This window comes from Amphiprion ocellaris, chromosome 22, assembly GCF_022539595.1.
Source record: "Amphiprion ocellaris isolate individual 3 ecotype Okinawa chromosome 22, ASM2253959v1, whole genome shotgun sequence".
Taxonomy (NCBI): Eukaryota; Metazoa; Chordata; class Actinopteri; family Pomacentridae; genus Amphiprion; species Amphiprion ocellaris.
Genome location: NC_072787.1, coordinates 361,109 through 649,466, shown reverse-complemented (window position 1 = coordinate 649,466; position 288,358 = coordinate 361,109). Strand labels below are relative to the sequence as shown.

The 288,358-nt window shown below is 40.0% G+C and overlaps 2 protein-coding genes and 1 non-coding gene across 7 annotated transcripts; 2 read left to right on the top strand and 1 right to left on the bottom strand.

The window, feature by feature from the left end:
• Nucleotides 1-108,390: 108,390 nt before the first annotated feature.
• On the bottom strand, nucleotides 108,391-108,462 carry trnaq-uug (transfer RNA glutamine (anticodon UUG)). Its single transcript has one exon. It is a non-coding gene; the product is annotated as a tRNA-Gln (tRNA).
• A 20,902-nt stretch (nucleotides 108,463-129,364) lies between these two features.
• LOC111587990 (E3 ubiquitin-protein ligase HECW1) lies at nucleotides 129,365-237,888 on the top strand. Of its 5 annotated transcripts, XM_055007204.1 has the most exons (30): nucleotides 129,380-129,535; nucleotides 142,941-142,998; nucleotides 150,003-150,324; nucleotides 151,782-151,889; nucleotides 157,781-157,875; nucleotides 169,689-169,764; nucleotides 174,542-174,711; nucleotides 191,071-191,213; nucleotides 191,549-191,649; nucleotides 193,257-194,188; nucleotides 196,933-197,509; nucleotides 202,976-203,074; nucleotides 207,229-207,382; nucleotides 208,538-208,641; nucleotides 210,650-210,756; nucleotides 211,911-212,096; nucleotides 212,971-213,105; nucleotides 214,558-214,672; nucleotides 214,819-214,915; nucleotides 216,229-216,312; nucleotides 216,441-216,547; nucleotides 217,864-217,978; nucleotides 219,056-219,169; nucleotides 220,203-220,355; nucleotides 222,107-222,205; nucleotides 222,729-222,858; nucleotides 223,175-223,321; nucleotides 225,068-225,182; nucleotides 225,901-226,099; nucleotides 237,420-237,888. In XM_055007204.1, the coding sequence occupies exons 2-30, from the start codon at nucleotides 142,972-142,974 to the stop codon at nucleotides 237,529-237,531; spliced, it is 4,923 nt and encodes a 1,640-aa protein (XP_054863179.1). In that variant the 5' UTR covers nucleotides 129,380-129,535; nucleotides 142,941-142,971; the 3' UTR covers nucleotides 237,532-237,888. The 5 variants fall into 5 exon arrangements, with proteins under 5 accessions (XP_054863178.1, XP_054863180.1, XP_054863179.1 ...); XM_055007203.1 differs by lacking the exon at nucleotides 142,941-142,998 and having other exon boundaries at nucleotides 129,365-129,535; XM_055007207.1 differs by lacking the exon at nucleotides 202,976-203,074.
• Nucleotides 237,889-246,353: 8,465 nt separating this feature from the next.
• On the top strand, nucleotides 246,354-288,004 carry stk17a (serine/threonine kinase 17a). Its single transcript, XM_023294018.3, has 7 exons — nucleotides 246,354-246,774; nucleotides 264,955-265,167; nucleotides 280,352-280,499; nucleotides 281,585-281,711; nucleotides 281,810-281,858; nucleotides 283,845-284,024; nucleotides 284,242-288,004. The coding sequence occupies exons 1-7, from the start codon at nucleotides 246,590-246,592 to the stop codon at nucleotides 284,618-284,620; spliced, it is 1,281 nt and encodes a 426-aa protein (XP_023149786.1). The 5' UTR covers nucleotides 246,354-246,589; the 3' UTR covers nucleotides 284,621-288,004.
• The last annotated feature ends 354 nt before the right edge of the window (nucleotides 288,005-288,358 follow it).

Sequence of the window (288,358 nt, the reverse complement as noted above, 5' to 3'; positions counted from 1 at the left end):
TCATCCTAAGAGGTTTGGTTACAGGAGTATGGTCTTGACCATTGTCAAAAGATCATTGAGTGAATGAAATGTTCACTGTATTTGGCTGATAAGGCATGATTAATCAATTTAAGGAATTCAGAACACTATTTGAACTTTAAATGATTCTCTGATTTCAACTAATTTATTTGTTCTCTAATGCTTGTGGAGTGATTAATTATTGATTTTTAGATTAAACTGATGACTTGTTGTCAACATGTTACTCCACAACAAGATGTTTTGTCATCACTTTTACTGCAGCTATACAATTGTACTTTATGTGTGTGACAGAGTGAAGGCTGGTGAGCAGAGCCAGCTGGCTGAGCTGGGTTCCAATGGCTATAATTTCCAGGCTCTCCCCGGCCAGATGCTGTTTTTAGCCGTGCAAGTGGCTTGGCTCTAGAGCTTACTCTAGAGTCAGTCTACCACTTTGGTCCACATGGAAATATCTCAACGCCTTGCTGTGAAATGTTGGACTGGCATTCACTGTCTCCTGTGGATGTTCGACGTCATCGCCTTTTCCTTTTGAATAACTTGGTTTTCACTTTTCCATCAAGTAGATGTATCCTGGTACAAAAAGAGTTAAATGTCCTGCACTCTTCTGGACAGAGATCTCAGATGTTCTTCCTGGGATCTACTGAAGCCACTTTTTCCAGCCCTGAGTGCTCAAATCACTTCTGTTGCCTTCTCTTTCTACATCTTTTCTAGCTGAGACAGCTCAGCCCTCGGTATTTTTCAAGCTTCTTGGGTTCCTTCTTCTTGATGTTCCCATCACCTGGGATTGCTGCATCTATCATTGCCCCCTTCTTCTGCAGGATATCGACCACCACTATGTCTGGTTGATTAGCCACCAGCAGTTGATCAGTCTGGATTTGGAAGTGCCACAGGACCTTGGCTTGTTGTACATTATCTGTCTAAAAAAACAATAAAAAGCATACACCCACAACTAAGTGACATTCTTAGAAATACCAGACAATAGTTATCATCCATTCATCCATCCATCCATCCATCCATCCATTATCGTCCAGCTGGCCAGCAGCAGATGGGTCCCCTCATATAAGCCGAGTTCTGCTCAAGGTTTCTTCCCATTTAAAGGGTGTTTTTCTTGCTACTGTCACCTTACAGCTGCTCTGGGGTTCAGGAATATAGGTTCTGTAAAGCGTCTTGAGGCAATTTGAATTGTAACTGGCGCTATATAAATAAAATTGAATTGAACTGAATTGAAATCTATCCACGACATAATCCTCATCAGGGTCATGGGGGGCTGGAGTCTATCCCAGCTGACTGAGGGTGAAGGCAGGGGACACCTGGACAGGTAACAATCTATCACAGGACTACACATAGAGACAAACAATCACACTCACATTCACACCTACAGACAATTTAGAATCACCAGTTAACCTAAGCATGTTATTGGACTGTGGGAGGAAGCTGGAGAAAACCCATGCAGAGAGGACATGCAAACTCCACACAGAAAGACCCCAGGAAGGCGGGGACGTGAACCGGGGATCTTCTAGCTGTGAGGCGAAAGTGCTAACAAGCAAGCCACCGTAGAGCCCCAATAGTTATCAATAAACAATATTTTTTTAAGACAAGAGCGGGATGTGTGACTTGTGTTAATTAAACCTGACTTTGAATCAAACAGTACTTGTAGGAGTCTTTTCATGCGTTTGACCTCAGTATGTCAGTGAAACATTGGATAGATTTATAGCATGTCCACCTTGACTTGCTACACTCCAAAGCTGCCGGTCCTGCTTCTGCAGTTTCTGTCCCTCTCTCTCCATTTCCTGTTGTGGACTCTAGAACATCTCTTTCATTTCCTTTGAATGTTGTCTGTCTCCCACTGAATTAATGCTGTGAAAATCCTAAAGACTGTAATATACTATTTATAAGTAATTAGGTTATTACCATGTTGTGTTTACATATGTGTGTAATATCTATATATGGTTTACAATGTCCTCGACTTGCGTCGTGTCCCCACTATGTCAGAAGTGATTACAGGCCGGTCCTCAGTTTAACTTACGCCTTTTCATCGTTTCGTCAGAACTGGTTCAGTGGAACTAGTTGGCAAGTGTCAATGAATACATTGACACGCTGCGAGCAGAGCGGATGAATACTGTATGTACAGTAGTCACGTGGCGCTATAATACGGCTTTGTTTACATTTGTTGTCACATTTGATTATACTAGATTCATTAACTTCATTATGGTTCCAAAGCGCAAGTCAAACTCTTCTGATGCTTCGAAGAAAAGGAAAGCCATCTCCATCCACCCCCTCTTCTCCCATCCCTCCCCCTCTCCACCCCTCTATCTCTACCCCTCTACATCTACCCCTCTACCCCTCTACATCTACCCCTCTACCTCCACCCCTCTACCACTCTACCCCTACCCCTCTACCCCTCCACCCCTCTACCTCTACCCCTCTACCTCTACCCCTCTACATCTACCCCTCTACCTCCACCCCTCTACCCCTCTACCTCTACCCCTCTATCTCTACCCCTCTACCCCTCTACCTCTCTACCTCTACCCCTCCACCCTTCTACCCCTACCCCTCTACCTCTACCCCTCTACCCCCTACATCTACCCCTCTACCTCTCTACCTCCACCCCTCTACATCTACCCCTCTACCTCTACCTCTCCACCTCTATCTCTACCCCTCTACCTCTATCCCTCTATCTCTATCCCTCTATCTCTACCTCTACCCCTCTATCTCTACCTCTCTACCTCTTCTGTCCCTCTCAACCCGCCCGGCCAGCAGCAGATGGGTTCCCCCACATTAGAGCCGGGTTCTGCTCGAGGTTTTTTTCCCTGTTAAAAGGGTGTTTTCCTGCCACTGTCTCCTTAGGGCTGCTCTGGGGGTTCAGGCATATGGGTTCTGTAAAGCATCTTGAGACAATTTCACTGTAATTGGCACTATATAAATAAAATTGAATTGAATTGAATTGAATTGAATTGAATTGAATTGAATTGAATTGAATTGAATTGAATTGAATTGAATTGAACTGAAACTGGATGTAATAAAATGCTCGGAACAGGGTGAAACACAGACAAACATTGGCCGGTTGCTTGGACTAAGTGGTACGACTGTCTTGACGATCATCAGTGATAAAAAGCGGATACTTGAACATGTGAAAGGATCTTCACTAATGAAATCAACTGTGATTACAAAGCAGCGTATTGGTCTCATTATTAAGATGGAAAGATTATTACTGCTTTGGCTTGAAGACCAACAGCAACAGCGTATCCCGATGAGCCTTTTAAACTATATTTTCTTACCGAGTTGTGTTTCAGTTTGAGCTAATGACTGTTTGTCGTTACTGTAGTTGTAAAAGTAAACTGATCAATATCCTGATGCACTTTGTTTACATTTTCACAGGAGTTCCCACTTACGGCGAACATCGACTGACATCACACCGTAGGGTCGGAACTCTGACATAAGTCGAGGACCCCATGTATAGCTCTGAGAAACAGACAGGCACATGCTTCAGACTTGGCAGTTTCTGTTTTAGTTCAGCTCAGTGTGAAGCTCAGCGTATAATGTCAAGCCCTATGGATGACATCCAAGGGGAAAGAAAAACTTGCTTACTCTGTTGCACAAAACTACAATTAAACATTTCTTAAGAACATGAAAAGAAGCCTGATGACTTTTGGGAGCACAATCTTTTGTCAGATGAAACCAAGACAGATTTGTTTGGCTCAGATGGGGTCCAGCATGTTTGGTGTGAACCTGACCAGGACTACCCCAGTGAATGCATAGTCCTGACAGTGAAGCACAGAGGTAGGAGTGTGTTGATATGGGGCTCCATGAGTGCACAAGGTGCTACAAAAGGGAGATTACATTTATGGATGGCACCATGAATGCTTGCTGATACACCAAAACACTGGCTGAAGCTTGATGGATGCTTGACAAAGCTTCTGCAGACTTAACCCATATTCCAGCATGATTGCAATCTAAAGCACACTGCCAAAATCACACAAGAGTTTCTAAAGAGGAACCAAAAGAGAAAAATATGACCTGGCCAAGTGTGTCACCGGACTTGAATCCAATAAAACAATACTTTGAGCAAACAACCCCTCTAGCAAAGAGCAGCTGAAAAAATATCTTTGAGGAATGGCAGTATATATATTCAGAAATTGTGTTTGCGTAATAAATAATATAGCAAATAGAAATGGATTTTCTTCATTTTTTGTTTTTACCATAGGAGGGAAGACTCTGCTGTTCAATTTAGAGGTAATTTAGTTACTGCTGGGTGATATAATTTTGAATCGTTTGACATTTAAGTTAGATTGTGCATTGTATACTCTCTTCTCTTGCACACTGGCTGTCATCACTAGGAGTGTCCTGATCAAGTTTATTCATTGTTTGCCAATTATGTCAGTCTTTGATATCAGTTACTTATACATATATACTTATATTTACTGAGATCTTTGTTGAAAATGTATGTGAAACATTAAAACAACAGCTGTATCCCTCTAAATTCAACAAATTTTTCAGAAGCTTGATTCAAAAAGTAAGGTTCATAAGCTGTGTTAAAGTCTAGAAACTTTTTGAGAAGGTGTCAGAGGAGTTTTGTTACATGTCACCCATCACTGACTATCCAGAAAGAAAGAAAGAAAGCAAAGAAAAGCAAAATTAATCTTATTGTGTAGTGACAAAGCAGGAAGGATTCATGAACATCACATCAAGACAACACGGTATTTTCAGCAAACCATGTGAGTGAACAGACTTAGTGTGGTGCCACATTGTTCACATTTACACGCCAGTTTTTCACTTGTATATGCAGAGAAATGTACAGTATAGAACTGGGCTGTAGTAAAGGAGAGCAGTGTAACATCAGTAGAACACAGTAATGAAAGGATCAGATCTTGATCGGCTTTATTTTAGTAGATTCCACCTGCTGCTGCAGTCTGAGCCCTTCCTCCCTTGCAGAAAGTGTCTGAGGCCAGCAACAGGTGTAGTCCACCAGATGACTGTTTAATTTGTTCAGGTAACCACACAAACACACACTTTGTTGTTATTCACAGAGATGCCTCTGACCAAAGCGTAGGTTTAAGAGGAGCATTGGTTCACCTTGACTCTGGCAAAAGAACAAAAAAATAAATCTGAAATATTTTTGTTCGTGTTTCAGCTTTCTTTTTTCAGTTGGCAAACCAGCCATATCTTGAAACGATACAGAAATGTAAAGTCAGTGGCAGATTGGAGACACTTGAGCTGCCCTCTTAATCACAACAATAAATTGAAAATAATGATATCGTGAATGCTTTAATTAAGCTATTTGTTGCATTAAGTGGCAAATATTTTTAACATGCTGCCTTTGTCTGAATTACAGTGATTGCATTTAAAAATATGACGATATTATGGCGATAAGAAATGGATATGAATTCTGCCGCATTAGTAGAAAATATGAAATGGAGAAGTGGTTTCATCAAACTCTCTTCTCCCTCATTAGTATGCAGATTTATGCTGCTATGGCTCTTAAATCTAATTAAATAACCTCTCCATTGGAGTGTCCTGTGGTGCAGCTTCTATCGTGTTGTTGAGTTATTTCACAAGAATGTGTTCAAACAGACAGACGCCTCCATGACGACATTATGGACCACAGTGGTGCAACATAAGAAATAAAATAACAAGCTGTCAGAAGCTCCTGAGTACCATCTGATTGCTACACAGGAGGTAGAAAACTGTACCTGAATGATACAGGTTTAGAAAATGCCTTTAAATAATAGTTGTCTGAGAGATACATTTCAAATGACATATTTTAAATGTTGATTATTTCTTGACATTATCGCAACTTATTTGATCAATGAGCAGAAATGTATTTGTGCTAAAACTATTTGTAGATCAAAGAAAGCAATCAATCAATTCAGCTGTTTTATCCTCTAATAAAAGAATCAGCCCATGTTTGAATGGGAACACACATAACACAACAGTCATTAGGGCATTACAATTGCCAGGTTTGCTCCAGCAGGCTCTGGCTAGGGCTCCTCCCTCCTTCTGTGTTTCTTCCTTTTTAGGTATTCAGAGTGTTGTGGCAGCAGCGGCAGGTGAACAATCAGGGGCATCAGCTGAAGCAGGAACAGGTGTGTCAGAGCCAGTCAGTCATCCACCTCCTCTCCATAAATTCAGACGCCAGTCACCACTTGGACGCCGGATTGTGAATGCACACAGTTAGTTCTGCCGTTTGTTCACTCTCGCCAATCCTAAGTTGAACCTTCTGGTAACTTTGTTTCCGCTCGTTTAGTTGGAACCTCATCCGTTCCTGTGGCCGAACCATCTGCCCCTCCCCAGACTCACCAACCACAACTGTTTTCAAGAGGAAACCAGAATTCCCTCAACCCACCCTTCGTCTTCAGTCTGGATTTCATTCTGCCGTCGCTGCCTCTGCCTTCAACTCCAGTCCTCAGCCCGTTACCCCCTTCCCCCCTTCCCTAGTCAGCAGTCCGTCCCCAGCACGAGCCAGGTTGAGGTATTAGTGTTGTTTAGTTAACGTTACCTGAGACCCCGTCATTTTTAGTGAGCTTAGTTGCTCTTCAGCTCTGAGTCTGCATAGTTTCTTCTAGTGAGCTTAGTTGCTCTTTAGCTTTGAGTCTGCATAGTTTCTTCTAGTGAGCTAGTTGCTCTTCAGCTTTGAATCTGTGTTGTTTTTTCTAGTGAGATTGCTTGTTGGCCTAGAGGCTACATTGTTGTTTGAGAGCTTTGAGACTCTTAAAGATCCTGGTGTTGGTTCTGTTTTCCCCACAAGTATTATCAGCTCCACGAGTCATAGTGTAGAGCTAGTTCATAGGTTAAGCGGTTCATTTTTGTGTTGTATTTGAGAGAACCATTTAGTCCTCCCGCCACTAGGAACTTCCTAGCCCTGGCACATAGTGTTATTTTTCCCAGTTCCTGTTTCTGGGATCTGGCTTCTGGGAGTTGTAGTCTTTTTGGTTTTTGCTCTTTGTCAATAAAAGTATTCTTGTTGGCATCTGCGAGTCTCGATCTCTGTTCCTGCGCCTGAGCCTCAAAGAAAACCGTAACAACAATACATTTTAATGAAGTGTCTGAGATGATTACAAAGAGATTTGAGGCCTGCAGATTTCTTTGTCTGCTTTACTGATGTAGGTGGCTGGCATAGGAACTGGAGTGGAGAACCGCTGCGCCACTACAATGTTTCATTATTTCAATGATGGACATGTTGATGAGTAATGTGACTCTATTAATGAGCACCGCCTTGATTAGTGTTGTCAGAAAGGACTGATCCATGAGGCAAAGTACAGACACACGCAAATAACAGCAGTGAAATTAAAGTAGATAATAATGTTATCACTAATGCTACAGTGTAATGCCCTGAATAGAAACAAAGCAAACTGTGTAATTTCTACTTTTATTTAAAAAAAAAAAAAAAAAGAGTAACTTTTGCTCCCCTCACTTTTATAATGTCAGGTTAGTTTCTTTGCCAGAATCTCTGAACATTGTCCTCTAACTTTACCCCCCACCAAAATCCAGGTTGGAGAAGAGGAGCTAATAAAAATGCGACGCACTCATTGGATTATGAGCTCACAGCGATAAGCTTATGAACAATGGGCTTCAGCTCTCAGGCCACATAGATTCTGTGCTTCCTTGTTGGACAAATACCCGTGTGTTCCAAAACCCATAAAACCATACTATACAGTATGCTGGGAAAAAAGATTCTGTATGTCCCAATACATAGTATGTCAAACCCAGTACACCGAACATACCAAAACATCCCACTACATGCTGTCTCCTTTTGCAGTGTGCAAGCCTGCATGCTCTTCTGGCTGTTTTCACCTACAATCCTTTATACCAGGGGTGTCAAACGTGCGGCCCGCAGGCCAAAACCGACCTGCCAGAGGGTCCAATCCGGCCTGAGGGTTGACTTGGTGAAGTGTAAAATTTACAGAGAAGACATTAACTGCAGATTGTAAATTAGTAAAACTATAAATTTAAAATCATTTCTAGGCCACGACAAGCTGTTTTGATCATAAAGTAAAATACTAGATGGCTCATTGTTCTTTTGTCATTTTGTGTGTCATTTGTTTGTAATATTTTGTCTTGTTTTTGTTGGTTTTTTGTTGTGAGACGTTTGTCATTTGTTTTATGTTTTTGTCATTTTGTTTCTCATTTTTGTTGTTTTGTGTTTCCTCAGATTTTTGTCTCGTTTGTGTTTTTTTAATCTATTTTTGTCATTATGTGTTTTGCTTTATTCATTGTCTTGTGTGTTGTTTTTGTCGTTTTATGTTTCCTTTTTGTATTTTTTGTCTATTTTTTGTTTTGTTCCTTTTTGTAATTTTTTGTCTTGTTTTTGTCCATTTTTTTATAACTTTGAAACTTTTTGTCTAATTTTTTGTCTCTTTTTTCTCTCTTTTTTGTCTGTTTTGTTTTGTGTCGTTTGTCTCATTTTTGTCGTTTTGTGTCTAATTGTTGTCATATTTTGTCTTGTTTTTCTTGCTTTTTTGTCTGACTTCTATCGTTTTGATCGTAAAATAAAATCTTATATGGTTCAGTTCCAGATAGCTGTGATCTAATGTGTTGTTCTTTTGTAGACACTCTGTGATCTGGAAGTTGTGATGTGGAAATGATAAACTGAGGCATAATGTTGTTGAAATTGAATTTATTTTTCTTAATTAATTTCAAGTTGTTCGTGATGTTTTGTAAAAAGATAATTCCTTAAATGTAAACATTTTCAGAAAACACTTTTTTGCACAAAAACGAAAGAAAATATTTAGCTGTGTGGTTATTTATAGGTTATTATACACTGATTTTACTGGTCTGGCCCACTTCAGATCAAACTGGGCTGAATATGGAACCTGAACTAAGATGAGTTTGACACCCCTTCTTTACACAGAGAAAGACACATCAAGCCCTGTCAAATATAAGAAATTTCTAATTTTTTCAGTTACACATCAGTATTTCATCTCAGATTTGATATAAATAGGAGACACAAGAAAGTCTGAAGCCATAACCAATTTATTTAAGATAGGAAGTGTAAAGAAACATCTTCAACAGGGTGAAAACAAAGAAATCACACTGTCCAAAATTATTCCATCTCAATACTCAGTTACACCCCCCCCCCCCCCCTTTTTCTTCATCATAGCCTCCGAATGACTTTTCTAATTGCTCACAAGCTTCTTGCAAGTATCTACAGGAATGTTGGACCATTCCTCCTTTACAGATGTTTCAAGATCCTTGAGGTTGGAGGGTTTCCATGCTGGTACCATCCACAGGTTCTCCATGGGGTTTAAATCAGGACTTCATAACATTAATATTGTCCTGGAACCATTTCTTCACCACCTTGGCTGTAAGCTTCAGATCGTTGTCCTGCTGATAGGTCCAACGCTCCTCCAGGTTCAGGTTCTCTGCTGCCTGCTTGAGATTTTCTTCCAGAATCTTGATATGCTGCTCTTTCCTCATGATGTCTTCCACTTTAACAAGGTTGCCAGACCCTACAGCATGATGCTTCCACCTCCATGTTTCACAGTAAGGACTGTGTTCTTTGGCTTGTAGGCTTCACCCTTCTTTCACCAGATGAAACCACATTTCTGTGCCCCAAAAACTCATTTTTTGTTTCATCTGACCACAGAACAGATGACCAGAAGCTTTTGTCTTTCTCTAGGTACGTCTTTGCAAATGTCATACGAGTGTTTCCATGCTTTGGTTGAAGCAGGGGACGTCTTTCTTGGTCCATACAGACCATTTTGGTGCAGTATCCGCTGGAGTGTCTGCCTTGATAGAGTTACAACTCTTCATTCATTTCCTTCAGGACAGCCTTGGATTGTTTTCAACATCTCGCTTGATCTTTCTGGCTAGCCGAGGTGATTGATGCTTCTTACTGATATTTGCCAATGGCACCTGAAATTGTTCGGCTTTTTTCCTTCCTTTCTGGCATTTACAATGCATGCTCTCAAGTCTTCACTGAGCTCTTTGGTCTTTGCCATAGCAAGTCTTGCATTGACTTGAAAATGACTGAAATGTCACAAGCAAGTTGACTTTTATAGTCAGAGAACTGGTTAAAAAACAAACAAAAAAACAAAACTCAGAAACATTGAAAACAATAGTAAACACTTTTGTTTTAGGGCTTAAGTGTATGTCATGATGTGTTGTGAGCATAACGAGGCTTGAGCCACATGAACACACGACGGCTCATTACTTGCTGCAGACTGAGTATGAGTAAGAAGGTTAAAGTTTATGGCACAATATTATGACAAAGGAGTCCCAGTTGTATGCATACTGCATTCAACAGCACATCCTTTGTGAAGGCAGCTGTAGCACATACTTAAAGTAAGAAGAAAAGGCATACGATTTGGAAAATAGTCTTGGTTTACTGGAACATCACAGAGGAAGTCCTGCTGACACGATTCTGTGCTGAGGAGGGAACAATCTGTATGTGTTTCAGGGGAAAAACAATGAGTTAGAGTTGGCAGGATACAGTTTTGCTTCCAAAAACAATGACAGATAACAGATTTTACACGTAATCACAAAGACAAACATGCTTTCACTCTCCATGGGACAAATAGTTTGGGTGTCTATGATATATAATATACCAGTAGCTCAGGAGGAGCTGAGGACTCTTTCTGAGCAGCTTTATTTCAGTTTAATAGTAACACCTGGATCTGTATGTTAATCTGCTGGATATGTAGAAAAATAAACAGAACACAATTCTGAATGTGTTCATGCTTAAACCAAAGACCGAATAGGCTGCATTCCCCCTGACAGTACAGTGTGTAGTAGATATTTATGCATTTACATGTCAGCGTTTGACCTCCACTGACCTCCTCCAGACTTGGCAGGAGAAACCGTGATGCTTTTCTCATTTTTATTCAGTTGTTTCTTTGTTTTACTCTGATCTTGCTTGATGTGAAAATGTGAGCAAATATGTTTCCAACCTTTGACTGATCTTATCATTTCAGTTGATCGTTTAAACTGTTTCTGTTTCTACTTTGTATTTTAGTTTTGTGCTTATTTTTACTTAGACCTTCTGGGGATATTATACACCCTTATGTCCCTCAGAGATCTACAGTTGTCCTGATCTGGACCTATCCACCGTCAAAAACAGGTCTAAGAATAGCACACTTACAGAAAAAGCACATCCTTCCCGGATGGGGCAAAATGGATCCTCATGACAAGAGATGCACAGCCTTTTATTCACTGTAGTAGTACAAAGATGCATCCAAGAGTTTAAAGGAACCGTGATCTCAGCTAGAAATTTGTCTTCTAAAAACATCCTCAGAACATTACTGTGCAATGTTAAAGGGATGTTTTCAGCAGGAAGGCTTTTTGTTTGTTATAAATAAATAAACATTGTTAGAACAATTTGCTCTGTCATTATTAAAACATTTTCAGCCTCAATTTCTTTTTGTTTTGTTTCAAGAATGATACTATGATAGATAATGGTACTTTAAAACTTTATGAGCCTCTTTTTGTAGTAGAATTGTTAAAATGTTTTTTGATAACATTGTTAGAACATTATGCTGTAATCTTTCTAGAGCCAAAGCAAGCTACCAGTAATTGGATATCTTCAGCCCCCAAAAACTGCAACGCACAAGCAAGCAGACTGATCACATCTCAGTTTTGCTGTCAAAAAGGTGTATTCATAAATGTGTCCCAAGTTCAATCTGCTCAGGTAAGCCCAGCAGTTTTACACAAATCCAGCAGAGTTTGACCAAACCTAAAGCCCCAGTCAGAGATAACAGGCATCACCAAGGTGGTACAACTGTCTTTGTTAACTCATTCTATAAAAGGGGGCGTTTAACGTTCCATTTGAATGTTCTTCTCTACAACATGAACCAATGGTGCACTGCCTACTCCTGTCAACAGGCTGTTTTAATGGAATGCTGGTAGGAAGCTGTTAATCGTGTGCTACTGTATTTATTTTACTGATTATTTCTAACAGACAGCTGCACATTATAGCCAAATCTAGGTAAAAATAATGTTGTTGATTTAATATTCTCTGTAATAAATACCAATAGACTAATTTATTTTCTGATCTGCCTTCTATCAGCTGCAGCACCAGCAGTGTAAACAGACTTGGCAGCAAAACTAGTTAAACACAAAAATATATCAATGTGATTTCTGCATGAACAGCTGAACACATGTAGGTTCCTGAGGTGCATCCATAGGAGCTGGAACTGCATGGCTCCATTCAGTGTCGGGTCATTCCATCTGACCGTCTTCAGTTTGGAAGATTTCTTTTTGAAGTGCTGAATAGTGATTGAGTTGACCATGTGTAAAATCTGGGGTTGAGTTCTTAATGAGGAGTGAGGTTATGGTGATTTCTGCACAGAAAAAAAATGTAGCCTCTTGGGGTGAAAAATAAAGGTTTTATGGTTTGTGGAATATTGGAATTAGTGGTGGGATGCAATTTAAAAAATAATGTAATTATAGGCTTTGTAATTAATTAATCATAATTAATTGCATTTTTGTGAAATAGCAATATCTGACACAATAAGCAAAGTTTTCCAATTCAAATAAATGTTGGTTGTTTAGTGAATGATGAACAGACATATACATGAACTTAAACAACCAAAATGTTTCTTTTCTATTTATCTGCATTTTCCATCTGTCTGCTACTTTCACAGAGTACTGCAAACTCAAAGTGGAATTATAGTGAATATATCCAACATTTTAAAACTTTTTGTGAACTCAAGCACTTTCAAAGTCTTCTAAAGTGGTCTATTATGGGATGGCTACACCGTTTGCCGGTACCAGGACTGTCATAGCTAATGTGTCCACAGGATCTGTCAGTTTCTCGCATCCGCAAACGCCTTATTTTTTCTGTAATTAATTAATCAAAATTGACTTGTAAAAGTCCCAGCCCTAATTGGAATTAAAACATTTTTGAATTCTTTGAGCATATTTATACAATCATATAACTGGTTTATATTATTCTATCAAAACAGTGTCATAGAGTTGAAGATCATATATAAATATTAGGTCTGGGATTTTAACACATTAATTTTGATTAATTAATTTCAGAAAAAATAACACGGAAAAAAGAATAACGCATTTAATCACACCTTTCTCAGTTCCCTAATTTCTGGCACACCAGTAACACTGATGAACACTCCAGCCCAGTAGGTGGCGCTAATGAAACTAAAATCTGTTTCCCAGCCGTGAAGAAGAAGCACAGGAAGCACTGAGTGACGTCAGCACAAGAAAGTTTGGTGAACAATGATGGAAGACGAGACGCATTGAGCTTGTTGAGCAGAAAGTTTTCTTTTAAAAATCTTCCTGATGGCAGCTTGGATAAAAGTCTGGTTGTGTGCAAATTGTACAACAAAGAGTTTTCTGATCACTGCAGCACTTGAATCTGATGGCATCACCTCAATGTAAAATATGTTGCTGTTAACGCCAGAGCTAATGTTAGCTACGACAGTTCTGGTACCGGCTAACATGTAGCCATCCCATAATAGACAACTTGTCAACACATTGAAAGTGCTTGAGTTTACACAGAGTCAAAATGTTGAATATAATCGCTATAAATGCACGTTGAGTTTGCAGTAATCTGTGAATGTAGTAGACAGATGAAAAATGCAGATAAATAGAAATGAAATAAATATTTTTGTTGTTTAAGCTCAGGTATATGTCTATTCATCACTCAGTCATCAACCAACATTTATTTGAATTGGAAAACTTTGCTTGTGTCAAATATTGCTATTTGACAAAAATGTGATTAATTGCAGTTAATTAATTACAAAGCCTCTAATTAATTAAATTATTTGTTTTTAATCGTGTCCCACCACTGGTACATATCAATGAGCCTAGAAAATGTCAGGACTGTGGTGACATTATTTCTCAGGTCATGGCACTTCCAACATTGCTCCACAGATAGGCGTGAAGAAAACTATGCAGTCGTCTACATGGCTCCATGAAGCTGCAGAAACTTTACATTATTCTGAACATCTCCAGGACTTTTGTTTGAGATTGTGAAAGTTAATCATTAATCTGTTTTGGAGCTGCTCCGGATGACACACATAGCTACTGTGTTCATCTTGTGGTTAAAAGTAGCACTTTTTCTTCTCCACTGACTCTCCCTGCCTGATGCATGGAACTATTTATCCAGCTATTACTGTGTTCCAAAGATGCAGCATCCTATAGCAAAATGAGGAAACAGAAGAGGAAGCTGGTAGAGAGGAGGAGAGGTTCTGACTCAGACACACCTGATGATGAGGCTGAAGTACTACATTTAATTATAATAGCACCACAAGTGGCAAAACTAAATAAATATTTGTTGCAAACACATTTTTTGCTTCAGCCTGTGAGACTGATATTTAAGATGCGCTACACAGAAAACTGTCCATGTAGCTAAAACCACTGCGTTTCAGTTTGGATAAATCTCACATTAGAACCTTATTTCACCCTTTTCAGAATAATTTTTGGTCACATCGGTCTGAGTTGCTGCGCCGCAGTAACACGGATCTTCTGACTACAGCTGATGACTCTTCTGAGCCATTTTAAAAAGGGCCCATGTGATACTTAATAGACTCAGCCACAAACAGTACAGTGAGGAAGACTAAGGAGCTCAGCAAAGATCTGAAAAAGCAAAGCTTTGAGTTGAACAAGTCAGGAAAGTCACTTGGAGCCATTTCAAAGCAGATACAGAACCCAAAAGTATCTGTGTAAACAGCTATGTAACTACCATGATCAGGAGGAAAACACCAGCTGTCACCTGCTGCTGACAGACAACTGGTCAGGATGGTCAAGAGTCAACCAAAATGAATTAGAAGCTGTTGGAACACAGGTGTCAGTGTCCACACTCAAATGTGTTTTACATCAACATGAGCTGAGAGGCTCCCATATGCAAGAAGGTTAGCCTTTTCCACGAGAAGCAGGACCTTAAGGGTCGACTGAAGTTTGATGTGGATCACAAGGAAAAGACCTTCTGGAGGAAAGTTCTGTAGTCAGATGGAACAAAAAATGAGCTCTTCAGCCACAATAACCAGACATATGTTTGGAGGAGCGAAGGTGAGACCCTAAACCCTAAGAACACCAAACCTACCGTCAAGCATGGTGGTGGTAGTATTATGTTCTGGGGCTGTTTTGCTGCCAGTTGAACTGACGCTTTATACAAATCAAACGGAATAATGAAAAAGGAGGATTACCTCCATGTTCTGCACAGAAAAATCATCAGCAAGCAGGTTGGTTCTTGGGTGCAGTTGGAAGCTCCAACAAGATAACAGTCCCAAACATACATCCAAACTGGTAAAGAAATAGTTAAGTCAGGCTAGAATTAAGGTTTTCGGCTAGTCGACCCCAAAGCCCTGACTCAGAACTCAATGAGAATCTGTGGACTGTGATGAAGAAACAAGTCTGTGGATTTAAAAGAATGCATATTTCTGCTGGACGCGGATTATTAATTGTGAAAATATGCAGTTTTATGCATCGAATTTCCTATAACAGTATTTGCCTGACTGATCCCAGCACCTTCCAAACACAGCATTTATGCATATTTATTGATCGTTAGTTAATTGCAAATGAGAGTCATTTACATGAACAGCTGGCTGTGTGTTTCAGTTTCTGCTTTATCTTTCATCTTTCCATCTTTCTTAAGCAATACCCTCTTACATATGTGAGGATGAAAATATGTTGAAATACACACCACATACTGACAAGAGTAAAAATGACCTCTTCACTTGACATTAAACTACTGTTCAGTCCATGAAACAAGAATGTCAGATAACACACTGGTTCCTGTGTTTAACAATGCAGCACAGTATATCCATATGTGTTCATAACAAATTGAGACACATAATCTCTGTTTTTATTCTTTAACTCTCCATCACTGCTTTCAACATTTAATTGCTGAGGACTGCAGCACAGCAGCAAAACGGAACCCTAAGTAGTGTGACACTCAGTCATCTTCAGTGTCTTCGTTTGAGCTTTAATGGAGCTAATGGCTGTGGATCCATCAGAATCAACAGTGACAGCATCTGAATCAGCAGGTACAGAGATGGCCACAGCTCTCTCACTTGTCCAACGGTTTACTTTACTGAAGATTTGCAGTGATAGAAGACAACTTTGACCCATCTTATCATCAACAATTCTGTAATGGCTATATGAGGATGAAAAATACTCCAAAGACAGTAGCAACAATACTTTGGCAAATTTAGAGATGCATATGAAGTGTACTTTCTAGGTTCCTTCAACACTATGAAACCGTTAAAACACCAGCACCAGCAATAACTACATCTTTACCCTGGTGTTATTACGTTTATGCTCTCAGCAGCAGCTCACAGAAGGTCTGGTAACAATCTTAACTCAGCATAGACTGTGGCTTGTAGTGCTGAACGCTCTGGCCAGAGGAGCACTTGATCATCTTTTTTGGGAAGAATCACGATTCATGATCTGAATCACAATTTTCACTGCAGATTTAGGTGAACGCATGTTCAGAGCTAATCACATGATTAGTCAAGAATGTGGTTGCCTGGATACAAAGCCTGTAACATCCATTCAAGACCAAAGGCCCAATTCACAGATCGCTGCATTCTGTCAGCTCTAATTTTATTAAATCATTTCTAATCAAAATGATGATTTAAGCCTCTGCAGATTGATGCTATTCTTTAGGATGGTAATCTGATCTGTGCTATGTTTTGGTTGTTATACTGTTTGGGCTGCCAGGTCATTGTTGTGGTGGTCCTAGATGTCATTCAGCTTCTCTCCAGGGAGCCATCATGGGCTGCACCTGGTGGAGCAGTCAGCTCTCTCATCACAGGCTACTAATGACACAATCTGCTTGATTCATCTAAAAAGAAGATCATGAACAAAATACAGGACTGTCAGACTGGTCACCATTAGTAACTTGTCATTTACTATAAGCATAATGAAATATCATGATAAGTTGTAAATCCTAGTAAACCGAAATGCCATGCTGGCAGTAGTTCTGATGTCCATCACTCATATGTCTCACTGAACAGCTACCATGCTACCTACTACTAAAATGGTGTTTTCATCTCATGAAGTCTATTTCGAAAAATCTGTCAGTCTTAGTCTGACGATGACAATTAATCTGCATAAATGCATTTATAAATGTATGTCTGAACTGACTTTATACCTCCCAGTATTAGAGTAATTTCTGCATTACAGTACGGCTGTCAGCTGTTGCAGCAACACATAAGCTTGTGTTCAACAGGACCAACGGCTCTGTCTGATGATGCATTAAGGGAACATCTTAAGAGGCTTCTTTGGGCTTTTAATTGACCTAATTTTCAGGGCTCCACTGGGGATTCTCTAAGTCAGCAGGTACAGTGGAGGCTGCAGCTCTGTCTGGTGAACACACAGCAGCAGAAGAGGCAGCTGGAGCTCCATCAAAGAGTGCAGCAGCAGCTCAACCTTTATCACAGGAACGGTGGTAAGAGTCATCTGCCATGTGACCGATGGTGACAAGGTGGGGCTCCAGAGCTTGACTGGGAGTTTTCTGTCTCTTAGAATCCAGATGTGGAAAATGTTAAAGCAGCTCCACCAGCAGCAGTTAATCCATCCATCCATCCATTATCTATACACCGCTTAATCCTCACTAGGGTTGCGGGGGGGCTGGAGCCTATCCCAGCTGACTCGGGCGAAGGCAGGGGACACCCTAGACAGGTCACCAGTCTGTCGCAGGGCTACATACAAAGACAAACAATCACTCTCACACCTACGGGCAGTTTAGAATAATCAATTAACCTCAGCATATTTTTGGACTGTGGGAGGAAGCCGGAGTACCCGGAGAAAACCCATGCATGCACAGGGAGAACATGCAAACTCCATGCAGAAAGATCCCGGGAAAGCCGGGACGCGAACCAGGGACCTTCTTGCTGCAAGGCGAAAGTGCTAACCACTACGCCACTGTGCAGCCCGCAGCAGTTAATCTTCATGCTCAATATCCCTGACTTTGTGTGGGTAGATCTTCATCATATCTTCTGGATTATTACCTTCTTGCTACAGGGTCCATCATGCAGGTGTCCTGAAGACACATCACAGCTGCAACATGGAGGTGACATGAAGATAATAATCTGAGCCAGGCCCTGACTTCTGTCAAGGACATGAAGATGGTATGTAAATATTTCATTTAGCACACTTTATGACGGTATTCATAGGATTATGGATACTAATGCATTTAACTGGATTTGGATGCTGCATAACAATGAAAACATTTCACCACTTACATATATAAATATAGACAAATTTATACCACATTTCTAGACTGTTCTAGAAGTAGAATTTTAAATTTTTTTTTTACGAAACATTGGATAATGGAGAATAAATTTAGCCAGGAATCAATGTTCCTTAATGTCTTAAAGGGTATTTGGTAGGATAATAAAAGGGAATGATCCCACAAAAACCTTCTATGACAGTGGTTATTTAATTATAATAGGAGTGGAGATTACATACAGTGGAGCACCTTTTACAGAGTATTAGTTAATGATTAATTTAACAAAGTGTGGGTGCGCCTCCTTCACACAAACAGAATTCCATGGTGAAAACAGTCATAGAGCCCACAGGATGAAACCTGACTTTTGCAACCCTCACACTTTCCAAATAGTGTCACCAACAGGGAAGGTTTTCATATATTTGGTTAAATCTCTCTACATTCTCCTGATGGAGTGACACATAGCATGGTTAGACATTATTTTCTAGCACAAGATTAACTAAATGTATTCCGTCATCCTCTTTTTCTCTGTCACCATCATCACATACCTGCTTTACTTCTGTGTGTATTGCTGTTTAACATCCTAGCACGCCATACAGTGGTATGAACATAGTAAACACTGTGCCGTTGTTGTCAACAAAGCAAAATGGGCAAGGCACCACAGACTGTCCTATTAATAAACCCAGAGGGGATTATTAGAGACAAGTGGCAAACTTGAGGAAACCCAACATAAGTTGCCTGGTGAAGGTGTTGGACCACCAGCAAGACAGAACATCTACCTCTGCATTGATTCTCCAAGTCTGTATAACTCTACAGGAGGGATGAACACCATTTTTTAAAGAGGATTTTCCTTCAGTTGGTGTTTGCACATTGGTGGAGAGTGCTGTCTAACATGTCAGTCCAAACTCTCTCATAGGTGTTCAACTGGGTTGGGATCTGGTGATTGTAAAGACCGTAGCACATGATTCATGTCACTTTCAATAAACTATTCAGTGAGTCCTCATGGGGTATTGTCATCCAGCAAAAGACCACTCCCATCCGGATAGAAATGTTTCATCACATGATAAAAGTGATCACACAGAACAACTTTGTATTTACTTGCAGCGAACCTTCCCTCTAAGGGGACCAGGGGGCTGAAACCATGCTTGTAAAATGCCTCCTGCAGCATAACAGAATCAATAGATCCCCTCACTACAGGGATCAAGGGATCAGATTTTTCTTTGATTTGTCACCCGTCTGCAAATGTTAAACTAAGAAAATATGTTCTGTGTAGAAATAGAGACACTGAGTGTGTGTGTTCAAGTCTGGTGATTAAAAGAGCAGTAGTTATGGCTAAAAGTGTTGCTGTAGGAAGATGAGTTGGAGGTAATTAGGTGAGTTTAGACAAATGTCACTCCTTAGAAAGAAGGGCACGTCAAACAATGTGGATACAAGTTGCTGACAGTTTCTTTTTTCTCTGTTTGGTGATGACAAACTCAAACTGCTGTTAACATCCTCTGCAAGGTTTTCCAGGAAAGAACACAATTTCTCCACACTGCAGACTTTGTTCTGCTAATGCACACAACTGTTTGTTTCAGCAGCTTTCAAAGAGCTTTGCCGCTCAGTAGCCATTTGCATAACTCAACAAGTTCTTCTGGCACTGCAGTGTATGAGTAATACACAGTCAACTAGATGAAACGAGGAGAAATCCAGCCGTCTGGATGGAAAGTGGGATCACGAAATGGAAGGCCCAACAGGGAAAGAGTGAAAAAGACATTAGAGTCTGGGTTGAATGAGGACACAGATTGAAACAGTCTGTTCATTGTATGCAACACTTCTAGAGATACACTGTGTCCTAGAAAGTGAACAGCTGTACCAGCTGATGGTGTGAACACAGTTAATGGTCACTTTATTCAATTTTAAGAGTAAGAGATACTTTCTCAACCAATGAGAAGAAACAACTTTTGACATAGCTTTAGAAGTTAGTACATTTTCATTTGGACAGTTTTTGGTATCTAAACTGAAAGAAAACACTAAAACCAATCAAAGCTTTTTCACTGATAAATTTACATGCAGAAGTGTTTTCAGACACTGCAGGTTAACAAGAAAACTGGTTCAGCTCTTAAAATATATGACATGAAAGGTGGTGCTGTGGATAACACTGGCACCTTACAACTAAACGATTCAAATGTCAGTATTTGTGGAGCTTGTTGTTGCCTGTGCCTGTGTGGGCTTTCACTGGGTGTTGTGGCTTCTCATAGACATGTTTAGGTTAACTGACATAACCAACATTTTAAAAGTGTGACTGCATGGTTTTCTGTCTGTGTTTCTGTCCATTTTCCTGTGATAAATTTGCAACCCAGCCATTCACCCAAAGCGGCATAAGGAAAATGGATGAGTGGATGAAAGGGCTCGACATGATGACTTAATCCAAATCACACAGCAAATTTTCAACTGACCACCAGTAGTTTAAGTAGTTTCTAGGTTTATTTGTCCATAGGTTGAAAAGTCTGCCAGTGAAAACAAAAGGTATCAGTTTTCATTAGATAAGGTGCAAACACATTAAAGAAATCACATGAGACTGAAAAATCTCAAAGGGTGTGGTAGGAGTGTTCACCTCCAAGACCATCCTGATGAATCTGATCAGTTCTGATAACAACATCTCAAGGCATACACACTACATGAACATTAGCAACTGCATTGACCAAGGATGACACTCTTTCCTCAGGACAGGCGCAAAAAGCTCACCTGGACAAAGTATGGTCATTAATTCTGTGATCAGAGAGGACAAAAATGGATTTCTTTGTTCCACAGGTTACCTAAAAGCACCATGCTGGCATAAATTCACTGATAGTTTTGATCGACGTGTCTCTGAGCAGCAAAAAGACCTGGAGAGTGTTGTAGAAAGTTCACTCTTTGTTCTGCAAAGTTTGCTGTAGTGGGGTGTTTATTGGTATTCTGGTATACGGTGGACTTACCAACACAGAGCATGAGTCTGTGAAGGTACGCCAATCCAGAGCATTCTGAGAGTAGCCCTTTTATAGGGATGTCAGAAGGTGGATCAGAGGGTAGGGAGGGGGCCGTAGGTAAACACAAGGATGAATAGTGGTTAATTTGCGTATAGTTGATTATCAGACAGTTAGACAGAAAGAACAAAGAGCAATTCAATCAAAGGATCTGGCATACAGATGCAAATGGAAAGGTGTGACAGCAAAAGTTGGGGGAGGGGAGGGGAGGGGAGGGGAGGGGAGGGTGTCTGACAGACAGTAACAATAAACAAAGATAGCAGAATTGGGGATAACCGTGGGAAGTGACATGTGACACTAGTACCAAAGGTGTGCTATTTTCTTCATCAAGAGATAGTCTCTCCACTCAGAGAACCAAGGTTACAATGTAACCATATGTGCTTTATCATCTCAAGACTATCTCTCCACTAAGTTACATATTGTATATGTACGGGATAATTCTTTAAGACATCCTGTAAGGAAGCAATGCAGTCCAAACCACATTTATATATGACAAACGTACATTTGTAAATGTACACTTATTTACATACCAATCAGGCAGAGGCCCTGGAGAATCCAAAAACCAAGTCTGATAGGCAGAGCGGAGGCCAGTCTGCAACATGCAAGACTGACCTCGAGAACACAGAGACCAAGATGAAACGGCCAAAGCTGTGAAGAGAGTGGCCACTCAGATTAACTAGCAAGCTGTTCAGCTGACCAGGGCAGACAATGAAAGTTGATAAGTCAGACCCAGCGACCGCTCCAAAGGAGGGACTGGCTGCTATATAGTGATGGATGTGAGGTAAAAGTGGACCGAGATGACCATGTGGCTGCTACACATATGGCAGAGAGAGAGGCTCCCCACCACGGGGCCCATGTGGTAGCCAGAACACAATGTGAGTGTGCTCATACCCAGGATGCCACTGGCACACTGGGAAACACGCATGTCCTGAATGATGTCCACAATCCAAGAGAACAGCTGAGACTTCAACAAGGGACTGCCCAATTTGCTGAAGTCAAAGCAGAAAAGAGCAGGTCGGTCTGTGTGACAGACTGCAAGAGATGTGCTCAGTCAAGGCCTGGACAGGGCACATCTAAAGCTGGTGCTGGGCCTTCTGGTCTTCTCTGGAAGAGACAAGTGACTACAGCTGGTGACTACAGGTGGGATTTAGATCAAACATGTTAGCTCAAAAACTTGTAAACAATGTGCTGGTATAGGGAATCACAGCTGCAGGAGCTGGAGAGTCTACTGGCCAGGTTCTGGGCATTGTAAAGCAGGAGTGGACCGCTTTGAGGACCCATGTGCCTTAGTAGCTGCTCTATCTCTTCTAGCTCATTGGCTATTATCACGCCTCTAAAAAGCCTCTAGGTAAGGCCTCTAGCGAGCCACCAGATACCGCTGATGTACAGTGGCAGCATTCCTGTGCCTGCTGCTGCAGTTTAGCTGCAGCAGTTTAGTTGCATCAGCTTCAGTAAACAGTTACAGTCCCCCTGCTGGGGCTGGGATAGCTAAAGGTGGCATCTAGCAAGCCCACAATATGCTAAAGCTCTGTCTGCATTTTAATAATGGAGGAGAAACATGAGCGACTGCTCACAACTATGCAAATTGTTTGATTGTTGTTGTGAAAAATAAAGGCTTTTCCATTGATTTCTGAGAAAGGATATGAATAATTTTAGATATGTTTTTTTGTAAAAATGTACAAAACTAAATAAATAAAATGGAAAGGTGCAAATTGATCATTGCAAAGTGTTACTGCCGTTGCCTCTTGCTTATCTTGTATTACATGTTAGTCTTGTATTTTAGTCAGTCAGCTGGTACTGAATTAATGGGAAATTGATGTTGTTCCTTTTTCTATTTCATCATTTGATGTAGAAAGATAAAGGCAGAAGAGGCGGGCTGTGTGCCTATAATACAGTATAGGTGTTACTACATTTTGTTGTTGTAGATAACTGATATCACTTTCATGTCTCCAGAATTAATATAAAGCTTGTGGTAAAGACTGATATAGTAGAGAGTGTGATGATGTCCAACAGAGATCCACTCAATAAATGTTCAGTACATTTTTTCATAATATTTCTGTTACTAATTTTGGTGATACAAATCTAGACCTCGCATATCTGAAACCAAAACCAACAAAAAGAGTTGAATTAACCCAGTGTTTCACCCACAGTCAAAGGCTCCACAGTTTGAGATTATTTTCTCTGGTTTCTCTGTTCTGTATCCTGAATCATTGCTGCTTTTGGCAATTATCAGTAAGCACAGCACATTTATTTGATCAAGAACAATGCCTAATTGTTTGAGTCTGAGGCTATTTTCAGGGTAATTTCAATAAACTGACCATTACACTTATTATTACATTTTTACCATTATAAGGACTCACCATACAAGCTACATATATTTATATATATATACATTGTTTTAGAGCGGTCTGTCAAGATCTCCCATCATTTGACAGGAGAGGAGGAGACGATACAGAAATCTTTTGTAATATCAAATCTGAATAACTCTTTGGTACACAGAGATGTGCACCAAACTGTGTTGTCTGCAGATTTCTTTAATATGTGGTTGGCGAACATTATTTAATTTAGCAGAAGGAGAGTGAAAATGGATTTTAAAAATTAGTAAAGATATTAATTTACAAAAGTTTGATCTGTCTTCATAATGTTAACACTTTGGTTTGAACACGTGTAAAATTTCAAAGCTTGGGTTCCACTCGTTCCTGCAATATGACATTAGCATATCAGTACATAGATGTGTCAATAATCGTGCAATGATGGCATTGCATACAGATTAACATGTAAAGATGAGTTCACGATTAATTCAAGAAAGTGTAATGGCTGTGGAGCTGTATGCATGTTGTTACTGTGGTTAAAACTGATGTAAATTAATTTATTTTTAATTCTCACTGACAATTTGTCATGGAGACAATTAACTAGAATGGTAGGGAAGGTCAAGCCCTACAGTACTATTTGATAAGTGCAACATCTCACTAATAAATACTTTGAGAACAATTCACCTATTGCTGTATTTTCAGTAAAGTCACTTTTGTTCAACATTTATTAGCTCCAATTCCAACATGGACCATTTCAGTCTCCACTGGTTGACATACATGAAAAATCTTAGCACAGTGGCCTAGACACCCCACTATTAACTAACACTGTGGCAGTGGAATTGCAGAGCAATGCAGACACACTATCCATCCATCCATTTTCTATGCACTTTACACCACACTACCTTGTCATGTAGAGGGTTAAGGTTGGGGCTGGAGTCTATCCCAGCTGACATAGGATGAAATGCAGAGTTCATCCTGGACAGATAATCAGTTTATCACAGGAACAGCGGACAGACAACCAAGCACACACACACTCTCACCCACAGCCAATCAGCATATCTTTGGACTGTGGTAATAGCAGGCATAGGAAGAACTCCACACAGAAAGGCTCTGGCCAAGATTCAAAACCAGGACCTTCAATCTGTGAGGTGCACAGTTATATGCACATCTGTGTGGACTAAATGTAGCTTCAATGCAGAAGTACACTACAGGTTAAACGTTTTACAGCGCCCCAATATTTCCAGTTTTTTATTGAGATTCAAGTAGTTCAAGTCCAATTAATAGCTTGGAATGGTACAAAGGTAAGTGATAAACTGCCAGAGGTTAATAAAAAGGTCAGGTTATCCAAAACTGAAAAATAATGTACATTTCAGAATTAAACAAAAAGGCCTTTTACGGGGAACAGAAATGGGTTAACAACTTAAAGCTGTTCTGCATCAGTGAAGGTTGATCAAGCCTTGAAAGTTGATGCTACCAAATCCTACAGGTGTCCCAACTTCATGTGTTTATTTGTTCTATGCTTTCATTTCAGAGAACAATGAGACATTAGCATGCATCATTTCCAATAAAAAAAGGAAAAACAGGAGTGTTATAAAACATTTGATGTGTAGTGTATAAATCAAGCTTTACTCCACAATATTTAGGGACCTCACTGTCCTTTTATGTATTGTCTAACTATCTAACTATGGCATTGAGGTGGATACTACAAATAAAATCAAAACTCTTAGTATGACTAGAAATTGTTAGTTTGAACTGTCCCTTTGTGAAGGCAAATATTTGAACAAAAGATTCAGTCTACTTGAGCATGCATGATCTGTGATAAACAATAAATCAAAAGAGAGCACCAAGACCGATTACATATTTATTATTGATGGTTTTGCTCATTCAGAGTTAATGGTGAAATGTAGACAGAGCAGAAAGCGGAGAAAGCGAGCGCTATCAGCAAATTGACGCCAGCAACATGCAGACATCAAACAGAAGCAGCAGCCCTCCACCAGAGCTGCATGTCCTGGGGTGAGAGTTGCTCCTGCCCATGGCACCCCTTGTTAAAAACACTAGGCTGAATTTCTGCTGTGGTTGCTGTGAGTGTGTGTGTGTGTGTGTGTGTGTGTGCATGCACATACATTATCCAGATACATGCACCCCAATTATGGCTAAGTGTTGACAGGTGTTGAGCGCTGTTCGAGTCCTCCGTGTTTGAATTGGAAATTCTCTGGAGAGGAGTAATGCTTGTGCCTCGGAGATCTCATCTAATCCGACTGCTCCTATTGATCCACCTTATAAGCTGAAAAACTCGTAAAGCTCCCCGAGAACCAAGCTGTTTATATAGGAATTGATTAAATTCTGGGAAAAACAGGGCTTGTATCATAAAACAGGATTGATGGTGCTGATTCTTTTGAGATAAGAACTGCAGATTTAAGTTACGCTGAACAGATGCAGAACCTGACGACATTGGATCTTTTGCAGCACAATGAAAAGTGGAGAAATAGTATTGATGTCAGCGTGTAGGAGTCTTTTCTTTTCACTAGTGGCTGTAGCAGACACAGTTGAACAGTTGTGGAGGGGATGCAGCTCAAGCAGAGGCTGTCTGAGGTCACTCCCTTCATCAGCTGCCTCTTCTGTCTTAACAGTGGCAGCCGAGACTGATACATGAAGCCTGGAAGAATAGGGAGCAAAGGGAATTCAGCTGTCACAGAGACCCCAAATATAACCTGAAGAAAACCCCATTCTCCAATTCTCTGCCTGCCTCGCTCTCTCTAGCCATCCCTCTTTCTTTTCTCTGTCATTCAGCCTCCCATCTTCATCGCTATTGCTCATTCCAGGTTTAAAATTCACTTGCAAATACAAAGAAAACCATTCTTTCTTCGACAAGATCTACCTCTCTGGGTGACATGCAACTGAGATTGTGAAAAGCACACCGATGAAGCTGTAGAGTTAAAACACTTTCTTGGATGTCGCTCTCACACTTCGAGGCTTGTTTAATAGGAAACTTGGCTTTCCTCCATCTTCCAACTTTCTCAGGCGACAGATCTTGGGGAATAACAAAACACCAAAGAAGGGACCTGCAGGGATGCTGCTGCTGATTATTTTTGGGCCCTATCACACTTTTCATTTTTGTTCTGCAATTCATGCAATCATTCTTTCCCCTCACATTGTAGTGGCAATTTGCATGGTTGGCAGAACTGAGAAATATTTCTAAAATCAGATTTAGACTTTAATGAGGATTGCATCCGATGGCTTTGAATTTCTTTTTCTTTGCTGCTGTAACCTAGTCACCAAAAAAAGATTGCTTGCAAGCAACAAATTAGCTGTATCCATATGTTTGAGATGCATATGTTAGCAAGCAGGTGTTTAATCGGCTCCTGATGCTGAGCACTAATGTGTGTCCTATAGCTCTGCTAAACATATTCACACACTCACGTTCCGTTCCTAAATGGAGAACCACTAATTACAGTGCCATGAGCATTGAAACCAGAGTGTGAATAACAAAAAGGTTAGTTTGATACGAGCAGAACTCAAGTGGAGCAACAATATCCATACACACTACTCCATGTCACAGATGAAGAGCTAAGAACAGACCTTCATTTATAAATCTTTAGATGTGTCACCATGTGTGTGATGCAAATTTAATGTATCATGCAACCCATAATCACAGGAGGTAGAAGTTGAAGTATCACTTTGTTGTATACACTGAGTTTGTCTGCATTCAAATTATGAATCCTTTTAGATGCGTGATGTTCAACAGCTGGACAGAAATGATATGGATGATGAGGAAGAGGTATACCATGCATCACGACTTTACTGATGGTTTCTTATAGGATACACTCAAGACTTTTTAAGGCTTTGGAGACCCTGTAAAGGCAGAATATTATTAAAAAATATTTAGCAAAAAAGATCCTCACTCAAACATTGTTGTGGGAGGCCTCTGGTACATTATTTGGAATTTTTAAAATTTGAGGAATTTTTTGCATTTGTGTTTTATTTTTATATATATATATATATATATATATATGTATATATATATATATATATATATATATATATATATATATATATATATATATATATATATGTATATATATATATATATATATATATTAGTAGCGCAACTCAGTTCATGGTCATCTGAGCAGCCCTAACTGTAAACTTTATCGAAAAATAAAGTTTTAAGCCTAATCTGAAAAGTAGGGTGTCTGCCTCCTGAACCCAAACATGGAGCTGATTCCACAACAGAGGAGCTAATAACTGCAGGCTTTTATTCTGATTCTGGAAACTGTAAGAACTACAAGTAAACCTGCACTCTGAGAATGAAGTGCTCTGTTGGAATATTATGGTACAAAAAGTCTTTTAAAATAGAATAGAACTTGATATTTAGAAGCTTTGCTTCTAAGAAGAGGGATGTAAAATTCTAGGAGTCTGAATTTTAGGAGAATTATTGGGACATCCTGAAAATAAGGAATTACAATTGTCCAGCCTAGAAGTTACAGATATGGGGACTAGTTTTTCAGCACCACTCTAAGACAAAAAGTTTTTGATTTTGATAATATTACGTAGGTGAAAGAAAGCTGTCCTAGATTTGTTTTCTATGTGATTTAATGGGGAATATCCTGGTTAACAATAACCCCAAGGTTCCAGGCAACAGACATATTTTTCCTGTTCCCTGAAAAAGGCCTTTTTGTGTAAGTATTTTTCAGTTTTGGGTAACCTTACCTTTTTTAACTTTAACTTTTGGACTTCAACTAGTTGAATTTGAATTAAAAACTGGGGGGAAAAAACTAAAAATTTTGACTGGTAGTGTATGTTTTCCTAATTGTGACAAATTTTTTCACAAATATCTCATAGCACAAATGGACGAAGTAATGGCATTTTATATCCAGACATGGATGTAAACTGCAACTTCACAGGTTGAAGACATACAAACACAACACAACCATGATTCTAGTTTGTTTTGTTTGTTTCTTTTACTTTAATTTTTGCAAATGCATAAATCTCAAAACCTAGCGTACAATTTCATTTTATATTAACATAATGGAATTCTAAGGTGCATATTTATTATTTTTGTTGGGATTTATTGTGTGTTTTTAGTTGATAGAGGCACTTACCCCAACAAGCATTTTGATAATTACTAACCATGTCTTTAAATAATGGGGTAGGAGAGGAAGGGAGGTGGGATGAATACTTTTATCTTGCCAGAAGAGGTTACAAGAGACATCTCTTCCTTTATTTTAGTTCACACATTACTGTGACCTTTCTAATCGGCAGCATCAAGTCCCACATAGCAGCCATTTAATCCTTTATACTGTAAAAGCTCAGCTGTTCTGTGTATGAGCTCACCTCTGTATTCACTGGTATGTGTTTTATTGGAGGAGTGCTGAACCCTGGGTTGGGCTGAACCTCGTTTAAGCTTGATTTGCATAAAAGCATTGGATTAGTCAAGAGATGAATACACAAAAAAGGACTGTCCACCTCATGTCCATGAGTGAGTGGGAAGCCACAGGTCTCAACTGACAGCACACATTCTGCACATTTGGCATTATCCCTGGAATGAAATATGTGGGCGAGTTAGATAACTGTAGTCTAACTGTCAGTCTAAATTGCTTACACAAGTTATCTCTACTGTAAGTAGTTTCTTATTGAAGAAAGAAGGCTGCATTGCTCACCACTAAACACAATACAAAGATGTCAAAGTGGAAATTCTGGGATAATGAATAACCCAAGGTTCAAAGGCAAACCAGCTAGCAGGAGATTGTTTACCAGTAAAAAAAAAAACAACACTTTTTAAAAAAAACGCAGATTCGCTATGTCACCTCATGTGAGTAGCTTAACTGCAGGTTAAAGTAGGTCCAGTGAAACCGTGACTTTCAGTGCAGCAGTGTTCCACTATTAATGTGACTAAACAAGTTCAGGTTCAGCTGAACAACAGACAAACCAGATATCCACCCATCACAGCTACCCAGAGTCAGTTAACCTTCAAAACATGTTGGCCAGTCACTCTTGTGGATGTAGTTCCCATTTTGACGTGGGGTCTAAGAAAAGCTTACAGATGATCCCTAATGGATTCATTCTGTAGAACCTCCTTCAAGGCTGTTTTCAGGGGAGATAAAAGTACGTACTCCAGGGTAGGTACTTCAGATACAGGGAGAACAACAAGCATCTGTTTTTCTTCCTGTTGATGTCCTTGTCGAGTATCAGTCCTCCCCCCTCAGCAGTGTATAATTCACCATATGGGATAAAATAACAAACCCTCCCATTGTTCTATGTCCTACATGCTCAGAAAAATGGAGTTATGTCGAGTAATAACTATCTGTTGTTGCTTTGGCTCACAGTGTGTGTGTCTGTGTGTGGGTGTGTGTGTGGGTGTGTGTGTACTGAGAAGCTGATGATCTCCAGCTTCGAAAACTCCGTCTTCTTCTTCTTCTTTAATTTCATTGTTATTCCACTTCCTTCGTCTTTTCTACAGAAGAATCTGTTTTTCTTCATCTCCTTTCCTTCCTCTTCTTCTTCTTTTTCCATATTTGGGCAGAAACCTCTGATTGGCCGCTCAGCCGGACTCGTAGCCAATCAGAGAGCTGCCTAATTTTAGTTACTCTGCCAAGGAACGGCAGAGTTATGTGACGATCATCGTACGTTTGTCCGTCTGTCTGTCTGTCTGTTAGCAGCATTACTCAAAAACAGAATAATGGATTTGGATGAAATTTTCAGAGAAGGTCAGAAATGACACAAGGACCAAGTGATTAGATTTCAGCAGTGATAGTCTGGATTTGTTAAAGATTTCTGTATCATTGCCAGATAGCGGCATGGCGTCACTGTAACCATGACAACAAGTGAACACTACGTCAGCTGCCTGCTGACGATCATATGATTGCGATTCTACAAAAAATCCACTGCTGTGGATTTATTGGGACTTTCCATTGGAAATGATACAAGGAACAACTGATTAAATTGTGGGGGTGTTTCTCAATCCCATCAATTCCTGCCGCACGCTACATATCTAGATCACGCGATTCGGTATCTGTACATAACATACACATGCAGAACACACGCCTGTGCTCAGCGCAAGGTCATTTTGTTTGTAGACACATCGATATTAAATGGACACATTCAATGTTGCCGTGATTTCTGCTACAAATTTTTTCAAGATTTCAGCTGTTGGAAATGATATGACTGAGCAGCCTCGGCAGAGGACTGAGGCTGAGGAGTGCTTTTCTTGTTTGAACTGTGAACCGTCAGCAGACGGCAGGGTTTTATTGTCTCTGGCCATGTTGACATTGAAGCTGTCCAATCAAAGGCTGAAGGGGTACTACATACATGAAAATACGATGAAAATGTCACTAAACTTCACTAAAATGTTTGCAGTTTTTGAGTGAAACTAAAAAAAAAAAAAAATCAGGACTAAAATTTGATCAAAACAAAAATCAGTTTTTTATTAGAAGAACGTAAAGTTCTTCTATGTTTCTTTAGTCTTGAGCCTAAAGAAACATGAAAACCTAAAGTCACCAAAAGAGATGTGGTAATGAGTTTTTGTTGCTACTGAAATATTGCGGTTTGCAGAATTAAATCCTGGTTATATCGTATTGCACACAACAGACGTGCACTTACAGACACTTTCCCCCTAATTACATAATGCTGCCTGTCCTTCACAGCAGTCAGATGCACTCAGGAATGAATGGATCATTTGTTTTAACCTTGAGGAGGTGTACAAAGTCTAACCTGCAGGTCTTTGTAAAATCAAATGGTGGAAATGTAAATACCCAAACAGCCTCACAAAAGCAGAGAGAAAAAGAAAAACGAGCAGAAAACCGGAGAGATGGAATTCATTTTCTCATTCCAACTCAAGGTTGGTTTAAATATGAAAAAGACAGAAAAATAAATCCACTACCTTGGACTCATCAGGTCTAATTTTTTTTCCAAAAAGGTTTAATTTCATGACTTGAGGAGTTCAAAGCTTCAATGCTACAGCATAAGATCCCAGACTTAATTAGCTGGAGAACCTTTAGAGAATCAGTGTTTGGTTGTCTGACATGTTGGAATGTGTTTGTCTCCGAACAGATTGCAGCCTCCCATTTTATTTAGATTCCAAAAAGATTTGCTGGTGACGGAAATCACAGTAGTTTCTACATATGGTTTGTAACATAAATGAACAGAAAATAAGCATTATAAGACAATCAGTGACATTAATCATCCTCTGCGCTCTTGGCCTATGTAATTATTAATGTATAGTTTATGCAAAACTGTACAAAAAAATTTTAGGTTTTGAAGTACACCACTGGGCGATTTATTTAAATGTTAAATGATTTGAGAATGTACCACTTGTCAATGACAATAGAGCATTTCCTCTTATAAATGATCTAAAACACTTTCTAAAAAGTTAGCTTTGCTGGAGGAGTTGTCCTGTTCTACTTCTGCGACTCATAAGGTTTTCTACTGGATTCAAGTTAGGCAGCATACTTGTCCAGGTCATAGTTTTCACTTTTTTCTTCTTTAGAAATGGTTTTGTGACTTTGGCAGTGTGCTTTGGAGCGTTATCTTGCTGTAATATTCCTCTTCTTTCAACCTGCTGCAGTTTGGGAGTCATCTTGTAAGTCAGTATCTGAATCTATTCACAGGCTTTATGACGCCATCTGTCTCTACATCACCTTCTGCTGTCATGCACTGACATATATGTGTTTGAAGTAAGAGTATCATAGTGTTTGTTATGAGAGAAAACTCTGACTGGAGTGAGAGTGGCTGTGCAGGCCTCTCAGACTTTATAGTCATTTTATTTGTTGTTTGTTTTTAATGCTCATTGTAAACTGATTGTTTTATATAAAGGGGAAGATTACATCACTTTATTCTTCTCTCTGCTCCCTTTCATTCAGAAGTTTGGAAACTTTTGTTTTTGTACTGTATTGAATTGTGTTTTTGTTTAGTTTTTTCTTTTCTCAGTGAGTGAAATGTGATATATGTCATCACACCTCCACCTCTGTCCTTCACTGTCAGGACTATGCATTCACTTAAGGAGTCCTGACCAGGTACATACCAAATATTTTGGACCATCTGAGCCAAACAATTTTATCTCATCTGACCAGAGAATGTGCTTTCAAAGGTCTTCTGACTTCTATTCATGCTATTTAGCAAAGGCTACCAGGGATGTCAGGTTCCACATTCAACCCAATCCGATGTTCAGTGAGCCGAACCAGTAAAATCACAGCATAATAACCTATAAATAACCGCAACTCCAAATGTTTCCTTTGTTTTAGTGCAAAAATGTACATTCTGAAAACATTTAAGGAATTATCTTTTTATTCATAATGTTTTGTATTTTTACAAAACATTATGAACAACTTGAAATTTCTTAAGAAAAATAAATTTCTACAATATTATGCCTCAGTTTATCATTTACACATTACAACATACAAATCACTGTGTGTCTACAAAAAGGTACAAAACTTTTAATCACAGCTATCTGGAACCGAATGATATAGTATTTTACTTTATTATCAAAACAACAAAAGTCAGACAAAAAAAAGACAAAAAACAACAAAAACAAGACAAAATATTACAAACATGAGACACAAAATGGCAAAAGCGAGAAACAAAATGCTAAAAACAAATTAGACAAATGACATGAAATAAAACAGAGGAGAAAAAAATTTAACAAAAAAGTTGCAAAGCAACAAAAAAATGGTCAAAAACAAGACAAAAAATGACACAAATGAGACAAGAAAAAAAGACAAAAAAGAAACATGACAAAAATAGCACAAAAAGCAACAAATAGAGCAAAACACAAAATGACAAAAATAAAACAAATAAACAAGGGAGACAAAAAGGAAACACAAAACAACCAAAACAGACAAACAACAAATCAGACAACAAAAGACAAAAAACAGGACAACATATTACAAAAATGAGGCACAGAATGGCAAAGAACAATGAACAATCTAAGATTTTACTTTATGATCCAAACAACTTGTCATGGTCTACAAATTATTTTAAATTTACAATTTTACAGATTTACAATCTGCAGGTAATGTCTTCTCTGGAATTTTTACACTTAAAGTCGTCCCGCGGGCCGGATTGGACCCTCTGGAGGGCCGCTTTGGGCCCACGGGCTGCATGTTGGACAACCCAGATGTACACCCTCCATATCGGTTAAAGTTAGAGCAACTCTCCTTTCCAGCATTAGAACAGTTCCAAGTATGGATGTTATACATTTAAAACACACTGCATCCATACAATAAACAAAGTACCGTCAGCCCTCAATCCTTAGGCTGAGCTTTGACTTTTAGCATTGCAGTCATATAGCACTGCTTGACTGATGGGCATTTAAAAAAAGGATCAACATCGATGTCGCAGATGCAGAGATATAGTTTAACTCCACACATTCTTCTTCTTTGTCAAAACCTGGGGCTACTATTACCTACAATGCAACTCAACACTGAACAGTTCAATCAGAGATTGTGTCATGGCAGTAGCTACAGATGCAGATACATGCTCTTTTTTCTTTTTTGTTTTTGCTCTTCCCCTGCCCTGTCTGCACTCGCCTTTCTCCACCTACGTAAATGTTAGGTGTGAGTTGCCATCCTCGGGATGACAGATGTGTAAGTGCTAACCTTCTCTACTTTCACACCCATCCACTCCCATCGGCCGGCCCCTTGGGTGACACGGCGAGGCACGACGGCTGCAGAGTGCTGGCTGCCACAACCACTCAAGCATCAGCCATTAAACACAGAGATGAAGCCGTCTGCGTGCTGCTGAGCCGGGGAGCAGGTGGTCACTCGTCCAGGTGAGATGTGGCTTAAAGAAACGCCGGTTTTTGACAGGTATTGGAAACTCGTGCAATGTAGAAAAAATGGAACTGAGCTCAGGCAAATTATCTCAAACAAACAAATCCACAAAATCCTACAGCGCTACTTTCCTGACAGATTGACTGCCACCTTGTTTATTTTGTTCACTGTTTTTTGAAAAGAAATGTGTTTGAGGCTTTGTTATGTCTTTGACCTTTAATTGACAACGCTACAACGCTGCCTGGATGGAGGCTGAAATTTAAAAATCCTCTTGAGTTTGGAGATATTGATTGACAATGCAGTTGAAAGAATGTTGTTATGAATAATGCTTGTTAATGAACAGACTTCGCTGTAACACTGGGAATCACACATTCATTTTCTCATCTTCTGCCAAAAACAAATGGATGTGCTTTGACTGCATAGTATCTGTGGAAGGCAGAACGAAAGCAGGAATGTCTGTCACAGAATGAGGCTTCTTCACTCACATCAGCACAAACACATAGAAGAGGGAGCCTCTATAAGCTCCTGACTGTGCCATTGAAATTTAAAATTCATTGAATCAACAGTATGTTCATTTATATTAAAGCTCTGTTTGCTACTCCATTACCAGTTTATATAGAACTGTGATGTTCACAGTTCATGAAAGCATGCACATGTACTGTAGGGATGTAATAAATGTCACACAGACAACATGTGGCATGAAGAAAAACATGACATCAATGACTGATAAACATCACAGACAGACGCTGGGGAAAAAAAGACGTTTGTTTATTATAACATAAATGTGAAATTACAAATGCTCAACACCATAACATGCCTGTATTCACATAGGCACAGTAACTCTGGGCACCAGGAGCCAATCAGATACTTTCTACATGCACAAATAAAGCTGTAAAGTGGGATACATGCCATAAACCATGTGCAATATAATGTGAAATGTCCTTCTGTTTAGCCAAGGTAAAAAAATCTAAAAAAAAAAAAAAAAGTCTAAAGTCTCAGTCTTAAAGTCACATTAGTCCCTGGCCCTGAGAAGTATTTGAAGCAGGTGTTTGAAGCGATTCTTCATCTTAAATCTGCATGAAACTCTCCTGGTTCAATCATCAGCACAGAATATTACCAAATGGCTCAGAGAATATCTGGCTCTGATAAAATGACTAGATATGAAGTAAAGTAGTCAGCTACTACTTCTGAGGTGCATTTCAGCAGCTGGATGCTGTGAACAAACCTGTAAACACAGTTGTTTACCTTGAAAAAGGTGTAAGTCACTAATTATTTCATTACTGGGTGAATTGTTCATGAATCCACACCAGCTACAGTGCAGCTTTTGTCCCAACCTGGGATGACAAAGTATTATATAGAACTCAGGCCTCTTCTCACCTCTGGCTTCTTCCAGTTTCAAGTAAAACTCCCAGATTTGTTAAGCTCAGCTGAATCCTTTACTGAATTTTTCATCCACATTCTCTGTTCAGGTAGTCTGTCTAACTCTACAGGCCTCAGCAAAGACAGAAAAATACTGATGAAAAACACAAATGCATGAAAAAATGTTGAGTTTTACAAACATGGAGGCCTGGCTTGAATAGCCAAAATCAAGAAAAACAACTGCAAAATGCTCCTGTGGTACTCTCCAAGAAGGGACCAATTAGATGTCCTTTGTTTTCAAATCAGCCAGCTGGTGTTGTATCGTATTCTGTGACCTGCCACATTCTGTGATCTGGAGCACTGCAACAAGGGATTTCCCTTCAAGTAGCATTAAGTGCTCAGTGCATGAAAACATTAGTAATTTATCTGACTGATCAAGTAGAATGAAGATTATTGTCACTGTGTTGTTTGTTGCCACAGTGAGGAGAAAACACAGTTTCTCCTTGCAGTTGGATGGAGTTAATGAATGTCACAGAGCATAGATTAAATATGTGGAGACACTTTAGAACAGAATTTTTAGGATTTGAAACAGGACTGAGATTTATAAAAGGCTTATGAAGCCCATCCCTACCAGGAAAGTCAAGTAATACTGACAATACAATTTTAAAATATATTTTAAATAGGAAGACACAATTAATAAAACTAGCACCTTCTTTCACTCTGCAAGGCTGAGACATAAGAATTAATGATTTACTTCTACAAAGTTTGATCTCATAGGGCACCAGAGTGATGATTGTGCAGCTGAGCTCCGCTTTTGGAGTTTTCATTTCCAGCAAAGTTAACACTAGTCTCCGAACAAAAGAAACCTCAAGCATGAGCAGAGACCAATGTGCAGTGGCTAAAAAGTCACAAAAAAAAATTCAACAAGATATGATTGGTGCCTTTGAAGTCCTCAAAAAGACGATTTGTTGGAGTACAATGAAACACCAAACTGGAAGTCTCACCAAGCTATGCCTGATATGTTTATCTTTTCACAGACTGAATCATGTTTAATGTGATTCTGTTTTCAACCACAGCTAGAAATAATTAAAGGAGAAGTCTGGTGATGCACTACATGTTTCTTATTGCCCTTAATAATTAAATGAAGCTATTTTAATCGTATCTTTGCAATCAAAAGCCTGTATCGTATAATTTTACAAGAAGAAGTATCCCTAATTTCAACATGTCACCAAAAAAACTGTTATATTGAAGCAATCCCATGAAAATCACCCTATTAGGTGGACAGCCCAACACTGAATGGTTTCCTGTCCTCTCGAACTGTGTGATCTCAGGCTGAAGAAGATGGATGGGTTAGAATATGGACGGATGGAAATTTCTAATGTGTTGAAACATGAAAACAACATATATATAGCCTAATATGTAGCTTAATTTACCAAATTATTATTTATTTTGTTTTCATTATATAGTCATAGGGAAAGTCCTAATAGCTGAATGGTTCCACACCCTTACAGAAAAATCACATGAATTCCACATTTCACCAATTTATAGTGTGAAAACATGTTAAAATGACACATGAAATGTGGGGAACACGGGTGAAACATGCTTTTCACATGAGAAATATGTAGATTCAGGGCACTTTTATGGTGCATATGTGTGAAACTGATGTTTACTCCCAACTTCAGTGTCAGTCCACTGAGTAAACCAAATGCAGTCTTTTTGTACACGGTCACACCACAGCACCTCTGCAGCAGATAGGGTTCATATAGATAGGGTTTGGCAGTTCTGGAGCTTAAACCCTGAACATCTGATCAGTAAACCAGAGAATCAAACACTGATCCAACGTGTAGAGGGAAAGACAGCAGTCCAGCACACACAACACACTGCACCTGCAGCAGGCTGCAGGCCAGAGGGAGATTATTTATGGGAAAGAAGGGAGAACTCCGCCCATGGATTTCACTTTGGTGAATACCAAATTCATCCCACTTTAAGGTTCTCTCACATATGAGGAAACTTGTGGAAAACTATTTCCTACGTGCTCCACATGTTGTAACCTGTGGTGACAGATTTCCACATATTTTCTATATGGCACCATGTTGTTCACATGTGCTGCCACATGTTGTGACATGTGCTCACATTTCCACATGTGACATTCATGTGATTTTTCTGAGGTTGTACCTGCAGCCTCTCTGGCTTGATTTCACCGGTCCAACAAAGGCAAGGACCTCTTTAAGAAGTTAAACTATGGAGTCATGTAAACAGTTAAAGGAGAATAGTGATATTATCATGCACATGTTTTCTTTGCTTGTTTGGTTTTGGACTGTTTTGAGTTTTGAGGTGTTTTCATGATAAAACCGTTTTATGGGAACATTTTAGATAGCCATATATTTGTAATTATGACGTGACCGTTTTTCCCTCTCTACATGCCCTCTGGGATTCTGCTCTTTGTATCTACTGAAATGGGTGAAATGCTGCCAGCTGTACAGTTAAAGAGAGTTCAGATGAATGAAGTCATTCTGAGCCAGGTGTTTCATTTAGAATGGGAGTCAAAGCGAATGATGGCTCTCTAAATGAGCTATTTTACAACTTTTTGTCTACAGCGGCATGAGTTCCAATCAGGAACTGAATTGCTCCCAGTGGAGGCAACTGTAGCGATGGAAGGGCACTGAATAGAGAGAGATGTGCACTGGAGCCTTTTCTTAGCATGTGGAAGTGAAATGAAGAAATGTGATGAGAACACCTTCACACAGATATGACTGAATCCTAATCACTGTTGCATACAGTAGATATAATTAAAGGATAATCGGGGAGATTTTACCCCATTTCCGTAGCTTTTTTTTTTTTACATGCATTTTCATTTTTCAGCTTTTTATGATGTTAATAGGTATTCAGCATTTTCATTCATCTTAGGTATTTTTCCAAGTTGATATTTTTTAGCAAACAGTTTCCAAATATTATGAGTAAGATGAGAAATTGTGAGCCATAACTGGAAACCCAACCATTGACTATGGGTAGTGGAAATGCTATGCTTTGGTTCTGCCTGCATTAGTAACCCTTGAGAAACACTGGCGCATTCACCATCCAATCAGATGGCGGCATAAAACATCAGGGAGGCTGCCATCCTGCCACTCCTCACTCAGCTTGCTGGGAGATACCTCTGCACACATCAAGACATCGGATAGCAGCAAGTCTTCAGCCTGCAGTGCTGCAGTAAACCTGTCACAAAGGTCGACACCTGTGAGTCAATGCTTTAATGTATTCTACTTGGTTCCACACAGTAACAAGGAAAAACAGCAGCACCACACTCACCAAACAGCAGGTTTAGAGATGATCAGTTGGTGCTCTGTTACAGGTTTGTCTTTTCAAACGCCTCCAAGCCGATGGCTCATTTTTCCCATGAAAGGCTTGCAGGGGTGTGGCTCATTGGCTGTATTTATAGCTGTCTTACTGTAAGGAGATCCACTTTCCTGTGTGACGGTCATCCATGACGCCGCTAAGGTCCAGAATAATCTTCCCAGTTGGGTTTGGAAAACCTAATCTGGTCCACACAGACTGCAACCCCATCCAACCACCAGAACTCGAACTTCTACAGGCAAAAGCTGGTGGAAAACCTGACACCAGAAGAGTACAAGCATTTTAGAATCACCTGTTCAGGTATCACCTGTGCAGAAAAAATACCCCACCCAGTCTCATCTGGCCCTTAAAAAGTGAGAGACTGTGAGGATCGACTAGTCTAGTTTGCCCTGCTGATGAAGAGTTCGACTCCTAACTCTAATAACTCTAAACTTTCATGAGCTGTAGAATTTAGAAAATATATTTTCATTAATGAACCTGAAAAAGACCATTGCATCATTTTCCAGCAGTGCTTTGCATCAGATGTCATTACAGTGTCTGTGTAGCTGTTTCATGTACTTTTAAATGAAACAAAACGTCAAACTGGCTGCTCCACCTGTTGTTTGTTCCTCACATAGCTGGTAGAATACATTATGATATGTAGTCCTTTATAGAGCACTGTAATCTGAATCAGATAATCTGGTCAAGCTTCATAAAAAGTTTGTATCTGTATCTGGTTTGTATATGAATAGATATACAGAGAGACATTTTGCTGCTGAGTTTCCGTTGAAGTCAGTTTGGGATTTCTTTGTACATTTTTTACTGAAAAGCTTATTCTAAGACGTTTGTCTACAGTATCACTTCTCAGATTTTCATCTTGGACTGAAATCAATGTATTGGAAATGTATTGTTTTTTTACTTTTTAAACTTTGTTTACTTTGATGAACTTTGCCACTGCAGCTGGTGCTTTTGATTGAGAACCATGACTGTGAAGTCCAAAATGGAGAAAGCTCATTTTAGTTGTGTCACACTAAACAATATTTAACCCACCTCACTCAGGAATAATGACCACTGAGCTTTCCTCCACATATCCATCCATTTGACATAAACGAAACCGCAAAACCAGGGACTTCCAGTGCACAACCTGCAGGCAGTCACTGTGTCTCCAGGCTGGAAATATATTTCTGTGCTCGCAGTGTACTCAGTGGCTTCACCTCTCAGCTGTAAGCTTGCCTCTTGGTATAACCTTAAAATGACAGCCTCTGTGCTCTTTTGGTGGTAAGACTGTCAGCACATGATTGGACTTCACCCACATTCAGTAGTCGAATACAACATTCTGACTGAAGCCGAGCAGTGAGCCGTGCAGTTACTGTTACCACTGTCATGTGACAATTCTGTGTGTATGTGTGAAGGTTTTACACTTAATTAGTCGTATTAATTAATCAAGAATAGAAGCTATTACCCTGCTGCAGCCTTCTTGAGCTGAGAGGCTTTCTACAACTACACACAGACTTACTCTATACACGCACGCAGGTGTGCACGCTCACACACAATAGAATAGAATGGAATTATAGTGCACCAGCCTCTATTAGTCTGCACAGATAACAGTAATGAAAAAAATGTTTACTGGTTCTTATTAACATCAATAATCATAACAATAATAGTTCACACACAGCTTTGATGTAGGTTTGAATGTGCATGTGGGCTTGCAGCTCTTCATATGGCTGCTTATTGTTGCCCTGACAACAATGGGCACCATAATTATTTCTTTCTTTCTGGCATGACTGGCCACTCCAGCTAATTCCTAACTCCATGTAAACACACTGGCAATTAATCCACTGTCACCACTTCTGACTGTTCTTCACAGTGGTGACCACAAGGTCCCTAAAACCAGCCAGGAGTTGATATTTTGAAGTTGTGTGCACACTGCTGAAAACCAAAGACACAAAAAATGATAATTTATGAAATTGTTAACCTCCAGGCCAGAAAATTACAATAACCTGTTCACCTGTAATTTAAAGTGAGGTCTTCTTCCTTTTTTTCCCTCTTTAATAAGTGACAATATTACAAATATAAAAGGGATGGTACTCTGCCAAAGAACATGGTGGAGTTATGTGACGATTGCCGTACGTTCGTCCGTCTGTCTGCCTGCCTGTTAGCAACAGTACGCAAAAACGGACTAACGGATTTGGACGAAATTTTTAGTTCAGGTCAGAAATGACAACAAGTGAATGGTACGTCATCTGCCGATTGTCACACAATAATTATGTTCTGTAATTATGTACACAGTACAAGCAGCTTGGGCCTTTGATGACTAGAAGGTCATTTTTAAACACCATGTGACCAAACAACTGTAATTGCATTTGTACTATTCCTGTGCAGTTCTTGTCTTTCAATGTACTCTTCAACTTTTGTGAGACAAAGGAGAGTCAAAAATGCTTTTGCTAATTTGATGTGTGAAACATCATCAACATACAGGCCTATTTTTGGAGCCAGGCCTCAATCCTAGTCACACACTGCCACTAAAAAATGGCGGGATGGTGATGGATTTTTCTTTAAAGCATGACACTACAATGTGGCATTGACTGTGATGCTCAATTTATAAGAAGAAATGTTTTTTTATGACCAATATATAAATCTCTGGAAACCAAAACTGTACATATGTTTTTAAATATATTTAAGGATTTAATTAATTAATTAATTAATTAATTAATTAATTAATTAATTAATTAATTAATTAATTAATTAATTAATTAATTAATTAATTAATTAATTAATTAATTAATTAATTATTAATAAAACAATTTTACAGTCGGTAGAAAAAATCTATAAACAGTCTCTCAAGGTGTTGGATAAAAAGCATAACTCCTATCATCACTGTCATATTCTCTCTAAGTATAAATTCTTTAGTTGGGAGAATATTATAAAATTCTATGACATAGTATTTGTCTATAAAATAATTAATAATCTAGCGCCGCCTCCTCTGCGGCAATTTATCCATCTAAAAACAGGTAGAGCAACACGTTCTCAAAGCAGAGGAGACTGTAACATCCCCTATAGAGACTCCAGTATTGGTAAGTTGAGCCTCTCTGTGAGGGCAGCTGAAACATGGAACACTGTTCCATCAAACATTAGGAACTTATTAACTCTCAAATCCTTCAGTACAGCTCTCAAACTCTGGCTCCTGGACAATCAAACCTGCAGCCATAGCGAAGACATGTAGTGTATTAATCTAATGTTACTAATACCTATGTTTTTTTTTCGTTTTTTTTTCTTTTTTCCTATCATTAGTATTACTTTTTATTAAGGTCTGTGTATTGTTTGATTATGTCTTATCTTTGCTATCTGCATGTAAGTTTTTTCTTTTCAATCTACTGTCTACACTGTCTTTGCTTTTTAACCTTTTAACTTTTCTGTTGTGTGGCCTTGTCCTGTGTCATTTTAACATCTACCTGCCCTGGGACTACAGATGAAAATTAGCCCTCGAGGCTAAATCTGGCATATTTACATGTGGACATTTCTTGACTCATGTTGATTAATATGCACTGTCCCATCTTAAATAAATAAATAAATAAATAAATAAATAAACTCCGTCAGGACCCATTGGTGCTACATAGCAGAGCAGAGAGTATTTATGTGCTGTAACCACGGCCATTCGAGTATGAAAGGGCTTTAAATTTGGAGCGTGATTCGTGATATGCCTCCAAAGAGAACAAAGCCTCAAACAAAGCAAAGTGGACTAGACCTCACTGAACAGGTGCATGTGATTGACATGGCTGGCACCAATATCAACTCAGCGGACCTATCTGCGTTGATCAGAACTATTTTAAGAGAAGAAATAAGCTCAGCGATTGAGAAACTTCAGCCGCAACTTGATGCTGTGAAGAAAGATATTTCTACGTGTCACGATAAGGTTGCTGCTTTAGAGGAATGTGTGAATGCCATGGAAGGTCGGATCACTGCGCTGGAGGAATCAGACGCTAGTTTGCGTAAAGAGAACAAGGAACTTCGCGAAAGAGCCGACCGTATGGAGAATCACAGTTGGAAACATAACATCCGAATCCTCGGCTTGACACCAGGTGCTGAGAAGGGAAATCCGACTGGCTATGTGTCTGCTTTGCTGAATGAACTATTCAGGGATAAACTCTAGCTGCTGCCTGAGGTGGACAATGCGCACCGCGTCGGACCTGTGGCCAAATCTGGGCAGCGCGCAATGATCATAAGGATGCACAGGCTGGCTACTAAAGAAGAGATTGTACGTATTGTGAAGAGAGAAAAAGTATTGAACATCCGTGGAATGAAGTTACGCATCTTTGCTGATTTGACTGCAGAGGAGGCGAAGGCCAGAGCGAGTTTCCGTGAGGTGAGAAATAAACTGTGGAAGGCAGGGGTGAAACACGGGATCATTCACCCGGCTACACTGTTTTTCACCTATAAAGAAGAAACGAAGAAGTTCACTGAGCATCTTGCAGCGGAGGCATTCTAAATGAGTGTGATTGAACCGGACATACAAAACCAAGGAGATGAACATTGATGATTAAGGTATGAATTTTTGCACTTGGCTGTAGCCTGTTAATAAAAGACTGCTTTCTGAGTTTCAAATACAGTCTTAAGTGCTTGTGGGAATCTTGGTTCAGACTGTTAGATGTGATGGACAACTTAGAAGAACATGACTGGCATGGATTGTGAATTTGAGACCACAGATTAATAAAAATTAGGGTTGGGATGGCCTTACATAACATGGGTTGTCACAGACAAATGTTGGCAAAATGGATGTGTAGGTGTGGAAATGTGTGTGAGTTATTGTCCTTGTATGTCTGTCTTTTTTATGTTTTATTTTGTTTATTTTGTCAAATCGATAGCTCTTTAACTGATATTTTGTTGCGTATGAGGTACTACTTGAGTTTAATATGTTATGGTATAGCTAAAACATTATTGAGTAAAGGATTAAAAATAGCTCATTTGAATATTTTTAGTTTACGAAATAAAATTCAAGACATTACAGTATAATTAAGTATAATTTGCATATTTTGGCATTATCTGAAACACATTTGGATGCAACAATGGACAACTCCCGTTTGGATATAGATGGATACCTTTTATATAGATATGATCGAAATATAGACAGGGGTGGAGTGGCATTTTATGTTCAGGATCAAATACCTATTAGAGTTCGACATAACCTTGGTTGCCCTGGAGTTGAAGCACTTTGGTTGGAACTACACTTATTATACATTAAGCCAATAATTATTGTCTGTTGTTACAGGCCACCCAGTGCCCCAATAGTCTGTTTAGATCGAATCTGTTATATGTTGGATAAAGTCTGTGACCTAAATAAAGAGATCTACTTTTTAGGTGATTTAAACATTGATTGGGGCTTGAATAATTGCTCATTAAAGAATAAGCTACGTTTCATAACTGACACTTGTAATCTGTCACAAGTGGTTACAAAACCAACCAGAGTAAGTTATAGATCTGACGGAACAAAATCAGCTAAATGTATAGATTTGCTTTTTACAAATGCAAGGGATTTGTGCTCAAATGCAATTTCAATTTGTGTGGGTGCTAGTGATCATAATTTAATTGCTATTAATAGAAAAACAAAAGTCCCAAAATCCAGTCAGAAAATAGTCATCAAACGGATCTTTAAATACTTTGATGAAGAGAGTTATTGTGCTGATGTCAGAAGGGTTGATTGGTCACAAGTAATGTTGGAAGAAGACCCTGACACAGCCTTGGAGGTTTTTACAAACCTAATAATGCCAATTATAGATAAGCATGCACCACTAAAACGAATGACAGTGAGAAATATTGCTTGTCCATGGGTAGATGCTCAACTGGAAGAATATTTTAAACAGAGAGATGGACTAAAAACTGAGGTTATTTTATCAGGTGATATTATAATATGGGAGAGGTACAAGCAATTGAGGAATTACATCACAAAATTAAATAGAGCAAAACAGAGGGCTTATTATGAAAACAAGTTTAGGGAAGTAAAATCAGACAGTAAAAAAACATGGAATACATTAAATGAAGTTACTGGAAGAAAATCTAAATATGTGCCATCATTTTTAGAATTAGAGCATTCCTTTTTGACTAGACCTGCAGATATCGCAAAATATTTAAGTGAGTATTTTAAAAACAAAGTAGATAATTTAAAGAAGAACATGATTTCAAACCCAAAGAGTAATTTAGGGTATAGTACGATTAAAAATAATATTCTGAAAAATAAATCATGCTCATTTAGTTTTGATAGAGTGAGTGTAACTGTAGTAAATAATGCGTTAAAATTAATGAAAGTAAAACCTGCAGGTATGGATGAACTTGATGTAAGGTTACTGAAATTAGAGTCGGATGTTATTTCAATTCCGGTGTGTCACATCATAAATACAAGTTTACTAAAATGTAGGTGTCCAGTTAAATGGAAAGTTGCCAAAATTGTGCCTCTCCCTAAAAATAGTAAAGAATCCTTTTCTGGGAAAAACAGGAGACCAGTTAGTATCTTGCCCATTTTGAGTAAAATAATGGAGAAAATAGTATATGACCAAATCAACTTATACTTTTGTAAAAATGGACTGAATTCTTCGTCGCAGCATGCTTAGAAGAATGGACACTCCACAACAACAGCCTTGGCTCAGATGACTAGTGATCTGATGAATTATATTGAGGACAAAAAATTAGTTGGAACTCTATTATTAGATATGAGTGCAGCGTTTGATTTACTGGATCATGACTTACTGTTGTAAAAATTAAGAGCTTACGGGTTCCAAAACTCTGCTATTCAATGGGTTAAAAGTTACCTTAGCAATGGAGAGTTTACTGTTTTTTTCAATGGCAGCTATTCTCAGTCAAAGAGCCTTTCTTGTGGAGTGCCACAAGGGAGCTGTCTTGGTCCGCTGCTGTTTTCCATTTTTACAAACGAGTTACCTCTCATCTTGGAAAATGCCACCATTGTTTTATACGCAGATGATTTAACTATTTATGTGTCCGATCATAATTTGGTGAATGTTGGTTTGGGCCAAGCCTCAATTCACAGGCTACAGATGGTCCAAAACGCTGCTGCCCGTTTACTGACTGGAACCAAACGGTACCAACACATCACTCCAGTCTTGTCATCGTTGCACTGGCTCCCAGTTCCCCAGAGAATTGATTTTAAAATTGCTCTCATGGTTTTCAAATGTCTAAATGGCCTGGCGCCTTCTTATTTGTGTGACCTACTGTCCATTCGTAAACCTGCGAGAACTCTGAGGTCCTCATCCTAGCTACTCTTGGATGTTCCCAGGACCAAATTTAAGAAAAGCAGAGGTCAGCGAGCCTTTTCTTTTGTCGGTCCCACTCTGTGGAATAGTTTACCTCCACATGTCAGAGCTGCTGAGTCACTTGAGCACTTTAAATCTCTTGTTAAGACGCACCATTTCTCCCTGGCTTTTTAATCATCAGATGTGCTGAATATGTTATTTTATTTGCATAGTATAATTTATGTTTTTATTCTATTTTTATGACTTTGCTAATTTTAAAGTTATGTGTCATCTTTTAGTGTATTTGATTGTTGTGAAGCACTTTGGGCTTTTTAGTTGTAAATGTGCTATATAAATAAAGTTGACATTGACATTGACATTGAACTTGAATACCAGACTGAATGATGAGTTAAAAGTAATAGAGGATTGGATCAATGAAAATAGGTTGGTAATTAATGCCAAAAAAACTAAATGTTTGTTAATAGGATCACCCCATCGGTTAAAAGATTCTCCTGTGCTGAATGTGTCTATTGGAGGCTCAGTCATTGAACAAGTTGCTGAAGCTAAGCTTGAAGGTGTTAAGGTGGATAATATGCTCTCGTGGAATAATCAGATCACATATATGTTGAATAAATGTGGTAAAAGTTTGGCTATGGTTCGCCATTGCAGTAAATGCATACCATGTAGTGTGAGGAAAACATTAGTTGAATCAATAGTTTTGTGCCATTTAGATTATTGTTCTATTATTTGGTCAGCCATAACAGAATCAAACTTTAATAAATTACAGGTGGCACAAAATAAAGCTGCTCGGCTTGTTCTGAGTTGTTCTTTCAGAACAAGCATTGAGGAGATGCATCATCGATTGGCATGGCTGCATGTAAAAAGAAGAGTACATGATTCCCTTATAAAATTTATTAGAAAAATTATGATCACAAAAGCACCAGAAATACTTTATAATAAACTCACTTTTTTCAGGGATGTTCACTGGTATTCAACACGTCAAGCAGATGAGGGGCGTTTTTTGCTACCTGCCTGTAGAACCAATCAGTCACAGAGGACGGTGCGCTACAGGGCAATGGTGGCATGGAACTCACTACCACAGTTCTGGTGGAACTTACAGTTGTATGTGACCACCTTTTGCAAAAGGTTGAGATTATTTCTACTGACTCAAGAATAACCAGAAAATGGGTATTCAGATTATGTAATTAAATGCTAAATTAGCTATTTTTGTTTGTTATTGTTTGAATAACCATGTCTATAAGACCTGAATTTTTAGGTGTTAAGTAGAGCTACCTGAGATTTCTTTGTTTTGTCATTTTAATGTGTGAATTATTTAATTTTTGTTTGTTGTTTTGTTATTGTTTTGTTATTGTCTTTGTCAAAGTATGTAATGTCTGGTTGTATGTGAATCCTGTTTTTGTCTGCCTGTCAAGGCGCAACTGTGTTTGTGTGGAGAAGTTTAGACCCCAGGAAGAATAGCTTCTGTCTGTATGGTAGCTAATGGGGATCTAAGTAAATAAACAAATAAATAAACATTTCAATGCACTGATTTCCAAGTAGTGTAATTTTCAACGCACAGTGTAGTTCAATATTTCTCTAAAAATCTGTGAACAGCAGAAATAAATGCCATGAGACTGCAGCAAATTGTTCTCTGCTGGTGTTGTCACCATGGCTCCTTTTCAGCTGTCTATTACTGAACCCAACCAAGTAGTTTTTGTCCTTAAATTGTAGTCACAAAATAGAAGACATCTAAATAAAACAAATTTTGGTTTCACTTCAACATCGTCATGACTCAGCTCCTAACGCCTACACATGATCAGCACTAACTATTGCCATGGGTGGCACCAACACCAAAGGACACCTTGTGAATACATCTGAGATGCAAACATTTTTGACAAAATGGCAGGGTTTAGTGACACTCTGGTAAAGGGAAGGACCAAGAAATAGGCGGATTTAACTGGTTAGGATTAAAGTAAGGTTGGGAGGATCATGTTAAACATTGACAGATAGGATTAGATGGGGTAAAGGGGTTAGTGGGTTAGGGCTAAGGCTAGTGGTTGGGGCAGATTTACGAGTTAGGGGGCTATTAATTGACACATTAACAGGGAAACATCAATGGAACGTACATTGAATATAATGCTAACCATTTGGAAAACAATAAGAGGACAGAAAATAAATGTAGCTAACAAAAGAAGTCATCAAATGTTGTGAATGTTGTAATGTCAGCTGTGGTAAAGAGCTTCTTTTGCTCTATGATTTTTTTCATTTTGGCAGACTGGCACCACTAAAAGTATGCAGAATTGGTGATGAGCAGTTCATGTTTGGATATACCATCAATGAATTACTTTAACAAGATTATTTTTAAGTAAATACTGAATCATCTTTTCTGCATTTTACAGCTTTTATGTATTGTAAACATCAGAAGAAAATATATCCTTGGAACATGAAGGTTACAATGATATCTGCATGTGTTTCCTGTCTATGTGTTGACTTATGACTTATCAACAAGTACAGTTGTTGACTCACACAGTAGCTCTGCCACACCTTCACCTCCAACACCATCCCCAGGTGAGGCATTTGGCTTTGTCCTGCTGAATGTTGATGTCTAGTATAGATCATATCCAATGATTTCAATCGGAATGATGAGTCAAATCACAGACGAGCACAGTAAATATTTAACTCCTCATCTCATTTTTAAACAAGACAGGAACATGTAAGCAGAGCCGTTGCACCAGCACTCAACCCCTGTACCAGCTTTTAGAACCAGCTGTGATCAAAGATGCTTTATCCACACTTACACTAAAATCTGAAATGAGATCCGCTTTCATATCAGAGCCAGCACCTCTCCTTCACACTTCAAACATGCTGACAACTCCTACTTCAAGGACACAAATGAACCTGTCTAGTCATCGAATTCTTTTCATACAAACACAACTTTTAATCTTTGTGTGTTGAGTTTCTGCTTTCTGTTGTCGTAATGCTTGATCTTGCTCTGTGACATGGTATTTTGATATCTTTATATCCAGTCCTAACACTGAACTCTCGAGTAGAGCACTAATAAATCATTCAAGACTGTTCTGAGTTTGATGTCTGTTGTTTTGATTGCCAAACTAACTGCAAGATACAAACTCACTCAACATTGTATGATAAAGCTTAGAATAACAGAACACTTCCACATTTTAGAAAATAAGCTGACATGTCAATTGACAGCATTTTAAAAGGCAGCTCATCCTCACCTCCTCTGGTTGTATCTCAGGTGGGAAGGACGAAGATGGAGAAAAGAAGGCAAAAAACGGAATTAAAGATGTACAAACTGAGAAATGACAATAGGGGCCTCAGTGTCAATAGGAGCACATTTTATCACTTCTAACTTCTTTCTCCATGAGTGATCATTCCTCCGCTAAGGAACGCAGTGGAGTTATGTGACAATCGGCATACATTTGTCAGTCTGTCTGTCTTTCTGTCAGCAACATTACTCAAAAATGGACTAACAGATTTGCATAAAATTTTCAGGGAAGGTCAGACATGACAAAACAACCAATTGATTAGATTTTATCAGTGATGTGGCTTATAGTCTGGATCCATGGATTTGTTAAAGATTTCTGTATCATTGCCAGATAGGGGCACGGTGTCGCTGTAACCATGACAACAAGTGAACACTACATCAGCTGCCTGCTGACGATCACATGATTGTGATCCTACTACAAATCCACCTCTGAGGACTTATCAGGACTTTTCCGTCAGAAATGATCCAAGGAACAACTGATTAAATTGTGGGGTTTCTGAGTCTCATCAATTCCCGTCACCTGCTGCATATTTAGGTCACGTGATTCAGTATTCATACATAATGTACACATGCAGAACACACACCTGTGCTCTGTGCAAGGTCATTTTCTTTGTGGGTATATCTTTATTACCCACAACATTCTATATTGCTGTGAGTTCTGATCATCAATAACTAAAAAACAAATGCTGCATTTCTAAAAAAAAAAAAAAAAAAAACAGTGCTGCATTTCTGACAATGCCATATGGGGGAATGAACAGCCTTGGAGGAGTACTGCACTCTCTGACTGCTTTTCTAGTTTTATTTGTAAATACAGAGAAATTCTTCACATGTGTATTGCTTTTAACTTTTGTATATAGTGAACTAATTAGACAACGTCACCATTATAAAAGCTATACTTTAGCTCCAGAGCTATGGTTTGGAAATGACTGTGAAATGACTGCTGGTCAACATGTAGTCTCAGTGGGCTGTACTTGAGTTTCTATTTCATCCATTGTCTAACAGAAGCAGAGTACATTTATGAGAACAGCTTTATTAGGATATTGGGTATTAAACTACAGTCCATGTGAGCACAGAGAGCAGGAGAGAAACAGACGTAAACACCAACTGAGTTTAGGTTGCACTGACACACAGAAGATGGCCTGAAAACACAGTAACCCACACAGCCCTTGGTGGTTTTAAATCTATGTCAAAATTGCAACCATTTGTCCCAAGCATTACCATTTCCACAGAGTCCTGAAATGTGGGCATAGCTAGTGATAGCTTTAGCCAGCAACTTGCTAACAGTAACAATAGCTGTTAGCGTTAGGCTGTTGTGAACTCTGGTTGCCACTCACTCCCAACAAGCATTTTTTAGAAGTGTGTGTTAGACAAAGACAGGCTCAAACTGTGAGTCTAATTACTCTTTAAAGAAAAGAGAAGCAGCACAGATCCCTGAAGTTATGCAGCTCAAACAGCAACAATACAAACCCAGTCTCTGTGTGTATAAAACTCACTTACATGTCACACTCTGGTAGCGTAGGCCCTATTAGGCTGGCAGATGCTATTCCCGTGGTTTCTATTGACATATTGCTTGGCTCTGGCTCCTGCTGTTCTTCACCAGACACACTGAGCACAACTGGGTGAGCCACGATGTTGGAGCCTTCTGTTGTCTCTGGTTTGATCTGCCAACCGTCTATGACATTGTTTATGCTTTCCCCCTAGTCTTTCAACACTTTAGGTCAGCCAGTGCTATTTTTATGCAACCCTGGGTTTAGTGAGATGTGTGCGCTTTTCTGTCATTACACAGTTTCTCAGTTCTCGACAGTAGAGACAGACTAATGTCATTTAGTACGTATAAACGTGCTGATTGCAGTCAGTGTTGAGAATGATGACTCATACAATTTAACAAGCTCGTAGAATGACTTCCTCTCTAACTGTGTGTGTGTACTTACTTTTTTACACTCTGCTAACACACCAAATAAGATCCATTCTGTGCCTGACTGGCTTCATGGCTTTGTTTACTTGTAATTGGACCAACCAATCATTATCTTAGTTGACTGATTTGGGCTTTGGGCATCACTTCATGGTGTATTTTCTTTCATCTTGAGCAGCTTTTCTCACTAACAGTTCACTGAGTGGCCACCATCTTGATGTTGATCAATTCAAAGAAGTCATAGAAACATTAGAGTGTAAAGTAATACATGTCAGAATGTCAAGTGCTACAAATCAACTTAAATGATTAACTACCACAATAGTATGCTTGTTTTGTTGCACAGCTTAGCATAAAATGTGAATAAATGACTTCTTTTTCTTTCATTCAGTTATTCATCATAACATTTTGCAGAACTTTTAGTAAGGGACACTTCTCATTGATAGTCCATTTTGATAACCTCTACTCTATACATACTACATTTAAATCAAATGAGCAATTCACTTGCTTTGCAGTCATTCCATCTCTTGTACAGATGTACACTTTACATGTGTAACTGATTTCCAAAGTGTTATTTAATTTGAAAGGCAAAGAATCTATTAAAATACTGTGGTCTGGAAATCTTGTGTTAGGAAAAACAAAAACAAAGAGAAAACAAAGGAGAATAGTATACTAGAAAGCTACCTCACCACGGGATCCAGTTAGTAGATCTTCTGGAGCTTTCATCTGTTGGAATACATTCCCCTCACCAGTCAAGCTCCTTGCCAACGCCACCTACACCTGTCACCGCCTCCCCGTACTCCCCCCTCTGTCGTCTGTTGTCAGCCAAGTTTACTGCTCGATCTCCGAAGCCAATCTTTGTATGGTTAGATCACTATGTTCCGTATATCCAGTTCAGCCAAACTTCTAGTCGCCACATATTCTTGGCTCTTGTGTGTCTTGTTTAGCTCTCCTACCTAGGTAGTAACTAGTGTGGGTTAGTTTTGTATTTTGTATCTGTTTCCAGATTAGACTCTGGTGTTAGTTTCCCCCTAAAAGGCCCTGTTTTAGGTTCAGTTCTGCTGTGACTTCCTGTTGCAGTCCAGCTACATTGAGTTTTAGTTTTCTGTGTTCTGTATCTTGCCTTTATTGTAAAATAGTTTATTTTTTGTCTATGCTCTGTTGCCATTTCTCATTGCTCTGCACATGAGTCTGCTTTTCAGTGGCCAGTGTATAACAGCTTAGCCTTTTAGCAACATTCAATATTGCCATTCATTGCCAACTTACAAGTAAATTTACCAACATAACTAACCGCTAAAACATGTTTTAAATGTTATAAGAAAATTAAGTTAGCAGGTTAACCATCCAGAAGAAGAAACACAAACTCAGAATATAGTAGTTAGTGGAGTATGTTTCACCGATATCTGTGTGTTTATTGTCTGACTCTCTTACTTTGTCTTTTTCCATCTTTTCTTTTTTTGTTGCTTTTGCACTTTTGATAGCTGTTGCCACTGCTGTAAAAAAAAAAAAAAAAAAAAAGCTTTTCCTTCAGGGTTGTCTGTCATTCTGTCAGGCTTTTCATCATCTGCAGGGACATGCAACTTCATTTGTAAAACATCAAATAGGAACGATGCCCTCTTTTAAATGAAGTCTCCTATCACAGGCTAAATTTTCTAGAGAACAAAACAGAGCCAAGATGAAGGTGCAGAAGTTTAATTTCCATTCAGACCTTGTGAATTACAATATGCTGCCTACCCCAGTTTTAAAGATGAGTATGCAGTGTTTAGTTAGCATCACTGAGAAATGATCCTATACTTTGAGCATATTGTGTTGAAGTGGTCTGAGAAGAAACTAGACTTCTGTACATCCTCTTGGTTCTGTTTTCAGGGTTTAAAAAATTTAGTACCATAAATGACAGGAGATTTCAGCCAATTACAGGTCTTTTCATTCAGATCAGGTGAGATACTATTAATTATAAGAGTAGGATGTGATGACACAATGGGTTCAATGCTTTTGCTCAGGAAGGCAGGTTTATGACCCTGCAAATAAATCCATCATGTCTATCAGTGTCTGTTTGGCGTGTGTGCTCATCTGGTGGGAGGAAACAGCGATGGGTTTATTTTCCTTTTGCAGATTTTCTTCACAGTCACATAAATGAGAACATGGGTATGGACATGGAGGAAGTCTCTAAATTGCTAAGAAACATGACTAACATTTATCTCTATTTACAGATACCCTGCTTTGACTTTTTGCTCATTGTGTTTGTGGACACACAGATCTTCATGTGTTCTTGCTTTCAGCTTTCCCTTCACATTTAGGTGGTAAAATTTTCTGGCCAATGGCAAAATCTGACTAATGATGTTATTCCCACCAGACTGTCTTCCTTCATCTAATCTACTGGTGGGCACAAGGTTATTATACATACTAGAAATGATGAAAATACCATGAGAGGAAAAAGAAAACAAAAACATAATTTTGTGTTAAGTTTCTCCTCCAGGATACAGAAGGTCAGAGCTGAATGGAGGATGTGGAGGTGGAGGATGGCAGGACCAACAATCTTTACACTTCCAGTGATTAATAAGAATAAGGGCCCTATGCGGTTTGTTCTTGATCCGACACTCACCACTTTATTAGTGGCTTGTTCAGATGATGTACTAGGTGATACAGTGGTACTGACCTGTAATGATTAGACATGCTGTAGTGTCATGCATGGACGTGTTGCATTTTTATTCATTATCAACTTACTGTATAATTGATCAATACCACAGAAGCGGGCTACGAGATGACCTTAACCTAAATTGATTTTCATGTGTATGTTAATTAAACTCTGCGTGTTCTCTTATTATTAAATGTAAGGGATATATCAAAGGCTTGAAAGTGGATCATTTTCAAGAAAGTGAACACTGACATAAAATATAAATCATTGGCAGCTGCAGCACAAGAATATATAAATATAACCTTCAAAGGCTGTACAAGTCCAGCTGTAATTCCCTGAGCTCTTTGGCAAACTGAGATCTGGGATCACTGCAGTCCACAGGGATCTGTCCTGTGTGCAGTGTACAGTCTGTCAAAACAGTTGCTCACTCAATCAAATGCATCCCAGGTCATCTCAGAGTCTTTGGTTTTCTCTCACAGTCCCTTAGCCCCATCTATTGGCTGCCATCCTTCCAGGGTGGATGACAGGTGAGAAGTCTGATCAGCAGCAGAGGTAGAACCAGAGGAGAACACTCTATGACAGATCAAGCACCCTGAAATCTCTTTTGACTGGCAAAATACTCTCATTCTCAAAGGAAAGCAAGTATGCTTCTAATTCTAGATGTAGAAATATCACCACATTCTAACAAGGCGTTCTGGTGGTGAGTCCCTCTTCATTACAAACTAGACCTTGCTATGCATCCAAACGTTGAACAAACTCACAAGACAAAAACTGAATTAGGAGCATTTAAAATTTTCTTTTCAATAAGCCAGGCTGAATGTTGGTGGCATTTGTATAAACAGTGCCCAAGACATCAACAATACTGGCACATACAACTGCCTGTCTGAAAAAAGAAAAGAAAAAAAAAAGTCACCACCTGGATTTAACGAAGCAAATAGGTCAGAGCCTTCCATTGGATAATTACTGCAGAGATGAATACGTTTCAGCTGCAACAACTTATTTAACCCTCGCTGATGCAGTGAGCAGCTTCTCATTTCTTAAACAACCATGTTGGAAGACAGATCCTGTGGTCATGGAAAGGAGGTTAATCTGTCTCAGAAGGGTCAAATTATTGGCCTGAATCAAGCAAAGAAAACAACTAAGATTTATGAAACTACTAAAATCAGGTTAAGAAAGATCCAACGCATTATTAAAACTTAAAGGATAGTGGTGAACCATCATCTCCCAGGAAGAAATGTGGTTGAAAAAAAATTCTGAATGATCATGATCAGAGATCACTTAAATGTTTGGTGAAATCAAATCTTAAAAAAACAAAAAGTACAACTTAAAGCAATGTTTAATAGTGAAAATATGAGCATTTCCATGCACACAATGTGAAGGGAACTCCAGGGACTGGGAACCACTGATCAGTGAGGTTAATCAGGGAAGAAAAGGCTTCAATTTGCTATGGAGCATAAAGATTGGACTTTGGAGCAATGGAAGAAGGTCATGTGGTCTGATGAGTCCAGATTTACCCTGTTCCAGAGTGATGGGGGCATCAGGGTAAGAAGAGAGGTGGATGAAGTGATGAACTCATCATGGCTAGTGTCTACCAGCCTGTGGGGGTTAGAGTTATGATCTGGGGTTGGTCAGGTTCAGCAACGTTATGTTCCCAAAGAATGAGGTCAGCTGATACCTGAAAATACTGAAGGACCAGGTCTTTCCATCAGTGGAGTTTTTCTTCATGTTCCAAGATGACGATGCCAGGATTCATGGGGCTCACATTGAGAATGAGTGGATCAGGGAGCATAAGATGGATTGTCCTCCACAGAGTCCAGAACTCAGCCCCACTGAGAATCTTTGGGATGTTCTGGAGAAGACTTTGCTTAGCGGTCCAACTCTCCTATCATCAATATAAGATCTTAATAGAAAAATATATGCATCTAATATATGCATCTCTGGACAGAAATAAATGCTCTGACATTGCAGAAGCTTATTGAAACGATGCCACAGCGAAAGTGTGTCGTTCTCAGAGCTAAAGGCAGTCCAATGAAATATTACAGTGTACAGCTTTTTTTTGGACGGCAGTGTATATGGCATGGGCTGCACAGTGGCGTAGTGGTTAGCACTTTCGCCTTGCAGCAAGAAGGTCCCTGGTTCGCGTCCCGGCTTTCCCGGGATCTTTCTGCATGGAGTTTGCATGTTCTCCCTGTGCATGCGTGGGTTTTCTCCGGGTACTCCGGCTTCCTCCCACAGTCCAAAAATATGCTGAGGTTAATTGATCATTCTAAATTGCCCGTAGGTGTGAATGTGAGAGTGCTTGTTTGTCTATATATGTAGCCCTGTGACAGACTGGCGACCTGTCTAGGGTGTCCCCTGCCTTCACCTGAGTCAGCTGGGATAGACTCCAGCCCCCCCCCCCGCGACCCTAGTGAGGATTAAGCGGTGTATAGATAATGGATGGATGGATGTATATGGCACATCAAAAAACTTTTCTGTGCGAGCAGAAAATGGTTTGAAAGTCTTCACTATAATGACTTTATTAAAGAATTCATGACAGTTCATCCTTTAGTAATTCATTCAGGACATTCAAGTGATGTAACAGATTCATCATTTTGAAGACGACAAATCTCAGCTTGTGTCATATAGCAGTTGAGCAGACACTGAGATTCCACAGTTCTGTTGGATGATCCTGTGTGTTTTTGACAGGGCTGGAACCACTGGTAACCTGCTGCATCGCCAGACTGCCCTCATTGTAACGAATGAGAGGGCTAAAGTTGGTCTTTATGCAGCTTTAGGGTGGCACTTCCATTTCTGCGCTGAGCACTAAAGTCAGGGAGCTACAGGTCATTCTGTGTAGTAAACACCACAGATTATATCAGAGAATTTAATATGATTGGATGCAGCCTTGCAGCTCTGCACCATAGATTCTGATATGTAGAGGTGAGCAGCATACCTGCAAGCACCAACATCCAACTACTCTCAGGTCTGAGGTTTACACTTAAAACAGGCCAAATCAAAGATGTCCTGGCAGCGTGTCGGCTCACATTTGTGTCTGTCATGGTGCAGATGTAATTCTATCCTACCACACCAGAGGTCCAGGTTTGATTCCTGGACAATGAGCAGTTTTATCTGTCATACAGTTAAACAGTAGAAACACCACAAAATACTTGAAAAAGTACTCAACAAGCTTTGCTAGAACTTTGTAAATGGTTACAATTATACTGTTGTGCATTACTTAAAAGCATTCTTTTTTCTTTTTTTTTTGTCAGAAAAGAGATTTAAACATCACCCCTTCAGAGAGAGGAAAAGTGACCTTGTTTAAATTATAACTAGACTTTGTGTGTGCAGGATTCATGCTGACACTTCAGAAGTTAAGGTCTTCTTGGCCTCCTAGTTTCTGTAAAAATAAAAAAAAAAATTTAAAAAAGCTTTACATCAGTTTAGTATTGGAACATTTTAGGATAAGAAGGATGATGCCAACTGGTCAAAGGTTTTTGGAGTAAAATTATTACTTCTACCTCTAGGCCAAGGAATTTCAGGAGAATATTTCATCAGCTCCGTTAACTGCATGTTTAGGAGAACCCCAGAGACTCTGGAAGGAATGACTTGAACCCTTGAAACCACTGACAGTACTCAGATCTTTTATTTAAGTGTTCCAGTACACCACAAATGTACTGCAAGAACAAGTACATTTTGCATTCTACATTATACTTAGGTAAGAAGAAAAATACACGTGTGATCAGCAACAAATTTACTTAATCATACTTAAGTAACACAAGTAGAAGTGCTTATGCAGCAGAAAAAATGACCCCTTTGGTGGAAATCAGAAATCAGAAGGGTCACTGCATTTATAAGGTGCTTATTTGTAAAATCTTTATCTGAAAAATAATGAAATAATACACTCTACCTTTCAACAGTTTGGGGTCACTTAGAAATGTCATGGAGTGCAAAACAAGTTGAAGAAATGAACACGTACACTACAGTTCAAAAGGTTGGAGTCACTTAGAGGAACATTTCCAGCAACCATCACTCCTGTGTTCTAATGCTACATTGTGTCAGCTAATGGTGGTGAAAGGCTCATTGATGATTAGAAAACCCTTGTGCAGTTATGTTAGCACATGGATAAAAGTGGGAGTTTTCATGGAAAACATGGAATTATCTGAGTGATCCCAAATTTTTTGAACAGTAATGTATGGGTCAATATATAATTGTGGGACTTTTGAAGTCCATGGGATTATATCTTGCATACATTTTTATTTATTATTTATAATTTAAAAATCATATTTTTATGTTCATTATGATCATGTCTTCACAAATTCCATAATTATTTATTATGGAAACAATCATTTATAATAAAAAATGACTGCATATCACTAAAATGTCAACTAAATAACCGTCTGAATTTAATAACAACCACCTTCTAATTAGCTAAACAATAATAAAATGAGCTGATTCAGAAATAGTTTTGATTGTGTTCTTTTTATTAAGTTGAGATAATCATGACAGATATTTCTGTTTTGGTAATATATCAAGTTTATATGGAAAACAACAAATTGTATCTGTGTCTGAGAAATCACTTTCCACTAAGTTTCTCATTCCAAAAACACTTCTCCAGGAAGTGTGTTAATCCAGATCACATGACCTGCTCCACATGATGTCATTTCCTCCTGAAGAAAAGACTGGCCAGACTCCAAGGCTTTCTGACTTATTTAATATAAAGTAGTCAACAGGTTTACTACAATATCTTTATAAATAACTTTCAATTTCACTTTTACTCAATTGTATCTATAATATTTAGAAGAATCTCTAAAAATGCCATGCGGTGTTTGGTTATAGGCGGCCATGTTGATTTTAGGCCTGAAAACAGCAAAAATGTAAACTATGTTACAAAAAGTCCCACAATTATATATTGACCCGTATAGCTATATAATAAATGCTATGGAGTAAAATCATGTGATCCTTTGCTCATTTCCCTCTGAAGTCTACTGGAGTAGAAGTATTAAAGTAACCCAAAATGGAAAACCTCATCCATGTACAGTACTTAAGTATATGTACTGACTCGGGATGACCCCATCAAGTTTCCACTCTGAGCTATATAATGTTATTATCTGCTGATACTGCGTCCATTATCATTTCCCAGATGATACACATTATTAATAAAGTGTAGGACACTTTATACATTTTCTGCTCTGAGTGGGACTGTTTTTAGTACCAGGTTAACACTGAGCACAATCCATGGGTTAGATTCTGAGATGCTTGATAATTACTGTCTCAGAACTATTACCTGTGTTTGTTCATGTTCAAATAAAACACTTCCTCTTACTTGTTTTTTTTTCATCCATGGTAGAATATGCAGATGTGAGTGTCCCATAACTGGACTCTAAGGCTGTAGCTGTTCATTCTACTGATTAGACTGATAAAAATTTAGCACTGCATCAGTTGAACACACTGTAAAGATTTTATTTGACACTTGCAAGGTCAATTTATAAACATGTATATCAGCAGTAACAGCCGCCAGTACACCTTTTCAATTACAACTCGCCATTTAACAGTCTGCAACAAGACTGTCGTAAAGTGTCAAACATAATTGTTAAGCATGAATTAGAAAGTTGTCCCACTGTTGTAAAACTGCACATGTCCTCCTTCCACAGAATGCAAAAGCAGCAACACAGCAGTCCTCAGATGATGCATTCACCTGAAACTGAAAAGCCATTTTAAATAAGACTACATTTTTATTGGATAATGTTTTTTTTTTTTTTTTTTTTGCTGATTTTAGGCCTAAAAACTAAACTAAAACACTCTCAGGCTGATAGTCTTTGTGTGGTTTGCTCTAATCTGTACCAATCTTTTGGATTCTCCTGAACAAAGTGAGTGGAGGATATTGTGGACATGGGGTAGGTTAAGTAAATATGCTTTTCCTCTTTGAGCCTATGGCAAGACCTCAGGCTAAAATGCAGCAGCAAACCAGCTTCCATCACTTCCTCTCTGCTTCCCACAGGTTGTCACAATTGTTTTATATTTCATACTTTCTAAAGCAAACTTTTTTTTTACTTTATACCTTGAGAAAACAACCTTAGTATTATAATTTATGTTGTGAGTTGTTGAGGTGTTGTGCAAAATAAAGGCCAAGAAAAAAGTCTTGAAATTCGTTTTTTGGAGAAAGAAGTTGTAAACGACTAAAGAAAGATTTCAGCCTCTCTAACAGGGCACACAGGGAGAGCAGTTAGCCAGCTGAATCAATATTAAAGCTTTACGCCTCAGGAGCAGAGGAAGGAGAGGAGTGCACAGAGAGCTGCAGAAAGAAGGATGAAGAGCAGGAGGAGGAGGAGGAGGAGGAGGAGGTGCTGGTGATTCATCAGGAGCAGATCTCTTTCCCAGGTTGGATGACTTTTAAGGACTTCCCTCTGTTCTGTTGCTTGGGAAAGCACAGCAGCTGTCTGCACCATAACCTCCTATCAGGAGCTCTGTGTGTGTGTGTGTGTGTGTGTGTGTGTGTGTGTGTGTGTGTGTGTGTGTGTGTGTGTGTGTGTGTGTGTGTGTGTGTGTGTGTGTGTGTGTGTGTGTGTGTGTGCGTGTGTGCGTGAGTGCGTGTGTGCGTGTGTGCGTGTGTGCGTGTGCGTGTGCGTGTGCGTGTGTCGTCTCCACTCTGATGAAATCTGCTCACTTCAGCATTTGTTACCGAAGCAGAAAAGTTCTTTAGAGCACCTGAAAATGGTTATTTAAAGTATGGTTACCTTTAACTTTCCCACATTGTTTTATAATTAGCTTGTGCCAATGAAACGTAGCTGTTAAGTTTCTTTCAGTAAAAATACATTAGCTCTACCTTAACAATTCACTTCCCAGCACTTGCTTTCTGTCTATAATTTATTGGATGTTGTTTCTCATCAGCAGTTTCTTGGATAATGAGCTGGTGCTCTGATTGGCTAAAATCCTGAAGATCACTGTCAAGCCTTTCCTAACTCAGCTCTAGTGCTGGGATGTTGAAGTGCTACGTCCTGTTGACACACAACCTCTAAAATGAATGCTGTTTCAAGTATCACGTGCTGCAGCACACTCCATGGATCAAAATATCCATTACCGTCCCAAAATATGAAACTGATGGCTACATTAGGCCAAAAGCACACAGAAATGCCAATGTTGTTTCAACTTACTGTCATAATCGTGATTGTAAACAAATATTGACCATGTGGGTTGTATTATGATAGTAGCAGATATGAATGACTGGAGTTGATATTTAAAGGACCAGTGTGTAGGATTTGGTGCTTTTTTTTGGTGATTTTGTTCCAATTTAGAAGCAGACAGCAGATTGGCATGTGGTTCTATTCACTGTACAATAAGTAAATATATAGTAGCATCTGGTTACAGATTGGGTTGTAGCACCTCGTTAGTGATTATTACTGAGGTGTTTCGAGCACAGTGAGCGGACATAGCGCAGGATTTCTGGAGAAATTGAGGTTTCGTACTGTCTTTGGGTTCCATCAGTGGAAAGCGTATATACATCAAAACATCTCCAAAGTCCAGCAGTGACGACTTCAAGTGCAGTTCTTTAAATGATGAATTGTAAAAGTTTGGATGACCTCTGTGTACAGTTTCACACATGGAGAGTCAATAGAAAATTTTGAGCTGCACACGGACGTCTGCAGAGGAGTGGACCACCATGAATTTATGTGGATGACAGAATTTTAGGTAAGAAAACCACAATCATTTTTAGGTGTGACTGATTGTACCTCAATGAAAACATCCATCCATTATCTATACACCGCTTAATCCTCATCAGGGTCATGGGGGGCTGGAGTCTATCCCAGCTGACTGAGGGTGAAGGTAGGAGACACCTGGACAGGTAACAGTCTATCACAGGACTACATACAGAGACAAACAATCACACTCACATTCACACCTACAGACAATTTAGAATCACCAATTAACCTCAGCATGTTTTTACACTGCGACGGAAACCTGCACAGGGAGAACATGCAAACTCCATGCAGAAAGATCCCGGAAAGGTGGGGTGCGAACCGGAATTCCTGACGAGTGTCTCATTTCATTTCCATGACAACAGATGGAAAAGCCGGGCTATAAGCCTCTCTCCAAACTATCTCTCCCTTTCTCCTGTTCCTTTTTACTCTTTTCTCTCCATTTACGTCTCTTCAGTGGAAATTCCTCCAGAATATCATGTCTCATCCCGGCAGTTTTGGAGAGCTCAGTGAGGCTGTTGTTTACTCCTGCTGGGAGTAAACAACAGTTTACGGTTGGCTCCATTGCGCCACAGGTAGAACTCCACTGAGCAACGGTCTTCTCCACTCCATTTCCTTTTCTCACTCCTCCAAGATAATCAAAAAAAAGTACAATAAAAGAACACTTAACTCGCCAATGACTGTAAAAAAAAAAAAATGTTTGGCATCAAGACAAAAAGACACTAACCTGAAAAACACAGGACTAAAAAGCTGCTGTAACAGGCTGCTGCATCACCGGCACATCCTTGTTATCCATCCATCCATTATCTATACACCGCTTAATCCTCACTAGGGTCATGGGGGGGCTGGAGTCTATCCCAGCTGACTCAGGTGAAGGCAGGGGACACCCTAGACAGGTCACCAGTCTGTCACAGGGCTACATACAGAGACAAACAATCACTCTCACATTCACACCTACGGGCAATTTAGAATGATCAATTAACCTCAGCATATTTTTGGACTGTGAGAGGAAGCCGGAGTACCCGGAGAAAACCCACGCATGCACAGGGAGAACATGCAAACTCCATGCAGAAAGATCCCGGGAAAGCCGGGACACGAACCAGGGATCTTCTCACTGCAAGGCGAAAGTGCTAACCACTACGCCACTGTGCAGCCCCATCCTTGTTATCTTTCAAACTAAAAAAAATGTGTTGATTAGCTCTTAATTAAGATTAATTTTAATTTAACACACACTCTCTCACCAATGGCAGCAGAGCTGACATACAAGCTTGCCTGCCATTGGGAGCATCTTGGGGTAAAGTGTGTTTCCCAACAACACTCTAGCATGTGGAGGAATCAGGAATCAAACCACCAACCCACAGAAGGCATCACAAGGTCAGAGATCCTTGTAACCTCGTGTGGAACCTCATATCATTTGAGCAGAGATGTCAGGAGGTTCCAAGGGCAAGGCTAAAAAACAGCAATTCTACAACTTTTTTGTTTCTTTTTCCCTCTTTTTTAAGAAACCAGAAAGCTAAAAAATACCACTGTTTTCTAGCAAAGATCCTAACAGCTTTAGACAGTAGCTCCACTTTTTTTATAGCCATGTCTGCCATTCATAAAAATGGTGTGAACAACCTCAAGTTTATGAACTGGTTAATACAAGAAGAGCAGAGTTGACCTGCTTACCTCTTTCTACCTCAGATTTTCACATTTTCTCTCTTTTCCTTGCTTCCTTCAGCAAGCAAAGCCAAATGGAACGCACCCCCAGCAGCTGTTAACGTGCCCTCATGGACTTGCCATGGGCACCCCTCCTCGGGGATCTCTGCTGCCTTCTTAAGTGCTCTTCCATTAGTCTGAAAACTCCAGTGAATTTTTGTGAGATCAAGCCTTCAAGGGCAGAGGGAGAATGCTTTGTGATTTCCTCTGCACAATGCACCATGGGAAATCAAGTGATAACTGGGCACAAGTAAACAAACAATGTTTCAAGGTTTCAGACTTAAGCACTTCATCTGATATACTCTTCATTTTTCTCGGTCAGTTTCATCATAGTTACTTTAGGACACTCCTACGCGTGTGTTTTCCAATTCAGATGCAGTATGCAGCGATAGAAGAACAAATGTAAAACATACATCCTGTACACCCTCCTCTTTAACATCACACTACTTTCTGCATGTCACTGAATGCTATGATTACAATAGACATTTTTCCTGGTAAATATTGTGATGTGTCCTAAGAGGGAAAAGCACCAATGGATTTAAAAAGAAATGATGACTGTATTATACTTAGTAGAAGCACTTCTTAGTAATAAGATGCTGACTCACTGGCATGGCATACCGGTACACTTTAATGGAGTAGTGCCATTGTTAATGTCCTTAGCCACCTGTGTGTTTCCTACTATGACGAGTCAGTATGTCTGCCAGGAAAAAGATGTATCCCAAATGTAAGTGCTCTATCATTTCACGTTGAACTGAAGTTGTTTTGCAGCAGTAACAGCAGTGTTCTTCTTAATATCACTACAGCTCAGCTTTGCTCAAGTGACAATACCTCAGTACAACTCCCTATGTTATTTGACAAAATATTCCCTCAAAGGCCCACTGAAATATCTTCTTTATAGATTTGAACCATTAAGCTGATATACCTGTTATCCTCAATGTGTATTTACATAACAGGGATCCTTTAGGACCCTGGGGAGTAAGGGAGGAGCTAGGGACACCTGGAGCAAGCTCTCTTTCTCCCTCCCATTTCCATTGGATGACAGAACAAGGAAGTGTCTCTCCCACTACCTCTTCTCCACCAAACACTAGTGTTGCAGCACATGTGGAGACCATGCGTTTGTTCACTACATGATGTATTATTACTCCGCCAGCGAACACAGCGGAGTTATGTGACGATCGGCGTTGGTTTGTCTGTCCGTTTGTTTGTCTGTTCGCAACATTACTCAAAAATGGACAAACAAATTTGGATGAAATTTTCAGGAAAGGTCAGAAATGATACAAGGATCACCTCATTAGATTTTGACAGTGATGCAGCTTATAGTCTGGATCCACGGATTTGTTCAAGATTTCTGTATCATTGCGAGATAGCGGCATGACCTCACTGTAACCATGACAACAAGCGAACACTACATCAGCTGCCTGTTGATGATCGTATGACTGCGATCCTACTAAAAAGGCTGCTGTGGACCACAAATTATTTAAAGATTTCATCTGTTGGAAATGGTGCAACAACTGAGCAGCCTTGGCAGAGTCCTGCGCTCTCTGAGTGTTTTCCTTGTTTGAAATATCTGAATCCTGTATGTGCGGACATGTAGAAAATGCTGCACAAATAGTAAATGTCTTCATACCCAGAAAGACCAGAACACAAAGGTTGAGGGGACAGTTGCCAGAAATTGTGGCCAGTAACCTCTTCTTGTACATTTTGCTGTTTACATCAAGTTATCTTGTTAATGTCTTATCCAGCGAAGTCACTGAATGTAATGGTGTGCTTTTAATAAATAGTACAGTAGTCACTTAAGTTGTGAGATAGAGCATCTGTGAATTAGATTGCAAGGGCATATCCCCCAACACCATGCTGTTAGACCGCTGTTCGCAGGTAATCATTTCAAGTCTTGTCATTTAAGTGATGCTCTGACTCATCTAGCTATAATAGTTCGTATAAGTCGGTTAGGTCTTTACACCCATCCATTTATTCTACATCCAACTTATTCACTCAGAAAAACAACACTGCACAGACATCAAAGTCGTCTTTAGGTTTTCATGGAAAGACTGGTCTCTGTGTGCATGTGCAATAGCATGGCAATAATTAAGTCTAGCAAGTTGTCACATCTCTACAAACACTGGAGCACATTTTGAAGAGGGCATTTTTTGTTTGTTTCAAAAAACAAATGAGTTTAAAATGTTAATTTTACTGGATAACAATGTAATACATTCATAATACATGTGTAATATATTTACAGAACTTAAATCATTCACCTGTAAGTCGGGTGTAAAGCATGTTTTATGGGATACTTATCCTCTTAAAGTTTCATAAGAAAAAGTTTTTGGGCATAAGTTCTTGGCCAAATATATCAACTTGGCTGTGACTGATGATAGTGAGATAGTTTGGACTAAATCTGTTGCCTTTTTTTCCCATTTTTTTTCAGATCTACATACATTTGATATTTTCTTAAGATGGACTGATCAGCAGCTCATCATAGAATAGTCTTCTGAAGTTCTTTCATTCAGATGGTACTTCAGCCCTATTCAACAGTGAATTGTAAACACAGTGCATGTAGAATTCAGCACAAACTGAGCACATATCATTAGGGGAGCTCATTTGTAAGGACCATTAGCTCCATACCGAAAATGTTCTACCATGTAATACATAAGCATGTCTTCTCCACACATGCAGATACCATCCATCACTAGATAATTATACCATCCATATCAGTATTTATGCCTAGTGAATACGCAATGTAGTGACTGCATAGCTGATAAGAATCTGAACAGTTAGCTTGCTACATGAATAAATAAAAGGCAACACCTAGCCTTTTGGACACCTACTTGATCTAACTGAAAGCAGAGAGCATATGGGCCATCAATGAGTAATACATTACACCAATTATATCTAACTTCTTCACCTATAATAACAATTCTACCCAAATGCAACACATCCATTCAGAAAAAGGTTTAATGCAACAACTGAAGACGTTGGAGGTAAATGAGAGTGCAGCTTGGAATCATTGCAGGGATTGGGAAAGGCATGCATTTGGTATCAAAGGATGAGATCGAAGTCCAAAGCAATATGAGAGTGATGACCAGAAACAGGTAAGGTGTGAAGCAGTGCAGCAAGCGGACAGTGGGACTTTCCAGAAACACACTGTACAGCCTTGAACACACAGTCAGGTCCCAGCATCCATGCAGGGTCACCAGAAATGGGGCTTTAGAAGAAAGAATGTCTGCTCAATACCAACGTTGTGAGAGAACTATAAAGTGTCTCTCCACTGTCGGATCCAAAAACAAACTGGACTTAGGAAGAAGAGATGTCCATGTCGGAGGTCCATTTCCTGTGTTGAATTGGATCCACTGATCTTTAATAACCAGTGACAACAACACAAAGGGAGCACAGGAAGGTCTCAGTGCCTTCTCAGTGGTGTACTGGCAAGAAAAAGCATCAAGCTTTACATTCTGATAGCCAGTGTGGTAGGTTTTGGTGAAATTGAAGCAACCAAAGACTATAACCCAGTGAACCTTGCAAATGTTTATCCGTTTTACTGTCTGAATGTAATCAAGGTGAAGGAATGTTTAGCTCCTTCCAATTAAGGGCTAGATTGCTGGAAGCTCCTTGTCCACATCATAGCCCAGCAGAGGTGAGCTGGTGAGAGGGGAAAGCCCATAGATCAAATCTGGACTGGAGTTTTTACAGAGGATGACCTCTACCACAAGGTCAGAATCACTGACCTCCACAATCAATGGACACAATGAATCAGGCAACCCAATTTACTAAATGACTTTCACAGAAACTAGGTTATAGTTTCGAAGAATTTATACCAAAACTTGCTGGCCGAGTGCTACTCTTAGTTATTCCCGAGAATCCCGTTTCACCTCGTTATTCCCTTAGTCTTGTTGCATCAATGCCATGTTTTTCTAAATAAGTTTGTAAGAGCTTACTTTAGCTCAGTATAAAGACTGCAAGGAGGTGGAAACAGGAAACCTGTCTCTGCCCACAAGAGCTTCATTACCAAACTGTATCTTTTGCTTAATCTGTTGTTACATGCTGTAACGGTTTCTGTCCAGGTGCAGTGTCTTCCTTAATCAACCAGCAGATACTCCTGACAGCTTCTTTTGTTCTGCAGTTTGCTAAGCTCCATGAGTCACTACTTTACTCTCAAACAAATAAAAAAAGGGGAAGAAGATGTACCCCACAATAATGAACAGAATTGTTAGCAACAAATTAGTAACTTTTGGTTTTTGTCATATTTAGGGATTAAGACTTTTTGAGGAAGTACTTTCCTTACTTTCTGACAAATTTGTGCATTTAATTCAAAATTTGTGTAAACTGTGAGGATGTTTTCTCTGATGTTGGTCACTCATCGTGTGAATGTGTATATATACTGTAGATTGATGCCCTTAAAAGCCTACCAACTCTGTGATCTCTAATGTTCACACACTCTGTCTTTACATCTACAAGTACACCTCTTGGATCTCACATTAAGCTCATTCTCACTTATCTGTCCACATGCAAAACTACACGTGCAGAAATGGCACAAAAGCAATAACCCTGCAGATCCCATTTCTTCTACTCATTTTGTCTCATGACCCATTTAATGCAATATGTCCTTATCAGTTGAACAATGAATGTTAAGGACACATGTTTTATGCAGTAAATGTAAAATGATAATTAGAATTTCAAGCAACTTTCCAAAAAAAGGTCATCTTCAAACTATATCACTGTAAGCAGTGTTTCACAGAATTCTGGTGCAAAAGACATTTTTCAGATTCATGTCAAGCACAAACACCAATCCCAGTGTGACAGATGAGACCACACGCGCACACACACATATTTAGTCATTGCCACATGTATTATATGCAACCTTGTGTGCTTCCAGTGTTAATGCAGCAGAATGCATTGTGGGTACATGCCCTCCACCATGTCATTTCCACACCAAGCAAATTATTCTAATACGGGGGCGTGAAATTATCCCTTTAGGGAGAAACTGCATGTACTCAATCAACCTTGCTAAGACAGCAGAGAGACTGACTGACCCTGTGTGTGTGTGTGTGTGTGCGTGCGTGCGTGCGTGCATGCGTGTGTGTGTGTGTATTTCCATACATCGCTGTGGTTTTCAGTTCTAGCCTCCTCATCCATCCACACCAACCATCAAACAAAATACACATCAAGCTGAGATGCTTCTCTCCTCTAACGGGGAGGTTTACAAAGTGTTTGGCTTTCTGGAAAGCTTCTGTTGTTAAAGGGCTAATCCAGTGATTTGGTCTTTGATTCCCTACAGGTGACGAAATAAAAGAAGACATCATGACACTACTATATGATGACTAGTTTCCAGGCTGAGTAGTATTAGTTAACCCAGAACTTGCCATGTGTAAAGTCAGCAAAGTGTTCTCATAGCAACAAGCCTGTATATTATCATCAGAAGGGGTCTGAACTTGTGCCAGTTTGTTACTGGTCACTTGATGAGACACAACTGTTCCTAGGACTGTAGAACATGTCAGTATAAAGGAGATATTCTTTGGAGATACTGGGAGTCTGATGAATTCCATACAACTGTTGTGACTCAGTCTGCCTGCTGAGGGCCAGTGATGATCAGGCAGCTTTGTCAAACATACAGTCAAAAAGTCAATTCTGGATCTTCAACTTGTTGATTGTTGGAGTCTTCAACAATTTTTCAAGAGAGTCTTCAAACAGTCTTCAGAGTCTGATGTGAATAATGTTTATTCAATACAGAGGCTGTAAGAACAAACATGAGCAAAATCTCCAGATTTGAATTGACTACAGAAAGACTTGCATTGTCTTATATACCTTGTCCTAAACACTCCTCCTTCGTCCTGGAAGCCACAACCCATCATCTTAAGACCCAATCAGGATGTATGTGATGTAATCGTATCAAAAGTTAAACCACCTCCTCTATTTTATTTCTGCTAGGTTGGCATTGTTTCTGCTTAGCTCAGTGTGCCCTAGGTTTCAAGTCATGAGTGCAGACAAAGAGAGGACATAAACTTCCTGTCTTATGCCTTTTATGGGGTCTATGGGCTTCCGTTGCCGGGTTGCTACTTTCCACAGGATTATTTAGTGGACTTATAACTTCAGCTGACACATTAGGTCTTCCAATCTTATCATTGTTTGCTTTTAAATTTGATTCACACATCCTATTTGTCTAGTTTTATCATTTGTTCAGTCTTAAAATGCCACAACAGAAATGTGTATACTGTATGAAGAGGCAATAATTAATACAAACAATGCATAACAGCAGGAAACAGGTTATTGTGCTGAACAACTTTAAGGATAAACTTTATTGATCCCACAGTGGGGAAAGTTCACTGTTACAGCAGCTCCAAAGAAAAAGTATAAAGGCAGTGAAGGAATAGATAAGAAAAAAGAAACACAGTGCAAAAACTGCAGAAAGAAAAAAAAACATTACATACAGATGATTTTTTTTCTTTTTTTTCTTATAAATATCATGTAGAAGATTATATACAAGAGGATAAGGTATCAGTTATTGCACTGATGAGGTATCAGTTATTGCACTGATGAGGTATCAGTTATTGCACTGATGAGGTATCAGTTATTGCACTGATGAGGTATCAGTTATTGCACTGATGAGGTATCAGTTATTGCACATAAGTAGGAGGATGCGTGTCTAAAATGGGGGAAGAGAAAAGTGCAGCAGTAAACAGTACACAGTGGAGTTTATAGTGTAATTGTACAATCAGAGCTGCTGCAACTGGCTGCCGCTCAATCAGCGCCATCTTGCTTTGCTTTATAATGACCTTAAAGATGTTACTGTATCATCTGCAATCCTATAACATATGTCAGAAACACATAGGAACACAGCTGATATTGACCCATATTAAGTGCAAAAAGTCAGATTATTTCAGGCCCTCCTGCTTTGATTTTGACCATTCTTTGTTTATTTTCTTTGACTTTATGGAAGTGCCACATGAGTATCTGTTTAATGTCTGATAGTGATTCCAGCTCTGATATGCTGCTCCATATCAGATGTGTTTGTTCCTGGCAGAATTGTGAACTTGACATCCTCTAAAAAGGCAAAAGCATGTGCTGCTAATGCTCTGTGGCAGGACAACCTTTCCCTGCCGTCTTCCACTAATGTGAGAGATGAGCAATCTGTTCTTAATGAACATACTGCGCAAACTGTGGCTCAACTGATGCTGCTTTTCAGAGTCTGATGTCCATTGCGTTGGAATGATGCTGCCAATAGTTATTAGCAAGCAAAAGACTTGATTTCTGTGGCATCAAAATTTCCCCCAAGAATCAATTTGGGTTAGAAGCCGGCCCCATACAACTGCTGATCAAGTGTGTTTTAATGAAACAGTCAAACTGTATTAAATCCATCATATCAGAGAGAGACGACACTGACGTCTTCATCTGGGCTTTAATGAGAGCTCTAAACCAGACCTGTGTAGAGACACAAGCAAGTAGTTACAGAGGAATATCTGATCCCAGCATGCAACAACACATGCCATGCTCTGAAGATAAAGGACATGCAACACAGGCTCATACACACAGAAGCAGAGGTATGTGCCTGTTACTGGCTGGACATCTAATGTCAAGGTGCCTCTGAATGAAGCTTCCATCTGCTTCAGCTTACAGCCAGTACTGTTGCAGACATCAGCAGCCAGAAGGCTGCATCCTTTTTCTTTGAAAGCTGTTTGACTGGGTCGATTCCCCCCTTTCAATCTGGTCAGTATTAGCCTCCTGCCTTTGACCTGTGAGAGCATGACACAGTAATGTGCAGTCGATCACAGGATGATGATTGTGCAAATAGAGGCAGCTCTTAATTGTTTTGGAGTAACACCACCATTCAAAAGTTTAGGGTCACCCAGATAATTTCATGTTTTACATGAAATCTCCCACTTTTATCCATGTGCTAACATACCTGCACAACAGTTTTCTAATCATCAATTAGCGTTTCAACACCATTAGCTAACACAATGTAGCATTAGAACACAGGAGTGATGGTTGCTGGAAATGTTCCTCTGTACCCAAAATGAACACAGAGAGATGCAAAACAACCACAGAGATGCAAAACAACCACAAAGAGACACTAAACAACCACAAAGAGACACAAGGTGGCCACAAAGAAACACAAGGTGACTACAGAGAGACACAAGGTAACCACAAAGAGACACAAGATGGCCACAAAGAGACCCAAAACAACTACAAAAAGACCCAAAACAACCACAGAGATGCAAAACAACCACGAAGAGACACTAAATGACCACAAAGAGACCCTAAACAGCTACAAAAAGACCCAAAACAACCAAAGAGACACAAAACGACTACAAAGACACACACAGTGGCCACCAACAGACACAAAGTAACCACAAAGAGACACATGGTGACCACAAAGATACCCAAAACAACCACAGAGATGCAAAACAACCATGAAGGGACACAAAACCCATAAACAGATGCAAGATGACCACAAAGAGACACAAAACAACCATGAAGAGACCCAAAATGACACCAAAGATGCAAATGGGAGATATTCCATTAAAAATCAGCCATTTCCAGCTAGAATAGGCATTTATTGCATTAACAATGTCTACACTGGATTGATCATTCATTTAATAGTATCTTCATTGGAAAAAAAACTGCTTTCCTTTCAAAAATAAGGACATGTCTAAGTGACTCCAACCTTTTGAACTGTAGTGTACGTGTTCATTTCTTCAACTTGTTTTGCACTCCATGACAACAACAGACACATTTTACTCAACTTCACAACACTGGAAATATTAAATGTGTCTTGGGCTTCAAGTTCTCTGGACTTCAACCTGACACATTTTCACGACCATTGCAGATTAGTTTGGACAGACACAAACTCCCATGTCACCAACAAACAAAGCCATTTGCACAACTGCCAAGTGCAACAACAGAGCAACAAAGATTCTGCCTGAAACAGACAAAGAATTTACCACAAAAGAATTTTTAAATGGCTTCTTCATTCAGCATTGGAGTTGATGTTTTTTATTGTTCTGCCTTGTTTCTATTATGCGTCATTTAACATTGAGTGTCTGTCACCATTACATCCCATCCATCCCACTTCCTGCCTTGAGGCTGCAGGATTGGCAGTGTCAGCCTGTCAGTCGGCCCACCACTTTGGTCCAGACTGTGTCAACCAATATTGGATAGGATGTGATGAAACTTGGCACAGATATCTACTGTATGTTCCCAAGAATAAAGCCCACTTCCTCCAATGCCATCACTAGGTTTTAGTTTGTGGTTCTGAAATGTCTCAACAGCTGTTGGGTGAAATGTATTGAAATTTGGTACAAACATTCAATCGCAACTCTTCATTAATTGTCTTCGCCTTAGTTGTCCCTTAAAAAAAATTTCTTTTCTCTGAATCTTTAGTTCATTATCAAATACCAGCAAAAATACTGACATGCCATATGACTAACATTAGCATGGCATCACACTAAACTTGATCATTCACACCTGCTTCCAATTACTCTCCCCTAGTTTTGCTATCAGTCAGTCCATTGAACTTCCCTGATTTTCTGTGCTGAATGTTGTTTTTTTTTCAGTTATTATTTACCCACTACTTAACCAGGAAAAGTCTCATTGAAGTTAAGGGTGTATGTTAAGGGAAGGGAGGGAGGGAAGGAGTAGACCCAGGTTGAGGTGTTCAGGAGGGCAGGTGGAAATCTGAGGTGGCAGGATGGGCTAGGGTTTTCGGAGGGAGATGAAGGCTGGTTGATGCGGGAGGTTCTGGGGGTAACTCGAGCGGGCAAGAGTCTGGACTAGAAGAAAGCAAGTCAAAGTTGAAGTCGACCATGGAAATTGCGCTAGCTTAAAGAAAGTCAGATTTTGCCTCAGCGGCGACTGTGACTGATGAGTCCAATGCAGGAGTGGCAGTCTCGACCGCATTGGCTGCAGGTGTGGCAGGTTGAGGTGGCTCTGGGAGTGCGTGCCTTCTGCTTAGCTCTCTTTTCGTTGGCTGTGGTCTGGATCTTTTCTTCTCGGGACTTCAGCTGTTTGCGGAGGATGCTGTGCCATCTGCTGCGCTCAGCTGCTGCATCTTCCCAGCTCTCTGTGTTGATGTCCAGGGCTTTCATGTCGCACTTGCAGATGTCTTTAAAGCGCAGTTGAGGGCGGCCAACAGTTCTCTTGCCAGAGGCGAGTTCACCTTACAGGATGTCCTTGGGTATTCTACCATCTTCCATCCAGCGCACGTGGCCGAGTCATCGCAGCCTGCATTGTCTGAGCAGCGTGAACATGGTGGGGAGACCACCGCGTTCCAGGACCTGGGCATTGGGCACCTTGTCTTTCCAATAGATGCTGAGGATGCGACGCAGGCAGGGCATGTGGAAACTGTTCAGTTTGTGCTCCTGCTTGGAGTATGTTGTCCATGTTTCGCTACCATAGAGAAGAGTGCTGATGATGCAGGCATTGTACACTGCCATCTTGGTTGGAATTGTCAGCTTTGGGTTCTCCCACATGTGGGTGGTGAGGCGTAGGTGCACCCCTTCTGTTGTAGTTCCAAAAGCATGCTTTAGGAGCAGGGAAAAGAAGATGCTGAAACGGGCGGGAGCAAGAACGCAGCCTTGCTTGACTCTGCTCTTGATGTCAAAGGGGTCTGATATGCTTCCCTCGTACTGGATGGTTGCCTTCATGTTGTCGTGAAAGGATCTGATGAGGCTGAGGAGCTTTGGGGGACATCCGATCTTTGGGAGGATGTTAAACAACCCTTCCCTGCTGACCAGCTCGAAGACCTTGTTCAGGTCAATGAAGGCTATGTAGAGGGGCTTGTGTTGTTCTCTCCATTTCTCCTGTAGTTGTCGGAGGGAGAATATCATGTCTACTGTGGAGTGTTCAGCACAAAAGCCGCACTGAGACTCAGGGTGGACGCGCTCAGCAAGTTTCTGGAGGTGCACAAGCATGACGTGGGCGTAGAGTTTCCCTACGATGCTTTGGAGGGAGATGCCCCTGTAGCTGTTACGGTCGCTCCTATTGCCCTACAACTTTACAATTCTTTTTTAGATTATTAGTTGTCGTTAACAGTTGTCTTCACAAACTATATTGTCATGACAGCAGGTATGGGTTGAATCATGCAGGTTCAACTATGCATATCAGACAATTTGTTTCATTGTGAATGCATTGCTTATATCTTTTTTTGAGACATTTTATACCCAAATTGTATTATTATTATTATTATTATTATTATTGTATGTGTCCTCACCACTCAACTGTGGGGTCACCCTGTATGTCCCTTCTTTAATCTTAATGTCAGTTCTCATTTTTGACCTGCATCTTCATTATATTTTTGTCAACTAATGTCTAGCATGTCAAAAGTTGAATAACCCTTGACTAATGTAAAATTAAAGACTGACCAAATTAAAGCTCGCCAGAATTTGACCCTGTCAATTCTGACCCATCAAAAAAATGCCAGAAAATTAAATTTTTTTGGAACTGAGATGTTTATTATTATTTACAGTTGGTATTTCATTCATTAATTAAGTTAATTAAGTCAGCAAAATAGTGTGTTTGTATTTTCATTGGTATAATGTTGATTACATTACAAAAATATTACATGACAATTCAGGAAAACCTGGAGATTTATAACGATACAGACATTTTAACACCAGTTAATTGAAATATAAACAATGAATTTCTTGGTAAATGTGCATTCTTTCAATGCAGAAATTTAGACATTATTTGTACTTCTTGAAAATTAGAATTGAAAATCCTTTTAAAAAAGTGTGTATGATTTCATGAGAGTAGCCATTTTGAAAAGGGGCAAAATACAACTTCAGCTGCCTTTAGTGGAATGATGATCCACAAGGGGTAGAATACATGCATCAGGTTTTTAAGGAAACTGTTTATCATGTTGATTATATAGAGGTCTCAGAAACTCATGGATCAACTATGACACAAATAGTTATATAGGGGGCTGCACAGTGGCGTAGTGGTGGTGGTCGCCTTGCAGCTAGAAGATCCCCAGTTCGCGTCCCGGCCTTCCTGGGATCTTGGTAGTGGGTTTTCTCCAGGTTCTCCGGCTTCCTCCCACAGTCCAAAAACATGCTGAGGTTAATTGGTGATTCTAAATTGTCCATAGGTGTGAATGTGAGTGTGACTGTTTGTCTCTATGTGTAGCCCTGTGATAGACTGTTACCTGTCCAGGTGTCTCCTGCCTTCACCCTCAATCAGCTGGGATAGACTCCAGCCCCCCATGACCCTAATCAGGATTAAGTGGTGTATAGATAATGACAACTGAATAAACATAAAATAAACATGACTGTGATCTCAGGATTAAGAGAAAGATGAAACCTAATATCAGCTGACACAGAGAACACTAACTCCATGTTTCATGTTTGTAGTATGAGAGACACTTGCTCTGCCCTGTGATCTCTGCAGCTGATGGTGACTGAAAGCACACATACAGCATCACATTTGATTGGCTAACAGTTGGATTATAACAGTGAATGTCATGAGTTGTCATAAGTTGTTATGGGTGTGTAATAAGGTAGTGTTGGACCGTAGGTGTCTTACTTAGTAATAATAATATCGATCATCTTCATTTGTTGGCACCTATGAAAACTAACAAAACATGACTGTTTCACTGTTCTACTGTTGGTCAGTCAGAGCCATAACTTCACCTCAGGGCCAGCACAGGTCTCATCTCCTTTTTGCCTGTTCAGTCGAGAATTCAGTGAATCTTTTTTTTTTTAATAGCACTTTTCTCTTCTGCATGAAGCTCTGACTTGTAGATTAATTTCTATTTCTAATAATACTCTCTATTGTTCCAAGGAAATGGAAAGTGCGGGTGGTAGCAGTGGAAGTGACTAGCACACAGTAGCAGGAGTAGCAGGAGGATGACTCTGCAGTATGACTTAATGGATTACCATATGTGGCCCACCATGGAAAAGTCATTTGCTGCTTTTACTTGCACACAACGGCCTGATTGAAGTGAATAACAGCAGATTAACAGAGTTTGACCGAGTCATTTACATGGTTGGGAGGAACCTAATTTCCTCTGAATTTACCTCAGAGTTTAGAGGATTTTGTATGACATTCTGTGAGAATATATGCCGGCCTACGGGGAACGTCTGTAACAGATGTATAGTAATGCTGTTAAATTAGGATTTGAAGTAATGTGGCCGCCATAGGATCAGACGTTATACATCAATGTCAGATTTTACAAATGCAGATATTAAATCTCGACTACATTTTATAAGACAGTCTGTAATTCACAGGGTAATTTAACTGTATGAATAATAAGCTACTAATAAAATACAGACTTTTATCATCTGACACTTACAGTTAGGTCAAGGGAGCAAAGTAGGGAATTACTGGACATTTCAGAGAAAAGAAAGTATTTTTGCAAAGACTGGGTAAAGATAGTACGTGGTAACAAACCAAATACTGTTCAAAATACACCAGATATGTCTTATTATATATATTACACATTGATACCATCAAAATATAGGGTTAGGATGTTTTTTACAAGCCTAACTGACTGCCGTATTCTGCATGTGAACATACTGCATGACTCTACCAAATTATAGTTAGTAAACTACATCTTTAGTGTGTAAAATGCATCTTGTAGTTTCACTTCTAAAGGACTGTAGTGTAGTTTTTGATTTTTAATTTCTAACTTGTAACCTTCAATCTTATTCTTTCATTTTTAAACTGCCTTGCTCCTTTGTTTGATATGCGTGCTAATCTAATTATTAATTTACCTTATAATTTATACTATTTATTTTAATTGACTGCTCTGCTTTGTCTCCTTATGTCTTGCTTGATTGTCTCTATCTTTGCTTTACTAAATGATTTGGATAAAGGACAAGTCAGGAAATGAACCTGGAGAGACATTCAGCGCTGCAGCAGCTGTTCAGGACAACAGATCTTTGTGTACAGCTATGGAAGACTTGTCAATGATAACAATAACATGTAATCACAGAACATAACTGTAGTAAAATCCCCAGTATTTACAAAATACAGCATAATTTATTCCTCCTTTTCCCTTAAATGGCCAACTGTTTTATTTTTCATATTTTTGTCCACTGTAGCTGCATGTAATTAGTAGAAGGTAGTATTTTATTGAAACCTGAAAAAATCCATCCATCCATCATCTATACACCACTTAAAACCAATGTCATGTCATGTCTGTAATATCTTAGAGAAGTACAACTTACTGAGCTTTGAGAGTTTTCTAAATTTTTAATTTGCTCATTTGATGAGGACCACACTAGGACCAGGGCCTCCTCTAGAGAACACACATCACAGACACACAGAAAAACAGCCTTTGGACAAAATGCTCTTTCTGTGGAGGCCAGTAACATCTGGAACAGTCTTCCACTCTCCTCAAGGGAGTGTCCTACGTTAGCAAACTTCAAAATTCACCTTAAACAGTGGCTCAGGTCGAGACTTTTCTGTCTTTGGTGGAGAGGTGTTTTTCATTCTAAATGTTATAGATAACAAAAATATGTACTTTGAAATAATATAAAGCTCCAAAACTCCAAAAAGATATCTCTCTCCAATTTTAGGTCAGTCAGTGAGATTTTATTGTGATCTGCATATTTCTGGTATTCTGGATGTATAAGGGGAGTGGGTGGAGGGTTGTTTTATTGAAAAGGCTATTTAGGTAGTCAACAAACAGACATAAAGTACCTGACACATAAACTTGGGGAGCAATTTTAATTATAAGAATTTTCTGGAGGTTTAAATTGCTGGAGTCAAATTGACCCCAAGGATAAAAGATGTTATTAAATTTGAAGGTAATGGGGGGGCTAAGAATAGCGACTTTTAAACTTAGAAGAAAAACTGACTGGAAAATAGTCCAAGAGAAGAGAAGTGGGGGGTTGTAATGGATCAAATGAAAGAAATGGTGCAGTTAATATTAAAAATCTTAAAACGAGATGCATACTGAGGACCACATGGGAGATCTACACAAGTCGGGGTGAAATGTCACAGCACACGATATGAAGCTATTGCACCTTAACTTAACCAAACACAGTTTAGATAGTCACTCCATTGCTTCTGCCTAAATAGATGTTGGGAGGAGTCATCAATCAAACAGATGGAGCACATTATTCTCCTGTTGTTTTTATTTTTAATTTTATGCCACTAACACTATGAGTCATACCAGGCAGCTTCACTGTGAGGCATGTTAGCTTCAGTGTGATTGAGGAGAGAATAAATATTTGGAACTCCCCACCAATCAGAAACTGAGGAAGCCTCTTGTGTGGTGAAATGTTTTAAACATTTACAAAATAGACACTCAGTTGCCTTCTACTGAAGCACTTAGGATTAGCTTGTTGCATTGCTGTGAAGGGGCCAAAAAGTGCTGGCTAAGTGGCCACTTGATGGCTCATTTGATCACCAAGTCTCTAATCCATAAATCCATCTGGTCATTAATGCATCTTTACATCCATCTGGTCATTTACTGAGCCAGCTGGTCCTTCTAGTGCTACTTTCAGATAGGACAGGTTCACTCCATGCATGTGACCCATTCATCAGAGATAGCCGTCACCTCCTACCCACTGTCAACACGCTACAGAACCTTCACAGATAAACTACAGAATTCCACTGAATTACACCATATAATGTCCAGATAAAATGTAAGATTCCTTTTCTGTCTCTTCCCAGCAAGTCAGTTAATCAGTGGTATCATTGGATTAATTTGTATTCCTATGAGTCATAGAGAGAATTTTTACAATCCAAGCAGTACTTTGTTCAAATGTTTCTTTTACTCTTGACTGCTACTTTCAGATGTCACGAAACCATTAAATGACGTTATCGACGCCGAGGATTCCCTGCTTTTCACTCGATGTCTACTTATGTTTTCAGTCTGTGTTTGGTTAAGTTTAAGTACAGTTAGGATTTATTTTTTCAGTCTAAACCACAGCTTCTCTCCAACAGTTTTAGCCAATAAGATTGTTGCACATTTTGTAAAAAGAATCTGTATATTGTGAACTTCATCCATTCCCAGGAAGACGACTACAGATGAACACTTTGTCTACTGTGCTCCTCTGAACAGTAATGGTCCTTTTATTCAAGCTTCATTTTACATTGCAGAATAAACAACTTTAATTGAGAGAAGTTGCTTGTCTTCTATCTCAAAAAACGAATGTGCTTAACAGTATCAAAACTACCTGGGTAGGGTTAGGAGAGGGCCAGGGTTTGGGTTAAGGTCACCCCGTTGCTACAGTAACCACATATTACAAAGGTCCACTTTGTAGGGTTAGGGTGACAAATTAACAAGTGCTTATTTACGTTTCTAGAAGAGGTTGCTTTCTATATTGGAGTACTTCCTGTTTGTCGATGATCAGAGTGGATGATAATATACCTTCTGGCCTTGTAAAAGGTGAAGGAGGTCTCTACTGACTCATGTACAGTGGGGATCGAAAGTTTGGGCACCCCAGGTAAAAACTTGTATTAATGTGCAGAAAGAAGCCAAGGAAAGATAGAAAAATCTCCAAAAGGGATCAAATTACAGATGAGACATTCTTATAACATGTCAAAAAAAAAAGTTAGATTTTATTTCCTTCATTTACACTTTCAAAATAACAGAAAACACAATAATGGCATCTGCAAAAGTTTGGGCACCCTGCAGAGTTTATACCTTGTACTGCCCCCTTTGGCAAGTATCACAGCTTGTAAACGCTTTTTGTAGCCAGCTAAGAGTCTTTCAATTCTTGTTTGAGGTATCTTCGCCCATTCTTCCTTACAAAAGTCTTCCAGTTCTTTGAGATTTCTGGGCTGTCTGTCACGCACTGCTCTTTTAAGGTCTATCCGTGGATTTTCGATGATGTTGAGGTCAGGAGATTGTGAAGGCCATGGCAAAACTTCAGTTTACGCCTCTTGATGTAATCCACCGTGGATTTTGAGGTGTGTTTAGGATCATTATCCATTTGTAGAAGCCATCCTCTCTTTAACTTCAGCTTTGTCACAGATGGCATCAAGTTAGCGTCCAAAATTTGCTGAAATTTTATTGAATCTATTTTTCCTTCTACTCGTGAAATGTTCCCTGTGCCACTGGCTGCAATACAACCCCAAAGCATGATTGATCCACCCCCATGTTTAACAGTTGGACAGAGGTTCTATTCATTAATTTCTGTGCCCTTTCTTCTCCAAACGTACCTTTATTCATTCTGGCCAAAAAGTTCTATTTTAACCTCATCGGTCCACAGAACTTGTTTCCAAAATGCATCAGGCTTGTCTATATGTTCATTTGCAAACTTCAAACGCTGATTTTTGTGGTGAGGACGCAGAAGAGGTTTTCTTCTGATGACTCTTCCATGAAGACCATATTCGTACAAGTATCTCTTTATAGTGGAATAGTGTACCACAACTCCAGTGTCTGCCAGATCTTTCTGGAGGGATCATGCAGTCAAACGTGGGTTTTGACTTGCTTTTCTCACAATCCTGCGAACTGTTCTGATATTTTTCTTGGTCTTCCAGATCTTGCTTTAACTTCCACTGTTCCTGATGACTGTCATTTCTTAATTACATTCCGAACAGAGGATATTGGCATCTGAAAATACTTTGCTATCTTCTTATAGACTTCTCCTGCTTTGTGAGCGTCAACTATTTTCAGTTTCAGTGTTCTAGACAACTGCTTAGAAGAACCCATGGTGCTGATTGTTGAGGCAAGGTCAGATGAGTCTGGGCATTTAAAACCTTTGAGATTGACATCACCTGGTCTTTCCAGACGATGATTGTGAACAATCCATGACACTGTCAGGTCTCAGCTTTCCAAAGGGGGTGGTGCATGCTATAAACTCTGCAGGGTGCCCAAACTTTTGCAGACACCATCATTGTGTTTTCTGTTATTTTGAAAGTGTAAATGATGGATATAAAATCTAACTTTTTTTGACATGTTATAAGAATGTCTCATCTGTAATTTGATGCCTTTTGGAGATGTTTCCATCTTTCCTTGGCTTCTTTATGCACATTAATACAAATTTATACCTGGGGTGCCCAAACTTTCGATCCCCACTGTATGGGAATGATGCGCGATGATGACAGCGATTTATTGAGCTGATACAATCCAAAACAGGTGGTCATGGGTAAAAGAGCAAGAAGTTTAAATGAAGTTATCAGCAACATGGGCAGCTATATCATCTGTAATGGTGTCAACTGAATGAAGGAAACAATTTACATCATGAACCTTGGGCAGAGCATTTGAGCAACATTCTGCCCTTCTTTGCTCTCATTGGACACAGTGGATGTCTTCATTTGACTGAAGGAAGCAGGTGACAAGATGAGCGAGCTTTAAAGTTGTTGCTAACACTCAGTCCAGACAGACACACTTCATTACAGCACTTTAAAGCTGATCTGTGAGTGAGAATTCAGAAGCAGATTGTTCATTAAACCAACCAAAGCGTATGGAAAGCTTCTGAGAGGAGGCAGCCGATAGAAGAACCCAATCAAACAGAATGCATTTGTGATCAGAGACAATTTCCTCCATATTAACGGCTGAGTGACAAGCTGGTGGTAAACATAAGATCAAGGCCATACTCAAAGACGGCAATGATTCAGGGGTCATTAATATGAATGTTAAGAATTCATCACACATAGCAACTCATGTTCGACAACGAGATATGGAATTAAGTATGAGCTCAGAAAACTGTCGATAGACGTGTCAGTGGGGAGGGGTGCAAAACAAATCCAGCAATTTGACTTCAGAATTTAAATACCACTGAGTACAGATCCATCTTCAGCTTTCTGTTGATTTTTCACATAAAATCCCACCAAGATTGTGAGGCTTTTAATGTGGAAAATTTATAGGAAGTCATGAATGACATTTACAGCAGCTTAACACTGACTGAAGAACAAAGAGAAAAGTTAAATTACTGGAATCAGCTGGTAAATAAAGGAATTTCTGTTAAACAACAGAAGATGAAAGCAGTGGAGCGGTGAGTCAGACATGATTTAGGTGTGCTGGTGGAATAAAGGCTGTGTTAATGGATATTGTGCAGAATTATCTCAGCCAAAAGGTAAAGATCTGAAGACCGATGTTTTAAAGTTTTCAATACAAGTGTATTCCTACCAGTGACATGTATCATGTATATATGTTATAATCCATTCAAGACATTCAGAAATATTGTCCTTATCCTGAGTCAAGGTCTGAAAATATTGGAACCTTCATTTCCACAGCATTATTCCTGAGACCCTGTGCTTCTCTGTGTATTTCCAACTCAACACCCACTGTTTGTAACAAAGAGGTTCTACGATTTTGTGGTCAGCAAAACCATCTTTTGAAATATGACAATGCTCACCCAGAGCCAAAGCAGACAGCAGGAAAGTGTTTTTGTCAGGTTGAATAGGACTCTTGATGGCAGATGAAATTTGTGGCGAAGAATTTTGACTTTCATTGACAGTAACATAACCCAGCAAAGAAGCTCTCTATAAGACACTGATAAGGCTAACAACTAACAGATCAAAGTTAGACCCACTACTACTGTACCGAGGTACTGGAAGCTACTGCAAAAGAGTCATTGCCTGACCAACCTAATAAGGATTGAGTACAGATTTATTTGGGGAATAGATAGCTATTTGTTGCCTCCTGGTTGGCCCAGCTGCCAAGCCACTTGGAAAAATGCAATGAAACCCTGAGGATCATGGTCATCATGCAGGCTCCAAACACAATGCACTTAGTTTCTTTTAACCATGAAGATGCTCGTCAAACCCAAACTTTAGTTGGTCAAATTCAACAACAAAAACCACTGGATAGATGACAGTTGTCTATTTGTCTTTCTTCTGCACAATTGTGAGGTACCTGTTACATCGGCCCAACTCTGGACACCATAATGCTCCGAGACACTTTTACACACCCTCTTGTTGGCCATTATGGAGAGATCATAGAGGTTCAAAGTGGTACAAGTGATAAATGGTCTCAGCACATCCACATTTGGACATTGTTCTTCTTAATGAGCAGGGCTGTGCAGAGACCTTTGGATGGGCAGGTGCTCAAAGTTAAAAAGGGCCACATGGAGCACAAATCTGAAACACCATACAGAAACATAACTTACAATATAACTAGCTGAATTGGAGCAACCCATATTCATTGTGAATGTAACATGGAAACAGTGGTACAATGGTTAAGTCTCTGGACTGCTGATCAGAAGGTCAGTGGTTCAAACCCTAATATGGCCACCTTTGTTTTTAAATTTCACACCTTTTCAAGACATAAACTGTATAGCCACGGATTTGCTCCATGGCGCTGATTCATAATCTGCCCTTTATTATTTGTGGTGCTAATAATAAAGTAAACAAAAAAACTAAATGATACAGAAATCATGTATTTAAATGTATTTGTACTTTTATTCAGTTTGACTATCCACTTTGCGCAAGACAGCAAGGTTCTCAAAGTTTTATATTTTATATTTATGCATATTATATTTAATTTGTCTATATATACAAATGTTATAAACAAGTACTGATATATCTTTAAATGAGAGGTTGAGAGAAAAACAATTCAAATTCTTCTAATTATTATTGTTATTGTATTTATACTGCAATAGTCCAAAATTATGTGAAAATGCATGTACGTAGTTTCAGTGAAATAACATAACCTCTGTCTCATTGCCTCTAGAAACAGGAAACACACTGCAACTCACTGACAGTAAAATAATACATCTCTCTGATGCACTTTGCCCATGACAACAGAAACATACAGAAACAAAAAGAAGCCTGGCAGACTTTATCCTCTCAGCAGCTGTGTGGTTAACTAGCGGCTAGAACTGATGACAGGTGTGTGTGCAGAGTCAGACACACACACACAGGATGCTCACTTCATCAGTCATCTTGCAAAAATACACCGTACATAAACGAATCCCGCTGCAGAACCTCCTCTCCATCAGGACCATCAGTTGTTGATGTCCTCCCTCGGGTCTCCGGTTTCTAGACTAGCGGCGCTAGCGCAGAGCTACAGGGAACATCTGGACCCCTCAGAGCAGTGGGGGACGTCTACGTAGATCACGTGACCGACCGACGGTAGATCTGAATTATTTTTAGTTTTATTTTATTTTATTTTTTATTATTTTGGGCCTCAAATACTTCTACACACACACACACACACTTAGACATAAAAAAACAAAATTAAACAAAATTAAATAAAATTTTAAAAAAACAACTTTGACAACAGGGCACTTTGGGCATCAAGGAGCAAAGGGGCAGGTGCTTCGGCCCCCTCTGCTCGTGCCTGTTAATGGGTGATACACAGGAGCTGCTTTGTACCTTTTTAATAACCTGGGAAGTTCTTGCAGAGGGAGGTGAAGACCATCTGTTACAGGGTTAGGAGGAACGAAAGGTTTGAACAGAAACTTCAAGTTTCTGCATCAACTAAAGGGTGTTTGCAGAGCACCCATGTCTTTGGGTTAGATTCTTCTTTTACTGAGTCATTCCTCAACACCACAGAGAAGTGCCATGTTAAAGGAAACAAAACACAGCAGCAGCTTCAAGAACCATATGAGAATGTTGTTGATGTTCCTGAACTCTAAAACTATACGGGGTAATGCTAAGAAGGGTCAATATATCACTGAGGGACTTTTGAAGTCCATGGGATATATCTTGCATACATTTTTATTAAAAGTAATTAAAAAAAAAAGCTAATGTTTTTTATGTTCACTATGATCATGCCTTTATAAATTCCATAATTATTTATTATGGAAACAATCACTTATTAATAAAAAATGACTGGATATCACTAAAACGTCAACTAAATAACTGTCTGAATTTAATAACAACCACCTTCTAATGAGATAAACAATAATAAAATGAACTGATTCAGAAATAGTTTTGATTGTGTTCTTTTTATTAAGTTGAGATAATCATGACAGATATTTCTGTTTGGCAATATATCAAATTTTATGTGGAAAATCTAAAATTGTATCTGCGTCCCAGAAATCACTTTCCACTAAGTTCTCCATTCCAAAAACACCTCTCCAGGAAGTGTGTTAATTCCAGATCACATGACCTGCTCATTTTGTTTCTCTGTGGTCACTTTGCTTCTTTTTAAGTCATTTTCAGTCCGTTTTGTGTTCATTTTTGTGCATTTTTGTGGTCATTTTGTGTATTTATGTGGTCATTTTGTTTCTTTTTTCTTTTTGTGTTATTTTCAGACTGTTTTGTGGACATTTTAGGTCTTTTTTATCATTTGATGCATTTTTGTGGTCATTTTGCGCTATTTTGTGGCAGTTTTCAGCCTGTTTGTGGTAATTTTAGCTGTTTTCTGGTCATTTTATGTGTCTCATCATTTTGTATCTTTATATGATAATTACGTGTCTCATTGAGTCATTTTGTTTTTTCTTGTGGTCAATTTGTGTCTTTTTGAGTCTTTTTTTTGGTCATTTTGTGTTTCTTTGTTAGTTTGTGTCTCTCTGTGGTAATTTTTGGTCATAATCAGTCTGTTTGTGGTCGTTTTGTCTCTTTTTATGATAATTTTGTGTCTCATTGAGTCATTTTGTGCTTTTCTGTGGTCATTTGGGTAATTTTATAACAAAATTGTATCTGTGTATCTGTGTATCTGTGTATCTGTGCTTAATTGAATCACTTCCAACTACGTTCCCCATTACAAAAACACTTCTCCAGGAAGTGTGTTAATTCCACATCACATGACCTGCTCCACATGATGTCATTTCCTCCTGAAGAAAAGACTGGCCAGACTCCAAGGCTTTCTGAGTTATTTAATATAAAGTAGTCAACAGGTTTACTACAATATCTTTAGAAATAACTTACAATTTCAATTTTACTCAATTGTATCTATAATATTTAGAAGAATCTTTCTGTAAAAATGCCATGCGGTGTTTGGTTTGGAGGCCCTGTTGATTTTAGGCCTGAAAACAGCAAAAATATCAACTATGATACCTGTCAACTATGTTACAAAAAGTCCTGCAGTTATATATTGACCCATTGTCATTACCTTTCTAAAAAGTTACTAAGCAAACCCTCAAAAAACAACTGACAGGCCATTGCTTCTACTGGACTTTTTATAGGCAGTATGTTTCATTTCACTTGTATTACTAAACAACTGAAGGAGTGTCACAGTTTTTGCTCCTTTGGTTTTAGAAACGCCGCGGCTAATTGTGTCATTTTGGGTCTCCGTATTAATTACAAAAAATAAACAAAATCTGTGCAGTTCTGTTGTTGTCCATTTGCCTTTCAGTGTGATTGGAAACTCCAGTCATCTCCACAAACACACAACGTGACCAGGCAACACCAACTTTTCCATCTTCCCTCCTGTCGGCTCATGGTGGAATCCTCTTGCATTAGTTCCAGTGGGGGCCTGTACCTCATCAAGTCTGCTGGACACACCAGCACCAAATCAGTTTTAGGGTGGATAAGTCCTATCCTCTAGGGGCTCCAAATCCACTGAGTCATATCTCTTGTTTAGATTGCGAGGCTGGCTCAGACGCTGCAGGGACAACCTGGAGATAGGGTGGATACAGTAGGTCTGTCAGAGCTGTGCACTGGAATAGCAACCTTAGTGTCATCTGGGGTTAGTTCGGAAAACTAATTTAGAGTTACAGCAGTGAACAGATTCGTTTTTTGAGGTGCTGTTTTCTCCTACTCGCCTTGAACACTTACTAAGGATCAGATGCTTAATTCTAAGTAACAGTGAAATTATTTGAAAAGACATTTTAGACAGAGATGAATGGTTATGTGATGACATTTGAGTACTTAGACAGAAAAACTAACCTCAAATCATGGCTACTTGACAGTCATTCACATGTGACCTTTATCTACAGCTAAATGAAATTTACCAACTTTACTGAAATAAAATACTGCATTAAAAACTCTGAAACTCTCCCTCAAATTAAATTCACAGGCATTCACTCCTCTCCTTGTCAGTTAAGCAGCTGAGCCCAGGAATCCTCTGAAGAGACTCGTTCCCAGGCAAAGGAAGAAAACTGGGGAGAAGATCAAAGTGTGTGTTGCTGGCAAATACAATGGCATTTTATATATAATATTTTTAAGTGAAAATTTTGATCAAACATTAATGACCTCTGTAGGGAAATCAGGCTGCCATTTTTAAATTTATTGGTGCAAAGATACCTAATCTAAACTTCAGTGTGAGTTCTACATCTGGCCAGGATTAAACAAAGTAATTCCAGCAGCATCAGAAAATTATCCACCTCCTTTTTTGTTTCTCCATTATTAGATCCACGCTGCCACCAAAAGTGGGACACTTTTTTCATAGGCTGGAGCCGTACTCCACGTACAGTAGGTTAGATTTATTTTGCACATTTTCAGTATGTCAGTACGCTTTGTATTATTCTTGTACAGTCCATGAGAAATTACATTTCACTGCACAAAGATGTTTAACAAGTGGTACTTGTCACAGTCTCGCCCTGGTTCCCCGTCTTTCTTCTCCTCTCTCTCCCCCTCCTTTTCTCCTCACTTCTCACCTCCTCATCTTCTCTCCTCTCTGCCCTCCTGACATCTCTCTCTTGCTTTCTCTCTCCTGTCTCCTGCTCTCACTCTTGGCCCCGCCCCCTTCTGTGCTGCGCCTCTGACTGCATCAGTCATCAGGGCTCATGGGCTCCAGCTGCAGAGAGAGCACAGCTGGATCAAGATCTGCCATCAGCCAGGGATAAAGCCGGGCTCGCCCTTCACCTCCCTGCCAGATTCTAGCGTCTGCTACAGGGACAGGTTGCTCTGCTCTTTTGGTACACTTCTTTGTACGTTCTCTGAGTGAGTCGTGTTTGAGCCTTGTCTACTCGGCTTGCAGTTTCTGTTGGCTGTGCTGCCTGACAGCCTCTGTCCTGCCGACCCAGCCGTCAGTAGGAACTCGGTCGCCTCCTCCGTCCCTGGGAGAGACTCCCCCCCGCGACGCTGTTTCACCTGGCCGACCTGTCGGGTGATTTGGACGCTGCCCGACTGGCAGTACCGGCGTGTGTCTCATAGACCGCCGGAACCGGTGCCTGCCCACCCCGACTTTGATTTAGGTGTTTGTAAGTCAGCCGTTTTGTTCCCTTTATTGCTGATCACCCTTAGTTCTACTTTGGCCCGATTCATTGGTTTTATTACTCGGATTATTAGTTTGTAGTTTAATCTTGGCTTGTGTGAATTGAGTTTGGTTGGGTTTCACTTTATGTTGATACATTTGCTTTATTAAAGAACTTTTATTGGTTAAGTTAACCTGACTGTCTGGTCTGTGTGCCTACCCTCTGGGTTCTCATCTGCCCGGCCCCCGTGACAGTACTCAACATTCAAGCATGTGATCATTTTCAGCATTCTGTTAAGAAGATACAGTTTAAAGGTTTTTCAGTAAAGAATGAAATGAAAATACCTCTCACTTTTATTAACGGCGATATCAGCATGGGAGAGTACTAGGTTTTTTATAGATCAGGACATTCTAGTGGAAGCAGCAGTGAAGAGTTAGATCCAAGTTGTAGAAAAAACAAATATGTAACAATATGTAACTTAAGTGACACAAAAGGGACTTGGATCTTCAAAATAATTAACAGCAGACTGGTATTTATTTTATTCATTTTGTGCTACTGAATGAAAAGAACAGAAAAATTCCATTATTTGCCCTTGGGAGTATCTCACCTTTTAGATTAGAATTAGTTCTGTTTGATAGCAGGTAAAACCAAATCTGAACACATGAACACATTAGTGTTAATACTGGGGTCTGTTTCTGTGTAAATGTTAGTAAAGGAGGTTTTGAAGACATTTCACTTTCACAGTTTTGTTGTAGTTCTTTTCGACAAATTGGAGATACCGTAGCTGCCAGAAAATCTTAATACCTCCAGCTTGAAATTACAGCTACAGAGCAAAGATGAATGGTTTTACAAAAACAAATCATGATCCCAACCAGCTCCAAAGTTCCTCCTCTTACACTCTTACAACACTTATTTTTACTCAAAATGGTTTTTAGCGACAGTTTAAAATTATTACAAAGAAACTATGTATTCAAGTAACAAGTAATTTAACCTAAAGGTTCCACAGCATACAGTTGTAGAACTAGAAAAGCAGTCAGAGAGTGCAATGCTCCTCCAAGGCCGCTCATTCCCCCATATGGCATTGCCAGAAATGCAGCATTTATTTATTAGTAATTGATTATCAGAAATTTTGACCTTGCGCTGAGCACAGATATGTGTCATGCATGTATGTTATGTACGGATACCGAATCGCATCAAATATGGCAACTGATGGGATTCAGAAACACCCCCACTGTTTAATCAGTTGTTCCTTGGATCATTTCCAACGGATAAGTCCTGATTAGTCAATTTGTAGTAGGATCACAATCATGTGTTCACTTGTTATCATAGTTACAGTGACACCTTGCAATGATACAGAAATCTTTAATAAATCTCCACATTTGTCATGAACTTGCTCAAAAAATCCTCTTTTCCTGTTCACAATCTGTCCAAAATGAGCTAAACATCTAGAGTAGTTTAGAAGGGTTCCAAAAATGACGAAAAACAATAAAAAATACATCCAAAATGACACAAATGTGACCTCATAAAATAAGTATGTTTACTAAATGTTGTCATTAGTTAAAAATGACCTGAAATATGTGCAAAATGACTAGAAATTACTCAAATTTGTCCAGAACTTGCTAAAAAAAATCCTCTTTACTGTTCAAAACCTGTCCAGAATGAGTTAATTGTGTAAGATGGCTGAGAAGGGTCCAAATTTAAATCAAAGTCAAATCAAAGTTCATATAGTTCTACATGCTGCCAGTTTCTACATGCAGTAGAGCAACATCACCTGAGTTCTGCTTGTATAAATCTAGTAAAGTTAATGAAGCCGCTTCCATGTCAGGCTGGCTGTTGCCAGGCCGAGTTAGTGCCCTCCCCTCTCCTTCCTCCTGCCTGTTAAGACAGCCCAGCAGTACAGAGGAGGCAACAGGTGTTCCCCATCAGCCACAATCAGCCAGCTCAGTGGGTGCAACTAATCAGCCTTCTCCAGTCACTATTTAACCAGACACGACCCAGCTCTCAGTGTGGGAGCGTAAAAAGAAGACAGAAGAGAAGAAAGCCATATTCCTTCTGGACCTACCCGTTCCTGCCATGTGTGCCGTCAGCACTGGACCCTCGGAGCAAAGGAGACACTCGCCTGAACCAACTCCCCCCTTCTGGTATCTTTCCCCACTCACCGGTTGCTGCTCCAAACGCTGGCTGCCACTGTGGTGAGCCAGTTTGGAGCATTCCCAGCGTACGTCGTGAGTTTGTTGTCCCGTCGTAGTTATGGCTCGTTAAAGAAACACTGTGTTGTGAGAAGACTTTAGTTGTAGTTACCTCTCGCTATCATTGGAAGGATAGCCTCGTGTTTTAGTTAGTATTCTTGAGATGGACTTTTCTCGCCTGGGTGTTACCTACCGCGAGTTAAGGATTAGTTTGGGCCTGTACAGTTCCACCCGGCCCCAAGGTGCCGCTGTAAGGTTCAGAGCCTAGTGCGCTCTACCTTTTGTTCATTGAATATCTAGATTTCTGTTGTCGTCCCTGAGGACATTGTTAATAAACCAGAGTTACATTCTATTCCGACTGTTCATTTTCTGCGCCTGAGCTCTCACTGAACCTCCGTGACATTCCAGCTGTGTGTCATGGTCTTGGGAGTTGGTTGCTCATTGCGTTTTGTTTTTGCGATTCATTCCTGTGTCTTTTCCTGTTCTTTGAATATGTTACGTGTGTTTTCACTTCAATTGCTCTCGTTTGTACATTTACTTTTTAAAACTTTTTTGTGTTTCTTTATCTCTTACTTCAGTTGATGCCATGCTTCCGTTACCTTCATGAATTTTTGGTTAATCTCTGCCAGTTCTCCATTTTTTGACTTATTGGGACAGTGGTTTGTTTTGTATCAGCTTGTCTTTTGTTTCTACCATTGGTGTCTATTCCTAACTTACATAGAAAACAAATGCCTTGCTGTACATTTGTATAATCCTTCATTCAGTGGTATGGAGTGACTTTATCTGTTTATATTTAGCAGTTTGCTCCTGATCTGTTTCTCACACATTCCTTAGGAGTTATTCCCTCAGTATTCTTTACCTTTGCAATGCATAAGTAGGTCACATTTTCATTTGCCAGAGACGCCAGATGGTCGGTCTTTTTTATCCAGGTGAGTCCGCACACAGTTCTGACTATCTATGGCCCCATAATTCTACCTTTTGTACTCCAAACATTACCTCATCCTTGGGAATGTTCAACTACAATCTGGCCTAATTCATACTAATTCACAGAGAACAGCTGCTGTCATTAAAGCCCATGTGAATATTACAGGTCAGTGGATAGGTGAGCTACAGATTAATGGGTAGTTCTGTCTTCTGAGTGGACTCATCCAATGTTTCAATTCACACATTTCAGAACGGTAACTACCCCATAATTTATAGTTTACACTGTGCACATCACGGCATATTTATTAGACACACCAAAGAGAAAATTGCTGAAAATATTAAGTAATTTGATAATGCTGTCAGACTGCAGTTAGCACCTTTGTTCACACAGATTTGTTTTGCAATATATAATGTTTTTTAAAGTATTCTTTCACCACGATCACACATTTATAGATGTTTAACAGCTGCATAGCAGAGCAGTGTCATCTATCACATATGGAGCTGCTTTACTGGAGCAGTTTGGTATTAAATGCTTAAAGACACCTTAGAAAAGTAAAGCAATTTTATCCATCCATCCATCATCTATACACCGTTTAATGTCATCACCACATAATCCTCATTAGAGTCATGGGGGGCTGGCATCTATCCCAGCTGACTGAGGGTGAAGACAGGGACACCTGGACAGGTAACAGTCTATCACAGGTTCACCTGGACAGGTAACAGTCTATCACAGGTTCACCTGGACAGGTAACAGTCTATCACAGGGCTACATATAGAGACAAACAATCACACTCACATTCATACCTACGGAAAATTTAGAATCACCAATTAACCTCAGCTGTTTTTTTGGACTGAGGGAGGAAGCTGGAGAACCTGGAGAAAACCCACACATGCACAGTGAGAACATGGAGACTCCATGCAGAAAGATCCCAGACCCAGGACAGGATGCAAGGCAACAGTGCTAACCAGCAGTGTACAGCCCTAAACCTGTTTATCTTCCCTTAAACACTGTCAATGCATGCTAAGAATGTTTGTCATTGACATCTATTGCTTTCTTAAACATCAGAATGTTTGAAATGTCACCACTGAAATCACTTTAAAGCTTCAGTATACAACAAAATGAAGAGATTTACTCGGCGATGACAGGCCTAGTCAGCATTGTGTGAACTCATGTAGCTTGAATGTAACATAATGTTCATTCAAGTAAAAATCACACACTCCAGCCTTAAGACCACAACTGCTCTTTTCTTTGTCATGAGATTTAAGCTCTTTTGTTGAAATTGATGTTTATTTCTAAACTTTTGTCCATTAGCTTGAAGTAGTGAATGACTTTAGGTGTCTGAATACGTTAGGCATCTTGCTTTATATATTATTGTTAAAAAGCATTGATTGGATTTTGATATACATTTTGTAGTAACCACACAAGTCATGGGAAAGTACCAATTTGTCACATGTAGTTCTCTTTAACGTTCCTTAAAATACATGGAGGATCAAACTTCTAAGTAAATTATAGCAAAATTAGCAAATGTTAGCATACAAGCACTCTAACCATAGAAATGTTGGCATTAGCTTGAAGCTACACTGTGTCTGAATACATCTGCATTTTTCAGGAATATATTGGTTTTTGTATTTAATTCACGAAGCTTAAGTAGCAGTTTGCATGTTATTTGTTTGCATGTTTTCAATGTGTCTCTCTCCTCCTGGCGCATCCATTCCAGGGAGGATCAGGCAAGGGTTAGAGGTTAATCTTGTATTCCACTGCATTTACAGGCACAAATTCAATGAAAACCACAAAATAAATTTGCGAGATGCCATTTTCCAAACATTGTTTTTTTTCTGACAATAAAAAGTAAGTACAGCTGTCAAATGAATATATCCATCCTTCCATGAAGATAGCTGGAGAACCTGGAGAAAAACCCTGACATGTACAGGGAGAACATGCAAACTCCATGCAGAAAGATCCCAGGAAGACCGGAACACAAACCGGCGAACTCCTAGCTGCAAGGCGACAGTGCTAACCATTAAACCACTATGCAGCCCCAAATAAATACAGCGGAGAAGAAATTAAAGTCCATTTAATGAAAACATGCTTCCTTGTAGATTCATTATGCAGTTACGTGGAATTTTGTTTTAGTTGTTCATTTAAAAAAACAGTCAGTTCATAAAGCTAAGATGAACATGTCTTTACACTTACCTGTTTTTATCAATATTAACTCATTTGTGCCTTTTCTGGCACACACATCTTGCCTGCACTATTTGTAGTTTCACTTTATATACAATATATTTCAGATATTAGAATGGGATGCTTAGGACTTCTCTCTGATGAGTGGTGGACCCAGCACTGACATCAGATGAGAAAACTAACCTGGAGTCTATTTTTACCTGTCGTTTTTATTGCCATGTTGTGAGGACCGTAATCACTAAAATAAAAAGTGAACTCTAAAACTGTCAAAGACAAGAGCTGGCTGCCCACAGGGAAGCAGGAGTGCAGCAGTGTGCCAAGGACTGCAGGCTGAGCCAACCGCTGGTCCAGCCAGTAACACTCTGATTCTCCTGTCAAGGGGACACTCTGTTCACTCTGTGGGCTCAGCCACTCCATCCTACCACATGCTGGGCAGGTTGGGTTTCAAGGTGTTCTTTTATTTTAATCAAATCTGAGGTTTTAGCATGAACCTGGACCTGTATGTAACCCAGAGGTACAAGTAGAATGAAGCTGAAGGTCATGGGAAGAAGCGTGGCAATACAGTGTACACACACACGGACGAACACAGCTGGAGGCAAACAAAAAGTCAAGGAGACTCTAGGTGCATCATGAAGGATGAGAACATTGTTTTATCTTCTGTGATACACCAATGAAAAGGCTTTACCTTTAGATGAGTCTTTTCTGTTTAACCAATCAGAGTTGTTGATTGTTGTTCTCCTTGCTGTAAAATGTAAGATAACAACCAAGAGCCTTTGAAAAATTGCAATGATATGATTAGTTCCGGGCTGCACAGTGGTGTAGTGGTTAGCACTTTCGCCTTGCAGCGAGAAGATCCCTGGTTCGCGTCCCGGCTTTCCCGGGATCTTTCTGCATGGAGTTTGCATGTTCTCCCTGTACATGCGTGGGTTTTCTCCTGGTACTCCGGCTTCCTCCCACAGTCCAAAAATATGCTGAGGTTAATTGATTATTCTAAATTGCCCGTAGGTGTGAATGTGTGAGTGCTTGTTTGTCTATATATGTAGCCCTGTGACAGACTGGTGACCTGTCTAGGGTGTCCCCTGCCTTCGCCCGAGTCAGCTGGAATAGACTCCAGCCCCCCCCCACGACCCTAGTGAGGATTAAGCGGTGTATAGATAATGGATGGATGGATGGATGATTAGTTCCTGAGACAAACATGTAGAGCAGCACACATCCATACCAGGCTGAGGTCCTACTCCACTGCTCAGAATAATTCTCTTTGTCTCAGTGGAAAAAGCAAACAGGCGAGCAGATCTTCTCTCTGTTCTTCTGGAGGAGAAGCCAGTTCATTAAAACATCTCCAGCATCACATCTGTTTATGTGTGTTTTTGCTGTGATCAGACCATCCATCCATTATCTATACACCATTTAATCCTCATCAGGGTCAAGGGGGCTGGAGTCTATCCCAGCTGACTGAGGGTGAAGACAGGAGACACCTGGACAGGTAACAGTCTATCACAGGGCTACACATAGGGACAAACAATCACACTCACATTCACACCTACAGACAATTTAGAATCACCAATTAACCTCAGCATGTTTTTGGACTGTGGGAGGAAGCTGGAGAACCTGGAGAAAACCCACACATGGACAGGAGAACATGGAGACTCCATGATATTGGATGTGTCCTGCAGGGACATTTTTAATTCTGATTTGAAACTATAATTCTATAAGTCTGTGTTACATCAAACCTGTGTAGTATCTGATCTGAGACATGTATTAGTTGATAAGTTAGTAGAATGGAATCTGTTTTGTCTGTTCTATTAGCTGACCAGCAATTTGTGGGAAAACACATGTTTCCTCTTTCCTTATGTAAACAGGTAGTCTCTGACATGAGATATATGTTTTTCTGTTTTGGTTTTGGGAATGTTTACATTGAAGAGGCTTTTGTGCCTGGGGACTGTGCAAAGTCATGGATGGGCCCTATGGAATTGAGGGGTCTGGCCGGAGGGGGGTATCCTGTATCCTGTTTTTACCAAGTTTTCTAACAAAGACCATAGGTTGTAACTCCATCCTTTACCAGAAGGTATAAAAACTGACCGCTGGTCTTTATTCTCTGAGGATCATTGGGCGACATCTTTCCAGGCAACTTCTGTCTGTATCAAGAGTCCAATGAAAAAAATTGTTTTTTAGCTAAAAGGGCTTGAAGGTAAAGAGGATAAACAACATTAGAAAAGCCAATCAATAAGATTTACTCGTTTGTTTGTCTTAACCAAGACCATTGTGAAACCTTAGCCTTAACCATTGCTGTCAAACTATCTGTCCTGCAGATCTCTCAGAGGGAGGTCATTCCTAGAGCACACAAAGGACACAAAGAGCTGTGGTGAGTTTTATCATTCTGTCCAGTAGGGAATTTATCACAAAAAATAAAATCAGACGTAAAAACTGTAGCAAAAGGACAGTGTCGATTTAACACCAGACAAATCCCCATCACTGTGTGAGCCTCCATGTTGTCTGCTGTGGATGGATGTAAGACATGAAGGTCCACAGCCTGAAGGGACGGCCACTGTCCACCGCAATAAGTGACGTCCAGCTGGGACAAGATGCCTCCCCATCAACAGCCTGAGGCCAGGCGGCAGCAGGACGCCCAAATTACACCTTCAAATCAGCCACTCGGCCAGAGTGTCAGAAATATTGTTGCTACCATCATCAAAACCCACCGGTGTGGTGAGGCTGCCTTCGTTTTTTCTTTTTTTGTAGTTGGTACACGCTTCTTACATGAAACATTACTTTCATGTGCATACGGTCAGCACAGTGAAACCAGCTCATAAAATCAGTGACAGGTGACTTCTTTATGTGTTGCAATTCAAAAACTTACAGAAAATGCACATGGGCAGTGATTTAATAGAATGAATATGAGCTTAAACATCAACAGTGATGTTTTTTTCATCATTGTACATCATAAACTGTCACGTTAGATTAAAAGTTCTCACTCAGAAGTCAGGAACTTTCAGGTCACACAAAACAGAGTGGTTTATTGGAAGGGAAGTGTGTCATCAGAGGAGCTCAATCCAGGAGGGAATCCAGGAGGGTAGGTGAGTTGAGGCTGTGGCTTGTTGTGTGAAGGTACTATGTGGGGTATGAAGCACTAAATGGATCTTGACTGACTGTCCAGATGCTGAGGGAGCTAAACTTGGAGGTCTGGAGCAGTAGATATTGCCAGCTGTGTGACGGAGGCACCTGATTAAATGATCACTTGGAGACCTGAGGCAGAGGAGGCAGCAGTGAAAGTATCCAGCAAGCAAGGGAGAATGGAGAAGAACCTAATAGGTGCAGAGCTGACCCAGACTATGCTATCACATGAACTGGTGGAGAACAGAGAGTAAAACTGGGCTTTACGCTGCAGTCATATGATTGGATGATGAGACTTAGGTGTGTTTGATGATTGTCAGCAGGGAAAAAGTAGGTCGCCAGTCACTCAAACAGACACTCAGACACACACTCAGACACACGCCAAGATTAACAGGAGGACAAACAGGAAGTTCTGGGTACTGACTAGAGAGATCTGAGATACGTGGACAATAAACAGAACTGAGGACATCTTTGTGCAATAACACTTACTGTAAACGTCAAATGATTCCAGTAATTAAATTACCTGTAAGCTGAACAGTCAAATATTTGCTCTCATTTAAATGTAAAAAGTCATTGTTTAGATCCACAATAATTAAAATACAGACCTAACAGTGGGAATTTACAACTAAAAGTTAGTGTGCCTTTCTTTGGGATTCAAGTCTTTTGTTTTTCTGGGAGTCTTCTTGACAGCCAGTATTTTTTTGGTTTATCCACAGGCATTCTTGATGCATTTGTAAGCTTCCCCCCAACACATTTTGCACTAATGCAGCTCCACATCATCACACTCCCATCTCTGTGATTCCCTGTCAGGACTGTGCATCCACTGTGGCTGTCCTGGTCAGTTTCACTCCAACACATGGGCTTAGCTGACCAGACATGTGCTCCCAATACCAGGCTTGTTTTCATGTTCTTCAGTGAAATATCATCTTGCAGATTTGTGCCAATGAGAAGGCAAGTTTTTTTTCCTGATTATCATCTATTGACATTCTACATTGTCATTTACACTGTCTGAGGTGTCAGAGAAACGCTGGTTTCCACTATTAGCACCTGTGCTAAGTCTGAATCTGCTGCCCGTCTGTTTTGCTACATTGTGCAAGTAGTGCACTGTTTGTGGCGTCATTTTACCTGTTACGCCCTCCACCTCTGACGCCAGATAGCGGCAGGCTCTCCTCTCCCCCTTCCTTCCTCTCTCTCCAGGCTGGCGTGAGCATAGTGTGTGACGGTGCGAGGTAGGTGCTGTCCATCAGCAATCTCAGCCTGATTTCCACCAGGTGGGGAGGATCTGCTACAACTACTCTGCTCTCACGTAAAAGCAAGACACAGTCATCACTCGTTGCTGAGCCGTGAAACAGTCAAATCAGGCTCTGATCGTTGTTTCTATCCGGCTCCTACAAATACTCCTGTTCCTTGATTATTTGTGTCTTAATTCTGGATCCCAGCCTGTCTGTGAACCTGTCCCTGGAATCCTCCATCTGCCCTGTCTCCTGTCCAGACCACCCTAGAAATCCACACCACACTCCCTCCAGCCACAGTACCTGCCTCGTCTCCACCATCACGCTGCTGCACTCCACCTCTGCTCACCTCTCCTCCCTTCCCTGCCACCAGAATTCCCTCCTCAGTTAAATTTCCCGCTCCATCGCCTAGTGTAGTGTTTGTATTTGCTGAATAGAGTACTTCTAGTTCTCCTGTCTCGTCGTTCAGGCGTAGTAGTGTTCTTAGGCTAGCGTAAGTATTAGATTCTTGCTGCTGTAATTGGCATGCCATTTGTTACAGAGTAGTGTGTTTCCATCTGTAATTAAACCTCCTGTTGAGCTTTCCTGCCCAGGTCGTACTAGGTTCAGGTTAGCCCCATCTGTTTATCTAGTTTCTTGTTGGTTAATAGTTTTGTGCCGCTGCTCTTAGTGACACTTCAGTTCCCTGTAGCTACGCTTCCATGAGTTTAGCTTTTTGAGCTTGTTCCTGCATTTGCTTGTGTTGTAATAAAGCCTTTAAACTGAAGTGTGGCTGTTGCGTTCTTGTTGCCCTGAGTGTGAGTCTCTCTACCGGCACTCTAACAACACCTCTGATGAGGGGGACTACAGCCCATTCTATACCTTCTGATTACTGCTGCAGCTGTGTTTCCATTGATTTTAAGTTGATCTCTAATCTTACTGTATACTTTTCCATCTTTGTAAGATCCACATGGAACCATGAGTCAGACATGCAGACAAACACAGTCCACAGGTCCAAAACAGAGAAAGATCTCCTGTTTACAGGTCATTTCTACTGACTAGAGAGCTTAGATTTTTTTTTGGGGGGGGGGGTTGTTTTGTTTTTATTGGTGCTTATAAAGTGATTCAGAATAGACGCTGTGTATTGATTATAGTGTTTCCTTTAAAGCATAAGAGAGAATAGAAAGTACTTGTTGGAGCCATTTTTTTGTCAGTAGGGCCATGTAATGTAGCATCCAGCTTACTGATGCCCCTCCTGATTGTTCTGGACTGAACTCTACAGAACTGCATTCAGTTCAACCCTGTGAGAATAATGATTACTTCTTTTGAAATACCTTTAGTGCCAAATAGGTTGTGGATGTGTACCTGGGTGGTGCAGTTTTGCCCCAAACATCTTTGTTTACTGCTCTCACTGAACAGTGGTCGAGCAACATTACACCTCTGATGAAAAACACTTCATTGTAATGGACGGAGACAGCATGCTCATAAAACAGTGTATGCTGGCCAAGTCTGTGATGACAATTTCAGTCCACAGATCTGTGCTTGACAAAATGAAGCCATTGAAAAAGCAGCGTGTCTCTTAAATGGAGGGGGAATCTTCCTGCAGCGGGAGGCAGCAGCAGCTTAAACAAAGAGCTCGGTGCACAAAAGAGAGTGCGACATTAATCACCAGCACCGAGATAAAACCATGATATCAGTAATCACCTGCTGGCTGCTCCACTGTGAGTGAGCTTTATTTCATTGTGCTCACTTATTCAATTATAGTAGCACATCCTATGTATTTTGCTCTGCAATTTGGTAATAAAACTTAATCAGTTGAAATCACAAAGGGAAATATGCGGCCAGTACTCAGTCACAGTCGTAAATAAAAGCATTTCGCTGTCATGTTGCAAAAAGGTGAATTAAGGACCTCTCCACTCAATTGACTCTACACCTGTTGTTGTAATTCAACTGAAAAAGTCAGAGGTTTTTTTGTTTCCTTTGTGAGAAATTTCTGACCATGAAAAAACATTAGCTAAATCTAATTACCTTAAGGCTCACCCATAAAGCTGAAAATTGAACCAAACTATAACTATTCCTAAGTTTACATATTGCAGAATTTTTACTTGAGCTGAAATGATCTCTGAAGAGAGTCATAAAACATCCTTACATTTAGTGACACTATACGGATACACTACCGTTCAAAATGTTTTCCATGAAAACTCCCACTTTTCTCCATGTGCTAACATAACTGCACAAGGGTTTTCTAATCATCAATGAGCCTTTCAGCACCATTAGCTAACACAATGTAGCATTAGAACACAGGAGTGATGGTTGCTGGAAATGTTCCTCTGTACCTCTATGGAGATATTCCATTAAAAATCAGCCGTTTCCAGCTACAACAGTCGTTTACCACATTAACAATGACTAGACTGCATTTATCATTCATTTAATGTTATCTTCATTGGAAAAAAATGCTTTTCTTTCAAAAATACGGACATTTCTAAGTGACCCCAAACTTTTGAACAGTGGTGTATTTAATTATCTAACAACCAAAATGTTGATAAAGGATAAATTTGACAGTAAAATCTGATTATCCTAATCTTAAGACAGTAGAATAGATGGGAAAAAAAATATCTGAATGACTGAAATAAATCAAATAGAGCCTGGCTCAAAACCTGTATGCAAGAAGCAAGTTGTTAGGAGACACCATCAGCATGGGCAATATCTTTCTTTCTTTCTCGAGTTGCTGCAGTATTGTGTCAAAAATTGTTGACACTTTTTAACAAGTTGTATGAATGTATAAATATACCCAGTCAAATAGCTGATCTATAGCATGTGGACATACGGCTGCCATGTTTTTCCAGCAGTGGTAACAACTGTTGGTCATCAAAGAAACTCAATTTTAGGTTTTTTCTTAGTTTTTCCCCCACAGTGAGAAAATTTAGTTTGGTTGGTTGGTTGGTTGGTTTTTATTTCATTCATTGACAAAAGGAAAACGCAATTTAATACAATACATAAACACAATTTTCCAACTTCTGAATGAAAGGGAGCAGAAAGAAGAAGAAACGGATGTAATCTGCCCCTTTATATCAACACTCAGTTTATAATGAGCATTAACAACAAACAACCCTTATTTCATGTCTTTGTAGTTTAATAATGTGCTAATTTTAATTGCGTTTTCAAATCTTGTGTGTGGATTAGATTCTTTTGATTCCTTGTTTATATTGTTCCATAAATTGGACCCTTTTACAGAAATGTCTAAATCTTGGTGTTATGAAGATCTCTGTTCCATTTAAGTTCTACTTACTTTTGCAAACCTTTTCTAGACATTCATAAAGTTTCTTATTGAGCTTTTTATATAATGTAGAGAAAACTACAATCTACTATGTTGTGAAATTTCAACAGTTTTAACTGAAGGAATAACAAGTTTGCTGGATCTCTCTTCTTGATAGATTATTCTTATGACTCTTTTCTGAAAAATGAAAACTGACTAGATGTTTGTCTTAAAGGTGTTTCCCCAAACGTCAACACAGTAGGTCAGATATGGAACAATCAGAGAATTACAGGACAATATATAATCCTTTACTTTGTACAATACAGCAATTGCTTTGGATATTTTCACTTTTCTATAATTTATATGTGATTCCCAGTTCAAATTCTCTTCAACGATGAAACCCAGAAACTTAGCTTCCCTCACACTATTAATTTTAATACCATCTATAATAGAGTTACAAAGGTAGTCCAGATCATTTAGATCACTCACCGTGATCTTCTGACACAACTTAACTTCTGCAAACAGTCTGGTTTATTTAGACATCAGAATCAGTTGATGAATGCCAAGGTTTTCCACAGATTCAAAGTGTAAAGTGATGGATGAATGGTTTGGGGTCTCTTTCAAATATCTTGAACTAACCTGTAATTAACATCCTGCCAGATCATCTGCATACACTTTTCTTGCTCCATTGGATGCAGCTGCAACATATCAGCCTGATAGAAATAACATCTCAAACTTTAAATCAGCTGAAATTTAACTGTATTTCTAGTGTAGGTCACTGCTTTAGTTTTACTTTATTGTTTGTGTTTAGTTGTATTCTATTTGATAGTTTCATCCACTCTTCCATGCCTCGGTCTTAACCCCTGATCAAAGAAACCAAAAGGTCCAATGTTTGTGGACGTGGAAATGTCATTTTAATGGTAAAATACATCATGACTGTGTCAACCCTTATCAAACTTTTAATATATGTTCATGTAAAACTGAACTGCTAGAACTGTATTTCCCCCCAGTGAGGTAACAATATAACACAGTAGGAAACATTTCCACTTTCAAGAGCCCCAAAATTTGTGGGAGAGATTGGAAAGGTGGTGGCATAAGTCTGACACAAGACTTTCATGGGTGGGACGTTGTTTGGGACCATTATTTTTCTTGGTATCAGGAAAAACCATGTTCATAACGTGAAATGGCACAGCTTACTATCAGAACTGATTTTTTGTATTTGGAAAATTAGTGTGTTATTTCAATGCTGTAAAATGACACATGTAAAGCTTAAAAGGTGCAGATATGAAACGCAAAATGTGCCTGTGGTGGTGTGGTATTTATATCCAGTCTCTTGGTGTCACATTATAAGGCACCTAAACTTCTTGGTTAGGTTCAAAGTAATAGTATGCTGAGTGTAAAACAGGAAGGTACCACAGAACATTATCATTATTTCTGCAGGGTCAAACTTATTAAATGAAAAACCTTTATGAATACCATATACAGACCAATTAAATACATTTCATGGCTATGCAAGTGACAGTATCAAAGATATCAGTGAGCAATAGTAGGGATTAGTAATAATGTCTTCAACATCCACATATGAATACTAAGATCTGAGGTCTAGAACAAGTGTAAGTGGAGGAGAAGAACCAAAGACAGAAATATTTTAGTACAAGGGGTTACTTTTTATGGCATCTTTTGAACACAGATTTTTCAAACCACACGCCCTGTTTATTCTTCTTGAACAACCCACCATCCAGAGTATTAGAGGGTGATATGAACCAGCTTCGTGAGAATGGATCCTGGCATTCTGATCAAAGCTTCAGATCGATACACCACGCTCCAAGTTCCACCAGAAAGCTTAAAAATCCCAAGTTCAGCAGCCAAACTCCTCAGTGGGATGCTCACATCATCTGGTTTGTGTACTTGTGAGTGAATACAGCAACACAAAGCTATAAACACGTTTTTCATGGCCACTGTGGCTAAATTCTTGGATTCTGTGGATTTAAAGGGACACAGCAGACCAGATGACAGCAAAGATACTGGCTAACGTTTGTAGTGTCCACAGGTAAAGTTGGGGCTTTTTCCAAAGACAAAGCGTGCAACTGGTTCAGGCATAGCTGTACTATGAGCAGCAATACTTTGATCAACATCTTTAGGTGCTTTTGTATTTGTTATGTTTAAGTTGGACATTTAATGACATACAAGCATTACTTACAAATTACAAGAGTTTATGCTAGATGTCATAAAAAGACAATCATTGCACTGCCAGAATCTGACACAGTAAAGTCTTTAACCTTGAACAACTCTGTCCCCACTAAATTACATTTATTCACAACTAAACTGCATTAGTTTACTGTCGCTCCTTTTCAGTCAACCACTCATATTTTGGATGAACTCATCACCATGCTTTCCACATGCAGTAAAAGAGTCATATTTTAACCCAAACTAGAATTTTTTTGGTTGAATAAACTTAACCAAGCTTCAAACATGTTGTTACTGCTGTGAAAGAGGAAACCAAAATGTGATATTTTACTAAACCTAACCATGTTGTTTACTTTAAAATGTAAATTAGAATGCAGTTTTATTGTACAGGAACATACATTTTGGGAGACAAGGATGCCTTTAAACTTATACAACCCCTGCTTTATGTCATGCTGAAATCATGTCTAAAACCTTGTCGAGAAATACTTGGAAACTGGCCAATAAAAAAAATCATAGACGAGTGTGTAAGACCACGTTTGGTGAAAATTTAGTGGTTTTCCCTTGTTATTAAGTCCATGTGGTGTGTTTATTTGTTTTGCCAGAACACACACCACGAGCGAAGTAAGCTGTCAGCACCATAGCTGAGCATTTCCACCTTAAAACAGTAGTGTATTGATGCTGGCCTTTGGGTTTGACTTTCCATACTGTTACTCTTCCAGCAGTAGGTGGGGAGAGATGAGAGGAGCGAGAGGTGGGGGCTTAATAGATCTGCACATTCTAGAAGAAGCAACCAAACAGAGCTACACTACCAGTCAAAAGTTTGGACACATCTTCTCTTTCAATGTGTTTTTCTTTATTTTTACTACTTTCTATATTGTAGATACATACTGAAGACATCAGAAGATATATGGAATTATGTAGCCAACAAACAATTGTGAATTAACTCTAAATATGTTTTATATTTTAGATTCCTCAATAGCCACCCTTTGCTTTGATTACTGTTTTGCACACTCTTGGCATTCTCTGGATGAGCTTCATGAGGTAGAACCTGAAATGGTTTTCATTTCACAGGTGTGACTTGTCAAGGTTAATCTGTGGAATTTCTTGCCTTCTTAATGGGGTTGAGACCATCCACAGTCCACAGTTGACAGCCCTATTTGACAACTGTTAGAATCCATATTATGGCAAGAACCAATCAGCTAACTAAAGAGAAACAACAGTCCATCAATACTTTAAGAATTGAAGGTCAGTCAGTCTGGAAAGCTGCAAAAACTTTAAATGTATCCCCAAGTGCAGCCACAAAAACCATCCAGCTCTATGACCAAACTGTCTCCATGAGGACCTCCCCAGGAAAAGAAGACCAGGAGTCTCCTCTGCTGCTGAGGATAAGTTCATCTGAGTCTCCAGCCTCAGAAATGGAAAGTTAACAGCAGCTCAGATTAGAGCTCAGATTAGAGCCCAGATAAATGCCACACAGAGTTCTAGTAGCAGACACATCTCTACATCAGCTGTCCAGAGGAGACTGAACCAATCAGGCCTTTATGGTCAAATAGCTGCTAAGAAACTACTACTAAGGAAAAGTAACAAGCAGAAGAGATTAGTTTGGGCCAAGAAACACCAGGAATGGACATTAGATCAGTGGAAATCTGAGCTTTGGTCCAAATCTGAGATCTGTAGTTCCACCCGACATGTCTTTGTGACACTGTTGGGGATTTATTCCAAACTGAAGGAACCCTGAACCAGCATGGCTACCACAGTATCCAGCAGCAACATGACATCCCATCCGGTTTGTGTTTAGTTGGACCATCATTTATTTTTCAACAGGACAATGACCCCAAACACACCTCCAGACTGTGGAGGGACTATCTGACCAAGAAGGAGATGATGCAGTGCTGCTTAGGTCAGATGACCTGGCCTCCACAGTCACCTGACCTAAACCCAGTCCACATGGCTTGGTATTCAGTTCAATTCAATTCAATTTTATTTATATAGCGCCAATTACAGTCAAACTGTTGCAAGACGCTTTACAGAACCCATATTCCTGACCCCCAGAGCAGCCCCAAGGTGACAGTGGCAAGAAAAACTCCCTTTTAACAGGGAAAAATACCTCGAGCAGAACCCGGCTCTTTATGTGGGAGGTCCCCCAGCAGCCTAGACCTATAGCAGCATAACTAGGGGCAGAACTAAGGGACAGAGGGGAAGTCAGTTGTGCAGATGAAGACACCAGCATTAAATACACTACTGTTCAAAAGCTTAGGGTCATTTAGAAATGTCCTTTTTTTTAAAAGAAAAACATTTTTTCAATGAACATAAAATTAAATGAATGATGAATCCAGTGTAGACATAGTTAATGTGGTAAATGATTATTGTAGCTGGAAACGGCTGATTTTTAATGGAATATCTCCATAGGGGTACAGAGGAACATTTCCAGCAACCATCACTCCTGTGTTCTAATGCTACATTGTGTTAGCTGATGGTGTTGAAAGGCTCATTGATGATTAGAAAACCCTTGTGCAGTTATGTTAGTACATGAATAAAAGTGGGAGTTTTCATGGAAAATATGAAATTATCTGGGTGACCCCAAACTTCTGAATGGTAGTGTACGTTTCAATGAAACTATGATCATGGCTTGGAGGAGCTAAAAAAAAAGGTCCTAAAGAGTTCTATCTGGAGAAGTCTCAGACCTGTTTACAGAACACGGTTACATCCGTTCTAAGGCAAGATTTGGGAGTCTCAGCGCTGGCTCTCACACATCAAGCCATCAATACACAGGGAGCCCAGGGGACACCTTCAGGCTGCTGGGATGGTAATGCTGCTCAAAGTTAGGCTGAAACTTAAAGCCAGCTTGAAACCTGTGACACACACCATGCAACTGTACCAATCCTGCAGCATGTGGATGTTTGATAAAGACAGTGGCCTATAGGGAGAACTGCTGAGGCTAAGCTGAGCCAAATGGCAGAGGATCAAGTGTCCCTCAGTTTGTGCCCCACAGACATCACATGTACATAAGGAAAGAGTCCTAAACCACCAGATTTGCATAAAGTAAAAGGTAGAGATACAGTGGAAGTGTTAAGAATGAGGAAGCATTCTGTTGAGGTGCACTTCAGGAAATAAAACCATAAAATAACATCAAATGTACTGGCAGCTAATTCCACAGACATTGTCCCATAATTAATAAATCAGAATAAAAGATTACATTTATTATATATGGTAAATTTCATAACAAAAAAACACACATTTGCCTTTCTGTGATGATGTATCTAGAGTGAAAATACAGCATTTTCTGATATTTACTGTGATGTAAATCTAGAGTAAAACAACTGCAAATGTTGAATACATCCAGAGAACACCAGAAGATGTGCACACAGTTCATTAGTCTTGTAGCGTAATGTTAATTTATTCTTCATCTACAGGATTTTTTTCAGACAACTTTATCATTATTACTACAGCGATGAAAGGTGAACTTTTTTAGTTTGTTAATGATGTACCTATACATCATTATCTTTACCTTCCCTTACCATTATAAATGAGCAGAAACAAAGACAGACAACAGTTCCAGCAGCTGATAGTGATGCCAATCAGAAATGTTGATAAATGAAAATACACCTATGAATCACAAACTATGGACATTAATACAACCATTAAACAAATGTCTCTCAGAGTGTTTGGTTCCTCATCATTGTCATTAAGCATTCATGGGATCAGAAGCTATTTTTCATCAAATTCAGAGAATACATTTATTAATATTCGAGTACATTTGAGTGAAAACATTCATATGCATATGCTTGACCAACAATGATCTCAATAATGGATAAACCATTATAAACATCCATCCATCATCCATCATCCCCATTAGGGTCATTGGGGGCTGGAGTCTATCCCAGCTGACTGAGGGTGAAGACAGGGGACACCTGGACAGGTAACAGTCTATCACAGGGCTACATATAGAGACAAACAATCACACTCACATTCACACCTACAGATAATTTAGAATCACCAGTTAACCTCAACATGTTTTTGGACTGTGGGAGGAAGCTGGAGAACCTGGAGAAAAGCCACACATGTACAGGGAGAACATGGAAACTCCATGCAGAAAGATCCCAGGTCCAATCCGGGATGTGAACCAGGATCTTCTAGCTGCAAGGCGACAGTACTAAACACCGGGCCACTGTACAGCCCCAATATAAACACTCAAAGTTTATTTGAAAATTATGTTTCAGGAAAAGGGGAGTCTAATCAAAGTGCACATGCTAAAATAATTGATCTATTCATGGTTTAAACCTCAGCGTTTCCGAATTTCCCTCCAGATCTTCCCTGATGCTGAGCACACCCTGCCTTTTATTTCAACCAGCCTTGTGTTTTGTGTTAATAACAGTCTTTCACAGTCTGCAGATCCACTAACCAGCCACAGTGAACTCACATCGAATGACAACCCCTACTCAGTTTGTATTTTAACTAAAGGATGTTCAAACAACTTCATTTTTTCAACCATAATCTGTCTGTTCTGAAGTGAAGTTCCTTTCTGGCTGCTAGACTTCCTCACCAACAGACCACAGTCAGTGAGAGTAGGAAACACCATCTCCAGCTCCATCTCTGTCTCCATCGGATCCCCACAGGGATGTGTTCTGAGCCCACTACTGTTCACGCTGCTGACACATGACTGCTGCTCTGCATCCACCTCGAACCACATCATTAAGTATGTGGATGACACAACAGTAGTGGGTCTCATTTGGGACAATAACGATCTGTCCTACAGAGAGGAGGTGAAGCTGCAGGTGGACTGGTGCAGCGTGAACAATCTGCTCCTGAACGTGGAGAAGACCAAGCAGATGATCATCGACTTCAGGAGGAAGCAGCCCAGCCATTCACCTCTCATCACTGACAATAAAGCTGTGGAGGTGGTCAGCAGCACCAGATTTCTGGGGGTGGACATCACGGACAGTCTGGACTGGTCATTACACACATCATCTCTGGTCAAACAGGCTCAGCAACATCTGCACTTCCTGCAACAGATGAAGAGAGCACAGCTCTAACCCTTACTTACCGTTATTGAAAGGATGAGGTCCCACCGAGACTTGAACTCGGATCGCTGGATTCAAAGTCCAGAGTGCTAACCATTACACCATGGGACCAGATGGTAACTACTACGAGTTTTTAGTTTAAGATACCCTCCTGTCTAACTTAGAAGTAATGCAATCATTGTAAGGTGATTCAATCATTTGGCATTCAAGTGACATTGAGGGGTGTACTAATTTCTGTTGTTTCTGTTTGTTTTTTTGTTTCACAGTTTTTAATAAAATCAATTGTTGCACAAGAAACGTCTTTCTACCCACCAGATGACCGTCACTCATCCGTTCCTGTCAGGAATCGTCCTCAGACCTCCAGGGATCTTAAAAATGAGTGAACACTGTGGAGAAATGTGACTTGTTCAGCAAGGACAGTTGGAAAGCGACTTGTTGAAGCTGGACTGAAGTCACACAGGGCAGGAAGAAGCCCTTCATCAAGGAAAGGCAGAGGAAAACTGGTTACTCTTTGCTGGGATCACAAGGATTGGACTGTTGATGATTGGACTGAAGGTTCTCTTCAGGGATGAATCCAGTTTTCAGTTGATGTCCATCCAGCCAACTTACTGGTTAAGAGGAAGCCTGGAGAAGCTACAAACCAGACTGTCTGCCCCTACAGTAAAACATGGGGGTGGATCAGTGACCATCTGGGGTAGTTTCAGTTTGGGTGGAACAGGACAGATGAACCAGGTCATGTTTGGGGCTACTCTAGAAAACGGTCTTCTTCCATCTGCTGGAAAACTCTTTCCTGCTTCTAATGACTGGATTTTCCAACAAGACAAGGTCAGTTAAATCCTGGATGGAGAACCAGAACATTGGAACCATGCCTTGGCTGCTCAATCACAAGATCTAAATCCAACTGAACACCTGTGGAAAATCATCAAACACAAAATGGAGAACCACAAACCCAAAAACAAAGCAGATTAGTTAGAATGAGTGCAACAGGAATGTGCTGCTGTTACAGCAGAACTATGTCAGAAGCTGGTGGAGAGCAGCCAAGATGCATGGATGCAGTCATCAGAAACAATGGTTATGAATCAGTACTAGTTCTACTAGAAAAGAAAAGAAAACATGGAATCCTAAAAGCTGTTTTTGGCAGAACAATGCCATAGCTACTGATGGAAGAACTGAAGGGATTTTGGTTATTATCTAGAAAACCATGGAAAATGTCTGATATCAGCTCTTAAATTAAACTATTATGAGCTATTTTTATTGTCATCATTATCTTTGTCCAAACAAATGTACCTTTAGTGGTACCAGGCATTAAATAAACAAGAAATTGAAGAAAACAAGGGTGATCTAATCATTTTTCCATGACTTTAGCGGTGGTGAGAATAAAGAGTAGATTAGAACAGTAGGCTTAAATATTCTCCTCTCCACTTTTATTTTTTTCATTTTATTATTTTAAAGCTTTAGTTGTTTTACAAGTTCAGATTAATATTGCAAATTATAGTCTTAAAATAAATAATGATCCCCAGAGTGTAACTGTTAAGCTACCCAAAGTATAATTCAAATGAATTAGCCCTGGCTTTAACAGTAGTTTTACCATTTAAGTGATGTACTCATGAATGCACCAGTAATTACAGTCTACTAAATGTAGGCTTCTAAAAAGGGATCTGAATAAAGGGAGCTTTTAAATTTGTAAACTTTTCAGGGCAGGACTTTTACAGCAACAATGTATTTTCATGCTGCAATACTTTCTTTTCCAAGTGTGGCATCTGAGCACCTGCCAGAAGTCCGCCTAATAGATTAGTTCACTGCATCTATTTCCAGGGAAACTTGCAGGCTGTGAAGGATATTTGGTCAATTCTTTTTTTTTAATATCTCTGGGTTCTATGCCAGGTTCCCTGAGCAGCAGTTGAACACAGAATGCCTTAAAATGGTCTGGTACACATCCAGAAGAGAGACAGCTATTAATAATAGAGAGCACATTGGAGCGTATGGCCCCTATTATCTCTCTGGACAGTCTAGTGGGGATAATGTCAAGGGGACTGGATGAGGGGCTCATATGCAACTCAGTATTCATAAGAGCATGTAGTGATATTAGCCTAAAGCAACTCAACACATTTAGACAGAAATCAGGTGCAGCAGAGGTCCACAGCTGAGACGGGACGCATGATGTTACCTTAGCCCTCATATGGTCCATCTTTATGACAGTGAAAATAACAAGTTCTGTCAAAGTTAGTCAGGTGAAGAAACATCTGTAACCTTCAGAACCCCATGTTCTATTTTTTGCATGCTGAACTCAGGTACAGATGAGCTTTTTTTTATGTCAAATATGTTTTTTTTAATTCAATTTATTTAATAAATAGCAAGTAATTTAAAAAAACACTCAGATTCATTCACACTTTAATCAAGTATCATTTACAAAAGAATCCAACTCAGCTAAACAATCTATGCATACACAACTATACATATACCTACATATTAATACAGGCATACAAACAATACAATAAAAAGTACAATAAAGACAACATAATGGGTAGTAAAACTAAATATTATGGTGCCTAAAGCTATTTGGACAGTTAAACTACATTTTCATGAGGTAGATATTTCATAAAATGCTACATAAATTGGTATTTGATCAATAGAAAAACACATATAATGCAGCATGAAATAAATATTTTCTAATGCAATAAATGCATGTAGTGTCAGAACCACTGTTAGGATCCATTTTCTTTAAACTCTCTCTTTTGTTATTACACGACCACGTTGTGTTTTTTAGGCGGGTATAAAACTGTGCTACAGAAATGTCTCCAAAACGGAGACATTGGTTTTTTTTTTTAAATGTATTTTCTGCGGGCTGCACAGTGGTGTAGTGGTTAGCACTTTCGCCTTGCAGCTAGAAGATCCCTGGTTCCCGTCCCGGCTTTCCCGGGATCTTTCTGCATGGAGTTTGCATGTTCTCCCTGTGCATGCGTGGGTTTTCTCCGGGTACTCCGGCTTCCTCCCACAGTCCAAAAATATGCTGAGGTTAATTGATCATTCTAAATTGCCCGTAGGTGTGAATGTGAGAGTGATTGTTTGTCTCTGTATGTGGCCCTGTGACAGACTGGTGACCTGTCTAGGGTGTCCCCTGCCTTCACCTGAGTCAGCTGGGATAGACTCCAGCCCCCCCGCGACCCTAGTGCTTCATTTTCCCACACATTAATTCACTGGGGTCACCAACCTGCAGGTTGCTCTTTGAGGCTAAGTGGCTTCATATGTCCACTCCGGATGACCTTGGAAGTGGCTCATTAAAGCAAAAAAAACAAGGTGAAGTCAGTTCAAAGGAAAGTTCATGTGTTGCTTATTTGCTCAGGGAAGGCCACCCTTTTCTCTGGATCACCAAAAGACTCCTTAAGTCCTAAAACCCTTGCAGCACATATGCCATGGAGAGAAAAAAGTTAGCTCATCTATGCTGCACTTCCAAAAACAGGAAGGTTTTTTTGCTGACACATGGAGGACTCTGTTTGGATTCCAGGCCCAGATATTGTCAGTCCGTTCTGCAAGCTAATGGAGAGGAAACTACTTATCCACTTTATTATCATTTAGAAACTGACAAACTGATTTCTGTGTAATATTCTCCTTTGCAAATGGTTTGGCTGTCCTTATTTCAACTAAATGCCATTTACTCTGACGGTTTGTTAGCTAAAGCAATGGAATACATGGCAAGGTTCAACTGTTCAAAGACCACTGTAACCTAAAGTCTCCATCGGTAAAATATTGCATATTTAAGTGATTGTGTAGAAAGTTGACAGTTTTCCAGGAATTCATATAGCAGTATATAAATATTTAAAAGACTGTTAGTAACTCACTGTAATGTAGCTGTAGGTAAATATCACATTAGCAGCTTCTCTCTCCAATATTTCCTAATCTGGCCCTTAAAACTGGCATCTGAATAAACAAAAAGTCAGAACAGAAATGTCACTGTGTGTCATGAAGGGATATGAATGTGGAGTTTTCCTCGACAGAAGCCTGGTTTGACCTAATACAGTGGTATCAAATAGGCCAACGACTTTGTAAAATGTAAAAATTCCAGAGAAGACATTAACTGCAGATTGTAAATTAGTAAAACTGAACAAAATTTAAAATAATTTCTAGACCATGACAAGCTGTTTTGATCATAAAGTAAAATACTAGATTGTTCTTTTGTCATTTTGTGTCTCATTTTTGTAAAATTTTGTCTTGTTTTTGTTGGTTTTTGTCTTTTTTTCTTCTGACTTTTGTAGTTTGTCTCATGTTTTTGTCATTTTGTTTCTCGTTTTTGTCGTTTGTGTTTCCTTTTTGTCTTGCTTGTGTTTTTGTCTTATTTTTCTCATTTTGTGTTTTGCTTTATTTGTTGTTTTGTGTATCGTTTTGTTATGATCCTGCTCCAGCCTCTGCCCTTCTTCCTCCTTTTCTCTTTTTCCTTCTTTCTCCCAAAGTTTCTCATCTGTTTGTTTTGACCTGTCTCTCTCTCTGGCTCCCTCTGTCTGTCTGTCTGTCATCTCTCCCTCCTGTCTCTCCCTGCTTCACCTGCCTGCACTCTGTTTGCTGATTACTGCAATGAGTGTCACCTGCAGTAATTAGTTCACACCATTCACCTGTTCTCCACCTCACCTCCACCCATTTAAGCTCTGTCCTTTCATTCACTCCCCGCCGGATCATAGATTTACATCCTTGCTTTGATTCTGTTTTTCCCCTGGATTCTGTTTCCCCCCACCAAGCCTGCCACCTCCGGACTGCTTTAGCCCCATGGACTCTGCTGCTCTCCCCCCTCCTGGATTTCCCCTTCTTGGACTCTATTTGCTCCAACCTGTTCATGGATTTTCTCCAGCCTGTTTTCCCCCTCGGTTCTCAGTTTCCCCATGTCGTGAGTATCCCTACCCAGCTTAGTTTTATAATTCAGTTCAGTTTTGTAAACTTCCATTTTTTTGTATTCATAGAGTTAAAGTTTTAGAAGTTGGTTTTGTTCTGTTCCTCCAGTTCAGTTCCCCATTAATGTACTGGTTCAGTTGTTTAAATAAATCTCTTTCTGTTATTCTCCTGTCGGCCAGTTCTGTGTGTCTGCGCTTGGGTTCTCCTGCTTCCCCCGTCGTAGCACGTTTTTGCTATTTTGTGTCTTATTTTTGTAATATTTTGTCTTGCTTTTGTTGTTTTTTTGTCTTTTTTTTTGTCTGACTTTTGTCATTTTGATCATAAAGCAAAATTCTATATAGTTCAGTTCCAGATAGCTGTGACTAAATGTTGTGTGCTTTTGTAGACACTCTGTGATCTGGAAGTTGTAATGAGGAAATGATAAACTGAGGCTGAATGTTGATGAAATTGAACTTATTTTTCTTAAGAAATTTCAGGTTGTTCATGATGTTTTGTAAAAAGATAATTGCTTTAATTTGAACATTACCAGAATGTACTCTTTGCACAACAACAAAGGAAAAAATTGGAGTTGTGGTTATTTATAGATTATTATGGTGTGATTTTACTGGTCTGCTCCACTGGGCATCAAACTGGGCTGAAAGTGGCCCTGAACTAAAATGAGTTTGAGATGCCTGACCTAATATAACCTGTCAGGTGGGTTAGTACTCGTAGCCCCTAGATGTGGCTGTGTTTTAGGAGCACATGTAGGGTAACTGTTGTGTTATTCCTTCCTTCCTGCTGGGAGACACAAGAGCAGCATATGTGTATTGGAGCTCTGTGCCACTTTCCCTCTCAGCTCTCCTCCCTCCTGTGACTGCAGAATGTGGGTGAAGCAGAACAAATAGGGCCCGTTTCTATGTGTGTGGATCTTGTGTTGACTTTGGGTTACTCTGCACGTGTGGCATTTTGCTGCAATTATTGTTCAAGTGGCAGTTGTAGCAGTAAGTAGGAATTATGATCCGTCTATGTACGGGAGGTGAGGTGACTGCAGGCCTCTCTCTCTCGACTGTCTCCATCATTAAATCATCTGTAACCAGCGTCAGTGTTTACCCATCTACAAAGTAACACACCTCCACATATTCATTTACAGATAAATTATCAGCTCCTCCCTAATTGAAGTTATGAGCTGCGGGCACTGCACTGATACAACTAATTGGATGCTATGACTGTATTTTCAGCCCTCAGTACTGCAGGAAACTCATGTCTATCTTCAGTTCTGGTAGAATCCCAACAAGTATAACTCTCTGTAAATATGAAATTATTTAAAATTGGCAGTGAAAGAGTAAAACCCAGCACAAGAGAGAACTAAATTTTAGATAATTTAACTCAGGATCGTTTTATAGTGTCTAAGACAACAGGTTCATTCAAAGTTGCATGTTTAAGCTGGATAACTATCTTTCTGCTTCCAAATATCATAGCGTGTGACTGCAATACAAAGTGACAGCTATATCTGAATGCACCACCAGGAATTATTCACAGATCATGCTGTGATTTTAACGCCACTAAAACTCTCAAATGTGTGTTTCATTATGATGCATTAGTTATGTTGTGCAAGTTTTAAGTCTCTGTGAGTTTATTTTGATAGCGTACAAAATTGAACTGAAACCATGAGATCCCTGTAAGGCACTTAAAAATGATAGCTCCACATGCAGAAATGTTTGTAAGCCATTTAGGCTGTGAGCACAGAGGATGGGCAAATCACGGGTACGGTCCTCAGCACAGTTTATAAGAAGTTTAAGGAGTAAGATGGGAAACTTTGTACACTAGAATGTAGTAGCAATGATATATTATTTAATAAAATCCAGTCACTATGTTACCATGTACAAACAGTATCTATACATTAAAAAAAAACGTAAATAGCATTTATACATGGTAACATAATGACTGGTCAGAGAACCGTTGAGACTCGTTGCAAATACTGCAGTGTAAGATGAACAGCATCATGTAAATCATTGCCCTTTATTCAAACCAGATAACATATGCTCTAAACTGAAGTCAGTATGAGCCCATGCTATTGATTTTCTCAGTGTTTTTTAGCATAATTTGCTCTTTGATACCTTCTGCCATGCTTAAGATATTCCATTTTAGTGATTTGACATTTAATAAATTTGTATTCTAGTGAAAAGTGAGGCTGTTAGCATCATGTCTTCCTCCTTCTGGCAGTGCAGAAAGGCCGCTGAAGTCACACACAGGGGTCAGTGTACACCGAGGTCTAAGTTAAAGTTGGTTCAGTGTTGACCAGGACAAACATCAGGGCAGTGCACTGCTCACAACACAGCAGCACTCTCCCCTGAAAAAAAGCTCTCGCCTGGACAGATATTAATACTTGACCCTTGGCTCCTTTGAAAAGGGAATACAATGTTTGCAACTCATCAGTCAATACGAAAGTAGTCACATTTATGCTACGAGGAAACAGAAGTAGCAGTGGAAGGCTGCAGTGAGTCAGTCAGTGAGGTTAGTCGCTGTAGGGTCAGCTTCATGTCTTATCAGTCCATCTGCATCAGTCTGCCTTCCAAGCTGCTGATATATCAGCATCATGACATAACCCCTCTGCAACTAACTCTGCAAATAGGGTTTACATGTGTACAGTACAGTATCTGAAAATCTTGCTATGTAAAAAGGCAAAGAGCACGATGATCTTAATTAAATCAGTAGAGTATGTTTCAAACAGAAGTTTTCATAACTTAAGTTTTTTTATATCACATTTCCGTGCCTACATTACTGACCGGATGCTGCTCTGTCTGCTAGTCGTGAATGATCTAATACTTCTGAACAACTTGGTTTGAATGTAGCAATAACAGACTGATCCATTTGACCTCCATCAACACATCTGAACACTTTTTGGTTGCCCTGGGTCACAAACAACAATTTCACTCTGCAAGAAGCTCCCTTGTCATAGCATATACCAGTCCAACATCAGCTTTTCCTAGGAAACCTCTTACTAGTACCAGACTTTGTGATCAGGAATCATGCAGGGTCAGGTACTAGTGTCTTCAGAACTTTTTATGATGCGCTATTCTTTTAAGGACTGTTTGTTCCTGTGGTTCCTCTCTCCCACTCACTGCCTTTGACAGTACAACAGTGTCATTTATGTTTGCCATAAAAGTATCATTTTGACACATTGTGCGGTGTAATGTATTGATATAGCTACTGATGATGGCAACAGTTAGTGCTATAGAGCTAATAGTTACATTAGCACTGTGATGAAGTAGCAGTATGGATGTTTATCTCTCTCTACAACAGTAGTATTGATGGTAGGAGTGGCGGTGTAGTAATAATTGCAGTTATATCAACAGTGGCAGCAGCGGTAGATGGGGTAGCAATACTAGTAGCAGTAACTTGAGTCATCAGTGCTATCAGCAGTGGGTTTAGTAGAAGCAGCAGTTCCAGTAACAGTGTCAGAGGCATCAAGACTAGTAATAGACAGAAGCATTAGTAGTATAAGTAGTAATATCAGCTGCTATACTAGTGAGCAGCTGCATGACGAAGACATACAATACCGTGGTAGAACTGATAGTAGTATTAGCAGAAGTGATAATATTAGTGACAAAGTGTTTAAACCGTAAGTTCTACAAAGTGTTTCATCAGAATCAGCTTTAATGGCACAACATGCAAGGAATTTGGTTTCGGCTGTTGGTGTCACCCTAGGAATATGGAAAGAGAATAATAGAGAAAAAAAAAGAAACTACAGAAAGAACAGGGAAAAAATAGTAGTAATAAAAACAAACATAGCACAGTGTATGCAGATATTTACACACTAGAAAGGAATATATAAACACAGTTGTGTTAAATGATAATTACTACATGATGATACAGTGCAAAAAGCAGAGAATGCTGTTCATAGTGCAAAAAGTACCATACATGTCCATTGGAATACTGTCTATTGTACAGGAGGATTGGCTCAGCTGTTTATCAGGGTGACGGCAGTGAGGAAGAAGCTGTTTTTGTGTCTGGTGGTTTTAGTGTACAGGACTCTGTAGCATCTGCCAGAGGGGAGGGGGAAAAGAGTTTATATCCAGGGTGAGCGGGGTCTCAGATGATGTTCCCTGTCTTACTGGTTCTAGTACCAGTATCAGTACTCCTGGTACTTTATCATATGTGTCTCATTCACCCATCCAGCCAGTGGCGACAGAGCTGCAATTAAAGGTGCTCACCTACCACTGGGAACAGTTTAGGGTTCAGTGTCTTACAGCATGGAGGACCCTGGGATCAAGTGGACAAGCCAGTCTCCCAATAGACCGTATATAAAAAAAACTACCGTAACCACCATGACATCAACCACTGACATGCAGGCTTATGTTTGGAAGCCTGGAGCTTAGAATGTAATTGCCAGCATTTTTCTCTTGTACAGCAGGCATAATGAGTGAAGCCTGGCTCTGACTGAGAACTCCAGGACAGTACAGATGGTGATGTGGAAGCAACCTGCCAATCACACAGTCGGTCTAAAGCATACCCCAGTTTGGGTTCGTGAGGCAGACACCCTCTGTCTTTTTAAGACTACACTTAAACTTTCCTCTTTGATAAAGCTTACAGTCAGGGCTGCTCAGGATCCCCCAGACTGTCCCATTAGTTATGTTGCTATAGGTTTAGACCTTCCCATGATGCACTGGGAACCTCTCTTCACCAACTTTGTGTCTTCCCTCTGCAGTAGTTTGTATTTTGTTCCCTCTGCAGGTATTTCTGGACCTGGAACTACTCGTCTCTGATCTGCAGCTCCAGCAGTAGTGGTAGTAGAAGTATTACAGAAAGCATAACTAAAGTAACTGTGATATCAGTGGTATTGATTGTAGTAGCATTTGTACTAAAAGTGGTAAAAGCAGCAGTGTACAGCAGTAGAGGTAGTAGTAACTGTAGCTACAGCAGTAGTGATTGCAGTAGAAGCAGCAGTTGTAGTAATGGCAGTAAAAATAAGAAGTGGTGGTAGTAGTGTGGCATTACCAGAATAAAAGACAGCAGAACTATCAGAACAGCAGCAGCACCAACTGTAGTCGTAGCAGCAGTAGTAAGAGTAATAATGGTAGTAGCATTTGAAGTAACAGTGTGTGAGGCAGCAGCAGTATTAGTCAGCTATTCAAAGTGTCAGTATAAAAATATTGGTTTGAGCTTTGAAGGGCTGCTATCAGCGAAGAGCCTGTTTGATTGTGTCACCTTCACAGCGATGCCGGATTTGAGAAAGAACAAGACAAATACAGCAAAGAGAGCGGAGGGAGGAGAGAGAGGAAAGGCTGGTGGCACTGGAAGATGTTTAGTTTGCTGCTGCAGATGCTGTGCTTTGCTGCCGCTGGCCAGTACAGACGCAGCAAACCAATACTGCAACTAGTTATACATGTACAAATACACACACTCTCCCCCTTCTTATGTAAATACAAGACTGTGCACTGGTGTGAGAGCGGGAGATGGATGGAACCATGTGACGTTACAGAGCATACAGTGAGCCTTTTCAATACTTCAAAAACAGTGTGGGAAATAAAACGGCACGAGGCAGCTGTGCAGAAGGACCACACTGCCCTCTAGTGCCTGCAGAAGGTAAAACACTGGGAATAATGCAGATGATTTCATCCCTCCCACTCCAACAAGATAACAAGTGGTTTCACTCTATGACACTTTGTTTTGTTGTCTGGCTTCTGTCTCTCTCTCTGTCTCTCTTCCACCAGTCTTATCTTCTGTGGATTTCCAGTCTATTGTTTGACAGAGCTTTATGCTTTGAAATTTTGAGGATGGCCTGGCTGTGCCTACAGTAATCTAGGAAACTGTTAACGTCTGCTAGCTTATTTAATGTAGCTCACACTGTGACTTTACTTCAGGTAAATGTGACTATACAGGTAACTAAATAAATGGGAAATGAAGCACCGACATCAGAGCTTCTATGCGTTGTTATGTGTCGTGTTATGAAAACCGTCTGATGTGACTCACACCAAGCCCTGTGGTGAGCAGCTGTCCTCTGTATGGAATCATATACAATATATAGATCTGTTCCACCCTGTTGCATTGAAGCCGCATTTGTCATGTTTTAATGTTAACAATGGATCAACTAACTGTGTGGAGAGTAAAAGTGTTGGCCAGTGACAAACTGATTGGATGATTAGGATGCTCCACAGCTGTCTTCCTTTGAAGGTTTTCTGTGCATGTCCAACTGGGAGGAGACCCTGGGTTAGACTGGGAACTTGCTTGGTGGATTATATATATGTCATCTGGTCCGGGAATGCCTCGGGCTCCCCCAGATGGAAGTGGAGAATGTAGTTGGAAGAGGGATGTCAGTAATGTCCTGTTTAGCCACAACCTGTCTCTGGATAGGCAGAAGAAAATGGAAGAAAGCAAGATTAGGAACAGGAATGTCATCTTCACACATAGCCAGCCAACAGATTTGTAAAATGTAAAATTTATATCCAGAACCCTGAAGTCATCGTATTGTTTTGGTAAAACCTTTAAGTCAACTGCTCCTTGCAACTGCTAGCATGAAAATGATGTGTGAGGGAGACATGCTCCTTACTGTTCACTGAGGACTAATGGATAAATAAATACCCCATAACTCCCTGCTTACAACAAATGGGCTGGCATAAACATAATGTCATCAAGAGTCAAGTTAGATGAGGTGTCATTTTGTTGTGATAATCAGGCAGACTGTATAACCTCCATCAAAAATGTCATGCAAGCAGGTGAAGCATTTAGCAGCTGAGGGTACATTATTGAGGTGAACATGACAAACCCTCCAAGTGAACATCTGTGTCTGCTGAATGTATGAACAAGCAAATCTTTGCTAACATGTTAGTAGCTAGATCAGTGTTTTTCCGTTTGCTCGCTGCCCCCAAGTGTACAAAAAATCTAATAATGTAGTTTTAATAAATGTTGCAAAAACACAAAATATACAAAAATGTATTAATACATTAAAACTGTATCACAATTACACTGAAATAATGTAAATATATGCATTATTACCTACCATCTCTTCAACATACCTAAACATGCAATTCCTAAAGCCAATAGTGCATGAAGATAGTAAAAGTATTTCATGTGTATGCCACAATAGCAGTTAAACTATGCTTTTCCTTGAAAATTCACAGCTCTAAACTTTTTAATACCTCTAAAAATGAAACATAAGTTTTAGACTTTAAAGCCCACATATTTTGTCAGGTTTTGGTCCAGCACTATTCCCAAGTGTCCCGCGATGCTTCCACAAAACCTCTGGAGAACTGACTCCAAAAAGAAAAGAGACTGCGTTTTAATTACTCTCTGCAGTGCTGAGCATCACCAGCCCAAAGCAGAATATACAGATGATAGTGTCAATTTAAAGGTAAACAGGCTGGGATCTGGCAGCTTTAACTGCAGTCAAATTAACGCCCCTGCTAGAGTAAAACCCTAAATACTTCCACAATCCTCACATTCAGGGGCCATCCTCGCCTCACTGCTGGTACATCATGATTTTCTTGAGATAAATATCAAAAAAAGCAAAGAATGGGGCTTACATTATCATATACCACACATATAAAATGTATAAATATAAGTGCTTTTTATTTGTTGTACTTGGTCGTCTTCATTGCACACAGCAGAGACTTGGCCCATTCATTTATGTCCTCTGTACTGGACCTTTGTTTTTGATGTATATATTTTGACTCATTTGAGCTACCCTACTAAATCCTGACATGATTAAAAGAGGACATCCTGGCCTTTCCAGTGATACTTGAAGTGACTGGGTGGGATAAAGGGAACTTTGTTTTCATGCTGAGACAAAATGCAGACTGCCGCCAAATGCACCTGCCAGGAAAAGAGAAAAGTTAAGTCTAACCCTAACCCTTTTACCAATGGTAATCATATACTTTCTTATTAATGAATATGTTGGGAATTATAAATTGGGATCAGAGTTCAGTTAAACTTTATTTCAGGAGAAATAATCTGCCCTTTATGAATGTCAACTGTAATGGATATGATTTAATGGGGTTAGCTAATAGCTAACTAGCTGGCTAATTCTTTGTTTACATTCAAATTTCTGCCCCAAAACACATTGCTTTATGGGGTAATAAACATGTCAAATGCAAAGTAATTAATGTAATAAATAAATTGTTTATAACTATTTTTCATTCTACTTCTTATTTTTTATACTATTATTTAATTTAGTTTCTTAAAGTTTCATTAGGAAATGGATTGACATTCTTGCTTTCTTTTCAGTCTATTCTCGAAGTGTTGTTTTGTTTCTTTTTATGGCAAAATTGTTCTGTTGTCTCTAAAATAAAAATATTTTTTATAAAATTCTAAATTGTGAGTTGTTTTAGCTCCAAAAAGGCAGGAAATCACACAAAAAAAGTTGATTGAAAGATACTTTTTTCCCTCGGTTCTCAGGAGGTTACAAGGTCACAACACAATTATTTCTCTCTACTTGTTCTGGTTTAAGCAATACTTGCTTCTAATGTAGCCCAGTGTTACAGTAAGTATATGGAGTTGGTATGTGGGGCAGCCTGAGGGAAAGTGGGTACACCAAATAGTTATCCCACTTCATCACAAAGTAACTCCTGGAATGCATTTGGTCTCTCAAATTAATAATGGATGCAAAATATATTCAATTTCCTTCAACACTCCACTCCTGTGTAGTAAGTTTTTAACATGAATGAGATAGTTTGAGTCTTTCTGGGTCCATTCTATGGATTTCTCATTATTTCTAGTAGAGATTGGGGTACAGAGGCATAGTTAAAAAACAAATATTTCCATTAGGAGTTGATAGTGTTAAGCAACACAAACCCGGATGCTCTTCTGTGTTATTTCAACTTTTTCATGAACAGTGCTACCTGCCATTAGATTTGCAGGTCAAACTGAATAAAGTGCTGGATGTAGGAAACTGAGACTCGCTTCCCAGCTCTTTCCTTGAGTTATTCCTCCAGCCTGCTCGCTGACATGGTACTTGGATATGCTTGGATGTGTTGGGAGCTGAAGCAGCTCCCAGAGAATGTCGACAAGTCCTCCAGTTTGAACGATCTCTGAATATGTTACTGTCCCCACTGGAAAATAAAGCACACATATTAGGAATAAGGAATTAGAACACAGACATGATTCACCTCTGCTTTCGGAGGTCTAGGCCAAACAAATAATGGAAGACATATAATAAAGGATAAAGGCACTTGTTTCCATGTTTACAATAATTAACAGACAGTTAATGTTATAGATCGACTGTGGTAAAAGAAACATTGGCTGTGCACAGAATCAATTTTATAGTTCGCTACATTTTTCATCTGCCATTTAAATTCAGCGTCCACATTCACAGTGTGTGAATTTATTCCTGAGATGGAGCCCTCAGTATTCTATACAGTGGAATGAAAAGAGTTGCAGAGCACTTACTGCTCAACAGCTGGTAATTATGCAAAATGACGATGGATAATAAACATCTAAAATCTCAATTTGCATCTACAATAGATTATTCAGATTTTTGGTGTCCATCATATGTGTAAAGTCAAGGAGTGAACAAGATTTAAGACATATTTATTTCTCTATTCTGTGTCACTTCATGTCCTTGCTCCGCATCTGTCAGCTTGTGGCTTGGAAATCTATCTTTGTACACCATCTTGAAGGACATCTGAATTCCTAACAATGCATCTGGAGAAGAGAGGTGGCTTGTGCTGGTTGGAATGTACCAATTATGGCAGCAGCAGGACTCTACAAAGGGTTCCTTTTGTGTTCATGGAGTCCATGTGTGTTTGTTAAAGAATAAAAATAAAAACATACAACATCCATACATTATCATGACATTATGCCACATTGTGAATTGAATTATAATACAGAAACTAAGTTTTCATCAAACAAAGACCATACAATACAGCAGCAGACTGATCAGACAATGAACAGATGATGCAGCTGTGCTATGCATCGTTTATAATTGACATCACTTTAAAATGTGGCAGCGATGTCTAGTTTTGTTAAATGCCTGTTGCCTTGACTTCTGTCTGCTTATGTCTCTTTCTGTCTCCTCCTCTCAGGGGGGAGTAAGATGTGAGGAGAGGAGTTTGAAACAAGACATGAAAAATGGCCTCCTATATAAATGGTGTTTATTCTGTCAACAGACTGACTCTGACCTCTTCACTTCTCATATCTTACATCTAAATGTCTCCTCACTTTGTCCTTTGCGCCTGTCATTAGGATAATGTAAGGTTTCTCTGTGTGGAAGGGGGGCATAGACTCATGTTGTCAGCTCATAAATGATCTACAGTTAGTTTCATGGCACAATGAAATATATGGAGGCAGTATATAAGATGGAAACAACCTCAATCCTAAGAACAATTTGTATCGGATGCTGTCCAAACTGGGCTGCACAGTGGTCAGTGGTTAGCACTGTCGCCTTGCAACTAGAAGATCCCCCATTCATGTCCCAGCCTGAGATCTTTCTGCATGGAGTTTGCATGTTCTCCTGTGCATGTGTAGGTTTTCTCCAGCTTCCTCCCATAGTCTAAAAACATGCTGAGGTTAATTGGTGATTCTAAATTGTCTGTAGGTGTGAATGTGAGTGTGATTGTTTGTCTCTATATGTAGCCCTGTGATAGACTGTTACCTGTCCAGGTGTCTCCTGCCTTCACCCTCAGTCAGCTGGGATAGACTCCAGCCCTCCATGACTCTAATGAGGACTAAGCGGTGCATAGATAATGGATGGATGCTGTCCAAAATGGTCAAAGGTGGACCCGCAGTGTCTGTTTTTGGTCCTGAAATGGGATTTTAGCTGGTTTTATTACAACACTGAATAGTTTCAGCTGTACACTGAGAAGCTGCATTTAGTTTTTCTGCTCCACATAACTGGAACAAACTCCCAGAAAACTTGAGGTCTGCTCCAACTCTCAGGGCTTAAAACTTCTCTATTGGCTGCCGCCTTTCATTAAATTTAATTTGTGAGAATATATTCATATCTTGCTGCACTGCAGTGTTTGTTCTCCTGTTCAATCTGTCTTTTTCTATTTTGGCTTATTTTTATCTTATATTTTATTTTACTCTTTTAAAAACACATTCATGTATGTCTCTTTATTTTGCCTCAAGTTTCTTTCATGTCTTGTCTTATTGCCTTTTATGTCTTATGTAAAGCACTTTGTATTTCCTTGCTGTTGAAAGATACCAGACAAATAGGCTTGTGTTGCCTTGAAGGGAGGGTTTGAGGGGTAATGGCTTGCTTGTCTTTTCAGACCATTTCTTAAAGGTTTCTTTCTTGGCATTGATTGAACTCCAAAAATGTATCTTTGTGTATCAAAATAACATGTTAAGATTTTTCTTTCCATTAAAATAATCCCTTCATGCCATGCAGTGGTTTAGATGTAATTCTACACTTTCACTTCTATTAGAACGTTATGTTCAAACTGGAAACTGATTTCAAAAAAGAATAATGCAGAGAATAAATAATAACAAATAAATAAATAACACAGAAACTGACTGCAAGTTCACAGGATTGATTCTCTAGGTTTCCTACATAAAACACATCAGCTGACTGCCTCCATTATCAATGTAACAAGATTGATTTTCACCAGTCTGACCACCTCATCCACTCATTGCCTTCTCATTTCCAAATCAAATGCCAAGAGAATCCATATCTACATCTGTGTATTGCAGGACTTTGCTGCTCACAGAGAGAATGTTAGTCTGGAATCAGCAGCAGGTGTGATTGTATGATCACAGGACATCACAAAAAAGTAATCCCCTCTCGTCTCCTCCTTCTCGTGTCTCAGGCTGGTGTTGCTGCTCGTACTTCAGTGAATCAGCTTTAATAGAGAGGAGCTGACAGAGGGAGCAGGAAAATGAAACCAAGAGTTGGAAGGAGGAGGAGGAAGTGACATGTAAGCCTGTGGAAGAGAAGGATGGGAGAAGACAGTGAGTGAGTGAATGTAAAACGGAATGAAAGGGAATAGCGTATAATGTGAGGGGGTGGGATGACAGGGGGACGGGAGCTATCAGGGGACTACAAGCATAGCCGACCCAGGAAGATGTAAATGCTGGTTACTCATTTACATTCATCGGGGCATTTTTTTCTCTCCCACTCTCTCCTCCCCTCGATCTCCCTTTCCCTCCCACACAAAAGCACAGGCAGAATGTAAACCGAATCCCTGCCCAGTCATCTCACATGTGGATGTTTCGCCAGCTTTACCGAAACGCTCCAGTTAAATTTAGAGTAGAGGAACAGCTTTATGAACCATTTCCCTCAGAATCAATGAAACTGCAGCTAGTCGGTGATGTAATGCAGACGCATCACCAGATTCTGTCCACCAGATGCCACCAGAGGAACAGGCCACTCTGATCTAATACATCTCACTACTAGAAAGCACTCAAGCCTTCCAGCTTTCAAATATAAAGTGATTCACCCCACTTTTAGAAAAGTTTATCTGAATATTTTTACATGCTTGAACATGTAAACTTAGGTGACATAATAGTATGAAGAAAGGGGAAAAGAAACGTTAAAGTAAAGCTTGAATTAAGTTTTGTCTTGTTTCCTGCCATCGCAATGAACATCCAGTCAGCCTCTCAGGGCTCTTTGTGTGGGTTCAACAGGGAACTGCTGGTCTAAAGAAGCCAGTATGTGCTGGGATGATGCTGAACTGTCCAGGATACTGGCTGTTTCATTACACAGAAGCACACAGATAGGGAAAAACAGATCAGATACTCAGCTTCTTAACATTTATTTATTTTATAAAAGCCACATTCCAGGCAACAATCAAGAGGCATTTCATATCTCAAGTGACATTAACCATGCCCACACTCTTACTGAGAGTTTTATTCTTAGGGCTATACTAATATGAGACCCAAATACCACTTACTGCATTTTGCTTTAATTGCGCAGTAGAGACCTTTCTTTGCCCATGCCTCATGGGATTAAACTAAAACTTTACATCAAACACTAAAAACACACCAATTCAGTTTATCCATCACCTCCATTACCTCAGTCACATCACATCCAAATATGACAAAGTAAAAATTTCCACTGAAAAAGACAATGACAAACAAAATGATGAAATAATTCACACACTGAAGAAATCTGAAGGAAAGAGATGCCTTTCTTCTACCAAGACATGCCACCTTGATAGAAGAAAGGCATCTCTTATTCAGGCTGAAGACTCTGAGATGTGTTGGAGAAAAGAGGTTATCACAAAGAAAAGTTACAAAAATACATTTGTTTGCACTGAGGACATCCAAGTTAGCAATCCTGAAGAGGCCTCACTGAGACCTGCTGCTGCTGCTAAACATCAAAAGTTTGGGAAACACTTCATTATGCAGCACTTTTTGGGTTCATTTTACTCACTGAAAGTCAAGGATAGATAGAAAAAAATGGTGTGGCTTTGCGTGAAAGAAAAAAACTAACTGAGTAAATTAAAATGCGTTAAAATGTAGGATCCAGTAATGATTAAAAAAATGCATAACCAAGAAGGAAAGTGTTACACATTGGACAAGAAAAGCACTCAGAGAGCAGTACTCCTCCAAGGCTGCTCAGTCGTAGTATGATTTCTGACGGATAAGTCTTGATAAGTCTGCAGCGGTAGATTTGTAGTAGGATCGCAATCGTGATCGTCAGCAGGCAGCTGATGTAGTGTTCACTTGTTGTCATGGTTACAGTGATGCTGTGCTGCTACTTTGCAATGATAAAGAAATCTTTAACTAATCCGTGGATCCAGACTATAAAGGCCTCTACACACTGTGCGATTTTCCCAGACCAAAGATAACAATGGTGAGAGAATCATGGTGATATTGTTGGTCTTGTCTCTAAATTGGTGGTCCTATGAGACAGGTTCAAGGACGGCGGTTGCCATGGTGACCAAAGACGAGCTGCCATAAAATTCTGACAGTGTCATAAATTTGGGGTGATCGTCTCACAGCGTGATGCTGCTGGACCGACGACAACTAACTAACCAATAGAAATGCAGGATGAAATGAGGTACTGATCAGCGCCACACTGCAGCTAAACGCATCAAAACAAGTATGTGGGATTTAAATAAAGACAGCCTGGTATGCTAGTAGATGCTAACAAGTACTTACTTCAAGCTCCCTTTGCAAACTTGGCATCCCAAATTGGTCTCTTTCCGAGCAACAACTGCATCCATATTCTCCTCCTTTTCCTTTTTTTTTTTTTATTTCTCTCCAAACACATAAATGTCAGCAGGGCAAGGGCTCCGTTCATGTTTGGCTAGTTTCCCTGTGATTGTAGGAGTTCCATTTATGCTTCGGTTGTTTATTTTCATGGATGGATGATGCACGCTGATGACGTTTTATTCTTGCTCGTTCACATCGACTCACATACATTGTAGGCTGAGATTCAGCTGCGTTTTCATCATGCAATCTGCACAGAGCAAGCTTCATGTCGTGCCCAAAGATTATTAGATTCATGTGGTACAGTGAAGCAAGCTGTGAACTTAGAAGATTGTTAAAATCACACAGTGTGTAGAGGCCTTAAGGCTGGGTTATGCTTTCCACACAAACATGACGCGCGACAATGAGACACTTGGAAATCTGATTGAGAGAACACGTGACCTTATACTCCATACGGCGTCTGCTCCAAAACTGCAGGGGGCAGTGTATCACAAACACACGTCTATCTAGTCTACTCTAGTACTAAACTACAGTAGAAGAAGTTTGCCATTGTTTACACCTTACAACACGGCATCATACTGAATAGTTGCATTTAAGCATTTAGTTCTAACCCCTTGATGCCTATTGATGTAAACTGGCATCATACCACTTTCATTCAGACTGTAGCAGAGACAGCGTATCCATTCCCCTAATACCAGTTTGTGCATATTTAATATGTACCTCGGAACCTTTTGCAAGCACTAGTTTCTCGTAGGACCGGTTGGAGTGGGATCTAATTATTATATATCTGTTATTATCATGATATATCTGTTCTATGAGTAAGAGACAAATTAACAATCTTCACTTTTTTTAGCATCAGCTTTCCAGCTGAAAAAAAACACACAAGTTTTTTTTTTTAATTGTAAATAAATTCAGGCGTCAAGGGGTTAATATCAGGCCATGAATTGTTCATAACCTGGTTATCACGGTAATCTCTGTGTGATGAATCATATAAATGCCTGTATTTCTGAACTTCTGCTGCTAGGAGCTCCTGTTCTTCCACCATATTTTCCCACCGACTGTGTGTTTTCCACGTGTCTCCGTCTGCCTTGTTAGAAAAATTTGGAGGTGCACAACACTGAAATTTTCCGCTTGAGAAGGGCTGTATGAGGGGGTGTGGCTGCCAAAATGACGTAATTCGTCTGCACGGACCTCAGGGACGCCTCAAGCATAAAACAAGCTTTAAGCCGCATCACTGCCAAAATCTAATCACTTGGTCCTTGTGTCATTTCTGACCTTCCCTGAAAATTTCATTCAAATCCCTTGCTCTGTTTTTGAGTAATGTTGCGAACAGACAGACAGACAGACAGACACACCAATCCCCCTTGGCGGGGTAATAAACTGGGTTACATGAACAGCTTCTTGCACTGTTATTGATCTCTCCTGTATTTCTAACTTGCAGTGAGTGACCAAAAGCAGCCAAATTATTCAGCCAACAGCTGTGTCAGCCTGATGAGACCTGTCTGGTTGCTCCACTGACAGCGATATTTACCAAACTGGAGTGTTCCGGTGATGGCGCGGGAGCTGAACGTGTCTCCTCCCACCGAGGAGCCGCTGCTGAGGGACGCAGGGCCGCCGGAGCCTCCTCCCACAGAGGAAAACGATGCGCGAGAGCGAGAGGGAGTGATGGGAGCGCGTGCCAGCGCGTGCGTGTGCGTCGGCCACATTGCAGTGCGTTGGTTGGTAGGTGGAGGAGGAGGAGGCAGCGCACGCGATGCAGAGAAAACGTTTTCTGATTGGCTGTGAGGCATTGGTACCCACTTCCATCGAGTTAGACGTGTTTATCGTGAGCACATCCGAGAATGGCATCTTCAAAATAAAAGCATGCCTTTTACTCTATTTGCCCAAATTGAAAGAAAAGCAGCTTTCAGATAAAACTCGTGTTCACACGTAGTTATTACGAGTTAGGTAAATAATATTCCATGAAATATAAGGAAATAGTGTAACAGATTCAGGTTTTATAGTGGCTTATTTTGGCAGCGGCCGGAACATGCGTGCTGTATTGTCGCCAGCTTTATTTTGGTCCAGAGAAAGAGGAAAGGATGTGATTTGGTCCTGTACGCCGTTTCTGTGTGTTCCTGCTGCCCTTTAGCGTCGAAATGGAGCTCGGTGGACATTAGATGAGAGTGTACCTCTTCGAATTCTCGCCCTAAACCCTTGGAGAATGATCCACCGGCAGGTTATTTTATCCCAGGTACGTGGTCTCCATTGTTGCTGTTGATGTAGCCCATCATATCCAGCGGCCCAGCGCACACTAACCCGCAGATGTGTCATCCTCGCTCCGCTCCATCCTGTCGACTGATTTATTGCGAATACAACTTAACAGAACATTTGGTTGCCAGTGTTTTGGTGTTATTTTGCCACATGGAGTACATATCTAGCAGGACTTCCGCGACATTGCCTTAGTCTGAGAACACGTTGAGTCATCTTTCCAGCAAACCCTCCACATTTGCCAGTAAGCAGCGCAACAGTAAATGAATTAATTTCCTGAGTGGTGTTTGGCGTCATGTCGGGGCCCCACAACGTCGCCCTACTTTCTCTTATTTTGAGATGTACTACGAGTGTAAGGAGGCTTCCCCTTTGTGTGGGGATTCCCATCCTCAAAATCCTCTTAAATGCTGGAGCAGCCCACGACCCCGTTTGTTCCTGTGTTTTCATGTCATTAGACCAGTTAGGTATAATAATAATAATAATATAAAGGAGAGAAAAACATGTATTTTCCAGAGAGCATTTTATAGATACTATGGATTATATAACAACCCACAACAAAAATGCAAAAAACTGACAAATTATTCCATGTAAATCTTTCATTTTATGCTATCATTTCTTCTTACTGGCTCGGCTAATAAAAGCTTCAGGAGCCACAAGGATAGTAAACTAATTTTTGGTGGTTTTCTGTTATTCTCCTTTCCTGGATGCCAGTAATTTCCCTCAAGCTATTTTTAACACCCTCATAAATTTTCACATTTCTCTAGCTGTGGTTTGATGCCAGTTAAGGAGGATATTGTCCCGTATGTGTGTCCTACACAGCGTTTGCATTGGGTAGTGCTGTTCTTGATAGCTGCTTTAATTGCATGGAACTCTGCAGGAGTGGATTACAGAGCTCCCAGGGGTGAACTGAGGTAATTCATATGAGTAATAAAGGGCTAGTTAGTAACAGATCATCAGTAGTTATCTATTTCTGTTCAACTTACTCCTGTAAGCAAGTGGACGTCTGTTTCCCTTCAAGGGGTTGACTTTTGACTAGAGGTTGACCGATATATCGGCCGGCCGATATTTTGGGCCGATATATGGACTTTTTTCAATATCGGCCATCGGCCGATATTTACAAATAAAAAGCCGATTTGTGATCAGGCACCCGTACTGGCAGCTGCCGCGACCGCTTTTCCCTCAGAAGGACCCCCGGCACTCAGAGAGCGGAGCATGAGCGGTTACATATATATATAATAGTTATATACTTTTTGAGTTAAACTTATTGAAAAAAAGTTTTATTTAGTCACTGAAGACACTTGAGAAATTACCGTTGATGCCAATTTCATATTAAACTTTTGTGTTTTATTTTGTGGTTTATCTAAAGATTTGTAATGTTTAACTGCTCTACGTTATTTAATTAGCATTTGTTACAGTTTTTATTTTGTGATCATGTTTATCTTTTTTACTTGAACAAGCAATTGCACTTTCAGGTTACTTTTTAACTGTATTTTTTGTAAACTTTAAGTATTTTTTTTATGTTATTGTAGTTTTTCACTTTTTGTGTTCAATAAATGTTAGAGTTCTACTAGTGTATTTAATTTGTAATATATATATGTATATACTTTTAGTGTTTAAATTGTCTTTTGTAATCGATGTGCTTTAAAAAAAAAAAAGGATATCGGCCTTAAAAATCGGCTTCTACAATCGGCTTTAGATATCGGCATCGGCCTTTGAAAATCCCATATCGGTCGACCTCTACTTTTGACATAAAGTTTGTCATGTTTAGGTCTATTTTGTTAGAGCATAAGTCTATTCTGTGGTGGTACAGTATTTCTGTATGCATTGTAATCGTGAAAGAAGTGTCAATTTGACATTGAAAAAGGGTCTTTTCTTGGAGTGACTCAGCCTGTTTTATAGAGATGCAGCTCCGTGACGTTGATCAGAAAGGCCAACAGCCTTTTTATGCATTAATCATGGAATCTGAAACATGATAAAACTGACTTTTGTAGTGCTTCTTAGTGAAAAATTGTACTTACATGTCTCATTTACCAAAGCTCAAGTTCTACTGTAGGGCTTCCACTTTTGAATGAAGATTAGATTTTTAGAGACCAGGGCTGTGGCAAGTAATTATTTTAGAGACCAGGGCTGTGGCAAGTAATTATTTTTATTGGTGTTTAATGTGCACATTGTTGTCTCAATTAATTAGATGGCTACCTAAAACGGTAATGCTGCTGGGACGATCTGTGAACCAGCAGCAGGGTGTTGGGTGTCCTAAAACAAGTCTGATTCAGTGTAGGTCGGGCTCTTAACTTCCAGGACTTGGGACATGCTACTAATATTTCTATGGTTGGCGAGGCAGGAGTCCTTGAAAGGTCTGGTAGAGTCTCGGCCTTGTTGGGTCAGAGCTGGTTTTAACAGGACTAACAGTATATTGGGCAGCGTAGATCACCTGTGTTGGCAGGATGCTGTGATGCTGGCTGAATAATTTGGGCGTTGAGTGGTGGATGGTCTTCTTTACTGTTAGATATGTCTTCTTCTAAAGCCACGTAGCATAAGTAAATGCTAGTGTGGCTCCAATGAGAGAGCGCCATTGTCTACGGTCAGCAGCAGCTCTAGTTCCTGTGATCTGTTTGATGTCATCCAGCCAACTGTCTACAGGTCTACCTCTCCTTCTCTTTCCGTTTACCATCCCTTGAATTATTGTTTTCTCCAGGCAGTGATGTCTGGTAACATGACCATAGCAGCTGAGTTTCCTTGCGATGATGTCAGCCTGCAGTGTTTTTTCGACTCCTAGCTCCTTGAGTACAGATGCATTTGTTCTCTAGTCTGTCCATTATATGCTCAGGATCCTGTGGTAGCACCACATTTAAAAAGAATCAAATCTCATTTTATCTGCTGACTTCATAGCCCAGGATTCAGAGCCATGTGATGCCACTGCAAACACTGTTGATCTCATCTGACCTTGAGGGATGAAGGAAGTTTACTTTTCCATAGCTTGGTCATGTTTTGCACTATGCTTTGGGCCATTGCTAGTCTTCTTTAGATCTCTTGGGTGCAGTTTCCTTTTGCGTTGATGGCCAAACCCAGGAACTCAAAGCTGCCACCTCTTCAATTCCATCACCGTCCAGAAAAAAAATTCTATCTGCATCACTGTGGCTATCATCAACAACCATGAATTTGGTCACTGTCTCCTTCGGGCTGCTCTGGGGGTTCAGGCATATGGGTTCTGTAAAGCGTCTTGGGACAGTTTGACCTGTAGTTGGTGCTATATAAATAAAATTGAATTGAAAATAGAATAATCAGTTTCTTGCTACTATTACAGACCAGGGTGGTGTTGTCAGCATATCTTAAATTTGTTATCCATTGACCACCTACTTTAACACCTCCATGGAATTCTTCAAGGACTGACTTTAAATTTTTTACCATTTCATATTACCTTGATATTTCTGTTAGCACCAAGAGTGCTTTAACTTTAAGTTAAGGGATACAGAAGATTTATTTATTTATTGCTGTTTGTCGGTGGTGTCTGACTAGTAAGCTTAATAGTGTCTAGGAACAGGCAATGTATATAGTTTTAAAAAAAAATTATATTTAGACAACAATTTTTAATAAATACCAGGAGAAGTTTATTTAGAATTGAATCATATCTTAATTTAACCACTTGATCACAGCAGGCTCAACAATTAATCAAAACAGTACCAAAATTGCATTATGATGCAGCAAAGATGCCCAGGATGCAAATACCATTCTCCAGACATATGGGAACCTGCTTGTTTGGTACAGACACCAGGAAAAATAACATGTTTTTTTTTTCTGTAAAAAATTATCATTGTCACTAGATATGTGACTGATGTCACATTACATCCCATTATCACATCACAGCATTGTTCATGGAAGGAAAAGTAAGTAAAACCCAGATGTGCAGGGGAAGGTGACTAGGTTACAGCTGCCATACTGTGCTGAATAAGGTTCTAAGTGTCTGGCCTGGATTGGGTGTTGCTGGACGGGGAACCTGCACCTTCCTCCACAAACGCCCCGACGTTAAGTCCTCCAGTCAGCCGGCAGTGTATTTCTGAGGTGGGGGCAGAAGAGTCATGGGTGATTTTAGACCACAAAACCTGCCTGGAAATGGAGAGCCGGTGCTTTGTATGGATTTCTGTTGGCCACACAGCACACACAGATCAGGCAGGAAATATTCACTGAATTTAACCAAGAGTGTGTTGGAGTGTCACATTCAAACCGAGAAAAAAAATATAACAATATTGCTGATAATTGTGGGTTTCAGCCCTACAGTGCACATAGTGTGCTGTATATTTGAAAGTGGTATTATGGAGCATGATCTCAGCTATTTAGTACCAAAACTGAACAGAGAGCAGAGTCTCTGAAGCTCGGTGTGTTCCTGGAAAGACATTATAGTGTCATATTGTAGAAAAGAAGCTCAGATAAATACTAGGACAAACTGTTGGCTGTATTCTTTATAAAGTGCTCTTCATAGAATTTGTATTGATGTACAGTGTGTGGCCCTGTGCTGAGAGACACTTTCAGATGAGGAATCTCTACTTTGTATATGTTAGCAAAGTGATAAACCGTTAGCTTGTGTTTAGTTTTTTACCCAGTGTTATTTTTATTAACTTGTTATTGCTACTTTGGCTCTGATGCAGATGTCTCTCCGCAGTCACTCTGTGTGTCCCACCTACAGCTCTATCCTATTGGCTGTTCCACGTCACCAGGAACAGCCAATCACTGACAGTCGTTGTGTAGAGTGAGGGACTAATGTGAGATCTCTGGTGAATCAGCGGTGTTGTGTTTGGAAGGTGAGGTAGCAGACGCTGCTGAAGTTTGAACAAACACAGCTGTCTTCCACATGCATTCCTAGAAAATAAATGTGTACATGTTAGCAAGTGGTGCAGCTGTAACTTATTTTGCTGCTATTGCTAGGCTACAGCTATTGCTAAAAGGTTTCCTGTGCCCTTTAGCCTGTAGTTCAGAGGTGTCAAACATGCGGCCCGAGGTCCAAAACCGTCCCACCATAGAGTCTTAGTCTAGACCGTCACAAGTTGTTTTGATCGGAAAGTAAAATACTAGATTGTTCATTGTTCTTTTATCATTAAGTGTCTTGTTTTTGTCATATTTGTCTTGTTTCTTGTCTGATTTTTGTCATTTCTGTCATGTTTTTGTCATTTTGTTTCTCGTTGTTGTCGTTTTGTGTTTCCTTATTGTCTCGCTTGTGTTTTTTGTCTTATTTTTCTCATTTTGTTTTGCGTTATTTGTTGTTTTGTGTATTGTTTTTGCCGTTTTGTGGTTTTTTGTCACGCTTGTTGTCTATTTTTTATCATTTTGTTTCTCGCTTCTGTCATTTTTTGTCTCTTTTTTTGTTTTGTTTTGTGTTGTTCGTCTAATTTTTTCATCATTTTGTTTCTTGCTTTTGTCATTTTGTGTCTCATTTTTGTAATATTTTGTTTTGTTTTTGTTGTTCTTTGCCCCTTTTTGTCTGACTTTTGTCATTTTGATCATAAAGCAAAATTCTATATAGTTCAGTTCCAGATAGCTGTGACTAAATGTTGTGTTCCTTTGTAGATACTCTGTGATCTGGAAGTTGTAATGTGTAAATGATAAACTGAGGCTGAATGTTGAAATTGCACTTAGTTTTCTTATAAAATTTAAATTTGTTCATAATGTTTTGTAAAAAGACAGTTCATTAAATGTGAACATTTTCAGAAGGTACTTTTTTGCACTAAAACAAAGGAGGTTATTTACAGGTTATTATGCTGTGATTTTACTGGTGCGGTCCACTGGAGATCAAACTGGGCTGAATGTGGAACCTGAACTAAGATGGAGCTGATGCTATCTGGAGTATTGTAACATCTTGCTAAAGAGATTTTAACTTTATCACCCTGTTCTAACTGACAGACATGTCTCGCTAGCAGAGACGACATAAAACTGATTAGGAATCATAACTATCACCATGGTGGATACGACTATGCAGACGACTAGTGGCTAAGATAGGAGGCAGACTCGGATGAGTCTCAAACAGTGCCTGGAAAACAGTAGTTAATAATGCTTTAAGATGTGTACCTTATGAAGAAATAGAGTAGAACAGCAGACGGAACTGTAGGAGACCAACTATTATTGATCTCAATCAATCAATTCCACAGGAGAGCATCCTAGTGACACACTGACTCAAATGTCATCACTCCTATTTCTGTTGTTCATATTTAGTTACTGGGATCTTTATTAATGAAGAAACACAGTTGTAAATGACAGATTTCTTGCTATCACACGCTGTAAATATATAGTATTTCATGTATATAGATATACATTCAGTAAAAGTACAGCATAATAATGAACAAATCTAGTTTGAATGCGAACATATGCTTTCCATACATAACTTTTAATGCATATTGATTCTAAATACTGGTTATTGGCATTAAATAATTAAAAAAAAGAAAATGGTATCAGCATTCAAACTGAAATAAACATTTCAGTTGATCTCTAGTTCAGTTTGTCATAATTAGTATTTGTGAAAGCTGGAACATTAATTCAAGAACAGCTGTATGGAGATTAGATTTATGTGATTTGCTGGATCCTGGTTGTCATAGTAAGGAATTGCAGATATCCGGCTAGCTTCAGCATGTCTCTGCTTATAGAATTTCTTTGCTGCTTTGAGTCTAAAACTGTATGTGTGTGTATATATAAAAGTACTGTATAAACTGGGCTAATTTCTAAGGATGTGTTTAATATATATCCTCAAACATTAGAGGGTCTTTTCTTTTCATATACTGAAAATATTGTAGGTCCATATTGTGTGGTCACAAATAGTGTAAGATCCCAATAATCTTAAGGGATGACTGGATTTATTGTAATTCCTTTAGTGAATGAAATGAGCACTAGTCCTTAAATTAGAAAATTAACACAATAGAATACACAGAGCCAGCAGTGTGCTCCCTCCAGGGATCCTTACACTTTTACACAGTTTTAGCTGTGCTAAGTTAGATAAACGGCCTCAAGTGATGTCAGTGGAGTTAGCATCAGTTGGACCTGAACCCCACGACATCTGGAGTTAGAAAGAAGTGAGATCAGCGGACCTATGCTGCAGGTTGGAGGCTATGTTAGCTGCAAATAATAAAACATACAAATCTCTGGCAGTGGAATTACATCGCACATACATGTGAACCCCTTAGGAGACCAACTAGTGTCATCTGATGGAGGAACCTGGATCTATAAATGGCAGTGAAATGTATCTGATATTAACACTTCATTAAAAAAAATTAACAAAAAGCGATGTTTAACTGTGTCTTCACATCAACAAAAAGCAGCAAAAAAAAGCACCTCCCTCGTCTGTGTGTCACATCAAGGTGGACTAGAGCAGGATCTAAGATGAGCAAACTCATCTTAGATCAGGGTCCACATTCAGCCCAATTTGATGTCAAGTGAGCCGAACGACATGAAACAAAACAAAAAAGAGACAAAAAAGTAATACAGTGACAAAAAATAGACAAAAACCAGACAGAAAATTACACAAATGACAAAAAATAACAAAAAGGGAAAAAAAGATAAAAAAAATAGCCAAACAATACAAGCGAGACAAGAAAAACCATAAAACAACAAAAACAACACAAAACAACGAATAAAGCAAAACACAAAATGACAAAAAACACAAGCGAGACAAAAAGGAAACACAAAACAACAAAAACATGAGACAAATGACAGGTCAGACAAAAAAATGACAAAAATGAGACACAAAATGACAAAAGAACATTCAATAATACAGTATTTTACCTTATGAGCCAAACAACTTGTCATAGTCTAGAAATTATTTTAAATTTATAATTTTAAAATTTACAATGTGCAGTTAGTGTCTTCTCTGTAATTTTTCCACTCTACAAAGTCGTCCCGTGGGCCGGATTGGACCCTCTGGAGGGCCGGTTTTGGCCCGCGGGCCGCATGTTGGACACCCCTGGACTAGAGGAACACAGATGGTGGTGATGTTTGCAATTTTGACTGTCTGGCTTGCATTATTACAGGGCAATATGGGACCATAAACTTACTGTAGCAGATGCAATTAGTGTCTGAAAATCTTTGCTTCATTGTTGTGCTAATTTGACAGATTATAATATCTCTTTGTGTATTATGATAAATGTTATTAGATGAAATAAGTGAACTACTTAGATCCTTACTTCACGTGAAAAACGTTTTGGGTCAGTCAGCTGTGGCTGTTTTCTATGAGATCATTTCATACTGAATTATTATGCAGTGACAGTTTTTTGCAGCCATAAGGCTTTCCTGCATTTACTTCACACCCGGCTGTGGTGGCTGCTGCTTGGTTGTAAACAATGATGCCACCTAGCTTTACACTCCCACCTCCTCTGCTGTGACTGGTCTGCTTGTGAAGAGTGATTCTGGGAGCTCATTTCTTTTCAGAAATGCATATCCTCTATGTGCGGAGGTTTCATGTTGTGCTGGAGGCTGTATGTCTAGCTAACAAGCCCCTCATTTACTGTCTTTGAAAAAAGCTGACCCATAAAGAAGCAGTTCAGTTGAAAAGCAACGTTATTTCTCTCTGTGAAGGCTGACATTTTAAAAAGCATCATTTTATCGACGACACACAAAGGTGCCTAATAAATGGGACACAGTAGCAGTGCAGTGGAGTGCAAGGATGGAGTTGTAGCATTGGAGCTAAAGCAAGCCCACTTTGTTTTTTCTTTTGTGCTCTCGTAAAGCATCACCTGATGTGGGCAAAATGCACCCTGCTGTATGCAGTATGCAAATTTAAGAAAAAAAAAAGAAAGAAAAATATCTGCAGTATTCTAAAAATCAAACAAACAATGTTGTAGTGATTTGTAACAAATCTTCAGTATGGATTGGACCAGTCTATACTGCTTACTGCTGGAGCATTTACCAACTTTTACCATACAGGAATTCTGGTGTGGCTTCAGTTGTATCGTGTTTTAATAAAGGCTTAGGTATAATTTAGCTTTTTTTGGTTCATTTATATTATGGCTAACATTAGCATTGTGAGTTTCGCTGCTCTGTGAGTGAAATGAAACAAGAGACATGCAATGATTTTAATGTATTTTATTAAATGATGTGATTTTTAAATAGGGAAAAAGTTCACAATATGTCCAAACCAACATTTAAATAAAAAAAAACAAATGTGATGAAAAGGCACCGTGTTTGATTGAAGCAATGAAACCACTGAGCTTCTAAGCTTCAGGGTTTGTTTGTGTATTACTATCAAATGATTGTGTATGATATATAATTGTTGTTACGACATAATTAGGTTGTAGGTGAACAGCTTTATTCACAAGTGTGTCATCTGACTTAGAGATAAACATACTGTAGTGAAAAATGACATATCTTGACTTTCTTTTTGAAATATTTTTTTCAAATTTTCCAATTTAACAAAACATACATAAAATACAGAATTACCCCCCCCCCCCCCACACACACACACACACACACACACACACACACACATACAGACTAAAAGAGTACCAGACTCAAAGCGAATAGGTATTAGTCAAAATAATGGAAAAAATGGAATAGAAATAAAGAAATCGAACATAAAATAAGAGGCGGTGTAAATAATGCTGGCTTCTGCTGGCGACTCGCGGTGTGTCAGTTTGGTATCCTTTTATAATAAGCCTGATAAAGGTGTTGGTAGAGTGTCAGTGTAGGTCAAGTAGGGCTGCCAGATCTCCAGAAAGGTGTTGTATTCGTTTCTCAGAGTGTACGTGATCTTTTCGAGTGGGATGCAGCTGTTCTTTTCCATTAACCATCTAGCTAAGGGGAGATGGGAGTCAGACTTCCATGTCACTGCTATGCACTTCCTGGCAGTGCACAAAGCTGTTTCAAAAAACCTCTTCTGTCAGTTCTTAAAATGTGCCTTAATGGTTGTGAAGTTCCCAAATAGGCAAATTTGTGGATCAGTAGGAAGGCAAATCCTGCAGATTTTGTCATAATGTCACTAAAGTCGTGCCAAAAAGTACAAAGCTTTGTACACGACCAGGTGCAATGCAGAAAGGAGCCCTCCTCTGCACCACATCTAAAACATGTCTGATAGCTCAGGTTTATATTTATGCAATCTATGTGGCGTGATCTAGAGTTGATGAAGAAAGTTAGAATGGATCAATCTGTATCTTGCATTAATAGCGGCTGACAAACTTTTATGACACAACTCTGACCAGCACAACTTCTTATATTCAAGTCGGACTCCAATCTCTCCCTAGATTCATGCAACCCTAATTTTGAAGCTCCCTCCATCAACAGAACATACACTTTATAAATGAACCGAGGCACATTTCCCTCAATATCTTTACGTTCTAAAGAAATAACTTGAAGCTGACTTCCTCTGTCTTCTCCTCTTATAAAAAAAATGAAAATAAAAAATGGTTGTAGGTTCATATAAGAAAAAACACTTTAGTGACAAAAGCTTTAGTTGTTTACAGAATTTAAGCCCTCGGGTGTCTCTTCACAGTGGGTTGCAGGAATGTCTAAGTGGAGCATCGGAGAGAGAGACCAGGATACTATGTAAAGGGAAATGGACAGATGCATGTTGCCAGTGTTCTAAAAATAACTTGAAGTTAGTTTTGCTCACTGGTTTGACCTGCTTATCGGCACGGTCGGTCATGATGTCTGTCTTGGAGCCTCGTACATTCGAAAAGTTCACATTAAAGGTATTATCTTTTTTACAAAAGGGCCGGTTTTGGCCCACGGACCGCATGTTGGACACCCCTGATATAATGTTTCATCAGACGTGGAAAAGAGCAGCGGCAAAGATCAGATCAAAGCCATTTCCTCCTCCTTACTGCAGGTAAACATTAAACCTGACCTCCCAGTAGTCGGGGAGATCATCACTGAGTCACAGTGCTGCATCAGTTCATGTCAGTAGAGGCTTCCAGTCTCACCCATACTGCCTGCTTTACACGTGCACTGAACTAATAATCATGTCATCTTCAGTGCGATTATACCAGTTAATTACAGAAGTGTCGGAACAAGTAGGAAGGACAAGTGGGTATATTTCCCTGGAGATTATGATGCATGTGTGTTAGTGTAGCCAGCTATGGCACCATACTGATGGATGCTACTATGGAGCTAATGAGGACTGGAGGGATTTGAACGTGACCGTGAAACATGAGTTGATGTAGTATTTGTATGTGCCTGTACTCTTTCCTCTTTGCGTATATCTGTCACATTGTGCACCATTTTTGTCAGTACATTTGTACTCCCACCTCCTATATTATTTAATTGTGAGTTGCTATTTTAGAGGAATGCAGAAGGGACAGTAAGAAAATATGGCTGACAGGATGATGCAGTGTTCAATGTTTCTAGCATTCAGTTTGGAATTCAGTTTTTCATTCTCGTAGATGTCAGAATACGCTGCACATGATTTTATTGTTTCAGGTTTGGAAACAGAACTTGGTCAGATTCAAGCTGTTTTATTTAATGTCATGAACAAAAACAAGTTAAGCTCCAAATGTAGGCTTTACTGTCTAATGCAGGGATGTCAAATATGCGGCCTGCGGGACGACTTTGTAAAGTGTACAAATTCCAGAGAAGACATTAACTGTAGATGGTAAATTAGTAAAACTATAAATTTAAAATAATCTCTAGACCACGACAACTTGTTTTGATCATAAAGTAAAATACTAGATTGCTTATTGTTCTGTTGTTATTTTGTGTCTCATTTTTGTAATATTTTGTCTGTTTTTGTTTTTTGACTGATTTTTGTCATTTGTATCACGTTTTTTCGTTTTGTTTCTTGTTTATGTTGTTTTCTGTTTTCTTTTTGTCTCGTTTGTGTTTTTTGTCATTTTGTATTTTGCTTTATTTGTTTTGTGTATCATTTGTGTGATTTTGTGTTTTTTTGTCTTGCTTGTGTTGATCGACCACTTTTTTGTTATTTTGTTTCTCGCTTTTGTCATTTTTGGTCTCGTTTGTGTCATTTGTGTCATTTTTTTGTCTCGTTTTTGGCATTTATCCATTTTTTTTATCGCTTTGTAACTCTTTGTCAAATTTTTCGTCTCTTTTGTTTCGTGTCATTTGTCTCATTTATTGTCATTTTGCATCTCATTTTTGTAATATTTTGTCTTGTTTTGACCATAAAGTAAAATCCTCTATGGTTCAGTTCCAGATAGCTGTGACTAAATATTGTGTTCCTTTGTAGACACTCTAAGATCTGGAAGTTGTAATGTGGAAATGATAAACTGAGGTAAAATATTGCTGAAATTTCACTCTTTTTCTGATGAAATTCCTGGTTGTTCATAATGTTTTGCAAAAAAAGATAATTCCTTAAATGTGAACTTTACTGCACTAAAACAAAGGAAAAAAATTGGAGTTGTGGTTATCTATAGGTTATTATGTTGTGATTTAACTGGTCTGGCCCACTTCAGATCAAATTGGGCTGAATGTGGAACCTGAACTAAAATGAGCTTGACACCCCTGGTCTAATAGATCAAAGCCACAGTTCTCTTCCTGTTGCTGCCTCACAGTACGAAAACTACAGTAAAACTCCTATAGTTTACCTTCCATAATGCTTTTAATATGAAGCAGTAGGAAGTATCCTGCTTTCCAGCAGCACTGATAGCACAGCAAGTGAGGCTTGACCTTAGAACGGTGAAGTTGCAGCCTGGTAGATGAAAGTAAGTGCAGGAATAAAGGTGCTATGAAGTGCTGCTGGGAGCATGGTTGAGAACAGTTGGCAGTTTGCCCACTTTGTGGCTGGGAAAACACTGGAGGAAACAGAATTTAGATTACTAGCTGTGTATCACCTGTTCATGTTGCAGAATCTGCTCACAAGAAGGACATAAGGAAGGTGCTTACTGTGTTCATTCTTCAATGTGGAGCTGTTCTTTTTCAGCTTTTAAATTGTTTTCACAGTCACCTGATACATGGTTTGCTCAGGGTTAAAGTCTTCCTATAAACAGCCAGTGTAGCATTGATGACTCAAACGGTGAACGCAGCCTGGACACAAGATTCAGTGAACTAGATTTCCTGCTAATGTTTTCTTACTTTGCAGGCTTTTCTCTCCGCTCCAACAACACAGACCACGTGATCATTCATAGATGCTCATGAAAACTGATGAGATGTGTCTGTCTGTGCTGCTGTGTCTGTTACCTGCTATGTATCAATGTCCCCCATGTTTCTGTGAGGAGGTCACCATGTCTTTGTCTCTGTCTTTTCTCTTGTTTGCCTATCTGTGCTTCTCCTCCTTCTCACTTATTCATATATTTATCTGACAAGGATGAAGTATGAAAGGAGGGAGATGATGATGATGTTGATGTTTTTTCCTCTAGTGTGAGAATGAACAAATGCCATACTTGACTTTCACCTGCAACATTCACTGCCTTTACTTTTTGTTTCTGTGGTTTTGTAACACACCGCCCTTCTCCTCCCACTTCCTTCAGGTTTTGGTCTGCTTTGGGTTGACTGGTCATTATGCTGATGCAGCTCTGTAGTTTCAAGGTCAGTGCCCCCTCCCTCCCACCCACCATTGCAAGCACCCCTCACCTTCTCCATTTGCCTGCTTACCTCCACCCAGCTCCCAGTTTCTATGGGATATTGAAGGCTGATGCTAATGCAAACAAACTGGTGCCTCTCAAAAATGAGAATATTGTGAAAAAAGTTAAATGTTTTCCGTCAGCTATTTGAGACAGTAAAAATGGAGTACATTCTAGACTTAATACACAAAGAGACATATTTCAAGCCTTTTTTGTTTTAATTTTGCTGATTCAATTCAATTCAATTCAATTCAATTTTATTTATATAGCGCCAATTACAGTCAAATTGTCTCGAGACGCTTTACAGAACCCATATGCCTGACCCCCAGAGCAAGCCAAAAGGCGACAGTGGCAAGGAAAACACCCTTTTAACAGGGAAAAAAACCTCGAGCAGAACCCGGCTCTAATGTGGGGGGACCCATCTGCCTGCTGGCCGGGCGGGTTGAGAGGGACAGAAGAGGTAGAGAGGTAGAGATAGAGGGATACAGATAGAGGGGTAGAGATAGAGAGGTGGGGGGTGGGACACAAGGACCATAAAACACAGCCACACATCTGAAGCATCCAGCATCCAGCTCTGGGACCAGGGACACTCGGAGAAAGGACACAGAAAGAAACAGAGTGAATGTAATGCAATAATGGTATATATAGTAAATACATAGGTAGTTAGAGAAGGGCTCAGTGCATCCAGAGAGGTTCCCCAGCAGCCTAGGCCTATAGCAGCATAACTAGGGGCAAACTAAAGGGACGTCAAGAGGGGAAGTCAGTTGTGCAAATGAAAACACCAGCTCACCCCGTCAGGGTCACCCAGTCAGCCCTAACTATAAGCTTTGTCGAAAAGGAAGGTTTTAAGCCTAGTCTTAAAAATAGAGAGGGTGTCCGCCTCCCGAACCCAAACTGGGAGCTGGTTCCACAGGAGAGGTGCCTGATAACTGAAGGCTCTGCCTCCCATTCTACTTTTAGAGATTCTAGGAACAACAAGTAAGCCTGCAGTCTGAGAGCGAAGAGTTCTGCTAGGGTAATATATTGATTGTGGATTATGAGTGGTTGACTTAAAGTTGGTAGGAAAAGGTGCACAACCAACAGGGCAGGGATGGTCGCGGCCTTGAGAGGATTGTCAAGAAACGGCATTTCAAGAACTTAAGAGAGCTTCACCAGGACTGAGGCTGGTGTTAGTGAGCCACCAAGTATAGACGTCCTCTAGAAAGGAGCTACAGTCCTATTATCAAGTCACTCCTAAACCAGGGACAGTGTCAGAAGCTTCTTACTTGGGCCAAGGGGACAAAGAACTGCACTGTTGCTCAGTGGTTCACAGTCCTCTTTTCAAATGAAATGAAATTTTGCATTTTATTGGGAAATCAAGATCCTAGTGCCTGGAGGAAAAAGTGAAGACACAAAGTCCCATTTGTTTGAAGTCCAGTGTGAAGTTTCTGCAGTCTGTGATTATTTGTGGTGCCATATCATTGGATGTCGTTGGTCCAGCGTGTTTTATCAAGTTCAAAGTCAACACAGTCGTCTACCAGGAGACCTTAGAGCTCCCATGCTTCTATCTGCTGACCAGCTTCATGGAGATGCTGATTTCCTTTTCCAACAGGACTCAACATTTGCCCACAGTTCCAAAACCACCAAATGGTTTGCTGACCATAACATTACAGAGCTTGAACCCATAGAACCGTATGTTGGGTACTGTCAATGGGAAGAGAGGAAACACTCGACCCAGAAATACAGATGATCTGAAGGCCACAATCAAAGCAAGCTGTGCTTCAATAACACCTGAGCATTGCTGATCTGATCCATGCCATGGTGCACTGATGCAGTAATTCATGGTAAAGGAGCCCCAGCCAAGTGTTCAGTGTGTTAATGAATATAGTTTTCAGAAGTTGGATATTTCTGAATCATAAAGCCTGTTTAAAATTGATCAAAGGGAATATTCTAATATTTTGAGACATTTGCTTTAAGATTTTCATGAACTATAAGCCATAATAATTTTTTAAAAAGAGGCTTGAAGTATTTTACTTTACTACTTACTACTTTACTATGTGTTATGAGTCCAGAATATATTCAGATATCACTGTCTTAAGTACTACTAAACTTTTTTCACAATGTTCTAATATTTTGAGATGCTCTGGTATATGTACAATATATTTTGCTCTGACGTTCAGTACCTGTAAATGTGATGATGCTCATGCCAAAATATAACCTGAATGCATATCTCCTTTTTTTTAACATACAGAAGACAATAATCACCAAATCATTAATTTAAGAAAGAATAGATTACTCTATTGGCACAATAATCCTGACTTTTTACTAATGTCCATATGACATGTTGGCACAAATCAACACACTAAAAAGTAGCTCTGTGCATGCGGATAGTCGTGCTTCGTCACCAAGTGCAGGCACAAAATACTTCACCATTTAGACTGATCCGTTAAGGCTGGCTGAGCCGTGCCCTGAAGCTGCTTTCTAACTGGAGCATTCTCTGATCTGATCTGAGCTCCCAGGATGGTAAACTCTCTCCCTCAGATTTGGACTTGCTGCTAATGAAGCTGCATCCTGCAGTGATCAAATCATTCATGCTGAACTGATACTGAACCAATATAGGTCATGCCACACCTTTAAACTGTGTTTACTGATTCAGAAAGGTTGAAAGGTTCATATTCACAGCTTCTTATTTTCATTAACTGGACCCTAGTTGAACTAATTTGCAAATAGAAACCACTTTATTTGTGTCTCAGATATTTATCATGCACTATCCTTTCAGAACAGTTTTTAATTTCCATTGGAGGTACTTGGACACAATAGCGTTTTGAACATCTATGCCATCTGTGACCAGTATTACAGCCATGAGAGTTGATTCCACACTTGATTGGATTGGATTATATTTAATTATGTTTCTTATAGTTTGTCCAGCCAGAGGTGGAAAATTAAAGTAAGGGAAATATCTTGTTTACACAGTTGTGTGCAATTTTTTGGCATGTTTTAATAACAATAATAATACATTTTATGTGTAAGCACCTTTTTCGACACCCAAGGTCGCTTTAAAAGAGAAACAAATACAGCAGAACAGATTAAAACAATACATACAAGAAAGATACAATTACACTTAGATTAGAGTCTATTATTGGATTGAAAAGAAAATAATAAAAACCTGCAGCCCATTAGTAGCAGCAGCTAATGCTCTCTTACCTCTTGTTTTATCAGAATAACAATATAAAAGAATTTACAATAAATGTGGCATGTGCATTTTGAAACACTGCACAGCTAGAAGATAGAGGAGTCCCATGAAATGTTAACTAATTGTGACATGATGTGTCTCATGTTGGAAACTGTAAGGTCTAAACCAACTTGTCTGGGATCACACTTCTCAGCCCCCCTGTGAAGGTGGGATGCTGGGATATTGGGCCCATTGTCAAGGGCCCCGTGGTCAACGTTCACCCCAAATGAGAGCATGGTCAGAATTCCCAGCACTAAACCAAACTCAATCCTGATGAATGCTGGAATCTACCAGGGCTGCCCTTTGTCAGTGATTGTGCTTATAACTTTCATGGACAGAATTTCTAGACACAGCTGAGGGATGAAAGATGCCTGACTAGATGGGCTCAGGATTGCATCTTTGCTATTTACAGACGGTGTGGTCTTGACCACCAGCTTGTGGGACAGACGATTGCAAAATTAGCACCTCCATGTGTAAGGCCAGGGTTCTTAGCTGGAAAAAGATGGATTACACTCTTGGGGTTGGTGATGAGTTGTTGCCTCAACTGGATGAGTTCTAATACTTCAGGGTCTTGTTTACAGATGGGGAAACAGTGGAGTGGGAGATTGACAGAGTGATCGATGCAGCGTGCAGTGATGCGCATGCTGTACTGGTCTATTATGGTAAAGAGAGAGCTGGGCCAAAAGGCAAAGCTGTTGATTTACTGGTCAGTCTGCTCACAGCTTGTCGTCCCTGGCCTGTTACCACAAGCTGTGAACAGTGACTGAAAGGACAAAATCATGAATACAGATGTACGTCACTTTGGATAAAAGCATCTGCTAAATGAAATTGAAGAATTACAGGTGGCAAAAATTTGCTTCCATTGATGGGACCCTATGATAGGGTGAGGAACCTGGTCATTCGTGTGGTTCTCTAGGAAGAACTGCTGCTCCATTGCGTTAACAGGAGCTAACTGAAGTGATCTGGGCATCTGTCTAGGCTGTCTCCTGGAAACCTCCTATATGGGGTGTTTTGGGCATCTCCAACAGAAGAATACACCACTAAAAGACCCGGCATATGCTGAAGAAATTATGTGCCCACCCAAAACAGGGAGAGGAAATTGCAACCAAAGCAGAACTGCCCCCATGACCTGGATCTGGACAAATGGCCAAATTTAGATAGATGGACACTATCTGCTTCTTACTACCAATTAAATAATGCCACAGTCTACCTGAGAATGGTTGCTGACCATTTCCATCCCTGTATGACCACAGTGTGCCCATCTTCTTATGGCTTCTTTCATTAGGATAATGCACCACATCATACGTCATGTCATCTCAGACATGTTTTTGAGTATAATAGTGAGTTTGCTGTACTCAAAGTCCATCAGAGCATCTTAAGGATGTGGTGGAATGGGATGTGCTGCCTACAAGTCTGAAGCAACTGCATGACGCAATCATGTCAATATGACAATGTCATCAATGCTGACTTCTGTCTGAATTATAGCAACTAGGACATATGCACCAGTCTACAATAATAATGAAGCAGAGATACTACTACCAAAATAAATGAAGACATGCTTTTTTACTTGCTTGTAGATTTTATGAGGTGCTAACCTACAATTGTACAATTTCATTTAGCAGACGCTTTTATCCAAAGCGACATAACATCTGAGAGTAGATACAACACAAGCTTATGAAGACCCCAGGAAGAATAGCTGCTGCCTTGCAAAAGCTAATAGGGGATCTTAATAAAACAAACAAACAAACAAACAAGCAAGGATGTAGTCAGGGGAAAACAACCTGGATAAGAGCCATAAAACAAGTTCAAGAGTGTCCTAACACAGTTAAGATAGTTAGCCAAAACTCTCCAGCTGACTATTTATTATTTACAGCTGATTCGTTTTGAATCAGCTGTGTTGTGAAAGGACCTCACACATGTTAATGATGGCAACATTTGTCATATACAGAACAAAAGTTTACATACACAAGATCATGCATGTCATGGCAGTCTTGAGTTTCCAGTGATTCCAGTAGCTCTTCACTTTTTATGATGGAATCATTTAAACACGTGTCTTTGTCACATACAAAGTAGAATTGTCTATTTTGATTCTTTTATAGATTTATTAAAGTTCTTCTGGAAACTGGACAAAATCAGCTGGGTCATAAGTATACATATGACAACTTGAAATATCAGTTTTGGTGATGTAGACATTTGTGTTAATCGAGTTTTCTTAGTGGTATGAACAGTTGTCATCGTGTTAACATGATGTGATCTATGAAAGCAGATTCGGAGATACTTTTTGTGCTGGATCAAATAACTGATTGATCACATTTTGTCATTAACATCTTTTGCTGTTATTAGTCTTTTTTCATATATTTTACCCACAGAGCATCAACTGTCAGCAGCCAGTGTCATTGTGAATGACGGAAACGATACTGCGTTCTAATATTAGGTGTTCCCATCAAAAACCAAGCACTCAATGAAAATTGAATGTAGGAGACAAGGATCAGGAGAACTGAATTGTCAGGAATTCTTCAGGAGAACTTCTGTTTATAAGGAAACGTCCACTACGCAGTCTGGGTGTCTCATAATAAACTAAGACTGTATCAGAAAATTAGCAAGTGTGAAATAACATTTTGTAGTGGTTCTGAAAAATGCATGTCAGAAATGATGTGTTAATTCAGCAACAGAACTACATAAGGACTAGTTCGCTTGGTGTCTCATTTCAGGCCCTTTGTAGCATCACTAAAACATCCTGGATTGACTGAGAGCTTATCTGATAAGAGTTCTTATTTAGATGTAAAGTAGCATAATGGCTATTCTATATCATATAGAAACTAGATAGGAACTTTTTTGATATTTTCAGATAGGGTCTTTGCCAGATGAAACTGATCCATTATTGTTCTAAGCTGCAGCAACACAAGACTAGAAATAACAGTATAGTTACAGTCTAGAATGTTGTGAATGAACTTCTATTGTGTATTTGTACAGCTACTCCATAACTGGTAAGTGGAGTATAGGTGTTAAATGAGCACTGGGAGAACAGAGGGATTAGTGCATCTTCTCCACTGGCACAGGATGACTGACAGGCCAGCTTCACACTGAATTAGCAGCTTGCTTTTCAGCTGCAGATTGCAGTTAAAAAGCAAGCTGCTAAATCATTTACATTCACACACTGGTACTGTATTGGCCAACATAAGCTGCAGGGCTTCTAGCTGGAAACATAAGGCCAGTTCATCGTGTCCACATCGCCGATATGGACTGGTGGATGGACATGCAGCTGAATTCATACTACAATAGGTATGCATCTGTTTGCTGTGCACATGGTCTCAATAGCTTTTAAATCAATGACAGAAAATCACATGGGACTAATGTGGATGTTTGTGAAAGACTGCAACTTCGCAATTTTTTACAGGATATAGCAGCTAGTAATGAGTGGTCTGTAACACCATGTTAGAGTGATTATTTCTCAGCACAGTGGTCAGACCTAGCACAGGATTTCTAGAGAATTTAGACCATCCCTCTCTGTTTGGGCACTGCTGATAGAAAACATGTACAAAGCAAAATTCTTTGAAAGTCTGGCAGCAATAACTTTAATTACAGCTCTGCAACAAAACAAGCTCCTTCCTTGATCACGATGCCTATTTGCAGTATCTGATACAGACCATGTAGTGCTCCTCTCACCTCCACTGTTGGCCTGTCACAGTTTAGCACTGATTAGTTACCTTTTATCTTTCTATTCGACTTAAAGCATGTTTTGTCTGTATTTAATGTAGAATTTGTACCAGAATCGTATCCTGGGCCTGGCGGCCATGGCCTCCCCAACCCGCAACAGCCAGACCCGCCAGCGCTGCAAGGATGCGGTTCGTCACAGCTACGGCCCTGAGACCTATGCTGTCAATGCTCTGGACCAGGAGGCCTTCATGTTGGGGCTGCCACGCTCCACCAGTGACACAGATCTCGTCTCACCAGATGCTCGCTCCACCCTCACCATCAGCTCCTCCCACTACACCATAGGACAGTCTGAAGACCTGGTGATCACATGGGACATCAAGGAGGAGGTGGATGCTGGAGACTGGATTGGAATGTATCTTGTTGGTATGTGAGATGCTACATGATGACGCTGAACTATAGCGTTTTAGTTGAAGTGTACTGATACTAGCTCCTAAAGTTATAACATATATGCTACATAAAACAAATATTAATTACATCTTTAAATAGTATTAAACAGTTGTGATAAGACTTATTGTAATATAATAAACAATAATAGAACAGCTGTATGTAATGTGAGAAAAATGTAATAAAAACTGATAATGTAGTGCAGGGGTGTCAAACTCATCTCAGTTCAGGTTCCACATTCAGCACAATTTGATCTCCAGTGACCAGTATAATCAGAGCATAATAACGTCCACAACTCCAAAAATTTCCTTTGTTTTAGTTAAAAAAGAACATTCGGAAATTGTTCACATTTAAGGAATTATCTTTTTTACAAAAAATTATAAACAACCTGAAATTTTCTTTAGAAAAATAAGAGATATTTCATAACATTAAGCCTCAGTTTATCATTTATACATTACAACCTACAGATCACAGAGTGTCTACAAAAACACAAAGCATTTAGTCACAGGCCTCTAGCACTGAACAATATAGTATTTTACTAAGACAAAATATTTCAAGAAGAAGACACAAAAGGACAGAAGCAATAAACAGAATGACAAAAAATGAGACAAATGACACAAAGCAAAAAAGAGACAAAAAATGAGACAAAAAAGCTACAAAGCGACACAAAAAAATGGACACACGGCAAAAATGAGACAAAAAATTACGTAAATGACACGAACGAGACCAAAAGTGACAAAAGTTTGGCCCACGGGCCGCAGGTTTGACACCCCTGGTGTAGTGACAGAGTGTTGTGATAGTTGTCAGATCATGACTTGATGACACGGCAGCAAAAATATCTGAGGTAGAGATGTCAAAAGTTGAGCAAATAAAACAAAAACTATCTGCATCACTATGCCATCAGACACCATTAGATGCCAGACAATTTTAGAGTTGGGGATGGGCTAATCGAAGTAATTTAACCATTTATTATGTATTATCCATTTTTTAGTTTTTGTATGATGTATAAAATGTCTACATCATCAAAAGCAGATTACTACAACATGTACAGAAAGGAACAAGCTTTAACTTCCGTTCTTGTGACCATCTTGTGACATTTGTACCAAAGTACAGCCTCATAGAACTGCTAGTGTGGCTGTAGACTGTTACTCTTGTTTTCATTCTGTTGTCTTTAGTAGTTTCCTCATCCACACTTCTACAGATGTTTCTGTGTTCAGTGTTGGATGGTATTTGTTGATGTTGTGTTGTGTTACAGCTCGTTCACTATGATGATCTGAGCTTTAGGTATCTGAAAGCACTAGAAGCAATAAAAACCACTTCATCGACTTTCTTTCATGAAAAATCAGATGCAGTGTAATCGGAAATGCAAAATACAGAAAGAACTGTAGGAGATATAAAGCGCAGGGTGGGTTCATGAGTTTTACGTCTCTTTCCAGATGAGGCTCTGTCTGAGAACTTTCTGGACTACAAGAACCGAGGAATCAACGGATCTCACAAGGGACAGATAGTTTGGAAAATTGATTCCAGCTCTAACTTCAGTGACTGTAAGTAACCGAAAACACAGTTTGTCCTTTGTTGTTGAGCAGAATACAGTTTTCATCCAAGGAAATAACTTTGTTATTAACATCAGCTGAAGTTAATAAGTTACATTGTTTTGGTAAATTAATTGTCCCAAGTTTTTTGTTCATTTTTGTTTTGAATTCTGCACACAAGCAGTCATTTACAGCAGTGTGTAAAGATGAACCAGCTGTGCTTTATTTCTATAAGTCACACTGAAATATGGACACATTTAATGCCTCTGCTTAAAGGTTGTAAATGGTGATCTCAGAGACAGGATAATTAACAAGGCCTGGCAACCAACTCACTGAACAGTGCTGCATCATCAGCGCTACATGGACCAGTAAAGGAAATGTAGTTCTGCTGACTGACCCCAGGTCATGCTGCACTTTACTCAGCTGGTTTGTTTAATGATTATGTCTGGGGGCAAAATGAGTTCACCAATGAATAAGTGTTTTGTAAGTTATGAATAATGGCAGACAAATGGGTGATTGAGCTATAGTCAGGTTTCCAGATAAGCTGTCAAATGACTTTGAAGCGAACATTTGAAATCTAGGAAAAAATAGAAAATGTGATTTAGGTTTGTTTCCATCAGCTGCTCTGAAGTGAATAAATTGGGCCGTGTAGTGTCGTCAGAAGATGGAGATATAGGCTTCGTTACGTGTGAGGAGAAAAAGCTGGAAACAAAATCACACTGCCAAACAACTATCAAGGAGATAAACCAAGGTGTAATTATTCTTCATATCTTCTGGTAGTGAACGTGTTTCATTGTCTGGAGGAGACAGAAACAGAAATAGCTGCTCAGTCGTAGGAATTAAACGTTGGCTACAACATGGCAGTGATGCAGTGGTTAGCACTGCTGCCTGACTCAAGAAGGTCCTGGGTTTGTGTCTCAGTTCTTTCAGTGTGGAGCCTGTATGGTTTTCATCTGGTGCACCTCAGCCTCATCCCACAGTCCAAGGATATGCTGAGATTAATTGGGTCAATCTATAATTGTGGGACTTTTTGTATCATAGTTGACATTTTTGCTGTTTTCAGGCCTAAAATCAACATGGCCGCCTATAACCAAACACCACATGGCATTTTAGAGAAAGATTCTTCTAAATATTATTTATACAATTGAGTAAAACTGAAATTAAAAGTTATTTATAAAGATATTGTAGTAAACCTGTTGACTACTTTATATTAAATAACTCAGAATACCTTGGAGTCTGGCCAGTCTTTTCTTCAGGAGGAAATGACATCATGTGGAGCAGGTCATGTGATCTGGAATTAACACACTTCCTGGAGAGGTGTTTTTGTAATGGGGAACTTAGCCGAAAGTGATTTCTCAGACACAGATAAAATTTGTTATTTTCCATATAAATTTGATATATTGCCAACAAAGAAATATCTGTCATGATTATCTCAACTTAATAAAAGAACACAATCCAAACTATTTCTGAATCAGTTCATTTTATTATTGTTTAGCTCATTAGAAGGTGGTTGTTATTAAATTCAGACAGTTATTTAGTTGACATTTTAGTGATATCCAGTCATTTTTTATTAATAAGTGACTGTTTCCATAACAAATAATTCTGGAATTTGTAAAGACATGATCATAATGAACATAAAAAAAAACATTTTATTTATTATTTTTTTTTTTTAATAAAAATGTTTGCAAGATATGTCCCATGGACTTCAGAAGTCCCTCAATTATATATTGATGCAATTGCTGATTCTAAAGTGATTGTTAGTGGTTGTGTGTCTCTGTGTTTGCCGACCTGTCCAGTGTGTACTGTGTCAGCGACTCTGCACAGGATAAAGCGGTGTACTGTCTGTACATAGATATTGGTTTTCAGCTTCCCTTATGCATTACCACTTTTTCAACAAAGTAAAAACCAACTCACTGACTGCAAAAACTTTGGGAAACAGTGAAATATTTTTTAAATTTTGTCATGAACTTTTTCCCATTTGTGGCACAGATAATACTATGGAGACTTCTGATGTTGTCAGACAAATTGTTGTATGAACTAGTTCTGATGGAACATAATGTCACCCTAAAGTTACTCTGTGTCCTCTAGATGGTTGAATTAGCTCATTTTTGCTAACGTGTCAGGCATGGCCTTTTGAAGTGGCGATAGTATGCCATTGTTGTTTTTACAGTATGCTGCATTTCTCTGAATTGGAGAGAAAAAATCTGTGGATGCTGGTTTCCTTATTATCCTGTGGGTACATTCGACTCATAAACAAACTAAAGAGGTCTTTGTTCAGGTGTTTAGTCCAGACCACAGCTGTCACAAACTGAAGCACACATTCAAACACACCTGAGTTTGTTGGAACTACGTGAAGGAATTAGGTGTAAAATGCTAGCTTTTTATTTTATTATAGATTTATCAGTTTTAGTATCAAGTAGTCTTTTCTGTGATGTTTTTATATTCTGTCCTGAAGTAACAGGGTTGCTTACATCATCAGGAGGAGGCAGGGAGCGCATTTACAGTGAGACAGTCACAAATGGTCCATAGTCACTGCATTTAGGGACGTGGGGAATGTGTATGCAAACATGAAACAGAATAAACTTCAAGCTGTGCAGGTGTTTCCACTCTGTAATGCCAAGCACTATATCACAGGTGGAAATGGCTTTCTCAGAAGGTTTAACTGCATCTGGCTGATGGTGTTTTATTAAACTGAATGAATTATTCATCTTCCCCCAAACATTTATTCTTGTAAGCATGGAGACACCTCCATATGTTTGAACAGTATTTAAACCTTATATTAACCCTCAGAACCTTCCTGTCACATTTATCCTCAGTGAGGGATTGTTTTAAACTGCAATGTAGAGTCAGTGGATATTTTTGAGCTTAGATTCTGATTATTTTCCTGACAGAATGTCATGGATGATGTAGGTCAAGGACTCGGAAAGTCAGACAATTCTTTACATCGGGGGTGTAAAACTCATTTTAGTTCAGGTTCCACATTCATCCCAGTTTGATCTCAAGTGGGCCAAACCAATAAAATCACAGCATAATAGCCTATAAATAACCGCAACTCTAAATTTTAATCACAGGTATCTGGAATTGAATGATATAGTATTTTACTTTATGATCAAAACAACAAAAGTCAGACAAAAAAAGACAAAAAAAAACTATGAAAACAAGACGAACTATGACAAAACAAGACATAGAACAACAAAAGTGAGTAACTAAATGACAAAAATAAGACAAATGACACAAAACAAAACAAAAAGAAACAAAAAATTACACACAGAAAGTTACAAAGTGACAAAAAAATACACAAAACGACAAAAACAATGCTCAAAACAACGAATAAAGCAACACACAAAATGACAAAAGCGAGACACAAAACGACAAAAGAAAAAATTACAAAAAATGAGACAATCAGCATAAAATAAAACAAAAAACAGGCTAAAAAATCGACAAAGAAGTTATAAAGTGAAAAAAATGGGCAAATGACACAAACAAGACAAAAAATGACAAGAGCGAGAAACAAAACGACAAAGAAGTAGACAATCAACACAAGCGAGGCAAAAAAATCCACAAGACGACAAAAATTATGCACAAAATAATGAACACATACACAAGCGAGACAAAAAGGAAACACAAAGTGACAAAAACGTGAGACAAACAACAAAAACCACAAAAACACAACAAAAACAAGACAAAATATTACAATAATGAGACACCAAATGACAAAACAACAATGAACAATCTAGTATTTTACTTTATGATCAAAACAACTTGTCAGGGTCTAGAAATTATTTTACATTTATAGTTTTTCTAATTTAAAATTTGCAGGTAGTATCTTCTCTGTCATTTTTACACTTTACGAAATCGTCCTGCGAGCCGGAACAGACCCTCTGAAGGGCCGGTTTTGGCCCACGGGCCGCATGTTTGACACACTCGCTTTACGTTGTGTGTGTTTTTATTGTTTTAGCTCAGATAAATAGTACCATTTTGACAATTTTTGTGAAGATAACATTCCTTTCAAACCTACTGGTGGGTTTTGGGAACACAGATTGTACAGGAAGTGTACGCCACTAAAACATTCCTTTTTGTAAAAAGTTCTTCCATCTCTGTGGTTGACACTTCAACCATAATCACATTTGTGAAGCTGAAGGAATGAACGTAGTTGAAAAATTTTTTGCAGTCTGTAGTAATGTCATGATGAAGAGGAGGCTGAGCCGACGGGCAAAACTATTGATTTATCTGTCAATCTTTGTTCCATCTCTCATCTATGGTCAAGAGCTCTGGGTGTCGTGACTGAAAGAATGAGATCCGGAAAGCAAGCAGCCAGATTTGAGTTTATTCGTAGGGTGGCTTGGCTCAGCCTTAGAGGTAGAGTGAGACCTCAGACATTAGGATGCCACCTACATGATTTTGTTTTGGAGGTTTTCTGGACATGTCCAACTTTGCAGGGACCCTTGTTTAGACCCACAACTTGCTAAAGGGATTACATATCTCACCCTGCCTGGGAACCCTTTGGGATCCCCCAGGAGTAGTTGAAAAGGAATGCTGGGAAGAAGGATGTCTGGAAGGAGCAGGTTCACCTGCTGCCTCTGAGACCTGACACCAGATAGGCAGAGGAAAATGGATGAACAGATGGATCAATCGTTGTAGCTAATAATGCCATCCAGTCATTGAAGTCTTTGCTCCCCATCTCACCATGTTACTATCTCAGAAGACAATAAAGCATTAACAAGATATAGCATTATATAATATCATTTCTGCCTCATGTGTGGCTGTAAGCTGAGTTTAAGTGCATTCTCCATAAGGATGGCTGTCATATACATTAACTTTGAGGCATAAATTGTTGGTTCTGATGAAATTGTCAGTGTAGGACAGCTGCAATGTGCCTGTTATAAAAAAATGTCACATTTTAAGGGCATTGTTTTCTATATCTGGTCTCCTGCACATTCACATAAGATCATTATCAAAAATTATCCATTTTTTGTCAAAACCCATTTGTCATCAGTTGCTCAAAACATCCAAAACACCTCATCTCTCAGAATCTCTCTGCTTGAGCACCATCTTTTGCACCAGTTTAGCATCCCACACCCTAATATTAGCCTAAAAGTAGTTATATGTACTTTTTGCAATAGATATTTTGTGTTTTTTCCACTAGAATTTCCCTAAACCTTTCCAGTGTTTTCTGTGCTCCTTAGTCTGTGCCTAAACTGAGAACTGGATTCATAATGTAAATGTAGAAAGAATGTAGATAGAACTAGTGTGTTTGTGTTGTCGTCTTTCTTTTATGGAAGCCAGATAGCTGAAGTAGTCAACACAGATTCAGCCAGTATGTGCTGCTGTGTTTCCCCTCTCCTTGTCAAAGCGTCTGAGTGTGTCTGGCCAAACACGCTGAAAAACATGAAGCTTTACTATGACCTTAATCTGCTCACGTCCCCCAAGCCTTTTGCTTTTTTGCCCTGGTTTCCCAATAGAGTGATTAGTGTCACCTATCAGCTGTCACTGATTATTTCTCCAATTAGGTATTTAAGTAGACTAGAACAAAAAATCATTACTTATCCCTTAACCAGTAATTTTATGGTAAAAATGTTGTTTTAACTGATGTAATTATAAACGTTTTATGTTTCATGTAATATCATACAGTCACATAAATAAATTACTTTGTATGATTTCAAATTTTCAAAAAGTCCTTTGAATTATTGAAAAGCGAAGAGGGACACATCAGAACATGAGAGTCGGGTCAGTGTTTGAAAATTCATCATCACCAATCCTGTACAATCATCACCCACAATGATGTCATTTTTGTTGTGTAACATGTTGAAATCCTAATAAAAAGAGTCAGTGTTGGTGAATAGAAACCAGCTGTTGCCTAATTTTCCCTCCATGAACTTTTATATCCTGTGTCTCCTCCACAGCTGAGACCCAGGTCTGCTTCAGGTACTACCACGGCGTCACCGGAGCGCTGAGGGCGACCACACCCAGCGTAACCATCAAGAAGGGCACAGTACCTGTGAGTCTCGCTGCACCTCATGCCTTTATTTTGACTTATGAAGCTTTCTGGGTTTTCACTGGCTGCTCGGTATCTAGTATCTGACTTCTTTACTACAGCCTGCTTTGTTTAGTCATACCAACTTGCTAGGCCACAAGATACAACTGCACCTATAATAACAGGACAGCATCAGTACTGTGTACAGTTCAATCAGAACTGACCATTGTTTCCTAATGTCTGTACAGTCTTAGCAGCACGGAGGATCCTGCTGAGAGTGGATCCTCCAATACTTTAGATACAACATCAGATGTACAGAAATACATACAGGATGGCAAGACTGCTAAAGCTTCAGTGATGGAAGGAGAAGGTTGGGATGGTGGGGCTGTTGACAACAGAGGATCAGCAGTGATAAAACAGGTATAAGAGGTAGTGTAAAACACTTGTTGGTTGGATTGTGCTGGTCAGCTGGTACCTGAGTAAATGATGTGCGAATAAGATAATGATATTGTGAAAGCTGATCAGCTGAAGTGAGGATGGTTTTAGTGCTCTGACAGTGAAATCCAGAGAATTAGCTGTGATGTCGATGCCGATCTGTGATGATACATCCCCTCTGGTAATAATTGTGTAATCAAAATGTCCAGTGAGCTTTCAAAAATCACAGGTTACAAATGTTAGTACAGTGGAATCTTTGTTTTTGTGGTTACATGTGAATCACGGTGAGCCTCCTGCAGTCCAGAAGGAGGTGGTAATGCACCTGGAATAAGCTCTATGCTTAAACACTTTGCTTGAGGTTCAGTTTAGTTTTAGTATGTTTGATGTGTCATCTTTGTGTTTGGAGTAGAGACTGTTGCACTGATAATTAGATTTTATTCTACTTCATCACTTGTAATCATCACTGTCAAACTGAAGTCACATTTAAAGCTCAAGGTGTGAGGGATGAATATATGAACAAGTAGCATGTAAAGTAAGACACTATGTTGTTTTTTCAGTGCTGAGAGGTGAGAAATATCACACAGGTATAAGTGTGTTCTCAGCTGTCAAGACAGATGAAGGGTCATTTTTCAGATAGACCTCTTAAGGCTTTATCTTCATGCTGCACAATGTGTCTGTGTCCCTGTATATACAGGGGTGTAAAAGAGCAGAATATACATGGTAGTTTTATAATGGAACTGCATATAAGTTGCTAACATTATAAAAACATTTAAAAAATCTGGATAATCTAGAGCACCCACTCTTTAGTGTGTACTGAGGGAAAAAATAGCTGCAATGTCATATAACACTAGAAATATGTTTCCTGAAATTACTCTTAATAAGTCAATTCATTTGACTTTTAAAAAGTCAATTCAGTATGTCTCAACCAGATTACAACCAGTTAGTCTGTAGAACAAATTCACCTGATTTGTGGAGAATTAGCAACACTAACAGCTTAATCAAAACTGACCTTTTAGTATTTTGTTTTTTGCTAGATGACTTGAATAATTATATTTGGAAAGAATGGATCATTTGAGAATGATTCGGTTGATTTTGCACGGGAGTCCATCCATTATCTATATCACTTAATCCTCATTAGAGTCATGGGGGCTGGAGTCTATCCCAGCTGACTGAGGGTGAAGGCAGGGGACACCTGGACAGGTAACAGTCTATCACAGGGCTACACATAGAGACAAACAATCACACTCACATTCACACCTACAGACAATTTAGAATCACCAACTAACCTCAGCATGTTTTTGGGAGGAAGGAAGCCAGAGAAAACACAAGGAGAACATGGAAACTCCATGCAGAAAGATCCCAGGAAGGCTGGGACGTGAACCAGGGATCTTCTAGCTGCGAGGCGACAGTGCTAACCACTGAATATATGCGCAGCCCTGCATGGGAATGTATCTTATTTTTTTCTTCTTGTATCAAGCGGCAGTAAATAGCAGCATGATGTGTTTGAGTTCATTTTCATTCACACTGCACTTTCTGCAATGTGAATATAGTGCATGTACATACACTGTATGACAGGGTGAAATGATACATTGTGCAGCCCCAGCCCAATGTCCGTCGTGAATAAATTTAGATAAATTGTCTTTAAAATCATAGATAAATACTCTAGAACTTGCCTGAGAACCACAGTTAGGAAGTTTTTTTTTCTGCATTACAGTACTGCTGTCAGTCTGATAGAATAGCTCAGTGGTAAACTGCAAAAATAAAGCTCCTCAGACTATGTTTCTTCCATCAGTAATAGGACTCTAGAAATGCACTTTGTCTAGCATCTAACCTTTGCTGTAAGAGAGGTGTCATTCAAACCTGGTGACTTCTACATGGGTTTTCCAGCTGTGGATCTTGAAGGACTGAGTCTATCATCATCTTTGAGACTCATTATCTATAACTCTGTTAACTCTGATGCTGCCAGATTGTGCCTGGTCATTGGATAAGCAGAGTTCAGTGCAAATCAAATAGTGATCCCATGAAAAATCATTTGTCTTTGCAGTAAGAAAAACTGCATATCAGTTTATGTCACATGTCATTGTCCTTCTAAAGTCTGCATCGGTTGTCCCCTGTTATTAAGAGGGTGTCCAGCTGGGTGATTGGATTTCCATGTTTGCCTTCCTATTCTGCTGCTGTGGGCCACTGGAAATGCTGATGGACCCAGAACTTGATCTGTACTTGCTTCCTGAGGACAAAGGAATAAAAATAACCACCATGGGAAGGAAGACAGGGAGGGAGGGGGTGAGCAGGAGAGCAGAAATCAGTGCGATCCAGGTAACTCATTCAGGTTTTGAAGGGAAGGAGTAGAAAGCACTGGGTCAAACTGCTGGAGGTTTACACAGCTAAGGAAGCAGAAGGAGGAGGAAAGGTAAAAAAGAGAGGAGATGGACAGTCTGGACAGATGTGGAAGGAGATTCGCCTGCATTGACTGGAGTTTATGGTAGCCGTCAGAAAGTGTCAGATGCTGCAGACGGAGGAGATCCAGTGTCTACCTGTGCATGTGTGTGATGGATGGCATGTGTCTCCAGCTGGGACTGCTGTCTCCCAGTCACCCTGAGAGGAGGAGTGGGAGGAGGACAAGGCTCGGCTGGATAGCCTGGGTAACTCCACATATTCACTCATGTCATGTCTTTTCTTTCGGTCATCTGTTTAGTTGTCTTGCTGTGGCTTAAGAGACGTGCTCCAGATTTCAGGGGTTAAAAAAAAAAAAGTTGAGTCGGTTGATTAGAAAGTGAGAAAAAAGTGCATTATACCATTTGAAGTTGTTAATTTATTGTAAAACATGTTGCTATGCTGGTGTGTGGTGTTTACTCTGTCGTATTTAATTTGCTGTAACCTATAACTGGCTCTAAACAGTGAATTAATTTGATATATTACCAAATTGGTGTACCAGATTCCCCTATGTCTTCCCATGTCTTCAGCTTTCTGGGATCCCTCCCATCTATTTGTTTACTCTTGCTTCCTGTTTTTATGCTAAGCTAGGCTACACACAGATTGACTCCAGCGCCACAAAGATCTAACACCTGTATCTATCTTCGAATTTGACTCAAGTATAGGAAGTAATTAATTTTATTTCTCAAATGTTGAACTGTACCTTTAAAATTAATTTATTCTTTAAGTGTAAAACCGAAAATGTGAAGGTTTAGCAAATTGCCACAGAGTGAAAATCATAAATCTAAAGCTCGTGGTTTTCGGCTGCGTTTGTTTAGCCAAGAAGCTGTGTGACTTTCCGTTACAGTTACATATATTCACAGATGAAAGCACAGCCTGATGTGCACTTGGGGGCTACGTGCATGTGCCACTGCCACTGACCCCTCACAGATTCATGTCCCAGCACCAGAAACAAACTTCAGAATCTTCAGGCTGCTAGTCTGTTTCAGCCAAACCCCTACAACCTGCCCTGTATGGTAACGTAGGCCAGTAACCACTGGATGTGACAACCAATGCTAATGGTAGACAGGCCAGATCTGGACACTTTGATTTAGCATTTTGTATATGGATCCTAGTTCTGATTGTTACAGAGCAATGATGGTTTCTTTGACGATGTGTCTACGGAGTGAATGTGCATGCGTGTTGTGTAATCCTAATACACAAATCCTTGATTGTCACGTGCTTGGTTGGTTGGTGGGGTATTTGGTTATGCATTGTCCAAAAGCAAGCTGGCACTGTTTACTTCCATAAACAGAAATAAACATGTTTGCAGCCTGGTACAAAAACTGTTTTGGTCTCAATAGCTAATTTCTGCATTTATTAAAACTCTATGGAGAGTGAAATGTTACATAACTCACCCTTTTAAATTGGAATAAGGATGGGGTCAGTTTGAGTGTCCACAGCCCAGAGACTTTCTTTTTGCACATTTTTGGATCAACCAGGAGTTAGGAGGATTCAGGTGTTGCAAAACAATCACACTTAACCTCAAAACTTCAGGAAATCTGTGGGAGATAGTAATAAAACAGATGAAGATTAAGAAAATAAGAGAAGAACAGCAGACAGAACTCCAAGAGACAAAATGTTATTGATCTCAATTGATCTCCCAGTAAACAGAGGAGAGCCTCGTAGTGCCATTTGATGCTCAAATGTCATCACTCCTATTTCTATTGAACATATTCAGTTCTATTAATCATTAGTAATGAACTAACCTAGTTATTAATAGACAAACCTGTTATGAAAGACAGGTTCTCTACTGTCACATGATGTCAATAAAGAACTCTCAATGTATATCGGCTGCAGATATCAGTTATGAGCCTTTCTCAACTACCAGTAATCGATATCAACACTGGTTCGTCTCCATTACCAATAATTGATACTGGCATCAGCCCTAAAAAAATGAAACTAACAAACTAAACTAAACAAATAAATATATGTTAGTTAATCTATATCAAAAACGCACTTGTAATTATCACTTTTCACCATAGATATAGAAACAAATAGAGGTCTTTGAGATTATCACTATGAAGCTGGATCAAGATATAATTGAGGGACTTTTGAAGTCCATAGAATATAACTTGCATACATGTAAAAAACTAGTGTTTTTATGTTCATTATGATCATGTCTTTACAAATTACATAATTATTTATTATAGAAACAATCACTTATTAATAAAAAATGACTGGATATCACTAAAATGTCAACTAAATAACCGTCTGAATTTAATAACAACCACCTTCTAATTAGCTAAACAATAATAAAATGAACTGATTCAGAAATAGTTTTGATTGTGTTCTTTTTATTAAGTTCAGATAACCATGACAGATATTTCTTTTTTTGGAAATATATCTAATTTTATATGGAAAATAACAAATCGTATCTGTGTCTGAGAAATCACTTTCCACTAAGTTCCCCATTCCAAAAACACCTCTCAAGGAAGTGTGTTAATCCAGATCACATGACCTGCTTCACATGATGTCATTTCCTCCTGAAGAAAAGACTGGCCAGACTCCAAGGCTTTCTGACTTATTTAATATAAAGTAGTCAACAGGTTTACTACAATATCTTTATAAATAACTTTCAATTTCAGTTTTACTCAGTTGTATAGATAATATTTAGAAGACTCTTTCTCTAAAAATACCGTGTGGTGTTTGGTTATAGGCGGCTATGTTGATTTTAGGCCTGAAAACAGCAAAAATGTCAACTATGATGCAAAAAGTCCCTCAATTATATATTGACCCAACTACAGTCAGGAGTCCATTAGCTTACCTTTGCATAAAGAGAAGAAACACTGGAAAAAACTAGCCTAGCTCACTTGAGAGTTCAAAGATGGAAAAAAATGTAACTAAACAAATCACAATAGCAGACTGTGGTCACATAAAATCACACTTTTGCTTGGCAGGATTGGACTGAGTTGCTTAGAATAAAGAAGGACTTAGGGGTCAAAAACACAGAACATAGAAAGAGATGCATTTGCTTTGTTCTATAGTACAGTTTAGCTTAATGAGAAACATTCATTTTACTGCATCACAATGTATAAAAGCCATTGTCAAACAACTTCCTGGTTACCTCGACTGAGGAGCATAAAGCACCAGTCCCATAAACACTCCTGAGTGACTGACATCAGATGATGGCATTTCCTAAACCTCCCCCACCGACCGACTCTCAACACTGACAGAACCTCCTCTACACTTGCCTGTCTCTCTGTGTAACCACACCAACTGAGTTTGATCACTCAGCCTCTCTGTCTTAAAAGGCAATGAGGTGTATTAAAATAGCTTCTGCACCCTCACACAGAGGCTGAAGCCTTCTCATATTGGACCTGTAATCAGATGTGGATCCACTTTGTACATGTAAGCTGTCTCTTTCAGGCTTGTCATGGTTGGGGGGGAGGGTTTATTGTGTAAAATCGCTCTCCTCTTACATCATTTAAGACTCTTGCAACACTTCAAGCATGCTTATAAATTGTACATACTGTTCCTTTTATATTTTTTAAAGTGCCTGAGTGTTTGGTCTTTTCTTTCTGCAACAGGGTGGTAGGTTACATAAAGCGTGCTGCAGATGAATGAAGTTGTCATTTGATTTATCGTGAGATTAGAATCATTGAGAAGACCTGCGCTGGCACTTCTCTCTGTGACTGTGCTCAGCAAGGAAGATTAGCAAGTCATTAAAATGAACTGGTCCAAACATCTGCCAGTCCCTTTATCCCTTTATCTTGTTGCTTTCACTGCCAGTTTACTTTTTGTTGTTGGTGTTTCCTGCCACCTGCCTAAGCATTCAGAACTCATACAAAATATTGTGATGGTTTACTGCAGTATTTTTTAGGACTTCTGACAATCTGACAAAAATGTCTTCTAACTGCATCGCTGAGTTTCTTTACAATAATATAGACTTTTACATGCATGTCATATAAAGGCAAAATCTATGGAATCACAGGAGTATCATAATAAAAGATAAATCTGTTAAAAAAAAAAGGAAATAAATGTGCAAAGATAAAGAGGAATAAATAAAAATCTGTTATAAAATTAGGAAATAAATGTGTAAATATAAAGAGGAATAAATAAATGCATAAATTAAAAATAAATCTGTTAAAAAGTAAGGAAATAAAGTTGTAAATATAAAGAGGAATAAATAAAAAATAAGGAAATAAATGTGTAAAGATGAAGAGGAATAAATAAAAAAAATTAATGTGTTATAAAATAAGGAAATAAATGTGTAAATATAAAGAGGAATAAATAAAAAATAAATTTTAAAAAGTAAGGAAATAAAATTGTAAATATAAAGAGGAATAAGTAAAAATAAGGAAATAAATGTGTAAAGATAAAGAGGAATAAATAAAAAATACATTTTAAAAAGTAAGGAAATAAAATTGTAAATATAAAGAGGAATAAGTAAAAATAAGGAAATAAATGTGTAAAGATAAAGAGGAATAAATAAAAAGATAATCCGTTATACAATAAGGAAATAAATGTGCAGATATAAAGAGGAATAAATAAAAAAATCAGTTAAAAAGTAACAAAATAAAATTGTAAATATAAAGAGCAATAAATTAAAAAAATTAAAAATATAGAAATACAAAAGTAAATTTTGTTTTTACTTTCCCCTTTTCCCTTTGTTTTTTCCTTTTGTTTTTCCATTTTGTCATTGCTTTTACTTGATGGACTGAGCTGTCAATCAAATAGCTTTGGGCAGGGCTTTCTGTCTAGGGTGAGATCATATTAAAAGATGCTCTAATTAACAAGATGAGATGTTAAGATGAGGCCATTCTACAAGTCCATAAGAATATTATGCAGTTTTTACATAGAAACTGAAGAACCAGTCACTGTTCACTGCCTCTAGATGAGCCATTCAGAATAAGCTGCTGCCGTATAATGCTAGAGGGTTATTTCATTTCTAGAGCTGCTTCTGATAATTCTAAAATACTTCAGCCTGGAGTAAAGCACAACAAATTTCCTTTTGTCCTTCTGTCTGTCTTCATGCATTCCCAGCCTCTAAGGAACTGAGCACCCATTGGATTACTTGTATTTTCAATGGCAATGTCCCCACAGCAATAGAAAAATCCTTAGTGTTAGCACATAGCATGACGAATGTGGCTAATGTTACCATTACCTATGAGTAGTACCACACATCAGAGCTCTGTGGAAACTGTACACTGAGGAACATTCAAACATGCTGGAAATGTTAATTTGAAACCAATAAACAAGGTCTGGATGGGTTCCTGTCTTTTCATAGCATCCAGTGTGCTTTAGTGCAACCTAAACTCAGCCCATTAAGGGACAGGTGAACTGCAAGTACGTAACCTACAGATTTTATGGCATTGTCAGAGAGACTTACCGTACATGAGGATTTAAAACATCAGTGAGTTAATGAGTATTTACAGATATTTCCAAATCAAATGATCAGTCAGGGAGAAAATTAGAAGTGATAGAAAGTCCTGGTCTCACACACTCCTTCTAGTCAGTGTTTGTCCATCCATCCTGTCAATCACAGATGCAGAGATTCTGACAGTAGCAGCTCATGTAAAGCTACAGACACTAAAACAGTCCATTTAGAACAGAGTTAGAACTAGGGGTCAGTCATGGTCAAACCAGCCATCTGTGTAGGGTTTTGAGTTAAAAAATAGTAAAACACATTCTGGGAACATGTGAGATCTTCATACATTTTCCAAAAAAGGACCAGAATATGGGATCTTTAATGTCTTGTTGACTTTTTGGAGACAAAATGTTTGCCATGTTCACCGTCGTTTAGTGTGTTAGCATGCACATTGCTGAGGCTGATCGGAATGTCTAGCTGCTGGTGGTGCTAGACGAAATGTCAATGGTAACCTGTCTGTAGTTTCATTTTTTATAGCACTGTGACTTCATTTATCAGCAGTAGAAGTAATAGCATTCTCATTAATTCTTTATGCTACTTTCCACAGACACTTGGTACTGATGACTGCTGTCCTTGTGCATGATTATATGGCTATTTTTATGCTAATGGTTGACTACCTGGAATGTGCAACCATTTGAAGAACAATAATAAGGTGTGGACATGGAACAAATTGACAGGCTGCATATGTAGAGTTTAGAGTAGCAGATCTATGGGTTTTGCAGATGTATTGGTGTTTGGATCTACACTTTGATGCATTCATGTCCTTCTCAGGATGAATTGGAGCCATGTTGATGATTGTTTGACTGTTCATCTGGTACCATCATAGACCAGAACTGACCAAATATGTACCTCAGTTGTAGTTGTTTACTGGCCAATTTTGGCAAAATGCAGGAAAATAAAGGGTGCGAGTGTATAGCACATAATTGTTGTGAACCATTATGTCATTTGTGTAGAAGACTGGACTGATTAAAACAGTGTATGTCTTCCATCTTCACTGATGTTAGCATTTAGTTCAGAGCACCACTGTGTACAGGGTCAGACTGCTGAAGCGTAATCCATTTTCCCATCAAATACCAAAAGCAAAATAAGAAAATGGGACGATTGTCATTTGTCTGTTTATAAACTTTTCATTTCCCAATGTCCATTATTTGTGAAAATCAAGTGATACAACGAGGGGAAACTACCTTGTTATTTGTTTGAGATAATTTTCAGTTTATAAATTTCCTTTATGAACTGAAATGTGTGAGAACTTTATGGTCAGGAGAATAAGACACTTTCCAGATTAATTGGTTGCCTGGAGCATCAGATTAAGCAAATAGCTTGTTTTTGTATAGCGAAATAATGCTAGCTAAAGAGCATTAATTAATATTGTGGAAGCAGTTACACCTGTGGCATAAATGAACCTTCTCATCCATAGCTGCTATATTTTACACATACAGCTGCACTGTTTTGACTGAGCCTGAGATTACACCAAACCAAAAAGCAGCTGTTTTCCTCTTTTTGTCATTTAATTTTCAAAGAGACGTGAAAAAATAGGCCCATTGTCTTGTTTGTTTGTTTCATTTTTGGTGTTTGATAGAGCAGATGATAAATTAGTTGTTTTAGTCCCATTTTAAAGGGTGGTGACATCAACAAATCCAGACAAAGAATGCAGAAGTTTTCAAACTCAAAACTTGTGTCTTTAGTAATTCAGCAAGTACCCTGTAAGATATCCTTGATTTCACTTGTCCTGCTCACATTTGACTAGGTTTAGCATCTCATATAATTAAAATATAGAGGAAAATTTTCAATAGCTTTCATCAGACATTGCTCAAAGTGAAAAATATCTAGACATTCTAGACTCTATATATAAACTGAAATATTTCAAGCCTTTACTTGTTTTAACTCTGATGATAACAACATACAGTTCATAAGCCCCTTTAAAATCAGTCTCAAAATAATATAATATTCAGAGGAACAACAAATATCAATTTAAAAAAGGGTTTTTAATGCAGAAATATCCAGTCTCTTAAAAATATCTTGGTGTATGCTCTGTCAATACTTGGTCAGGGCTCCCTTTGCTTGAATCACTGCAGCAATGCAGCGTGGCATGGAGGCCATCAGCCTGTGGTACTGCTGAGGTGTAGAGGATGCTCATAGCGGCCTCCAGCTCCTTTTTACTGTTGGATTCTCCTCTTCACATTATGCCACAGGTTTTCTCAGGGGTTCAGATCTGGTGAGTTGGCTGGCCAATCTAGCACTGTAATGCCATGGTCCGTGTGGGAAGACGCCAGGTCCTGCTGGAAGACAAACTCTGAATCTCTGCAAAGCTCTTCAGCAGACAGAAGTATTTCGTGCTCCAAAATCTGCTGTTAGCTGGCTGTGTTGATTTTGGTGGACAAAGTGGACCAACACCAGCAACCACGATTTTCCCCCAAAAATGTAAAATTTACTTTCATCTGAAAGAAGGACTTTGGACCACTTTGCAGCGGTCCAGTTGTTTCTCTGTTTAGCCCAGGTAAGATGCTTCTTACATTGTCGGGTGTTCAGGAATGGTTTGAAAATAGGAATACTACACTTGTATCCCATTTCCTGGAAACATCTGTGCTTAGTGGCTTTAGATGTTCTGGTTCCAGCCTCAGTCCATTGCTAGTAAATCTCTTTCACTTTCCTGAATCTGCTTTTCCTGATCATCCTCTCTAGTTTGCACTCATCCATTTTGCTTGTGCACCTTTTCCGACCACACTTTTTCTTTCCAGTTACGCTTCCATTAATACGCTTTGATACAGGACTCTGTGAACAGCCAGCCCTTTCAGCAATGTACCTTTGAGTGTCAGTGATTATCTTCTGGACAGATGTTAAGTCAGCAGTCTCCTCATAATTATGTTTGAGTGTACTCCACCAGACTGACAAATTAAAGGCTCTTTTCAGGTGTTTTGAGTTAATTAGCTGATTAGAACTCTTCTCAGGACTGTGTGAGAGAATCTGGGGGTCCTTGATTGACATCTCTGTGGCCCTCTGATATTTTGAGATTAAGTTTTGGGGGATCTCATGAGTTGTAAGCTGTTACCATCAAAGTTAAAACAAGGGAAGGCTTGAACTGTTTCAGATTATTATATAATTAATATAATTATATGAGACGTGTTTATATATAAGGGACATCAAACAATTATTTCCACTGCTGGGTGAAGCTGACAAACAGAGCAATATTTATACTTTCCTGTGTTTCCTCCTCCTTTCTCCCTTCCCCCACGCTTCTCCTCTTCCTGGCTGAAGAATCAATGTCAGGATAATGAAGACAGAGTATTGATCCCGGGACGCCGTCAGCCCGACTTAAAATGGAGCTTTAAAAACACTGTCGTGAAATGAGACTAGATGTTTTGGCTGTTCCTAAACATGCATTTATTATTGATTCTGAGTGTTTCTGTGACGTTAATATTTACTTGTGTCCTGTTTTCTGGCTGTAGTGGCCCTCTTCTTTAAAGTTTCATATTACAGGAAAGAAAAGAAGATGCTGCTATAGAAAAGCTGCAAGGATTGAATGTGTTTTCATGTTGATCTTATCTGTCTGTATCTGCAGGTATTAAAGCCAGTGGTTAGTCCAGAAGTCAACCATGGTTTGGGCAACAGGAGACTCGTTAACTTTTCCCTCTCAGGTAAGTTAACAACAACTGTATTTTTCTTTTCCGCTCAGCTCTGTATCTATCAATGTGTTCACCCACATTGTCCTCATGTGCACTGCCCTCAGCCTGCAGCCCTCTCTAGCAGTGTCTGGTGCTGATGTGTTGGCTCAAATCAATGCCATTTTTCCTGGGAGCAGATGTACAGTAGACATCCACAGGATAAATATTTACTACTACACTGTTGCCACAGTGAAATTGAAAAATAGCATAACTCCACTGTACTGTCATTTCTTACCACTGTCCCTATTGTTCAGTCCAGGTACCGTGCCAGTTACTGTTCATACTCAGATATTACGGCCCTGTTTGGCATTACCGTAGTACCCTTTCATTTACCAACATAAAAAACCTAAATGCTGCTTCAAAGCACTCTGTGTTAAGAGAAAAAAAAATGTAGCACAGAAGCACTGAATCCGCCTTTACTTTTTACACACTTTATTGTGTTGCAGATTTTATTGTAAATGCATAGAGTTCAGTCTGCATTTATAATTTGCAAATGTATTGAAAATTGAAAAAGTAAAATTGTTGATTTACAAAAGTAATCCAACTTTATCCTTTGACTTTGCAAACTTTGGTCAGGTGGATGTCGCTTGCTTTATTTATCTCTGATATGTCTTTAACTTGATTGGAGTCCACCTGGACTGGACATACTTTAGAAGAGCACACATCTTTGTAAATGAGGCCCTGTGAAGTCATGGAGTCCAATATAAATATAAAATAATATAAATTGTGGTCGACTCATAGATCAGGGTGGGAGTATCTAACCAGTTATAAAGCTTTGAGTGTTCCCAGCAACACAGTGGCCTCAATAATTGTGAATGGACTCTGGATTTACAGTAAATGAAGAGATGTCATTTTAAGAATCAGGCAATTTAACTTTTTTCTTTTTTTGGAAAAACCATCAGACAAATATGAAGAGCAGAGTATTTTTATACATCTTGTCTTGTGGGAAACTATAAATACTGACTCTAAAAATAAGAGTCTGATGATACTGGAATAGAAAACAAGTTTCTAAGAGAGGAAACATGTCAACTGCCACCACTAAAAGCCCTGACTTAATGCAAAAATACAATAGGATTAAACATCTGAATTACGTCAAGCTTGGCGATCGTCCATTCAACCTTTCTTTGAATTCAACGATATGAGTCACAACATGAACTTGTTTCTCTTTGAGCAGTTTGTAGTGGGGTCAATCTATAATTGAGGGACTTTTGAAGTCCATGGTATATATCTTGCATACATTTTTATTAAAAGTAAAAAAAAAACTAATGTTTTTTTATGTTCATTATGATCATGTCTTTACAAATTCCATAATTATTTATTAAAACATTCACTCATTAATAGAAAATGACTGGATATATCACTGAAATGTCAACTAAATAACCGTCCCAGTTTAATAACAACCCATGGCTTAAAGTATTCCGGCACCGTGCCGGAATTCCGGCATGCGGCGCCGGCGTTTGGCTCAAAAAAAAAGAAAGAATATAGAACTACATTAGTTCGTCTACCAATGGAATGAGGGGAACGTAACTTTTGCTTTCAGCCAAACTAAAACCAGTAGCCAATGAGAAGTAGAGTGGGGGCGGGGCTCAGAAAGACCTCCAGCTGCAGGTGAGTCCATTGTTGTCATAGTTACAGTGACGCCGTGGTGCGATCTCACAGTGATACAGAAATCTTTAACTAATCCGTGGATCCAGACTCAAAAGGCCACATCACTGCCAAATATTATGAGGTGGTCCTTTTGTGATGTCTGAGCTTCCATGAAAATTTCATCCAAATCCGCTAGCCCACTTTTTTTGAGACAAATAGACGGAAGGACAAACGTACGCTGATCGTCACATAACTCTGCTGCGTTCCTTGGCGGAGTGAAAATAAATGGCGCTTCCTGAGGTTGGAAGAGTTAAAACAGAGACGGAAAGCCCTTTGGTTGCTGCTGCTGCAAAAAATGAAGGAGCTGGGTGCTTGCTTCTGTACCATGTGTTAAAAAAAAAAAAAAAATCATGTAGGCAATTAGCGGCAAGAACATGCTGCCAGTCAGGAGTTAGACCCACAGACCTGCTGTCCTCTGAACCTCAGCTGGTTTACCGGGACCATCATCCACCGCTGAGGTACTGACATCAGAATGACCGGGTTTGTGATTTAAAAACGCGTGTGCACGTTCATTGCAGAACACCACTTATCGTTCACCAGATCTCAGCCACTTGTTAGTCTGTGAAAAAGTTGGCTGAAGATAAAAATGCTTTGTCAAAACTGTCCGTGTCAGACCAGCATGGCTGTTACATAAATACGCGACACAGCACCAGCATTTCAGAAAAGTCTTTCTGAAAAGCTCAAAATGTGTTTTCATTGAATACTGACGAAGCTGCTAGCCAGAGCAGGGACACAATTCTGTGCTTGTTCGTTTTTTTGATGATTATGCGGCCAGAGTAACTACCCAGCATCTGGCAAACACAAAAGTGAACATTGCCTCAGCAGTGTTTCTCAAATAGTGGGGCGCGGTCCCCAGGGGGGCGCGAGCGAGTGGGAGGAAAAGGTCCGTCTATGCGGAACTAATTAGCTGAACTATTGTTTAACGTCAGCATGTTTTTCGCGGCGCACAAACCGCGCTGGCCGTTCACAGAGTTCGGCCTCGGACGTACGGACTCCCGAGAACGGGGGAACGCGTCGTTAACGTGCAGTTGGAACACCAGCGTTCTTGATCAAGTCACCAACTGGGCCCATCTACTCCGGGTGTCAAACATGCGGCCCGCGGGCCAAAACCGGCCGCCAGATGATCTATTTCGGCCCCCCAGGGATGACTTTACAGAGTGTAAAAAAAAACTACAGAATACATTAACTGTAAATTGTAAATTTGTAAAACTGTCAGTTTTAAATAATTTCCAGACCATGACAAGTTGTTTTGATCATAAGTAAAATACTAGATTGTTCCGTTCCGGATAGCTGTGACTAAATGTTGTGTTCCTTTGTAAATAAACTGATCTGACCATTGTATTGTGTAAATGATAAATTGAGGCATAATACCATTGAAATTGAACTTGTTTTTCTTAAGAAATTTCAGGGCGATCATGATGTTTTGTAAAAAGATAATTCATTAAATGTGATTATTTTCAGAATGTACTTTTTTGAACTAATAGGGGGCTTGACAGAAAAAAACTGAGAACCACTGCCTCAACACTATGGAACAAGTTAAAGATGTCAGAAAGAAAGAAGAAATAGATAATGGGGAAAAAAGATTCAGCTTACCAGTTCTTGTAGCACCATAAATGCTTTTTAATTGAACTGTAGTTTTCTGTAATAAACTGTACTTGTTTATTTTCAATTTTCTTATTTATTTCTGATTAGTTCAGTTACTAGTTACCAGTTCTTAGAGCACTTTAATTTTTTTTTTTTTTGCTGTTATTTGAACTGAACTATAGTTTGTGTTATTTTATGTAGTTAGTTGGGGTTTTTTTATGCACTGTAATTGTTTACATAGTTGTATTTCAGAATAAATAGTGCAAATGGTACACATATTGTTAAAAGGTGAATTAATGTCCTTTTCCATGTCTTTTACTGATTGGTTGTTAAACAATATATTTGCACCATGTTGTAGTGAGATGAAGAACCTACCACCACCTACTGACCTTTATTGTATTACTATAATATGTAGTCTGAGTTTGTAAAGGCAGACGTATGAATTTCTTATTAGTTAGCTAGATTATGCCCCGACCCCCACCCAAAAGCAACAAAGTTCAGGCTCAGGATTATTTTTCACTTTAGGCCCTGACAACCACCTTCTAATTAGCTAAACAATAATGAAATGAGCTTATTCGTGGAAAATAACAAATTCTATCTGTGTCTGAGAAATCATTTTCAAGTTCCTCATTACAAAAACACTTCTCAAGGAAGTGTGTTAATTCCAGATCACATGACCTGCTCATTTTGTTTCTGTTTTGCTCCTTTTTAGTCCGTTTTGTGGTCATTTTAGGTATTTTTGTGGTCATTTTGTACATGTTTGTGGCCGTTTCCAGACTCTTTGTGGTCATTCTAGGTGTTTTTGTGGTCATTTTGCAATTTTTCATCATTTGTGTTTCTCATTTTGTATCTTTATATGATAATTATCTGTCTCATTGAGTCATTATGTGTTTTTCTGTGGTCATATTGTGCATTTTTGTGGTCACATTGTGTCTTTTTATGGTTGTTTTGTGTGTCTTTGTGCTCATTTTGTTTCTTCTTGGGTCATTTTCAGACTGTTTTGTGGGCATTTTAGGTCTTTTTGTGGTCACTTTTTGCATTTTTGTGGTCATTTTGCGCATCTTTGTGGCTGTTTTCGTAATTTTAGGTGTTTTGTGGACATTTTGCGTGTCTCTGTGGTCATTTTGCAACTTTTTGTAGTTCTTTTGTATGTTTTTCATCATTTTGTATCTTTATATGATAATTATGTGTCTCATTGAGTCATTTTGTGTTTTTCTGTGGTCATTTTGTGTCCTTTGAGCCCCTTTTTGGTCATTTTGTGTTTCTTTGTCAATTTGTGTCTCTGTGGTCATTTTTGGTCATTATCAGTCTGTTTGTGGTCGTTTTGTCTCTTTTTATGATAATTTTGCGTCTCATTAAGTCATTTTGTGTTTTTCTGTGGTCGTGTGTGTACTTTTATAACACAAAATAACAAATTGTGACAGGTTCACTTTTGGTGTGAACATGTGTTAGTGTCATCATAAGAGAGACAAACACCTCTGTTCCTTTGACATTTCACATAACCCTCTTCTTCTTTCAGACCTCCAGGCAGTTGGATTGAAGAAGGGGATGTTCTTCAATCCTGACCCGTACCTGAAGCTCTCCATCCAGCCTGGAAAGCACAGCATCTTCCCCTCGCTGCCGCACCACGGCCAGGAGAAACGCTCTGGAGTGGCCTGCAACACAGTCAACCCTCAGTGGAGCACAGAGGTAGATAAACACACTGATTTCCACTCCATAGTTAGACATTTAAGTTATTTAAACTACATTAGTATCCATGTTGTTCCCTGTGTGGTCTCTGTCCTTGTCCATACCTGGCAAATACAATTCTCTGTGAGGCTTTAAATCGTCTAGAGCAGGGGTCATTAACTGGCGGACCGCCGTCTTATATGGACCGGACTTGTAATCAGTAAATTGTAACAGGATTTTAAATTTGATGGGTTGCTTCTTTACTGGAGCAGCTTTTCCAGTGTTTACAGCATTGGCTATCAGCTCAGGAAACAAACACACCAATTACATATGAGTTCAGCCATTCCATATGACGCTACTCAGCCAATGAATTGGTCTCCGCATTGCAGGCGCTAAACATCACAACTCTGAGTTCAGAAAACAGTTGAGACGAGGGACAGAGGACAGGAGGACAGACAAAAAAGAAAAATAAATAAATTGACACAGAGAGAAAAGTAGCCCTGAACATGCTGACCATGTTTGGCTCAACATACAGCTGTGAAGCAGCTTTCTCAACTATGAAAATAATCTAAATAGGGTTCCAGGCTCACCAGATGTGTTTGAGAACGACCCTGACACCATTCAGACCACAATTCAGAATACTGGCAGGACAAACTGCAGCTCAGTTCTCCCATTAAGCAGCAGGGATATAAGGGAGTGATAGAAAACAGGAAACAAATGTCAAAGTCTTCAATTGTTTACATTTTTTGAGATGTAGGTATTGTTAAATATGCATATAAATTGGTTCAGGTTGTTCAGTCATTATTTTTTCAAGTTCTGCACTTCATTTTAACATGCACAGTTATATAAAAAAATTTTCATTAATAAATGTTAAAATGTTTTTGAACTGTACTGAATTTATTTGATTTGACAGTCAGTTATTGATTACATGCAGGCACTAATAAAACTATTAGGTTACATCAACATATATCACACTAATTCAAGGTAGACATTATGATGTTCCGGACCTTTGTTTTAATACATTTTCTCTGACTGGAGCTCTTTAAATTTTGGTTGAATACCCCTACTCTAGAGCTTCAAACCACCTGATGCCATAGAGCAAGTAGAGAAGAGTTCCACTTTGAACAGAGTTCCAAGAATTTTACCATTCTGCTGTTCCTGAGTCTGTAGACAATCATCATCTCTCTCTGACTTTGGAGTCTGGGAACAGTTGAAGTGTTGTCTGTATGCATGTATCCTTTACAGGATACATGCAGGGTTTGTGCTTTGATAGTTTTGCAGATCCACAGTATGTTAGATTTGCTCACATTATAGTCATTTGATGAATTATTATTATTGTAGTTTCAGCCCTCTCCTCTGTGAAATTTAAGTCCCGTTTTCAGCGTACATTTCCTCTAAGAATAAGCCAATTCAGAACCTCGCCGCGCGCAAGGTGTGCTGGTCCGGGTGAAAGGTCGGGATACCCCAGATCATAAACATGGCCGAGTGCTACGCAGATATTGATTACTTTGAGCGTTGTAAAGTCGATGCTTTAAAGGAATTTTGTAAGAAACGAGGATACAGTGTTATCGGGAAGCGAAAGAAAGAACTCGTCACTCTGTCATTATATTTACCCTTCTATGTGCATAAATAAAATGACAATAAAGCATCACTAGGGATTTTGTCTAGGATTTCTTCTTTTATTGAACTGAATTGAATAACGGCCCTGAAATTCATAAGCCTCTAATATAAACCCGGTCCAGCAGACTGCACAACACAGAAAATGATTGATTGGGTGTTTCTTTGGTTTCAGCGACAAACTAAGAGGATCAATGTAATCCATGAAAATCACGTTTGCTTTGTGGAAAACAAGATCAGCCAATTGATTTTCTTATTTAGGACTTTTTCCTTAGAATATAGGTTTCTGGAATGTTCCTCGCTAATCAGTCCTGTTTTGTCCAGAGCAGATTTTTGGCATTAGCAGCAAAACAAAACCAGTAAAATCCATCCATTCTACCACCAGAGTTTGCCTCTCCACACACCTGTCATATAATATACTGTATTTCCTGCTGCAGAAGGTAAACAATGAGTGTCGTCTGCAGTGAAGACACCTACTCAGAAAATCTTCTGGTAAAACAGTTAACAGCAACAGTAGACTGCAGTGAGCATCAGTGGAACTTCATGGTGAGAATAGGTTTCATCAAAGGTTCTTCTAATGACATGGTCAGCCTTCCTGCATACAGACAACACTTCAACTGTTCCCAGACTCCAGCGATCCAGTTCATCTTCAGCCAACATTTCAACTGTGTTGACCGTTCAAAGTTCAGCCGACGTTTGCAGACATTTTTCACGCACATTCTGGTTCCGTTTTCATGGCGTAGACTTCAACTGACAATTCCACGGATTTCGTCTCTTACTTTTATGTTTTCATTGCCTCCTTAGAAACTTATTATCTGAGTACATACCCAACTAAAAGAACATTTTCAAATGCTTTCCGGGACTGTATTTTAATTTGACAGTAAAGTACTCCACATTCAACGGATAATTCAACACTTTGAATGATTGAGGCTCATACAGGCAAGTTTATTTGTGCAGCACGTTTAATTTTGAGCAAGTTTTATAAGAGATAAATAGTTTAAAAGAAATCACAATGGCATAATTAAAGCTGCAAGCAGCGTTGAATGGGTCCTCGCATCCTTGCTGGTCAGCGAATCCAAGCATGTCCTTCGTATTTCGGCCTATGTATCTGGTGAAGGCCAGACTCTGATCACACATGTAAACTTTCAGGTAAAATTGGAGCGTGTACAGGCCAGTTACACAGCATGTCCTGTGTCATGGTGAAATGTCGAAAGTCCGTCATTTTGAGCTCTGTCAGAGTTACCTCTTTTGAGTTTATAGCTTTTGAAAATGTGCAAAACATGGTCCTAAATCATCCAAAACATGACACATAATTCAAAATGGCCCACCTCCTGTTGTGTTTTGGGGATGGTTGTAATAGACTTTTTTGTGCATCTTGCGTGTTACATGTGTGTACCAAATTTCATAGCTGTAGGTGACATGTGTAGTAAATGTTTGAAACTTTTGCTATGGAGCCAATTTGGCACACACCTATGCAGTTCCCCTAAAATATCAATTTTTTTTGCCTGTCCTGATGTGTGTGCAGAGTTTCACGTGTTTTCAAGTATTTTTAGTTTTTATTTTTAGTAAATTTGAGTTTCAAACAACGGGAAAAAATCGTGGAACAATAATACGCCCATGGGTTTCAAGAGGGTCTCCAAACCATTTGGTGCTCGGACCCTAAAAACCATAAAATGATAATCAAAAACATAGAAAAAGCCTTACATTTTTAATGATAAAGGTATTAAATGGAATAAAAGTAATAACTTATACTGTAGTATTTACAGATGAATTTAACATTTTCACTTTTGACTTAAATGACTATTAGTTCTAATGGGTCAGTCTTCTAGGCATTAGTATTATTAGAATGGATTTCTTCTGGAGATCTTGATTTAATATCCTGCCCTCCTCTGTCAGTACCACGTTATTTCAATCATCTTGATTCATCTCCACCGTTCCTTTATGATCTTTCTGCTTAAGACGGATGGTTCATATTTTCTTGCTTGGTGTCATTAGGGGAGCATTTAAGGTGAGTAATGTCACTAATGTCAGCTCCTGTTATGTAATCTAATAAAGTGTTCCTCCAGACTTTCCAGTACATCCTAATCAGTGTCACAGAGAGCTGCTGTCCTTTATGTCTGTGAGTGAGCTTTAGTAGAAGACATGAAAAAAGACTGGGTATCTTCATATAGTAATATTTTCAACTACTGTAGATAAATATCAAAAAAGTTTAAACACTGTATTTACTTCCCAATGTCCAATATATATGGTACCTTCACCAGAAACCTCATAGTTGCAAAAAAAGGATTTTGTGACAGATTATGTTCTGAAAAAAATATCCTGAAGTGCAATGAATTCTATAAGCTAAAGATACAACATTAAGATGATTTTGAAAAAGTTGATTAGTTGAATAATTAATTGGTTGATCTACAGAGGATTGAACAGCAACAAATTTAGATAAACAGCAATGATACTGATGTTACAGTGGAACTCTGCCCTTACAGTCTGACGCTGGAGGAGTGGCTTCTGATGGTAATGTTAAAGAAAACAATGAGCAGTTAAACAGTGAAGACAGCAGTTTCTTCTGAAGATGCATCTCTTTTCACTAATGATAATCCTCTACACAAAGCTTGGATAATCCCAGGTGCTGACTGACATACAATATGATGTCTGCTATCTGTGAAAGTTTGTGGTCTGTGGTCAAAGCATAAATGTGTACCTACCAGTGGTCACAAAAACATGTATAACACAGGTCCTACTGTCAGTAGATGATGTTATGACTCATGTGCAATAGAAGATAAAAACTATTTGAATTTATTCATTTCATTCATTTTGTTTTCTGATAACATGGAGAAAATGTCCAAAACTATGAAGACATTTTCTAGAGTCAAGTGCATTTGTCCTTATCTTCCATCCATTTCTAGGGTGTTAGCAAGTCAGCTATATAACTAAGCTCAAGGCCTGTTAGAGCTCACAGATACACCAATGTTACAGTCTAGATCAGGAGTGTCAAACTCATTTTAGTTCTGGTTCCACATCCAACCCAATCTGATCTCCAGTGGGCTGCACCAGTAAAATCACAGCATAATAACCTAGAAATTACCACAACTACAAATTTTTCCTTTGTTTTAGTGCAAAAAAGTACTGAAAATGTTCACATTTAAGGATTTATCTTTTTACAAAACATTGTGAACAACCTGAAATTTAAGAAAAATAAATTAAATTTCAACATTATTTTGCCTCAGTTTATCATTTTCACATTACAACTTTCAGATCACAGAGTGTCTACAAAGGAACACAACATTTAGTCAGATATCTGGAACTGAATAATATAGTGTTTTTATTATCAAAACGACAAAAGTCAGACAAAAAAAACAAGACACAATATTACAAAAATGAGACACAAAAGGACAAAAGCGAGACACAAGTTGACAAAAAAATGAGATAAATGACAAAAATTTGACAAAAAATGACAAAAGCGAAACACAAAGAAATACACTAACACCACAAGCGAGACTAAAAGGAAACACAAAATGACAAAAAGTAGAAACAAAACAACAAAAACATTAGACAAACGACAAAAGTCAGACAAAAAAGAGAAAAACAAAAACAAGACAAAATATTACAAAACCAAGACACAAAATGACAAAAGAACAGTGAGCAATCTAGTCTTTTACTTTATGATCAAAACTTATCATGATCTAGAAATTATTTTAAATTCGCAATTTACAGTTAATGTCTTCTCTGTAATTTTTACCCCTTATAAAGTCCTCCTGCAGGCCAGTTTTGGTCCGCGGGCTGCATGATTGACACCTCTGGTCTAGATTAACAACAGACCAACAAGAGGGTGTGGACGGAAATGTTTGATAATGGCAGCAAATAGGAAATGACAGTAAAAATGCCCAAACAACTTTTCTCTAAATCTACTTGCCATCTGTGTTCACACTTCATAATCAGGATCTGTGTTCTGTTTATATTTTTATTGCAGAGAATATTCCATTCATGAAACTCCACAAGCAGTTTAAGCTAGTGCTATTTTGCTAATGTATATCTGTGTATGTTGTGCATAAAAATGAAAAGTGATTTGAGGTCTATATATAAGAAAGCATACAAATACAAAATGTAAACTGAACAAGCATTAAATCCTCAAGCAAGCTGTTGAGAAAATGCAGGAACACTGGCTGACGTACTGATGATTTTTTGCTACCATGTCACATCTGTCCAGCCATTAGCATTCATTTCTTTTTGGCTCTTGAGCACCATATTCCTCCAGCTAAGTCTTTGGCTGTGTATGTTGCTGTTTGTTGCTGACATTTTGCTGAGTACAGCTGCCTGCTTGGAAACCAGATCTATGAGGACGGACTGACTGAACTGTAAAATAAAATCAGCAAGATCAAGACTGACCTCAGAAGCTCACTAGAGCTCCAAAGCTGGGTTACAGTTCTCTGAAGTTCCATTCTTAAGGGCAGGCCTCTCTACATAACAACTCTTTTGATGGTTAATTTTTAAAAGTTCTCATTCAGCTTCTCCAAAATACGAACATGCATAATAGATGAATACTTTTTGCAGAATAGAACTTGAGAGCATGCATCATTTTTTCTTTTTGTTTTGTAGTTAAAAAGATGCTGATCAATTTTCTGTCCAATTAGTGTGTTTTTGATGTTACTGGACTGTGTACCTCCTCACTTCTCCTCCTCAGTCAGTTTGAGAAGTTACAGGAGAAACATATTTGTCTGAACCTTACAAACTGTTGCAGATGGCTTCAAAATGCCACCTTTACTTTGGTGGTTGCACCAGGTTGTGTTGGGGTCTGCTCCCGTTGAGCCAGGAATCACTATTACGTTTGTTTTAGAGCATTGAAGGTACAAATTTATTAGGACATTTTTTACTTGATCTGAAATGTTAAGAGCTGATGGAAGACTGGAAGAACATTGTGCATAATCTGGAGCAGTTTTCTGTCTCAGGATGCTCCACAGCATAGTCACTGCTTTATATGATGTCCCTTGTGACACGACATACACTATTTAATGCAGTGTCCTTCTTGGCAGCATCCACTCAGCTCTGAGGCACTTTCCTTTTTCAAACTGCTTCCATGATGGTGAAGCTCGGCAGTGTGGCAGTGATACACCGTATAACTCTAATGGGTCTCCACAGCAAGCTAGTGCCATCAGCGTACTATATATACTGCAGCCCAGTGCTATGCAGACTTGAGAGACAATTCAGAATCATTACATAAAAAACATATATAGCAAGAAAAGCACTCAGAGAGCACAGTACTCCTCCAAGACTGCTCATTCCCCCATGCAGCATATTTTAATTATTATCATTATTATTATTGATGATCAGAAATCACAGCAAGTTAAAATGTGTCCATTTAATATAGATGTACCCACAAACTAAATGACATTGCGCTGAGCACAGACATGTGTTGTGCATGTGTATGTTATGTACGGATACCAAATTGCGTGACCTAAATATCTGTAAATTACTCTTATATAGGTCTGTTGATCAGTTCATCAGTTTGTGCAAGGCTTTGTTTTGCTAGTGCTAAAATAGCCGTTCCCTCCATGCTTTTATTTTTTAATGTTACGGGCTTTTATTTTTGACACCATTCCAGCGGCACAGGAAGTGTTTGTCGAAGAAGCGATTTCTTGACATGAGGAAGACGCTGCCAAAAAGTCCTGAAATTCATGTAAGGATAAAAGGAAAATGATTACACTCAGAAAGACCCCCACAATTTAAGCAACTGTTCCTCGGATCATTTCTGATGGATAAGTCCTGATAAGTCCTCAGAGGTGGATTTGTAGTAGGATCACAATCATGTGATTGTCAGCAGGCGGCTGACGTAGTGTTCACTTGTTATCATTGTTACAGTGATGCTGTGCCACTATTTTGCAATGATACAGAAATCTTTAACAAATCCGTGGATCCAGACTAGAAGTATGAATCTAATTACTTGGTCCTTGTGTCATTTCTGACCTTCGGTGAAAATTTCATCCAAATCCGTCAGTCCGTTTTTGAGTAATGTTGTGAACAGACAGACAGACGAACAAACGTACGCTGATTGTCACATAACTCCATCATGTTCCTTGGCGGAGTAATAATGGATCTGTGGAAAAGCACCTTTGATGGAATTGAATATTTTTTGCAGAACAATGCAAAGTTGTTGTTTTTTTTATCATCATCATATGAGCTTTTCTTGCCACACCAAACTCACTCTTTTTACCTTATTAAACATAATAAGTAAATATAGCTTGAATGTAATAGAATTAAATCCGATTTACAGCTCCATGAAAATGAACCTCATAACCGTGTAAGAATCAGTACCTTTTCATGTGGAGAGACATGCAAACTGATCCTGTCTCCTGCACCACATAATAGCTCTAACTAGTGTATGGATTACGTGTTGTTCTGAACTGAAGTCCAGATATTTGCCATTTTTCATGTGAGAGAGACAGTATCTTTTGTCACAACTGATCCTGGCTTGGTAAGTAGCAGTAAAGCAGTGAAAATGTCACTGAGCCCCAATGGAGAGCTGAACTTACTGTATATGCAACTTATGTTAATACAGAAGGTAGCTGCTGTCGCTGTGATCCTGAGAGATATCAAGTATGTCAAGTGAGAGATATATCAGTGTATATCTGTCAATTGATGTACACTAATCAGACATAATATTCTGACCACTGACAGGTGAAGTGAATAACACTGATTATCTCTTCATCATGGTTCCTGTTAGTGGGTTGAAGATATTAGGCAGCAAGGGAACATTTTGTCCTCATAGTTGATGTTAGAAGCAGGAAAAATGGGCAGCATAAGGATTTGAATGAGTTTGACAAGGACCAAATAGTGATGGATAGACAACTGGATCAGAGCATCTCCAGAACTGCAGCTCTTGTGGGATGTTCCTGGTCTACAGTGGTCAGGATCTATCAAAAGTGGTCCAAGGAAGGAACAGTGGTGAACCAGAGACAGGGTCATGGGAAGTCAAGGCTCATTGATGCATGTGGGGAGGAAGGCTGGTCCATGTGGTCAGATCCAACAGATGAGCTACTGTTGCTCAGATTACTGAAGAAGTTAATGCTGGTTCTGATAGAAAGGTGTCAGAACACAGTGCATCAGTTTGTTGTGTATGGAGCTGCATGGATGCAGACCAGTCAGGGTGTCCATGCTGACCCCTGTGCACCGCTGAAAGCACCAATAATGAGCATCAGAACTGGACCATGGAGCAATGGAAGAAGGTGACCCAGTCTGATGATGGATCATGTATTCTGTTACATCACATGGATGGCCAGGTGCGTTGCTTACCTGGGGAACACATGACACCAGGATGCACTATGGGAAGAAGGCAAGCCAGCAGAGGCAGTGTGATGCTTTGGGTAATGTTCTGCTGGGAAACCTTGGGTCCTCCATCCATGTGGATGTTACTTTGACACGTATCTCCTACCTAAGCATTGCTGCAGACTATGTTCACCCTTTCATGGAAACGATATTCCCCGATCTGTGGAAGCCCCATCTCGCAACCTCCAGGACTTCAAGGATCTGCTACTAACATCTTGGTACCAGATACCACAGCACACCTTCAGGGGTCTAGTGGAGTCCTTGCCTTGATGGGTCAGGACTGTTTTGGCAGAAAAAAGGGACCAACACACTATTAGACATGTGATCATAATGTTACGCCTGATCAGTGTATAATACAGCATATTTATTTGAATGAAATGGCATTTGCTTTAATCTAAATTAAAGAGTAAATATAGAGGTAAAAATGTAAGGACAGTGATTTTTTATTTTTTTATTCTGTATTTGTCAGAAGTGAGGAACAGAAAACATGGACTTCTGCTGGTGTCATTAACCTTCCATCCTTTTGGTTTACTCTCAGTTGTCATGCTAAAAAAACCTGTGCTCTGCCCACTGAGTAAAATAAAGTGCAGGCATTCAGGTATTATAGCAACATGAAGAACAAGAAGTGTTTTACTCATACTACTTACTTGCTTCCAGTTTTGCTTCCAGACTTTTTATTTATTATTAGCCAACAGCAACAACAACCTTCAAACAGCAAACACAGTGGAAGTTTTGCTGAGGATTGAGAAGCAGCCGTGCTATTTTCTTCTTCTTCTTTGAACTATCCAGTTTAATGACAGTACCAATCACCCTGTGTGCAAATATTCCACTATAAGAATTCCCCTGTCACTATTTTTGGGAGACACTTTTGCCACATTATTGTGTTAACTCCACCACTATGACTGTAATTGGGTTAAAGAAATACAGACAAACCAGAGTGTTTTTCTCCACTAGTGCCGAATGATCATGAGCTGCAGTTACGCAATGCTAATGGATTATTATGCAACACAATAGACAGCAGAATTTTTGTGCTTTTTCATTCCTCAGTTTCCTCAGTTAGGTAAAGAACAAGTCTTTTGACGAGTGTTACTCATCATAGAAACGCAACAAAATTAACCTGGAGCAAGTTATGGTTTTTGCAGTGACATTGAAGTCCAACATTCCACTATTTCACTCCACTTCTCCACTTCAAATGCTGCATTAGCTTTGATTTTTAGCATAAAGCCTGTTAAAGATGTGTCCTGCGTTCCAAATCACAGTCCTTTTCTTTTTCCTTTCAATACATACTGCTTCCTTTGCAAACTTTGTTCTGTCACGTATACTATTAATACAACGGGGGTATAGTATTTTGTCATCATACCTTTAACTTTGACCCACATATTTCCACTGCAGTCTGCAGTATGAAATCCTCTGTATGCCCTCAGCAGCTCAAGCTTGTGACTTGTGTGCAGAGGATTGTGGGTACAAAAGTCCAGAAATGAGACTAGATGTAGTAGACAACCTGATATCTGTGACATACGGTGTTTGATCTACAATGTATTTGGACATATTAAATGATTCTCAGCATGGCGTACATATGGTGGTATCAGAACATGCAGGCTTTTACCAGGTAGGGAGTGTCTAAAGAGTAGACACTGTCAGGTTGCATTATGTGAAACGTAAGATCCAGTATTTCTTGAAGTTAAACCAGTACTAAGGTCTATAAGTCCAGAATATCTTGCCCTCTGCTGCTTTGACTTTGACCATTCTCCAAACTTTATTGAAGTACATTATTATTTAGGCTTTGATTGGCTATTTCTGCCCTGAATATCCATCCATCATCTATACACCGCTTAATCCTCATCAGTGTCGTGGGGGGCTGGAGTCTATCCCAGCTGACTGAGGGTGAAGGTTTGCGGTCTATCACTGAAATTATGTCAGAGCTTACTCCATAAGTGTTGTCTTTAACTGAATCAACTGAATTAAATATAAAACCCGTGAAAGAAGAAGACAGAACTCAACAATAGTATAATGCCGTAAATCATAAGTAGTTATTCTACAAAAAGGGAAATAAAAACTTGGAATCAGAGCCCACAGGTGGTACCAAACATCCATTATACACCTCTTAATCCTCATCTGGGTTATGGGGGGCTGGAGTCTATCCCAGCTGACTGAGGGTGAAGGCAGGGGACACCTGGACAGGTAACAGTCTATCACAGGGCTACACATAGAGACAAACAATCACACTCACATTCACACAATTTAGAATCACCAATTAACCTCAGCATGTTTTTGGACTGTGGGAGGAAGCTGGAGAACCTGGAGAAAACCCACACATGGACAGGGAGAACATGGAGACTCCATGCAGAAAGATCCCAGGTCCGGACCTGAAACCAAACCGGGGATCTTCTAGCTGTGAGGTGACAGTACTAACCACTGACCACTGTGCAGCCCTGCCCTGAAAACATGTTTAATTAATCACATGATCAGTGAGCTGTTTTTAAGTCCCCTCTTTCTCCTTCTACTTCCACTCTACTTGTCCCCTTCCTCCTATCCGTCCTGTCCTCCAGTCCTCCTCAGCTTCGTTTCACTTTTCTTCATACAGATTTACATGACACACTTGTGCTGCAGCAACACACGCTTCCTCCTCCTCCACCCTCACCCTTCTCTCCCTTTCCTCCTCCTGTTCAGTCTCACCATCTTTACTGAGTTTATCCTACACTTTGCACTCACAAACACACACTTCTGCTCCGTCTGCTCCCTCCTGGCTCATCTTGTAAATTATTCACTCGTACTCCTTTTCATCCTCCTCCTTTATCGCCCTGCACACAGATTTCCCCAGCTCAGACTTTCCTCCCCTCCTCTTCTCATTTTTCTACCTTATAAGCAACACAATGTCATTTCACTTTATCCCCTGCAACCGCATACACCTTTCTATGCTCCCCTTTCCTCATTTCATTTCTCTTTCCTGCTCAGCTCTCCTCCCTTTCATCTGCTTTCCTGTGTCATCCAGCTCTGCGAAAATTAAATATCACAGGATGTACGTGAACCCATATTCACAATAAAGCACATCAGGAAACCAAACATGGCCAGTATGATCCAAACAGCACAGGACAGCAGCTGAAAGGTTAAAGGGTAATAAATCTAGGGTAAAACAAGTGGAAGCCTGAAATACCCTCACGAGTACCTGTGGAAAATCAGAGACATGGCTGAAATATTAACGAGGAAAACCAGAAAAGAAAGCCTGCTGCTGGGAGAGAAGGAAGACAAGGGATTGCGAAAATGCTAAAATGATTTATGAAAAATTAGAAACAAAGTCAGTTCCAACGCTATCCCTGCCATTTTCAACCTGAATAATGTAAAATTGAAAATATGTAGATAATAACTTACTAGAAAGCAGCAGCAAGTGAAAACTACTTTTTCTGAATAATTCATGTTGCTTCTGAAACAGTTCTGCTCCCCATGGCTAATGCTACAGTCATTAGAAAAAGCTCATCTCTGCCACTGCACTGCAACCATTTCAGGAATTCAACTTCTCTTCACCAAATTCAGAGAGCTTCTGGGCTCTATTAAACACAATTGTTTCTTAATCCAAAGAAAAGCAATGCTTTTATTCTTAAGTTTGCAAGTAAGGGTAAAAATGAGGCATACTTTTGTGTTCAAAATGTTACTTTTAGTGACACTAAATAAAAGGAGCAGCAAAAAAATAACATCAGTGTCAGTCCTATTCAAAGGTCTCTCACTGGAATTCAGGTGTGTTTAAAGGACACTTCAGTAAAACAGTAAAACAGTAAACATGCTCTACAGTGTAATTTCACATAGTTTAGTTATTGGTACCTTAACATCAAAGTTGCAATGTGCATCTAAGACAGGGTCTTAAGAATGACTATTTGTTTAGCAAAAGCTAAGACTAATTGGTTTGTATGACGTCACTAAAGTGAAAAAAGTTGGAGTAATGACTAGAAGGTGTTACTGTCTACTCTACATACAGTGTGTAATAAAAAAAAAGCCCTCCCTGAAGGACTGAAGTCGCCAGTAGCAACCATAGACTGTATGTAACAGGTGATGGTCGTGACCGTCCCCCATTGGTTTGTCAATCTGTCAGCTGACTGTCAATCACAAAGTAGTCCTTCTCTGAAACATTACATCCTTTATTACTTTACGATCGGCGTACGTTTCTGTCTGTCCGTCTGTTAGCAACATTACTCAAAAACAGACTAACGGATTTGGATGAAATTTTCAGAGAAGGTCAGAAATGACAGAAGAACCAAGTGATTAGATTCTGGCAGTGATGCAGCTTATAGTCTGGATCCACGGATTTGTTAAAGATTTCTGTATCATTGTGTGCTGCTGTTTATTATTCTTCAACTACAGAATAATATTTTTGATAGGAAGAAGGCTACATTAATTTTGCAGTTTGTGTAGCACATATTTGACAAGAAGAAAACAATTAATTCCAGAAATAAGGTGCCATACGGTGGAAAATATCAAATCCCGAAAGGCATCTGAAGACAAAACGAAAGCAGCTGCACAGACCCCTATGGGTTTCAACCTCTTCAGCAGTCATTTTACCTCGCAAACACAGCCTGCATGTTCTCCATGTACTGTTAACATGTTGAGATTTGATATTTAGTGCTCACAGCTTGGTAATTTAGTCTCACAAAACTAAAACATCTACTCAGCATCATATAAAACTGTTTTTTTGACATGTTGGCCTTTGAGTTTAGTTCTCAGTCGAGTATGAAGGTGTACTTGCAGCGTTTTCCGTCACAGAATTTGTCGAGTGGATTTTCTACCAGCTGAATTTGCTACCCAGCATGAGCTGTGTTTGCTGAACACTGGAAGGGTCAACTGCCACAACTGACTGTTGATTTTTTAGCTGGTGGTGTGCCTGATGGTGGACATATCTCAGCAATTGTTGGATAGATTGACATAACATTTCATTTAGAATCACCTGAGGATCAATCCTAATAATCATGTTTCCCAGAAATTATGCTTTCATACTAGAGCTCAACTGATAAGGAATTTTTGAGAGGCCTGATATGCAATTTAGGTAGTAAAAAATCTTATATTCATATTTGAAATATCACTAGCGGCATGGTGTCACTGTAACCATGACAACAAGTGAACACTATGTCAGCTGTCTGCTGATGATCACATGATTGTGATCCTACTACAAATCCACCGCTGAGAACTTATCGGGACTTATTCGTCAGAAATGGTGCAACGACTGAGCAGCCTTGGCGGAGTACTGCCCTCTCGTAGTACTTTTCTTGTTGTTTATTGTGCTGTAAATAGGACCATAAATTCCAAAATTCACACCACGTTTTGTTCAAAAAGTCTTGAAACTATCGGGATCATAAACTTACCATGAAAATGTTCACTAAGGTTGTCTCAATGCTTCAAATTTACATAGATAAGCCTAAAAATGATGAGCGATGATAATGTGGTAGGCAGTCCTAATGTCCAATCACCAATGTGAAGGCATGAACACACAAGTTGCTTTTTGCCTTCAGAGTTCGCATTTGGAGCATATAACGAGACACGATTCGTTAAGAAAAATATTCACAATTCATAGCATGTTTTAGAAGGATAGTACTATTGTGGATATCTTCGGATTAAAGGGGCTAATAGGTTTGTGCCAGTATTCATTTAAGCATTAAGAGTTTGAATGCCATAAATTCTTCTGAGTTTTTATTTTGGTAAGAGTGGAAAAAGCTTTGAAGGATTTGGACAGTTGGAGTTCCAGGCGCTGGAGAAACATTTGGGAGGCTTGGATAGCGATCAGACCCCCGCTGAGAGAGACAGAGGAGAGCAGAAGTGGAGATGGAGATGATTTACTTCATTCAAAATAAGACCACATATACAGCATCTCCAAATGACTTGGTGAAAGGAAAAATGAATAAATTCAGCATAACACTGCAAATTAAGAGACCAGTTGCCAAGTTAGTGGAGCAGAGAGACATTCAGGTTTCAGTCATTTTATAGAAACACTATTCTGTGGGTTCATTGAATAATTAAGTCTTTCAAACTTCGATCGAAAACATCTGGACTGTCCAGTCAAAGATGTTACCTGACTGTCATGTTTGAGCTTCCCTGTGCATTGGGCTTCGACTAATTATCAAGTTGGGAAATTTTCAGATTTGATATTCTGCATGTTTCCAATTATCATGATTTATTTTATTTATTGATCTTTTCTGATGACTAAAATATGAATGTTAAAGAGTTCTCTTTTAGTTAATATCAGTAAGTCATAAACTGAGGCATTTTAATTATTTTGTGAGGTGTTTTTCTGAATTGTGACACTGAGGTTTTAATTTTTACCACAGATGTACTGTACAATGGTTTCAAGTATCAATTTTTGATCTCCTTGATCACTTTTAATCAGTGTGGATATTGAATAAAAGTATTGGTTGACCTTTACTGTGCAGAATGATGCATGTGCAGTTTGTTTTTACATTCATCTGCTGAAAAGCTGAGGTTTTACTGTTGAAGCCCTCACTGTTCCAGCAGTTCATGACATACAGGGAACTAGTTTTAGTTCAGTATGTAGCTTCTTCACTGCAGGTATGATTTTTTATTTTGCCCATGATGACTGTATGGCTCAACGGCTGGCAGTATAGCTTTGAAATGAACTTTTATCATTTATCTATTTTCATTAAGTGGCATGTGGAACTGAGCCTCTTTAGTCATCTCCATTGACTAAACAATCCTTTTAGCAGAGAAAACATTTACTGTACTGAACTGTTGGCTAAGAAAATTATTTGAAATTTGCATCCCTGTTACCAGCATTTGTTTAAAGCATCACTGTGCCTAAGTTCAGTCTCAAGGTTTGTTCAGACAGACTTTAGGTAAGCTACCAGTGGTTGTGTTCAGCTCTGCCTCTTCACTCCCAGGAGGCTCCATTTGTATCTTATTATATCTTATTATTTTCCTTCCTCTCCGTTTCACAGATTGTTTTTGAAGCAGATTCATACAGCTGAAATGTTTTCAACTCACGTGATCCTTGCATCCATTTGTGCCACCTCAAGCCAAGTCTTAGTGGTGACTTTCCATTGACTTTGTGTGCAATTGCACAGCCAGTAAAATTAACTTCATGTTGTGTGTGCACACGCATTAACAGGACTGTTCAATATTTAACCAGGAACAAAGTCTTTCCAAGGCTTTGATGTGCTTTAATCAGAAAAATATTTCTCATTCTTAAGATGCCAGCTGTGGATGTTGTGACTGGATACTTCCCAGGTGCACCTAGTAGAAACTTGTGTTTGTGAATATAAATGTTCTCTGTGTTGAACATTAGGCTTCCTACAAAACACATGCTCTTCTTAATACTGCTACTCTGAAATAGTTTTTAAGAGGAAAAGTAATGAGGACTTCAGTAGCGTTCTACTGCATACCCAGATATCCCTCCAGTCCCATGACACTAAGCAGTCTAATCCTCTCCTCTGTGTCTGTCTCTGTCTCCAGAGGTTTAACTTTGTGTCTCTGCCCACTGACGTCCTGGAGATCGAGGTGAAGGACAAGTTTGCCAAGAGTCGGCCGATCATCAAGCGTTTTCTGGGGAAGCTGTCTGTCCCTGTCCAGAGGCTGCTGGAAAAGCATGCTATCGGGTAAAACACACACAACATACGCTTTCATGTCCAGCAGAACCGTCATCAGCCTGAGTGTACTGTGTTCCATGACTCAGATCTGTAGAGCTGTGGAAGTTTTGCCCACACAGACAGGCAATGAGATAAGCCATGTGGATAGTTAAGCCACTTTAAATCTCATGCCACCATCTGATTTTAGCTGTGAGTTCACTATTTTATGCTTCTTGTATGCGTGTATTTCCTTTACTGCAGGCTCTTTCTGATCAAAAACTGACTATGATAGCTTTTGCATTTTCATTTCTGACATTTCCTTTTCATTTCACATGCTCTTCTCTGTCTCTGTCTTTTGTCCACAGGGATCGGGTCGTGAGTTATTCGCTGGGCCGCAGGTTGCCCACAGATCATGTCTGCGGCCAGCTGCAGTTCCGCTTTGAGCTGACCTCCTCTATTCACCCAGGTACATTTGGCCATTTAGAAGCATGGACAGACATTTTATCACCCTGCTATCTCCCCTCTCTGCTCACAGCTACACGGTTGACCTTTGAAGCCGTCCACAGCTACAGGTTTCTTGCTAATGCTGTATTTCATCAGCTCAGTTTGGCATTAGGGAAATAAGTACATGTTCGATATGCATCATGCGCAATATAAATAGAAGAACGTTTTTTCATTTTTGGATATCTTCAACTTCAGTTACTTCCTTTACATTTTTTGTTTGCTTGTTTGTTTTTGCTCATTTTTTTCTGTATTTGGGTCTTACAGGGTTAAATTGATTTTCTACTGAATGTGTGTTTTGTGCTCACAATAGTTATGCCAGAATTAATACATTGTGTGGACACATTAACAGACCGTAGCATTAAACATAAAATACATTGCATTTTTAGTAGGTTTAGAAGAATACAGATGTGTCTCTGTCTAAAATGAATACAAAGCATCTAAGTAGCTCATTTGAATCGTCCAATAGTCTTTTAAAAACAGTCTAAACAATCTCCTATTACTAAAAAATTAAAGAATTATTAATAAAATTGAATTTAAGGGGTTTTTTTTTGAAGGGAACTGCATCTATTTATAAATGTGTCTCCAGGAAAAAAGTAGCACAAAGATCTCTAGAAAGTACTATTTGAAGTCTGGAAAATGTAATCAAGTGATTCAGTCATAGTCTGAAGACTACAAGTTACCAAAGAATAAAGTTAGTTTGTGTGGAGTTGGAAAGAAGTGAGAAAACAGACCTCTGTTGATGATCTCTGCTGCAGGTTTCAGGGGCCTGTACTATGAAGCAGAATTTAGAGCTATCAAGGTAATCAAGGTAACTTCGGGTTTATCTCCTACTGAGATACATCGCTATGGTAACACATGCTGCTCACCTAACCTGCTCCGTCAGCTCATATACCAACCTACTGATCAATCCGTTTTCTATGGAAATTGTGTCCACATTTCTAGAACGTCCTTGGCAGCTCTGTAGCAGATTGTGAGATGTAAAGGTTGTCTTCCACATGATGAGAACAGGTTACATCCAAGCAACACATTTAATGTATAATTACAGTCAGATCTACTTGTACCTTAATGATGGGAAAGTGGTACTGACAGCCTGTTCTCTTGTACAGTAATTCATACCAACAACTCATGTTGCCTTAAGGCTCTAGCAAATTATTATTTACAAGATTATAGTTGAGCAGAAGTTGATAACCAGCCTCATGTGACTGGTTAGCATGACTGTGGTTTTTTAGTGAAGCCAGATAATGAAACATATCCTGGATATGTTGAACTCTCTTCATGGTACAGCTTACATTAGCTGCTACTTGCAAAACACACCCTAATCTGGAGGTGAACTGTTGGTTGCTGAGTTTTATGGTAGGCGATGTATGTAGACTGTTGTCAGTCCTGCAATGCTGCACAAGTGAAATGCTAAAACTTAAAAGTGCTATTTTAAAAACGCAGCTCATGAACATCCACTTCCAAAGCTGTAAATGCCACACTGTGGAAACTATGACCCAGTTTGAAGGCAACAGCTGTCAAAAGGGTTTGCTGAAAAGTGATTAAAACATTTGCTTTTTGTTTCCTTCATAGATGATGAGGAGGTCTCCTTCGTCGTAGAGCCAGCCTGTCCAGAGGGTCAGGCTGATGCCGACCTCCCTGCTGCTGCTGCTGCTGCTGATGCTGATGATGATGATGACACACTGAGCGTGGGCCCTGACATGCCTGATCTCCCCTTGGATGCTCCTCCTGACCCTGTAACCTCAGCGCCACCGGCCTCCACACCTGAGGAATTCCAACCTGCTGAGAGGGATGAGGGCGAGGCAGCGGAACAGGGAGAGCAAGGAGCTGTGGAGGAGGAGAGCACTGTGAGGGAGGAAACCCCGGCTGCTGTGCCCCAGATGGAGCAGGAGGAGGGGGCCACAGCTGAACAGCAGGAGGAAACAGAGGAGGAGCAGAGAGAGGAGTCTGCACCACAAGCTGAGGAGGAGGTGACAGCGGACGGAAAAGAGGTTGGGAATGAAACGCAGCCTGAGCCGGACTCAGCGGAGACACGTGATGGAGCCGCTGGTGTGGAGGCTCCCACAGAGGAAAACACTTCATCTCAGGAGGCCCCTGTAGACCCAGCTGAAGGGGCCCTGCCGGAGGTGACAGCGGAGGGAGAAAGAAGCTGTGACCCCCACTCCTGCCAGTCTCTCTTCTCAAACTACAACTCCCATGCTCCCCCACGCCGTAAAAACCGCCCCTGTTCCCTCCCGGTGTCTGAACTGGAGACGGTGATTGCGTCAGCGTGCGGCGAGCCGGAAACACCGAGATCCCACTACATCCGGATTCACCACCTCCTCCACAGCCTCCCGTCAGCCCAAAACAGAGCACCCAGCCAGGAGGAGGAGCAGACCGGCGAGGGAGACAACACGAGCACTAATCTAGACACCAACACCACATCACCAACTCTTAAAACCTCCAAAGACGAGGAGGGACAGGAGGATGAGGAAGAGGAGGATACGACCCAATCTCCTAGTCAGGTCGGGCCAGTGATGGGTTGGTCAATAAAAAGCCTAACCTATGAGTTAAATCTTGTTTTTAGACCAGAACCTACCACACAAACAGGTCAGATTTAATAGAAACAAATTACTAACAGAAAATGTACAGAGAGTGAAACATGTTTATTTTTTCTTTGTTTGTTTGTTTGTTTAGTTGTAGCAATGTTGTTTTCCTAAGAGAAATCTTTTTTGGTACAGCATTGCATTAATTAACACCACATGCTGATGAATAGTTTGATAGTTTGATAGTATATGGAATTTAAATACCATATACAGTACCATTAATGTACACACTGACAGTGACTTGTATATACAAAATGTTTTAGTTGTTAAAAAAAAAATTTTTTTCTTTTCCCTGAGATTGTCTCATATCACTCCTTTAAACTGACCACAGGCTAAACACTCTGATAGACAGTTTACTAACCTAACGTACCTTAAACGCCTCACAGTGCAGGCTGCTCTGAGGGCTGTTTGGTGGCTGCTGCACACTCAGACAGGTGTGTGACCAAAACTACATGGACTGTTTTCCATGAACAGAGTCTTGTAAAGCACAGAGGTGTGCTCTTTAACTCGACCCTTAGAGGCCATCAGCAAACACTCCTGGAACTCTGTCTCATTAAATAGTAGAGGAGGTGGAGATTCCAGATATTACAACAAGTCAACAGTACATTGTCTGACATGAAAGTCTCTTGTCTTCTTCCTTGTCTGTTAATATATACATAATCGGTTAAATTATTATTAATAGCAACGAATGGTTACCATCCGTAGTGTTAACTCACAAAACACGTTTCTAGCAGCCTTCCTCCAGCTGAAAGCTGTGATTTCATTGTTGACGCTGTGAGGGTCAATCAGCTGGTCAGCATGTGGAGCTCACACTGAAGAGAGTTTATTTAGACAAGATGGTTTTGTCCCCAACACTCATCAAAAGGAGAAAGTTAGTGTTACTTTGTACTATTCTGACCTGAAATGATACCGCTGGCTTTGGTTTATTGTAATGAAGAATTACTAGCATTTGTGTCGCTGTATGTGGTAACTGCCTTTTACAGTTCTGTCCAACAGGACACTCTCCAGTGTTTTTTGAAAATTAATGACAAAAGTCGTATTTTATGCCTTTGTTTTGTTTTCCCTGTTGTAGCAATTTGGTGCACAGCTGCACAGTGACCCCAAAGCAGAGGTGGACTTTCTGCACCATTACATGTCTAGAAGTTGTGTCGTTTTACTCTATGAGATCCCCACAGACGGTGTCATTTTCTTTGCTTATTCGTTCTCTTTGGATTATATAAATAGTGCGTTTAGTCGGAGTGCTTGACAGGTACAGCTGTGACAAGGACTGTCCAAACAGCAAAAAGGCCTCACTGAAGGTAGAAGTCACCACTGCATAATCCATATTTGATTCAGAGCCACCTGCACTTGTTGGTTGTGCGGCATATTGGGATTCTTGATTTGGATCTCTTGACATGCTCAGCAGATGCTGCATTAAGTCAGTGTTTAATTTGGGCAGATAAATGATGATTTATTTGGCCTCGTGGTGAAGTCCATGCAGCACTTCAGCACTAACCAGCTCCTTGGAAAAGGGCACTTTGGAGAATGAACTTGTGGCTCCTTTCTGTTTATCCGTGCTCCACAGCAGACTAAACCATAATCCTCTTTCATTTTTCTGTCTTTTTTAGTGTGTACTTTGTGCTGTCAAAATGTGCAGAGGCATCAAGCTCATGTGTTGACTCCGATGACACCCTGGCATCATTTTTGTCTGATTAGAATGAGTAAACAGTCACATTTAAGGAATAAACAGAGCTTACTGTCCAGTACACCTGGGTTTTAGATATCAGGGGAGGATCAGATATTAATAAAAGTAATATCAAAGCTGTGTAAGGCAGAATTCAGAGTTTGGTCAAACACTAAATGTATTTACTGAATGCTAGAGCCATTGACATGAGTTGAAGAGTACTTTCCCATTTTAGAAGCTTTTGTATACTGACTTGTTTTCTTGCTGAGCGTTAAATGAGTAGATTAATATTCAGAGTGGATAAACAGCCTTCTACAGTCTGAGAAGCTAAAAGTATGTATGAGTTCAGATTGTTTGGTCTGGCTTTTATGTAGAATCTCATCATTTGTAATTTCTGTTAGAATTTCATGATGTTAAGTCTTTTTTTACTAACTCCTTTTTAAATAACATTTTCCCTGTTTTGTGTAGTGATTTCTTTGTATTATTTTTGTTGTTTTATCTGTCATGTTTACAAACCATTTAGCGTTATGCTAAGTACATGGGTTTTATTTTTTTTCTTTGAAATATATCATTGCATTTCATTTGTATTTATATTTTAATAGTCAGCTTGGTTTAACAGGAGCCTTGTTTATGGTGTTCCTATCCAGATTTACTATTCTGAGCTGGAGTGGTTGTAGCATCTCTCTGTTTTAAATCATTAGCTCCTGGTAACCTTACATATTTAACGACACTTTATATAGTGTAGTTTAATCCTCAAACAGTCAGACTAGTTGAGCGTCGTTTCTTTTCACTCTGTGTGCTGGTTGCAATGGTTGTTTTTTGGCCTGTTTTTTGATTGAATTGATGTGACAAAGAAATTAAACCAAATAAAATCTTAATTTCTGGATGTACATTTTAGGAAACTAATGACAATACCCTAAGGCTGTCCCTGTTTTACCGCAGCGTGCCACCATTTCCCCTGAAATGCAGTAATAGATGTTCCGTGTGTGTGTTCCTACAGGTTCCAGAGTGTCCAGGGCCCTGCTGCCGGCGTTCTCTGCCCCGCAGCCTCTCCATTGAACGTCTGTCAGAGCTGAACCAGCTCCTGGAAGGTGAGGGAGGTGGAGGACATGCAGCCATCAGGAGGAGCTCTCCGTCCTGCCTGGGGAGTGAGGAGGGAGACTCCAGTCATGGAGGAGGCAGGAGAGTTGGCGGGAGCACTCACAGACCTCCAGGTGAAAACGAGTGTGAGTTTTGCGACACCTCCTGCTACAGCACCTCCTGCTACAGCACTTCCTGTTACAGCACGTCGTGCTACAGCAACTCAGGCTACGAGGGGAGGAATCGCTTCTGCAGCCACACCCGCCTCTCCTCGGTCGACAGCAACCGGCTGTCTGGGAGCACCGTGTTCTCCTCCCAGGATGAAGATGAAGATGAGGAGAGCGCCTTTGAGTCTGTACCTGATGCCGGCCACAGCCCCGAGGGCCAGGAGAGCGGCGGGGCAGGAGGAGAGAGGAGGACGGGCAGATGGAAGGAGGCCCGGAGAGGAGAGCAGGGGGAGCCAGCTGTGGCCGGGCCCAGTGACAGGAACAGCATCGGTGAGTTTAAACCAGGGTGTCGCTTTCATTATATGTTTAAAGTCACTGCTCTGGTTTCAAATGAAAGGTGAGTAATTTAGCATAATATTCTAGAAGAGCACAGGCAGTGGAGGCTGAGAGGGCAGGTAGGCTGAGCTCTGTTTGTCTGTAGGATGTTTTTCCTGGCCCATAGAGCAAAACCAGGCTTTGTTTTGCATAAGCTGCTTCGTTTGTGTAATTGTAAAGTGCAGACATGCTGGCAAGAGTCTGGCCAGTTAGAACTGCTGCTATTATTCTGTGAATGTGATTCCATTCATTTTTTAGTTTTCACGCTATTTAAATGTCTTTAATTATTTTATAAGGTGCCAGGTAGCTAATGTTAAGGCTCAAACTACACAACAATGACGTGTTCAGTCCAAATGTAGCCAGAGACCTTAATTCTGGTTTGTTTGTTGTTTCTGTACTTTAAACTGTCAAATAAAAAAGTGGCAAAAAAAGAAACCAAAAAACAACACAATTTACACATTGAATGTGTAAATCATTATTCAACAATAATTGATATTGGCCATTGGATATTGTCTGATATGCGCTGATATAAAGTCTTTCTTTTACAGAACACAATGCAGAAAAATATGTTTGAGGTCATTTAGAAACTGTGACAGTTCATATTTTGTCCAGCAGAGCAGCCCCAACTCCACTGTTTACAATAATCTCAGTACATGTAGCAGTTTGCGTATCATTGGTGAGCAGACGGTGAGTTAAATGGTGTCTTAACAGTCATCTACTGTCTACTTTGTGACATAAATTACTAGAAAATGAATTAAAAATCATCATTTTCACTCTTTAGTACATATATTAAGTGATATTGGTTGATATGTCGATATCAGAATGTTTTTCACCGTAAAATTGGTATCAGCCCCAAAAATCCAGTACTGTGTTTGGGATGTTAATTTTTCCATCGTTACACAGCAGGTCGGAACAGCACAGCCATGTGAGCAAAGAGGGTTTACCACAAGTTCTCAAATAGTTGCCTTCATGTTTACTTAGTACGTTCGGTAATGTCATGAGAATAAAAAGGGGTCATGCCTCACTTATAGTCAGGTGTCTTACCTGTCAGGTGTTTCACATCAATAGTTATCTAGCGCCAGATAAATTAGTGTGAAACATCAGCAAGAGGATCTGAGTTTAATTAAAGGCAACTGACAAAACAGCAACGTGGCAACAGGAGGAAGTCAGGAAAGAAATAAAACTCTTCAGAGCAGATGGGTGGAGAGGATGACATGTTCTGTTGTTGTGACATAGATAATGAAAGACATTCAAGCCTTTTTTATATTTACGCCATTATAACTGTCATTACTGCATAGAGAACATCTTTGAGTTCTCTTTCCATCTAGCCAGGGTTATGCTGTGTCCATAAAGGTGTAGGGCTTCATACAGGAGCAAAAAAACAAGCAGAAAACTGCTTAGAGGGTTAGTTAAAATGCTTAAAGTATGAGTAGAAAGTACTGACTATACATTTTAAGTACGTTTGGTCTGAGCTGCTGTGTACGGCTGCAGTCTGACTGGCTCTGCTTCACTGGATACGTCTTTATGTTTTCTACTGGATTTGTACAGTTTACATGATGACTGTTATGGACTGTGAGAAAAGTAGGTCACACACACACCTACACACACACACACACACACACACACACACACACACACACACAAACAAAGCACCAAAGATTTATTTCATTTTGCATTGTATTACTATGTTGTCCTTTTAGTAAAAACCTGTTCAGATGCGATTGAGTCCCTCATACATGGCGGCTCTGATTCTTTTTGATTGATGACATATTTTAGACCTGGACAAGTGCTTTATTATTTGTGCCAGTTTGAGCGGCTTGTTTTGGAGCGTGATGAAGCCATGGAGTGTGGGTGCTGTGCTGTGCTGAGTCCTTTTCAGATCTTGAATGCAAATGATTTGGATGTGGGTGTTGGGAGGATAAGACTTGGATCCTCCTTGTCCTCTAGCATGATGTAACCTTGGTAGAACACCAACATGCAGCAGAGTAAACAAGAAAGTGAATGAGTAATGTTGTGCAAAGAGTGGAGTTGTAGGTATTCCATGACATCTACAGACTGTGTGTCACTGTGAAGTGTTATTTTTGGATGAAGCTGCTAGAGTTTGTGTTGGCCTTCTGTGTTTACTGGGCAGCAGCTTTGCTGGAAAACAGGAGGGAATTAAGGCTAAATGATGAAGTCAATCTATGCTGTTCTGGTGTCCGAGGCCCGAGTTTATAAAATGAAGCTGATTTTCTTCCTGATCCTCTCATTTATTCACTTCATTTCAATTCTCAATCATGGCCATCAGCTCAGTCATATTGTACCCTTTATGTCAAAAAAGATGACACAATTTCACATACAAAAAGCAGTGAAAGTAAAAATGGAGCATTTATATAGTATTGTATTGTTTTTTTCTTCTTCCTCAGCAACACATAATTTCATCAGTGTGTCATTTGTATGTAATAAAAACAGATGTAGAAACTGAACTTCAGTTACATTTCACAATAAGTATGTAGCTCTCTAGTCATATGGAGAGTTACATTCTAGGCCTGTGCTCTTGTTTTTTCCTCTTTACAAACTGCTTTGGCTTGACTACCTGGTGGGTGTATCTAGCTACCTGCTGATAAATCTCACAAGGCTCTTAACCTACATCTTCTACTGTTTCTTATGCTGGATTATTAGGAGCACATGAGAAATATTGGATGGCTGCTGACCCCATAGACCAGCTTTATAGTAGATTCAATTCAAGATTCAAGGCCTTTATTACACAGTTATAGATAGTGTAATGCGCAGTGAAATGTATCATGCACCTGTTCCAGACTGAAACAATAAGAACAAAGAATAAAGACACACAAGGAATATACACACATACATACATACATACACAAGGTGAAAGTGAACATATTGAACAGAAGCTGCAGGTTGATTGTCTATTGAGTTACTGTTACAGGTTCAGCAGGAGGACAGCCTGTGGGAAGACGCTCCTCCTCATCCTCTCTGTGTTTGCCTTCAGGCAGCAGTAACGCCGCCCTGGTGGCAGCAGAGAGAACAGTCTGGCTGGGGTGGGTGGGCTCACTAGCAATCTTCCTGGCCTTTAACCTGCAGCGTTTGTTGTAAATGTCCTGCAGGTAGGGGAGGCTGGTTCTGATGGTTCTCAGCCCAGCGGACCACCCTCCTCAGGGCCCAGAAGTCCTGCTGGGTGCTGCTGCCCATCCAGGTGGTGATACTTCCAGACAAAACACTCTCAGTGGTGCAGGTGTAGAAGTTCCTGAGCACCTTGAGAGGAGCTTAAAGTCCCTCAGGCGTCTGAGGTGATGGAGACGCTGTCCAGCTTTCTTCACCAGGGTGCTGATGTGACAGGACCACATCAGGTCCTGGTCATGTTAACACCCAGGTACTTGAAGCTCTCCACTCTCTGATCCTGAGTGGGTGCTATGCCCTCTGCTGCTTCTTGCTGTAGTCCACAATCAGCTTCTTGGGCATCAAGACCCATGACCTGAACCCATGAGAACATATAGGGCAAAAGTGATTGGTTCAGCTTTGCCTTTCCGTTGTATTTTACCAACAGTAGAGATTTAAATTTAAAAATGTTTTCACTTGAGACTCTTTCTTTCACCGAATCTGTTTGATCACAGAGCCATTATCCAGATCTGTCCAGAAGATAGAAAACAATCTCACTGTAGACCTAGTATTTCTAGTTGCTGCTGTTCTGTTTATTTGTGATCAGTTCTCAGGTTTGGTAAAAGACTTGGATATATATGGAAGATGCTGGTGATGTTGTTCTTCTGCTGCTCTCTTATGTGAGGCAGAATAAACATTTTTGCTGCAGATATGTTGGAGCTGTTGTGAATCATTACTTCATTGTTAAAGATATTTCCATCATATTGGTGCATGCATTGTGACCTTTTCTTCCACATTCCTACCTGCTGGGAATCTGTGGATGTTGCTGCCTTTTGCAATCATGGATCTGCTTCTATTAAAGACATTTAACCTGTTACAGCACTGTTTCTGGCTTGGTGATGATGTTTTTTCCCGGTGGGGGGAATGCTTCCTCAGTAATGTAATGGCACTGTGTGGATTACATTTCACTGAGGCTGATCTTAGCACATCTCCATGTCAAAGCATGTTGTGTGTATTTCCACTTTGCATTAACACGCATTTTCCTTCATCCGGACGACACACTAAGTCACAAATACCATTTTAATGGCTGATAGAAGAGCTGTCAGCATCTAATTCAGAGGAGAGATGAGTGATGTATCATGTGTAACGTCAGTTGGTTCTTCAGGAAGGTATCATCAAACCTATCACAAGACAGAAGATTGATATGGATCATTTGCAAAACTGCAAAATTCAGGATTACGTTCAGTACCAGTAGATCTAATATGTCCCCTCTACACATAGACAGCTGCACTAATCTGAGTTTTGCTTTAATAATAATAATAATAATAATAATAATAATAATAATAATAATAATAATAATAATAAATTTTATTTATAAAGCGCTTTTCCAAAAACTCAAAGACGCTGTACATAAAATACAATAAGATAAAACAAAACTGTTAATTAAAATCAATAGATAGTAAAACAAGTTCAAGATAAAATACAGAATCACTTAAGGAAAGCAGATCTAAAAAGGTGAGTCTTTAAAAGGGATTTAAATGTGGTGAGGTTGGTGCAGTCACGGAGGGCATGGGGGAGTGAGTTCCAGAGTGTGGGGGCGGCAATGGCGAAGGCTCTGTCCCCCCAATGTCGCCGGCTGGTCCTGTGCGGGATGGAAAGGAGGCTTGTGTGGGAGGAACGGAGATTCCTGGGGGGGGTGTAGGGGAGGAGCAAATCGGTAAGGTAAGAGGGGGCAAGATTATGGATGGACTTGAAGGTGAGGAGAAGCAGTTTGTACTGGATGCGGTGTGAAATGGGGAGCCAGTGGAGGTTCTGCAGGACGGGGGTGATATGGTCGTGAGAACAGGTTCGGGTGAGGAGTCGGGCAGCAGAGTTTTGAATGAGTTGAAGTTTATTGAGAACTTTGGAGGTGGAGCCGAAGAGAATGCTATTGCAGTAGTCAAGGCGGGAAGTGACAAAGGCATGAATGAGGGTTTCAGCGGCTGAGAAGGAGAGGAAGGGGCGGAGACGGGCGATGTTGCGGAGATGGAAATAGGCAGTTTTGGTGATCTGATTAATGTGGGGTTCAAAAGTGAGGTTGCTGTCAAATATCACACCGAGGTTGCGGATGTGAGCAGAAGGAGATAGGGTGGTGTTATCAATGATAATGGGGTAATGTTAACTGTGCTTCAGTTAACTTTGTCCACTTAGAGTGACAAACCAGCTGTGAGTTCCAGCTGTGTTTCCAGCTGTGTTCTCCGAGTCTGATAGCTGGTATAGGCTATCCCTATAGGCTAACCCTTATGGTCATTTATCCCATACTGTCTCTCTGATGTCCTGTAGGCTCAGACTTCTCCCCACCTGTTGGCCATGTTCCAGTCCTGCGACCCAGCCATGACCTTAACCATTTTCCTGCTGCCACTGACCAAGCCTTACCTCCAAGTAAGAACCACCAGCTCCCATTCTTACTCTGGAGTCTCATCCTCACGCCCTGGTGTGCTGTGACTGTGGCTGTCTGCGCATGCTGCCCTGTATGCTTTTCAAACACATTCCATCTCTTCTGTGTTTGTTTTCATGATCTCATCCTCCTTTAGCTTTAAATGTACAGCTCCATCATATACCATTTCAGCACTGTGATGTGTGCATTTGCAATATTCACATCACAGGAAGTGCGATGTGAAGTCAGGCAAATTAGTTGAAACACATCACGCTACAAGTTTTTTGCTGCTTGATACAAAAAGAAAACTGTGCAAAGGACCTCTACCTAACGCTATGAGGGTTGTATCATTCTCCCATCTCACACTGGGAAATAAAACAATTGTATTTCCCACAATGTGTGAGTCACAAGTGGTTGTGCTGATGGACATGTCACTGACCCCTCAGAAATGACCAGCGTTTGACCAGATGTAAAACTGAATATAAAAAAACAAAACTGATGTTGTATTTGCAAGGTTAAACAAAAATCATACACAAACAGAAAAAAGTGCACATGGTCACAAAAGCTGAGACTAGAGAATGGATGCTATTTGTGTGTAAAAATTTCTCACAAAATTAAAGAAGAAAAATGACGAATAATTCCGTGTCAAACAGTGAATAATTATTTGCCAGTCTTGCTTCATTAGTCTAATTAGTTCAGATTGAGTAGAAATATCCACTTGTGGACTGTCCTACCTGTATATGATTTGTCAGAACTTAACTCCAAACCAGTTGTGAGTCACAGAGAGATTTAAGAGATTTAAAGTGTGCTCAAAGCAACTTTCCTCCTGAAACACAGCCCCTGTGAAGCTCTACCATTCCAGTCAAATAACGATAAATGATCTTTTTTCTTTTTTCTGTACTCAGAAGTGACACATCCTCGTCTTGGCAGCACAAATCAAGACTACACAAGTTCAGTCCTTCTTGTACAGCACAATTTGTTGAACATCGTCCCACAGATAAGCTGTGTAGAGCACTGGGTTTAAACCTCTGATGCCATGTATTTAATCCATTTATGGCACATACACTCAACGGACCACATTTATATTCAGTGACACTCTGCTTCACTTTGTATTCCAGCTGATCCTGATACAGGTGAGTGTCTTTATTAGATCAGGTTAAACCTAAACCCTGACCACCGACACCTTGATGGAATGTAGCAGGACTGCAAAACTACATCTGATACTGACTTCTTAAACAGAGAGAGCAGTCGTGACAAACAACACAGAGGCATTTTCTGTCCTGACGGGCTGGTCTTCATATTCCTCCTCCTCCCACAGCAGTTAGTCAGAGCTGGGAACAGCTGCAGCGTTGCTTTTCTAACACATCATTTAAGATAAATCCTGATAATGGCTCTTCAGATTTCAAATCCTCTTTCTGAACTTTGTAGATGCTGTTTCTGAATTAAAATCTCCCCATGCTGCTTGGTAAGAATGAGTCTATCCCAGCTTCAGCTAGCTACTGTTAGTTTAGTCATTCATGGCCAGTGTAGCTGGAGTTCTGCTAAGAAGGAAGGAAGATAATGTGTTTTTAGATTTGGGTAACAGGATGATATTTTTTTCATGTTTGCTTAGTCAATCGCTAATTCCAACTTTATTAAACAATTTGGCAGCTATTTTATTATTATGCTATCAATATATTAGAGTTTACACTGGAGTATAGCATCTGAACCCTCTGAACTTAAAACCTACCTACAGGTTTGAAAAAGTCTCCATTTATCAACCAGAAACTGTAATAATAGAAAGAAGGACTGGATTTTCAACTTGCCATCTAAAATTCTCAGTATAATTAACCAAATATAAGCTCAAAATATCGCTTTTTTGTACATGTTTTGTTTCAAAATGCACCAGATTCTGTAAAAAACAAGCATCCATTAGGCTAAACTGGGGCAAACTACAAGCTGTGTTTACACAGAACAGATAATTCACAAGTTACAGTTAACACTTAAGTCAACAAAATGCATGCAGCATGGCTAAAAAACGATGTACAGAGGAGCAGGTTGTAAGCAAGGTGTTGGAAGATACATTCAGAACGGTGAAATAACTTTCTACACTTGATCTGCAAAGTAGCATGAAGTGTTTGCTTTGTAAAAACGTGATATTACGATCCAACCTCTAGGGGTTGGCTGGATGCAGCAAAATAACCAGAATATTATTGGTTCAGGTGAACGGATTTATTGCTTAGCAGCAAATGAAACATAAAAGTGATAAGAACACAAAACTGGTGAGTGTTGCTAAATCAAAGAACAGAATATAACAAAACGACAGCTAACAGAGTTTCTAAACTATCTAAACACAAAGTAAGTAAACTCCCTAGCCAAACGTAAGTACATCAGCAACACCAACCACAAATAACAGAAACTAATACAAAGACTGCAAAAATACAAACTAAACAAAACTGGTGCCTCACACTCACTGATTACACAGTATACGAAGACTCTAAATACCGAGCGGCTTCTTCACTAAGTTGGTGGACTGCTACCTGGAGCCTCAGTCTCCACTGAGACTGTAGGCTCCACACCAAAGTAGCAGCCGCCAGCAGAAACCCAAAGTGTCTGTAGAACCCACCACGAGTGTCTACAGACCGAAGCACATCACAGAAATACAAACAACATAGCACTCGGAGAGGCACCAGGGCGGACTGGTCACAGATACCAGCTGCCCAGGCTAAGGCCTTGTCCACATGTGTCCCGGGTTTTTGTAAAACTGAATATCCTGCCCCCTCCGTCTAGAAAAAAACTTACGTACACACCACCTCGTTTTTAGAAAAAAACTTCATCCACACCTAACCGCATAAGTGCGTTTTTAAGTACATTCATAAGCATGCCGGACCTTTAGGTGGCAGTAGTTCCCCAAATCCTAGCAAGGTGGTGGAGAATAACCGTCCTTAACGTCGTCCTTCGCCTGTGTTGTTGAATGTGGAGCAGTATCTGGGCTTGTAAAAACAAGCAAGTAAAAAGTGCCTGTACAAGAAACAGCGCTCAAAACCTTGTGAGAGCATCCATACTGTTACCGAATGTAAACACAGGTCGCATATGTGACACAAGAACATATTTTGTCGCAGGCGGTGACGTTTCGAAACGCAAAACCCCGGTTACTGATGTCCACATGCAGACGCATAAAACGGAGAATTCGCAAATCTTCACTTTGGTCGGAGTTTTTAAAAAGAATCATTTTTGATGACGTAAATCTGCGTTTTCATGTGGATGATAGGCCGAATCGTAGAAAAATATCTTCTTTTTGTGAGATACCTGGCTACGTGTGGACAAGGGCTCAGAGCATGGTTGCAGGTATATACTCTGCAGGTGTGGTGATGGCTGTTTCTGGTTGGTTAGAGGTGGAGGGGAGCTGGAGGGTGGCCCAATCAGGAAGGTCGGGAGGCGGGGAGAACAGGGCCGCAGATGGAATGACTGGCAGCTGGGGTTCCAGAGAGACTCTGAAACCAGCCACAGCTGAACCCACACAACAATTATTTTTCCCTTCAAAGACGCTGTGTTGTTCTGTAGCTGATAAAATGATATTGTATCCCAGTTTACACTTTTCATCAGTGGACTCTTCTTTCTATGCTATAGTTGCCGTTTTCTCCCTCTGTGTATAACATTTAATCATTTGCTCCACAGCCTTGAATCCTTTCACCAATCAGCTTATCAGAGAGGAGCTGAAAGTTCTGATGATCTCTTCAACCCTGCCTGAAGGGGTTTGTTATCCACTCAGTTTTGGTTGTGTTACGCACAACAAGTAGTAGGAATACACCCTCCCTCTCACTTTTTCTCACTTTCTAAAGTAGAAACCCAACAGCTTAAAGTCAGTCAAAGATCTGGATGCTGAAATTCTATGACTATAAATCTTAGTCATGTAAATGTATGTTTGTTAAACTACTGAGATGAGTCATAATTTTATTGAAACACTAAATGCTATATGTACCACCTGGTTTTTGAATTGTTTGGTTGACTGCCTTTATTGTGATAATACTGCAACATGTTAATCTTTATTTTTTTATGTAGGGTTAATGGCATTCAGATTACATCCTTCTGACTGCTGAACACAGTCTTCATAGTGGTACAGAGCTGAACTGTAGCCAGAAACTTTGTCTAATCCTTTGCCACCTTTCTGTTGCCACAGACTGGGAAGCTCGCATCGACAGCCATGGGAGAGTTTTCTATGTGGACCACGTCAACCGGACCACCACCTGGCAGAGACCGAGCCACGGCGGCAAGTGTAACCATGGCATCCCCCGCTCAGGGTCCACCCAGCAGATGGAGCAGCTCAACCGCAGGTCAGACTGGGAATACAGGAACAGGTCCAACTGTAGGCTCGCTTTGCCAGCCTGTTCTGTCGGACATGTTGGTCTGGCTGCACCACACTAGCATTCTGCTTTGGGGTAAAAAAAAAATAAACACTGTGGCTTGTTTGTATTTCTTTAAACAGATGTTTTAGGAAGAGCTTAGCAAAGGATGCAGCTTTGGTGTTCCTCCAGAATAGTGACAGTGGAATAGTTGTGGTTGAACTTTTGCATGCTGGGTGCTGAGTAATGTCATTAACATGTATAATCAACTGCAAAAAATGACTGCTCCGATAGCAGAAGCAAGGACAAAATGAGAGATGGCTGATACCCGCAAACTACATACTCTAACTGTAGAGTCAAAAACTGCAAAAAAAGTTTCTTATATATATATCTTATTTTATCTTTGTTTGTTTTTACATAACAAAATTCACCTAAAGTTTCAAAAGGAAAATCAGTCAGCTAGTTTGAATTCGTATACAACTAAGTAGTTCATTGTTCTTTAACAAGGCATCACGTATGAAAGACCTAGAGACTGTCTGTAAAATGTCTGCAGTGGAGTAAGAAATAGAAGTATAAAGTTGCATAGAAATGGAACCACATAATGTGCTTCAGCAGATGGAGTAGCCGACATGGTGTAGAATCATACAGTAGATGTTCAGATTTCCATTTTCTGACAGTTTTAAAGACTTGTTCAGTTGCCCTGAAACTTCAGTCTCTACAAATTGAAATCTGAATATAAATGGTAAATTGATTTTGAAGCTTTTAGATTGATGATCCTGAGCAAAATACCTCCAGCATATCATTTACTACACACAATGATATTTTGGTTGTGGTTTTGTTAACCAACCACTTCCGTTAAAGTGTAAAATGGGGAAAGCCGGCAGTAGTCTGAGTAGTCAGTAGTGTTAGGGCGGTATTAGAAGCTCCTTCATTCCTAGAGTGGAGTTAGGGGGACATCTGGTGTCTGGAGAGGGAACTGGAACAATGACGCTGCAGTGGAGACGACAATAAGCTCATGAACAATATCCACGACAATCTACAAAACTGTGAAAGGTTTTCTGAGCACAAAAGAATAGAATTGAGCAGGTATTGAAATCAATGTTTGATCCTTCACACTCTGCTGACACCTTGTCATTCATCGTACAGGTACCAGAACATCCAGAGGACCATGGCCACTGAGGAGGAGGGAGGGAGTCAGAGGTTAGAGCGGAGCAGCAGTACAGAGGCTGATCCTGAGTCTGCTCAGACAGGTACAGCTCAAATATATGCACATGTAATATATACACTCACCGGCCACTTTATTAGGTACACCTATTCAATTGTTTGTTAAAACAAATAGCTAATCAGCCAATCATATGGCTGCAACTCAATGCATTTATTCATGTAGACGTGGTCAAGACAACTTGCTGAAATTCAAATTGAGCATCAAAATGGGGAAAAAAGAGGATTTAAGTGACTCTGAATGCAGCAGGTTGTTGGTGCCAGATAGGCTGGTCTGAGTATTTCACAAACTGCTGATCTACTGGGATTTTCAGTCACAACCATCTCTAGGGAGGTCATCTCTAAGAGGTCAGAGGAGAATGGACAGACTGGTTGGAGGTGATAGAAAGACAACAGTAACTTAAATAACCTCTGGTTACAACCAAGGAATGCAGAATACCATCTCTGAATGTACAACATGTCCAAGCTTGAAGAAGATGGACTACAGCAAGACCACACCTGGTATTACTCCTGTCAGCCAAGAACAGGAAACTGAGGCTACAATTCACACAGGCTCACCAAAACTGGACAATAGAAAATTGGAAAAATGTTGCCTGGTCTGATGAGTCTCCATTTTAGCTGTGACATTCAGATGGTCAGAATTTTGCGAAAACAACATGAAACCATGGATCCATCCTGCCTTGTATCAATGGTTCAGGCTGCTAGTGGTGTGTAATTACGTGAGGGATATTTTCTTGGCACACTTTGGATCCCTTAGTACCAATTGATCATCATTTAAACCCCACAGCCTACCTGAGTATTGTTGCTAACCATCTCCATCCCTTTATGATCACAGTGTATCCATCTTCTGATGCTACTTCCAGCAGGATAATACTCCATGTCACAAAGCTCAAATCATCTCAATCTGGTTTCTAGAACATGACAATGAGTTCACTATACTCCAACGGCCTCCACAGTTACCAGATCTCAATCCAACAGAGCACCTTTGGGATGTGGTGGAACAGGAGATTTGCATCATGGATGTGCAGCCAGCAAATCTGTGTGATGCTATCATGTCAATATGGACCAAAATCTCTGAGGAATGTTTCCAACACCTTGTTGAAAGTATGCCACCAAGAATTAACGCAGTTCTGAAGGGAAAAGTGGTCCAACCTTCAGCTTCACCCCGACTGGCTGAGTTTTAATAGCATTCGTCTGAATAACAGGGTATTCTATTACATGCTCCATAGGTCTGTGTTTTATCTTCATATTGTTCAAATATTTCTCAAAACTTAACAGAATTATTCATTCATAGTGGGAATTACAAGTGATAGAATGTACACGAAAGGTTTCCACAAAGTGTTGAGGGGTAAAGGAAGTGTGTAGATGGTTTAAATTAATTACATAACTAATACCACACTGAAAAGACTCACCAGACAAAGTCCTGCTGAAAAGGAAAATGTTGAAGTGTGTGAGTATTTTCAAGAACATGTACTTAATGCTTCAGAAGTATTCAGGGCAGAAAAATGTCCCTATGATAGTTAAACTATTGCATATTATAACATTAGGTCAGTAGTACTTATTTATTATTAAACAGGATTTTGTTGCATTTTAAAAGAAAAATGGTTATTAAAATAGTCTGTGAGCTCACTGACATCGTCTCATCTGTATTTGTTTTCATTGCTGGGTAGTTAAATCAAAAACAAAGTTTCATACTGTGTAAGTTCTTTATATGTTGTTTGTAAAAGTCTTAATTTTTAAAGTTACTCAAGCTGTCAGATAAATGTAGTTGGAAAAAAAACTACAGTATATCCCATTGAATTGTAGTGGAGTCAAAGTTTAAAGTATATTGACAAGACAGTTCTCCAATAAAGTACAGGCACATTTGTATTTTAATACTTGAATAAATGAGTTACATAGTTGATTCAGCTCTCATGAGGTTATTGTTGTTTGCATAATGACAGAACAATGTCTAACCAGCATGTAGAGTGTCCGTCGCTGATAACTGATTATCTGTAGATCTGGAATACACCTAATTCACCTGTCATCTGTCTGCAGGCCCCACCTCCCCTGTCAATCACCAGAAGATCAGCCATCTCCTCCAATCACCTGCTGTCAAGTTCATCACACACCCAGAGTTTTTCACTGTGTTGCACAGCAACTATGTAAGTAGTGCGCGCACACACACACACACACACACACACACACACACACACACACACACACACACACACACACACACACACACACACACACACACACACACACACACACACACACAGCATCAGTTAACTCACAGTATACCAGCTACTGTCTAACTACACACACAGTCATGTTTTTGGGACCAGTGAACATTAGCTAACTTTGAAGCTGGTTCCAGTGGTACATTCATGCACCACCACATAATACAGATAAATTTTCACTGCACCTTTTGGTAACAAATAGTACAATTTAAGTGTTTTGTCAGTTTCCGTGCACATTAGTGAATCCTTAGCACATGATTTAAATGATTGTAAACAGAAATAAAGGTGCAGATACATGTTTTGTTCTTTTTCATCAGGATAATTGGGACTAAAAGTTGGTAAAAAGGTAGCTCTTCTTTTATTCTAACTTTATTTTCCTGTCTGACTCCTGGACGTTTTGGTTTGCTGCTGAATGCAGAGTGTAGGGGGGCTCTTCAGCTGCTCACACCCCTGTCATGGTACAATCATGATTTTCATGGAGGAATTGTGCTTTTTGACCATTTCATTTCAGAATGGTAATACTGTGAGAGCAAAGGCTGTGTTCATGATTTCTTTGCAATAAGTGTGCTTTCTAATGCTGTTCCATGATATCTGGGTGTTTCCCACAGGTTGATAATTTACCTGTGGTGGTGGGGGGTGTGGGTGTGACTGATGTGCATGCAGACACTTGGAATTTAGTGGAGAAGAGTGTAACCCAGGATAATGTACAGATGTGCCTCACATGCAGAATACTGGTAGATTCTATGTGCCTCTGTAGTAGATGACTGGGCACAAATGTAAGCCTGACCCACTGACTTACATTTATGTACTCAAGACTTACTGTAACCATAACCATGACTACTGCATCTCTTCCCCTAACCAGACCTTTAAACATGATTCACAGGACTTACTTTATGTCCACATATAGAAGAAAAATCCCTGTAAAACGATATAAGTCCTCACAGCAAGAGTAATATCTACAAAAATAAACACACAAATCAATAGTCTGTTTCATATCAGAGCAGTGTTTTCCACTCAGTCCGTGCCTTGCTGTACTTCTACATAAGTAAACCTGTAACTGATGCTTCTAACCTCAGGCGGCCTACCGGATGTTCACTAGCAGCAGCTGTGTGAAGCACATGATCTTGAAGGTGCGTCGTGATGCCAGAAACTTTGAGCGCTACCAGCATAACAGGGACCTGGTGGTCTTCCTCAACAAGTTTGCAGACACTCAGCTGGAGCTGCCGAGGGGCTGGGAGATCAAGACTGACCCCCAGGGCAAGGTAAGCCCCTTCACACACATACAGCAACTCTGTAACAGGTCTGGATACCTGACAGTCAGCACTGCGTCATGTTTGGAAGTGCTAGCAAAGCGAAATGAGGCAAGGACAGAACATTGAGCCGATAGTCTTGTTCAGCTCTTAGAAAGTGCTGGTTTAAGCTGTCCGACCACCAGAATAGGTCAGTCACACCACACAGTCCATGTTACCACGCTGAAGTTACATACTGTTTAGATATTTCTGTCCTTTATACCATATGGAACGACATGGACTTACTGAGAGGTTTACAGTGTTTTCCAATTAATTAAAACACCTTCCACAGAAGAAAATCAATCACAGTGAATGAGCTTGGTGTGTGAAATTTAAACTGACAAATGGAACTTCAATGCAGTGTCTTTGGATTTGTTGTCATGTATGCAAAAAAAGTGCAATCTTAAAGCACAAAATCTGTAAATATCTAGCAAAAAAGCTTTGACATGGACTGCTGAAGAAATGCTTTTTAGAACAGTACATGTCTACTATTTTATCAACGTGTTTTCCAATGAAAAGCTGAAGGAAGCGATAACAGCTTCATGGAGCTATGGCAGTCTTTGATAAACCACTCGCCCTGTGATCCAAGGCGAGGGCACATCGTAATAACTCTGTGTAATACTCACAAGTGGGAGATTAGCCTGTACGAAAGAGTAATTGAGGAAATGAGTATGAAATTGTATATTCTGTATTATCTATTGCACTGATGCCTCATCTATTATTTGTCTTTTTTAGCCCTCTAAATCATCAACTTAAACCTGAATGTTGTAAATCAAACAAGGCAGTTGATTTAGAATCTGTATTTTACAACATATACTGTATAATTTTTATGTTTTCTGTCTCCTAGTCTTTCTTTGTGGATCACAACAGTCGAGCCACGACCTTCATCGACCCTCGGATACCTCTGCAGAACGGCCGGCTGCCGGGACACCTCGCCCACAGACAGCACCTGCAGAGACTACGCAGCTACAGCGCTGGGGAGGTACTTTACCTCCTCAAACACACCTCTGAACTGAACTAATAGTGTGAGCTAGTGTCTAGAAGTAGCAGCTTAAACCTGATCAACACTTCTCTGCAAAAAGCAGTGGAGTTTCTACATCAAATAAGCTAGAAAGCTTAAAAATAGTACAAGAACTTGCAGGATTTTCAACATTCAATACAGTAGATAATATGTAGACTACCAGTCAAAGGTTTGGACACACCTCCTCATTCAATGCTTGTATTTATTTGTATTATTTTCTACATTGTAGATTAATACTGAAGCTTAACACTTTTTTCTTTACACCACAATTCCATATGTATTATTTTATAGTTTTGATGTCTTCAATATTAATCTACAATGTAGAATATAATTAAATAAAAACCATTGGATGAGAAAGTGTGTCCAAACTTTTGACTGATAGTGTACATCAAACACAATAAAGTTTGTTAGACCTCTTAGGACATGAACTTAGTCATTCTCGTGCTAAGAGTAAAATAACATTAAAAGCCCAGTAATGTTTGTACAGGAGTCCTTGACTTACGTCAGAGTTCCATTCCTACAGTGTGACGTAAGTTGATTTTACCATAAGTTTGAACTCCGATGAAAATGTAAACCAAGCCATTACGTTCATCACGATATTGATCAGTTTATAGTATTTGTACAGCTACAGTAATGAAAACAGTCATTAGCTCACACTGAAACACAACTCGGTAGGAAAATACCGGCGAAAATAGAAACTGTAAATCTGATTGCACTTGGGAGCTATAATGAAGTTAGCGAATGTAGCATAATCCAATAGCGGTCTTATAGCGCCGTGTGACGACGTGTTCGTCCGCTCCGCTCAGCAACTAGTTCCACATAACCAGTTCTGACATAACGACGAAACGCTGCACATTATACCAAGGACCGGTCCTAATCAGTTCCGATGTAACGATGAATTGACGTAAGTCGAGGACGTCGTAAACAGAGGACCTCCTGTCTGCTCAAAATCAGCTGCGCATCAGTTAACCTTAGCAGCAAGACTGTGATCAAGTAGAAATAACTAGTTGGACCAAATGTTCTAGTATCTGTCTGCAGCATCTCGATGGCTAATTTTTTAACTCATTGCATCTCATTTGCTTAAGTGATAGAAAAACTAGATATAAAATTGATGCTTTATGGTTTTACAGAAGTTACATCTATTTCTTAATCAATTACAACATTATTTTTTTGTACAGTTATGAGGATGAGTGATTAAGTGTATTTCTGAAAATCTGTAGGTGTTTTTCCCAAAGCAGACCCCCAAGTGAACTTAAGTGGAGCAGAAACACTCACCTGCTTCCCATTAGCAGATGATAAACAGCAAAATGAGCTTGTGACTAGAAGGTATATTAAGACGCGAGTAAATCCAGACTGAACAGCGGCTGTCTGTCTGTCTGTCAGTGAACCATGTGTCCTCTTGTTTGTTTGTAGGCCTCTGATGTGTCCAGGAGTCGTGGGGCTTCCCTGATGGCCAGACCTGGAAACAGCCTGGTAGCTGCCATCCGGAGCCAGCATCACGGAGACTCACAGCCACTGACTGCTCCATGTAGGTCCTGTCATAACACCTTATGTTCTGAAGCCACTACTGACCACATTCAGCACCTTGTTTGATGGCTGCTAATTGATTCCAGTGATTTTGTGTTGCTGGATGTGTTCATTTCTGATCAGCTCTCTCCGTCTCTCTCTCACCAGCTTATAATGACAAGATAGTGGCGTTTCTTCGACAGCCAAACATATTTGACATGTTACAGGAGCGACAGCCTAGCCTGACCAGAAACCATGCCCTGAGGTAGGCTTCCTCCTCCAAGGGCTGATCCATAAATACTGACACACAAACATATCCACCTGATGCTAATGCCATGCAGTCTGTTCTATTTTCACTATTTAATTTTGCCTTTGTGGTTGGTGGGGCCTCGTCGCTACTCTACAATGGAAGACAGATCTAAGAGTGGTACCTGTATATTGGTTTTGCTCTTCCTCTTCATTATTCATCTGCGTTTTAGCATGAGACTCTTAACTTCAACTGAAATCCAGATGGCTGTGCATGGTGTCATACTGTGGCTGCAGAAAGTATTCAGACTCCTTCTCTTCATGAACACATTCTTGTTGTAGATTTTATTCTAAATGGATAAAATATTTTTGTCCCTCAATCTACCCTCAAGAAGCCATAATGACATAGTGACTACATGCTTTTAGGATTGTTTCATATCAATTCTAAGCCTTTATTGTCATTGTATGACAGTGCTGCTCCAACTGGCGCATTACAAAGACAGTCTAAACAATACGACAGAAGAAAAAATATATCAACATAAATATTACTATAGATAAAATATAAGAAATTTAGTGGATGTGTCATGGAAAATATTTACAGTAATCACAGAGGGTAACAAGTTATTGCACAAATTAAGTTTTTCATTGCATGAATTAAGGTGTCTGCATAGTTTTTACTCAGTGTGTGATTGTGTAAGCAGTGCTGATGGCTCTAGGGGGAAAAAAATGCAATTTTATTAAAAGTCAAAAACTAATTTGAAGACCACTGTGGTGAAATTGTGGTAGTGCACAGACCAGGGTGAGGACCTGAAATAGTTTCTAAAGTTTTGAGGCTTCCAGGGAGCACAGTTGTCTCATTCACTATGAGATAGATAAAGTTGGAACCAGCAGAAACCTTCTTAGTGTTGGTCATCCAGCCAAACTGAGTAACTAAGCTAGAGTGGGCTTGATCAGGAAGGCGATGACGAATCCAATAGTCACTCTAACAGAACTTCAGAAATCTTGTGCAGAGATGAAGAACCTAAGTAAAGAACTGATGTGAAGCTGCATCATCAGTGCTACATGGAGCACTAGATAGATTTAACATTAGCTTATCTTTAATGCTAAGATCATACATCTCCTATCAAAGTCCCATGGTTTCAACGTTCAAGAGATTCAAAATGTGTACCTAAACATGATGTGTCTGAGGGAAGTAAAGTGCAGCTCAGTAAAAGGTACCTTAAGTGCAAATGGCAGCTTCTTGAAAACAGAAATTCAACTTTCTGGCAGAGTAGACCACAGTATTAAACTCAAATGTTGTTGTATGAATATGAATTCCTCTGGACCGTTCAGGGAGAAGATCCACTACATCCGGACAGAAGGCACTCAGGGGGTGGAGAAGCTGTCATGTGATGCAGACCTGGTCATCCTGTTAAGGTGAAGAAGAACCGCAATGGCTTCACCACTTCAACATCTGCTCCCTTTAATTAAGACTCCTAACTTAGCTTTGGACTTATACGTTTTACAAAATAATACCTTCTATACTTTGTCTCCTGTGTTTGCAGTTTATTTGAAGAGGAAATCATGTCGTATGTTCCACCTCACCCCATTCACCCTGGCTTCAGCTTCTCTCCTCGCTGTTCACCCGCCTCCTCACCACAGAACTCTCCTGGTAGGAATCTTTGTTACTGCCCTAACACAGAACTTTGTCCAGATGATCGTGTTTATTTCTGTTTTACTTTTGACGTTTGATTAAAAGAGAACTTGTTAACATTTATCCTGGGACAGCTACATGAGAGCCAATGTAACATATTATTAAATGTATTTATTTTATTTGGAATCGGTCAAAATAGAAACTCGTCGATCCCCAGATCCAATCATCAACAGGAAGTTACGTACAGTTAGAGCAGCTGTAGACTTCAAGTTTTCCAAATAGGAGAGACGTTGTGCAGGTTTACAGTTGCATGCTCTGCAAAAAGATGTAAATTTGAATGTGGTGGGAAAAATCATGTCACAATGAAAAAAGATTTTAGCAGCAAAAAGATAAATAAAATTTAAGTTCATCATGATGTGCTAAATGGTAATCATTGCTGTTTGACAGAGCCTGCTGTGCAAGAGTGCACTAATGTTATCTTAATGAGCTCCAGGAGACCTCAAGCAGGCCATGAGTGTGTGTGTATGTGCATGCATTAGGATGTGCATGTTATTGATAGGAGATTCTATAAAGGGAAATGAGGTCACAGCAGGAAAGCCTGGCTTGTAATTGTGCTTCATTCATTAGTTGTGCTGCCATTGTCTTTGTGGAAACCTGACCTGGAAAATGGTAGAAAATGTAGTGAACTCCACTGAGCTGCTCCACGACAGTCAGCCACACTGTAAGAAAGATCCATCCGAGCAGGGGTTGAGAGATGTGGAATGAGGAGACTCAGAGTAGTGACGTCATAAATGCATGGTCAGATCTTCAACCACCAGGCCACTTGGTCTAGCCGACACTTAAAACAGACTCTTTGACCCAGAGTTTTAAGTTTTCATCTGCGTTACCTACAGTAATAATAATTGTTTAGCAAGTCTGTACAAGAAAATGAAGCAGGGCAGCTCTTTCTAAGGATGCTCGGCTGTGAAACGAAGACAGGACTAGATGATGTCCGTGAGACATCAATACATGCTTCTGCTTAGTGAGATAACAGGACATGAACCGAAGCTTAATGTTCAGAAGTTGAACATAAACCAATCAGTTTCCTGCATTTGTAGATTCTTGATGAGATGAAATAATCTCAAATACATGAAATACTGTCATTGTTAAGCACAATGGTTGATACTCAACAACATTCGATGATGAACTTTCCTTCAAGTCACAGGTGACTGACAGTGACCATCATGCTGTTACCATTTTTTAGAAAAATAGCCAAAATTAGAATGATTTCTCTTTTTCAAACTTTGTGAACTGAAGTATTTGAACTTCTCCTGTAAAACCTGTGTGTGTTGCAGGCTTGCAGAGGGCCAGGGCTCCAGCTCCGTACCGCAGAGACTTCGAAGCCAAGCTACGAAACTTCTACAGGAAGTTAGAAGCTAAAGGCTATGGCCAGGGACCAGGCAAGATCAAGTAAGACTGGGGGCACATCACACAAATGGAACAACTCTGGGTAACATCAACACTAAACTAAATGGTTGACAGCACCAGGACAGAATTACATTGTATGCAACAATGAGATTGTAGTTTGTGCATTAGATCTTTGTTTTTATGTTCTGATCAATTTCCAGCATTTGGGTTCTGTGCACCACCACAATGAATGTGAGATGAACCAATCCAGATGTGCTTTAAGTGCAGACTTTCGGCTTTAATTTGAGAGTATTTACATCCAAATCAGGTGACCGATGGAGGAATTACAACACATTTGATTTGAACCCTCCACCTTTTCAAAGGACCAAAATTAATTGGACAGTTGGCTGCTCAGCTGTTTCATGGCCCAGTGTGTGTTATTCCCTCATTATTTCATTTACAAGAAGCAGATAAAAGGTCTAGAGTTCATTTCAAGTGTGGCATTTGGAATCTGGTGAGGTCAACTCTCAATATGAAGTCCTAAGAACATCACTATCAGTGAAGTAAGAAGAATCAGAACAAACCCATCAGAGAGTTAACAAAAACGTTAGCTGTAGACAAATCATGTGTTTGGTTCATTCTTAAAAACAAAGACTGCACTGGTAAGCTCAGCAACACCAAAATACCCAGAAGACCATAGAAAACAAGTGTGGTAGAAGACAGAAGAATCCTTTCCCTGGTCAAGAAAGATCTCATTGGATGTAAAAACCCTCAAATTAAAGCTGAAAGTCTGCACTGACAGCACATCTTGATTGTTTTATTTGTGGAGAAACAAAATGCTGAAAGTTGTGTCAATGTTGCAAATATTTATGGACCTGACTATGATTATATCTGTTGAATATTTTCCTTTTTTTTCAGTATTTTTGACATTTGTCTGAAGAAGTATTGGTTCACGGTGCTCTGTTTGTGGAGATATTGACAGTTAAATTTTCCATAAATTTTCCACTAAAAAATAGCATATGTATTTTAAAAATTCATTTGTGTTCGTTTTGTTGCCCAGAGGGGTGCAGGGAGTGCTGCCAGTGTGAAGCGTGAGCTGAAATATTCTCATTGATCGGTTCTGATTTCTGGTTGTTGTAGGTTGCTGATCAGAAGAGAGCATCTACTGGAGGGAACCTTTAACCAAGTGATGGCATATTCACGCAAAGAGCTGCAGAGGAACAAACTCTATGTCACCTTCCTGGGGGAGGAGGGGTAAGACGAACACACTCATACAGCTAAATAACCAGAATTACAAAAGCACAAACTATACAATTCTTAAATGACAGGAAATAAAAACAACCAGGAGAGATACTATCATTTGTCTGGTTCTATCAGCTCACAGTTGTTTCCATTTGTTTTGTAATGTATAAATGAGATCCTGGCAGCATCAGTGTCCTCAGGATCAGCTAGCATTCTCTCCATCACTGCATCTTCCTGTCTGTCAGGATCAGATGCAGAAGGTCAAACTGAGCTAACAGCCACGTTAATGCTGTTCCAAAGCACTCATGATCAGATTCATTTAGAGTTCAGTTTAGCCTTTAGCACCTGAGTTAGCTTTGCCAAGAAAATGTCCACATTAGTGCCCCCCACCTGTCACTTTTTATGTATAATGGTGCTTGAAGGTTTGTGAACATTCAAAATGTTCTATATTTCTTCCTAAATGTATCATATTAATTGACCTAAATATATTTAGGCATGGCTGCACAGTGGCGTAGTGGTTAGCACTTTCGCCTTGCAGCGAGAAGATCCCTGGTTCGCGTCCCGGCGTTCCCGGGATCTTTCTGCATGGAGTTTGCATGTTCTCCCTGTGCATGCGTGGGTTTTCTCCGGGTACTCCGGCTTCCTCCCACAGTCCAAAAATATGCTGAGGTTAATTGATTATTCTAAATTGCCCGTAGGTGTGAATGTGAGAGTGCTTGTTTGTCTATATATGTAGCCCTGTGACAGACTGGCGACCTGTCTAGGGTGTCCCCTGCCTTCGCCCGAGTCAGCTGGGATAGGCTCCAGCCCCCCCCGCGACCCTAATGAGGATTAAGCGGTGTATAGATAATGGATGGATGGATATTTAGGCATATCATCAGATTTTCATATTTTGTCCTACTTGTTAAAGACGGATAAACAAAGTAGATTTTTTATTTTTTTTTATGGGGCCAAAATAGGACAATATCGTTCATTAAAATATTCCAATTTCCAATGAACTAAATATGTGAACTTGTTCCCTATCTCTGTCTTCTTGTCCCCTCAGATTAGATTACAGTGGTCCATCCAGAGAGTTCTTCTTCCTCTTGTCTCAGGAGCTGTTTAATCCGTACTACGGTCTGTTCGAGTATTCAGCCAACGACACTTACACCGTTCAGATCAGCCCCATGTCAGCGTTTGTTGAGAACCATCTGGAATGGTAAGCTGTGTAGTACACACATAACAAACCTACAGCTGGGACTCCTACTTTTTACTGAACAATTTATTTGTCAGTTCTAATAAACTGACATCCTACAACTCAGTCTCTGCTGTACACTACTCAGTGTTATCATATCAAGTACTGGTATATGCCATCATGTATGTATGTATGTAATGAGTCTGAAGTCATTTAGTGCAGACAGAATATACTCAACAGATTTTACAGTAAGTGACTGTCATGGATCATGTATCCCATGATCTCAGCATCATGAGATACTGATGTCCACGCAGCAGTATCCCTTGATGCTTGAAGCAGATCATAGAACAGACCACAGCATTACTCAAAAACGGACTAACAGATTTGGATGAAATTTTCAGGGAAGCTCAGAAATGACACAAGGACCAAGTGATTAGATTTTGGCAGTGATGCAGTTATAGTCTGGATCCACAGATTTGTTAAAGATTTCTGTATCATTGCCAGATAGCGTCGCTGTAACCATGACAACCAGTGAACACTACGTCAGCTTCCTGGTGATGATCACATGATTGTGATCCTACTACAAATCCAGCACTGAGGACTTATCAGGACTTATCAGTAGGAAATGATCCAAGGAACAACTGATTAAATTGTGGGGGTGTTTCTGAGTCCCATCAATTCCCGCCACCCGCTACATATTTAGGTCACGTGATTCGATATCCGTACATAACGTACACATGCAGAACACACGCCTGTGCTCAGTGCAAGGTCATTTTGTTTGTGGGTACATCTATATTAAATGGACACATTCTATGTTCCTGTGATTTCTGATCATCAATAACTAATAAACAAATGCTACATTTCTAAAAAAAAAAATGCTGCATTTCTGATAATGCCATGTGGGGGAATGAACAGCCTTGGAGGAGGACTGTGTTCTCTGAGTGCTTTTCTAGTTTATTGATTGTTACACTTTTGTGTTTTTGTCGTCTTATATTGTGATCATTATCCTTGTAAATGACAGCTTGTCGTCACTTGCACTTTCTCTTGAAACAAAGGTTTAGGAAAACAATGATCTAAAGGCATTGGTGTTTTACACACTAACTGCTGTGAATCTAGGGATGTCTTCAGAGAGCAAGCTGACAGCAAGGTCTTAGAATATTGTATTATATTAAAGAGAGAAACCCAACAAACCCAATCAAGTCCTCTGCACAGCATTTGGTGGCATTATGAAGGTGCTGTTTATTTTATTGTCTTATTGTATATTTTACGGGCTGCACAGTGGCGTGGTGGTTAGCACTTCTCGCCTTGCAGCTAGAAGATCCCAGGTTCATGTCCCGGCCTTCCTGGGGTCTTTCAGCATGGAGTTTGCATGTTCTCCCTGTGTATTCATGGGTTTCCTCCGGGTACTCCGGTTTCCTCCCACAGTCCAAAAACATGCTAAGGTTAATTGATTATTCTAAATTTGCCCGCAGGTGTGAGTGTGAGAGTGATTGTTTGTCCTGTTTTAAGTTACTGTATTGTTTTGAAATTATTTTCTTGTTTTTTACTGTGAATCACTTTGGTCACCCTTTGGGCTGTCGTAAAGGGCTCTATAAATAAACTTTGATTGATTGAAAAAAGCTCCTTTTTGAGAACCTCCAGCAGAACCATGTGTCTTGACCGGTTGTGGTCACAAAGTGTATCACAGCAAAGATCGGTTTCCTTGTTTTCCTCGTTCATGTGTCAATACCAAGGTTTTACTTTAGTGATTCTAATGCAAATATACGTGTCTCCAGGTTCCGTTTCAGTGGTCGTATTCTGGGCCTGGCCCTGATTCATCAGTACCTGCTGGATGCTTTCTTTACCAGGCCCTTCTACAAGGCCCTGCTCAGGCTGTAAGTGCACACCAGCAACACCTTAAATGTCATTTACTCCTTCAGCTTCATGTCAGAGGTTAATCAGTATTTAAGTGAATTCATGTACAATATAGAAATATAGGAATATTTATTATATCTTTACAAGAAGTGAAGATTTCTTGCTTGCTGTGAAAGGTGAAATTAAGATAGAATGAACAAACTTTTTAAAAGTATTTCTAGATTACATTTTCTCATTTGTGTTTTTAGTATGTAAAGTTTTAACTTGCTGCACTAATGCCAAACAGATTTTAAATCTGTCCCAGATTGACAGTCTTAAAGATGTGTGTATAATTTCACTCAGATTTTATCATTTTTTTAATATTAATTTCTGTTGTCAAAGCTGTAGCTCTCTGGCCCGTTTCTTTCTTACTTTCTGAATTCCAGAAATATGTTTCCATCCTTTAGTTTTTTTCAAGAAAGCCTATATGAAGCTGCAGCAGTGATTGGTAGACTGACTGTGTAGCTGTGTGGGCAGTGTGTGTGAGCTGTGTGTGTCTCTCAGGCCAACAGATCTGTCTGATCTGGAGTATCTGGATGAGGAGTTCCACCAGTCTCTGCAGTGGATGAAAGACAACGACATCACCGACATCCTGGACCTCACCTTCACTGTCAACGAGGAGGTTTTTGGCCAGGTCAGCATGTGCAGCAAACAGAAGCTTCCTGTTCTTCAGATGTACCGTCATGTATCTTCACATGTTTAAGATGAAGTTTCCATTCCATCTGTTTTCTCCTGCCTTAGAGTCAGTAATGACTCAAGTAAGAATAATCATACTTGTAAGGTCTAAAGACAGTCTGAGGTCACAAAACTTCTGTATTTGAAGTACATTAAGTAAACCAGTAGCCCGACACACAAACCCCCCTGTGTGTGTAGATCTCTTTTTATTCTGATACACATGGTGTTTATTCACATATATTCCCTTAATGTCTTACACTGTAAACTGCTGCTAGGTGACAGAGCGGGAGCTGAAGTCGGGTGGCTCCAACCTCCAGGTGACCGAGAAGAACAAGAAGGATTATATAGAGCGAATGGCTAAGTGGAGGGTGGAGAGAGGAGTGGTGCAGCAGACGGAGGCGCTGGTCAGAGGCTTCTACGAGGTAAATAGGACTGATTCACTTCTCAGATGGTTTGGAATGAAACGTAAACACCAGTTAGGGTTCCAGTGTATGAGTACAGCAGTACGATAACAGGCGTACTGAAGCCAGCTGCAGGGTGGTGCAAAACGGTAGACCAACCCAACAGAATAAGTCCTACGTTATAATCCACAGTGAAACACTTGTTCACACTTTTTGGCTAGTTTACTTTGCTTAGACTGCATTGCCAACAGTATTAAGACACCATATCACATTCTTTAGACAGTGCTGTGAAAAACTATTTGCCCCCATACAGATATCTTCTATTTTTGCATGTTTGTCACACTTAGACAAAGATAAGCCAAGACAACACAGTAAATGCAGTTTTTAAATGATGATTTCATTCACTGAAGGAAAAATGCTGTTCAGCCCACCTTACCCTGTGTGAAAAATTAATGCCGCCTCAGCTACCAGTCTATCAGTCGACCAAATTAATTTGCCAGTTGAGTTCAATTTCACCAGCCACGCCCACATAGGTTCACTGCCAGGCTTGTTGAATCTAAACATCACTAAATAGAACCTGGCTTCACTGTGAAGTAGCTAAAGGTTCTTGAAAAGCAGCACATGATGCCACATTCTAAGGAGATTGAAGAACAGAACTTTACAAAGCAAAGTCATTGACATTTATCAGTCTGGAGCATTATAAAACCATTGCTGAGGCTCTGGGAGTCCAGAGAACCACAGTGAGAGACATTATTCACAAATGGAAAAACATGGAACAGTGGTGAACCTTCCCAGGAGTGGACCAACGACCAAAATTACCCCAAGAGTGCATCAACATCTCATTCAGGAGGTCACAAAGAGCTCAGTAACCTCAGTTAAGGCTCGTCTACATGTTTCCACGACAAGGAAGACTCTGGGAGAAAATGGATCCATGGGAGAGTTAACAGGATCAAACCACTACTGACCAAAAAGAACATAAAGGTTCATCTGGCATTTGCAAAAAAAAAATACCTTGATGAGCCTCAAGACTTTTGGGAAAACATCCTGTGGACTGATGAGTGAAAGGTGGAACTTTTTGGAAGACATGGGCCCGTTACATCTGGTGTGAAGCTAATACTGCATTACCCAAGAAGAACATGATACCAGCAGTGAAACATGGTGGTGGTGTGATGGTTTGAGGACCTGGACGACTTGTCACAACTGATGGAGACATGAATTCTGCTCTATCAGAAAATCCTCCTGGAGAATGTCCACCATCAGTTCATGAACAATAGCTCAAGAACAAATGGGTCAATATCAGCAAGACAATGACCTCAAGCACACAACCAAGTCCACCTCTGAGGGGCTCAATAAGAACAAAGTGAAGGTTTTGGAGTGGCTGAGTCAAAGTCAGGACTTGAATCTAATTGAGATGCCGTGACAAGACCTTAAAAGCACAGTTCATGCTCGAAAACCATCTAATTTGACTGAATGTTCTATTCTGCAGAGAACAGTGGACCAAAATTCCTTCATGGAGATGCTGCTGCAGAGGGTGGACCAATCAGTTATTAAATTCAGGGGGGCAATTACTTAGTTACATAGGTTTTTAATAAATGTTCAATAAATCATCATCTTAACACTACATTTGTGTTTTGTGGGTTATCTCTGTCTAATTATTATTAGTTTGATGATGTGGAACATTTAAATGTGAGAAATATGCAAAAATAGACAACAAATGCATTTTCCTTGCACTGTAAATGAACTGGTTGGTATTTGTCTCCATCCCAGGTGGTGGACTCGCGGCTGGTGTCAGTATTTGATGCACGGGAGCTGGAGCTGGTGATCGCCGGGACAGTAGAGATAGACCTGGGTGACTGGAGGAGCAACACCGAGTACAGAGGAGGTGTGTTCCACTGTCCTTAAACTCTTTTCATACTGATTTTACACCGACACATGTGTATGCTGTCAGTCTTTTGGCTAACTAAGCTCACTAACTGACTTTAGCTTTAGCTTTTCATGTTGTGTACTGACAAGAGTGATAAGAGTGACAAGAACCTGAGAATCTCACTGTCACTATAAAGGAATTACAGCCTATTTCTCAAAATTCCAATGATTTTCATCAAGTGAAGAGTCCACTCAACATATCGAGGGCTTCTTGTCAGCTCTCAAATAAAGGCATAAAATATCTCACAAATAGACAAAAATATCAGGACCCTGACCCTGAAACAGCAGTGTTTTAAATTCCAATCAAGTCCTTACATAATCCTGACCTTGTCTGTTTCTGTAGCCATTGGAACTAATCAATAATTAGGGTGGTGCTTTTCAGGATGTTTTTATTTTTTTCAATCAATCAGTCAGACTTCATTTGTTTAACAGTTGTAATACTGATAGTAAATACGGAGACATCTTTGAAAGTTTGACAGAAAGATAAGTCTTTAGTTTATAAATGTCACATTATTTACCTTATAGCTGAAATATTAAGCCTTTATACAGGATTTTATTGCACATTGCGTATTATGTTATGCCATTCAGTGTGCATCGTTAACAGAACTGTCCAGGCAAAGTCTGTACCCTGAGTAGATGTGATGTCACATATTGCCTCCCTGACTACAACACATTAGGTTACCATGACGGCCACATAGTGATGCGATGGTTCTGGGCTGCTGTGGAGCGCTTCAACAACGAGCAGCGCCTCCGCCTGCTGCAGTTTGTCACAGGGACGTCCAGCGTTCCCTACGAAGGCTTCGCCGCCCTGCGGGGATCCAACGGCCTGCGACGCTTCTGCATCGAGAAGTGGGGCAAAGTCACATCACTACCCAGGTATCTAATCCTCTTCATCCCTCATGTTCCTTAGTTTGCTTCAGAGGAAGTCAGCTCCACCTGTCGGATACAGTACAACATTGTACTCCGTAGAGCACCAAATGTGGATTATTCCATTGCTGAGAATAGTCACCAACAAGTAACCTTTTCTTTGATGTGAGCCACATTTGGTTTGAATTTAGATCATTTATGCTTTAATTTGTATGAAGGTTCAGTCCCCACCCCTACATATGGTGAAATATCTTTAGACAAAACACTGAACCCCTGATGGCAGAGGAGCACTGGTGTCATTTCGGTCATCTTTTTAAATATTAAAGATAACTTTTCAAAATCCACTGGCAGGTTTTAATGTTTTGAGGGTAAAACTGCACGGATCAGTTCAACTTTCAATTAAAACAAGGCAACACCCATTGAAATTAACATAACCAGAAGCTGACAAAGTAGTTTTGCATTGAAAGCAGTACTTTCAGCTACAGTCGCTGCAGGTCATGTGCTGTTCATGGCACAGTGGAGCAATAATCTCACCTGAAAAGCAGAGTCATCATTAAGGTTGTTTCTTTGACATCCAAAGTGACAAAGTGACTGTTGAAAGTGCAAAGCTGTCAGCCTCCTCCAGAGTGCTCTGGCATTTTGACTGAGTGTATAATATATGTGATTTGCTGGAACATGAAGCTCTATATTCTGTACAGTGCAAATGCTTTGACATTGTTCATTACCAGCTCAGCAGAAGAGCTATTTCGGTATTTTCCCTCTTCTGCAGTGCAGGTACATATGAAATTGTACAAGGTGTGTTCCTCTGACCTTAGAGTAGGACATTAATTTGGTAAACAGCAGCTAAAATGAGAGCATGCTCAGCAGAAACAGAGAGCAGGGCTCAGTTTTCACCGCAGAGCTGGGAAAAGTGCCAGAGTTTGAGTGTGTAGAGTGGACGCTTCAGCCTGAGTATTCCTACTGTACTGTAGATCTACTAATAGCACAAGGTTTGGAAGTATTGTGTGTGACTGTGTATGTTCGTGTTGACGTAGTTGAGGTGCTGTAAAGTGAAACTATGGAACTCCTGGAAGAAGAAATAGCATTATTTCTGTTACGTTTTCTCTTGAGGCTCAGGCGCAGGAACAGAGATTGAGACAGAGCTGAAGCCAACAATAATACTTTTATTGACAAGCGGGGAACCAAAAACTACAACTCCCAGTCACTGGTCCCCGGAAACAGGAACTTGACAACCACACTCGAAACCAGGGCGAGGGTGTCCCCTAGTGGCGGGCGGACTTGACGAATGTTTCAAAAAGCCAAAACTTAAAGCGAAAGAGCTACTCAGCTCTCTAGAAAACACTATGCAAACTTAAAGCGAAAGAGCTACTCAGCTCACTAGAAAACACTATGCGGACTGAAAAGCGAAAGAGCAACTAAGCTCACTAGAAAACACTATGTAGACTGAAAAGCGAAAGAGCAACTCAGCTCACTAAAAAAAACTCTGCAGCAAAAGAGCAACTAAGCTCACTTAGAGACACTATGCAGACTTAAGGCGAAAGAGCAACTCAGCTCACTAGAAAACACTATGCGAACTTAAAGCGAAAGAGCTACTCAGCTCACTAGAAAACACTATACGGACTGAAAAACGAAAGAGCCACTAAGCTCACTAGAAAACACTATGTAGACTGAAAAGCGAAAGAGCAACTCAACTCACTAAAGACCTCCACCTGGCTCGTGCTGGGGACGGACTGCTGACTAAGGGAAAGGGTAAGGCAGGGGGGCTGAACGGAAGGTAGAGGCAGCGATGGCGAGTGGGTGGCGAGGTCTCCGGTGTCTGCCAGGAACTGTAGACGTGGGGAAGCCCAAAAAGACGGCTCAGTCGCAGGAGCAGGTGAGGTTCCACTGAAAGGGAGAAAACTCAAATTACAAAGATATCCAACTCTCAGGTTTGGCTAGAGTGAAACAAGCAGCAGAACTGACAATGAGCATTCACAATCCGGCGTCCAAGTGGTGACTGGCGTCTGAATATATAGAGGTGAGGAGGAAGGCTGACTGGCTCCGCCACACCTGTTCCTACTTCCGCTGATGACCCTGATTGTTCACCTGCCGTCGCTGCCACAACACTCTGGATACCTAAAAAGGAGAAAGCACAAAAGGAGGGAGGAGCCCTAGCCAGAGCCTGCTGGAGCAGCCCTGACAGTACCCCCCCCTCTACGGGCACCTCCAGGTGCCCGAACTGGGTGGTTCGGGTGACGTCGGAAAAAGTCTGTGACGAGAGTGGGGTCCAAGATCAAGCTACGAGGAATCCAGCTGCGCTCCTCAGGTCCATAACCCTCCCAGTCGACAAGAACTGCAGCCCCCGTCCTCGACGGCGGACATCCAGGAGTCGTCGAACAGTATACGCAGGCGCAGCATCAATGACCCTGGGAGGTGGAGGGGGACGGACAGGGGGGGCCAGAGTACTCTCCACAACTGGCTTAATCTGAGAAACATGGAAGGTCGGATGTATCTTCATAGCAGGTGGTAAACGTAAACGTACCGCACTGGGGTTGATGACACGTTCCACCGTAAAAGGTCCAACAAAGCGTGGAGCCAGCTTCTTGGACTCCACTCTAAGTGGTAGGTCCTTTGCCCTTAACCAAACTCGTTGACCAGGCTGGTAAGTAGGTGCAGGTCTTCGATGACGATTAGCCTGTGAGGTCATTCTCTGTGAGGCCTGTAGAAGGGCCCTCCGTGCCTTCCTCCAGGTGCCTTGGCAGCGCCTAATCATCGCCTGGACAGAGGGGATGTTGATCTCTTGTTCTTGGGAGAAAAACAGAGGTGGTTGGTATCCCAAGGAACATTGAAAAGGAGACAAGCCAGAGGAAGCGTTAGTCAGAGCATTATGGGCATACTCCACCCAAGGGAGTCTATCACTCCAGGTAGATGGGTTGTCAGAAACCATGCAACGTAAAAAAACCTCTAATGATTGGTTAGTTCTTTCCGTCTGTCCGTTAGACTGCGGGTGAAAACCTGACGAGAGACTAACCGTGGCCCCCAGTGCAGAGCAAAAAACCCTTCCACACAGCTGACGTGAACTGAGGGCCCCGGTCAGAGACAATGTCCGCAGGGATTCCATGCAAGCGAAAACACATGAGTGACCAAGGCGTCGGCAGTCTCCTTGGCGGAAGGAAGCTTGGACAAGGTACAAAATGGGCAGCTTTGGAGAAACGATCAACAATAGTGAGTATGACTGTGTTACCTCGAGAGGGTGGCAAACCGGTTACAAAATCCACCGCTATGTGTGACCACGGGCGTCTGGGGACAGGGAGAGGCTGGAGAAGTCCATAGCTGGGCTGAGTGGAATTCTTATAGCGGGCACAAGTGGTACAAGCTCCGATGAACTCCCTGGTGTCAGCCTCCATGGTGGGCCACCAAAATTTCCCTCTGAGAATCTCCAAGGTCCGACTTATTCCAGGGTGGCAGGAGAACTTGGATGCATGCCCCCATAGTAATACCTGGGAACGCACAGAATCTGGAACAAATAGACGGTTAGTAGGGCCGTTACCTGGGTCTGGCTGATGTTGAAGTGCCTCCCGGACCTTAGCCTCTATCTGCCAAGTCAGGGCGGCCACCAAGCAGGAGTTCGGAAGGATGGCTTCGGGAGTCTTGGGTTCATCAGAGCAGGTAAACTGTCGAGATAAAGCATCAGGCTTAACATTACGGGAAACCTGGTCGATATGATAGGGTAAAATTAAATCGGCCGAAAAACAGGGTCCACCGGGCCTGGCGTGAGTTCAGGCGTTTTGCAGATTTAAACATATTCCAAGTTTTTATGGTCAGTCCACACCACAAAAAGGTTGTTCAGTACCCTCTAGCCAGTGTCGCCATTCCTCTAATGCCAGCTTCACAGCGAGCAGTTCCCTGTTTCCAACATCATAATTTCGCTCGGCGGGGGTTAGACGACAGAGAGAAAAAAGCACATGGGTGTAATTTCTGGTCGTGGGGGGGAGCGCTGGGAGAGGACGGCGCCCAACTCCGGAGTCCGAGGCATCCACCTCCACTACGAACTGTAACGAAGGGTCCGGCTGGATGAGGATGGGTAGCGGAGGTGAACCGATTCTTTAGTTCCTGGAAGGACTGCCCGGCATCCTCCGTCCAGGTGAATGGCCGAGCAGTTGAGGTGAGAGCTGTGAGGGGTGCAGCGACCCCTACTAAAATCTCTAATAAAACGTCGATAAAAGTTCGCAAAGCCCAGGGAAGCGCTGGAGCTGTTTTCGGTTCTCAGGAACTGGCCAGTCCTGAACCGCCGAAAGTTTCCCAGGGTCCATTTTAATCTCTCCTGGGGGAAATAACAAAACCTAAGAATGAAATAGTGGAGGCATGGAACTCACATTTCTCCGCTTTCACAAAGAGACGATTCTTTAGCAGCCTCTCCAAAACCTGCCGTACATGACCAACGTGTTCCTCCAAGGAACGAGAGTAAATGAGGATATCGTCTAGTACACAAAAACAAAACGATTTAGCATGTCTCTAAGTACATCATTTATAAGGTTCTGGAAAACAGCGGGAGCGTTGGTAAGGCCGAAAGGCATCACTAAATATTCAAAATGTCCTAACGGGGTATTGAAAGCAGTCTTCCCACTCATCCCCCTTGCGAATTCGGATAAGATGATAGGCATTTCTAAGGTCCAATTTAGTAAAGATAGTCGCACCTTGGAGGGGGGTGAAAGCGGAGTTTAGCAACGGTAAGGGGGTAAGAGTTCTTTACTGTGATTGCATTTAGTCCTCGGAAGTCAATGCAGGGACAGTAGAGACTTGTCCTTCTTGTCGACAAAAAAAAATCCAGCTCCTACTGGGGAGGAAGAGGGACGAATTATTTCCTGCATTAAGGGACTCACGAATATAGGTCTCCATGGCTGTTTTTTCTGGTTTTTGAAAGGTTGTATAGTCGGCTGGTAGGCAGAGTAGCATCCTTTAATAGTTCAATAGCACAGTCGTAGGGTCTGTGGGGCGGTAAAGACAGTGCAAGATCTTTGCTAAAAACTGGGGCGAGATCATGATACTGTGTAGGTACAGCTTCTAAATTCACAGGTTTAGAGATCTTTAGAATGTTCTGAGGCCAAGGGGCGGCAAGGCCGACAGCAAACAGCTCTGGTGACAGGTTGGACTCCAAGAGGTTACTTTCCCTGATTGCCAGTCGAGTTGGGGGATTATGCCGTTTTCAGCCATGGAAGTCCCTAACACAAGAGGGGCTCAGCAATGGTCTAGGACACAGAAACGCTAGTTTCTCTCTATGATTTCCTGCTAGGCAGAGATCTACAGGTACAGTTTCCTAGAAACTTTAGCTAACCTGAGGCCATTTAAAGAGCGAGCAATTAAGGGCTGATCTAAGGGAACAGTAGGAATCTTTAGCTGCCTTACCAACTCAAAGTCCAAAAAACATTCCTCGGCTCCAGAATCCACCAGGGCTGAGACGGGCAGAGAAGCAGAGCCCCAACTGAGCAAGGACTCCAGCTGAATGCGTTGGCGGAGGAGACGGTGGTGGTAGTTCGGCTCACCAGGATCACCCCCGTTCACTGGTGACCGTGGTCTTTTGGCGGTTTTGGTTAGCTTGGGACAGGAGGCATATAAAATGTCCAGATTTTCCCCACAGTATAAACACACAGCGGGCTTCTCGGCGATGTCTTTTCTCCTCCGGATGTTTAATTCGGCCTCCGTTCCTAGCTCGCAATGGGTTCTGGGATCCGGAGGGCGGTTTGGGGTTAGGAGGGGGAAGGTGGGTAGGGAGAGGGGGCCGAACCTGGGACGTGCGTCTCGGTGACTGGGAGAGCTGGAACTGGGGCGGACCCCGCTTTCTCCCGTCGTCGTTCTCGGAGACGGTTATCCAGTTTAATAGCGCTTGCGATCCACTGTTCCAAAGTCGAAGCCTCCTCTCTCTCTCAAAGCGAGGTTCGTCCTTTTTTAAACTCTCAATTAGTCCAGTTGGTAGGAAAGACCCAACGTTTAGGGGCGACATCATTCCATCCTGCTTCCGCCGCCAACGTGCGGAATTCCCTGGCATATTCAGCCACGCTCCGGGATCCTTGTTTTATGTTCATTAGGCGGGTTGAGGCATCTCTCCCCAGGATGGGATGGTCAAAATTTCTCCTCATTTCTTGAACAAAGGCAGCGTAGGAATGACAAAGGGGCCCCTGTTGCTGCCAAACAGCCGTGCCCCAGTCACGAGCTTCTCCTGCTAAGAGGCTAAACTAAAAAGGCTATCCGGGCCTTATCCGTCGTATAGGAGTGAGGCTGAAGGTCGAAAACCAGAGAAACCTGAGTCAAAAATGCTTGACAGGAGTTAAAATCTCCGCTATAACGCTCAGGGAACGGAACATTAGGTTCCTTAACGTTACTGACTGAGGCTGCGGGGGCGACTACAGGAGCGGGTGCGACTGGACGAGCATCTAGTCGGTTAAACTCGTTCGGGTAAGCGAGGAGATCTGCTTATACATAGCGGAATTGCTAGTTGAGAGAGACTGTAACAAGTTGCTATGTTGATCGATCGCAGAGCCCTGACTAAACATAACCTCCTGAATAGTCTTCCCCGAGGCTCCGTCAACCTCGATCTCTTCTCCTGCTGAGCTCATTCTGGCCGGATTGTTCTGTTACGTTTTCTCTTGAGGCTCAGGCGCAGGAACAGAGATTGAGACAGAGCTGAAGCCAACAATAATACTTTTATTGACAAGCGGGGAACCAAAAACTACAACTCCCAGTCGCTGGTCCCCGGAAACAGGAACTTGACAACCACACTCGAAACCAGGGCGAGGGTGTCCCCTAGTGGCGGGCGGACTTGACGAATGTTTCAAAAAGCCAAAACTTAAAGCGAAAGAGCTACTCAGCTCTCTAGAAAACACTATGCAAACTTAAAGCGAAAGAGCTACTCAGCTCACTAGAAAACACTATGCGGACTGAAAAGCGAAAGAGCAACTAAGCTCACTAGAAAACACTATGTAGACTGAAAAGCGAAAGAGCAACTCAGCTCACTAAAAAAACTCTGCAGCAAAAGAGCAACTAAGCTCACTTAGAGACACTATGCAGACTTAAGGCGAAAGAGCAACTCAGCTCACTAGAAAACACTATGCGAACTTAAAGCGAAAGAGCTACTCAGCTCACTAGAAAACACTATACGGACTGAAAAACGAAAGAGCCACTAAGCTCACTAGAAAACACTATGTAGACTGAAAAGCGAAAGAGCAACTCAACTCACTAAAGACCTCCACCTGGCTCGTGCTGGGGACGGACTGCTGACTAAGGGAAAGGGTAAGGCAGGGGGGCTGAACGGAAGGTAGAGGCAGCGATGGCGAGTGGGTGGCAAGGTCTCCGGTGTCTGCCAGGAACTGTAGACGTGGGGAAGCCCAAAAAGACGGCTCAGTCGCAGGAGCAGGTGAGGTTCCACTGAAAGGGAGAAAACTCAAATTACAAAGATATCCAACTCTCAGGTTTGGCTAGAGTGAAACAAGCAGCAGAACTGACAATGAGCATTCACAATCCGGCGTCCAAGTGGTGACTGGCGTCTGAATATATAGAGGTGAGGAGGAAGGCTGACTGGCTCCGCCACACCTGTTCCTACTTCCGCTGATGACCCTGATTGTTCACCTGCCGTCGCTGCCACAACACTCTGGATACCTAAAAAGGAGAAAGCACAAAAGGAGGGAGGAGCCCTAGCCAGAGCCTGCTGGAGCAGCCCTGACAATTTCCTCTTAAAAGAAACTGAATTTCTCTGCAGTTAAACCTGCTACAGCACTGGTTCAGTTCAGTCCATTCACAGGTTGTACAGCTAAAACTGTACTTGTTCTGGTGTCACCAGGAGCTCATGGTGCTGATGTTTGCAAACTGTAGGTAGATATTGATGTGTGTTGAACATTGCAGTGAGTTTCCTGACTGTATAAGTCTTCCATACCTACAGTCATGGAAAAAAAATATTAGATCACCCTTGTTTTCTTTGATTTCTTGTTCATTTTAATGCCTGGTACAACTAAAGGTACACTTGTTTGGACAAATATAATGATAACAACAAAAATAGCTCATAATAGTTTAATTTCAGAGCTGATATCAGACATTTTCCATGGTTTTCTTGATAATAACGGCATTGTTCTACCAAAAACAGCTTTTAGGATTCCATGTTTCCTTTTCTGTCTGCTTTAGTCCCATGATCCACACAGGAGTTAGTACTGATTCATAACCATTGTTTCTGATGACTGCATCCATGCATCTTGGATGTTCTCCACCAGCGTCTGACATTGTTCTGCTGTCACAGCAGCACATTCCTGTTGCACTCATTCTAACTAATCTGCTTTGTTTTGGGCTTGTGGTTCTCCATTTTGGGTTTGATGATTTTCCACAGGCTTTCAGTTGGATTTAGATCTGGTGATTGAGCAGCCAAGGCATGGTTCCAATGTTCTGGTTCTCCATCCAGGCTTTAACTGACCTTGTCTTGTTGGAAAATCCAGTCATTAGAAGCAGGAAAGAGTTTTCCAGCAGATGGAAGAAGACCGTTTTCTAGAGTAGCCCCAAACATGACCTGGTTCATCTGCCCTGTTCCACCCAAACTGAAACTACCCCAGATGGTCACTGATCCACCCCCATGTTTTACTGTAGGGGCAGACAGTCTGGTTTGTAGCTTCTCCAGGCTTCCTCCTAACCAGTAAGTTGGCTGGAGTGGACATCAACTGAAAACTGGATTCATCCCTGAAGAGAACCTTCAGTCCAATCATCAACAGTCCAATCCTAACCAGTAACCTAACCTAACTAGTAACCAGCTTTCCTCTGCCTTTCCTTGATGAAGGGCTTCTTCCTGCCCTGTGGGACTTCAGACCAGCTTCAACAAGTCGCTTTCCAACTGTCCTTGCTGAACAAGTCCCATTTCTCCACAGTGTCCACAATTTTTTAAGATCCCTGGAGGTCTGAGGACGATTCCTGACAGGAACAGATGAGTGACGGTCATCTGGTGGGTAGAAAGACGTTTCCTGACCAGCTAGCAGTTTGGTAGAACCATGTTGGGCTTGTTTTTTCATGGTGTAATGAACAGCTGTCTTGGAGATCTTCAGTTTTTTTTCACTACCTGTCTCTCACTCATGCCAATTTCCAGCAGTGCCAAGATGGCTGCCCTTGTCGCTTCAGAACTCTTTAGTTTTAGGCATTATGTGAGAGCTGACAACTTCTGAGTTGTGCTACGGCTTGAATGTCAGCAGGAAACCACTCTAGACCTTTACATGTGCTGCTGATGACATGAAATGTCCTCTTATATACCTGGAAATACAATGAAGCTGAAGCAGGTCAGATAGGACATAAAGTATTATGGACTCAGCTGCATTTTTCGTCGTGTTCATTGTATTCTTCAGGTAAAATACCTTTAGTGGTACCAGGCATTGAAATGAACAAGAAATTGAAGAAAACAATGGTGGTCTAATCATTTTTCCATGACTGTATGTCTCAAGCAAGCATAAGTTATGGCAACTGGACTAACCTCGTGTGAGTCGAAAACATTTCACCTCTCATCCAAGAGGCTTCTTCAGTTCTGAAAGCCTGGTGGGGAGTACCAGATATTTATCCACCAGGAGGGTGGTGGCAAAAACAAGTGGACAAAGACCCGAAACCAACAGACTCGTTAGGTGTTAATGTGAGTCGTTAGCCTTTGATGGGCGGTCGTTACCCTCCCAGCCCTCTAGGAGGGTGGTTGGGGGTCACCTGACTGCAAGTGGGACAGATGGCTGCACCTCCTTGGGAGGGCTCTAAGAACGGCGTTGTAAGTGGGAGACAAGTGGTGTCTGAGGCCCCCTCCTCTGTTCAAAGATGGCCGTTCTAGTTTGACATGAATGGCTTCTTTTACCCCTCTCTCAAACCATCTGTCCTCTCTGGCTAGAATGCGCACCTTGTGGTCATCAAAGGAGTGCCCCTTCTCCTTGAGGTGGAGGTGGACTGCTGAGTCCTGGCCTGTGGTCGTGGCCCTCCTGTGTTGTGCCATGCGCTTGTGTAATGGCTGCTTAGTCTCTCCAATGTACAGGTCAGAGCATTCCTCATTGCACTGCACTGCGTACACCACATTGCTCTGTTTCTCCCTTGGAATTTTGTCCTTGGGATGGACCAGCTTTTGCCTCAGAGTGTTGCTGGGCTTGAAGTGTACTGGGATCTGGTGGGTGTTAAAGATCCTCCTGAGTTTCTCTGAAATTCCTGCCACATAGGGGATGACAATGTTGTTTCTCTTTTTGTGGTCCTCGTCTTTCTTATCCTCCCTGCGCTTTTTTGCTGTTTTGATAAAAGCCCAGTTTGGATAGCCACAAGTTTGAAGAGCAGAGTGAATATGTTTGTGTTCCCTTCTTTTTCCATCCGCTTCTGATGGGATGTTCTGTGCTCTGTGCTTTAAGGTACGGATCACCCCCAACTTGTGTTCTAGTGGGTGGTGTGAATCAAACAGGAGGTACTGGTCTGTGTGAGTGGGTTTTCTGTAGACCTCAATGTTGAGTTCCCCATTGGTTTCAATGCGTACCACGCAATCTAGAAACGCCAGACAGTTGTCTTGGACATCCTCTCTTGTGAACTTGATGTTTTTATCCACCGAGTTGAGGTGTTCTGTGAAAGGTTCGACCCTCACCCTTCCTGATGGTGACCCATGTGTCATCCACATATCTGAACCAGTGCCTCGGGGAGTGGCCACTGAATGTTCTCAGTGCCACAATCTCCATTTCTTCCATGTACAGGTTAGCTACAATGGGGGATACAGGGGATCCCATGGCACAGCCGTGTTTTTGCCTGTAGAAACCATTGTTGTACTGGAAATAAGTGGTGCTGAGGCAAAGGTTAAGGAGGTCACACACCTGTTCGGGGGAGAGGTTGGTCCTCTCAGACAGAGAGTTGTCAAGCAACAGTTTTCTCTTTACTGTCTGTATTGCATCTCCAGTGGGAATGCAAGTAAAAAGCGAAGTCACGTCATATGAAACCATAGTTTCCTCAGGGTCTAAGCTGATTTTTCTGACCTTGTTTGTAAAGTCCATCGAGTTCCTTATGTGGTGGGGGGTGTCCCCCACCAATGGGGAAAGGATGGTGGCAAGATACTTAGCAATGTTGAAGAAGCCTCTTGGATGAGAGGTGAAACGTTTTCGACTCACACGAGGTTAGTCCAGTTGCCATAACTTATGCTTGCTTGAGACTTATCATGACCTGGATGACTGAGAACATCCACAGATTTATCCATGACTGTATGTTTTACTATTTACCATTATTGTGTGTCTTCCTAATTGTTTTTCACAGTGCAAAAGTGCATAAAATAACTGACTTTGCATACTCTGTAATGCACCTACCTGTCTTTTCTTTCTCTCTCTCTCAGGGCTCATACCTGTTTTAACCGCCTTGATCTGCCTCCCTACCCTTCATACACTATGCTGTATGAGAAACTGCTGATCGCTGTGGAGGAAACGAGCACGTTTGGCCTGGAGTGAAACAGACTAAACAGACAAACACTGCATCCCTCTCTGTCTAACACTGGCTGGACCACAATGTAAAGGAAAGCAGCCTCTGTGGGCTTCATATGTCGTAAAGATTCCTGAATTGTACTGGACATTGTTTTGGTCATGTGGATGTATGTACGTCACTGTTCTGGTTTTGTGTGTCTCTCTCTTAGCCAGGAGGATCTTTCTGACTGCACCCAGCACCTAGGACACCGCAGCAGGACTACACTTATTTTTTTATTAATGAGGTATTATTGGGGAATGTGTAACCCTACACTGGCTTTCTAAAACAATATTTATGTATACCCAAAGAATGGGTACGTACAATGAAATCAAGATCATTTGTGACATGTATCAAAATGCATCATCTGTCCAGTAATGAAAGTTCTAACTTTAACAGAAAAACCACCCCAAAACAGCGACAAGTATAGAACAATGTACAGAAGTAAGGAAAGTAAAATCAACATAATAGAACTGAAAGCAAGAATTTTACATTAAATCTAAGACATTATGATGACAGCTAAGTACTTAAAAACACATTGAAATTTATCTTTATTACACAGAAGAGATTTAATGTACTAAGTGGTAAATCTTAGTATTCTAATTGTTGTAAAAATGCAGAAACTAATACAATAAAATGAGACAAAACTAAAAGAAATGTAAAGAAAGTTCTACTAGCAGTGCTCATACCAGCATCAGAGCTGCAGGTTCGACTCCCCAAATGAGAATGAGTAGCTAAGACAAATTACAGAATCGCTGCTTGAAAACAATTCTGACAAATTTTCACTTGCTAATTGCTAGTCTTTTTGTGAATTCAAGTTTGGTTCACATATCCTCAGGTGGTTTGCTGCTCTTCAGATGAATATAGAAATGTGGCTTTAAAGAAGTTTAATGCAGATTTTAAAAACACTCTTCAGTTGGATGCAAAGTTTAGTAGCCCTCGTGCCAAAGGAACAATCATGTCAGATTTTTATTCCTGAGAGTCTCCAAGGATCCATATGTATTTATGTGTTCTGTGGTGGATCCTGTCTGAGGAACGGAGACATATACCCACTGCAGCACTTTAGCAATGCAAGCAAAGAACTTCAGGCAATGATATGCAGAACTCTAAGAAACAGAAGACAGACTAGAGCACGTATCATTTGGGTTTAAGTTGAAATTATAGCTGTAAAGAAGATAAGAAGAGAGCCAAGGCTATCAGGATCGCTATTTATTGACATCACAGAAACAGCTATATGTGGTGACAAAAACGTCTGCAGATAATTCAGTGAATCTAGGAAGAATCTACAATGATTTACCAGAAAAATAGGGGCCATCTGAAAACATTCTTATACTCTCAGTAGGTAACTATTGAAATTGAGTTTCTGTTTCAGAGTAATTTAGGACTGAGAATTTGCTTTAAAAAATAGGAGTGATCTGGTACACTGGAACTAAGTAAAGATCACTAGTGGGATATGTTCTAAACATTTGTCTTTTGCTCCAAATGAATGGAATGAATCAACAGCAAATCAAGGTAGACGTTGTAGGACCTAAAGGGCAGGTACAGACTCTACACCTACTATACTTTATTCCAGCACTGAGACTGAAGAAGCACTGGAATCGTCGAGGAAGGCGAACATACGGACCTGCAGCTTCCCATACTGCCTCCCTGCAGTTCAGTCCAAACGGAGGACAGCAGCTAGAATGGCCCTCTGAATGGACAGCAGTATTCCAGACAGCTCCCTCAACTTTTTCTGATGATGTCATGTCTCCTACAAACAAAAGTAGCCATCAATTCCAACACAAGGGCTTCTTGGATTTATTCTGGGGAGACTGAGGCTGATTAGCAAAGCAAAAAGGCACTTTGTGATTCCTTGATGACAAAAAATGCATATGTGGACACTCTCCAGCTGGCCAGAGGGGACTCTGTATGACTCCTGTTGGCCAGAGTGGTGCTATCAGCTTCTCTGGACCTGCTGTTTGAATGAGAACTCTCTTATTCACGTCTTCCACTGATGAACTTCTTCTCTCTGACTGTACCATCGCCTTGGTGTTGCTCTGTAAATGGAGCGTGTGAACCTTTACTGACTGGTGCAAAGCAGCATGTAGGTCTCCAAAGGTCCAGGATCGCTGGTCCAGCTTCTTGAACCAATCTGGCCCCTCTGGTATAAACTTGTGACATGGACAGAGGCCCTTGGACAAACCAGTGTAATATATGCAATAGTCAAGACCTTTAATCTGTTCCACAGTCAACCATGTTCTTTCAGACAGTGACCGACTGCAGTGTACCTTCAGCATCCACAGCCCCTGTCTACATTTCTTGCCCAGTAATGAAACTGTGCCTCAGTTATTTACTGCCCCATATGTGACCTGTGGGGTTAGTGCTCGAACCTGACATGAGAAAAATTCACAGTTCAGATATTTGCCTCGGTTATTTTTGAAAACAGTGTCTCCTCGTGTTTGCATGGGTTTTATGTCACTGTCCAAACACAAGTGAGGTTCATGGGAGACCCCATTCACACTTCATGTGTCTTTATGGGCAGATAAAAGTCTGATCTCAAGAAAAAAACAAGTATAAATGCAACCAAGAAACGTTAAAGCTGGCCTGAAACATGACACATTTTAGTAAAATGTTGAAAAGAGTGTAAAGCTGAATACATTATCTTTTCTCCTCCCATCATTGCAATCGTTAACTGAGCTGTAAGGTTAAAAACTCCAGTAACTTTACATATCAGAGTGCTTCCTGTTCTGCCTGGTACTCAATGCTGCTGAAAATGACAGCAGTCTGGCGGTGTGAAGTCATCTCTGCTGCAGGCTAGAGGTTCCATTAGCCACTACCGACACAGCAGACCACATCTCCCACTGAACCACCAGCTGTCCAGTTGCATTGTGGGTAATGCAGGCACCAGGTTTTAGCAAGAAGAAGCACATGCGGACTGAAAAAAATGACATCTCTGGTTCTGCTTGTTTAAAGTTCGTCCACGTGCGTCATCTCTGTTTGTGTTAGCTGGTTGAGGTTTTTTGCCCAGTTGGAAATGTTAGGTAGTTAATATCTGCCCCATTTGGAGTGAAGAGAGGTTAGTGGCATAAGTATAATCTGATGGTTCTCACTAATTTTAAGCAGTATTAAAAAAAGTACTAATCGAAGGGGGAAAAAACGTCATTCATAAAAGATGGCAAATTATGCTAGTTTCTAATTCTGTGTCTGCAGGAGTTGACTCACTCATTTGAAATGAGCTTGTTACTATGAACCATGGTGTGTATAGAAAAGATGGACGAAGCCACATGATGTCACTTATTGGTTTATGGACGGTTGCCAACTTGGTCTATCCCCAAACCCTTTAGAAACCGGATATAGTGAGTGAGCGGTGGATCTGACTGGACTATATACTGTATTGAAGGAGATTTAAAACTGATGCTTGGGTCCATAGCAGATCAAGGGAGAAGTAGGGTCATTTTCTCATAGACTTTTATACAATCAGACTTCTATTTTCAATCAGAAGAGTTGGCTTCACCTTTTAGAACAGAGACTACCCCTGTGTTTCAAATCACATATGTTTTCTTTTTACTTTCAGTATGTACTGGAGCTGCTCTTACAAGGTCCATACTGTTGCATGCAATTTTCATACAACTGAGGGTACTACCTCCCCACAACATCAGACACGTTGCACTCTGTAGCAGTGTGTAATGGGTTGTTGTGTGTTTGTGTTCTCTTAGCAGCTCAAGCATGGCTCTACTCATGTCAGAGGTGGCATATATTCCACTGTGGGTCACAATGGCCAAGAAAACCATCCTGGGTTGTGTACTGCAAAATGTGATCGGATGTAGTCGGACATCCTCATGTTTTTGATACACTAGCCTACCATATAGTATGGTAGTGTGGCTATTGGAATGTGTCCTACGTCCATCTTTTGTAAACAGTCTGTTGGATGGATTAATGAAGCGCTGGTTTAGCCCAGGGGTCCGTTTCACGAAGCAGATTTAGTGAAAACTCTGAGTTTGTTAACCCTGAAATGAGGGAAACTCAGAGTTTTCCATTTCACAAAGGGAGGTAACTCAAACCAGAGACAGAGGAGTAACTCTAGCCTGTTTCACAAAGAGGGGTAACTTAAACTCTCGGTCAGTTACCATAGTAACAGACTCTATGAATCTAACCTGTTCAGGACCAGGTTTTTCTCAGTAAACCTCGAGTTTCTCTCAGTCTCCGCCCTCTTTCAGCCACACACGCTATTTCATTTCCTCATTCATTCAGTCAGCTGGCGAGTTTTGGCGAAGTCTAGTTCTGCCGTGTGTCAAAATGACGTCCTTTTATTAACGATCCAGTAGATGAAGGAGCAGCATTACTGCACAGAGAATTAAATATTCGTCAGGAGATTGTTATCAGACCACGCATAGATGTTCTCGCATTTCTGGACAATTATCTTTTTGAGCGGTATCGTTTCACGTCACAGTCCATAATCTACATCCAACCTCATCCGTCCTTACATTTACAACATTACCAACCACAGTCATGCTCTCACATCCCAGCAGATATTGTGTGTTGTGCTGCGGTTCTTTAGAAATGGAAGTTTTTTTTATATAATGTAGGAGATGCAGAGCACTTCAGTAAAGCAGCTGTATGCAGGACGGTCAGAAAAGTGTGTCTGGCCCTGAAACGACTTTTACCATCTTTGTGGTTTTCCCTGGACATAAACCTGTCAGAGCCATCAAGGTTCTCTCTGTGTGTGTGTGTATATATATATATATATATATATATATATATATATATATATATGTATATGTATATGTATATGTATATGTATATATATATATATATATATATATATATATATATATATATATATATATATATATATATATATATATATATATATGTATATATATATATGTATATATATATATATATATATATATATATATATATATATATATATATATATATATATATATATATTGCTGAGTAGAAGTCTGTCAGTTTAAATAGGCTTAATTGTTTAACAGAACATGATATGGATGCAGACATTTAGGCTGTGTGGAATAAAACCACTGCACAGTCAAACAGCCACCTAATATTTAGGCTACTTTACAATGTAAAACATGATCAAAATAAGGTAGCTCCATGAGATTATGCCGACTTCTTACCTGTTTTAAAAATGTTTTTATATTTCATCTTAAGCTCCTAAATGAAATAACTTAATAGGCTACTATTCAAACAGTTTTCCTGTAATATTATTGTGATTTAAACTTACGCATTGACCAAGGCAGCAATGTTCTCCCACACCGTCTCCCTCTCTTTTGCAGCTGCAGGTGTTGCACTTCTTTCTAAAAACGTGTTCAAACTCGCTATATAAGCGCATTAAGATTTCCAATTCAAACGGTGTAGTCCTCCGCTTCCCCGTTGCCATGGTGACTCGTCGAATCGGCGCTCCATTGATACTGGCTTTTCAGAGTTGTGGTGCACGCGCTTAACTCTGGGTGAAACTACTCCGAGTTGATTAAACCAACTCAAATCAGCCGTTGTGAAACCGAAAACTCAGAGTTTTCTATCTTAGAGTAGATCAACTCAGAGTTCAGGGTTAAACTCAGAGTTTGTTGAACCTGCTTCGTGAAACGGACCCCGGTTCTGGCTGTGACTGGTTGAGTATTGCCACCCTCTGGTCTGGAATAGAGCTGGTCCACATCAGCATCTAGTGAGGAAAAAAGGAGACTGCTGCATAGAATGGGTGTGGATATGTAAAAGTAAAGGAGTACTAAATCACATCTGGCATTTATCCAGATCTGCAGATCAGTACCCCTTGGACTCTATTATGGTTTTTCAGCATATTTTACTTTGTGTCCAGTGCCAAGGAAGAGGAGAAAGAAGGCCATTTATGTAAAATAATGGCGTGATGGATATTTAGTGAATGAGATTGAGGCACAGGAGATCAGATTTTGTATCTTCTCATAGATTTGTAGTTCTTCCTTTTTATTAAGCCTAACCCCAGTCTTTAGTTACTTGCCTAACTCTAACCACACCTAAAACGTAGTTTATTCACCACAATGACAATCTTTCTCTAAACTGAGCCACACTGCAGTTGCCATGTACAGATGGAAGTGTTTAAAGTGAGAATTTTTAAAGTTGTTGCTGCTGGGTGTGGCAAAGTTAGTTTTTGAATGGTTTTAGGTGGGTTCATAAAATCATCCAACTCTGACACTTTTTCCTGAGAGGGATTGGCAGACCTACAGTATCTGACCTGTAGACATGTCCCAGTGGTCCACTCAGGGCCTGCTGAGATAGGATCCATCCCGTGATCCCGAACAGCTCTGAGTGTTTGGCACACATTCACAGATTTGTGAGAGTTTTCCACACTGGACTTTTCACTGTCATGAACTATCAGCAGCCAGACAGATTTGATGCTTATTTGTTCTCTACACGAACTTCACTTTTTCTCATTTTCACTTGAAAGACTACTGAGATAGACATTTGAAACGACGTGTGATGTCACCTAAATGGTGCTTTATTTGCCTGCTAGCAACAGAAGCTTGAAATATTGGGTGATGGGGCACTAAAAAAAAGTAACAGAAATCCAGGAATGTCATGTTTAATTCTTGTTTGATATGAAGATTGGCCAGAGCAAATGAAAGAATGGCTTTGATGAGAGTAAAATAGTTGTCTGGCCGTCGGATCATTACTACTGCAGTCATTGTTGGCAGTGGTGAGGCCTTATCCACGCACCTCTGCATCCATGAGGACAAGGCTGTGATCCTGTTGCATTCCCGGTCTTTTTTTTCTTTTTCTTTTTTTCTACAATCTTTTGTACTGTTATTTATACTGTATTGTATTTATAAGTAAGGGGAGGTCCAGACACTTTCCTTGAATGTTTAATTTGCAGTTTTTTGATGATAATGAGCATCAGTCAAAGAGTTTGCCTTCACTTTTGGAGCCTTTGTGTTTTGATATGTATGTCTTTTCTATTATCTATTAAGCTGATTGGTTGTCTGTCGATCAATCTGTTTTCATTCGCCTCACAGTGTTCCTCTTGGCACCATCATTACATCAATGAGTTTCTGTTGATGTCATTTTTTTTGTCTTACTTTGTCAGAAATCGCAGAACAGCATGTATCCTGTAAGTAATCTATGCTTTGGGCAGTTTATGACAATGCATAAAAAAGTTTTTTTGTATTCACTTTGTTGAAAATGTGAAGACACTGTACTGAAATCTTGTTTTTATTGAGTTCATATGTTTAATACATACATTGTAGATCTAGAACACTGATATTTATTGTTGGGAAAGACTGATTAAGAACACTTCAGCAACACTTATATGTAAGTGCATTGATAGAAGCTATTATATACATATTTAAATAAGCTATTGGAGAAGCAAAGAATCATGGGATGTCTACGGAAAGGTAAGGTGGTGGCAAACTGTAGACTGTTTGGTTTTCTTGTATTTTTTTCTTTTTTAAATAAAGGGAATTTATCAAAGGGAATATGTGAATGACTCGATGACGCAAAGCATGCATATTCTTTCTGTTTTGTTTCTGGTTTTGTGTGTCTGTAAAGTACACATACTGTATGTACATAATGCTGAGAGGTACAGTTCTAATTCAAGTGAGAACGGGTTGCTAAATACTCAGGCTGTGCTATCGCTCCATCATACCATACAACTGTTTATGAATCTCAATAAAATGATCACTTTGTTACTGTGCTGCCATTGTGTGGAGTTATCCTACATCAGGGGTGTCAAAGTCAGTCTAGCTCAAGCGCCACATTCAGCCCAATTTGATCTGAAGTGGGCCAGACCAGTAAAATGATCAAAACGACAAAAGTCAGACAAAAAAAGACAAAAAACAAAACAAATATTACAAAAACGAGACACAAAATGACAAAATATGAGACAAACGGTGTGAAACAAAAAAGGTGACAAAAGGTTTGACAGAAAAATGGACAAATGGCAAAAGCAAGACAAACAATTACATAAATGACACATAATGACATCTTTTACTTTATGTCCAGTGCAAAATGACAAAAATGAGACAAGTGACACAAAACAAAAAGAGACAAAAAATTAGACAAAAAAGTTACAATGTGACAAAAAAATTTACACAGGAGATAAAAATTACAAAAAAGGACAAAATGACAAAAAATAGACAAAAAAAACACAAGCGAGACAAGAAGGAAACACAAAAGAAAAATCAGAAACAAAACGACAAAAACACAACGAATAAAGTAAAACAAAATGACAAAAATATGACAAAAAACAAGTGAGAAAAAGGAAGCACAAAACAACAAAAAAGAGAAACAAAAGGACAAAAACATGAGACATGACAAAAATCAGACAAAAAAACAACAAAAAGCAACAAAAACAAGACATAATGTTACAAAAATGAGACAAACGACATGGAATAAAGCAACAAAGAGACAAAAAATTTGACAAAAACGTTACAAAGCGACAAAAAATAGACAATTTTGCTCTCTCCCCACTATCATCACAAATGTCATTTAAAAACAGACTCCTGAATGAAAACGTCCCCAATGATTCTGATTATTCATGGCTTTAATTATAGTATATTTTCCCATCATGAAAATTACCTTCCCTTCCAAGTCCATACATTGCATCTACACATGAGGCGACAAAATAGTAAAATATGTTCCTGAGGTTTGAGAATCTGTTTTGTTTAGCTTTTTTTGAATGGAATATTTATTTTAAAAACTGAAATAATTTCAGGAACGTGCCACCGAATGATGCTCCGTCCTTTCCCACATCAATGTCCCTCCCGCTGCATCCCATTGGCCAGCCCTCCTGTCAATCAACACCCGCTGCCATGGTAACAGAAAGCACAGTGAAGCGTCAGTGAAGCTCCAGACGGACGGAGAGCGAAGCGAAGAAGTTCATCAAAATGAGCAGTTCAGCGGTCGTATCGGGGCTCTGAACTCTTAGGCTGCCGGGCGGTGATAGTTTTCTGTCACACGAATGTTTCTTTTTTTTAATTGAATGTCTTCGCTCAGCCAGCTGCCTCGTTAAGTATAAGTGTGCAGACAGTTTGTGAAAGTTACTTTTAGCTAGCTAACCTCTAATTAGACGACGCCATGATCCCCGAATGCCCACGCGCCGGGGACTCCAGGAGCCGGACCCGCCTCCACTACGGTCCGGCGGCCGAACCGAGCCAGGACCGGGGCGGCAGCGGCGGCTTGTTGTCGGAAATCAGAACCACCATCAACAACGAGCCTTTCGTGGACCACTACACCATCATCCCCGGCAAAGAGCTCGGACGGTAAGACTGAGCAGATATCTGCGGATGTGTCAGAATTTTTCCGTTAAGTGTTTCGTTTTTGTTTATTTGTTTTTTGCCGTAGAACTACCAGTGAGGGCAAATGTTTCCACAGTGTCGACAGGGGAACTAGTTGTTGTTCACCTGGCAGGGTAGTGAGGAGGTCCGTGTCTAAACCTGACTGATTCAAACACAGATGTGTGGGATTTTTTAGTAAAGTTACTCTAAAATAGTTCTGACCAGGCAGAGCTGCTTTATCTTCACTGTTTATCCATTAGATGCATTGAAACATAAAATATACACATGTATTGACTTATATCTGGATTTAAAAGTGACCCTGTTATTGATCAGATATGACCTTTAATAATGCTATCCAGCTGAATATGGGCATTTCTCCACAACATTTTCATCAGCAGGTAAATAAAACACACTGGTCTGTCTGTCTTTAGCACTCTGGAAGTCCATAGTTTCATTCCAGAGACCTGGCAGATGGGAATAGCTAATGTTTCACAGGATTTCTTGGAGGTTATTCATTAGAGGAAATGCCCTCCGTCCTGTAGACTCAGCGGATCTGGGATATAGGTTCTAACAAAGTCACAAGGCCAGTCCCCTTTTGATTAGAATATTTTGTTGACATGACGAGTCAACCATAGAATGACTGAAGGTGTTGGTGAGAGTCAGTTCTTTGATGACATTATTGTGTCTGTGTGTGTTGGCCCAGGTACAGCCTTAGAGATAACCACTGAGTTTAGACAGGAGAGTTATGTATGTTTGAGTCTTAGACTGCCACAACAAAGGCTGTGTGTGTGTGTGTGTGTGTGTGTGTGTGTGTGTGTGTGTGTGTGTGTGTGTGTGTGTGTGTGTGTGTGGTTTGCGCCGCATGACTGACATTGTGACTGAGATTAGCTTTCACAGAACAACATGAAAGGTTACATTAATCTGCAGCACCACTCTGATCTCCAGCATTGTGGCGGACAGATCAGCTGACACAAGTTCATGTTTTAAGTTCATGTGGACCAAGGCGCTGCTCAGGACTGATCATGTAGAGTCTACCATAGAGTCTACAGTATATGAAGCCGACATGTAATGTCAGTCAGGTTTTGTGCTGTCTCAAATTCCACTTAGATACTCCGTGTGCTTATAATTTTTTTGTTCAATTGTGTGTAATCTTGACCACTCCAGCTGTACTCAATGCTAACGTACCAACTGCACGTTCGACAGGAAAACCAGTGGTGCTTGTAACAACTTGCTTGTTTGGAAAACAGACTGTACAAAGAGATTTTCAGTCATTCTCACCATCATAATTCATCACAAATTGAGCTATAATTGAAGTAGTTGTTGCCCAATCTGTAATCAGATGCTCCAAGAAAAAAATAATCAACACAAATGTCTGCAATGCTCCTTGATAAAACTCTGAGCTGTTTACTCTCAAGTAACAGACATGAGCCTGAAGACAAGTGCATCATATTCATAACTGACTTAAATGAAGCATCCTGTAGAAGTACACAAAGTGACACTGTCTGGCACTCTTCTGTCAGCACAGCCATCCTTCAGTAAACTTTGTAGGCAGACCTAAATGTAGGTGAAGGCGAAGCATGCAAAAGTGTGAGGAAGCCTACTGAAACGTGAACATTTTTCTGTCTCAGAGGACTAGTAAGGTGGCCTTTTAGCAAAACATTTTAGGGTAATATCCTGCAGCTCAGCATAGAAACACTGACCACAAAGAGGGACGTTTCTAATAGAAAGGCTGAAGCTTTGGAGGATATGCCGGTTCTCAGACTGCTGAAGCCTCAGATTGGTTTAAGATAAACTGAAAGACATTTTTACACAAAACAAAGAGTGTGGATTTTTAGCCACCATCATTTATACTGCATTTGGAAGGGAGATTTGAACACACACAGCAAGGTACACTGCCAGTCATAAATTTCAGAACACAGCAGTTTTTCCAGTTTTTTATTGGAAATTATGCATGTTAATGTGTCATTGTATTCTGAAATTGAAGCATAGATAGAACAAATAAACAAATTCAGGTTCAGGGTTCCTCTCACTCTGTACAAGTCACTGAACCTGGATCCAGCAAAACAGCCCCAGACCATCATGCTTCCTCCTCCATGTTTGACAGTTGATGTTCCACACTGAGGAACCGTCCTTTCTCCTACTGGACGGAGTACAAAAATCCTGCTGACGAACCAAAGATTTCAAATTTTGATTCATCAGTCTATAATACCTTCTTCCAGTCTTCAACAATCCATTGGTGGTGACTCATGGTCCAGGCAAACCTCTTTATCTTATTCTGATGTATTAGCGATGGCTTTCTTGCTGCAACTCCACCTGTCAAACCTGCAACTCCAGTTCTTCTCAGACTTCTTCCTATGACCACTATGAAGCTGTGATTGAAGCTGTTGTCCTGTGAGCTCCTATCACCAAGCTGTTGACTCTCACAAACTTGTCTTCTGGTTCTGTTGTGTCTTTGGGTCTTCCAGATCTCTTCCTGTCAGAGTTTCCTCCAGTTTCTGAGAATTTTGATGGAGAAGAAAACTGTACTAACTGAGACACCCTGACTTTCTTCACAGTTTCTCTGTAAGAAAGACCTACATGTTTAAGTGTTATGATGGTCTGTCTCTCTTCTATTGTTAATTACCTTTTCCTCATCATTTTTACAGCAACACACTACTTTCTGCAGTACAGTACAGTTCAAATAATGCTCTGGAGGGTTCCATGGTGTGTTTCAACACTACTTTTATACAGACAGAGGGGGTTGGAAGTAATCTAGAAAAGTTGGGACTCCTGTAGGATTTGGTAGCATCAACTTTCAAGACTGGATCAACCTCCATTGCTGCAGAAAAGCTTTAAATTGTTAACCCATTTCTGTTCCCTGATTAAGGCCTTTTGTATAATTCTGTACATGTTTATAAAATGTACATTATTTTTCAATTTTGGGTAACCTTAGAGTTTTTTTAACCTGTGGCAGATCACCACTTACCTTTGTACCATTCCAAGCTATTCATTGAACTTAAACGACTTGAATTTCAAAAAAAAAAAAAAAATGGAAAAATTGGGATGTTCTACAACTTTTTACCAGTAGTGTAGATTTGAAAAATTGTGAACTTGTCATCTAAGACTGACTCTCACAGTTAAGCTCAGCTTTATTTAAATCAGTCAGGTTAGTTCATATATTTGATATTTCAGGTTCTTAAACCGTATAATTAAACTTGTTATGTAAATTCACAATGTCAGTCTCCTCTATTGGAAAGCCATTTGGCACCATGCCTGTTGTTTCTTACAGGCTATAGAAATAATGGTGACTTTCCACCAGCTGTCATTCACAGCTGGCTGCTGTTGAATAACTGGTCTGAGACTGATATTAGTCAATCAAGTAGATCATTTATGTCATTACTGTCATGCAGAGAGTGATCATTTTAATCAGGCTACAAAGAAGCATTTCTTCTAACCACTAAAGTTGGAGTGAAGTTGTGAAGTGGGACAGCTGTTTTGGGTGCCCCAGGTTTTGGAAATAAGCTTCCCCTTTTCTGGCTAATAATAATAATTTTGATGAGTAGTTGATATTTTCACTCTTGCACTGTCAAATGCTTTGAGGGGTTTCAAACCCATCTGTCATCATATGGTTTTAAAGCATTTTAACCTGGCAGTTATCAGAATGTTAAACAGGATATTTAGTGTCTAGGGTTTGGGTTATTTGGTCCTCTAAATTGCCTGTAGGGGTGAATGTGAGCATAGATGTCTGTCCATCTCTATCTGCCTTGTGATTGATGGCTTAACTGGCTGTCTAGTTTGCCCCCCTGAGCAGCCACTTCATTAATTTTGCTGGCAGTCGACGGATAAATTAACTGCTTCAGCACTAAAATCGGTTGAATGTTGTTCCAGTCGTTCTGGCTTTGAGCTTGAAAACTCTGAACCTTTGTTCGTGTTTTCCTCAGAACATTTCAACAGTTTGATGACCTCAGGGAATACTTGATTCCAATTGGGCAGTAGGTATGACTTGTGTTCATGTTAAGTCATCAGTGCTCACCTTCTTCTAATACAGTGAAATAATCTCCAGTCTACCTCTGAGCTCTCAGAGCTCCTCAGACCACATTTTTTTCTCTTCAGCCAAACGTCACTGAAGCTGTTGATTTCAGCACTTTTCAGCAGGCGCATTGTTCTGGTGGTTAATCTGCGTAATAACACATGAAGGAGTCGCCGTTCTTTGGCCGTACAACTTGTGTTTATTCCGTGACTGACTCTTGGCCAGTTCTGTGGTTGATCCTTCTAAACACAGGGATGGAATTCCATTCATGAGGCCTTTCCAGATTAAAGGCTTTGCCGTAACCTGGCTTTTGTGTGCCCGTGCACTGCTCCGTGGTGTTTTGTTTTGATTGTGTGTTTTTACCTGGACAAGAACCCTATTGGGCCTACAAACTAATTTTTGGGTGTACTAGTGTGATTAACTTTTCATTTTGGTGCTGACATTGTTCACTGAGCCCTTTGGAAGTGAATATTGTGTTTTTAGTGTCTGAATTTGAGCTGTACAACAGGATCTAATACTGAAGCATGATCAGCATGCAGAACATTCTGCCATTAGTACGGCGTTCTAGCAATGTGTCTTTATAAACTGTGAAGTGTAATGTGCACGTTTGAGCGCTTTCCAGACTTAGATATGGATTGATGCTGCCCAACTCGGGATTCTCTGCCCAGTTGCCCTCCTGACATTCCTACTCTGTGGGGAGAATCCCTGCATGTATGGACTTAAGCACAGACTTTCCTCACTATTAGGTGATCCATTTAGTTTCTGACTAGGGAATGTTCAAGCTCTACATTGCCTTCAGTCACAAAATGTCAGTTCCACTGATCTGTAAAGACCAACTCAGCTCACCCTACATAAAGAGCACATCCCTCACCATATACTTAACCCTTTGATGCACAACATGGATAGGAAAGATACCCATATTCCATTGAATATGAGTATCTTTTGACCCATGTTGTGCATCAAAGGGTTAAAGAGCAGGCTATGTGTCAGCATCGTTCTGGGTTATTGATCTGTGAAACACATTCTCTTCTTTACACTAACCTGTTACATTTTTGAGGCTAAGCATTAAAACCTTCTGACTTTATACAAGCAAAAGTCTCCTCTGCACTGTCCATTCACCTGTTGGGCAACGGGCTGAAGTAATTTTGATAATCCTAGCTGAACAGATGTCCAACCCAGCTGAGTCTGTGCTGAGTTGAAGTTAGTTAAGATAAAATATTCAACAGCTGGACCAAAAGAGAGTTAGTCATTTGAGATCTTTCTGAATCCCCTCTCACCCATGAGCATCCACAACTGTTTTTCTGAAGGCTGATTCTCATTCTGTGAATTTGAAGATGCGCTGAACTTTCTTCTGTTTCTCTGTTTATTAAAATTCTAAAAATGACTATAAAATGTGTCAGTATATCATCTTTTATAATAGACACTGTTTAAAGAGGTGTTTACTTCTTCAGCTATGTTTAAAAAGTTAACATTTTCCATTGAATGTCTTTCTTGTTTCAAATAGCTATATTTATGTGAAGTGTGAAGAAATCTTCCTGTTTTTCCCTTTTTCACATGGGATCTTTTTGTTTTTAAATTTATGCATTTTATCCATACTTTATAGAAAAAAAACAACTCTCAATAGCATTTTCTTATTTCCATTAATAGTGTTACAATGTCGAACATTTATGTCATTTCCCAAGATTTCTTGGTGGTATGGTAAAGCTGTTTACTCTGAGATTTGAGAGTTGGCTTGTGGAAATAAAATATATATATATATATATATTGATAAGTTAGTGTCTGTGCTATTGAAACTCTTTTTTTCCAGTTGGAAAACTGGACATTTTGAGAAGGCTAAGATTGAACTGGTGTGTTTAAAAGGCTGCACTTAGACCCCTGCTAGCAGGCTACTCTTCACATGGAGGGTTGAGGTAGGCTGAGGATGGGGGAGTTTAAGGTAATACTCTCCAATACGACTCTGCTGTGGAAGTCCCAGATGGCCCAGAGCCAAGCTCCTTTAGTGTCTACGACAGTGGTGAGGCAGTCATTGAATTCCATATGGATCAGACCCAAAGCTTTTTCCGTGTTGGGTCTTAGTGACAGACGTGGACCCTCGCTTATTAGTCCATATGGTCCTGGGAAGAGCTTTAGTGACTGCACATAAAACTAGAGTATCAAAGTAAGAGCCCATCATTATTACCATGGTTAGGTTGTTGATGCCAATTTCTGATAGCTGACAGTTTCATGAGTTTTTATTTTTTTACTTTTTCTCACAGAGCGGCTAGTACATTTATGTTTTTGAACCAGAATCTCATTTTGAAATAAACTTGAAAATGTCATTTCAAGGATAATATAAACTGATCATATATGGATGAGTTTATTGATATTAAAGTTAACACAAAAAATAGAGATATTCTATTTAATCTGGTAGGTTGATGTGATAACTTAATAACTTCTGTTTATTTATTTTTTGTACTGTGCCTTTCTTTCATGACCAAGGTTGCTTTGTTTCATTATCATCTGTGTGTATGTTGTATCTTCCTATAGTCTATTCAGATAATAATGATTCTGAATGGAAAATATGTATCACTTATCTCGGTATTAGTTCATGTAGTATTTAGCTGTATAGTCTGTCTTATTGCAAGGTGGAAGCTGCAGCGGGCCCTTGATGGCTGACTGTAAAAGACACCAAGGATTGGGAATTCACTGTCGGTTTTGGTCAGATTCCTTTTTTTGGACCTGCATCTCAATTTAGGCCATCCTGCTCCGACGTTTGTGGCTTTGAGATTAGTGACATAGTTGATGACAATAAATTGACAAAAGTAGACACACTGTCACCCAACCCTAGTGTGCACGTGGCAGATCTGTTGATACTGTGAGTGTTTGGCTCCAAGCCAGAGAAAATCTTTATTTCATTAAATGCAACCAGGTCTGCCTGACAACTGGTCACAGAGCCCAGCTATGAGGCTGTAAACTGCCTCCACATTTCACATGACCAGAACCAAAGATCACTGACACAATTTTAGAAAGCTGCTGCACTTTAGCCATGGATAGGAAATATTTTGTTGTGGATGGAAATACATTTAATTTGCATGGGAGAGGCAGAGTAGTAAAGTGTTTACTGTTGTAACTCACTGGGCATCATTTTCATAACTGGGAAACAACAGGATACGGTCTGTAATTGACATGGATAGACCATGCTCCAAAAAGTGAAGGCTTTACATGCAGACATGAAAAACATTGATGTCATTCACTGTGCCTTGCACTTCCAGAGAATACTGGTATGTATAACTCCCATCATGAAGAAACGATAATGAATGGGCTCAAAAATTATAGGAAGGAAGACATTGCTGAACAGCTGGATGTAAGTTCATGGGTACGCTGCAAACAAGAACAACTAGCAGCTGATTTTCCAAAATACAGTAAACATATATAAACAAAAGAAAAAGCATCTAAGAAAATACCAGTCCCTATTTGTACCTGGCGTTCCAGAAGCACGTTGGATGAGCTCTTTTGGGAGTCTTCCTGTCTGGATGTATTTAATTTTTTTCTGTTCTTACATTGGTTCCCCAGTAAGCCTGTATGTTGATGGTAATGTTATTGCTGCTATCAGTTAGACTGAGCTGATAAAAATAAAGAATAATAATAAATATTAACTAGAAAATTCATTTAAAATGAAAGTATTTCCCGATGGATGAGGTTTAAATTACAGGAGGCTGTGCTTGATATCACTGACCAGCTGGTAACATTAAATTTAGCCCACCTTCCTTACAGACATAAATCCAGTCTGAATGGGACTTTAGGTTCACCAGTGAAGATGTGGATAAGGAAAGGCTTCCTATTGTCAACCACTGTATTATATATTAGTTCCACTACTAATTAATTAACTGTGACAGAAATTATGCTTGCTGTGGCTTGATAAACTGCTTCTAACACATCAGTCTGTCCCCAGCATTTAAGAAACCAGATGTTCTCCAGGAGCCTTCAGCAGGGCAGTTCCAGTGTTTAAATGCAGGGATTGTTAGTTCACAGATAGCTAAGCATGATTAAATAACTCATACCGGCTCTGCAGTGTAAATATTTACAGCAATAGGTAAGCTTAGAACTAGTGTGTGTGATTCAACCCATTTTAGTTTAGTTCAATTTAATTTAATTCAGTTCAGTTTGGTTATATTTTTATATTGTGCCGATTCACAACACGTCATCTCATAGCACTTCAGACAGGAAGGTGAAGACCTGACACATTTTAAACAGACAGACTCAGCAAATCCAAAGTTTCCCTCCAAGCATATCAGACATGCATACGTCTTCACTCGGTAAACACACACACTAAACTAGGTCATGTTTGTCCTTTTGAACAGCTAGTGCAACCTGCTGCAGCTCTCCATTAGATGTTTCATGTTCAAACCTAATCACTGTATTGTTTTACACAGAGCACTGTCAGGCTCTCTGCTGCAGCTTGGCTTTAGGCTGCCACCTCCCACAGCCATCCACTACGTCCATTAGACTGCTTCTTAACATTAATTGTCGCTGTGTTATTAGCCCTGCCTTGGTCTGTGTGTGCACACATACGCATGCATGCACACACATGTACAAAAGCCATCTCTTTCAGGGTGTAGTCTGTGAATGAGGCTGCTGGCTTTGGAAATGTGCTGACGCTGCTTTAGAAAAGCTGTGGTGGCCCAGTATGGTTTTTAAAGAGCCGGCACAGACTCCCAAACCAAAGAGCATCTCTGTGCTGTTTTCAGGCATGGCCACACCCAAACTGAAACACATCACTTCCAGGGGTCCTCAAACCATGACAACTCAAAAGGATGCTAAAGTAAATCAAGTGATGAATAAAAGTCATTTAATCTTCTAATAAATAAGCTATCACCACTCTTCAGTTACATGAAGTGTGCCTCAAACAAAAAAGTCCAATAAATAACTTGTAAAAGTGAACTTGCGTAGCTTAGCACTAGACAGTGAATCTGAAGTACATTTTCTTCCAGCTATTTAGGCACTTTTCTTGGCAAATTCTTTAGTAGGAAAATGTTCTATGGAAAAATCATTTTCACAAGTACTATGTTGGATTACGTTCACAGCTGCAGTGGATAGTTCATCAGTATATGACTACTACAGCCCTCTGTATGCATGGATCAGCCTGCAGCATCCTCTCCCTTTCTGTCTGCCGCTCACTCTCCTTCCTCTTGACTTTTCCCAGTCAGTTTTCTATGAAAGCTCTCTACTTTTATAATCATTAATGGAACAGGGAGAGACTGAGAACCTAATCTGTTCCCTGGCAGTGACTCAGACACATCTTCATGTCGTTGCCACTGGAACAAATTACCAACTTTTGCCACAATTTCTCTGCCTTGGTCAGATATTGACTTAAAGTCTCGGCATGTCATTGGACTGACATCTTAGCGATTCGGGTTCTGAAAATACAGAGACTATTCAGAAATGCTAATGCATTTTATTTTTTCTCTTTTTCAACTACTTTGAGCTCAATTGCTTTAAAAAAAAAAAAAGTGAAGTAATTTATGGGTACAGGAAAAGCCCTGCACCCTGTCTCGCTTCCTGCTGGAAGATTTATTAATTCCTCAGATTTCAGTCTGACCTTCATCTGGTTCACATTTAGTTCGGAAATGAGCAGTGACTAAACCAATTCAGCAACTGTCAAATTCAGTTGGCAAAAATTTTGAGGATAGATTAAACATTAAAGTCGACGTCAAAACAAAAATTAGGAGCATTTGTAGCTGTCAGTTTATCTGTGAATTATGAGTGATACTAAACAAAATATCGTTGGGATTTTGATTTGACATAAACAAAATAAGCAATTTGAAGATGTCACCTTAGGCTTAAAGAAACTGAGATGGATTTTTGCAATTTTCTATAAATTTTCTTTTATTGTGGTTTTATTACCTGACTAATGAAAAATATACATTTGATCCAGAACCTCTTCATCCTCTCCCTTTCATCTCCACTGCTTGTTCAGCTTACTGTCACGTTTCTTAAATACACGACTACATTCTTTCCTCGTGTAATACAGTGTATTTTTGGTTTGTCTCTATGAATATTCACTGAACAGTCTGCGGATGTCACGTTCATAAAATGTATGATGGACAAAGGATAAAGACACTTATTTTACAGTCACTGTACAGTTATCTTGTAAGTGGCTGTCAGCAGGCCCAGTATTCCCCGCTATCCAGTCCTCCACAATGTCCATACATGAGCAGTTTGAATAAATGAAGTGTTGACAAAATGAAAAGGAAATTCCACAACCGCTCAGTCTGGTGAATAGAAAGACCTCTTTGAGTGTCAGATCTGAGGAAAGCTCAAAGCAGTCGTTGTGACAGGAAAGCGTTTTATAGCAGCTTTAACAACCTCTTATGAAAGGGGTTTCTAATGAGAAGAGATCTGAAGCTGCACTAAGCATCAACATACTGTATGCTACAGTGTTTTAAGAGTTTCTTTTAAATATCTCAGCCACCATCTTCAGATAACAGGCATGAAGTACTTTCTCTGTCAGCCTACATGTTATCAGTTTCAACTGATACTGAACATAAACCTCTAAATGGGAACTTGAGGCAAAGTAAATAAACAATGCATTTGTTATCACTAATGCAGCAATATTTACTCCAAAAACCAAGTAAAATTGAACACTTTCCTGTGTTTAGCAGTAGTTTTTATGTGCATGTATGCTGTGAAGTTCTAAAATGTTCTCTATCAAAAACATTTAAAAAGGCATTTTCTTTTCTTGGTATCATTCTCCAAAAAAAATCTAAGTTACTAGAGTAAAAACCTGTCATCTTTACATCGCCATGTGACAGTGTAGCAGCATTTGACTTTTTAGTAAATTTCTGTTTGGTCAGAGGTCTTTAGGCAGCCCACTTTCTCAGTGGTTGTGGTCTCCAGCCAGCTGAGTGAGTTGGTGATGTTTCCTTCAACATGAATTTATTTCCTCAGGAAACTCTCAGGAAATCCTGCAGGTTTCAGTAGACTAACCAAACACTTGATCAACAAACTGAAAACACTTTATTGTCTTACAGCTTTCCATAATGCAATGCTCTCTGTTGAGGATCGCAATTACACTTGTGTCCATTTAGAAAAAATATCTGAACACACAATTGAATAGTCACCAAATACAAGACAACAATCTCTCATATTCAGGCCAGTACTGTATATTTTCTCTCCATGGCAGTTGAGAACATTACACAACTTCTTATGATGATTGGGAAACCCCTGTTTGCTTAAATTGAACTTTGGATTTACTCCAAAGGCTGTATGTTTACTTCGTAACTTTCAGCTGCTCAACTGTCAAGTTAGCATGTTAACCCTTTGATGCACAAAAATGACCCATATTCAATGGAAAATGGGTATGTCTTGACCTATGTTGTGCATCAAAGGGTTAATAAAGTGAGGGAATAATTGCAGTATAGGCTAGGGTTATGCGGTGTGGGGTATTGGTGCTCCATGCCTATTTTTCAATAAGCTCAAAGCTCAGATATTTTATGTATATAAAAGGTGACAGATAATTACTAGATTATCATAGTAGGTAGTAATGTGGTTAGACTAAAGGTGAAATTATTTAGAAATGAAGGATTGGCTGTTTATATAAATGTTAAAGGGGAAGAAGCTAGTTGCGTCGGTAATTTGGTCTCAAGTCTTCGCTGTGGTCTTCGATCTTTTCAGCAGGAAATGTGTGTTGGTGTAACTCCCAGCAGCAGCATCATCAGCCCCATGACTCTCACATGAGGATGAAGCAGCTAAGTCCAGTGCTTCAGGCCTGTAGCAGCTTGTGATGACAAACTGTACTCTGATACAAGTCCTTGATGGTTTCCACACACTCTTTTGCATTGTGTTTTAATCTCACAGCTTCTGTTCTCGCTCTAAGCTGTGTTTTTATACAGAATGATGTGTTATTCTCGTCTTAGATGACTAATGTGTTCTGTGGGCCAGTTAAATCTAACTACTGTTCCTGTTTTAACTGCCCCCGTAGCACCGAATAATTATAATAGTCTTCTTTGTGAAAGTCACAAGAAGCATCAAGTGTTTTTTGGGGTACTTTAAAATCAGTTCTCTCTGAGCTGCACTGTGTTCTCTCCGTTGTAGAAAACAAACAGAATAGATTAGTGAATTCATATCGCAGTGATTGAAACACATGCAGATTTTCTTTAATAGGTGCAGTCATAATAATAGCTGGCATGTAGTGTCGCTTCTACAAAGCTATTAGATCTCATTTTTGAAGTGTGCAATGGAAAAGCCAATTCAATTCCAGAAAATACAGTGCAGTCATTCCAGCTCATCTTGACATTTCTACATTTGAATTTGTGGCACAGATAGAGAATTTGCTTCCAGTCATCTCTGCACACGTTTCTCTGGCAACCTAGATATTGCTTTGAGGCATGATATGCAGTGGAGAACCAGTATTCAGCACAGTCTGACCCACTGGATGTAGGATCTGGGTATAAGCTTATGAGTCACTCCTGTCACACAGATGTCTCCTCCCCCACAGCTGTCTGTATGTTACACACTACCTCCTAGCAGTCTACACATTCAACATTTTAAATTGTGTCCAAGATTCGGTTTCTGCAATAAGGCAGCCCTGCTTGTTTTTCTATGTGAATTAGCCTCTGCATGCGAATTTTCCACCAAAATGTTACTATTTTTAAGCGTTTTTCCCATGTAGCAGAATGATAATGAGGTGTAACCAGACCATTCTTCAACACTGACAACACTGTGGAAATAGGTCTGGCTATATGGCAGTAATTCAGCATATGCAGTTCTGAAATGATGTGTTTAGCTAAGGTATTGGGTGTACGACGGTTAAGTTTATATGATGTTTCTCATTGTTCTAAAAACACTATTTTGCGGGCATTTTCATTTAGCTTAGTTTCCAGAGCCGAGGAGCTCCTTAAGTTGATGCTTTCATTTAAGAGAGTCTAGTAATCACATGTTGCAAAGAAAAAATAAAGAACAAAGCTAGAAAAAGTCACACGTCTGAGAGAGTAACTGTTCTTGCATGTTTAAACAGCTTAAAGTGTTTAGCATGTTAGATGTTGCAGGGGAATTACAAGTTAAAGCACTGTCCATCAGTGTTTGCTGGAAGCAGTTAAAATCAGTGATAGACGTAATCACTGACCAAAGACAGCATTTCAGTTTCGAGGTTAAGCCATGGAAGCGTTTGGATTTGAACAGTGCGTATGTATGTGTTATTTGCATGTACAGTAGACTAGCTGGACAAAGGAGCTGAAAGCAAGTAAACTTTGAGCCAAAGAAAACAGAAGCAGGTGATGTCTGAGCCATAAAAGCAATTTGAATGCCAGCTGACACTTTTTTCAAAGCACTCTTTTTAAAAAGCATAGTTTTGGGGTTCACTAGCATTTTTATCAAATCTTAAACTACTTAATAAACTGAAATCCTTTTAAACACCCTTGTATTATGTGTTTGTTTAGATTTTGTTATTTGTAAGAAACTTCCTTATAGTTTATTTTAGGCATATGTGCAGTGTGACCTTGGCATTGAATTCATTGCTTGGTCATAATACTTGTCTTCCTCCATTATCACCTCGACAACCAGGAATATTATCTCACTGTACTGTATAAATTACCAAGGTCAGACCAATGTGTCAGCCCTGTAACAGACACTTGTTTTTTCTGCCCTGATAATTCTTGTTCTTCCAGTTTGTCAAGTTATTCACATCATAACTACAGACAACTTAAATCACCCTACAGAAGCTCTAGTATTGTAGTGAATGTATACTAATTGGTTCCATATAATCATGGCACAAGTCCCTCTAAAAATAAAATAAATAAATACACATTTAATCAATTAAAAATGAAGGAGAACTGTTACGTATGTATGAATGAATGAAACAGCATTGCTACACCTATGTTTTAACAGGAAGGTTGGAATTGTGAATTCTTAATCCATCATTGAATTTAATTATTTATCCTCCTTTTCAATCCTCCTAGTAAATCTATCCAAATTTATTTTCAACCTTTGAAAGGTTAGTGACATTTTTAATGACTGGAACTCAAAAGATCTTGTTAAAATCTACAGGCTGAGAAGACAGAAACAGTTTTCAGTGGCGATTAAAGTTTCCAGCTTGCAGCTACAGCCTAAAAATTAAGTAATATAAAGTCAAACAGATGGTGCCACTGATGCTCAGTGTACATAATAAATATAAACAAACAGCAAACAGCAGATGATATCAAATGTTGATTAAATCTGTAAAGTTGCAGCAGCTTCCTGACTTTGGCAGAGCTTACTTTCCAATAGCTACTTGCTCCAAATGATGAATGTTCTGATTTAGAACTAAAAGTTGGTCCGCTTAATCTATTCAAGTCATGTCAACAAAGTTTAGTCTAGGAGATTCTTTCTGCTGGCACTGATGAGACATGAAGACGCTACAAGAGGAGACATATCTGCTATCAGATAACCTGCTAGTTGTTATTATAACTGGGCCTCTCTTGGCATAGTCATGATTCACAGTTTTAAAAACTCATTGTTTATCTCATACTGGCCTCTTATGAAACCTTTCACCTTAGCCTGTCTGAAACAGCACGTCCCCTGCCAATAAGCCCAATTTGTTTTGATTTACCAGCCTCCAGCAACAAAACCAAACAATATTAGTCAGATTTCTCTTGTTTTTTTTATTCTTTACTCGTAATGTGAACTTCTCGGGTATATCTGCACATGCATGACACTTGATCAGATCTGATTTATGCATTGGACAATGGCAACAACACACTGAACAGCAACTTTAGCAGCAAAAGCTGTGGAATGGATGTCTGTGGACATCTGCAAATGATCTGATGCCAGTGTGATGGGCAAGCACAGATAGTGTTGTAAACAAGGCATTCAAAGCCGGCTTAAAGCCTGAGCTTTTCACATGCATTTAAGTTTTATAACTTTCATATATAAGGACCAGAAAGTCACAAAAATCATCATGTGTCCCCTTTTGTGCATGTAAAATCATGAATCTGTGTTATATTGTTGGCTTTCGGGACAGTATTTTGCCCTGATTCTATGTTGTGACAGCATGCAGTTGGCAGCAGAAGCAGCCAACATCCAATCAAATCAAAGTGGAACAGTGGCTTTGTGTCCAACAGATTCCTGACTGGCTGCCTACTGTGTTGCTCCACATTTAACTTCTGCATGGGTAAACAACCTAACATTAGTTGAGACTTAGCGCTATTCCTCTTTGATGACTCACAGACCAAGAAAAGAGATCCATAATTAACAGATCATGTTTCTGCTTCCTCTTCTTCCACCTGTTCAGAGCCCATGTAAAAAGCAGGATAAATCTTGATTACAGTCACAATTCTAACTGTTTATATGTTGCAACAGCAAAAGTTTTTCTCTGTAATAAACTGTCTTTCTGCTGGTTCTTTGTGTCAAGGCAGAATAAATCCAAGCTTCATTAAAGAAACAGAAAGAGCAGTGGATCAGTAAGGCTTAGCCAGAGTTCTGCTGCTGATTATTGAAGCATTGACTGCCAGCATTAGCCAGAGGGATGGCATGATGTAGGCTTGTCATCTCCATCACCAACTGCATTTCAAAGGATCTCTGCAGGGCACATGTGCACAGACCGTCTTCACATGAGATCACGTTCCAGTCTGCTGAAAAACTAGGCCACGGCAAAGGGTTGAGATTGAAGAGAACAGAAAACGGTGCCAACAACTCCTACAGCTTGATTCACAAAATATGTTAAACTCAGGTTGTCTGTCAATAAGTGGTGGGCAGATCGATCCAAATATTAATAATATAGATATCATATGTCGATGTTGAACGATACCAATGTAATGAGATCGATACTTTCAGTTTCTCTCCTGTTTGCCTGAACTGCATGGTTTCATCAAAGAGCTGACCTGGCTGTCAGAGCTCCTCCTATCACAGAGCAGAGCAGCACTTAGCTCCTCTTCCCTCTTGTGATTGGTTGTTGTACCGTCACGTGACTCAGCGGTGCCAGATAAACAAGCAAGCAGGTTCAGCAGCTACATCATATATCATAGTGGTGGAAAGTATAACTTTAATTTCATCTCTGTCTGTTCCTGCCTGATGTGTAAAATGAGCTGTTTAGCTGCTGTACGTTCCTCAACCAACTCTGAGGAAAGAGGAGGCAGAGAAGGAGTCTGACTGAGACACAGCTGATGATCAGACTGCAGGCAGGAAGATACTGAACTGGTGGGCCAATTATAAAGACTAGTGCTGTAGCAGGGCTACAAAATTACATTATTAATCACAATCATGATTTTAGCTTCTAACTACTATAAGAACACGACTGACTGTGGTCTTTTAAATTTAAAAATGTGCTCCGCTCTAAGAACACGTAGCCCACTCAGGTATTTTTACTCATAGAAAACAACACGGATGAATGAAATCTTGAACACATCTGAAATGAGGACACTTTATCTCACTCTTTTCAAAGGAATTTTTGTTCACACACCTGTCTGAGCACGGCACCCACAATCTTAGGAAGATCAGTAAATATAGTGTCTGTCAATAAGCAAATGTTCAGCTAGTGAGGTGTTTTGCCTGTAACCAGGTGGGACCAGGTAGGTGCAACCAACTGACAATGTCTGTTTCACCAGTGGGACTACGGAAAAAGTTAGTCTGGAGTATATTTGGTATCGGAGCGATACCAAATCTTGCAGTATCACACTCCACTACTGTCAGTCTCCCTCCCATGGACATCGTATCTTAAGAACATCTTCAATGAATTTCTTGAAATTTGACACAAATATTTACTTGGACAAGTGATAAACTAATCAGAATTCGGTAGTCGATGGTCACTGTGGCTTCACAAAGCACAATTAATGACCATAACTCAAGAATTCATACTCTGATTGGCAAAATGTCATGCCGTCTAAAAGGATATAATGTTGAAGTGATGATATTTTACATCCAAGAAGTCAAAGGCCAGCTTTACTGTGACATCTTGATGTTCTGCAAAAATACCTTTTACCTGTTTATAAGTTCGTACTTATCTTGTGTAATTGTTGCTAGAACACAACCTGATTGCTCATTGCAGTCTACATAGTATGGTTAGGTGATACATAACTGAAAAGTTTATCAGGATAAAATGGTTAAGTTCAGTTAACATCAGTTTTATTAATCATTTTTTAAAAACCTGTTTTTAACACAAGGCAAGGGTAAAAAGGTATAGTTTGACTTTGAACCCAAGTCATGTATTTATTAAGATACAACACAGCTGAAATTTTTGAAAAGATAAATGTACACAAATAAAAATCATACGATTATAGGAATGATCTCAGCTTGATACATATTCAGTAAAAAAAGCAAGTAAAACCTAATGTAGGCAATCAAGTATCTCTGGACAGAGACCCTCATTGGCCTTGATATCGTTTTATTGCCTAGGCCTATTAAAGACCAACTTTATTTTTTGCCTAACTTCATTTTTTACCACAACAGTACATATATTACTAGCTGTCTTTAGTAACCCTCTTATAATCTTGGTGGAAAGACCTTTTCTTAGCTGCCCTGAAGTGGGAGGCGCCTCTGAAATTTTTTGCAATCTCACAGGTGTCTGTTTTCTGTCTGAAAGAAACAAAAAAAAGTTTGAGACGAGAAATTTTTTTCCAGAGCGATGTACATCTGAGAGGAGATACAACACAGGCAAGGATCTAGTCAGGAGAAAACAACCTGGATAAGATCCATAAAAGTTGGAGGGTTAGACTGTGCTCTTTGCTGTGTTCTTCTTTTTTCCTCAAACATGTTAATTCTTCTCATCCAGGGCCAGAGGCTGGTTTTAAACCCCTGGCAAATATTTCATCATTTAGCCAATGAAATAACGTTCTGATTTTCCAACACCAGTTCGCTTCGGAAACTAAGTCATGGATTAAAATATGGACAGCTGAGGTCATGCAGTTGTGATTGTACTGTTTTTCTTTTGCAATGACGGATTATTGGCAACATCATGTTCAGAATCCAGAAATCAGGGGACAAGTCTGTGGTATCTTCATTAGAAGTAATAGCATGGTCTTTTATCAAGTTTGATTGGATTAAATGTTAACGTCTTGATGAATCCTGTCATATCTGTCTATAGAAAGGGTTGGGGGTTAGGGTCAACCCATTGCAATGTTACCTGAATATACAGGTATATTCAGGTAAGAATGTATACAAAACTTGGCTGTTGTGTATACAGTTCTGATGGTGTCCTTGTCTTTCAGGGGGAAGTTTGCTGTGGTCAGAAAATGTGTGGAGAAATGCACGGGTAACGAGTATGCTGCAAAGTTCATGAGGAAGAGACGAAAAGGGCAGGACTGCCGGATGGAGATCATCCATGAGATTGCAGTGCTTGAGCTGGCCACAGCCAGTCACCGAGTGGTCAACCTCCATCAGGTCTATGAGATGGCTTCTGAGATGGTGCTGGTTCTGGAGTTGTGAGTATCTAGTTTAAACACAACAACCAAACACTCACAGAGGCCTGAAATACGAGGTGTTAAATATTTAGAAACTTCTTCTAATGTTCTCGAAATAAGGTTATTATGTGGCTCTCTCAGGGCTTTCCTATCCATCCATGAGTGGGTTCACATGAGAGACAGTTTTTATTGAGACTGATAAAGTTATAAGAACCATTTGAACAAAAATACTTATGATGACTAAGTCATGATGTAACAGATATACTCATAGGAAAACTGACTTCAGTGAGATGAAATACATATCGCTATAATCACTCATGGAATAAAATTGACCTGTTAGAAGTAAGACTCATTTACCTTCTGAACCCCAAGCAGTTTCTGGGAATATTTTGCTCCTGTTACATTTTAACTCACTGTGGGCTGATGTTTACGGCATAGAAAGTCCTGCACTGAAAAGGAAAAGACAAAATTGAATGTCTTTGATTATTTAGTTATACAAAAGTTTAAAAAAAAAAAAACTGGAATCAGCATTTCCAACATTTTTCCAAGTGCATAACAAATTTTACCAATACTCCAAATATGATGGTTCTACATAGATTTTATGACTAACATTTTTTATTAGTTTCCATACATTTATCTCTCATCTGCTCTATGTAAATATGTAAACCCACAGGGTTTGTGCAGGGCATTAAAAAGCATTAATAGTCATTAAATTGATTTTGTGAAAATTAAGGCCTTTAAATGGCATTAAAAATCATTAAATTTGATTCTCAGCAGCATTAAAAATTCTTTGTGCAGTTTTCAAGAAAAATATTTGATTATAATAATATATAATTATTGACAACGATTCGTCAGATATGTGCATCTGTGTAAACATGCCGAAGCATTGCGATAATTGTTCCGGCCGGTCGGGTACCGGCAGGCTGGACCAGGTAGAAGACAGCTGGGAAATGCAAATTCCAGCAAAAATTACTAGAAAACGTGGAATTCAGAGAATGACTGCAGCCCGTGGGTGGTCAGGGGTGGTTTCTGGATTCAGTAATAGTGAAATGTACGGAAAGTTTTCATAGAAAAATCATCTTTTACAACAAAACAAACCTTTGTAATTTGTTGAGTTCATGATCATGGCATTAAAATTAAAATTTTTACAATATAGCATTAAAATGGCATTAAAAAGCATTAAATCCAACTGGCTGATTTCTGTAGAAATCCTGACACAGCCTGCAGTTCAGCCCACTTTAGGTAAATAGTCCATGAACAAAGTGTAGTTTTTTGTTTTTTACAGGATCTTGTGCAAATGATTGAGGTTTTTTAAAGAAGACACATAGAATAAAGTGTTTGAATTTCGATTTTTCTTTCTTTTTTTTTTTTTAAGACACCATGCCTTTACCTGTCAGTAGTGTTGGGGTTCAGAAGATTTTTAAAAGGGCTAACTGAAAATAGTGTGTTGGCCTGGAATCCAATGTTTTGTCAGAACAAATTCCAATGTACAGTCATGAACAAAGCTTAACATACACTTGTAAAGACCATGTATATAATGGCAGTCCTGAGTTTCCAGTTTTATATAATGGGATGATTGAAAGACATGCATCAATCATGCATTTTGGTTATTTCATTGATTTTTTTACAGGTCTTTTAGAAATATGACATAATCCTCATTGTCAAAAATATACATACAGCAATTCTAACATCCCTTGACAGAACTGGTGCTGTTAAATTGGTTGGCTTTCTGACAGAATCTAGATTCTTCAGCATAGTCCACTGATTCTCAATGGTGTTTAAGTCAAAACTTTGGGGAGTCCTGTCTACCACATTAATTCTAGCCTGATTCACCTGTTTCTTTGCCGCTTTTGATATGCGTTTGAAATCATTGTCTTGTTGGAACATCCAACTGCATCCAAGACCCAGTCTTCTGGCTGATGGATTAAGGTTTTCCTGAAGAGTGTAGAGATACTTCTTCTTCTTCACTATTCTATTTACTTTGTGTACAGCACCAGTTTCACTGGCAGTTATACAGCCCCAGAGCATAATACTACCACCACCATGCTTGACGGTGCGTTTGGTGTTCTTGGGGTCAAAGGCTTCACCTTCTGTCCATCTGACCACAGAACTTTTCTCCAGAAGGCCTTTGCTTCGTCAAACCTCAGTCGAGCCTTAAGTTGCTGCTTCTAGAGGAAGCCCATTGTGATGTTAAACACACTTGACTGTGGACACTAAGGGTGCTTTCACACCAACGTCTTTTAGTCCGCTTAAAGCGGACTGGAGTCCGCAACACCTGCAAGTACGGTTCGTTTGGGCTGATGTGAAAGCATACCAGATTTTTTTGGTTCGGACTAACGAACCGCACCGAGACCACTTTCGGGAGGTGGTCTCAGTCCACTTCTATGTGAACTCCAGTTCGGTTCGCTCCTGGTGAGAACACAAACCTGTCTCCATTCGGACCGGCTTGATGGCGCAGCAGACTTTTTGGTCTACAGGAGCTTCCGTAGCAACCTGCACAGGGAATTTTGGGAGGCGCAAAAAAACTCGCGCTAGCTAAACCACATTCTCCACACGAGTTTGATCGAGAGCCTGCGTTTACGATGAACAGGGGACAAACTTGTTCTAAAGAGGAGGTACAGTGCCTCATAGAAACACGAGTTGGTTCAGCTTTTGGAGCATCGCCCGCTTTCTCCGATAACGTCTTGCAATGCGTCTTCTCCGTGCCAAAAACGACTGTATAATGTTCTCGTACCGAATGCGAGCTTCATGCTGAAACAACAGCAGTATTTGTGCTTGCTGCATAAAGCAATAACACGAATATATGGCAACAAGAACGAACAGGAGAGCATAGTTCATTGTTTACGAATAAACCGCGGTCCATGAAATAAACACAGCCTGTTGTTTTCTTCCGGGATTTTTCCCTCTTCACATGCTGCGCCAATCAGCGTACACCTACATCATCGTAAACGCCTTGTTTTGTAAACAGCGCCGCCAAACGACTGGGGGGAGATATAACATTAATTGGAGTAGGTTCAACTGCGAAAACACTGGTGTGAATGCGAACCGAACCAGTTGAAAATAGCAACATTGTAACAACTTTTGGGTCCAAACGAACCACTCTAGCGGACTAACAGGCGTGAAAGCACCCTAACACCTGTGATTTCAACTTGTATTTTCTTTCTGGCCATGGCAGTGACACAACTGTGCCATGCAATGTTTGCACAACTGATTTTGAGGTCTGAAGCATCTTTGAAATGGCTCCAAGTGACTTTACTGACTCATTTAAGTGAGTCATTTGTTTCTGCAGATCTGTACTCAGCTCCTTATACTTTCCTGTTGTACTGTTTGAGGCAGACTGTAATAAGTGTGTCAAAAGGGCCCTATTTAAGTTGGCACAGAGAAGTCAGCAGCTGTAGTCAGCTGTAAATACTCACAAGAAGTAAAGCTCATGCCATTAACAAATTTGAATTATTACAAGTCTATATGCTGTATGTATTTTTTTAAACCAGCAGACTTTGTCATATTTCCAGAAGACCTATACTAAATATATGAAAGAACCAAAATGCATGATTGTTGTTTGTTTGTTTGTTTTGTTTAGTTTAGTTTTTGTGACAAAGGTGCATGTGTTTCAATGATTCCATCATAGAAAATCAACAGTTGCTGGAGTCACTGGAAAGTCAAGACTGCCATGATATACATTGTCTTTACAAGTGTATGTAAATTAATGTTTATGACGGTATCTTCCCACCTGTCTTTGTAACACAACATCTTTTATTCAATATGTAACTTTGAATGATCAGCTTGTGGCAGAATAATAACATCATGTCATTAGAAACTGAACCTAAATGAAAACTAGAGCATGTGTAACAGTGTAAGTAACTACTCCAGCCTCCACTGGTGTATTTTGTTTCTGAGTATCTGCTAGATCTGATTGCTATACAAAAGAAATAAATCAAATTTATCAGCTCATTTTGACCAGTCTTAGCTGTGCCACACACGTGACTAAATTAGTGGCAGTGTGTAAATAGTGGTGGCTGGCTATGAATAAACACTGAAAGCCCACAGGGAGTAAGCATTGAGATATTCCCAGAGGAAAAGTGTGAAAGGGGACAGGCGACAGGCTGGAGGCCATACTTTAATGCTCCAGCAAACACTAGCTATTCCAACAATGTGCCTCACATGTTTTCTTATGTATACACACACAGTTTGTGTTATAGAATATGTGTGTCCTGTGTCCCAGGCTTAAGGCTAAGGGGTGAAGGGGGCTGATGGAATGGCCGCAGTTTGGTCTGTCAATGCAGCAGTACCAATGAATATAGACCCACTGGAGCCCAGCTCAGTTTGACCCAGTATGTGGGTTTCACACACAAACACACACGTGACACCGTATAGTGTTGACTACAGTAGCTGCACCAGTTGTCGATGATCTCATCTCACTGGTCATGCCTGGCCCATGTTTGACCTGGTTCCCATAGTGTGTTGCTGTGTGTCAGTTCACAGCACGATCGGCTGATCAAGTTCTCTCCGTCTTTCACCCTGTATCCAAATGCCATATTGGATTTAGCCTGCATCCGTCACCACAGTAATACCAAAAACCCCTCCACATGCGTACACACACACACACACACACACACACACACACACACACACACACACACACACACACACACACACACACACACACACACACACACACACAAACAGTGGAGAGAGAACTGCTAGACTGGATGGTATTGACACATTCTAGATCAGCTGTCATCTGTCATTCATGACCTCTACAGAGACAACCATTGACAGTGCTGATGATTGGAGGCTACCAGTGTTTTCACCTCACAGACAGAGGGAGAGCATGGCCATTCCCCGAATTTACTGTAATATTATTATAACCACATCAAGTCATCACAGGGAAAATTAAAAAGATTGTATTCAATATTAAAAAAGTAACTTTGTGCAAAAAATTTAATGTAAAATGCATCTTCAAAGTGTGTTTCCTATTTCAGTGACAGAAGTATTACACAAATATTGACCAAACTGTCAAAATGAATACTGTTTGAGGAGGTTATCACTCACATTGTGATTTCATCTCCAACCCAGATTCTTCCTCATCTGACCCACAGAAAACTTACCCAGGAATTAGTGTGATTCTTAGACCCTGTGAGCATTTCCAACCCCATCTTCATTCCAAATCTGGACCAGATATAGCACCTAACCTTTGTTCTAAACCTGCACTGTTTAAAGCCTATGGATTAACTTATCATGCACAATGCAAGAACACAAAAATACCGAAAAGCACATTCATTAACATGCAATTTAAAATAAATCTTCTTGGTTTTTCATTTGAAGCCAGATCCAGTTTTAGGGGGAAAGATTTGTCCCTTCTACTCATATCACATCTTTCCTTGTGTCTTTAGTGGGAGGGTGGAAGACATGAGGAAAAACTGAACAGGAGCAAAATTTAATAAATATGGGAATTGAGATTTTCACATTATTGACCTTGTAGACTAGCTGGATTTATGTGTTGAGTGAAATGAAGGAAGAGTTAATCCTCTACATCTTTTGTCTTGTGTCTTTTTACATTCTGAAGAAGTGTGACTGGATTAAAAGATTAAATCTAGTGATTTAGTATTGCTTATCCATAACGTTGATCACTAAGAAAAAAAATGGGCAAAACTGATGCAGCAGAGGCCAAGATATATTATTGTTTATGCTCTTGAATTGATGAAATTATTATCCCAGTTTGTGAACAGGCTTTCTGTTATAAATATGGAGTCTCAAAGTCTTATCTCATCAACTGACAGCACATTAATCTGTAAATACAGTACACTGATAATCAGTTAAGGTTTTCAGTCACTTTAAGACAGAAATCCTAAACATTCACTAAATCTATCTGCTCAACTGCTACGATGTACTGCTGTTCTTTGTCATTTATAATGGTAAATCGAAAAGTATTTGGAAGTGCTGGCGAGACCAAGCAACATTTGAGGACATTAATTTGGCTTTGGAAAATGGTAATAGACGTTTGTCGTGGATTTCAAACATTTTCTACACACAACAATTTTCTGTATTGATCTAGAAAATAACTACCAGGTTAATAACCATGTGTCAGGCATGACTTTTAGATATTTCTCCTTTTTGACCTCGGCACATGTCACTGCTGCATACCCTCCTCATTAGGATCAATTGAAAAAAAGCTGTTGCCGATCACAAAAAAAAAAAAGGTAAATGAACGCTCAGCCTAAATTTATTGACGGGATCTTTGATTGTCCCAGAATCAAAGCAGAATTGACTTAAGATGCAGATGATCAAATCAGTTTTGTGCACACTTAGTGGATTGTTTGATGGATTGAGCAGATTAATCCAAACCTGAAAGTCCCACAGAAACCTGAAACTGTCTGTGGAAACAGGAGTGACGTCAGAAATATGGGTTTGCCTGGATGTAAAATGCCAACATAATCCCTCTAGTAAGACAGATGTAGCAAACAAAATTCATGGTAGCTATGTTAAAATGACTGACAAGGAAAATCAGTAGAGTGCCTGTTTAATGATAGTTATACTCTAAAGTTAAAATGAAATGTTTTATCATCACAATCTGCCTCTTGATTTTAGTCTGTCCTGTCACGGAAGGACCTTGAAGAGTGCAGAGATGCTCCCAGTGTCACACAGTTTGTAGGATTATGTGCTGTCAGCAGTGCATGCCTTACAATGCAATCTGTCCCGTTAAGAAGATCCCATAACTGCCCCCTTAAAGACTCCAGTCATCCCAGTCCTCCCCCACCTCAGTCCATAATCCCAATCCCAGCCATTGTTCATATGAGGGATAATCCCAGAATTAACTGCTGTCCTGAATAAGCATACTGTTCCACACACACACACACACACACACACACACACACACACACACACACACACACACACACATACACCAAAACATGCTGACAGAAAAGACACTACAGTTTGATGGGTGTTGCAAATCCATATTAATTCTTTTAAAATTTAAAAAAGGTAATTAAGCCATATTCATAAGTGATGTTAGGAATATGGGTTTGCCTGAATGTAAAATGCCAAAATAATCCCTCTATTCAGACACGTGGAGCTAACAGCATAAAGTTCATTTGTCTCACAGTAAAAATGTTGTTATTTGTGGTTGACCCTAATTGATTCGACTCATTACAAGTTTTTTCCTATTTTTAAGTCTCTAAATAAACTTTTCCTGCAATTTGCGTCAGATTTTAGTTCATTAATAGCTACACTCTTGTAGCCTGGACATTTAAACTACCAACTAAAATCTGACTATGCATTAAACTAGTAATCCATTATCTGCTCTGTTAAGTGCATTAATGAATCGTTGCTAATTTGTTGCTATCATGTTGATCCACTGCTGATAACCACCAGAGGACAGAAATCTTCTTTTCACTACTCAGTCCATCTAACTGCACACCCCCGTTTTATTTTTCATGTGTGCTTCTTTATATGGGAGGGAAATAGAGCAGAATGAGTGCATTCTTTCAGGAGAGATGTTGACAACACTGCCTTGCCTTTTCTTTCACCCCCATCTTTTATTTGGCCATCAGCTGACAGATATTTCGGGCAGTGGGGCAAACGGTGATGGAGGATTGAAGGATAGATGGAGGGAGGAGGGGGGAAATATTCTATGAATGAAGGTCATAGAAAACTGTTTATGCCATAATGAAGAAGCAAAGAAAGGAAGAAAGAAAGAGTGGGAGAGATAAACAGGAGAGAGACATAGAGGACAGTAGTTTAAATGTGATGGAGAGAATGGTAGGTAAAGTGGAAGGCACCAAGAGAGAATGAATGAGCGATAGAAAGCTCCATGGCCTCACTGCTGGCTGAGCTCCAGCTCTGAGTTCATTATGTCAGTTGAGCCGCACGAGTGCACGTGACGGGCCAAAGCATGGCCACTCGCCCAGACAGAGAGTCACAGTGAGAGAGAAAAAAAACTGCAAATGAATGACTTGACAGTACAGATTAGTCCAATAATGTGTTTGTAACTAAAATTTCTGGTACTGAAGCTATCTGTTGACTCCTGGGGTCCGTTTCACAAAGCAGGTGTAGTGAAAACTGAGTCTGTTAACCCTGAAATGAGGGAAACTGAGTTTTCCATTTCAAAAAGGGAGGTAACTCAAACCAGAGAAAGATGGGTTACTCTGGCCTGTTTCACAGAGAGGGGTAACTGAAGCTCTCGGTCAGTTACCATAGTAACAGACTCTATGAATCTAACCTGTTCAGGACCAGGTTTTTCTCAGTAAACCTCGAGTTTCTCTCTGTCTCCGCCCTCTTTCAGTCACACGCTATTTGATTTCCTCATTCATTCATTCAGTCAGCTGGTGAGTTTTGGTGAAGCCTAGTTCTGCCGTCTGTAAATGTCATGTCCTTTTATTAACGATCCAGTGGATGAAGGAGCAGCATTACGGCGCAGAGAATTAAATATTCGTCAGGAGATTGTTATCAGACCGCGCATAGATGTTCTCACATTTCTGGACAACTATCTTTTTGAGTGGTATCGTTTCACGTCACAGTCCATAATCTACATACAACCTAATCTGTCCTTACATTTACAACATTACCAACCACAGTCATGCTCTCACATCCCAGCAGATATTGTGTGTTGCGCTGCAGTTCTTTGCAAATGGAAGTTTTTTTATATAATGTCAGAGATGCAGAACACTTCAGTAAGACAACTGTATGTAGGACGGTCAGAAAAGTGTGTCTGGCCCTGAAACAGCTTTTACTCATTTTTGTGGTTTTCCCTGGACATAAACCTGTCAGAGCCATCAAGGAGGAGCTCCACAAGATTGCAAGTGAATGATGTAGAGATCTGTTAAATTAATTTTGAAATCATATTCTGTTAATGACATTGTGCTGCAACCTCAGACTGGGATTAGTAATTTTCATTTCTTTTAGGATTTCCCAGTGTGATTAGAGGTGGCGGAGCTGGGCCACCACCTGTTTTACAGGCATCTGCTTTCTTTCTGTTGGCTGAGTAGAAGTCTGTGTTAGTTTAAATCAGTCAAACAGCCACTTAATATTTAGGCTACTTTACAATGTAAAACATGATCAGAATGAGGTACCTCCATGAGATTATGCCGAGGTCTGACCTGTTTGAACAATGTTTTTATGTTTTATCTTAAGCTGCTGCCACATGCGATTCTCCCCTGCAGGATTGCACCTAAATGAAATAACTTAATAGGCTACTATTCAAACAGTTTTCCTGTAATATTATTGTGATTGCAAAGGACTACATTTAAACTAACGCATTGACCCAGGCAGCAGTGTTCTCCCACGCCGTCTCCCTCTCTTTTGCAGCTGCACTTCTTTCTAAAAATGTGTTCAAACTCACCATATTAGTGCATTAAGATTTCCAATTCAAGTGGGGTGAAAAACACAGCCCTCCTCTTCCCTGTTGCTATGGTGACCTGTAGAATTGTGGCTCCATTGATCCTGGCCGTTTATAGTTGTGGTGCACGCGCTTAACTCCAGGTGAAACTACTCTGAGTTGATTAAACCAACTTAAATCAACTGTTCTGGAGCTGGAAACTCAGAGTTTCCTATCTCAGAGTAGATCAACTCAGAGTTCAGGATTACACTCAGAATTTGTTGAACTTGCTTCGTGAAAGGGATCCCTGGTCAGCTCAAGCTCACTCACAGAGTATCACTGGTGTTCTATATTTGTATGTCTGTCAACAACTCCCATGATGATACCAAAACCAATAATGTTGCTGCCCTGTGTGACACACTTCCTCCAAAAGACAGAAGAGCTTTTCATAAGTTTCCATTAAACTTTTGTCAAAGAAGGAAATGGTGCATTTCTTTACTTTAATACACAGAGATGAGTTTGAGTGTTTTTTATTAGATTTCATCAAGTACCCCAAATAGTCACTTAACCACAAAAAGGCTTGATATGTAACTCACATGGTGCATATTCATAAATACATTAGTGTTTTTAACAAGGACCTCCACTCCAATATCAAAGCACTGGGCAGACCCAGAGGCTTTGGGCAAAATGGGTTTCAAGGACCATGTGTGGGGTCGGCTTAATGGGATCCCACAGCTCGCTTTTGCCCTGGGATCCCACAGAGGGTTAATTTGGCTCTAAATTGAATGAATTGCTGATGTCAGGTTTCAGGCATGTGGACAAATGCGGGTTCATTAACAAACTCTGCGATGTTATTTTCCCGCTCTAAATGGAGCCATTAGGCTGTGGGAAAGTCCAGTTTGTTGGACATGAATACTGTACGAGTGCAGGCTGGAGGGCCGCTCTGAGGCATTCTGTTGACCTTTACCTGACTTTAGTTTTCTCTTCTCTCTCTGTCACGCACATTTTTCTCTGTGGAGATGCTCCTCCACTGATGTGGTTCACTTGGAGTCCCATTACTCCACTCATTATTGTAACTCTTGGTTAGACATCCTCATAAAGGAATCTTCTGTATTTTCATGTCTTGCAGTTGAAGCGTCCTTCAGATGACGAGAGCAGGCCCTCCCTGTTCAGTCCATTGTTTTACTAAGTGTTTGTGTTTAGGGTATGACTGAAGTAGGTCAGACATGAACCCTATTATTTAGGTCAGCTGCTGCATGTAGCGGGTGGCTGATCAAAGCTGAATTGATCCATTCCCACAGGATTGCTCTGACACTGATTTTATTAATTACATTAGCAACTCACCAATCAAACTTTGGCTGCCCTCTGGCCTGTGTGAACCTGACCTCCCACTGGGCTTCAAAGCCACTGTCAGTTTCAGGGGCAGTACACAGGCAGCTGGCCAATCAACCAAGCTATTGTTCTGTATTTTTATTTTTTTTTTGTTAGTGTTTTGTTTGTTTTTTTTAGTAGTGTGGATGACCCATTTAGTCAGGCTTCTCGGCCACTCATTCAGATTGTTTTTGTTTTTGAAGTTTGAAGGTTTGTTTGTTGTTTAGTTTATATGTGTTTGGGTAGAATGGCATCTTGTTACTGAGGAAGCTCATCAAGCATTACAGGTCAGCCCTATCTGTCCATTATTAGAGATTATGTGCCAGTACCACCACTACAGAAAGATGCATTTTGAATTTAATTATAATACCAGACCACATTTTTTTGATCTCAATAATTGTGAGGTTATTGTACCATGCAGACCATTGTTTATCACATATACCTTGTTTGGTTACATTTAGGTTTAAGGCAAGTTCATGATGTACCTAAATGTTGAAAAACTTTTACCAAAGATTTTACAAAGTCAATAATCTTTCTCTAGCCTGTACCTAGTGTTTGACTCTAACCCTCACCTTCAAATTTTGTAGGACAGCAACTAAAAAAGTGCTGTCATTACTTCATAATGAGCGCTCTTTGAGTGCAATAGATTGCAATCCAGGGGACATTTCTATAACAGTATAACAGTAAGTTATGTACATTTCTATAACATGTCAAATCACAGACATCACTTGCATTATGCACGTGTTTGTACACATGTAAATAGACTGTAAGACATAAAACTAAATACAAAATCACAACAAAATAGAAACTAGAAACCATACAGTGATGTTATAACACTCACCACAATGCCTGTTAACATGCTGACATTCAAACCTTCAAAATCTTCGAATTCGACCAACATATTGATCTCAACTTCACACCTGTAAAGTGTTGTGTATGTATCTTGCATGTTTGTGATACTGTCATGTTCACAGAATCTTTCCACAGACAGAATGTGAAATAGACAGACATATAAACACCTGCCAAAGCACTCAACATCACCTTTGGGTGGCTCCTGTTACAATAGAAGTCTTCAGGACCACATTTGGTCATAAGGAGTTGGTAACTATTATTCTGGAAGGTATAGGTTTTCAAGCCAAAGTTAAATTATATAAATGTTAATGATAATAGAGCACCATCAGTCACAAATATCTCTCTGGAGTCACAACAGTATAAGCTTTGTCAGTCAATATAATACTGTATAATATTTGCAAAAGAGCAATCCTAAACAGGCCGCAATGCTGTATAAAGTCTGTAAAAACTCAGCTCAGTCCCTTCACTGTGCAGCGTTTCTCTGAGCTCACCTAAAATCTGAGTTGAAGGCTTGAACACGTGTATCCCAACTGGTTTGGTCCAAAAGGCAGTTTATACTGTGTGAGGTGAAAACTTGAAACCTGCATTACTCAAACATTTAGATGGACATCCAGTGTTGTTTTTCCAAATGAACCTTTGAGATGGAAAATCTTTGCGTTTTTATAGATTCTGGATTTTTCAGTGAGGGTTAAGGCAGCTGGCTAAGTCCAGTAGACATTTTGTGAAGATGGAGCAATGGAGGAAATGTAACACAAGACAGTCGTCCCTGACGAGGTTATGACACCCTGCTGAAATAAGCTGAGTTTGTTTTGTTATCCAGCACTTACAGAAGTGTTTTGGATGTATCTCTCTTTCATCTCCTTACATACAGCTGTGTAAAAACTTGTGTAAAAAGTTTTAATTAAGAGCCCAAATGACTCAGGCTCAGCCAATCAGAGTGGGTAGATTAGGTGTTTACTATATAACTGTTGTTTTTGGTGTCCGACTGAATTAGTATGTGTCTGATCCTCTGAGAAATGATCCTTCATTCCAACTGTTAATGCACGTGCACAAAGCAGCCATCTTAGTGCGTGTTGTAATTGTGACACAGATTAGTCAGGCACCTCACACACACATTCCTGTAGCTGACCTAATTATTAATCATAATTCTCCTCTCCTCTAACTCACAATTTTTTTGTTTTGTTTTGTTTTTCTGGCACTCACTTTATTCATACACTGATGTTTTATTAAAATGATTACTAGGTCTATGCGCACTACAAACAAAATCATTTTCTGAGGAATTTCAAAGCAATTTCAGGAAATTGTTTCATAAAACAAGTGTAAATGATTCTTATCTAAGTTACAAGCCTCAGATCTGACTGTGGCCTTTCTGAGTTTAGTTTCTGTAGGTACCTCTGCAACCCCAGTGTCCTCCATGTTTTCTGATTTGTGACTTGTTCTAGTTTCAGTTTTAACAGTTGACATAACTAACTGATAACATCAAGGTGACCTGAAGTTAGCTTTATTTTACAAAGTTTGCTCACTTCATTCTATGGGTCTACACACCTCTCCATCCATGATCCCTGGGGTCTGTTTCAGTATTAATCTACAGTGTATAAAATAATTCAATAAAAACTACTGACTGAGAAGGTGTGTCCAAACTTTTTCTGACCAAAAGCTCTTTAGCTGCCCTATCTGCTTCCCATCACTATGATATTAACCAGTGCAGTTTCAGTGGTGTTTGGGATGCAAAGAGGATTTAGAAGGTTCAAACAGATCATTGCATGTAAGATACATCTGGAACTAGAGCAACCTTCTCTAAATCTTTAGAGATAGCAGGCAGATCAGAAATAGCATGATAATTACTGAAACAAATCGTAAGGATCTGAGGCAGTATTTAGTAAGTAGATGCAGCAGAGGCAGGTCGATGCCAGTTGTAAGTATAGTTGTAAGCATTAACTATAAATGTCATAAGAACGTTAGTGCAAGGCAGAAAAGCCTTAGAGACTCAGAGACTAGGTATGGAGTCAAATGGCACTCTTCCACCAGCACGTACTCGACTCTACTCGGTTTGTGAGGTTTTCCATTAGGGCTAGTACCTGGTACCGGCTACTATTTTAGTACCTACTGGGCCGGGGCTCCAAGTGAGCTGAATCAAGCCGATAATGTGACGTCTACAGAGTGCAGGCCACTGATTGGACAGGAAGTGACGACACATGAGACCTGTACCGTGGGCGAATGATGAGGTCCAGACTTTTCTGTCTTTGGTGTCGGACCAAAGAATACAGAGAGAGCTGGATGGTGCAACTCTCAATGAGAAAGTTTATCAGGAGGTCTCTGAGCAGATGGCCATCCATGGATACAGCAGGACAATGAAGCAGTGTTGGGAGAAGCTGAAAAAGCTCAGAAGTGACCATCAAGAACCGCAACGGCCGGAGTGGGTCAAACCAGAGGTGTTGGAAGTGGTTTAGCCAAATGGACGCCATTTACGAGCACTGACTGACGAGCAACAGGAGGGAGAGTGGCCTCAACTCCACCGCTGCATTATTGGAGACCATGTTCTAGGATGGTGAGTGTTTTGTGACTCCACCCACAATGAGGTGGTACTCAGTTGAAATGGAAAACGACCTAAACCGAGTAGAGTCGAGCCGAGTAGGTGCTAGTGGAAAAGCGCCTTCAGTGACAAGTCGAGGGATTACATTTTTTATGACACTTTTTCATGACTTTTTCTTCAGTAGACTTTGACTTGATCTTCTATGCGTTTCCGGGATCAGGACCTGTGTGTAGCTCAGGTTATTGCCAGACTGCACTGCTGTGTCTTGTGAGGACCTGTTTGACTTTAACAAGTTCAGTTCTAACCTCCCAACTGTTTTTGCTAGTGTTTTTTATTCTTTCCAGTCACGTTAAAGGCCTTCTCACCTTGAAAAACCAAAGGCAGTCACTCACCCTCCTCCTCCTCCTCCTCTTCCTCTCCGTCTCCACCTTCCTCAGAGATAAAGCCTAATTCACCAGCACCCTGAGGGGACGATTTACCTATTTCTGACTGCCCTCTCTATCCACTTCTTGAGTTTATCCATCAGAGTTTATCTCACATCAGAGGAAATTAAAGGTAGCTGAAGGAGGGCAGTGGTTTAGTATTTTTGATTAGTTTAGAAAGTTTGTTTTCTGATCAAAATCCTGTTTTCACACTTGGAGGTGGAAAGAAAGTGATCAGTCAACAGCACAAATGGCCTCATTCAAGTGGAGCTCATAATTAGTTTGCTATATTTGGAGGTGCCTTGCTATTTCTGCCACCATCTCCAGCAAGTCAGAACACACACATTCACACACTGGGGTTAGAGAGCACTTTATTTCTACTGAGTCTTGTGGGATTCACCATAAAAAGCCTGACACAGGACAAGTTTCATGCTCATTTTGGTGAGATTGTGGATGAAACAGGGAGTGCAGACTGTAGTTTGGGCTTCCTGTGGCTACTCCAGTTTCCTCCCACAGTCCAAACACAAACTCTGAATTACAGATGCATGTGTTTGTCTCTGAGAGTGTGAGACTGTTGTCCCGGCTGCTGCGGTCCTGACTTTGTGCAGATTAAGCAGAAAAAATAATAGATCTCTGATGCTTTTTGAATGGAAGAAAAGGGGCAGTTGAACATGTTTTCACCTGATGTGTGTTGTGTGTATTTGCTTGTAGCGCGGCTGGAGGAGAGATCTTCAATCAGTGTGTGTCGGACCGGGAGGAGGAGGCCTTCAGCGAGGAGGACGTGAAGAGGCTCATGAGGCAGATCCTAGAGGGAGTGACCTTCCTCCACCAGAACAACGTGGTCCACCTCGACCTGAAGGTCAGTGGACACACGAATACATCATTCTCTGATGCTGCATGTATTTAGCATTTGTGGTATAATCCATTCATTTCCACTCCTATTTCATAATGAGCTCCAAAGATAAAACTTACTTTGGGAAAACATCACTATGACTTAAAAATTCTAGATGGTTTTAACATAGGTTTTGTCCGACGTGGTAAAAGCAGGAAAAGCCAGTGGTCATCCGTTTTTATTGAGAGTGGTAAGGCAACACATGATTCACTTGCCTTTATCTGAATCATTTCCTCACCTGATTGGACAATGCACTCTGCTAAATCCAATAATTAACTTGACGTAACAGAAACAGCAACTTTCAAGATAAAACAGTGAAGAAAGACCACACAGGTGACAAATAGTGCATTATAAAATGAATTTATTTTATTGGGAATTGGTTAAACAAAATAACAATAATTGAGAAATGCTGAATTATTGGACCTCCAGTTTAAGAATACGTGTTTATGGCATTGGACTAAAGCATTTTTAATTGAGGTTATCTGTTCTTATAAAAATCAAAAATAAAGGGCACATTATTTGAAGTATTAGCCATAGTTTTCAGCATTTTTTCTAGACAAAGCAGTTGTTCAATGCCAGAAGACACTGGTTGGATGACAAATCTTGTATAAATCCATTTTCAAATTTTTCACGTCCCCTGCTGAGACAGAAAAGGTAGACGGTTATTTTAGTCTGGTATTGTTGACAGATGTAACTGCACTGTCCTAAGTTCTAAAAATAAGAAATAAAAATATAAAAACATTGGCATGAGGACATGAATACAGACTATAAACCTACAGTTCAGTCTGCCAGTATTTCAACAGTTATGCATTTTTGTTCTTCATGCTCTGATCTTCAACAGTGTGTACCAAGTCACAGCTTCACATCCATATAGCGAGAACTGTGTGGGAGATGCAGTCCTTTTGGAGACTGTATATCCCACAGGGGGAGAGGTTCAGGGGTTCAAAGGGGATTAGACATTAGTGATGCTCTCAGGCCTTCACTTTTAGCAGACATCTCTGCTTGAGCCTCATTATCATCTTCTTCAAAACTAACATGTGGTCTCCTGTCAGCCTCAGAACATCCTCCTGACCAGCAGCTGTCCCTTGGGTGACATTAAGATTGTGGACTTCGGTCTGTCCCGGATGATCAGCAGCCATCAGGAACTCAGAGAGATTATGGGAACCCCAGAGTACGTTGGTGAGTCAGTGCTCATCCTTGCTTCTACCACCTTGCAATAATTTTAGCAACAATTCGATTCTGAATGATAACCCGTGTGTTTCTTGTCACATTTTCAGCTCCTGAGATTCTGAATTATGAGCCCATAAGCACAGCGACAGATATGTGGTAAGAAAACAGCAGCCAGTAGTGATGCTCTTTTTGTAGTCTGGAGATAAACTTTATCAGGAATGTCATCAACGGGCCTCTGTTTTTATAGTAGTGTGGCTTTACTGTGTTCATGCTTTATTTGCTCACATTTCCCTACATTTGTATAGAACTGATGATGCAAGCACCAAATCCTTCATGTCCACACCCTTTAAGCTTGTTTGAGTTTCAGTTCAGTTCCACTTGTTGATCCCTTCAATAGAAAAAGCTGCTCATCCAAGTGATGATTTATTTAAGAATGCCTTAGAATCCCACTGGACCATCTTCGTCCTCTTAGAGTCAGAGTTCCCTTGAAGAGTTGGCAGTATTCCATTTTTACTTTATTTCCTGGTAAAACTGCCTCAAACAGCTACAGTCATACTTTAACCAGACATCTCACTGAATTTATGGAGAGTTCTGAAACTTGTACTCTTCAACTCTGGTCCCCCTACTGGTAGTAGACACAAACTACACTAATTTCAATCACTTTTCATCTCTTAAAGACGTTTGGAATTTAAAAAAAAATCTTTGAACATTTATTACTGCCTGCCTTCAAACTTTAACATGATTGTTTCCTGTTAGTTTGTGTGTATATGGATAAATACAGTCAGATCTGTAGTGGTCCACCATCACATATCACACTATAGAACAGAATTATGATTAAACACACACAAATGAATGGTACATTTTTTAATGACATTAGTATCGGTTTATTTTTTGGTTCTTTATCCATCCACCCGATATATCAGTTCTGTGCAGCTTACCTGGTCATGTTCATTAATTAATGACCTGACTATCCCTGCTGAATTTCTGTCATTCTCTGTGAAAAATGTATTAAAATGCATTCTATGTGGAAATTAAACATGTCTTATAAAAGGTTTAGATTTAATGTGTGTGTATGAGCGCTGCAGAAATCCAGTTTTTATACATATAGTTTTATTTCACCCTCAAAACCCCAAATCCACCAGCAAGTTTGAGCGGGATGTTCAGAGAGAATTGTTAACTTTTCAGCTTCTGATGGTCCTTGAACTACTCATCTGTAACGTAAGAAAAAAAAAAACAACAACAAAGATTCGGCACTTCTCAGTGTAACTCTAAAGCCATGAGAGAGTCAGCAGATTTTTTGACAGAACTACATGCTGTTTACACAGAGCAGGCAGAAGACAGGTATGGAAAGATATTAAAAATGGAAGTAGTAAAGTATATACACTGTCCTTCAAAAGTTTGGGGTCACCCAGACAATTTCATGTTTTCCATGAAAACTCCTACTTTTCTCCATGTGCTAACATAACTGCACAAGGGATTTCTAATCATCAATGAGCCTTTCAACACCATTAGCTAACACAATGTAGCATTAGAACACAGGAGTGATGGTTGCTGGAAATGTTCCTTTGTACCCCTATGGAGATATTCCATTAAAAATCAGCTGTTTCCAGCTACAATAGTCATTTACCACATTAACAATGTCTACACTGGATTTATCGTTCATTTAATGTTATCTTCATTGAAAAAAAGCTGCTTTTCTTTCAACAATAAAGACATTTCTAAGTGAACCCTTTCTATGATATAGAGAGTCCCCGTATTGGTTGTACTTGTGGACAGTTGGAAAAGCAATATACATGTTGCAGGTTTTTTCAGTTTTAAAAAAATAATTAAAGAAATGTAAGTATTATATTTTCTTTTTTAGAATTTATGACATTATAAGTGTGTCACACTGCTCAAAGACATTTTTGAGTTCTCTTTCTTTCTGTTCATGGTTGTGCTGTTTCAGGAGCAAAAAATGTTTAGAAATGACCTGAGACTCGAAGAGGTAGTGTTTTTTATGTTATGTTGTTATGTTATGTTGTGTTGTGTTGTGTTGTGTTGTGTTGTGTTGTGTTGTGTTGTGTTGTGTTGTGTTATGTTATGTTATGTTATGTTATGTTATGAGCCTGATCTAAGCCCATCCACTCTGTGTCCTGTGTTTAGGAGTATTGGTGTGTTGGCCTATGTGATGCTGACGGGGATCTCTCCCTTCCTGGGCGAGGACAAACAGGAGACATTTCTCAACATTTCCCAGCTCAATGTGAGCTACACCGAGGACGAGCTGCAGCAGCTGGACCAGGCCGCCCTGTCCTTCATCCAGACGCTGCTCCGGAAACAGCCACAGTCAGTCCACACCTCATCATCGTCACCTCCTCTCATCTTTTTTCTTTTTTCTTTTGTTCTTTATTGTTTGCATCTACTCATGTCAACATCTTAGTACCTGCACCACTGAACGACTGTATTGTTCAGTACCACACTAGATGTTATCAGTTAACGATAAATGGCTGACATGCTGCAGGCTGGAAGGTGTCCAACTGGTTCTGTGTGTGTTTGCATTCAGGGACCGGGCCACAGCAGAGCAGTGTCTCCAACACCCCTGGCTTCAGTCCTCAGAGCTGCAGGAAACCCAGACAGTGGAAGAGATCCTCTCAGGAGAGGACCAGGACCCATCCAGCACCAGCAGCAGCTCCACCTCCAGCCCTGAACCTCCCAGTAGCACCAGCACAGCTGAGGAGGAGGAGGAAGATGTGGAGGAAGGCCCGGTGACAGAAGAGCTGATCGTTATGGCAGCTTACACACTGGGTCAGTGCCGCCAGTCGTCCAGCTCCACCTCAGAGAAAGAAGCTCTGGCTGCTGAGCAGAAGGCCATCTCCAAACGCTTCAAGTTCGAAGAGCCCTTCAGCGCCCTGCAGGAGGTCCCTGGAGAGTTCATCTACTGACCCAACACACACACCACCAGCCTCTGACAGGGGAGGAGAAGTTAGTGTTGTCATGGTAACAAAAATAAGCCCTCTGATTATACAAACTCCCTTCATCTATACTGTAAGTGTATAATCAGATGCTGCTGTACAATTTAACTTGTTGGATTTTAAGTGCATTAATAATGACGCTACTCACAAACTTCTCCCAGAATGCATCAAAGCTAACCTCGATCCCCAGCCTCCTAAAACAGCTCCAGTAGCTGCCGTATGCTGCATCTCATTAAGGCTGCTGTTGTACTTTTTTATTTCCACCCTGAATACCTGGATAAGTGTAGACACCAGTTAGCTCCACAAGCTGCAGTTTGGACTGAGGTCATCTTTCTACAACCATTTTAGACCAGCTGTCAGTGATCAAACAGGGAGACATCATCTAAAAAAAAATCACATTTGGACACTTTGAGTTCTGTGCAGTTTCAAGATCCAACACATAAAGTCACAAATACTTCAAACAGTGCTTGACACTGAAAGGTCCTTTTGGTCTTGGAGCACCAGGTCAGTCAATAGTAAACTGCTTCTTAATACTGCTGTTAGTATTATTATTATTATTTATGCCATGCTTCTAGCTCTACTGGCAGCAGCACTCTGAACGTCTCTGGACTTCTGGGTCACATGCTTGAAAAGTGTGTTGGTCTTTCAATGCAGTGTAGTTTGGATATTTGGATTGAAACCCAGAGGAGCAGTGAACCGGACAGAACTCAGTCACAAGATCAAGGTGTCGGTCCAGTTTCAGTGGAAACCCTCAGAAATTCTCACACATGCCGAGTATCTGCTGAATAATATGGTTATTTACCAAAAATGCAATATGTAAATTAAATCTATAAACTGTTGTTTGCTAAAATGCGGTCACTTAAATATGATAAAATGTCAGATTTCCTGCTACTTGCATTGCTGTGCTATAACAGGAGGGATTGAGTCACAAGGCTGGGCTAAAAATCCTGACAAGGTTAAAAATAATAACACTAGCTTCTAGCTTTTTAGCTCCTTTACGTCTCACGGTACCAACACTTTAAAGCCACTCCCAGTTCAGGTCTGAAGTTACACAGTATTGTTGAAATAGGCAACAAAGTTCAGTTGTGAGTTGACAGCGGTCTGGCAACCAGTGGACACATTCTGACAGAAATAATAAAGCCGGTTTGGGATCTTGAATGTAACACCAGACTCACAGGTGGAAACGTTTTGTGGCTTTCAGGTGTACGTGTTTAGTTTTTCTCTCACTTGACTCAGTGACTGGACTTGAGATGATTTTCTACACATAAAGTTTAGGTCTAATAAAGGTTTTGTATATATAAAACTGTAATGAATTAAACTAATCAGACTACAGAGAGTAATTGTTGACCCCGTCAGTGGTTTTACTGACCATCCTTTTGGTTGCAGCACTGCAAGCATGAGTTACTTTCACTGGTTCCTGGTCATGTTTTCTGTGTGGAAATATCTCATCCTGGCTTCAGAGACCTGAAGTCCTTGACCTGGTTTTGACAAACACTGCTAGAAACCAGGATTTAGTGGCATTTAAACACTTGATCTGGGCTCCTGAACCTTCTAGAGTGGCTGAGATGGTGATGAATCAGAACTCAGCTGCTAACAGATCGTCAACAACGTGATCGCTGTTAGAATCATCCAGAAAGTAACATACATAACCAAGTTTCTCATTTCAACCTCATAACCCAAATACCATCAAACCCAGGATAGAACTGTCAAACCCAGGATAGAACTATCAAACCCAGGATAGAACTACAAACCCAGGGTAGGACTATCAAACCCAGGATAGGACTATCAAACCCAGGGTAGAACTACAAACCCAGGATAGGACTATCAAACCCAGGATAGGACTATCAAACCCAGGATAGGACTACAAACCCAGGATAGGACTATCAAACCCAGGATAGGACTATCAAACCCAGGATAGGACTACAAACCCAGGATAGGACTACAAACCCAAGATAGGACTATCAAACCCAGGATAGGGCTGTCAATCCCAGGGTAGGACTATCAAACCCAGGATAGAACTATCAAACCCAGGACAGAACTACAAACCCAGGATAGGACTACAAACCCAGGATAGGACTATCAAACCCAGGATAGGACAACAAACCCAGGATAGGACTACAAACCCAGGACAGGACTATCAAACCCAGGATAGGACTACAAACCCAGGATAGGACTACAAACCCAGGATAGGACTATCAAACCCAGGATAGGACTACAAACCCAGGATAGGACTACAAACCCAGGACTATCAATCCCAGGATAGAACTGTCAAACCCACGATAGAACCATCAAACCCATGATAGAACTATCAAACCCAGGATAGAACTATCAAACCCTGGATAGGACTACAAACCCAGGATAGAACTACAAACTGTAATCCTAATGTGCATGTAAACACGGTGGCTGACATGAGGGGCAGCACTGGATCCAGCTGTCCACAATCCTCCACAAACCTCAACAGAAGAATCTATCACTAGATATTCATTTTTCCTTAAAAAAAAAAAAAAAAGAACGGCTCCTTGCTCGTCAATCAGAAGTGAGAATTCTGAGCTGCTTAAGTATCAGATAGTGATGACGGTGAGCTCACAGAAGCAGCAGTCAGTCCTCCTGAGTGCCCTGACTTCTGATAGAAAACTAGCATTCTTGGAAACCAGACGAGAACCAGATGAGCGAACTGCTAACAGTTCCTCCTGCCTCTACGAGAAGACAGCGTCCAGATATCCTACTGTATCAGTCGTATAATGCTGAGAGCCTCTCTACTGTGTATGAGGCGTGTACATGCAGCTCATATTCAGCTCCAGTCACTGAATCTCTGCATGTGTCCTGATGACTGGACGGATGGTTTGCAGTTGTTTGTCGCACTTATTAAAAACAGTGAGCAAAACTTATTTTGTGATTTTTGAACCAAATGGCTGTTAACTTGTGTCACGTCCTCGTCTGTGCTGCTTTACTCTGAACAGAACCCACTTCTGAGTCAACCCTGTTTGGTTCTTTCCTTTATTTTGTATTTGGTGCCATGATTTTAGCTCTTGCTGTTTATTATTATTATTATTATTACTTCAGGCGTTTCTGTGTTTGCAGATATCTATGAGATAATATTTTGGAGTTTTTGTTTTTTATTCTGTGTACTAAGATTTGTATTGAGCAGTACTGTTTAAAGAGCCTTGTCACATTTTCCCCTTCAGTCTGAAGCAGTCACTGGCGGATCATTTCAACTTGTACATGCAAACGACGATACAAACTCAGTGGTTCCTGCTGTAGATTTTAGTCCCTGAGATGATAAGCTGTTACTATGGGAACAGATTTGTACATGAATGTCCTGTACTGTAAATAAACATTTGAAAACTGTTAAAAGTTATGGCTGTTATTTGAAAACCTCCGTAGCTCCATATGTAAGTAATACAATCACTAAGTTAGTGTAGTGTGTCCAGTTTTAGTCCCGTTGACATTTTTGCTGTTTTCAGGCCTAAAATCAACATGGCTGCCTGTAACCAAACACATGGCATTTTTAGAGAAAGATTCTTCTAAATATTATATATACAATTGAGTAAAATTGAAATTAAAAGTTACTTATAAAGATATTGTAGTAAACCTGTTGACTACGTTATATTAAATAAGTCACAAAGCCTTGGAGTCTGAATCCGTGTATGGTTCGCTCATTCGTTTTTCCATTTCAAAATAAAATGAGAAAAAACAAATAATCGTTTT

Excerpts from the sequence above, each read along its gene's own strand:
- stk17a (XM_023294018.3), top strand. The coding sequence starts at position 246,590 with ATGATCCCCGAATGCCCACGCGCCGGGGACTCCAGGAGCCGGACCCGC. Across the intron at positions 246,775-264,954 it reads CCCGGCAAAGAGCTCGGACG|GGGGAAGTTTGCTGTGGTCA; the intron begins GTAAGACTGAGC and ends CTTGTCTTTCAG. Across the intron at positions 280,500-281,584 it reads TGGTCCACCTCGACCTGAAG|CCTCAGAACATCCTCCTGAC; the intron begins GTCAGTGGACAC and ends GTCTCCTGTCAG.
- LOC111587990 (XM_055007203.1), top strand. The coding sequence starts at position 129,506 with ATGATCCACCGGCAGGTTATTTTATCCCAG. Across the intron at positions 222,206-222,728 it reads TACAAGGCCCTGCTCAGGCT|GCCAACAGATCTGTCTGATC; the intron begins GTAAGTGCACAC and ends TGTGTCTCTCAG. Across the intron at positions 225,183-225,900 it reads CAACACCGAGTACAGAGGAG|GTTACCATGACGGCCACATA; the intron begins GTGTGTTCCACT and ends ACAACACATTAG.